A 207517-nucleotide genomic window follows, 5' to 3' on the forward strand; every position below is an offset into this window, starting at 1 on the left:
AACTAATGGGATAACAGGGCTCTTCTGCTCCTTCTGTTGGACTGTGAGGGTGTTACAGCCCTGCCTACAATAAACAGCTTGTTACAGAGGTCCTGCTCCTAAACAAATGTCAGCCACAAACAACCATCTTCAACAAAATCCACTGCCTTCTCACCCAGTGTTAGAGAAATAGCTTCAATTTCTTCTCACTGTGGTATGCACGTGCTGTGTCACACAGCTCAGTTTGCAGCTAAAAATCAGCAGTGTGCACCTTGCAACCACCCCTGTCATATCCTTCAAGCTGATTTCCCCAGAAGTCACTGAATCTTCCAAACAGTCCTCCTTAAAAATAAACTGAAGACCTCAGACCTCCCACTGCATGGGCTTGGAGGTTTGTGTTGGTTGCACAGCTTAAAGAAAACACCTGGAAAAATCAAGCTACCAGAGAAACTGCACAACTTATGGAACATCACAGTTTGGAAGAAAACATTGACAATTTTGTCAGTAGGCACTGGTCAGGTTTGATCACCCACTATGGTAAACCTGGAACTGTAAGTAAAGGTATGAGAAGTCATTTCCCAGTGCAGTTTGTGCCCTCAGGTGGGGTGGAGCTAGCATAAACCAGGGAACGGAACAAATGTGGTCCCAGGCAATGACAGCAGCTCCCTAAGGCTCAGCCCTCAGTCATTAGGAGACGTTTCGGTACATATAAACAGTGCCTGGATAAAGTCCTGCTGGAATGCAACTGCTAAGAAAATAGAAAGCAACTGGAAGCCTGTGTATTGCCAGAGAGCATGCTGGGCACTGGAAGTGGCTGAATTTGTAAAACAATTACTTTTTGTTCAACGGTTATGTTTCTTATTTGAAACATATTTCTTATGCATCTTACAAGCAACACCTGGTCAGAGAGAGGGAAAAAATCACACTCGCTCTCTGGGCACAACTTGTGTAACAGTGAAATGGAATGTACTGTTCCTAACACATTTCTTGACTGTTTTCATTCCCAACAGACAAAAGAAAGAATAAGGGGAAAAAAAAAAAAGAATAAAAATAACATCCTTCTGGATTGCATTGTAATTCTCATTATTTTTAGCCTAAAACTACGTGTCATAAAGGAGAAGGAAGACTGAGGGTTTTGGGGTGAAGCAGCTAGACAAACATGAGGTATCAAGCCTCAAATGTTTCAAATTCTTCTTGGGAACTGCTCACAGGAGGCTCTGCAGAACACCCTTACCTGGCTGCCCAGGGATGCCCTCACCGTGCTGACCTTCAGCCTGCCAACCTCTGCCCTGGAAGCTGTCCAAGTGCAAACACGAACAGCCCCTGCCACAAAGGACTTGCTGCAGCCATGTCTCGTGCTGCAGAGGAAATACTTCAGACTAAGGCCCGAGGGCAGCTCAGATTCTCAACTTCTTGACTTCTATTGCATCTCCTGCCTCAATTTTTTCTCTCCTTACTTACCCAAAGGAAGCCCACATCATTGCTGGATGGTGCCTTGAACTATCATTCTGAACAGATAGCACAGGCTTGTTAAAAAGAAATTTGACCTTTTTTTTTTTGTGATGTGCAGAAAGCAAGAGGATGAAAGAGATCTGTTAAAGGACAGAAAAGCCAGATGGCCTTCTGGCCAGTACATGTAATAATTCCTATGTCTCAGATTAATCAGCATAACTGTCTTAACAAGGAAGTGCTCAAAGCCCCTTTCAAAAAGGGCAAAACAAAGTCATGGGTTCAGCAACCCAAAGCACAAATTATTGCTGAATTACTGGAGCAAGAAAAAAAAAAATTCTGTTTTGTGGGATGCTCTCAGTCCCCTCCTCCCACCCAGCAGAGCACTCACAGACACTGCAGTGCTCTCTGAAAGCTGCTTCAGCTCAGCAGCTGATGGGTGCTCTGTGATTGTGCAGGGAGGAGGGCCGAAGCAGCGAGCACCTCTGGTGAGCAGCTGCCAAGAGCAGAATCCTGGCTGCAGAACTCAGGAGGAGAACGGTGCTCAGCACATGAGCATCCTGCCACATACAGTGCCTCTGGAATGTACGGAGCTGTAGTAATTACTGTGCTGCTTCACAGGAAAGAGTAGATATTGCTGCAGTTCACAGCAACAGCTGTCAAACTGAGACTAAAACCTCCAAAAAAAAAAAAACCAAAAAAAAACAAACCCAAACTGCATGCACTTGAGGCAGTAGGACTTTAGTACTAGACAGGAGCCTGAAGCAAATCACAGATGCAGCTGAGAACCAAAAAAGGGTCATCAGTAAAACAAAGTGGCACCTGGAGTTCCTGGAATCATTAGAGCTAGAAAATACCACCAAGATCATCTAGTTCAACCATCAACCCAGCATCACCGTGTCACTCAGTATCACACCCACCCTTTTTAAACTCCTGGGCAAGCTTCACGTTTCTGGATGAGCTGTAGGGTATTCTGAGTTTGAAACTTCAGCTGACAGTGGTAGATACGTACTCCTCCCAGGCTTTGCCTCACTGGAGGTAAGAGGTTATCCTTTCCTCTCCAACACGGTCTTCGTAACACCACATGAAATGGCATTTTTTCAAGGGCATGCTGCAGAAGGAGCACCTGGCATGGCTGCTGGCTGTTAACCTCTGCAGTCAGGTACTGATGCTGTCCCCACACCATTGAAAAGGATTTACACTCTGGGCCAGGTACTTCCTCACTGCAGGATAACCTTTACCACCAGATCTTGCTGGAACAAGATGGCTTTAAAACTAGGAAAAAAGGAACGAGGAAATCAGTGATACCAATTATACACCAAATGAAGATAAGTCCCTCTGTCTCATTAGCACTGCTTAATTATGCTTGGATTTGAATTCTAAACATAGATCATAAGCATTCACAGGAGCAAACGCTTGCTTCCACTGTTGTAATCCTCTCATGTCTAACATTTTTCTCTCCTGTAAGATCAACAGCTTTAAGGATTTACTGCTGGAGTCACAAATAAATAAGACACTAACGTTCCACCACTTTCTTAGAAATAGTAAACGTTGTTTAGCAGTGCCTTATCTCTGGCATTTGCACTGCAGTGAACAACCAGATTGCTTGGGTGACTTCTCAGCTCACTGTGGTGCTCTGTTGCAGGGCTTGGCCTCAGGACCCAGTGCTCTGAACAAGGCAGAGGCAGGAGGACATTCTCACCATGCATGTGTGCATGTCTTTACGTATATCCATCTATCTAGATCTCTAAATGCAAAGTACTGAGGAACAACAATATCTGGCCTGAGCTTAGAAGACTTTAGAAGACTTAGAAGTAATTTCTCTCTGCTCCAATCCCTCCCTTTTTGGGATTAACTTCAACTTCTCCACCAGTTCATCACTACAAACGTGGCAGGGAACACATCTATTTGCCTCAGTTCAGTTGCTGGTACATTTCTGCTGGATACACCCCCTGCTTTGGGTCTTCCACACAAGGGTACAGCTGAGAAAGAGAGCAGAGCCATTCCCCTGGCCCTGCAGAAAATGGCCCCGGCATCAGCTCTCCTCTCACCCTGTGGCTGTGGCAGACCTTAAACAATGCACACCCCACCTATCCAGAACAGAAATGGGGAACTCCTCCAGTTCAAGTTGAAGCAAGCATTTCTGCACAGCCAATGTTAAAAGAAGGGAATGGGGCAGGATGGCAGAGAAAGGGAAGCAAACTCCTTTTTCCCTTACACATCTGGTCAGAAACTCACAGTTTCAAGAAGCTCCATCTAAAAACAGACATTTCCTAAACATCACCAGCATTTTTAGAAGCACAGAGGGTGCAAACACACTGCCTCATATGGCATCAGTATGCTAATTCTTTATCGGGGGGTTCATTCAATTTAGAAATACCATTAATTAGTCTAACCCCACATAAATACCACTGATTGAGTGAGAAGCCTCAAAACACACAGTCTGGCACATGCAAGGAGAGTGAACTTAAGTACGTGAGCAGATACTTGAGTTCATGCAGGCTTTAAATAGAGCATGTGTTTTTGCAGCTCTTACTCTCTAAAGATAATGCTGCAGAAATGGTGTGTAAATGCTGGAAGTGTCCACATCACCATGGTGGCTGCCACGACTTCTGTTGCTTCCCAGAAGTTCTGGTCCTTTGTGAGGCACCTGCATCCCCTACAGCTTTTGCACACCACTCCTGCTGCTGCCTCACGAAAGCACTCTGTCCCTGCTCCCTGTGTTCCTCACAGCACCGCTGGTTTGGGTCACTGTGTGAAGCTGCCATGCTGCCCATGCAGGCAGGATTCATAGTTGCCACGGGGAGGAAGCTACTTCATTCCCAGCCCTGGCTGGGAAATACCCTCCCTGTCAAACCAAGGGACCTACAGACAGTGCGAACAGCAGGCTCTGATCTCTGCAGTTTAAAGTCAAGCAAACATGAAAGAGCCTAATGCAGGGTACAACTTGTGATTCTAATGAGAACATGCCCTCAAGGTTTATGACAAACAAATTCCAGTGGCTTTATTGCATTGTGTCTGAATTTCCCCCCACCATTTCAGACGGATACAGTGCTGGGGGATCACGACTGGAGGAGGAAATTACTTGTGGCTGCAGAGGGAAGCAAGGCAACCACAGGAGGAACTCACCACCAAGATGTCCATGCAGCACAGACATTGGAGACTGCCGCCTACAGCTGCTGTGTGGGTGATGCCTTCCCTGGCCCTGAAAAAACATTCTTCCCTAAATCATAATTTGCAAAAGTGCAGAGGCCTTCACAGCACTGCTTGATGTTAGCAGAGGACATCAGAGAACACCCCAAAAGAGAAAGGCTATCGGTGTAATTCAGCTGAATTCCTCACAGTGGCCTCTGCGCTAAGGAGAAAACAACTTTCATTACAGTCTACCATTAAGAACAGGTTTTGTTTAACTCGTTAATCATATATACATGTGTTTATTTCCCCTGCAAGTGAAGACATTAACATAAAATGAAAAGGACAACTTTCACTGAAAATACAGGAATTGGGATAGAAAATAAAGGATGAAAGAGGAATAACTCCTCTATTTTGCGTGGCTGAGTTCTGCTAATTGCAGTGTGACAATAACCTTCACGATATGCTGATTTGTTAGGTCACTGTGTCTTTAGGCACAGTCATAAGGACCGAGTAAGAACACTGTCCTGACTTGTGACAGCTCAAAGAAAGCAAATGATGAAACCAGCCTCAGCTTCTGCTATAGCCTCATGTAACCCTACAAGCAACATGAGAATTTAACGACATCACATGAACGAATGTGAATTGTCACTGAACAAATAGAATAAGATGCTCTAAATTCATTACAGACAAGTGCTTACGTGTTGTTTGACAGTTAATGTGTGACTTACCTGGCTTTCCAACAGAAAGGCATGCAGCAAAGGTACTCCAGCGCTTGAACTAGCAAGGAGAGCTCTGCCAGCTGCTGCTGAGCCACAGCTGCAAGCCTGAAAAGAACCATTTTTGCATGGGTTAGGTTATTTTTGCCAGTAAGGAAGTTCTACATTATACAAATATAATAAATATGCAAATATAATAAATATAAAAAAATAATACAAAGCTGCCCAGTAACTCCTCACATAGCTGTTGAGAGAGACAACCTAACCTAGGAGAACAGAGGATGCTGCACCTTCCCACTAAGCCAGCCTCATGTGTGCAGCCCCCTGACATGTCCCATGCCTCCATCAAGCTCAGCCCCAAGGGCAGATGAGGCAGAGGTGTGGCAGCACTGGGGGGACATTTTACTTCTTCCAACCCTGTAAGCCGGGCATACCCAACCCACTTGGTGGGTTTCAGGCACTGGAATATGGAGCCTCTCTTGCCATTGCCCTCAATTTTTGTCTGCCTTCATTCCTGACGCTCCCTGCCCAGGCCTCCCCATGCCCTTCCCACTGAAATCTCCTGCTTTTTGAGTAGCATGACAGGTTCCAGCAGTGCCTTTGAAATGTTCCAGAGACACCAGCCCAGAGCTGCTCACCTTCCTGGAGGCTGCATAGCCTGAGGGCACACATAGGTCTGCCCTCACCACCTTTCCCAGGGCAGCTCATAGCACAACAGTGATTCATGCCACACTTCCCAGTTTGTGTTTTTTGGGCAGGGGAGAACAGAGATGTAAGCCCAGGTGGCATCAGTGTGCATTAGTTACAAACCTGCCTTGGATGTGTGCTTCCTCATGGATAAGGGGAAGCAGAAGCAGTAACCTTGGGATGTATTTTTCCTTCCATGGTTTTACACACCCTATCCAGTCACCTCCCTAGGTCCCCCACCCTAGGTGCAGAGCCCCAGTGACGCCCAGCACCCCAGAGAGCCAAGGGGTGCAGACAGCAGTGCTGCTCCTCACACACCCGTGACTTGCATACCAAGAGGGCTGGCAGCTTTGTGGGCATTTGAAAGCTTCTCTAATTATGCAGTTTGCTCATAGCTATGGTGTGTGTGGTCAATAGCACTTGGGCAGCTGGCCAGCAACACAATTGTCTTCCCATATTCTTGCTAGCGTTCAAAGCACTCTTCAGAAAATCAGCATTAACTAGTCTCTCAGAAAACCCTATCTATCAACCAGCACAAACCAAGTTAAGGGCGAAAAATACTCCACAGATTTAACAACTTCAGTACAAACAAATAAAATAGTGCTGTAACGTGGTTGTTTTAAAGAAACAAGCCAGCCATTGTCAACTGCGGCTGCAATGGCACTACAGTCACAATTAAAAATGAAGAATTTATCTTGCAGTTGCTTCTAATTCACACATAGGTGTTTATATCATACAGTGATGTAGAATTCTAGCACCTTTTGGTACATGTAGAAATTTAAAAGTGTTTATGAATGTAAAATAAAGACTTTCACTTGTGAGGTTCATTAAGAACTGATGAAGTTTAACTTCATTCCTTTTGTCCACCTGCTGTTAAATCAGCAGAAAACTTGGTAAATACAGCAATGGATGATATGTGATGAATCTAGTAAAACGTGCATGAAATACGGCCTAAGAAATGATGTGTGAATTACCTAGAAGTGATCAGCATTTCTTGACAAGTGGCAGTAATTCAGGTTTCCAGATTCAGACTCAAGGGTACTTCTATCCAAACTGCTGAGCAACAGCCACCAGACACCAACTTGGACATGCTGTGACCACAGAATGAATCCACATGGGAATACTTCTACTGACAGTACCATAAGATGCTTACCTCCAGTACACACCATTGTGTTTGTGTTGAGATCTTGCAACTTCAATTTGAAAGATGAGACAGCGACTCTTCATGTGCCTCTATATGGAAACGCATTAAAAACAAGTGGTTAGATTTCAGAAATAAGCATCTGCCAAGGTGAAGCAACTGTCATGTATTCACCCACAACAACATATATTCCCAGACTCTAACAACACGGAAAACAAGTCTGCATGTAATCAGTACAACGCACAACCCCATATGTAATTGTAGTTGCACAATTTTCAGTAACTTTAACAGTTCTCCAACATATCGCTCAGCTTCAAGGTACTAGAGGTTACCACAACACATTTCAGATACACAAGAACAGTTAACATGATCTTACATCTTTTCCCTGGGCAAAACAGTAAATAACTTCCAAGACAGAGAATAGGACATAACGAAATCTAACATGAGCATGCAGCCAAGGCACAGTCTTCAAACCCCACACCTTGCTTTCAACACTGGCAGATGGTAAAAAAGGATGTAGCCCCAGTACTCCAGCGTAACATAAAGGCAGAAAATATCACTGAGTCTAATTTTATGGCTAAAAAATTCTTGAGAAACCTACTGAAATGATGGGAACTGTTTCTGTGATACCTACTCAATGAAATAATGCATAGGTTTCATTATGACAGATGCTTCAAGTTTTACGGAAGTCTCTCCTTTGAGCCCTAGAGCTGTTTGACTAAATTACTCTATTACTTTTGTTCGTCACTGAAGTGAACTCGCTTTAATAGGTCAGTGCAGCTCAGTGACAAGGAAAGCCTTTTTGTCCTGTGTTAAAATGCAAAAACACACACTGAAAACCTTGAAATTTCAACTGTCATTGTTTATTACTGTTTTGGCTACATTCTCTACAATTTCAGCAGCATCTTAGAGAGACAGTTAATGTTCCTTTATATACAATGAAAACAAAATGGCTTGCAACATCAGAAACAAGAGCAACAGTTTAACTGTACAATACTAAATGAAAACCTGTGGTAATAACAGCCTCCTTTTTCTGAAACATGGACAAAATTACAGATAGTATTCAGCATCCAGAATGGGACAGTAAAAAGAATAGCGAACTGGAGAGAGATACTGTGTATTGAAAAGTAAGTTTCTACCATACAAGGCAGTTAGAAAATGTTTCACATTTTAAAATATCTGTACAAGCCGCAAGAAACATTTCCTTGTTGATAGGAACTTCCTGAAATAGAGAATAGCCATGAGCAACTTCTACATCTAGTATTGATGCACCCTACAGGTTGAGAGCGCAATAAACTGACTTACGGACTGTACTGCATACGGCCAACGCAGCTCGGTTTTACACGCCTTGATTGTTAATGAGCTACCTACTCAGTCTCTCTATAACGTACAGTTGTCTTGCACCTTAAGGAGGTCATCTGATTCTCTTGCTGAAGTAAAAGCAACATTGTTTAGCAGCAATTAAAAGCGCCTTGAGGGAGACTTAAAAAAAATACAATATCCAATTAGAAAAAGCCATACTTTAAACATTTGTACAGGAATAAGTTGCCGAAATTTAACTGAAAATGTGACATCTGTACAACAATTTACAATAGAGCTAGAAGGGAATTTATCATTATTCCTGCATAGAATATTATACATGACCTGTTTGCATTTGGTTTCATACCGTTTGCTTTTATCAGAGGCCTGGAAATTTTCACAAGTTTCAATACCACAGCAAGTACAGTATATTTAGAAAATTAAGCTTATTTCAAAATTAGCAACCTATTTGAGAAATAAGTACCAGGAATTCCCTATCAACCTAAATTCTGTGAAAGAACACCGCATGTTTGGAGGTATAAGCCTGAGGTGCCAAATAAAAGACTACAGTTTTATCAAGGGATCTGATGTAGAACACGGCTTTGACTGTCTTGCACTTCTTACTTTGGTTTCAGAAGATCAACGTCTTGGAAACACGGCAGTTGATTTAGTTTATTAACCAGACATGGAATTCTTCCTGTTTTCAAATTTGCTCACTACCTTTTTTAAAAATTTTAAATAATGAAAAACTACCCTTCATGTTAGAACTTTCCAGTATCAACCAAAGGTATCTTAAGTATTAAAAAGATTATTTACAATGTTCCCCAGAAAAAAAAAAAAACAAAACTAAAAACCTTTTCTTAAGTCTTAAACACAGTATACCTGTCAGTGTGCAACAGGCAGCGTCATCCTTCAACATTTAAAGGTTGTTCTCTGAAGGGCACATTTATTCACAGTCCATGACCCATTCTAATCATACAAACGACACTATGTAGGAGGACTTCAGCCTGAAAACAGTTATCAAATTTGTCCTGCATAAAAACACTCAAATGTTCAAGCTCAAGTCTGCATCTGAAAACTACACAAAGATATCATGCCATTCCTCAGTTGGAGAAATTTCAGTATGAAATAATGCTTGAAGTAGGTGGTGTAGGGGATGCTGCTAGCCCAGTCATATGTAAGTTTCCTGAAGAATTTGATCTCCTCATATGAGGGAGAAGGTAAGGATCATTAGCCAGTTGATGGACATCAAATCTGTCCTCTTTTCGGTATGCTAAACAGCGCCTGATAAAGGCCTAGAAGAGAAATGCAAAAAGTAACAATACCATTCCAAATAATTCCATCTGCTTACAAGCAAATAAGCATGTCCTCCCCGATAAACCAGCCTTATATAATTCCATTCAACGAGAGCCTAACATTCTACTACAGAGTCCAAAGAAAAGGAGAATATGTTGTAGCAGGTAGAAATAATTCAGCAAGCCTAAATGGCTTAAAGTAATCACACTTCAAACAACGTATTTCAGACAGTAAGATGTATGAACTATACTCACAAGTAAAAGATTAGCATTTCACACTGAGAATTCTGCTTGTTCGATCCCCTTACATAGCAAAAGCTAAAAGCAAATGTCAGAGGACTGAGAAAGTAGAAGGGAGCTCCACGGAGCTTCTAAAACCATCCAGCGGTGCAGTAAGTGATGAGTAGAAGATGCAGGGACAGAGCTTCAACATTTTGGTTTGCCCTCGGAAATAGGCACTACCACTTGCCGTGATGGGATGTGAATTCCTACAGTGGTGGTTGGCACTTTCAACAAGCATTAACCAACAGATCATTTAAGAAATCACCACCTAGCTGGGAACTGCTCTTTCAGAAAGGAGTCAACTCCAACTGATTTAAGATATCTTAAAAACTGGGGGAAAAAAAATCTTCATTCATCTCCTGGGCTACTTTTGAGATACTGCACTGTCCTTTCTTAAGGTCCACATGATATCTGTCAATTATTTTATGATGAAAGTTTCTCTTAAGTCTCATGCCTAGTATATACAGAACAGTCAGTCTCCTGGGAACTTGGGCTTCAAAATTTAATGACAGAAAATCCTTATTATTGCTACAGAATTCATTAGCACATCACTACTTAATCTAGAATTTAAAAGTATTACCTATCTTTCCTTGATAAATCTCTCCAATTGTTCGTTCTTTACTCCAATTAAAAACTGAAGATTGAAGAAACTTTAATCTGTGATGTAAGTTCTAAAGAATCCTGCTAGAATTTACTCATAACATACACATATCCAGCAAGAACTAGTCACAAAATAAAAAACATGCACAACGTAGCATAAATTCACACATTCTCAGACATTATGGGTTTCAATTTAATTCTTCATAATGAATCCCTACGAAATGAGCTGCTAGGTGTAGTTTGCAAGGTTCTCAGAGTAACAGTTTGTTTCTAAAACTTTTGTAGAATACTTTGTGCTTCTGTGGCACTGTAAATACTACTGTAATGCACAGAACAGAAAAAAAGTCGCCAGGACCAAAGGGCAATTACAGTCTGTAAACTAACAGTGTCATTTCAGGTTCCATATTTATTTCATACTCACGTTTTCCAAATTAAAACTTCAGTTTATTGCTGCTCTTTTCCAACTACCAGGACTACAAATCTACATAGTCATCATAAACTGTCCAAATTTACAAGTTAGTCTGGAATTGTTTTTTGGTGCTTCCAAAGAATCAATTTCTCCCTCTCCTTTATAGCTATCATGACACTGTTAATAATCTTTCATTATTCTCCACTCCTGTTCTTTCAAACAGAACAAGAAACACAGAGAATATAAGTAACCATCTCTACATCAGAACCATGTTGAATTATTTACTCTCCTAAATAAGTACATAAGTTTAAGCCTCCTAAATAAGTTTTTCTCTTCAGAAAAACACTACTATCACAAAGAAATGCAGAGTTAAACAACAGAAATATAAACTGCTAACATGTAACATTACCAGCTATGAGTTAAAACCATAACAATGTATGATTTTCCAAACTGAGATGAACCTCCCCCCATATGACGCCATTAAAAAAGCAAAAAAAAACAAAAATAAACAAAACCAACCACCACCCACGACAAACTACAAACTTCGACCAAATATTCATCATTCTATCTGCAGCTCATTCACTAGAACTAGTTCTAGAAAATATAATCAACACAAACACACAATAAATCTTAACAGTAAATTTATGCTCCTTGACATAATTGTTATCTTGAGAAGCTACATCCTCTAGAACTGCCTTGTATTTTTATCATAAGAAGCTGAAGTGTCTCGACTTAACATCCTTAAACTTTGACAGCTTTTTACTTTTGCAAACAAGTAACTTAGAATGTTTTCTTCTAAATTCATAGAATTGGATTTGTCATAGATTAGTCATCAGCAATACCTTAGAAAACCAGCCTAATCTGTTTTCTTAATCGCTGTTGCGTGCATGCGTGCTTGATACTACAAGTTCCAAAAAAATTATCACAATCCAAAATACATTGCACTTCACACCTTTATATTTGATCAACTATTTTAGCTGTCTTCTTTCCTGAATCAGCATCAACAAATTTTAATCTTAAGAATTTGTGCTTCTAAGCTCATAGTTAAATTAATGCATGCATAATATGACCTCTGAAGGGGAAGAACGTTAGCAGGAGCACTCTCCAGGTATTCAGTAGACAAACAGTCCTTAAAGCCAGTAAGACTGGAGAGAATAAACATACACTATTTTCAGAAAAAAGCTTCTACTGTTTGCAGAAGGTATTTCATCAGAACTTTTACTGAGACAGTTAAGGTTTTCTGCAAAAAAGAAAAGCAGATGATTTTTGAGAGAGTCTAGTTTAAAGTTGCTTGCAGATTTCTAGATTATATGGTCTAGCTTTCAGACACACAACTTCAAGAAGTCCCAAAAGAAGTCATGTTTTTGAAAGAAAAGCATGAAAATATTAGTTTCTTCAGTATGTTTTCCTACATGTTAAGTTACTACATCCCAAAGCATTCTTAACAGTAATTTAATAGCTGAATCCTTAAAAATAAATGGAACAGGTTTTAACCACTACTCTGAGCTCATGTAAAACATTACCTTGGCTTCATTGCTAACAACAGGCTTAACAGGGAACTGGACTTCTGTGGCTTTTAATATTGTATTTTCTTGCAAGATATCTTGCTGTGATTGATTGTGGCCAAATGGCTGAAAAATAAGCACAGGATTTTCTTCATGACAGTTATCCAACTACTTTGATTTCATAAATACTTACACAATAGTTAGTTGAATTCAGTGTTAATATATTTTTCTACCCATTCATTCAATTAAGAAAACGTTTTAGTCAAAGCCTTTTGCATTTCTCACAGTATCAATGCACACTAGCAAAAAAAAACACAAGTCCTTTCCACATAGATTCACACCTTCACAACTATTGTTCACATTCTACTGAAAGCAGGCAAGCATTTTTACCAATGATTTAAAATAGGTAAACAATATTTCCCTTACCTTCCTACCGTAAAGACACTGGAAAAAGATTACTCCAACCGACCATACATCAACCTTATTAGAAATCTTTGGTGGCTCTTTGCCAACTACAAAACACTCTGGAGGCAAGTACCTGAAAAACAACATATGTGCCTCAGTAACAGCAAGCACATGTATGGAATTACCAGAACTTGTTCAAAGATCGGAGATGGTATACAAAACAGTTGTCTAACTTTATATTTGAACAACTGTACAGTTATCTTATGATCTTTAATCTTAAAGTTACAACACTTACCAAACTGACGTTACAGTTTTTTTGTACAGTTAGGCAGTCAAATAGGGAACCTATTCTTTACTCAAACCACTAATAATCTCTAATTATTCAAGCACTGGGATCCTACTAGGGTAAATATACACCTTCACACTGTTCGAATGTGAAAAGATGAAAACCATACAGGACACTTAAAACAAGGACTCATTAGGAATCAAATGTAACATACATATGATTTTAAAGTTTTCAGTAAGAATGATGACATTACTAAGAGAGTTATATGGTACATATCTGTGATCATATTTCTATGCCTATAATTTCCACAGAAGCCATACTTGAAAAGCTAAAAGCTGAGTAAGTCTGAGTAAGTCATCCCCAAAATACAGAGGAACTTGTGAAATTGTGAAATGCAATCTTCAAAAAAAAACCAAACACTCTCCAAAATGTCACTACAGAGGCTGTTACATTCTTTTATCAACAGCATGTAAGTCTTTAAAAAATAATTTACAACACAAGTATAATTTACAGCACAACTTGCAACATGAGTCTGAATTTCATGACACAAAAATATTTCTTCTAGAATACTTGTGCACAATTCCAATCACAACACACAAGAAAGATGGGCTTGAATTAATACAAGCACACAGAAATACTACTGAGATGACCTGAAGAACAGAAAGTCACAATTCAGAGAAAAACTGAGCACAATAAAAACACAAGGGAGCAAGGAAAGGAAACAACTTATTTCAGAGAAAGCCAGCATTGGTGCAAGAACAAGTACAAACTGGCTACAAGTAAACAGTTCTATAAATTAGAAGATTAAGTTTCTAATGATGCTAGAATTGTGGCTATGGAACAAACTTCAAATCAGAGATTATTGGGGACAAAACGCTGAATTTAATACAAAAGGCTCTAATTTTACAGAGCAGATTACATGACCTGAATGCTTGGAAGGACAGGTAGGTAACTCAACCCAGCGACTGAAGACATCTCTCCTGTTACTACGTTGCAGACTTTATGCAATTTGGCTTACACAGACTCATCTTCAAGTCAAACTAGCTCAAAACTTTCCCTCAGAGAAAATTCGAATTAGAAACACAGCTTTATCACTAATGCGTAATGGTCACAGACTATTTTATATCTCTCAGTTCACAATGCTGCTAGTGCATGTGGCGCTTCTGATCACAGAATCATAGAATTGCTCAGGTTGAGAAATACCTTACAGATCACAGAGTTCAACCATAACCTAACCATACTACCCTAACTCTACCAACCCATCGCTAAATCATGTCCCTAAGCACCACATCCAAATAGATCTTAAACACATTCAGGGATGGCGACTCAACCACCTCCCTGAGAAGCCTATTCCAGTGCTTAACAAAAAAAGCCAAAGGCCTGAATTTTTTTGAATAGCATTCCTAGAAGTATTTAAAACCACGCTTAAATTTGAGCTTTAAGGAAAGTAGCAGAAGTCTAAAACTTCTAAAACGCTTCAACTTGGATGACTGTTTTTTCACAGGATGGGCACTGTTCCATTCACATGAGAATGTGTGTGATGTTTTTTCCTAAAAATGCTCAAGGAAAAGACAAAATCTATGTTATATGCAACTTCCAAATATGGGAAAAGTTGAAGAGGAAACAGGAAGGACAATGGCTTCTCTGTTTAGAGTTAGGTTTTGGCTTTTGATTCTTATGTTGCTACAGGCAGAACAAGGAGAAAAAGAGCAAACAAATTCACAACTAATTATCTGGTTAACATAGGCTTTCTATTCCACTCCGTCTAACACAGGTACTCTGCACACAGGCTCACAGACCTATTGTGCCAAGTTGCAACTTTAGAAACAGTAGAAACAAAAAGTTTAGAAACTTTAGAAATTCTAGAAACAGTTTTTTCTGTTAGCAATGAATTTTTTTATTTTATTTTTTTCATTCTTGTTCTGCAGGCAGCTCTAAAATTTCAGGTTTTTGGACAAGTATGTGGGTACACACAGAAAACAAGTTACAGCTGCTCAGCTGTCACTAACTATTAGGATGGAAGAGTAAATACTCTTTTGTCCTAAGGACATTACCTTCCAATAAACCCTGTTCTAATATTTCCAAGGACTAAGCACCCACACTTAATCATCACAGCTATGTCAAACACATTTAACCACCTGCAGCCAAAGATTAAACACCTGCTTCTTCTGTGAAGCAACGTTTATAAATCACAGACATTTGCTCCTTCAGTTTCTATTCTGGCATATTTATGAATATCAAGATCCATAGTACTGCACACAGTACTGCACGTTGTTGTTCACGTTAGTATTTTTAATCCTAGATATCTCTGTTAGCTTTATGAAAGCATTTCTGAAGCCTTAACAATGACCTGAATAATAAAATCAGATCAGGCCTTACCAGTAAGTTCCTGCTCCCTGTGAAGTTAAATCCATTCCATCCACACCGTAGCTATCATCATCCATAATTTTGGACAAGCCAAAATCAGTAATTTTTATTTCTCCACATGCTGTTCCATCTACAAGAAGGATATTACCTAAATAGGGGGGAAAAATATCTTTTTAACTTCAAAATATGCCACCAGAATGCTTTTGAAATCAGACACAATTTTCAGGAACATTCAACTTAATGAGGGATCAATAACACCTTTACATCATCTTTATGACCTCAAGTCTCGAGCAACTTGACTATGACGTTTTAGCACTGTCTCAGGAAATCTCTAGGTTATCAATGAGATGACTTCCTCAACTTGGAGCTGTCTAGACAGCAATATAAAACAGTATACAAGTCACAATGAAACTTTATATTTTTCTGTTCAGAAAAAATTCTAAACTACGCATTTCAGGGTTTGCACATGCCAGAAAACAGTGGCAAAATGCTGCTACAGTTTAAAAAAAAAAAAACCTAGCTCCATATGTTAAAGATGTGCAATAATTTGATGTAAACAAAAAAAAAACCAAAAATTGTTTGAAGAGTTTCTTCTAAAACTAAGCAAGAACGAACAAGACTAAGAATGCATTCTGTGCAACTTCATAGTATGAAATCTGTTATTCTTTAATAGAAATCCATATGAAAAATTTAGCAAGCAAACAGCCTGGCACTAATGGCTACACAACAAACCCTGAAGTTGGGAGTCTAGCACATTAAAGTAGATAAAAAACAAAAGAGAGAATACATCATCATATTTGAGACAGAATGCAGCATTTACGACAATGCTCATCATTATTGTAACTAGAAAACTTGATCAGGATTTAGGGAAGAGCTCCAATTCACAACACTGTTTACATGGGCTTCCTGAGAAAAGCTAAACCGTTTCAGTTAAAAACACAAAAAACAAAACTGTAAAGATTATAAACATACAAGGAGGCAGAAGGAAAAAAAAAAAGTAATTCAGAATTAGAAAATAGCTCTGTAAAGCCCTGCTTGGAAATGCTTATCCTTAGATGCAAAAAATGGTTATTACCTATTTCAATACTTTATAGGCTAAGAAATACATAAGGGAAAAATTATTTAAAAATCAGCATTCTACAATTGTCAGATAGGATCTAGCCAAATAATGATCTTATGTGCTTATACTGTTAAACACTGAAGTATCTATAGGCTTTATGACATTTTCCTACAAATCCAAATTAAAATAACACAAAGGAGTAAAGTTACAACAGGTATTTTTCTACAGAAAAGACAGATTATTTTAAAAGTAAAACTAGAAAGAAAAGTATTCACCTTTCAGATTAAAAAAAACCTGACAAGCTAAAGATAATTCTAGTATTTTGAAGTATGAATTACAAACAAAATGAGGGTAAAAATCTGATGACATTTTCAAATTTATCATTCCTCATTTACCTGGTTTAAGATCATAGTGTATAATAGGGGGCTTGATCTCATTGAGATACCGTAGTGCATTTACTATTTGCATTACAATGGACCTAGCTTCCTTCTCTGACATCAATTTATGTTGTTTGAGATAGAAATCCAAGTCATTGCCTTCACAGTATTCTAACACCGTGCAAAACCTAGGGCAGAATTTACAGAGACAAAATTAAATGACATATCCAACTGCAAGATCAAAGTTATGACAATCTAGTTAATATCAATAACTTTAACAACTGCTGCCTGAGTATTAAATTACATGAATGAAACTGTTAATAAAACTGTGGCATAATGATTTGGTTATGAAACCTGACATCAATCAGAACACAAGCAACTCACCAAAAAAAAAAACCACTTACGCACACTGCAAAGGGTAGTTACATGTTACAAAACTGTGTTTTATCACTTTACAGAAGATCTGCTACATATATATATACATATATATCTGTGACAAACTTCTGCAACTAGTGGTTGGAGTTTCTTTCTGTTGCTGTTCTCTTTTTTTTCCTGTTTTTCTTTTTTTTTTCCTCCAAAACTGCCCGTAAAGAAACCCTAACTATTTTGGCCTCTTATCCAACATACAACACTAAAGCCCTTGTCACGTTCTAGAAAACATAATTTCATGTACTTACGTATCTGTATCCAAGGAGAAGTAGTCATATAATTTAACTATCCGGGGATGATCCAGTTCTTTGTGTATTCTATACTCTCTGCAGGCATGTCTAGAGGAAGATTGATACATTAATCTTCCACAATCAATAAAATGCTATTCAATTTAACACAGGAAGCATAAGTCATTAATATTTACTTGTGGTAGTTTTCTTTCTTCTCATCCCTCCAGCTTTTGTTAAGCTGGTGAATCTTCACAGCAGCATATCTTTGTTCATAAAGATCAAAAGCCTAAAAAAAAACCAAAACACAAATATAGCAGTTATAATCAAAGATGATGACAAAAATAACACCCAACTGAAAGAAACAAAACTAGTGTGTAATATTGTAATGCTACCTCCCCTCCATAGATTAATCAAGGAGAGGTTTACCTCAATCACTGTTTAGCGAGTACACACATTAAAATTCTTCTGCTTATTTTAGATCCCTCACTAGTTTCACTTCAGTACCAGAAATTAAATGTACAGAATACATGCCTCAAACACGAGATTTAGTAGACTCAGCACACTCTACCTTGTATACCTCACTGAAGCCACCTCGGCCAAGTAAATGGAGTAACAAATACCGTTCATTCAACGTGGGGTGATCTTTAAACCTTGAAAGAAAAAATGATTAAATTCATTTCTGTTTAAGGCATACAAACACAGCCTGAAGTGTAAATCTCCGAGTATTACTTCTCAAACAGAACTTTTTTTTCTACTAGTGACATATAACATGCTGAAGAATATTTAACTATGTGCAACTTTACACTGTGCACAGTTACACAACACAGTAAATTTCAGTATCTTTTGATTATTTAGCATAAAACTGCTATCACAACTTTATTGTCAAATCACTCTGGCAAACTTTTTGTTATTTTTCTCTTTTTTAAGGATAAAAAAACCCCTTAAACCACTCTTTATAAACTCTATGCTCATGATGACTCAACAGGGAAAATACTATTCTGCGTTCCGCTCACTTCATTTTGAAACAAAACCATCATCAATATCATCAACAGTAGAATCAGTAGGATCTGCTTCCAGTCCATAGCATGAGCTCTGCTTCTACACTGACTGAACAATCAGAAGTGAGCACAGAATTTCAGTACATTTCTCATCTTTCCAATCTGTTCATTTAATCTTTATTAATAAACATGCCCAGAAACCATGCAACGCTAATATTCTACATGCTGGTGAATATTGCTTTGCAATCTGTATCACTAGAGGGCTGCAGTTCTCTTCCCTACATCCTACAGCAGTTCCTGCTAAAATCCCTAACCTTTCCTTTGCATAAATGGTTTATGAAATGGAATACAGTGGTGCTCTGCCCACTGATCCCAATTTGCAAGAAGTCGATTTCTGCTTTCTGGAACTGATGAGGAAGATAAACTTCCAATTTCACACAAAGCTTGACCAGATCTGTTGCACATACTCATCTTAAAAAAAAAAAAAAAAAAAAAAAGACTAACAAGTAAAAAAAAAACCAACCAAGAGTAACACAGGGAAAGCACGCCAAATGACTAAGTATCTGCTCACACTCTTACAAAAAGCAATGAGAAAAAACTCACTCCAAATGCAAAATGATGTTGCAGGATAAACACCATACTCCCTCCTGAAATACGCAGAAGACAAAATACATCCTTCAATCAAACCAAGTCAGCCAGAGTGTGACTGCTCACATTAGTGACAGTGAAGGAAAAGAGTATGAAGGATTCAGGGAGACATGATAACTACTGTAGCTCTTTCAGGGTTTGGAAATGAATGGAAGAGATGGAAATATGCTTCTTATCAGCTTCCAAACTCCTGTTAAGCCAAGATGGTGAATGGGTTGCCCTTCCAAGAAGAAATTGGATTTCTCAGTTTACACTTTTTGAAATACAGATTTCTAGTAAAGTTCTTCAGAGAAAGAAAATTTGGGTAAATGTTCAGGTAAATAGATGGTAAATGACACAAGCTATACAAAAATTTACAAGTCTCTTCACTCACAGCGATAGGTGACCTCATACGGTGCTACCGCATGCTTTTAGAACCGAAGATAAAATACAACTAAAATTGGTGCTAATGAGAAAATTAACAAGTTTGTTCATGATTTTGAATTCCAAATGGTCTTAAAAAAATAAAGAACAGCATTCTGGAGTTACACTAAGAAGTCTCAGCTCAGAGATGCACCTAACTAATGTTTGCTGTGCAAGGTGTTACTTATTACATTTTTCTGCCTATCAAGGAGAGGAGAGTCGGGGGAGGATTGTGAATACTCAACACAAATTCAGTACAGTGATGAGATGCCTATACTCGTTAATCTAGGGCCTACTGCTAACTATGCTCCATGGAAAACTTTAAAGAAGGGTTTAGGGCTGGTCTGATGAAGAACTAGACAAGACTGAGTTGGAGTTAAAATTAATCCAGAAAAAGAAACCACAGGAGCTGGAAACTTAACTTGGATCAACTGCAGCTGTTTGCTGGCACATGAAAATAAAGAGGGCAAGGGCATAAGGAAATAGCTGTAGATAGGCAGAATCAATTACTTGGAAGCAACAGAGTCACCTTCAAGCACTGATGAAACACTAAGTATTAGTGCTTCTATTCCCCACCATGGAAAACACTAATTTTATTGCTTACATCATTGCTACTTTGGAATCTACGAAGTTAAAGTGAATTTTAAATGCCAATTTAACATCAGGATATACTGCCATATAAGCTGAAGTACAGAGTAAATTTAACATAACACAGAAGATTCTGTATTTGCCTTTTTCCTATCAGGTACCTGTAATGTAAAGTATGGTGTAAAAAAACTAACTGATTTTAACTGGATTATGAAACAGTTGCTCCTGCATCAAAGAGCCCCACCATTTTCTTGTACTACTGTCAGCTAAAGGTGCTGCATTCGGTTCCAGGGTTTTTTCCAACCTAGTGACATGGTACTGCAAATTTTAGCATTCCTGCATTATAATCTGTGTACACATTATTTCCTGCATGTTCAGTGAACTACTGAGCTTTTAAAAAATTACTTGTTATTTGTTCAAGCTTAAATATGCTGGTTTTTGTTAAATACAAACAAACAAACAAGAACCAAAGAAAAAATTATGAACCTACTTATATCCTATAAATAAAATTTGATTTTATTTTAAAAGTAGACATGCAGAATCGACAGTAAGTCTCTTACTGTGAATTATCTTCATTATTTATTCTTTTCAGCTCTCTGATGTGAAGATTCCTAACCCTTTCCAAACGTTCAAGTTCTGCTTGTATTTCAGCTTCCTCCTGCAAATGAAAAGAATCAAGTATAAAAGCTCATTTACTCCTCATTTGAAAAGGATATTTTTACCCCTGCACCAATACTAGTGGTGATGGAGGAACATGACATTACAAAACCCTGCTGAACTAGAAGAAAGCGCTCCTTTTCTTCTAAAGCCTGAAAAACTCAAGAGATAAGGCAAAAAGTACGTTTCAAGGAAGTTCCTGTCCATGAATCCCCAGGTAATGGGATGTTCAGAGTGTTGTTCTGCACTGTAGGGATGCTATTCAAAATGAGGCAGCTGCATTTTGTACCTCAGCCAAGGAAAGAAATTATCCAGGAAGCAGTCTAGAATTGATAAGCGAAGAAGAAAAAACTGAGATATGCACAGCTATAGATTTTCTACAAACTGACAGATTAGGAAAAGATATCTGAAGTATTTTGAGGTTGAAGGGCAAACAAAAAATATAACAGAATAAATCATTACAACAGAAGTACTCTTAAAGTGCTGATACCAAACACCAAAACCAAGCTAATTTCAAAAGATTTTTCCATTTGTATCTTATTAAGCTTACAAATGTAGAATATGCATTACCTAAAATCTCAAAAGCAATTTCAAAAGTAGTATGTTAGCTACGAGGATATTTTATAACTACTCCTGGCACTTAGAACTACATCATTTTTATGCTGCATATAACAGAAGATTTAAATATTTATCTATTCAGAATTTCAATAAAAAAGGAAAAGAATGCATGGCACCTAACTGATGGAAACCAGTGCATCTATCCATGTGGCACACTCATTGCAAAACTGTAAAACAGTTGCATCTCTTTCAGAGAAGGCACCTCTAAAACTTGAAAGTTTGAAAGAATGAGAGATAAAATTAGTCCATACAAGAAATCTAATAAATCTGATTTAATTTAATTTAAATAAGTTTAGGAACCGAGATCAAATGATGCATCATTTGTTTTTCCTAACATGTAACGTTAAGTGTTTTGTTTTTTGTGGCTTTTTTCTTCCTGTTTACATAATTTGAAACTTCTTCATATTCAGACTAATACCAGAAGTTGTCCATTAAATACTCTGAAATAATATGGAGCTCCTCATAACCTATTGGTCCACTATAAAAATAATCTACTCTTTCTTTCTCCCTCAAAAAGGCCACACTCTTATACATAAATCACTGTCTATATTTTTCCTAAAGGCTGACAAAACAAAAAACAACAACAACAACAAAAACCCCACAAGAGTTATGCCTCTTTTGGACTTTTTTATTCATATATTATGCAATTCAGTGGTTCTCAAAACGAGGTTCACAGGTCAATGTTGGTCCAAAGAGAACTGGCTGGTTGCATTGTTTCCAGCTGTTATTTAGGACACTCAGATTGTGAATACCTTTAAGCAAGAACGAATCAGCTTAGCTGCCTCAGGTCACTGCTATATAAAAGGAAGTGAGAAAACAAGAGCCTCTCTCCAGGACTAAAGCATCTAGTTGGAAAAGAATTTCCTGGGGAGCAGAACCAAAAAAGAGAACTGGTGGTGGCAGAACGTACAGGGCATCAAAAATAAGAGCACCAAAAAAGCATCTGGATACTGAAAAGGAACAGACAGCAAAATAGCAAACGCATAAGGAAAGAAGAATAAATATAATCAGCAATGAAACACCAGGGAAGAAATATAGTAACATAAAAGGTAACAAAATTATTTTTCTTAGCTACCAACAAAACCTGCATCCTATATGGGAATTAAAATGCAAGAATGTGTGCTTGTTATTACTTTCAAAGTTATTCAAACATGATTTGATAAGAAATAATATTTTTCCCCTCTGACACTGAGTCAAGTTTGCTCTTGTACATAGAACCTTAGCAATGATGCTCAAGGTATAAGCCAAATCTGGGTATTAAACATGTTTCTGACAGCTTCCTTCATACGTCACTCACAATTTCGCATATATATATACATATGTACATAAAAGCAACCTACAGAATTTCATAACACAACTTCATATGAAGTTGTTAACAACAAAGTCCAAACTAAGCTGGCAGAGTCTACCTCACAGAGCCAGCAGGTTTCTATTTGTATTTCCTACTATATGTATAAGTGTTTTCTAGGCATACTCTTTAAAAACAGCACCAGTGTTCTTACAGGGCCTAGCTGGCTTCACGAAGAAAAGCACTGCTGCATTTTTTCAAGACAAAAACTGGAATAAGGCACACAAAACTTCAGAGACCAGAGAGCTAGGATGTTTTTTTCTCTCTTGCTATAGAAAGTATACAACTGAAATGGATACAGAAGATTACCGTAACATAGTATTCATTCAGAACAGCAACATCTGCTGGACCTTTATAAAGGTCCAAAACCAACATAAGAAGTTGTACCAATTTGACTTCACTTTCCCAGCTCTAAAGCAAGACTGGTAGTGGTGGTGGTTACATCACATTTACAAGGATTCACTATTGCTCCCTTTTACTCCCAATGTCCTTGGTAAGTAAACTCTCTCCTTAGTTTGGCAGTACTAGTTTTAACTGCTTGGGGTATGATGTTAGAACAACAGAACATACACATACCTTCTTGAGATGTCCTAATCGAAGTTTGAAAATTTCTTCCTGTTCATGATATTCTGCTAGAGTCAAACTGTTAAAAAAATATATGTATTTTTAGTACTCTTACTTAAATGCTACAATACACATATTATGTTATTATTTAAAATCAAAATATTAACGGTGTCCATTTGAAACATTTAAACATTCACTTTAAAATCAGAGTTACAGGATGCCTCAGTCTAGTATTCTGGAACATTAACTGCACCTCCGACTGGACCATACCTCCCCCCACATGGCCTGTTAGATTAGTTGGCTGCACCCTGAGTCATGTTACCATCTCAGTATTTCAGCAGATGCTTTCTAGAAGGTCTGTTTCCACCTATAGAATTCACACTTGTCATATAGCATAGTAAATAGGAAATACACAAACTGTGTGCTGAATTCATTTGACAAATAAAACACATACAGAAGAGATCTTTATAAATCACCAAAGAAACACCAATAAGATCCTTCAAGTTCCAGAGATGAAACCACATGTATGTGATGAACAGGGTCATAAAGGGCATGGCCTCCACAAAAGCTGCTAAAAACACACTGAAGTGGTAGAAAATAATAATAATGCTGGATGGCATACACATTATACTGTTTTGCTTAAATCTCCTACTGGCATTATGAGAAGCTAATAGCACAATATATTTTCAGTAAGTCCATAATTTATATGCTTCAATTATCAACTGTCCCGGGAAGGTAAGCTATACAATGTATAGAAAACACTCCAATTCAACTGGAAAAAAACCCAGAAACACTCATGACCACGTCCCTGTCAATTTTAGAAGGAAGCAATCTTCTTTTTTTTTCTCTCTCTTTTTAAGAAGCATTACACAAACTTACCCTACTTTTTTTTCTAACTGTAATGAATAGCAGTCATGTACCTCAAACAGAAATCCACAAACAGTCTGAAGGCAAAAGAGTGAGGAAATTCACCTCTCCTCAAGAAAGTCAGGGTCCCCTTAGAAACACATTTTGGCACGGAACTTTTATACTTTTTTCCTGACAGAATCTCCCCTGGGAAGGAAGGAGAGGAATTAAAACAAATGTGAAATAGGATATCTCAATAGGCTAGGAACGCTGGCATGGCATTTCCCAAACAACAGCAAGAAACCTAAAAAAAAAGTGCTCTAATTCCTGCTCTAATCATAGATCCATGAAAGAGACAGCACTAAGGCCAAGTTCAACAACTCACAGCAGCATCCCTGACATTTTTTTCAATATTTCTTTTTGAACAGCTAACTGCTCTAACATGGATAAAGCTCTCAAAAAAAATGCAAACACCAACATGAATAAGGTTAGGTACTATTTCCTTCCAGATTCTGGTCTCCAGTATAAATTACGTGTATCTACTTCCAAAAATGCAGATTATGTAAAGCTTTCAAGCAGAGGTATCTTTAGGTGGATTAGCAAAGCTGAATCACAAGTAAAACATGCTGAAAATAGGAAGTCTATAGCATGAGATATTCCAGAATTCTCTTTTTAGAAGCCCTAAAACCACAGATGCTCTGAAAATCTAACATAATAAAGTATATTAAGACCATAATGTGGTATCAATAAGACCATATATGGTCTTTTTTAATTAAATCTCAGCTATCTACACAGTAACAACGAAGTGCTTAGATGGCCCTAATAAGTACTGCCTTCCAAGAAGTAACTTAAATAGCTCTCTACAGTGCAGAGCACAAGTTAAAGGTCATATTGAAAACATTAAGATTTGAAGTCATTCCTTCCATATGTCTACATTATATCCCAATAAATCACTATCTTCATTTTTCTATTTCCTTCCTCTAATTCTATTAGAGACACAGAATGACTAACAACAATTTAAAACTGTTGTTACTGACCACTGCGTTTCAGAAAAAAGCACATAAAATTCTGAACTGTAAGCAAACATAGTTGCTTTGGATTTTGTTAGCCTATTTATGAAAAACAACATATTTTTTCCTACTAATATTCAGAAACATATAATTGCTTAAAAAGAGCAGAGGTGAAATGCTGTTGGTTTTTTTTATTATTTTTTTTAATGCTTTAATGCACTTTATATTTATGCTCTTCAAACAGTATATAAAAAATAGCAAAAGATGGATAATGTGTATGCTGCCTGTTTTCTGGCTAGAGGCTACCAACTCATTGCACAGGCCAAAAACATCCAGCCTAGAGAGTGCTTCGACCACCTTCCAACTATGGTCATCACTGAACGTCCACTTCTGACAGCAGAAGTCACCAACAAGACACACTTCCTACAGAAGAGGCTGCTTCTTTGTCACCCAAGACCAAGGCAGGTCTCATCAGATGTGGAGGAAGAAAGATTGAGGAGCACATGGGAGGGATGGTGGTTGGTAACAGGCTGCCAGCATCCACTAAGTGCATTGCAGTTGGAAAGTCAAGCTTCTGCTTGACAGGAGGAGTGCTGGGGAAAGAGAGTAGCTGGGAGTAGGCTGTATGAATGAATCTGGTAACATTCTGGTCCTGACAATGACCTCTTCCACTCAAAACTACCATGCAATAAATGTTTTATCACCCTGCAGCCAAAACATCATACACATGCAATAAAAACCTGAAATTACAAAAAAGTACGGCATATATTCTATGCATGTATATTTGACACCTGTGATATTCAGAGCCTTGGTATGCCATATTTATTTGTCACTATAAGAAAGTAGACAGCCTTCCTGGCCTGAAAAGTTTGGAAGCTGAATTTCTAAGGCTTTGACACAGTATGCACAGGCAGACCTAAACAACCTCCGGACTATACAAGTTACAACAAAATCTTCATGTGTGATCCAAACATACCTACTAGTGGTCACTGACAAGACCAAGAAAAAGAAATCCAAATGGCCACATGCTCCTTGGTTGTCATGACAATGAAACCTGGCACATGAACAACAATCTCTCTTCCCACTGTTTTCCAGATGAAAAATCATCATGGATACATACACACAGCAGAATGCTGCCATGCCCCAAAACAGCAATTTGCACATTCAGTAGAAGCACTTCGTTACAATTTGTGAAGTGCTTTTTTTCTTTTCCTTTCTTTTTTTTTGTTCAGATTTATTCAAATTCCTAGAACTTCTACAAAGATGGGCAGAAAACGCTGACCAATTCAAGCTTTCCATGAGGTCTTTTTGCCATGTCCCATTTCTTCCATTGTTTCCATGTCCGCCTTAGAAAGAGACAGCCTCAGGAAAAGAGCTGTTGTCACTCATCCTGTAAATCCCAGACACAGTTGGCACTTCAATCTGAAAAAGTTTCTGAAAATATTTTTGTTTATTCCATGCAGAACAGAATGCTCTCTCTAAACGATGCATTTGTTCAGCTACATTAACAAACTCTGCCAATTCTCTCGTCTCCTACTTAAAATTATGTACAGGGTTGAGGATGCATGCAGACTCCCACAGAGTAACTGGGAAAGCAGAGAAATTGTCAATTGGGTTATAAATGCAACCAATACACCTGAAGGTGGATGGGAAGAACTGTTTAAATAAAAAAAATTATACAAAATATAAAATTTATACAAACCACAAATAAATTCCTTTGGAAATCACCCAAATTACATCAAGTTTTGCTTCCAGAAATAATTGTCTGGTTTAAAAAATAAAAATAAAAAAATAAAAATATAAAAATTAGAATTAAAATTAAAATAAACTTTCAAGTCTAGCTAAAGTCACCAAGAATCTGGAATGAATTTTTGGAACATATTTTCCCAGGACTATGAATGTTAACTCTATTTCAAACTAACGTTTCTTCTTCAAATACATTTCAATATACTACTTTCACCTAAGATTAATAAAATTATTTCATTCAGTAAAAGGTGATTTCTCAAAATAAACTACTTTTTAGTTTTGGTTGGGGACACAAAAAGCTGAACATGTTGGAAATTCTGGACAGTATTTAAGTCACATGCAGAATGAGCCTGAACACCCAAATCCCCTTTAACTCACTGAGCAATGACAGATAACCACTTCTGCATTGCTAACTTCAGCGGTGAGACTTTGCTTTTAAATTAATATTAGAGAACATATCCAGCTAAACCAAAGCAATGCTCTTACTAAAGATTGCCTCAGGCAACACCTTAAATTGATTTCAAAACAACTAACTGCTGTTTTCAGAAACAGCTTCAATAATACTGCCTGTTACAAAGACATAGATCACGTTCTCTTGTCAATAGCTGAACTAAAGATATCTTCTAAAGCAAACAGCTAGCAACATGAAGACACTTGTTGCTAATAACCAGTAGCAGGTTGTTGGCTTGCTTAAAAAAGATTTGCCTAATCACTAACATGTATGCTGTTGATTTACTACTGCTATAGTTCATCAATCCCAGCAGCTCTGCATCTTCCCTGACCTAATATAAACAGAACATGTTCCATTTGACTGTACTAATTAAGATCATTACTTTTGACGTAACACAGGAACGGTGATAAGCACAGTGAGGGGATCACATACAGTGGATGACAAATTTACACAAAAATGGAGAAGCACAATTAGTAACTGTTTTAACAAGGTAAGCAAAACAGCATTGAGAACAAAAGAGGAGTCAACAGACAGCACAGCTACATAACACTGCAACAAATCCTGAATATAAAGATTTTTAATGCCCTTCAAGTAAAGGCTTAAGAACATGACACAGACTAATGATTCTGTAATTTCAGGACACACTACAAACCTTCTCAGAGGTTTGAAGCAGCATTAATAAGCTTGTCATAAAGACAAGAAATCTTGCATCTCAATGACATTATGACCAAATTAACCAAAAGTCATTTCTATTTGGTAACAGCTTATTAAACACAAAAGGGCAATTCTGATTGTTCTCTTGGCAATTCCGTTGCCAGCAGGCATTTTCTTGTGCCATTTAATATATTGGTTAAGCTGAATGAAATGAAAAACTGTTGTTTTTTTTTTTGTTGTTTTTTGGGGTTTTTTTTAGAAATTTGGAAATTATATGAAACTGAATATAACATCAGAAAATACTCGCCAGTCTCTTTCCAGGAATCTGCCTTCATCTACTTAATAAATAGACCCCATATCCTGTATTTTTTTCCCAGAGTGTATATTCTAATCATCTCCTAAAATAATAACACAATTATGGAAATTTAACATGAGGGAAGACAGGGCCAAAAGCACCGTTCAGGTGTACTAATAAACAGCATTAAATATCAGTACTTGCCAGGTTTTCAAAATCTATTAAAAATATATGTATCTATGCCAATGACAATCAGAAAAAGCAGCACAGAATCCCCTGAGTAAAGAAAACAAATCAGAAATACAAAATTCCTACTGCCACAATTTCATTAATTATGCTTATTTCTATTTCATAGTTAATGAAATGCTATGGACTGTTACATAACAGAGAAAAAAAAAAAGCCATTACGTATGGAAGGCATCTAAAATAAAACTGGTTTGCATACCTGAAATTTTAAACACGTTCAGCTCCCAGAAAGCAAAAATCACTACCGTTAAGTTTCCACATTAACAGCAGGAAATATGTCCCAGGTACAGTCTGGAGCATTAACACTAGCCCATCAGCTACAGAAATACTAATTGCTCTCACTGATGTGGTAAACATTCAAAATGAAGGTATCTCTCTTCCTGGTTACTGATTATAGGCTACAAACTGACTAGAGTTATATGGACTCAAATGTTCTGAAAATATTGTTTGGATGCCTATTCTATTAATTCTTAGTATCAACTGAAAAAACCTTTGTCCTCTTTTACTATGGAATATAGACATTCCCATTAAAAGTGAATATTGTATAAGATAAGAATGGTTATATGTTTGCAAAGATAACATGCCAGTGAATTAGAAGTTCTATGACTTTTCAGATTTTTTCATCCCTTACATGTTACTAACAAGACATATTACATTGAAACAAGGTATGTTTAACGTGACAATAATCATCTATTGCTATTCAGAAGTATTAATTATGCTCTCAGAGAAACCGCATAAGCACTAAGTGTTGCTAAAGAACTAATCTGAGTGATCATTCTTGAGCTCTGCCAAAGGACACAAATACTAATCAAGATTTGCTTATACTGACAGCCTTACCACTATTTTCATGATACCTGTGTCACAGCCAATTTCACAATTCAGTCTTTAAGAATGACACAGTATGTAAAACACGCACACCACTCATGCAACTGATGCCCCAAACAAACAATTTTGTAGATGTACCTAAAGGAATTTAGAAGTTCCCCTTAGCCCAGGTCTAAACTACGTACACGAGTGAGAGGTGACCTGTGACAACGTTCAACAAACTCAGCCTACTTCTGCAAAGACAAAGGATCAACTTGCTAGGCTTTTTAAACCTACTTACTTACTTTTCATTTAAACAAACTAGGAACAGACAGACCATCAGCTACAGTTTCTCAGCAACAAGGACAGTAACTATCACATGCAAGCAGTAACTTCTTAAAATGCCCAATTAAACGTCAAGAACACATCTGTCTGTCTGTCTGGGTTATACTATTTCTATACATAAGAAAATACTGCCACTTGAAAAACTGGGTATTATTTGTCAGCCCTGAATTTTATGCATAAATGATGAAAAATTTCAAGTATCAATATGTGAAATGGGATCAGTAACTCCTAACAGCTGTTCTTGGGATCTGCATTCAGAATAGGAAAAAAAAGTTTTTTCCTTTTTTTTTTTAAATACATGTCTCCAAATACTAACACACTTCTTGCCAGATAATAACTGTTAAACAAAAAAATGAAATCATCTATAATTAAAGAAGAGGTTCTCAAACCAAAGAGGATGAAATCAACAGAAATCAGTAACATTGCAAAAATAAGAAACCAGAATTCTGAACTCCTCTAGATTATGGATTATGAAAACAGAAGGAACATTGCATATACACAGTACAGACCTTTCTCTGGTGACTCTACCAAAGATAATTTAGGCAATTGTATGTCATCTTCATAGGCAGTGGTGCAAATTTCCTTAAAATCAGCAAGTCCTGAATATACTCTGTCTTTTTATGCCATTATTTGAATGGAACTCACATAGACAATATCAGAGAATTTATGTAAAAGACTGATTGAAATGTTAAACTTACAGCTGTGGTAAATTGGGTCTAACAAAGGGATCGTTTTCTGCCCCATTCACAGCTTTATTTTTCCTCTGCTTGGGTTCAGAATTGGCAGATGGTGCCTGAGAATTATTTGTAGTTGGTGGCTTTCGCTTGGCCAGGAGCTTTCTTTGCCTTTCAATGTCTTCCCTTTGTTGATTCACCCATTCTTGCTGCCTGTAAACCCCCAAAAAAGTGTTATTAATGTTTCATTATTTTGCTTTTTAAAAGAATTATCTTTAAAAATTTTTAGAACAATTTTCTTTTGAATTTTCTTTTTCTCCTCCCTTTTCCAAAGTGTTACACAATATTTCTGTACTGGAAAAAATAGTACATATCTGAGCTGATGGATATGTTGTTTTATACCATCAAAAGAAATGCAACAAAAGTATCTAATCTTTATAGGCCAAATGCTGAATTTGATCTGTCCATTCTCAAGTAAATCATCAGTTTGGTTGTATGGCAAACAAGACCATATCAACAGACTTTTTTAGACAACCTTAACTTCCTAGGCAGTTTCATAAAATGTTAAGACAACACAATCCCCTTCAAAACCAAGGTCTTGGTAAGTTACTTATACATACAAAGCCATAGACTGATTCAGACTTATTAACAAAGTACATCTTCAAGATGCACTGCATAGTTACTTTACCATCATCCCCAATTGTCTCCCAGACTACACTTCATGGGCACTATTTTCTGCAGAGTGCTGAAATACCTGTTGTAGCAACTCTTTTCCAGCTGTCCAATTTCTCTCATCCCTTTGGGCTATACTACCTAAGGATGTCAGATTTGTCCCTCATCTTTCATGGCAATGAGGAGCTGGATGCCTGCAAAAGGTGCTACAAACATGGATGTGCAGGGAACAGCTATGTGACATGAGGAATGAGAGAGTCACAGACTTCATCTGTCTTGATACTTGGCTAGCTGCTTGGTAAAAAATCACTGATATAGTTTCACAGCTCTTTCTACAAGCTGAGCTGAATAATCAAAAGCTATTCATTTAATACATTCACATATTTCCATAAGGATGGTTAAAATCAAGTGAAACCAAATCATTTTTCAAGGACATCCAGCCTCAGTGCTCCTTCAGTCGATTAAGGGAGTCTTGTACTGCGCTCTCAGTCCTCAAAAAGCAAAACATACTATGTATGAAAAACTGCTCCAAACCTAGAATCCCAGAAATAAAAAAAAATCCACTAGAGGGAACTAAGCAAGAATTTAAGAACATTGCATTGACTAACTTCACAAGATTCTGAAATGCAAAGCCATCTGTCCACTGTTCAGTAAATGAAGCACCATGACGAACTGTGGTAAAATGCCCCAGGCGTAATCTGTCTTGCATGCTCTTCTCTCTGCTTGCCAGCTTTTCCTGTGTGCTCTAAGGAAACAAAATATATTCATATTTAGTAATACTGAAGTGTTAATACTAAAACATAAAAAAAAACCCCTTTTATTATCTTACTACTTTTATTCTAATTTCTATACAACTCAAATATCTGTGCTTGTCAGAATTAGTACTGATGATGATTTATGTAAAAAAAAAAAGTTTAACTCAGTTTCCCTATAAAGTTCATTTATCTTCATAATTAAAAGAACATTCGTAAATGCAGCAGAATCAGTCAGCATCATACCGTATATAATACCGTATATAATAAAGATTATGTCTATACACATCTATTATACTAAACAAATCATCTTAGATACTAGGAGTGCATCAGCTCCAGTTAGCCTGGGAACTGTTACTACTTGAACCGAAGTATTCAGTTGCAGTAATATAAGCAGATGCTCTTTCTGAACCCTGTCGACACCAGAAGAATCTGTGGGACACAACTGATGACTGAGTCTGCTGCAGCACAGAAAGAAAGAGAACTATGAACACCACTGATTCTGAAGACAGAAACTTCTCTAATTGCTACAAATGCTGGCTGCTTCTTGGGCCAATGGCCCGAAACCACAGAGTGAGAAGCTGATGGAAATAAGGATCATTGTGCTAACACTTCTAGTCTGAAGAGGAGGCCTCCATGGCCTTTGAAGAAAAATTTCCTATGTGATATTCTCAGTATGAAGTCTGAACCTAGCATTATATGGAACAAACCAGAGGCATATTTTCTTTATTCCCCTCATGCAGGAAGTTTAAAAGGACCAAAATAACTTATTTATGGCATGCTAGCAAGGGAATTCCCCCTAATGTCAGATCGTCTGCACCGTTGTATCATACAGCAGCATATAGTGTGGCTGTTTACCTTGAACTGTTCTATACCTTCACTTGTAATGAGCTGATTTTCTGTTCACTTTTTGTTTGCTGTTCTTCAAACAAGATTATTTTAACAAAGAGGAAGGGAAACAAGATACCACTGTCTTTTACAAAGAGTGCTGCAAGCTTAAATATAATTGACATTAAATCTGAAATAGACATTTCTTATGAAGAAGTATGAAGTAAAATGGTCACCTTCATGTTCTCGTTCCCATCAATTCTAACCTAGCATAGCATTTTATCATTTTACATCAAAAATTATCTCAGCCAATTAATCGCATCATAGAGATTATTATCTGGCTTCTCTACACAATGCATTAAACTCAGATTTTTTTTTTCATCCACTTAGAAACTTAAATTTTATCCAGATAACAGATAACATACTAAATTCTCATGTTTTATGTTGCATTATATCTGAATTACTCATGACAGGGAAAATAAATCAAAAAGACAGATTTTTCATTATCTGAAAAAGGCTCAATATTGTATTTTACTATTCAGGATTATAACAGAATATTCATTTCCACATAGAATTCATTAATACAAAACTTCAGCAGAGACTAATCACAAAGTAAAACTGAAAATGAAGGAACTACAGTGGAGTTCTAGAGCACTCAAGAGTTTTTATCACAACAATTTTGAAAGCAAACTTACCTTTTCAATTAGAAGCTTCTTGCTCATTGAAATACATTTGTTTAACCTTTCCTTGTATTTTTCAAGTAGCTTTTGTTGTTCATCTATTTGTCTTCTAAGATCACAGTTAGCCTAACAAATACAAGAAGCATTTAAAGAAATATTGAAACACTTTTTTTTTTTAATCGGAGGCCACTGAAAACAAAGGTATCTACCTTCAATACATGCAACATCTTTCACACAGCTGAACATACATAAGCATACATATATAGTAAGGAAATATTTATATTCTCCCTATAGATTAGGATGGATCTGTGAAAGATGTTTTTCTGTTTTAAAAACAGGAATGAACATGAAATAAAATGCATTCAAGAACATTACTTCCTTCACACCAAGTTGCATTCTGTATTAGAGAGTATTCAGCTTGTATATATTTTCTGTATATAAAAGCATTGTACTGATCATTTTTCCATTCCTCCAGAGCTAAATTGATGTTAATTAAGCTCTGGATCCTTTGTGTTTTATTGCCAAAATAATACAAAATTATAATGTTTTTAATATAAAATGAAACTTGTTATCATTATGGATTTTTACTGCAAAAAGTTAAATTACATGAGTAGAAAATATACCAAGTTTCCTATGTTCCAGTTATCTTTATCACCTTAGAAGAACATATTAATCTGTTTTATTGCTTTTTTTTTTTAAGGTTAGCTTTCTACCCCACACTGTTGGACACATGCTGAAACAGGTACCCACAAAGCCTGCAAGTACAATTTTATAATATGTGGTATCATGGATATATGCCTGCACACATACCAACACAGTAAACAGACTATGACTTGCAAATTGAGGGCTTTTTGTTTCTTTAGTGTGCAGTTTATTTCACATTTTAAAATATCATCTCTCCAACCTTACTTTCAGGGACAGAAGCACTAAGACTCCTTTAGCTGAAAGCAAGTATTAAAAAAACCAATATATCACAGGGTAAGTTTCTTATTAAAAATAACTACTGCCCGTGATAGTTTGTGACAATCACTTTCATTCTGAAACTGCAGCTGTCCCACCGATGATTGTTATTCACAATTAAAACAAAAATATCTGTTACATGAAATTATATGAAAAACATAAGGGATTAACCAACTGTTTGAAAAACAACACCAACTTTCTTTGTAACCCCAGGAAGTGCAGAGATGTATTTAGTTATTAACAAGTTGTAATACAGAGCAAAAAAAAAAAAAAGCCTTATGCATTTATTTTACAGGCCTCTCAAATTAAAAAAAATAATAATTAACAACACTTTCCAACTTTTCATTTAGTAACTTTAAGAAACATTGATTATTCAGGCATTTAAAATATTTGCTGAGAATCCATTGCCTGTTTTTCCAAATATTTTTACCCCAGATCTAACACTTACCCTGAGTAAGTCATCTATACGACCTTCTTTCTTTTCCAAGTCTTGATTTTTATTACTTTCTAGTGCAGCTAATTTCAGCATTGTGAGATCAGTCTGAAAAGAATATTTTAAAGTATTTAATACTTTCCTTTAACAATTACAGCATTATTTCTGTCATCTTTTTCACAAAGGGATATCAACTTGTATCATCAGCACATATTACTTCCACGTATTTTGGAAGTGACAGGGAAGATTCATATTCAAAACTGCTTTCTCCCTTCATTAGAAAGGGCTGGGAGCAGTTGAAACAAACCACTAACTCATGGACAAGTTATTGTTCACAAATAATGTAAGGCAAGAACATAAGATGTCAACTATGAGGGCTGCTCCAAAAGTAATGCCTTCTATTCTATTATGTTGGTCCACAACGTCAGAGGCAGATGTTGATGGTATGGCAGCAGAAGGTGAACCTTACCAACAACATTCTGTTAGATTTTTTTACCATGTGACAGACTGCACCAGAAAGGCAACCTGGCAAAACAGCATCTGACATGGAACTACGTGTGAAGTAAAAATGTGTCATTGAATTTCACCACGCAGAAAAAAAATCACACCTGCTGACATTCACTGACACTTCCTGAATGCTTATGGAGACCAAACAATGGATGCAAGCACACTGAAGCAGTGGCTGGTACATTTCAGCAGTTGTGACAGTGATGTGAAAGACTAGCCACATTCTAGACTGCCATGCAGATTTTGATGAGAATGAAACACAGGCTCTTATTCATGGCTGGCAGAAATGCAGAGCTAATGGTGCTGACTATGTTGGCAAATAACATTTGGTAAGTGAGGATTTGCTCTACCAAGTACATGTCCTATTTTTACATTGTTATTTTCATGGAGATAAACAGGAGGCATTACTTTCTCAGTGACCTACACAATTACTTTACATCCTGTGTATTTGGTCAACAGGCAAGATAGTTTTGTTCTAACTAACTTGTGAAAGGAAGAATGAATTGCATTAGACAGGGCAGAGATAATAAAATGTGCTATTTGCTTTTAATGTCATGACAGGAACGATAGTGCATTTTGACCATCATCTCACTTTCCTTCCACTGTTTTATTTCAGCAGTTATATGACAACAGCAGCTACCATCTCAAGTATTATCCAAAAGAGGAGTCTCTTCTTCTATGTTCACACGACAGTTAAAATCTTTTGCAGAAGCATACCAAGCACATTGTCTAACTGCTCACAAAGCACTAAATTAGAAGCAGAGTGCAAAATACAAAACTAATTCAAGAGACTGCAATTATGAGCTGCTGAACTTAAAAACAAAAATCCTTTTGAAGACTGAAAAGCAAAGCTTCTGAAATCCTTTAGGAGTTTAAGAGTAGTTGAAAACCAAAGAAATAAACATACCTATCAGCTTTTTCCTATAGTTTGAATTTGTACACTCAGAAGCACTTACCTGAGTAATTTTAAAAGATAACTGCTTTGGTTGTGTGATAGGGTGGTCCCCAAAAGCTAATGAAGTAGGAGAAGGACTATTCTGTCGGACCTGAAATGCATGAAAAGAAAGGGTTTTAGATATAACTGTAATATTCAATTATGAGCACAACTTTGTTTACAACTCTTGGCAGGGTGATACTGAACACAGAAATATGGCGTCCTTATTACACAAGTTACTACATAGTACACTGCACTGTGAATTATTGCTATGCTGTTATACATCCCTTGTATTCTAGAAAGGATGCAATATATTCTCTGAGAAAACTAGGACTGTCACTCCTGGGAAACAAATGGAAAGATTTAAGACAATACGAGACTGGCACAAGGCAATGCCTTGTCTTATAAAGACTTATTTTTCTGATTCTAAGATTTTGCAACTCAAAAATAATGTGAGTTATTTTGGAGAGTTTATTTCCCATGGGACAACTTGAAAGGGGAAGCTAGTGCTGATCAGAACACAAATTCTGTTACTGAAACTTCCCAGAAACACTAATTTGTGTATTAGGCATTGCAGTCCATAAATTTCATTCAAGCCCTTATGTGAGGGCCAGAAAGGGATTAGCTTTAGTGCTGACTTGTGAAAGGGGTAATTTTCTCCTAATAAAAACCCAAATAGCAAATGAAGGGGGCTCAGCTGGGTGAACCTGGGACAGAGGAGTGTTGATATCCCATAATGGGGCCAAGGTTCTCCACACTGGGCTTCATCCAAAGGATGATAGTTTAGTGGACACGGTGGTGCCTCAGTGGGCATGGAGGTGATGGCCGGGCTCAGTGATCTTAGAGGCCTTTTCCAACCTTAGCAATTCTATTCAAGCCAAATTCTTCAAACTTTATTACCCTCCAATTTGTTAGCAATATGTTTGAAAGTACATGGAATTAATTATATGTCTACCATAAGAAAAAATAATTTCTGTAATTGGCAGAATCCGTGTGGCCATTAAGAATCACATGCGTATACCTAACACCAAAATTGAGCATGTGAGGGGAAAAAAAAGAATTACTACTGTGACTAACAAAAACAATTTTAGCAAGTTAGACGAGTTATTATTTGAAAACTTATCATTTATCAAAAGTTCAGCTTTCAAGTCCTTTGTCATGGGATCACCTCCCTTGAAAGCAATAAAATACTCACTTATTCTGTGTAAAGCTTATGAATAAACACCAAAAGAACATTTTAACATTTATAGATCATTTCACATTACTTTGTATTCAAAAATAGTTTTATAAAAAAAAACAGCACAACAGTGTTAAGAACTTACTTCTAGAAAATTTTAGTTTTAACATTTATTTTGATCCTTCTTTTCCCCCATGCTATTTAAAAATGAATTACTTCCTATCATTCCTTCAAAAAAACATTCCTTGCTTGCATACAGACAGTAGCCACAGTTTCCTTCTCAAAAAGTAGTATCTCCAACAGTCAGGAAGTTCCCAAACTTACAGAAGAAGGGGCGGAATGTGAGTTCTGAGGAGATCGGATTGCAGGAGGTACACCTCGAACTGGACTAGAGCCGTTTCCACCTTGGTACTGAAGAGAAGATACAACCCTCAAATTATTCAGCCTTTTAAATTAAAATATATTATACAAACACTGAATGACACAGCTCATCTGTACAATTAATATGTAATCTAGACTGCATTATTTGGATTACTGAAGCCTTGGGTCATCTAAAGGAAAGAGCAGAGGAAACTGCTTTCTGTCTTTTATCTCAGGCTGCATCAAGAAACTGCATCTCTTCTTCAAAGTTTAACACAAACTTACATTACAATTTTTTTTAAAGTGTATCATGAAGAAAAGCTATACTTTATCATAATCAGTATTTTTATATATAAGTGGAAGAAGGGTAGCCTAAGAACAAAGCAAGGCTAGACTGTCACCGCAGGATTTGACAACTAAGAAGTTCACAAGTACCACCTAAAATTGCTTGGGGAAAAAAAAAATTAAAGACAAAAACCTTACCTCAAAATAGTCACTAATCTTGTGGCCACGTCCCCCAATACTCTTTCCTGAAACGAATACATTATAACAGGTTAAACAGATTACTTACAGATGAGTTACGTTTTTACCTACACAATAAATATTTCAAAACTTAACTCATGTTAATTAGTTTTCTTTGATGTGATAATATGTGATCTCCCAACATTAGATAATAAAGGGATTGGTTATAACAAAGAGATCTGCATGTTCCTTAAATTCAGAAATCAACACATACTTAACTCCTAAATCAGATTTAGTACACACTTACAGTAAGACCAACCTTTTCTAGATAAGGAAGCTCATCTTTCATCCTATAGATGAAATCTTAATCAGCATCTCCCTTATTCAGACATTATCTTCAAGTTCACCCAGACCCAAAATATCAAAATAATCTATTAATATTACATGCTCCAGGTGAATTACTCTGCCCAAATGTTCAGCCCAAGGACTACTCTAAATGCCTGTTAAAATAGAGGGCGTGGAAGATGAAGAGTACTTCCATTCTTCCCAGAGTAATAATCAGACTCCAAGTTACAGCATCCACTGAGGAGACAAGTAGAGCAGAACAAGATAATAGAATTTCTTTTATTTTAACCAGTAACAAGACAGGACAACCAACCTGAATTCACCATTCTGACATGAGTGACCCAATCCACATGTGGCATTACAAAAATCTCACCAACGCCTTATCCAATGGAACAAATAATTTATTCTATTCAGCTTTAAGGTAAATTGCCTTCTTTACGCTCTGAACGTGGACCAATGGTCAAAACTTCAAAATCTCTACACAGGAATACATTTTTGTAATAAATTAGGAGGTTATTACCACAAATCTCTCTGCTTTTTTCAAAGACTTTCAAGCTTTCCTGTTGCTTCAGCTCTCAAGTGAAGTGGCATTTCAACTTAGAAACAAAAAGAATCTAAAGGAGACGTCACCAAAACTAGTTCCTCTCCCCTTTTGATGAAATTTTGCCCTGAAATTAAATTTCTATTTCCTCCCTCAAAATGTCACATTAAAGAAAGAAACAAGAAAAAACTTTGTAAACATTCAATTGAAAGCCTGTCTCATCCCAAGCCTCCCCCATCTCGAGAGCACTAAGCTGTATCCATAGTAAGGAAGTATAAAATTCAATTATTTTTAAATATCCATGAAAAAAAAGCAATCAGATTTTATAACCAGAAATCCACTTTTTCCCTTACCTACTGAAAATAAATATAAGCCACAAAAGTGCTGCTAGCTTTTAAACAGTACACAGAATGACATCAGAGCTGCAAGTTACAGAGAGCAATGCACAATTCTTATGGTCAAGTACGAACAAACCACAGGTTTTACTTGCCCATCCCTTCAACCAGTGGATAAATTTGTGACCTGTGGTTAAAAGATTTTATGTTTATCACCCCAAATCCAAGATCTGTCTTACACAAGCAATACCACAGAATTGTTAAGGCTAACAGTCAAAAATCTGTGCATCATCAATTAATCAAATATATATAATAACCATATAATTCTTTGGCAGTTTACCTTGGCTGCTTTCACTCTGAGTGTCTGCTTTTCTTTTTCTTCCTCTGGAAGGTTCTGACTGCTTCTTCTCTGGAGTCTATGAAGAACAGAAAAAAATGTGTTTCAACAGCAGCTCTACTTACTTCTATTACAGCTATAGTACTGCAAAATAAGCTGGAATTTTCATTCATAAAATATGACTTCACAAATCAACAGGAATGCTGCTATTTCAGACCTTATTTGAAGTAGATAATATGACTCTTAGTCAATCAAACAAATATGAACTAGAATAGATACTGAAGGAGGTAAGAAAAAATTCTTAAATACTCATCCAAAAGCCAATTATGTATATTAATTATGAAGCCACCATACCTTTTTATCTGTTCTGGAGTTTATGAACAGACAATTTTATTTGATTTAGGCTGCATTTCACTAAGAAATCTTCAGGTTATAGCTGTGGGTATTTTATAGCTTTCTTTTATCCTCAGTGAAATAATCTGACTTTTTATCAAGCTTACTACAACACTGCCATAGAATACAGAATTCTAGTGCTTCAGTAAGATGACAATAATGTTCTTTACTTTTTAAGTACAGAAGTCATCTCCAAGCCAATATAAGTTGTAGATTTCTAGATTCAAAATTTTTTTAAGTGAAAAAGTATGGACTCATTATTTCTTTTTTCAAGAATATTCAGGAATCACTGCCAAAAATGACAATCAGAGCACACAACACTGATAACAAGAAAGGGTTTTGTCAGAAGCACCTTTAAGTTTTATCTGTTCTCCCTTGAAGTGAGCATTCAAAACAGACAGTCCTCCTAGAATAAGTTACATTGTACAAGCTGCTTTGGTTCAAGGCAAACATGCTGCTACTTTGCACTTAAGTCTTCAAGGAACTCAAGCCAGTTAACAAGAGAAATCACAGAAGCAATTAAATGAACCCTACTTCACAGTCAAGTAATGAGTGGTCCCTAATATCTCAGACTAACTTTGACATCAGTGAGAAGACATTTCATTCTTCTGTGTCAATATTTAATCATTTAACCAAGTTTGTCAGTTTGTGTTCAAAGGATTCTTCTTTCAATTCAGTGTCATCACAATTCAAATTTCAACCGATTACTAAAATAATTTTTAATACATTTCAGTTTCAATAAGGTCATGTGGATACCTTCAAATATAAATTTTCTACAAAAGTCTGAGAATATTTATTTTGGCAAAGAGGTTACTTGTGATCTACAGAAAATCATCAGCCTACACAGAAAAAGTCAGGACAAGAAAAAGCTCAAACTTCCTTATTTATACTACATTTTTTTATTACATATATTTATTCTACATATTGTTTACAACAGTTACAACTGTAACTGTTTTACTAACAGGATACATAATGAGTTATAATTACTTACATTTATTAAATATTATTTTTAGTTAACTCTTCTGACCAGAGTCTGTATGCTTTACAATCCTATCATACATTAGCTGACTGAACAAGGTAGACTCCTGAAAATTAGGTTAGCTTAAAACTACATGATTCCAAAAGCAGAACATGTAGCTCAGAAATATGACTTGTATCACTTGCAATCACTGTCAGGTAAATAGTTAACATTAAGCTCTCTCTCCACATGACTGAACTGAAACTATTTAGCCAATCACTTTCATCCTATTCCTTATTTTCCAGCTTTTAATTTTGCAGATACCCTTCTAATGCAGTTTTACCTGCCATATCAAGCCAAAAACTCCCCCAAACCTGTCCACAAGCTAATTAATACTTAACCATTTAAAATTCTCACCCAAGAAAATTAGTTTCCAAATGCAGTGACTTGTGCATTCCACTCAAGGACATTTAAAGAGGTTTACTGTTTTAAAACTAAACTCAATCCAAAAACAAATGTCTATTTCATCAAGCTTTTCTGATTTCACTCTCCAAACTGAAAAGCATGAGCACAATAATGATATTACCCAACAGAGTCACACTCGCCTTTTCTTAGAACAATATTCACATGGCAATGTACAGTATTCAGTCACTAGCAAATGTTCTCCAAAATCCTTTCTAAAGAATGGAACCACATTTAGCTGAAAACTAATGGGGCTGAGGAATACCTTCCTAGTAAAGTACCTTCCTGAGACGCTTCAGATCCATTTACCTACAGGCAAGACTTAGATTAAAATCCTCTTATTTCATAAGCAAGATGAAACAGTTTTGAAGTTATCTAAAGTTAGCTTTTAAAACTACGTTAAAGTCACCTACAGCTTGGTGTATCAGCAGAGGACTGTACATCACAGCCTTGACCCTAGTTTACTCTTCTATTTTTATCAGGTTCCCCCAAGTCTTCTCCTCATATTCACAGTTTTAAATCTTGGATTTCAACATACTCTTTAATGAAATAAACATTTATAAGAACCAACCCTCAACTAATTAATCTCCTTTTAGCGATACTCACATAAATATTTATATATACTTCACATGTAGTTAAATATTTTCTACCATTATTGTAGATCTGTTAACAATGGAACTCAGAAAGTTATTTTTGTAGAGAAAAAAAATGTAATAAAATGAGTTTTGTTTTGTCTCACCACTTAAACCTCCAGTATGCTTTTTTAGCAGTTAATGTTTTTCATTTGCACAATGAATGAGTTGATAGTTTTGCATAAGTGCTTTCTTCTAAATCCTATCCCTTCCAAAGCTTTACAGCTAGGGCAAACAAATACAGCAATGCTGTTTTCCTCAGCATCGCATTATAAATTCCAATTAGATCAAACCTTCAGTTACTTCTGAAATTACATTTATAATGAGGGTTTTGTATTAATGGGAACTGAAGCAACTGAACAGTTACAAGCAAGCAGAGCAAAACATTTAAATAGCTAATCAAACCGGACAAATCAAGCCACAGACAAAGCTTTCCTCCTTTAAATAATTCATTATCCACAGAGAATAGAAAATACTAGTTGTAATTAAAAGAATATATTTGTAACCAGAACAAGGAGGAGTAATCCGCTTTAACAAGGGATGGTGGAGGAAGGCCAAAATACCAGAAGTCTATGAGAAGCACCTATTCACAGTCTGAGGTAGCCAATTTGGTTTAACTACAAGCAGCTAATACATACTCAAATTAAGAACTACGTAATGCAGCAACAAATCATTTCCTAAAATAATAAGAATATATAAGCTTAAAATAAAGTTGAAATACAGGTCTAGATATTAAGATCAAATTGCCAGTTAACATTTATTGCTCACAAAGCTTGGTTTCAAGTTATTTTGCAGATCCAAATTTACTTTGAAAATCATCTCTTCAAACTACTATTCACTTTTGTTGCCCTTTTCTTGATGCATCCATCAGAGGAAAGAAAAAACAACTGTAATTCTTATAGTTGTATTAGCTGATGTCCATGGAGAAAACAAAAATAAAGTATAAAATAAAAAACTACACACCAGAAAAACAAAAACAGTGTTGGAGAAAGCTTGCTTTGCTTTGCCACAAATTCATTTCAATGATTTTGAGATTTGCATTCCTACTTCTTTTTCTTTCAAGATCTGTTTATAATACAATAGTTTTTTTCACAACATCAAACGATGATGCTGCTTTCCATATGAATAAATCTACATTACCTTCTGCTAGAGGAATTCTCTATTATGAAAGCCATTTAAATAAAAAAATAAAAATAAAAAAGAGAAAGACCTTGTTTCTAGTACTATGGTTTCACGTGTACTTTTGTTAAGATTACAGCATGTAAGAAACCATATGTTATTTTTAGAACTAAACTCTAAAAATTTATTAACATATTTGGTATTACAATTATAATTTAATTCCAGCAAATAAAACTGCCAACTTATAAAAATGGGTCAAGAAATCATATTTCATTATTCAGTGTGATTAATACCAAACTTTCAGCAAACAGAAGAAACTTGGAAAACTGAATTGCTCTGCGTAGTGACCATGTAAAAATGAAAGTATTTCTAGAATCCAAGAAGTAGAATATGTATTACATATATTATCCCCATCCAGAAACGTGACTTGAAGTTAAAACATGTGCAGAGACAAAGAAGTGCACCGAACTATCAGATTTACATGCCTTGGAAAAACTATTCCTCTTCTGCATCTCATGTGTCCAAATGTAAAATGACATTGTTCTACACCAAATGTTACAGGGATATTTTTAAAGACACAGCTAAACACCAGTCAACATTTATCTGTGTTGGTGAAAGTCTTACTGTTTATTAGAAAAAAAAAGTTAGCAAGTAGTTTAAACATTTTAATCTCTTCATCCTCACAGCATGACTATCTGGGTAATACCTATAGTCCAGAAGAATCGGAAGAAAAATAGTAAACAAAAGCTAGGCTCATGACCACAGAATGAGACAGTATATTAATGTATGCTTTCTCTTAGCTTTTTAGCATTTTACTTTTAAAATTCCTACATAAAGTAGAAAATAAATTACAATTTGCTAGTAATAAAATTTTGAGGTAATAATGAATCTGCCTAGCATTACTTACCTCTGATTCTTTATCACTTAAAGATCCCAAGCTTCCAAAACTGTGGTTCGAACTTTCATTATTTGTTGAGGCCTACCAAGACAAATGCAATAGTTAAATGTAACAACCCTGTTTGTAATACAAATACTTAACTGCTGGTAATTACTACATATAGACAGTAGGCCATTACTACCATGGCTGTAACTAGTAACAGTGATCAAATTTTATTCCTGTAAGGAAAAACTGATGAACTGTACAGTTCCCATGACTTGCAATAGAGATAAAAAATACATAATAACCATCATATTTCGATTTTTTTCTAAGCCAAGTAAAACCTTGAACATTCAACATCTCATTTGGGAATAGCAAAACATCCAATGAAGAACACTATAAAGTGATTAAACAGAATGGGCTTATACATCCAATATTGCTCAAAGTGTTGCAGACTTTCCAAAAGAAAAGAAGCTTCAGTTTTCTTTAAGTCAGACACTAGGCCATTGCTGTTATTTTTAAAATCCATTCAACAAAAGAAAAGAACAACTTATTTACAATATTATTGTATATTCTTACAACAAATCACATCTCCCAGTACAACAGACTACTGGAGAGGAAAAAACAAAAAGGAAACTGTAATAGTTTCAAATTACAGTATTTCTATAGAAATGTTCTAGAGCTGATTTTTTCAGAGATCCTTTGAACAGAGAATGGCAACAAGGACATTTTATTGAAAGAGTCTGCTCCATTCACAGAAGAAGTGCTAAGAAGGTTTTTTTGTTTGTTTGTTTTTGTTTTTTTTTAATTAAAAGAAAAATGTTACACTGCTGGATTATTCTTTTCTCCAATAGGAAGGAAGAAAAAATACTTTGAAGTAAAGCAACTACTTCAGGCAAATACTCGCTTCAAAGCATTCAATTCCAGCACTGCATCAGCTTACAATACAGATCTGTGACATCTTCTGGAATTAGATCACATCTGAATTAAGATTTCTAGAGAAATGCAATTAAACCCACAACATTTCCATGTGTGTTTGCCCCCGAAGTAGTCTCTAGCTTAAAAATGCCTGGATTTGCCTTGGGATCCTTCAATACCTGATCACTGGAGTCAGGACTATAATCTCAGTAACCTACACTCACATTTTCCCTAATGCTTACTGAAAAAGCTCAAAGATGCTGGGCTTCACCTCCTCTCCACAGCTCAACAGTTCAGCAGATAGTCTTCCAAATAATAATCCCACTAAACAAGACTCCATCTCAATTTAATTACTAGAAGAATAAAGTCTCAGCATGTTTTCCAAAAATAACCTACATGCATCTGTGTGCTGCAGCCTTTTCACTGTCTTGCTAGGTTACAAAAATGAGAATTTGATGTGTGCAATCAGGTATGTATGTGAACAGGTTTTCTCATTTTTGCCTTCAAAGTACATCTCCTTCTCCCAGTTACCTCTGCACATCAGATAAAAAAAAGCTTGTATCATGTTTCAAATAAAAGTCAGATAAGCTTCTCATAATGTCCACCAAGACTACAGACTGTATTGAAAATAAAATTAAAAAAAAAATCCAAACAGCCCAGACATACTGAGAGGAGAGAACTGAGATAAAGATATAAAAGACATAGAAAACTGACAGGGATAAAACTGCAGAAGTAGATACTGCTATTCCCCTCCGTATTTTTCCTCCTCTGTGAGCAGGAAAAAGAACATACATTGCAACATACATTGCCGATCACTTGTACAGTATTTCTAGTCAAAGTTAAGAAGAACAAAAAAGGTAAGGATTTGTATTCATCTAAAGACTACAGTGGTAGCAGTATCTTCTGCAAGCAACTATCGAAGCATTTAGTAGTACTAAAGAACTTTAGCTATCCACTTTCAAAACAATTGGATGAGATTCAACTATCTTTTCAAATAGTTGTAGGACTGTGCCAAGGACAAGAAATTTGTGTTTCATACAGTAGAAAGAACGGGGAAATTAGCTGGCTTTTTTTTGTTCTTGTTGCTTTGCTGTTGTTTTTTTTTTTCCTGGCTAATTTGGATGAACGATCTTGGAAAGTGGAATGTAATTTGGGTAAAAATGAAATCAGTTGAACAACAAGCAACGAAAAAGTATTGGAGAGATTTATTGGACTGATAAGAAGAAACTCACAGGGAGTTTAAGTTTAAAGAAAGAGAACCCCAAGAAACTTGATAATTGTTTTGAAAGAAAATGTATTAAGCACAGTGGTAGACAGATTCTGAGGAACAAAGACTGAGGGGGAAAGAAACAAAAATGGAATAGAATTACTGATTTTTCCCTCAATCTACTTTTAATCACAAGGGTAAAGTATACATTTTTGTAGTCACACTTAGAAGAAAATTAAATAAGGGAAAACAGCAGTGCATCAGTCACAATGCATCAATTCGGTTTGCTTTCACTCATCAATCCCTGCTATCAGGTAGTATTTTGCTGTGTAATTAGACTGGTAATAAAAACATAAAATACTAAGTGGAAAGTAATAATAAAGCTTGCACAAAAATTTTAAAATATAAGAGCATGACATACACTTTGGAAACAGGATTCCTAAATATTTTAGCAATGGGTGAAATAAGCCTAAAAATTAATAAAGATGTTAAAAATAACTAAACTTTAACTGTAATACTTGGTGAAGTATGTCCAAATATTCAAAACCAAAATGGCATATCACCTAGGGAACAGTATGCAGAAATCTTGGAAAACGAAGCAAACTTGAGTGGGATTTGTAATAAAAGCAGATTTATTTTGCAGAAGTATTAACTGAAGGATAATATACAAAATAAGGAAGGTAATTAAGGTAATTAAGCTGTGGTATTCGATGTTCATAAGGTCCTCCCTGAAGTGTTGCATCTTGATTTGACTCTAAAGGACAGACGGCAGAAATCATACAATCAGAAATTGATGTGTCTTAAAAAATTGAAAGAACTGGGTTTTGCTAATACAGATATAATGTTCTTCAAACAAGTTTAATCCTGAAAACAGAGGTTCTCATGTCTTTCAAACAGAACAGTTAAGTTATTGGCTATCTGCAGAAGGGACAGCTCCTTTTAAATACTGAGAAAAATGGATAAACAAATGTATCTTGAACTCAAATCAGCGACTAACATTAATTTTCCTGAGACTCTCTTCCAACCCAGCTCTTTTTCAGGCAACGTACAAGAGAGATGATATAGAATAATCTTTTAAAGACAGTAGATTTGGATTACTGTTCTTTGTACTTACTTTAGCTCCAACACTGCAACTTCCAGTACTCCCAGTGCTGCCACTTACTACTCCAGTAAATCTTGCCTCCAACAACTCTTGTCTTCTTGGGTCCAGGCTATGAAGCTCATCCATCGCTCCTGAACAAACAAACAAACAAATTCATTATATTCTTTAAAAAGGTTAATTACAGTATACTATTTTACAAGTGAACCAAACATGCCACTGACCAACACAAAAAAGAATAAAAAAGATGTTTACTCCCAAACTGCCAACAATTTACCACCTGTTATTTAATAATAAATTAACACGATGTATTCTAGAAATTTTGAGGAAACCTCCCTGAATCAGAATACCCTTGTCAATTCTGGTGACAACTAAATTCTATTAGAGGCATGTAAGAGTCACTGAGCCTGCAAGAGTGTGATATGCCAACCAGACAATTATTAATAGATGAAAAAAACAGCAATGGGAGCAAAACACTCCTCAGCATAAAACCATCAATTCAACAATACTCCTGTTCTCAGTATTATTGCATTTATTTAGGATATCAACATATTGATATCTAAGACAAGTAAAAATCATAGGAAAAGGGAAAATGAGGTCATGGACCACAACCAGCATGTAAAAGGGAATGCAGTGGAAGACAAGGAATCAAGAAGCAGGATTGGCTATATGAAAGGAGCCAGAAGTAGCAGTCCTTTGCACAGGTGCTGCTTGCTACAGATGCTGTTACAAAGAGGTACAGCAGAGCTCCTAGCATCAGCAGAGGAAAGGAGGTGGAGGGGAATGGATGAACAAAAGGAGTTTCTAATGTACTCAAATAAGCTCAGCCTATAAGAGTAGGTTGCAGTCTGATGTGTAGCCTTCTAATTTGTATTTAAATCACTTATGACTCTTTAATCAGTCTGAAAGATCATCTAGACAAATACCCTTCTGTATTTATACAAACTACATTCTTTGTTTTTATCTTTTCAACTACTTGAACATTCAGTTTATCTTCAAATTGGAAACAGTTCAGTTGCTTTGTCTTAAATAAGTTATTTAATGCCAAAGTCCTTATGCACTATTCAGAAGACACACCCCACAAGCACCTTGAAAATGATACAGCCTCATTTTTTCAACTAAGATACAGCTTATCAACCTTGCGCTTTTCAGTCTCATGGGACAACATCCGTTGTCAGAAAAGTAGTTCAGAAAGGACAGAAAGTAATAGTGATGTATATTCAAGTGATACTGTTAAAAAAAAAGAGGTCCGAATTTTCTTTCCATGAAAACCACATTTTGCTACTTTTGAGAGCTTGTACTGACTTTCACCCATCAGCCACGAATCCTGACAAGACATCAGCACAGCCCTCCTCGCTGTTGACAGAACGCAGGAGGCATGTTGTTCAAACTCCTGGCTATCTCAGCAACCTTTATCATTCAAAAACCAGACAGACCCTTCCCCTGCACACGCTGGCCAAAACACCAAACCATGCAACTCAACCTCCTGGCAGAGAAAACCCTGGTTCAGTCACTTTGCTAATTCAAGCTGCCCAAGTCTCAGCAGTGCTGTGTGCCTTGCTCCAGTGGGACGGCCAGCAGCAGGGATCAGGGAGCCAGCATTCCTTCATACCAGGCAAAGAACAGTCAGAAAGCAGACATTTGAGAAACGCACTGGTAGAGCCTTCCTTTGACAGCCAAGGCACAAGTGGCTGGCACAGCACACTAGATTCTGGTTCATGAAGTGGGGAGCCCTATAGGGAGCTGGAGGCCTCTTATCCAATGCTGCAAGAATGCAGGACTGGTTTGAAATTGCAGCTGGCTTATCGTCAGCAGTCATAACACTGCTGCTGAACTGCACCGGCAGAAGCTCCTCTCATTTCCATGTGTTTTAGACTAAACTCTCAGGGGAAAAGGCTGCCTTACTACATGCATGCGCAGTGCCAAACACTCAGCAATACTCTTGCTTCCCAAAATCTTGTGTACTGCTTCCAGTGACTTAAGAAACAAAGTGCACGCTTCCTCATCTACACAAAAATGCTCCTCAAATTTGCACACTGTGCAATAAGGCCTTATTTATATATATTTTTTAGGCAGATCTATACAGCATATCCTTGCTACCCTGTACATAATCTATATTTCAATGAGAAAGTATTTATTAGAAAGAGTGTAAGAAACTGATCAAGTCTAAATAGCCACTGTCTCGCTTCATAACAAAAAGAAGTGTTTAACCTATTTTAGTTTACCAAAGTAACCCACTTAATGAAGCAGGACTAGCAATATTCTGAATTACTAGCCTACTTGCTAGTCACTGCTCATAACAGCTCAGAGACTACCTAAAATTACTGCTATAACTAGCAAACCACATGCACATGGCAGGAACAGACACTACAATATCCAGTATTGCTTATAGGAAACACGGGGAAGCAATACTGCAGGCTTTGGTGCTGGTTTATTTAGTATGTGTCTAAATACTAATGCACTCAGCACTCCTGAGCTACTCTACCAGCCAGGAGGGTAACTGAGCAGGTAGATGGGTATTTCACAGCACAGATGAAGTACAACTTTTCAATTTTTTCTGTTCAGCTTTTAGAGTCTACACATGCTAATGAATGCACAATATTCTCTTCATTATCTCTGCTGGAATTTCACTTTACTTTTGTATTTAAATGTCCAGAACCACAGAGCACCACACAATAAACATGCACACTCCATCATTCATATGCTCAGGACAAGTCAGGGAAGCTGGAGTAAGCTTTATCTCAAAACAGAGCAAATCCTAGAGCTCTACCAAATTGCCACCTTCAGTAATGCTGTATTTTAAGACTGACTTCCACATGCAGCTGTTTTTTCAAGAAACTACTGCTCTCTATATTCCTTCAGCTTATAACCCAAGCTACCTGCTTTTAAAGGTAACTTCACAGTGCTAAAGCTAAGGGACAAGGGCTACTTTTTTTTTTTAATAAACATCATATAAATATATAAATTCAACTGCTGTTCACAAGATAAACTAAATGTATGGTTTTAGAAATGCACTCACAGACTAGTTGAGCTAGCTCCATTCCTACCTCAGAAATTCAATTCACCAATTCAAAGGACACGCGATCACATCATAGAAGTACTAAATGAAGAAGTGGCATTGCTACCAACCACCACCATTCAAACTGCCTTCCACAGAAAATATATTTGAGAATACTTGATCCTCACTATGCGTCCTAAAACTTGCTTTTCTTCTTTTCTGGCAATCACTACAGATTCTACAAAGCCTCTTTTTGTCATTTTGAAAAATTAAAATGACCAACACTACCTAGCTGCTGTGTTTTATTTTATTCCTTTGGTGATGGCAGAATCTTGTGCTTATCTTTCAGAACTGCACAGTCTCTAACACAGAAGTCCTAGCATACTGTCCTGCAAAGGACACTTGTTCATCAGGAGCCCAAACTTCTGAGAATTTGTTTCACAATGGGTTACATCAAAAGTCAGAGTTATTAATTCAGAGCAATAACTTACAAGGATTTTCTCATGGCATCCTCAAGTCACACTGTATTTCATAACCTTTTCGTAACAGGTATGTAAGGCACCAGAGGATTCTTCATAGTTGTTTGAATTGTTTTGGTAACCAGAAAACAATGAAATGCAACAACACATGTAAGCCAGGCCTCATGTAGCAGAAGGCTGCCTGCTGTCTTAGCCTCCTGTAAACAGGAGCTTTTGGGACACATGCATGCGGTGATCTCCACCTTGAACACTACTAGATTACAGAGCAGAGTTGCAGACTCAAAGGTCTCACAGATAAGACACGTTTTTCTTCTAAGTGTGGAATCAAGTCCAAAGCCTCAATCTTTATTTTCAACTCCCTTATTTTACCCTGAATGGACTCTTGTTAGCCAGCAATCAATTACAACTTCCAGATGAAGAAAGATCAACAGCTTCACACATTGTCAGCTTTCAACAATGAAGTTCATTCTGCAGAAGCATTCTTCTTCTGAGAACAACCCTCAGAATTAGACTGAGACCTCCTCCCCTGAATTCAGGGACAGCACAAACCACCTTTCACTTCAGTGAGAGGTGTACTTGTTCAGTTTGGTTTCTTTAGCAGATTTCTATGCATATAGCTTTTAACAGCACGACAAAATACTTCAACACAAAGCCACATCTACTGAAGACCAGAGCTCAACAATTAACCCAAATGTAAACACAATGTCCTAGTGTGCTCTTAGTAGTCAATCCGGTGACTTTAACATGCATGGTGTTAAGAACTATGTCTTTTCTTTTTTTAAACCACTTCACATTAACACTGACTACATTACACCACAAGCTCTTCAGTGAAAGAAGCATGCTTTTGGTCAATAAATCTACATAATATCGATTTAAAAGGGAGTGAAAAACAAGAAAGTAAAAGGTACGCATTTCAAATGGTAAGAAAAGCAGTCTGGAAAGTAGAGATTTTTGTTTTAGTTTTTGTTTTTTTAATCAAAATTCCTACAGACATCTCAAACAATCTTTGAAACTATGAACACTAAGCCTCAACCATTTTTCCATGTATAGAAAGCAGTAGTTAACACAATTGGAAGGCAATCCTAGGAGTCTTTAAATTAACTATTTCAGTTTGGAATAACCCAAAAACTTATTTCACCGTGATGATGCTCTAATAGTTCAACTTCTTAACAACTGAGTATGAGAACTCATCGTACACATGCACTGGGAGATAAAATTGAAACTTTAATGTTTCAATGCAAAACATACCACAGACTTTTAAATCCTTAAGCAGACCTGCAAAAAATGTTATACAACTCATTGTCCTGGAAATCTCACCAACAAGAATACATCCTCTTTCTCTGGGTATCCATACGTACTTCTTTTGCATATCATTTGGGAAATAAAAGCATAAAACCACGCACATACATTCAGCTTCTTTATACTCTCTTCTCCTGAAAGACTTGGCCTTCCTTACTGCAGAAGCAGTCAGAAAGGACTTTTCCACCTCTAGGAAAATAAAGTAAGCAGGCCACCTCTTCTGTCTCCAACATAATGAAGTATTTGGTACAGAGGCAAGTTAATAATCACATTGATCCAATTCTCTTTTTCTTAATAGTAAAACTTCCTATTTATTACAGCTTATGCTTTATGCATTAGTACCGCATTAAACCAATGGGGAACAAAGCTACTCATAACAAGCAGTCAGCGAAGGAGCACGGCTTTAAAACACAAGTCTAAGCACGTGAAAAAGCAAGGCAAATCAGAATACAGTAAAAGCATTAAATTGTATGGAATGAATGCAAATTTCTTAATTTCAAAATCAGAAAAATACCGGTACTAATTAAAAGCTATTTGGGTTGTGTAATTAAGAAATCAATCCAAAAAAACCCACAAAGCTGACCTGTACTGCTAAACCTTTCTTCGGCAGTATTTTTTGGGGAGATGGCAGAAGCACAAGAAACAGCCCTGAAAACTCCTAATGTGCTCAGAAAACAAGTTGCAGAGTTAGCATGATGGCATCAAGCCAATCAGCAGTAATTTAGAAGAATTCAATTCCAAGATACCAGCAAAAGCAAAGCTCACCCTTTTGATGAGCTCTGAAGTTCATCGCCACAAAGGCTGCAGTGCTGGGACCACAGGAGTCAAAACACCCCCACCGAAGCTAAACAAGCAGTTAACAGGGCAAACAGCAAAATACAATCTGATATTTAAAACAGAACAATCCCAAACTATATATACCTGATATATATATGTATATATAAAACATACATACAGCTACATATCCAAAAATCTATAGACACTGTTACCAAGACTCCAGGCTTGCAGCTCTTTCAAAACACTTCACAAGAACAGCTACAGATTACCCATGGCCACATATAACCTGGAAATTTACAAGTCCTTAAAACCACTCGCTTTCCAATAGAGAGGACTAGCTTATTTCATGGTAGCTACTACTATAACCTCCACAGAGGTGCCATGAAAAACTAGAGTAATCCATTTGACTTGAAAACCTTTACCACAGGTTAAGACAAATCGTAGTAGCACATGAAGCAGGAAAGGGAAAAAAATACATGTTGAAGTGAAACTGGCTGTTTGAAAAGATCACAAGTGATAGGAAATTCCTAATGAGAGATGTATATTAAGCCGAGGGTCAGGAGAAAACAGAATCCATTTCATTAATCAAGAGTAATTTTGAACGAGTAGTGAAAACAGTATCTCTCAGTCCCTGAGATGGTAACATCAAAGGACAAAACAGAGAAAAAGCATGGTAACAGTATTTTTTAAACAAGTTAACTCCTAAATTCAGGCAGTTCTGCTTCCTAACAAACGCACCCTACCACTAGGTGTCTAGATGAACTTAAAATGCTTGTCCTAACATTCTAACGAGATCTTTAATTCCACAAAGTGATATTCTTGAAACAAGGAAGACTTTCAAAAGAGCAACCTAAATACAAGCAAAAAGTGACTTCTGGAAGACAGCTTCAACTGACCTCATAGCTTAATTTGTTTCATCTCATGCCTGTCTCCTAATTTTACCATACAAGCTCCAAAGAATAACAACCTGAACCAGAAGATATTGATGAATTCCTGTTTTGACCCAAAAATAAAAAGCCACAACTTTGCCTGTAAATTATTTTTCTATTTTTTTATAGTATCCTTAGAAGCACTGCTTGGAAACGCAACTAAAATGCAAATTCACACATTTGTTCTCTCTCCCCCTCCCATTCTTGTATGTATTTACAGTAAGCATGAAATAAATTCCAGACCTCTTCCTTTATAGCTTAGCTCTTCACCTAGCCAAAAGGTCTCTAAATTACAGGTATTTTATAACTGGGATAATGTCCAAAAGAATGGACAACAGAATGCATGTAAGTGAAAGATGACTACTACTGCTGATGGTGGGGTGGAGGCGGTAAGAAAGGAGGGAGGACATTTTGCTTCAGAAAAATGCTGCAGAATTAGCAGGCAGATAGATCAGACCTTGGTCTATGTATAATCTGTAGGTAAGAAAAAAATACAATGGGCAAATTTTGGCCTAAAGTAACATGACAAATATGGTTTGAAAATTGATTTCCAAAACTTTTACAAAAGCTTACAGTTGTATGATTGCTGATACAGCCTTATTAAAACACAACGTAAAGAAAACAATGCTTTTCTGATGAACTGCCAAAACTTCTGATCAATTTCCCATGAACTAAGGAGATGAACAGGAAGAGCAGTTGGTGAGGCTGTCAGGTTACCTGCATTCTAAAGGTCAGTGCTAATTCTCCTCTTGCTGAAACAACGGGAAATCATTCTCTGCCTTTTCCCTTCTCCCCATAAGATGCAGTCTATTTATTTTGGGAGTCTTTCACAGAGATTTTTTTCAAATGACTGTAGATTATTTTTTTTAATGCAGTCTCAAGATTGTTCATTTCATTTTTTTCAACAGCTCAACAGTCCAGAAATTTGATCCAAAAAAGAGAAAAGCTTGCCTGCTGGGTTGATAAGTCATTTTCTGCAAATTATTCTACAACAGAAATCAATTTTTTAATGCTAAAAAAAATTCTAATGATCTTCAGACTCCATCTATAGACTGCCAGTTTTTAGATTTCAACAACCTGGAAAGGAGAAGTGAATCAGAGGGAAATATGTTCCTGAGAGAACATCCGCTAATGTCTTAAAGAATTATGAACAAGTCACTTGACCCAATTCCAACTCAGCTAGGAAGCATTTGCAGGTAGCAATCTAAGACCTTGTCATTATTCCCACCTCTCAGCTAGGTAATTTATCCTAAAGATTCCTTGGCTATTACGTGCCTCATCAGATGGCTGTAGGCAGCTGAAACAGAGATACATTTAAAAGTTGCCTACCAAAGCCTTCATTTTGGACGCAAACCAACAAAACATACTCATGTGCGTGGGTATATGCCACAGGGACGGAAACTCAGAATGCCTCATGCAAAGCTCAGGGAATGATTCATACACTGGAGAGGACAATAGCTCCCCAGGGGTCTATTCTCTTCTAGTGGGGCTAAACTGGGTATGCAACCATGTCCAAGGAAAGTCAGTGACGCCTCATTTCTGACAAGTCCCTCTGGTCCTATCTCCTAGAAGTACTAAGTGACAACATTTTCCCTACATACTGTATAAAAGTAACTGTGCTTCTCTTTAGTGACATGGGCAAAAATCTACTGCACTTTTGTAATTGTAATCTATTTGAGGTGCCATCTATTTGATGACTCCTTACAACAGACAATTTTTTAACCCCACTTTTCCTTTTTAGCTTTTCTTACAAGGATTCTTCACCGAATAGGTTTATCCCATTTTGCTCCTTAAACTACTGTGTCATTACATTCACAATATTTCTCCCCTTCTTAACGATAGGAGTTGTCAAGTATAAAGTAATTAGTAAAGATAAGATACAGCATCTGTATGGGAACTGTTGAATCATGGCCTGAACCACTGATTGATCACCTGAGGCAAGCACTGAGTCAGATACAGGAGCACAGGAGAAGGCAATTCATGAGTGGAAGGGGTGGAGTTTGGCTCCACCTCTCCCAGACCCCATTTAAGGGCTGACCACCACTGGGGAAGGATCTCTTGTTGGAGATCCCTCTTGTGCAGAGTTCCAGGCAAGCCTTGACCATCAGTGACAGGTGAGCCCTTCCTAATTTACTGGTAGTCTTAATGCTATCTGGATAAGCCATACAAAAATATACTGACCACCTTCATTATTTTGTGTGAGTACTATTCTTTCAGGGTATTCACCCTACAGCATTGAACAATCAACACTGCACCTATCTATCCGTTTACCAAGCATCTAACAGAATTGCATGAGTAGCACATACAGGAAGCACGAGCATAGCAAATAATGATATGAACAACAACCACTACAGGATCCTCAGTCTGCTGAATAACGTTTAGCTCAATGAATGAAGTGAAAAAAGACAGCTGAAAAAATGTACAGTGTATTACTAGCACCTTGAAAACTTTTACCTTGGAATGGTCACCCCCCAGCAGCGGTAAGGAAACTACATTTTGAAAATTGGTACCACTGTATTTTCTCCTCTCCTCCACACTCCTTAATGAGAGAAAGACTGGGTTGAATAGATCAGGTCAAGGATATACCAAAAGAAATACCTGCCATACCCAAACTGCAGAACAGTTCACTTGGACAAAGAATCCCTCACATCCAAGATCCTTCCCCATGCCTAGTAAACTCAAAAACAGTACTGAGCTAGGGAAGAGCAAGTGTACTTCCCATGCTGAAATCCAGAATTCCAGGGTCTTTTCCCACCATGAAGGCCCTCTCTATCAATCAGAACAGCCACTATTGAATATACTCCCCATGAAAGTATTAATAGTGAATAATAGCTGTTCTGAGTACATCCTACTCATAAAAACTTATTCTGAACTCACACAATTAAGAACTTAAATAATAAAAGATTTGCTAAATACAGATTTCCTGAGTTATTGGCTACAAAGCTATATGCAGAAAGGGTTTAACAAAGAACTCTGTACATCTGCAGACTAGACCAAAGGGAAATGTTCACTCATTTACAACCTGTTACTATTTAATTGTGAGTAATATATTTTGCCACATTTTTTTAAAATCTACATTACTCATCTGCAATTGTCCTTTGGATTATTCTCTATTTCCAAGAGCAATCAAAGAGCAGGTTCTGATTTGGCAGAATGATTTCAATGGTTTTCAACACCATCAACTTACACCATTTACTAGCAAACTGGCAGAGACAGTGTATATCAAATAAGCAAGGAGCTTTTTAACACTGTCTTCACTGATAATTTTCCATTGATTTTCAATGGAATAATTTTCACATCTGAAAAAGAAAAAAAAAGCATACTTAAGAGCAGGATAATTGACTAGCCGATTCTTGCTACCTAGCTATTACTCTAAGCATTTAGTCAGTCCATTTAGAACAATGGTCAAATACCAATAAAGACATGTATCTTCAACAAAATCTTTTTAATGGCATCATTTGATCTGTACATCTGCTTTAGCAACAGAGTAATGAAAAGAACAAAGTACTCACTTAAAGTGTTTTTAATGAAGTTTTGTTCAAGACCACTGGCAGCAGCTGGGTAGCCAATCAGTACATCCTTCTCACGTTTCTTTTCATCTCTGATCACTATGACCAGTGGCTATGTGAATGTTATACTATCTGAAATCTCCCTTAAACCATTATCTCTTCTATTTTGAAGAGAAAGCTGCCTGGAACCCAGACTCACAGCATAACTGTAAGGTCCAAAGTAGTAAACTTTTGACAATAACATTCTGTTTAAGGAAAAGATGCATTAAATGCACTGTTTCTGTGACTGTATTCTATCAAGTTAATAGAAAGACTATGACAGCACTCCTTGGGGTTTGTGGTGGTGAAGTTTTTTCATTTGTTTGTTCTTAAGTCTTCTGGAGACGTGTAGTGAATCAAGAAGAAAATAAAAAAGGTCCATTCAGTGCCCTGAAGGAGAATAAAGCAGTGCTATTACATTGCATTGTACAGTATACCAGTAAACAAATGCACAATACATAAACTAAGCTTATGTATACATTTCTTCCAAAAGGCAAAGCCTATTTGCATTTTAGAGAAAGCAACTAAGGTCTTGGCAAAAGTTACAATAAGACATCTGCAACAGAAACACTAAAAGACTGTATTCCTAGGTAGCACATATCTTCCTTCAACACAACATGACGTCAAGAGAGAGAAAAAATAACACTGCCTAGGCCACACACATGCAGGTGACATGCTGCCTGCCTATCTCTATCCTTTTCATCTCTGCAGAGGAATCTGCAGCAGTTACTGCTGGTTGTAGACAGCTCTATAAAAGGCATACAGACATAAAGAGAGAAACAGAATTTGCCCTTTTCAGCTTTATTCACTGAAAAACAGATGCTCCCTATCCCCTCTGGGAAACAAGCAGCAAGTAGGGAGAAGCATGCTGCAAGTTCATGGGTCACTTCTTGGCAACACTTACTAACAAGTCACAGGATGACATGAGTTTTGTGATACTTTAAAAAAGTGCATCACACTCTTAACAAAAGCTCCCCTTTCCATCCCTCTGTTTCTGAGCTGAAAAGCACTAAAAGCCTGGAGCAATCATGAAGAAACATCCACCTAGAGAACACTAGAAAGTACAGCAATTTTCATTTGCTACACTTGGTTATAAGGAAACGAACCAAGAGCCCTAAACGCTGCAGCCCACGAAATGGCTGTTCTGCAAGAAGTTAAAATGGCACAGGCCTTTTGTACATATCAAAAACAAACAGCAGCTTCTGCTATCTAAGGAAAGAGTGAATAGGAAGTTAAAAGCAGAGGTCACCTAACAAGCAGGAAGGGAGAGCAGTGCTCCCCCTCACCCACAGGGTTTTTCTGCTTCTCTCACTCAAAAAAAGTAAACTATGAAGGAACAAACAAGCTGTATACATACAGATTTGTCCAGAAGTTATCTATACAGTAGAAAGTTCATTAAAACAGAACAACTTCATGAAATAAACACAAAATACACTATTTTCCTCAGTTAGAGCACCGGTCATTTGGTATTTGAAAGCCATACCTGCAGCAACAGGAGCACACTGCAGTTGTTAATTCCCCCAACTTCCTAATCGCCTTACATCCGCGGCTCCCACCACCACCCCTGCCCTTCTGAGCTCCCAGTCCTCTCGGGTGCAGAAACCCAGCTCGCCATGGGGTGAGGGCAACCACTGTATGCAGTGCCCCAGTGCCCCCCACAGTGCTCAGGCCTGGCCTGCACTGCCAGAGTGCACCGCACGGCGAGAAACACGCTGATAAGGAGAAATGAAAAGGAAGCCCTGAGTCTTTTCCTCCGTAGCAACCTATTTCTTTCATTTCTTTCCTAACGTGGTGATCAGCTGTAACTTCACTCTGTACATAGAAGAGACAACAGTTTCACACCAAATATGCAAAAAAAACCAAACACCACAACCACCAAAACCAAACATTACAGCTCAAAGACTGAAGGGAGACAAGTCAGCTCGGCTCTGACTGTAACCACAAGGCTCATCAACCATTTTGGCTTTTCAGCTACACCATTTTAAGTAAAAAAGGTATTGACCTCAAAACATCATCATCACTGTCCGTTATTTTTTTCCTTTCCAAAACAGCCACACAGTTCACACAGCATGTAAAACACCAGAAATTGAAACAAAATTTACAGCGCGAGTGTTCAGAAGCTCGTTGAGAAAACGGCACGACACCGGGCAGCCCACGCAGCCATGATCCCGTCCCTGTGCTGAGTAAGGCCTCGCTAACTGCGTGACTGATTGCTGTTTGTCTCTTGTAGGCACCCCGTCTGGATGCTAGGTGGTGCTCGAAGGATCAGCCAACTACATCTGTTCCTCCCGAGCAGCCACTCAACCAGCAGCCTCCAGCTGACAGAAGAATACAAGCTTTGCCGAATAAGACACTCACTTCCCCAAAGATCCCTGTAGGATGGAATGTCTCCAACTAAATCAGTTACACAGTTACACACATACCCCTGATACAGCACTGACTGACATTTTCCTATGCAGCATTCTCCCCCTCCACAGACAGGAAGAAAAGGGAGACTTGTACGATACCACACACAAATTGGTGAAAAAAAACCAAAAGGAAAAAATACACTAATTTTTTATTCAGCACCCATCCAGCTCACAAGTAAATAGCATAAATAATCATCCATCATAAATCTGGCTTTAGACTTGCTCAGCATCATCATTAAAGAAATCTGCATTACAGCTGTTTCTCCTATCCAGCACTCATTGCCCAATTTTAAACCAGCTTTCTTTTCTGCTATACTATCACTTTCATGTATTGAAGTTTTAGAATAAAACAGACGCTCATTCTCTTCAGCGCAGTCATGCAGACCACTGGTGATGTGGACCACTTCAGTAAGAATAATGGTGATTCAAGCTCACGTTCCCAAACAAGAGAAAAAGTAGGAGTTTTCCATCACATATCTCAGGCAACAAGCAAGGGAGGACCACAGAACTCCTGGATGGCAGAAGTGAGATTCACAGAGCCTTATGCTTACAGACGACTTGACAGAGATCAACCACTAAGTGGCACCAGGAGTAAATGGTTGACAAATTGGGACGCATTCTGCCCAGCATACGGTTAACCTTACTGGTTCCATAATTCCAACTTTGGGGATAGCTAAACACCAGGTTGATCACTGAGGATGTTTTAAAAAGCATCTGCAATGGGCTTGGAGAGAGAGGCCTCGGAGCTGTGCCAGGTTCACTCTCCATCCCAAGCAAGACCAGAGCCCACACAAGTGGGCAGAGGTGCAGGCAGGCACTGGGTATCCTTTGCCTTGGTGTGCTACCTTGGCAGGCTACCTCAGAGCAAAAAGACAACTGAAATGCAAGATCTAGTGAAAGTAACTCAATCAAAACACCAGGAACAAGAATGTTTTGCTACCTGCAGTTCACAAGGAGGAGGGCACAAGAGTGAGTGGCAGCCCCAGCAGTGGCTGCCTGCCCAGACACAGAGCACACAACAAACACAGAGATAAATATCTACATATGTGGTGGCACACGCTGGCATAAACAACTGCCTGTGTTGCTGTAGGTTTCAGCATAACTTCCAGAAAGTCCGCTCAGTCTCCAATTAAATGAATTTAAATCCTTATTAGTTAGTCACACTACGTATTCATCAAGTTATTTGAGTCACTAATTCACTGCTTTCATTTCCTACTTTCACGTAACAAATTGAGTACTAAAAGCTAACGTGATTATTCATCGTGCTGATGATTATTTATCAAATGGGAGAACTCATACTATATACACTTTGTTTTTGACAGATAACTATTTTGTTGCATCTTTGGCTGCAACAAAACAGATTCAGTGGATGTAACAAACAACAACTGTGATGACCCATCTTGAAGTCTAAAAAACGTGAGGAATTTCCATTATTGAAGACTGGAATACTAACAAAATCTGTTACTGATTAAAAAAAAACAACCTTCACTTGGACTTCTATACAATCTTATAACTGGATTCCATCTTTTGCTCACTGACAGACCACAGAGGAACTGGAAGCACAGCTCAAAGCAGTGTGCCCTCAGCATCCTGTTAGGTCTAGGCCCAATGCTGGGCATGGCACTGCCACTGCCATTCCTTCCCCACTCTAAAGGTGGCATTCCCTCAGCAAACCAATTATGGGGCAGGTGAAGGCTGAGCAAAGGGCTCTGAGCTGGAAGAAGAAAAATGAAGTTACAGAAGCAGAGAAGCAGGATGGCAAGGGAGGTCATGCCTGTGGACAGGCACTGGTCAGAAGGGGAACACGCAGTGGGAAGGTAGCCCTGGGGACATGGCTCAAGAAAGCACACAGCCTGCCCCAAGAAGAGTGAGAAGGGATCCTCACACAGCAACTGGCAGTGTTGTGCCACAGCCATGTCCCTCACAAAGCAGGGAATGTGAAAGCACAAGAACAGCAACAACAAAGCAACTTACATCTTTGTTTGTTTGTTTGTATAAACAAATAAAGAAAAAGGAAGACTTAAGGAGAATGCCACAAAGGCGGTGTCAGACACGGGCAGGGAGCAGTGGCTGCTGTTTGCACTTCTCTAGAAAAGCCAAACAAGCGAAGGAAGGGCTCAGAGAACAACATGCTGTGAGATTTAGCCAGGAGAACAAATCAGGTCAGCTTTCAATCACACAACGTGAAGAGTGAAAAAATAAAATAAAAATCACTATTAAGGTCATTTACTGGAAACTGTTTTTAACTGTTTTGCCATCACGGGTCCAGTAAATCATTTCCAAATTAAGTTATGTGTTGCAAGGAGAGTGAATGAGAGAAAAATTAAAAAAAAATTCTAATGTAATATACAGCCATTATGCCTTTCTGTGAACTTGACGTGTTTCCTTTCCTCTATTTGAAAGCAAATAATATAAAAAGCTGAAACTCAAGGTATGACAAAGCTAGGAGCACAAACCTAGTGACTGTATTTTGGATTATCTGCAATATTCATCAACAGGTTAGCAAAATGATGTACCTGAAACTATGAAACAGGTTTTGAAGAAGTACACAATAAGATACATGATTTTGAACATTTCTACTGTAATATAAGCTTTTTTTTTTTTTTTGTATAAGCTTAGTGTTTGACAGAGTGATGATACAGGGTATGGCAGATCCTACTAAAAGCAGTATTCCTAAGGACCAAACAGCTCATCAAGACTTCACACACACTTTGCATACGCAAAAAAGCGAGCGTGTCCCTACGCAATACATAAAACTGACTGCACGTTAATATTAACTGCTTGGATGCCCAGGATGTGACAGCATGTAGATCAGAACACCTTGTGATACTACTGGGAAGACTAACCTTTTCTAACCTTTTGCTGAGTTTTTGTGCCACCCAAAACAGCCCATTTCAGTTTAAGGAGCATTGTTTTGATGCTCTTAACACGTTTTGCAATGTAGGCTTTTTTTTATTTTTAAACTACACACATGAGGAAAGCTGAGCTGGTATTTCATCACACTGAACCTCTCCCACTCTTTCCTGTATTTATCTTTTACAAAAGGCTAAGGTTTGGAGTTTGTTTTCAAAAAACAAACAAACAAACAAAAAACATATATAATATATATTGCATAGAAAAAAAGAAAGAAATGAGTAAAACTGAAGACAGAAAAATTTACATTCTTTGTCTAAGAACAAGCTGGTAAAAAACAAGACTAGAATATCAATGTGCACCGGCAATAAGGTTAACTTAAAGAATGAGCTAGTAATGACATAGTGTTGTGTGACAAATGCATTAGTGTACTTCCAATTGATTTAAACACTTTTTATATTACTATGTATCTAATAAATATTATCTTTATAAGTCAGAACTCTTTCACACACTGAAGATAAACTTGGAATTTTTAAGTTTTCTTAATTAATTCTCAGTGAACAAAGCATAGAAGGGACTGCATGATCAGAAGATCCAAGCTGAGAGTTTATGGTAATTGAAGATGACCTTAAATAGATCCATCATTACAGAAAACAAGTTATTATACATAAGCTATAAATCTCATGAATATAAGATAGTATTTTGACATTACTTTTTCAATAAAAAGTTATCCTGAAGAATGGAGATCATAATGTAACAAGCACAACGATGAATATAAAGAAAGAGGTTACCTGAAATGTATTTCTTTATTGCACAGAACAGAAAGTTGAACACAGAATCTTCTAAATACTGGATCTGAACTAAGACGAAGCATGATAATCTTCTATATATTCTAGTTCAAAGCACAACAAACACAGAATTAGTTGCCATTCCTCTTCAGAAAAGCAGAAAAGGAAGGCAAAAGGAAGGTTGAAGGAACATTATGAAAACTAAGACAAGGCTTTTACTTTGAGAAATTTCAGAACTTGTGGAACATCTTTTAATATAACTTTTAATATAACTGTTACCATGTAGACTGGAAGAATTTGCTAATAAAGACCTCCAGCAACCAAAAATCACAATCCTTTCTAAACAAATGAACATTTAAAAAATTCTTTCTACATACCAATGGTAATAGGTATGAGGTTTCTTTTGTTGTTGTTTTTGTTTAACTAACTATGAACATATTATTAATAAATGGTGATTTTGTTTTCAACTGCTTTATAATGAATACATTGACTTACTAAAGGACATGCCCTCTCCCACCACCCTTACAAGAATAAGTTAAGAAATAAACACAGCAACCTCACTGAGGAACCAAGGAGCTAAAAAGAGGGTATTAGGGAATAACAACAACAACAAAAAAAAAACACTGTCTGAAAGACAGCTGCAAAATGTATGACAAAAGTGTTGAACCAATTGGAATGTGGTATTAACCAGAAAAACCCCACAACATTTAACAAACACTGCTATGCAGTGCACAGGCCTGACAAGTCTCAGAAAGAGAAGAGACAGAAAGACATAATAGAAATTCTACTTGCAGCATCACCTGAGTTGGTGCCCCTAAAACCAAGATCTCCCAATGTTGTGGAAGAATTAGGAAATGCCTTTGTTGTTAAGACCCAGCTGATGTCCTGGGCATCAGAAACTCAATGAATGAGGTTCAGTACCATGATCTAAACTATATTCTTTCAGAAAAGATGTTTACTAGCATGATCATCATTATTTTCCAATTTGTTATTCTTACACACATTGTTCAGAATTTTTCTTATAAATAAAAAATTAAAACAGCAAGAAAAAAACAATCTTACACCACCAGAAGCCACAGCTGCAGGACACTGTGCCTGAAGTATCTACATGCTATGAGCTCAGGATACTGACATAAAGCTAAGTGTTGCAGAATGGCTTTGGTTGGAAGGTTGCCCAGGGCCCCATGCAGCCTGGCCTTGAACACCACCAGGGTCAAGGCATCCACAACCTCTCTGGGCAGCCTGTGCCAGTGCCTTAGCATTCTCTCAATGAAAAATTTCCTCATAACATCTGATCTACATCTTTTCTTTTTTAGTTTAAAAACATTCCCCTTCATCCTCTTTGCCCAAGTAAAAAGTCAGTCTCCCTCCTGATTACAAGCTCCCGTTATCTACTGAAGGCTGCAATGAGGTCTCCCCAGAGCCTTCTCTTCTCCAGACTGAATTAGCCCAACTGACTGAGCCTGGCTTTGTAGAGAAGTGCTCCAGCCCTCCAAGCACCCTTGTGCCCTCCCCTGGGCCTGCTCTAACAGCCCCACATCTCCCTTGTGCTGCAGGCCAGTTCCCTAAAAGGTTAGGCATATGTGATGTCACGCATCAAGACTTCCTGTTATTCCCAAAAAAAAAAACATTTTCCTTCCTTTTCTATTACATGCATAACTGTATTTGAAGACCAAAGAAAAGGAATCCAGTACTTCAAACTTCACAAGCAATTACGGTCAGGCTTTGCTTCCTGTAAAAGGTTCTCCGGAATTTCTTAACCCCATCCCAAACCCTGAAGTACAGGGTGATTTGTTCAGAAGGACATTGCAAAGCACAACAGCCTTTAAGTTTCCACCCACTTAGGGTTGTGCAGATATGGTGAGGTAAGGGCCGTTTCTTAACGCTCCTGCTCTTACCTCTTGGCACACAGAAGTGGTACACTTGGAGATATTTGTTTCTTCTTACCTAGCCCAATTAGGATCCATTTTATTTGGCTTTCAGTTAACTTTATTAGTTATCTAAAGCACCAGGAATTATGTTTCTTAAACACAAAGAATCTAAGCTGTGTAATTACTTAAATAAATGCATATAGATGCATCCCCACCGTCTAGTAAGAAGCATGATAAAATTACACCAATTAGAATCAACTTTTCTTTAGGAAAAATAATTAAGCACAATTGCAAATAAAATTAAAAACAATTATTTAATCAGGATTTCCTGCTCACTGCTTTAAGCCATGATTAAAATCAGTGATATAATCACTACCTGCAGCCCCCCTCCCAGCACGGACCCTCCCCAAGGCTCTTTGTACCAGCTCCCAGTGTGTCCAACAGCCCAGCCCTGTGCCCCTCTGCTGGAGCCCAGCCTGACTGAGCTCTGTCAAAGCCTGCGAGCTCCCATACTCCCACCACCTTAATATGTCCACCCCTGGAGAAAGCTGGTTACCAGGATCTTCCTGCTGGCACCTTCTGGTGCTCTGCTCAGGAAGGAACAGAAGGAACAAGACCTGTAGAGAGAGGCTGCTTAGGCAGGATGCAGAACCTGAGTTTCTGTGCCTGGCAGAGCATCTCAATAAGGACTGAATTAAGATGTATGGAACTGCAGGATCCAAACTACCTTCTGATGCTCACTAGCTGTTCGCTGCTGCAGCAGAACTCAACCCTTAAACACTGAACACAGTACCCATCCGTTGCCATCTTCATTAGAAATTTTCTAGTTGTAAGTCCATGTGGGAAAACAGACCGTATTTCAGAACCTAGCTTCTGTTTAATGGCTACCCCAAACCACAGGTGGGTGCTCTGTGGGACCATCCTCCCACACTCACACTCAGAACGCAGAAAGGTGCTCTTTCTTCCCCTATACTACTTTAACTTCCACTCAGAGCAACTCAGCAAACCAAATTTCCCTTTTCCTCTTTCAGAGCTAAAACACACCAAGCCAAACAAAAAGAAGTTCGCAAAGTTCTCAAAGACATAAGTTTTCTTTTTCCCTCATAGGCTTTTGGATTTTAGAGGAGCTGCAGTTTAGGAAATAGTCTACTTTGCAAAAATATACTATTTATTAAGTTCAACTCCAACACTTACGTGCGTGAAGATTTCAGTATGGGGGTTAGTTTTTTAGTATTAAATTAATTTAGCAAAATTCCGCAGACCTCACTTTGACCATGATACAAATACATACACTAGCCTTTCCTGGAACTTTGTCATCATTTAGAGGAAAATTCAAGGCACTATCAGTACCAACCACAAATCAACATTATTACAAAGAAGCAAGCTTATTTCAGCTTGACGAAGAAAAACTTTACTTGTTGAAAGAAAAAAAAAATTAAAAAGAACATATTCGTTATTTGAATAGAGGCAATAATAAATAAATACAGCCTGTCCTTAAGGATATTGATTCTCTCTCTTTTAAAATTGAGCAGGTTAATGGGAAATTCCATTCTAGAAGAAGAAAGCTAGAAATAAAACCAAAAAAATACTCAAGTATTAATCTGCTCTGTTCTCTGCAGCACTTGCTTTTTAGACAATAGGTTCAAATAAGGGTTCACATTCAGAAAGGTATTCTTTTCCCACTTCTCACTTGGGCACAATAAAAAAACCTCATGTAAGAATTTGGCATGGTATTAGCTCACTATGAGAAACATCCCTATTAGAGATAGCAATAATATCACAGGCTAGAATCTGTGCAGCACAACATCAAGTTTTACACAACATCTGCTGCAGTTGGCCTAAATAATCTTTCATGATTTCTGTGTTCTCTCTAAGTAAAAATATACCATCACCTTCAAATACAAAGTGTTTCTATTCTTCTTTGTTCTCACATGAACTGGTTACATCCATAACATTCTTAAAGCTCTGCATTTAAATGTTAAGAAACAGCAATAAAACCAACTTACTGAAAACTTACTGGTCAAGAAAATACAACGGTTGAGTTGTTATACAAGAAGCAAACAACAACAAAACAATCTGGAAGTTTGAATACAACCAGGTAGATTCCATGTGCACACACTAAAGCAGCACAGGAAGAAGATCGGACACAAACTAGCATCTACAAACATTTGCTAAGCTGGAAACCTAGGAAAGAAAAAACAGTACCCTTATTCTCAGACAGACAACTATCATCACATTTTAGGTAACAACTATGAATAATACACGTTCATCAAGTTAAAAAAAGCCAAACAACATCTACAACAATAGATGTAGATGTTGCTACATCTACAACAATAGTTCTTCAAACGGTATTAGAAAAGTATCATGGGTATATTTAGCACATTTTCATCACCTGTTAACTCGGGATCAAATTCTGGATGTGAACCTTCCCATTCTTGTTCAGGTGATTCAGAGTTGTATTGAGCACTGTTTTGCACCTAGTAAGGTCCGGAAAGCCAACAGCACACAAAGTAACAACCTGCAAAGCACCATGCCAAGCTGCTAGACACTGGTGACCTGCCTCCAACCTCAAAGGAGGAAATATTCCAAGACACATGCGTCTCCCAAAACCTCTCTGCCCATCTTTGATAGCCTGGACGTCTCCCATTTCCAAACCAGCACCCTGCAATGTGATCTCTTCAGTGCCACACGTGAACAGTAAAAAAAAATCATAAAGCCATAAAGCCATATGACTGCAGTTACATGAGATGAGGCACACGATTTAACAAATACAGTATTTATAATAACACTACTTAACAGTTTTCCTAAATTCCTCATAGTCAAGAATTGTATGCCTCATAAATAAACAAGTGACCAAATATACCACACCGAAGTTACTGGCATATAAAACAAAGGTTAGAAGGAAAGTTTGATACTACACGGAACTGGAAACAGAAGACAGTTATGATACAACAGAAGTGTACAGATACAATTTTACTTAATCCACGCCAATATTTTCCATTTTAAAATCTAAAACACAAATTCAAACCTACTCAGCTGGGCAATGACAGCCCTACAAGTCAAGCTATAAGAGAAAACAATACCTTATGAAACGTTGCTACAAGGTTGTAACACATTTCAAAAAGCCATTTTCTTAAACTTTACTGTGTATTTCCAGAGCAGTGCCATTTCAATGCTGACAGAGTATTATATTTAAAATTTGAAAAGTGAAACAAAAGAACTTAGAGTGATGCTCCATATGTTGGGGGGGGTGGTTTGTTTGTTTGTTTTCTTAACTTGGTTGATTTTGGTTTTCCTGTTTCTCCACATTAGGGCTTTTGGGACTTGCAAAAAGGGTGCTGGAGGTTCCTGTTCCCAACAACATGAACCTTCACGTGGTGAGCACCACGCAGGTGCTCACAGATCACAGGTAAGGCTGCGTCAGCTGCAGCACTGCGAGGCACCACATGAGGCCTGCACACCTGACAGAGAAGCCGGCCTGGTGATGGCAGGAGTTGAAGAGAGGGGTCAGGTGCTACACACCAAAATGTGTCAGGTCTTTTCCAAAGGCTCAGCACAAGCACAGTAGCCCACACCTGGACACACAGCACTGGTGGTAGCATACAAGTATGGCGCCGATCTCACCCAGGCCCACACCCTCACGTACTGCTTCCAACAACACAAAAATGATGTCTGGCAGCGCTGCCTGGGCTTGCCAGTCAAGAACCAGCATGTGCACAAGCTCCTTTAAATACACCACGTTTCAAGTTATTTTTAACTTGTTAGTTCGATCTGCCATAGTTCTTGCACACAAACAAGCCAATGCCTACGAGCACAACAACAGATCTGCATTTGACGGCCTACTGCTTTCACACAAGATGCTCCATTTCAAAATGCACATATACGGAGCAAGGTGTGCTGCTACCATCCCGCCAGCTTAGACCAACAATACAGATCTAGGCACCACCAACATTTCACTCCAACTCCCAAAGAGAACTGCCCAGTGAGGCTGTGCAGGCATCACAACATGGGAACCCCACACAAACAAGGCCAATTATAGCACCACGCACAGAGCTGGGCTTTCACTGCTCTGAAACCCCATATCTGTGTGATGTAAATTACAGCACTCAGAACAATCCAACTGCAGGAGTTGTGAGAAGGGATGTAAAAAGCACTGTCATCATCATCGCTATTTTAAAAATTAACATCACAAAACTGCATTTCCATGCCTAGGCTTAAGGAATGCCAGTTTTCTTTTAATTATAAATAAATATATATATAGAGAGAATATATATATATATTATCTGTATGTTGTGTTGTAACAATCATTTCAGGCTTGTGCACCCAGTATCTGAAATACACCCCAAAATATCCCACACGGGCTCTCCATGTGACTATTACATGCACACATCCATAACAAGTGTTGCGACGCTGTTGAAACATACTCCTTAATGAAGTTAAAAACCAGCTGCACGTTCAGCTGGGGGCGGCCGTTCTGCTGCCAGCCGGCTTCCAGGAGCGCAGGAGCACAAAATGCCTGCCACTTTACTCAGCATCTTTAACATATACCGTAATCCCTCTCCAGGTATTTTCTAGAGCATTTCGTGTCAGCCTGCCTGGAGGAGCGCGTGTGGAGTGACGGGAGCAGTACAAGTCTGACAACTGCTGGCACGGAAAATGGAGAAGCACCTCCCGCATTTTGGGAGAGCGAATCCCCATTACCGAGTCCTCAAATTGCTTATCAACAGCAGCAACAACAACAACAAAAAGCCGCAGGAAGACTCGGAAAACAAATCTGTTGTTCTTGCTGTTATTTCTGTTTCGAGTTCTCAAGTTTCCTGCCTGGCCAGCGACATTTTGCAGACATAGGAAGACAAGCCAGGTGGAACTGATCAAAGCGGGGCAAATGGAGTGAAATTACACAACTGTTTCAGCACGCGGGTGTGCGTGCACAAAAGTTCTCCCCCGCCACAAGTAGTTCTAGCGGCAGAAAGCCGCGAGCCGCTCTCCAGCTGTATAACTGCTACATCTTGTGGCGGTGCATCTCAATGCAAGGAGGAAAAGCAGACAATAACCCGAACGGAACAGAGAAGGGACTTGTTTGCTCGTAACCTTCATACAGCTATTCCCCGCAAACACCCACAACACCCCGCTCTGCCTGTCGGTGTAACACAAGAGGGGAGGAGCGGAGGAGGGAGGAGGAAAATATTATCATCCGAGGCGTGATGGAGGAAAGCAGAAAGTTGCAGTCATAGCGCGGCGGTGGCCGCCAGGCGCCCTGTCACCGCCACCGCGGGGCCGACCGCTCCCGGGGCGCCCTCCCGATAGGGACGAGCCCCGCGGTTCCGCTCCGTCCCTCCCCGCCCCACCTCCACGATGCCAAAAGTGCCCGACTCCTTCCATCCAGAAACAACGGCCGCGTCCACCGGCACTCCGCGCACCGCCGTTACTCCGCCGCCGGAGGAGGGCACCGCTCCCGGGGAGGACGCGGGCAGCGGCCCCGCCGAGAGCAAACGCGAGCGGAAGGACGGCCGGAGCGGAGCGGACCGCACCGCCGCGGCCTGGCGGGAGGGGGGCACGACGAGGCGCCGAGGAGCGGCGGGGCCGAGCCGCTCGCCCGGTGCAGGAGGTTTCGCTCGGCGCCGCCGGGCCCAGCGCTGACCCCGCGCCGCCGCCGCCGCCGCGAGGGGCACCCGCCTCTCCGCCGCCGCTCCCCCCCAGCCCGGGACCGGCCTCCGGCGGCGGCCGCCGAGCCCCTCCCCGCGGGCCGTGCCCCCCGCTCAGCCCCGCGGCGCACCGGTTACCTTCCTTGGGCGGCTTGCCGGGCTGCGCGCCGTGCAGCTGGGAGGCCGCCGCGGAGCAGCCCTGCAGGCTCGGTGGGGACGTGGAGAGCCGGGACCAAGATGGCGGCCCCTCCAAACTTCCACTGCTACTTTGGACACTCATCAAGCTACTTTCCTGGAGCCTGGCAGCCGCCGGGGGCGGCGGGGGAGGCGGCGCGGCGGGGGGACACCCAGCGCCGCGCTCATGGCCGGGGGGCCGGCCCGACACCGGCGCGGGGAGGCCGCCGGCGGGCGGAGGGCTCCGGAGGCAGGCGGGGCGCGGGAGGGACGGGGCGCGGGGCCGGCGCGACCCGCCCGCACCTCTGCACTGCGTCGCCGCGGCCGCCGCCGCCGCCGAGCAGCCGCCCGCGTCTGAGGCTGAAGCTGAGGCTAACCTTCCCCGCCGCCGCCGCCGCCGCCGCCGCCGGGGAGGGGAGGGGAGGGCGCAGGCGGGGAGGGGTCATGCGCAAACACGATCGCGAGCCGAGCGAGCGCCGCGCTCCGCCGGCGCCCAGCCGAGCCGAGCCGAGCAGCGCCTAACCGGAGCCGCCCAGGGGTGGCGGGCGGGAGCGGCGCCCCCCCGCTCGCACCTGCCTCTGCCCGGCCACCCCCTCCCCACGCGGCCGCCCCGCTTTCGCTGGCGAAGCCGCGGCCGAACCCTTCGTGCACCGCGGGCCCCGCGGCACTCACGATGCCGGGGGCGGGAGCGGGGGCCGCGGGGAGCGCCGAGGCGCGGCAGGGCCGAGCCGCGTGCCATGTGCCAGGCGCCTCCTCCGCCTGCGCGCCCCGCACCGCGCGGCCCGGGGCCCGGAGCGCGGCGTGGCCGCGTCCAGAGCTCGGCTGCGCTTCTTCCTTCCCTGCGGCCGACGCGGTCTCAGCTAAGAACGGGAAAGACGGGCAAAAGTCAGGTCTGGAACAAAGCCTTTCCAGTTGCGAGTGCAACTTAATGGCCTCATTTACTTTGTAGAGCCGTGGCTTACACTTGCGGTTGCGGGAGGGAATAAGGATCCCCACGTGCTGGGCACGGCGCTCCCGTAGCGGCTGCTGAGCGGACCCCCGGCCCTGCGCTCACCGCCCTCCCCTCCGGCTGAGGCCGGTGTCAGACCGTGCACGAGGCAGCCATCGCCGATTCCTCCTCTTTCTCTCCGAGTGACATCTGTCAGATTATCTGAGATCCTCACCGCCCACAAGAATACAGCATCACCGCAAGTGTCTTAGCAGTTCAGCATTAACCTGAAGTAAAAAATGGGTTGGTTTACTTGCTAAGTAAATCTGGCCCAGAGCAGCTCTACATGTGTTAGGCATGGAGAAATGCTCTCTAACCAGGACCTCCTTGCCTTTAGGGACTTACCACAGAAAGGACTACTCAGGCTTTACTAGCCAAATTATCACAGGAATTGGGTAGTACTTCGACATGAAGTGCGGCAGCGCAGTACTGACATTTAGGAGCTTCTACAGCACCTAAATTCCTGTAAGGTTAAAACCAAACCATGCCAAGTCCACACCAGAGTGGAAATATGCCTTGTTGTCCAAGGGGCAATGGCTCGTGGACTGATGGTAGATTGCTGCCACCCCAGGGAGAAGCAGTACATCTAGAAATTAGGTGGCATTCTTCGTGCCCACACATATCCACTTCAGACAAACCAGAGCCCTTCTACCTTCAGAAAAACCTCCAGAATCTTCCTTCCTGCCTGCCAGACATTGCAGTGCTGTTGTGAGACTCCCTGTTCAACAGGGCACCGCTTCTCATGATGCAGGGAATAGCGGATGGTAAAAGAGATGCCATTAATTACTTAGGTTTTCATCAGAAACCTTTCTTAGTCTGTCAGAGCGACTTTAAGGTGTCCTTCTATTTGTAAAACCACATTGCTTTGGTGCTGCCATTTAAATCACAGAAGCATGGAACAGCTTCGGAGGGAACCTTTTAGAATTCTCCAAACACATTCCAGAAGTTTCATTGTGTAGCATAAACGTGCACAACACTCTTCAGTCACCAGCAATCACTGCAATCAGATGTCACCCAGTGAGCAAATGGATGACCCCTCACAGCAGTGAGCAGCAGACTCTGTGCCACACGCTCCAGATGTTATAAACTAAATCTAGCCCAAAGAGTACCAAATAATTATTACTCATTATTTTATATTTTGTTAATAAAAATGTGTTAAATTCGATTTTTTCCTTGCCTTCAAGTTTTCGGGAGTGGAATGGTCTACTATCACTATTTGCTGGGTAAACAGCACCTGCTGACACCAGGCATGACTTGAGGCAGGAGAAATGGGGAAACCCCCACTCACGGGGATTGCACTGAACAGAAACAGAGATGGTGCTGCATAGCTCCATGCAAGGGAAGGCTTGATCCTCACCTAGGCCTGAGAAAGCTCATTGGATTCACTACATGCTAAGAAAGGACCTTGAAATTCAGATCAGAACAGAAGGGAGTGAAATGCTTATGTTCTATTTCTCCCATGAAAGTAAGTCAAATGTTAGCTAGCAAAGGTTTATCACAGCAGCAACCCTCAAATCAAGGACACTTGAAGAGCAGAAAAACATTTTGAAATGTCATTATTCCAAAGATAAAAAAAGCTGAGCAACACAAATCTGAAACAACAGAATTGTGAGAGCTTTCACAGCTTTGCCAATGCAATTACTGTAATGAAAGTTTCTTGCACAAATAAACTCACAATCTACCCCAGAATCTTTAGAACAGTAAGAAAAGTTAACTGGGAGATAAGGAAATGACTAAAGAAAAGGTCTGATGAGCTGCATAGAAAAACTGAGAAAAAACTGCAAGCAGGAGTGACCTTCTATTTGCACTGCATTGTGTCTATGAAGATAGCTGTGCACTCAGGTCTAATGCTACTTTCTAAACTTTAGCAAACATCCATTACTGAACAAAGAGACGATTTCAGATATTACATACACAATCCAAAGCTCACACCAGATGTTCTTGGAGAAGAACATGCTACAGTTGTGCTACAATTCCAGAGGTTTTAGTTTTTCCTTATTCCATGACCTTCACCTTCGCCATTCACAGGCACCAAATGTATTTTGGTGTTCTCGTGAGAAATATACACTCATAATGAAATAATACATATTCTTAGTAACAGGGTCTCCTAACTCACTTTCTGCCAGCAATGTGCTATCAATTTTCAATCAACTGGCTGAAGTTTCATGCAAGTAACAGATACTAGGATATCTGGGAGTGGTGACTGACCAAGTCACATGACCAATTATGTGAATAATGTATATTTACTTATAAGTCGTAAATAAGACCATACTTAAACTAGTAATTAGAAGGGAGGCCTTAAATTCATGGGACAATCAGGAAGTTGGGGTAGAAGGGGAACCTGATTTAGCAGGCTTGTGCTTCTTCCATGTCTGAAAGACAAGAGTTTCCATAACTATGAGGATGGATAACATCCCTGGAGAAGTACTGAACTAGATATTTCTGAACTTATATTGATCTCTATGTGCCTGAGATCAGGGAAGTGTCAGGGATCAGAGATCATTAGAGACCTTATTTTGGGTGCTTCTAGTATTTACTTCCTTCACTTGCTTCTTTTAGGAGTTCTGAAATATGCTCAACAATGGCATTAGATCTTTTTACCCTCTCATATTCATCTCTAACCAGAAATATTCAGTATATGGCCTTCTTCTATCTTCTTGGACTTTGAGCAAGTTCTTGGACAGAAAGCAGAGCAGCCCAGCCTTCTTTCTGACTTTCTCAAACAAGCAAATCTCCTTGCTAATCACCATTCAAGCCTTTTCATTTAGGCCACCAATTACTTGCAATGCCAGTGAAGGCAAGGTTCTGTTTGTTAAGAAAAGCACAAACTCTTTGTTAGTTCCCTGTCATCCTGGCACCTCTGGATCACAGATGTATCAGATATGTTAGCAGGTGGCCTCATTTGTTTCTCTCTACTTCTCTGTCACCTTTGTACAGCTTTTCAGACTATAGCACTTCATGCAATTGGGAAGGTGTTTTATAGCTGTAGACATTTCCCTTGAAGGAGAAACGTAAGTTGTTGCAGCGCACTATGCTGATACAGCAGTATGTTTGCCAGTGTATACCAATTTGATTCATCTATCTATGTATACACAAATGTACATGCACTCACTTATCCGATACACAGAAGGATTCACACACCCTAAGACCAACATCAGCCACCAGTCTGATTTGATTATTGTGGTAGAATATTCTCCTAACTAAAATGGACACACTGGTACACTGGCTCAAATAAAGAATGCCTAAATTTCTTCATCATTAAAATGATGTATTTATGACACTTCTAGGTTAGATGGAATGCAGTATTCTAGAAAAATATAACCAAAACTACTATTCCCTGTCATAGTGAATGGCAGAGGTTCACAGCTCACACACTGTCCTTCCCACACCTACCAGAGCTGCGTGCAGTACAGACCCTCCCTGTGCCACACCGATGCTCTCCCACCACCAGAGCTGCAGTGCTGACTAGAATCTTCCAGGCTGCGTCCTGTAGCTCAGGAGACTCAAAATGCAGCTTTGGCATGAGTACAAGGTAAAATGCCAAGTGACTGTGACAGCAAGTGCATTACTATGGTACAACACGCCTGCAGATTTAACAGCTTTTGTACCTGATTCTCATGTACCATTTCTACTTACAAGCAAAAAAGGAATGTTGTAATTATACTAACATTAATTTTCAAGTGTAGTTAAACTTTTCTAAAATTGATTTAAAACAATGATGTTTTTATAGGAAAACATTACTCAGATCTTGATTAAATCAATTTTGAGGCTCACTGAATTAGAGCTGTCTCCCTGAGCCACATACCACACTACATGCTTTATAATTTTTTTAATATAGCACTTGATAGCAACTGTGAGTTGCAAGGTAACAAAAACATACATAAATAATACAGAAGCAAAAATATCCTCCCTAAATATACCAGCATATCAAGATGAAGAGAAGCCAAAATGAAAAAATGGTTATCGCATAAAGCCTACACTGAAGAACACAAACACCATGTAAGCACAGATCTATTTTTATCATCCATGAAATTGTCATAACTTGCGTTTATCGTATACCTTTGCTATCGTCACCAGCAGTCAGACCTGGTGATCCACCTCTGCTGTGATTACTTGTACTCAAATCTCTAAGAAGCCTGCAAACAGATTCTCTTCAAACCACAACCAAAAATTAAACTGCGTTCTTATGATAGAAATGCTACTCTCAACGCCAGACTCCCTCTTCTAAGTACTAGGATTATTAGCCAGTCAGAATGAAGGACACTTTTACAATCCTTTACTGTTCATTTTTATCAAAAATAATAGGGATTTAAATGTTCCCCAGTTAAGAAATAAATAAAAAAAAAAAAATAATAACCCTGATGGATGCTGCATTCACTTCCTTCTCTCCCACCTGTCTATTTTCATTCTCCTCTACTGCTCTTCTTCCTGTATCCCTTGCAATCTACTTGTCTGCTGCTCCCTGCAATTTTTTCCTACACTCAGACTACTCCTTTTATAATACTGTTCTCTGGTAAACAGTCTCCTCTTATGTGTCAGGCTTCCTCTCCATTTTTTCTTTAAGCTTGTACATTTCCACACATCTTTCAAACTTGCGTCTCACTGTTTACACCTTATATCTTCTTTCATGAAGGACTTGCCTTGCCTGAAGCTTATTTTGTTGCCTTTGATTTTAAGCCATTAGAGATGGGCAATGTTTGCAGAAAGCCATGTCTGTATATGGTTTCTAATAGCAAAGGGGCATGTCTTGATGCTTTTTTCAGACAAAAGTCATACCAATTTGAGGCCAGTGAGGTTTTTTTTTTCTGTAATTGTGAATAAGGCCTTTAAATTTTGGCCATATAGCATCGACAATAAACCTGAAAATGAAATATTAGGTATTCAAATGACATACTGTAATTTACAGATTTCTTGCCTTTTCTCCCTTTCAGCTTTAGCTTTGCTGAACTGCTGCTTTACACTGTGATGCTGCTATGCTGGGAATACAGGTGCTGCTTTGCTTGATCAGATCTGTCACCCACCTAGTCCACTGTCCTCTCCCTGGTTCTATCCAGAAAAGTCATATTTCATGCACATTCTCCCTAAAATAAAATTCTGTCCCCATCGGAGATCTGGGCCTTTTCTTCTTCCTCACCACCACTCAGCACACACAAATGTTCAGGAAAATAATGGTACAGGAAATAAGCCAGATAGCAGATTCCTGAAAGGTACTGAGAACAACTTGCAGTCTCCAAGAATTCAGGAGATGAGAGGGAAAAGGCTGCCTTATGTGTTACTTAATTAGGAACTATTAACTGGTAAGACCAAGGTGGAAAATTGTATAATATCAACCTCAGAACAATAAAATTAATGATGGCAAAGAAAGCATGGAATGACAGAAAGAGAATGAGATTCCAAAAGCAGTCTCATTGGCTTAAGGAATGAATGGTTGGGTAAATCTTTTGAAAGAAATTCAGGAAGGAAATAAGAGCATAGGAGAGCTGATTGTTTCTGAGAAAGGCAAATTAGAAAGACACAACAGCAAACTATCCTGATGCAAAGAAAGTACTGAAAGAGAGAAGCAAAGCTTCATCAAGAACTCTATGATGACCAAAAAAAAAAAACCAACAAAAACAACTCAGGAAGTTGTCACTGATATGCAGAGACAAGAACAAATGACTAAAAGTCACGTGGGAATCAAACCAGGAAGGCTGAGGCAAAAAGTGTTAAATGAAGAAACAAACCAAAAGCCAATCACAGGGTAGACACAGAAGAAATAAAGGAAACAAAAGAAGGTTCAGTTGTAATATCTAACAAGAAAAACAGTGTCACAGAAAAATACTAAAATATTCACTGCTCTTTTTTTGCCTAATGTGTTTCATATGTCTACAAAAATAATCTTAGCTTCAGATACACAAAGCAATTAGTTTTCATAAAGGTCAAGAAGCACAGGCCAGAAAAAAGCAGGAATGAGTAAAGTGATATTAAGACATGCCCATTTCCCATTCTTCCAATTTAAAGTGTAAAGAAAGCTGTGGATAATCCCTGTAGTTTGTGTCTCACATTTGGATCAGCCCAGAGTAAAAGTTCAGACTCACATGTTCAGAATTCGTAACAACGTTCTTATGTGAGTTTTCCAATGCCTGATATCATGGTTTCAATTACACTGAATTCTTTGTTGATGTGGAGGTCTCTATTTACCTGGTTATTTTCATAAAGCCTGCAGAAGTATAGTACCACTGAGAACACCACTATTCAGTCTAATTTGGTTGGAAAGAGAGTAACAAGTTCAGAAGTTATGGTACAGCCTGACAGGTGACCATATGAATGTTTCCACAGAAAAACGTTCTAAAATATGCTAGAACACTTAAAAAGCTAAAATAGCCTCTGCTTGTTGATTCTTTTCTTTTTCTTTAGAGAACTGATGGAATGCAAGGGAGGTTCTAGAAGACTGGAAATGATGAAAATAGTGCCTCTCTTAGGAATTTGAGTTCAGTTGACTTGACTTTCATTAATACTTTATCCATCACTAGAGGATACTATCACAAGTTATTAGGCAGTTAGTGTACAAGCATGAGGTTAACACATAAGAGAAAATAATTAGGCAATAAGAGATTAAAATGTAATCTTAAGATCATTATTGTATCAACTACTTCAATTTGCTTCTTAGGCAGGGTGACAACCTTGTTGAAGAAGAAATCAACAACTGTATTATCTGCACTTTAGCAAGAAGCTTTTAGTTTGGTCCTCTTTAATTTTTACCTACCACAATGGTATAGATAAAATTAACAGTCGACACACACTGAGTTAAATATTTTTTCCTAACAGTATTTATCAACAGTTTCGTGCAGTAACATCCTTCAGGGTTTCCTCATCGGACCTATTCTGTTCATTTTTTCATTTCACAGCTTAGATAATGGAACAGAGAGTAAACTTGTAAGACTGGCAGAAAATATAGAACAGGGTTGCAAACACAGTGAAAAACAGAACAGAATTCAAAATACCTAGGTACCTTGGGCAACAATCTGACTGAAACAAGCTCAAATTAGAGAGAGAGAGACTAAGTACTACTGATGACAAAAATAAAACAGAGTATATCAATATAATATGATGACTCTCTAACAGGGCAACAGGATTGCAGAAAATGATAGGAAGGTTACAGTGGATTTCCAGATAAATATGAGTCAATAACACGATGATGCTACAGAAAAGCATTTCTAATTCCAGGATGTATTAGGAAGTGCACAGGCTGTGAGATGCAGGACCTAATTATTCTGCAATCTTCAGTGCTGCTGAGGCCTCAGCTGGAGCATTCTGTGCAATTTTAGGCAGTGCACTTTGAGAACAATTTAAACAATTTGGATGGAGTTGAAATCAACAAGAATGATAAGTTATTTTGAAAGTAGGACTTCCAAGGAAAGGTTGAAGGGATGAGGCTTGGTTAGTTCTGGAAAAGAGGACTGGAGGGAAAATGCATATTTTAAAAGGCATCATACAGAAAGTCACAATCAACAGTTCTTTGTTCCTACCTAAAATATAGCAAATAATTGCTTAATTTGCAGCAAAGAAGAGTAGACTAAATGAAAACAAAACAACAACAACAAAAAAAGCCAACAACCCCCCCTTTCAAACAGAAGTCTAGATTAGATGGAATAGGTTTATGGAGGCTGTGGAATCCCCTTCATTTGTGGTTTTTAACAGTAGCCTATACAAACATCTGTCAGGAATGACCTAGTTACCCATTTCCTGCCTCAGAACAGGGATGCACTGGATGACCTTTTAAGGTCTTTTTCTACCCCCCTCCTTTTTCTTCTTCCTTTTTTATTTTTTTTCCTTTCCTGCAATGATTTCTGTAGTAGAGAAACCGTTTCCCTTATCTTGGCTGCTATAGGCTGGGCAGTACAACTACCACCAAGGCCTTAGTGAAATAAAGCCTTTCTGTAAAACCTCTCAGTAAAACAAGAAATTATTAGGATAATGAGAAAAATAAAGATGACTCATTTTAGCAACTTGAAAACATAAACACGACAAAAAAAAAAATAACCCCCCTCTTCCCCCCTCCCAGAAAAGCCCCAAACAAATATAAAGCGAAAAATCCAACCCACATTCTTGTAATGGCAAATATTTTAGCAAGCCTGCATCTTCACAAAGCCTTCTTTCAGTACTTCTTATTCTTTTATGACACTTTTTTAATAATGATGATGGAGTTGATTGTCGTGTTGAGCAGTATGATCTACTACGTGGCAGAATATCAGTGTTGTGTTGAAGTTAACTAAGTAAATATTATTCTTGATTAATTACAATACTTTTTTAAAATACAGGTCTATTGTCTGAAATACTCATTTTATGAACTTTGAGACATCCAATTGAGATTTTGAATTCTTGTAAAATAATCAGGGTAGTAAAAGGTAGTTTGATTTTAATACTTAATTCTAGTCTGGGCTTTTTAAAAGAGAAAATAAATATCTACGAAATCAACAAGAAACAAAAATGGTACACGAAATAGAGAAAAGCAACTCACAGGGAAACTTTGAATGAAGCTCTGTCAGCACCTCAGGTTATGATGGTATCACAGACCACACTAGAGCTTTTCTCCTGTGCTTAAGATGCTGTCATCAGAAACCTTCAGTGTTTATCCACGGTAGCCTTAGGTATCACTGTTACCAGTACATAGATAATATCAAGCTACGCAGATGCACAGAAGCACAAAGTTTCAAGCTATAGTTACAGTTGAGCTGGTGATGCTTTCATCCTGAAAGCTAACACAATCCCTTTTAAAGAAACAAAACCAAAATTCTTGTTGCAGCTTTCATGACTAATATTAAGCTATGAGTTGTTTCCTAAGAGTTAATTTAAAAATATAGACTTCATTTCTCCACTTTCACATAACTACCAAGAAGTCCTCTCCCAATTATCCAAGCATGTAAACAATTTTGTTCCAGAATAAACTTTAACTTATTCATATAAAATTATTTATTTTCCTAGAATTCTGAAGTTATTGTGTTTGCAGACCAAGCTTATGGTTTAATAGGTTTGCCATGCATTCCAACCAATCAATAATAAAAAAAAAGAATCCAGTTCCTTCTCCTTGGGTTTATACTACACTACACTATACTGCATACACTACACTACACTACTACAGTGGGGTAAAAGGAAACAAGTTAGTAAAAACAAGGTCATCTAGTTCACGATATGGAACATGTGGTCACACACCATAACATGTTCCACATGGCCAACATCACACTATCACAGAATCACAGAATTGCAGGGGTTGGAAGGGACCTCAAGAGATTGAGTCTAACCCCCTGCTAAAGCAGGTACACACAGGTCACACAGGTAGGTGTCCAGATGGGTCTTGAATACCTCCACAGAAGGAGACTCCGCAACCTCTCTGGGCAGCCTATTCCAGTGCTCCGTCACCTTTACTGCAAAGAAGATCCTCCACACATTGCTATGGAACTTACTATGTTCAAGCTTTCGGCTGCTGTTCCTTGTCCTATTACTATACATCACCGAAAAGATCCTGGCCTCAACCATTTTCCTTTTATCTCCCTTCAGATATTTATAAACATTTATCAGATCCCCTCTTGATCTTCTTTTCCCCAGGCTGAACAGACCCCGGTTACTCAGCCTTTCCTCATATGGGAGATGTTCCAGGCCCCTTCTTTGTGGCTCTCTGCTAGACTCCTTCTAAGAGATCCCTCTCTTTTTTGAACTGTGGAGCAAAGAATTGGACGCAGTAGTCTAAACGTGGCCTCACCAGGACAGAGTAGAAGAGGAGGATAACCTCCCTTGACCTGCTGGCTGTGCTCTCTTTAATGCACCCCAGGATACCATTGGCCTTCTTGGCCACCAGGGCACACTGCAGCCAACCTGTTGTTCACCAGGACCCCAGATCCATCCCTCCTGAGCTCCTCTCCAGCAGGGCAGCCCCCTAACCTGTACTGATGCAAAATCTCCATTGAAAAAATCTCATCAAACTTTCTAAAGTAGTGTGAATGACCAGAACTAAATGATAATTTATCCAAGATCAATTCTTGGGCTCTCTCATTTTTGTAGACAGGCATCTTTAATTGTGTGTGTGTTTCCTAAGATGTTAGCTGAAGAGAACCTGGGAAGAAATTTACTGAAGCAGCAAGACAAAAAAGCAAAATGCCCATTGCTTAGTTGGTGTACAACATTCAAAAGATGACTGAGAAGCAGATCAGCTTTAATTTCCAGTCTTAACACAAAATTGCAATGCATAATGTGATCAGGTGGATATTACAGGAACACTGACACATATCAATGAGTTCCTTTTCATTTACTGGAATGGATTTTGATCATCTTGCATGCCAAAAATGTGAGCCTTTTTTTTTTCCCTTCACACCTTGCTTAAAGCACACAGAAGTGATGAGAATCATGTAGTGGAAGAATTAGTATAACTTTGGGAAGTATTGAAAAGAAATTGTAATGGCTGTCCCTATAAAAGTAAGTTCTTCTGCACACCAAGAAAAACGCATTCAACCAACTATACTGTTCCTACCTAAGAAGTGAAAGTTTGTGCCTACATGCACGTGGTTTTGTGGAAGCAGCATATGTAGAACTGCTTCTTTAAAAACCAGCTCAAATTCAAATTGAATTTTAGGCCTTGCCATGTTTCCAACCCTCTGGGATAATATTGCATATGGAATGAATGGCATCATAAGGGAATTTGTTTCTATCTCATTTCTTTTTTTTTCCACCAAATTGTATTCCCAGGCTGCTCCAAGCAGCTGTTCATCTAATTCATCAGCAAGAACCATAGAATATATTCAAAAAGATTATACAGCTTTCCATTTGGCCTCTTCAGAGAAGGAGAGGAAAAGCAGAAAAAATAGGAGAGGTAAGACAGCAATACACGAGTGTAGGAAAATGCAGAATCTGCACTCTGCTAAACTATAGTTCAGCTGCAACTCAGCTAAACCTTAGTTATAGGCAAAACTTCACAAACTGCCCTTAGATGTGTTAATTGAAATCTAGCTTTCTACATGCTCTCATTTCCTGGTCAATACGAGGTAGTTGCTCTTGAGAAAGAACAAAATTGAGTACTTGCAATATCATTTTCCATGCTTACTTCAAGAACAAAGGGTTAAGACAGGCACTGAAATATCCAAGAGATTAGAAAAATAAAAATGCTTATGTATATGATATCATGATAAAACAATTCCTGGATATCTTTTCCTCTACCCTTGCTACAACACAGACAAAAGGTGGTGTGAGGCCTGTTAGACTTCCTCTCTTTCAATGCAGTTTTTAGTAGGCAGAATGTTTATCAGTACCAAAACAAATGGATTTTGTAGTTCAAATGAATCCACTTTTCTGGAATGTAACCAAAGTCTAAATCAAAAAGAGGTCTTACGTTAAGGACTCAAACTAGAAACCACCCCAAAGAATAAGGGAAGATATTAAAACATGCTGAGGTATGCAGAGATGACACTGATGCTTACCTGCCCCTAATGAAAGAGGCTTTAAGATCAAACCAGAAGCATTCACCTCTTGCTTGTAATCTGCCATACAGCAGTGTTTCATAGAAGCACTAAAAATCATAAAAACTCTGATGAGAAAGAATTCTACACATCCTTCAGCTGATGTGGCATTTTTCATTTTATATTTGCCTCTGCTTTGTTCAGTAGCAAGTGCTGTTGATTTTTAGTAGGTGGGTCTGCAGCCCCATAGCTTTCAGTATACTGGAGTATTCTTCAGTATGGCCTGGCAATGCTAGTCTTGCTTATTTCTCTAGAATGCAGAAGAGGTGATTTTTGCTGCACTCTCCCATTAGCTTCCTAATTCTTCAGTAAATATTAAAAGAGGGTTGGAATCATCATTCTTGCCAGTTTTAGTAGAAAGCAGTTACCATCCACAATAATAACTATTTATGTTTGCAGAGTTCATTTCTCTGTTATGTTACATCTTGACCTATTGCTGTTTTTTCACAAGCAATCCACATTTGTTGTACATCTGTAAAAGTCAGTATGCAGATACTGCAGCATATTTTAAGGATGTCTTGCTGCTGTCTGTTTAAATGTACAGTTAAAATCTTTTGTTAAGACCCTACTTTGAGATATTCTGTTTCCCAACTGTTACATTTCTGTCTCCTTTAGATTGACACCAATTTGTTGGCCCAGTTCTGATAATATACATCTACAACTGAATGCTTTCAGTCCGGTCTGACAGATGTATGCCAGGATGTATCACAGTTCATACATTAGAGAAAAAGATCAAAACTGCATCCTCCACAATACTGATTAAGGGACAGCTTGAATCCATAAGGCTTTTCAGGGAATACTGCTGAAGATAACGCCTATAAGAAAGGAAAATTTAATCTACTGCATGTAGTATAAGAAGCCAAATATTGGAGATACTCAGTCTGAAACACACATGGATGAAAAGAATCAATGAAGTGACCTCTAATTACCAAGCTGAGTATTTCAGGATGGTATCTTCTATTATCTCAGTATAGAACTTTGACCAATCTTAAGTAAAATCTTCAGTTTCCTTTCAGAATCTTAAAGCATCATGTCACCTCATGCTACTGTTTCACTTCTTTCTGTTCTATGTTTTTCTTTCTCACTTCATTTTTCGGAAGTAATTTGATAATCTCCTTTTCTTCCCTTCTTATGTTTTCTTGGTCATGTGCACATTTTTCCTTCAAGAGTTTTCCATTTGCAATCAAGAAAGCTCAAGTTCCTTGGGGAGGATTAATAGAAAGAAATTTCCAAGGCCAGCATTAGCATGAGTGTTGTTTTCTCATTTACAAGAACAGAAGAATTCCCTTAGACAACAGCCATTGCTGAATTTAAAACTATAAGGTACCACTTGATCTGAGCCAGCTGATTTTAAGTGCGCAATCAAATGCAGGCAAACAAAAACTGACTGATCTGTCAGAGCCCCCTTAACTTGAAAGATACTGCAAAGTGCACAGAAGCACCCATTATGGCTGTTATTGCTGCATATACATGTAAGTTCAGCAGGTGATCTCCACTGCTCTAGAAGGAGGCACCCAGGCACAATTCAGAACAAGAACAAGTGCTTCCATGTCATCAACTGACCTCAAAGAAACAATCAGAAATAGAGTAGAGGTCCAATTTCATAGGGAGATGCTGAATTAAATTTTGGACTACTCTAACAAGTTTCTGTAGAACTGCAGGAAATTATTATGCAATGTAATTTTATCTACAGGGTTCATTCTCACACAAACATATCAAGGAGTTTTTCTTATAGCTGACATCTAAACAGTCCTGTCAGAAAAAGTATGTTAAACAGATCTGGAAGATATTGAGCAATGGTGTTCAATCCAAGATTTATGGGCAACACACCAGCCAAAGACCCTCTACACTGTTACTAATGCCCACAGCACACTACCTACTGAGCAGAGGGCCAGGGAAGTCTGTGATCCCAATCAACAGTCTTTTTTCCTCCTCCATGAGGTTCAAGACACCTCTCAGAAATGCATGCATGGTGATACCTGCTTTACAAAAGGCAAGACCTGAAGACAAGAAGCTAGGAGCTAGACAGAACCAGACTAAAAGAGCTGAAAAATTTAACAGTGCCTCTAAGGGCTTTGAAAGCTTACTTAGTTATTAATGGTGTGATTTATTAACAAAAATCAAAGAAGCTACACCACATCAGACATCCTTTGATGAGTTTCAAAAAAATAAAAAAGTAAACAAAACAGAAGAAAAACTAACCACAGTTCCACAAAGAACCTCAACTCATCCTTAGTCTACCTCATCCATGTACAAAGAAAATAGTATTATACAAACCCAGGAAGCTGGTGATTAACATTAGTACACTTCTCAACAGGATGCTCACAGCGGCTATTATTGGCTATGCATGTCATTCAACGTTACCCTCTTTCTATGCTATTACATTGGTAATGTGCTGGCAGAAGCTGTATTTTATACATTAGTTCTCCTAGGAAAGCACAACTGCACCATATGGGTAAAACTGTGGTCCTACTGAACTCAGAAAAAAACCTGTCATTGTTATAAGTAGGGCTAGAATCTCACATTTGGAGTTATTGCATGGGGAGACCTACTAATCCTTTATTTCTCATCTGTCTCCCTAAGTAAAACTTATTCTTACTTTCATAAACCGAATACAAGAGTCTATGTACATACATAAAAGAGAGTATCCACCAGAACTGACCACCAAATGACAATGCATCTCATTTATGCCTTTCAAAGACAGATTCACCATTCACATTCAGATGCCACAGAAACAACAGAGAAAGAAATGCCTGTCACAGGTGACGGGTTTCAGACAAGGTCTAAGGATCCTAGGGAGGCAAAGAGAACATAGCTTGCTACCAGACAAATCAAGTGTACGGTGTTATTTGATATTCGTACACTTAATAAAATTCACAGACTACAGGAACAGCCAAAAGAACTGCTTCATTGAGACCAGAATTTAACCTTTAAGCACTAAAACCAATCGTAAGACTCACAGAGACAACTTTGTATACATTTTGCATTTTCTAATAGGAAATTCATACCTGATTTTCCTATTAGACAATTTCACATCAGGTAGTAAGATTAAGTGCCTAATAACAGAAGGGGCTCCTTTGGCTGCTTGTATGCTTAAATTTAACATAATTGTGCCCAGATTTTTATTTGAAATGGAGACTACCTGCTTCCCATAACAATGGCCCTTCATTAGATGACATCTTCCATCGTGATTCGTATGATAGCTACCCAAGCTCCCAATGGGAGATGTACTTTGGATAATAAATGTAACTTCTTTGTTCCATACAGATTTGTGCCAGTTCTATCTCCTTTTCACTTATTCTAGTCACTTTTTTGATCTTCTTTTTGATGATAGTGCCATATTACACTCAGAAATTCATATGCCAAGTTACTAAAAAGTAAAAAGAAATCCCAAAGAAGTTATAAAATATCCTGTAGGCCTTGTTCCAAATAAAGTTTCTAGGTCATCAGGGGGAAATATCAGTTGCATATATTCATTTATTTATAGCATTATTTAGGGAGAAGCAAAATAGCAGCAAGACATTTCTCCACACTAGTTTCTAATTTTATTCTATTCTTTATGTGTTTCTATATTGTTTCCTGACCACGTTCCAGGCATGCATAAAGCACCACAATTGCTATTTTTGCACTTCTAAGATTTTGTCTGCATGGAGCTGGAAAGGAAAAAGTCAGCTTGCTTTCTTTTGGAATTTTTATTTTGCTTTACACTAGTGTGTACACAAATATGGGTCCTTACAGTGGAGCACACAACAGTAATATTCCTTTTCTGTAGCTGGAAACAGAAGAAGAATGGGAACAATAGGAAGACCCATTGTTCTAAATGATCCATGTTTACTTTCTGAGCTTTACGAGATCCCTTAAATACCACAACTCTCATTTTTGAGTGCCTACAGAAAACAGAGCAGGATACTGAGATGATTCGTTATTCTTTGAAAAGGCACGACAAGGAACGGAAGGCAAAGAGGCAAAATCCTTTGTCTCTGAGAGTACACAGCACTGTTTGATGCTGCCTGCGAGTCTTAAATGCTAAAGTTACTGCTGTGCATGTTGTGGGATTACTCTTGCCCCACCCCAACCATGAGCTGACAGTGACTGAGATAAGATTATTCACTGGGATGGGACAATTTCTCAATCTTACATCCAAAACAGATAAGCAGCTGCACAGAACACAGGATTGCAGCCATATCTTTTCTGCTGATACAGCATTCACAAACCGTCCAGATTGCTTGGCAAGGAGATCTGCAGGGCAGGACAGGAAACAATTCAGCTGGGGACCGGGACACCAATAACCAAAGCCAGTGTATATTCAGAGTAACTCAGGAGATCCCAGGCCCTGCCTCAAGAGAGCAATTGCACAGATACTGCAAAGTTCCCATAGAGAGAGTGTGGGTGCAGAGTTCACAGGCATCAGCTTTTTTTTTACCGCTTTGCAGAGCCACAGTTAAACTGCCACCCTGCCTTAGTACGAACGAGTTGTTACCGGTAAACGTAGAAATGCTACTTAGAATCTCATGCATCTAATGCTGGGAATATTACGGGGAATATTAAAGCTATAATCCTTATTAGTGATGACGGGTGTTTTTCCACAAAACACTTTCCACCTGTAATTCACAAAACAGATTTATGTCTGATTTCAATGAGGTTTTGCTTTTGTACAAAAATCTCAAAACAAAACTCAAACATTACATATCTCAAACACCCTGTTAAATACTATCTTGTCCATAAAACTTTTGTGTAAGATACTGAGAGATCTACATCACATCACTGAACTGGAAAGGGGCTGATACAGGTGTATTACAGGAGTCCCTCCCACCCAGCTAGCTATCTCCAATACTTCTGGCGCAGCTTTCTGTCTGACCTGCAGGGTAAAACTTCTCTACTATCTGATACAGGAATTTACTGTGAACGTAACCCATATGATAGAAAAAAACCAAGCTCAGACCACAGTCACACCAACCCCATAACTCCTTAACACACTCATTTTCAAAATATTTTTGTTTGCTAACATGAGTTTTGTTTCAAGATTCTGTATGGCAGGTCACTATAAATCAGCACGAAGAGACTTGTTAACCACTCAAAACCTCCTTTTTAATTTCTCTTGGGAATGAGAAACATATTCAGTTTTTCCTCCTTCGGCACAACAGTCTGCCCTCACTAAAGATTACTGAAACATGAATTTGTGGAGGGTTGTTTCAAGCAGAAGTATGTTCCTGTGCATAGGAATGATGTTAATTCCTGTCACTCTGAACATCCAAGTAAGACTGTTGTTAAAGCTGCTTCCAAAGGACCAAGGGAATTTGTGCCATTCAGTTCAATGACTTTCATTACCTCTTTTAGACTAAACATAAATGTAATGTACCAAGCCAGACTCCAAAGGTTAGTCTTTCATTTAGGAAAAGTACTGGAGATGCAAAAGCTGTGCAGCATTTACAGGAGTCTAACACAGATTCAATAAAGCAATCGAACACGAAAGGAACATCCTTTCTAAATGCAAATTATTCAGGTGCCATGTGAGTTCCATAAAGGTTACTCTTCAGTTCTCTCTCTGTCTAATAAATGAGAACACAGAACAGCTTACTTTCCTTCTGCAAAATTCTTTGTACGAAGCCATTGCAGTGCTCCCATGACAGGCCTTGTCAGCAAGGAGCAGGCACTGGCTCTGGGCCACTTCTGTCTGTCCTGTGACTGCTGCACACCGACATTAATCTTCTACTACAGCACTTTTGGGAAGAACTGAAAAACTAATTCTAAAAAGCAAGTCCAACAATGCAGCAACGCAAACATACTCAGGCTGCATGACTTTCTCTTTCCTTGTCATTTTGTCAAAATTGATTCCACATTCTCCTATCTCAAAGAGTAAAACCACAAATATCACTAAGGTTCAGAAAATGCAGACCAACAATACTCCATATTAAACTTATCAAAGTGTGAAGAGATCTACCTGAATGAGGATGCACAACAGCTGCAGATCTGACTGTGAAATTTCTTTAAGATGAATTCTTGTCTTGAGTAAAGCCAGTGGCAAAATTTTTCCGTGTTTCCCAGGGGGCAGATCAGGATTCGGTGCATCAATTTTGAGCTAGGAATCATGGGAAAGAAAGCTCCAATGTTACATTAAAAGTGTTATATTACAGATGCTTTCTTCAAGAGGGGCTGTATTTGTGCATAATTTAAACAAGGCGTAATAGTGGCCACTGACTAGGGAGCTGTTGTTGGCCATTTTTAGCATCGGGAACAGTCAATAAAGAATTCTACAAATATATCTCATGCAATGAATTTGCATGCACTATGTAACTTCAGTTTCACCTCATGTAGCAGCATCTTGAGAGCTAGCAGAGATGACTGAAACCTCAGGGCCTGCAGAGTGAGAAGACTGAAACGAGAGTTCAGCAGGTGTTACAGAGCATCAGCCAAGCAGCCTATGGCTGGAGGCACAGCTATAACTGTACATTCTAAGACAAGTGCTAGTGCAGTCGCCCACATTGGTTTAATCAGAAACAGATTCTTGTTTACACCCTGCTGTGATATTATGAAGAAATCCCCTCCTACTGTAAAATCGTCTTTCTTAGTCTTACACCAGATAGAATGAAACTGATCAAATTGGTGTTGAGCTGGAAGCAAATAAATGATATTCATTTCAAATTTTAACACAAGTTTCTAACTCATTGTGGTTTTGTAACCTACACATGGCTGACTAACTCTTAGAACCTCAAGCTTTGCATGTTTTAAGTTCTCATGGAAAATAAGGGCACAGCCTCATTTTGAAGCTCACATCTTATAGTAGGGGTAATGATTTTTCTTTTTGACTAACCAATCAGCTGCATGTGAACTGCCATGCATAAAAGCACTGCATGCTGGATGAAATGGCTAATCCTTCAAAGCTTGTTGGCACTACAGATGTTTTGCACTCCATTAGTTCTACTTGCACTGTGGGGTAGTAAGGATTAAAGTTTGATACAAAATTTATAGAAAGTAATATTTTCCTTCAAAATAGTCTTTCTAGATACCCAGAATATCTTGCTAGATATTCTTCCCTTAATTTGAAATAAACTGAGGGTTTTGCTTACCTGGATTGTAATCAATGTAAATAATGAAGCATCTGCTGAATGTGAATCAATCAGGCGTTGGTGTATCCCAGGGCCACTCTACATCCCTCAGACCTCACAGTTAGACCAGGGCTCCATTTTCTGGAAGACTGTGGCATGTGGGTGGGGAGATGGCACCTCTGCAGAACATGCTGTGGTCCAGACCTGTGCACCGGGAGGGAGGAAGGAGCCAGGAGGCCTGCCCAGCCAGAGCAACTGCCCGCTGTGCTGCGTGCATTTAGCCCTCCAGACATTGCTGTTGTCAGGCAGGACTTCTCTCTTCCCGACCCTCCCCACCCTGCACGTACAAGCGGGAATGTGCACAGAAAGCATTTCTTCAGCTAGGATTGGCACAGAAGTCATGGAACATTGTCATAAGAAAGCACTGACTCACCTATGTAAAACCTTGCTTCTTCAGGAAGGAGCTCATCCTACTGTCCTACCCATTGCTGGATTATTCAAATTCATCTACAGTGAAAGTGAAAATGCTGTTCTGTAATTCTGATCTTCTGTGACAGCACTTTGTCAGTTAAGGTCCTATGGTCCTATTTTAGCAAAATTTCCAACTATGTACAGCAGTATACCAGAGGTTAAAAAACCACCAGCCCAATTGCACAGTTGAAATTCACCCTTCCTAAGGCTTCACTGGAGCTACATTTGTTAGATTCAGTTATCATTCTGTCGCGTCCCACAAAGTCTACTTGTTCCACCTTGTCCTTATAGAGTGCATGAGCTATTCTCAGAGAGTTTTCATGCTTGTTGGAAGACTAAAACTTTCCATCCTACTGCATTTCAGCCTTTTTTCATCTTTTATTTTAATTAATGTTTGTCACAGCAGTGACAATTTTCAAGAATATGTATAATAAAGGCACAGCTGAGGCTCTGATACGAACACTGATATGAACAAAATCATTCAGGTTGCCAAAGCTGCATACAGGATTCCATCATTCCCAAAATTTAAATCTTCATCCCTACACTGAGAAACCTAAAATCAAACAGTGAACTTTCCTGATGAACCAGCACCCATGCATAATTCAAAAGAACCCAAACCCCTAGCAGGCCTAAGCAAGTGCTTAGAAAGTCCAGACATGAGTTACAGCTTATACTTTTCCAAATGAAAAACTGGAAGTCCATTATTAATAATCCTTTTATTTCAGGCTACCATTGGTTTTAGGGAGAATTTGTGAACATGCAAGCCTTCTCTTTCCCTTTTTAAACTACTACTTTTTTTTATTCTCATGCCTGGACTTCTCTTTAATTGGATACCAGCCATTTTCCAGGTTTCTATCTCCTGGACTGCTGATGTTCTCTACGCTCTCATTTTATAATATGTATACATGCAAATATATGCATACATATGTGTAAGCAGCTATACAGTCTAAGCCCTTTAGGCTTCTCTTTGGTAATAACTGTTGGTTTTGGTTTTTAGTTTGGGGGCGCTTAGAATACTTAGCAGCACTATCCTAAAGACAAAAAAGGTCACACTAGGCTCCCCTAAGGAAAATTCATTGCTGATTTTGCATAGTAAGCTGGGGATGAAAACCAAGAAGCCTGAAGCTGTCACTGTTTTCACAGCTATTTGTGAAGATTTATGGTAAACTTTCTTTTTACTCATTCTATGAATAGAAATAGTAGTGCTCTCCAGAAATTTTATTAACATTGAGTAGCTGGAAACAAGAATATGAGAGCAATATGAAGTATCACAAGCATACAAAGGGTGTATCTCTACTGAAAAAAAAATATGGTGGCAATTTATAAAATAAAATTATTCCTACTTTGATACAATGGATTACAGGAAAATGCACTGGAAACAACATTGTTAATATTTACCTCTATTATCATCAAAAATTTGTGGCTTTCAAATACTGTTATTGTTTTTGTTTTCTTTTCTAATCCAGTGGACTGATTTCAGAAAAGGAGAATAAAGAACTGTGAAAAAATAGGATTCCAAGTACAGTGTACATTTACACTAAAATGCTTTACAGGTATTTGTTTAGAAAAACATACTGATACGCAAAGTTTTCTCTTCATGGAATAACAGATTTCTATGAAATCTAAAAAGATGTGGAAACATCATGTCACATTTTCACTTTCTGAAAACACATTTAAAAAGCAATTTTTTTCTCTCATCTTTTAAAATCATATTTTCACAATTTTGTTGTTTTAGTCTTGAAAGGACTGCTATGTTTAAGAATAGGCATATTTCCTCACATGTACTTTCTCAAATATCTGAGAGACAGCAGAATTGAACATCCCCTAAACAATTTTATTGTAAGTAACTTAATCAATGCACTTATTATATATTTATAGTTGGTTGCCAGGTTTTGTAGTACTACCCATTAGAAAATGTAGAATAAAAAAAAAAATCTGAATATCCTACACTAAAATATAAACACAAACATGAGCATCTCAAACCCAAGACAAATTTCAGCCCTTAGAGCAAATAACAAGAGCACTGAACAAAAGCTTTTGTCTCTGTACAACTGATCTTGAATTTTTAATGATTAATATAGATGTTCTTACTGATAGAACATTATTGTACTACAATATTTGCATTTTTATTTTTATGAGAAATACTGGACAATAGTTAATCTAACTGCAAACAGCTAATCTCCATATTGGAGCAACTCTACAGATTCAGAGGCTTCTGGTGTTACACTGACATAAATGATGCTAGGAATCTGGGTCAAAGTTTCAGATTTAACCTTGAGGCCTTTTACTAAATATTAATTGCTTCCAAATAAAATAAATATTTACTGCCTTTGATATTCTGCCTCAAGCTAGTTGATGCAAGAAAAGAGTGTGATTTTGCACTTGATTAAACATCTTAAATTATATAATAATACTTAAATGCTTTTCAGACTGTGTGCCATGATGTTGCTTTTTTCATCTGCTTTCATTTGTTATTAAAATAAGTGCATGAAAAATAAAAAGAAACTAAAAACAAGTTGCTTGTTGAATGTATTGATTCCTTGTGATCTTCAGCAAAATTAAATGTAAACTTATTGCAGGTGTGATTTGTTTGTTCTCTCCTTGTATAAGCAAGGTCACATTTCTTCTAATTTAAAAAACACACCTTACTTCACAGTTTGGTAACTACCACCAACTATTTATAAAACTTGCTAATAGTTGGTCTTGAATAACAAGATGAAACATTCATCTAGAATAAGATTATCAGTGTATTCATCATGTTTTGCTTTTTCTTTTTTTCTTAATCACAAAGCAAATCATGCTCAGTGACAATCACAGCTTTGTCACACCATCTTTTATTAACACAAACATATTTGATTGTTAGATCACAAAAATTTTAAAAGGATTAAATGATGGATCTTAAACAGCATTGTTTATCATCCTTGGGTTTAGCTCAGCCTCTGTGTAAACAAGCTTAGCATTGTCATTGCAAATTACACCCATTTATGCCAGGGATTAACATGCCATGGTCTCTCTCTGTGAAACCCATTCTAAAGATGCAGCTTCTTGCTACTGTTATTTTCTCTTCATTTTGAGTAAATGCAAATGTAACTAAAGGCTGCACTGCCAGTTTGTGAGGATGGAGATTAAACCTGAAGTGAGTGTATGGAATTTAACCGTGCTCCTCTTCAGAGTAAAAACTATATCTCAGAGGGACTGTCACCCCCATGTGAGCAATGGAGTGCAAACCTCCTCCTCGAAATGCCTCACACTGTCTTTTCACTTCTCCACCCACCATTCCCTCATCCTCTCACTGTTGAATGTGATCAATGTCATTGGAAACTAAGCTGCCCGATTCTTCAGAAAGACATCTGACTACTGTGCTTAATAGGATATGCAGCAAACAGAGCCATTTCATTTTCAAATGGCAAAGCTTTTCTTAATGCAGAATGAAAGACTGGTGGTAGGTTCCTCCATTTGAGGATCACTTGCTATTTGAGAGGAAATGGAGGACAAAGTGTGCCTGATGCTAATGAAAAAAAAAAAAAAGAATGTTGGCTCTGTATTGAGGCCCTCCAATACAGCCAGACTGATCCAAGCATAATTATTCAATCATATGTTCTTTTAACAAATCAGTTACTTCCACTTGGCTTTTCCCTAGCCTAAATATCAATTTAAAGAGAAACTGTCATAAGTGAGAGTAAAGTATGTTAAGAGTGATGTCTCAGGCACTGCACTGAATGTGTCATCCTACATAAAATAGTAGCTGCTGTGTGATTGTTACAGAACTACATGTTGTCATGCCAATTAGTATGTTCCTTTTTTTTTTTCCCCTACTTATTTCTCTCCCTCTGTCTTCTCTTGATTCAATAAAGTGTGCCTACTAGACCAATTTAGTATTCAGGCTTATTCTTCAGCTCTGTTGCTGAGCAATATAAGGATCTCACAAAAGCTAAAAAGACTTTAGTCTGTTTGGTAGTTCATCTTGTTTTCTTGTTCAGTGTTTTTTAAGTCTTAAATGGTAAATGCAGATTTTCCCTTTCACTCACACAATCTAAAACTAAAAATGGAAGACCTCATGTGAGTGGCTTTTAATAACCCATTGATCACTTAGCCTTGTGAACATTATGATTCCTTACAGAGTAGTAGTATATGCAGCAGGGTATACTGCATATATTTATCCGATCGATGCAGATTTGATGCCTGCTAATTGACCAATTTACTATGATTTCTGTGTGGTGTAAACGGATGAACTGTACCTTCTACATACTAAAATATCACATTCTATGCCATCCTCATATCGCCTATCATTCATTTCCCCAACCTGCATTCAAATGGAATTTATTTCTAGAAATTTTCATCATCTATTTATTTACACAACATTTTTCTATCTGAATGGGATGTGCAACAGAGAAGATTTTATGTAGCAGTTGTATAGCATCCTGTTTTTACATCCCATTCAAGTATCTTTACATTTTGCTTGTTTTTATAACTAGCAGCAAACACCAAGTCTGTTTTTAATGTACTTACAGTTTGTTTAGCATCAATACATCTGAATGTTCAGATTATCCTTTGAGCATGTATTAAATTGTATGTTATCAATGTGATTTAGCAGTCATTGAACTAATTCACTCTCTTTCTTACTCTTTCACATTCTCTTCACAATTGTAGTAACCTGACCAATTAAGCATCCTCTGAAAATGGGACTGTCTTGTTGCTTACTACCATTTCATGGCAACAGCTGATAAGATACTTCTGGTGAACAGTAAGCATTCCAAGCTTTGTCACACTAATATTCTTGATGGCATAAATTATACTTCAAAGAATTACCTATGTTTCCAGTCCTCTGGATAACTGCTACTCTATGGTTGTGAGATTTTGGGGTTTGTCTGTTGTTTAAAAATAATATACAGATTTGTTCTCTAAACTGTTGTTATCTCAGATAAAGCCTGAAGTCTATTCTGCTGTTTTTCTTTTAAGTATTTCTAGTTCATACAAATTCAATTAAGTTCTGTTGAACAGATGCAAGTATAACAGAAACTGAGATTGGGAGGCACTTAAAGGTGATAATCTGCAGATATGCTCTTGATTTAAATGGGACAACTTCAGAACATATGGAGTAAATTTAATTGTCCTACCTTGATTGAGCACAGTCAGGGTGTGCAGACTTCTGTTATTCTTTCGTATTCACTTCCCAGGAGGTTAGGGTTGTATCTTCTGTCACTTTAGAGTTCTATTTGAAAGAAGGTAAAAACATTGTTCCCTAAGGAAAAAGCAAAAACAGGTGTATCATAAACCCGCCTGTGCTGTTGCAAACACGTGTGCATAGCACATATAAACTACAACAGATGAAGCACTCCATCTTTGGAATATACTGAAATACATTCTGCACATTTGGATGAAAGACAAAGCCTATAATATTCCATGAAGATGTGGAAATACCAAAGCATTTGAGAGAAAAAGATCTTGAAGATAGATCTTTCCACCTAACATCCTTATCCAAATTTCTTTGTTTACACAGGTTTCACTATTTATGTTCTATTAAACCTGTTATATTTATGTTCATAAACCTGTTATATTTATGTTTTATATTTATCTGTTATATTTATGATCAGTTCTTTTTTTACCCTGACATCCTTCATTTTTTCACTACTTCCCAGGCCCAGCGAGCTCACTGCATTGTTACACATTTCCATGTGCTGCCCATGATGTTCTCTTGCTTATTTCACATTCAGTTCTACATCTCATTCTTTTGTTAGTTCACTCAAGCTTATTTCTTCTGCCACTTCTGAGAGGAAAGATTCCTTCTCTTGTCTGCCTTTGAGCCCCATCTTCACCTTCCTACCCTCCTGCCTCTCTCCTGTTTTCCAGGCAGTCAAGCTGTTCTTTTAATTGCTTAGTACCTGCAAAAGGTGGACAATGCAAAAGGTGGACAATGGTCCCTTCTCAGTTCAGGTATCAAGTCCAGGCATGACTGACATGCCCAAATGAGCAGGTACAGCAAAGAATCTGCTAGAGATGCCCATGGCAACCCAGGCAATTCTTACTGAGCATATAATGATAATAATTGTTTACAGAAGGCAGACTTATCCAGTTTCTGACAGAGAAGGTCAACTGTCATATCCTTAATGTAAAAAAAAAAAAAACCCAACAACCAACAACAACAAAAAACCCCACATAGAATAGCTTTGTTCCAAACACGTAAAAAAGTTGAGGTATTGAAAATCCAAGTGACCTACATTATTGACAATTAAAATTGTAAACATTTTAATAACATACATGATCTATTCTTAAAGCTGTGCCACTACCCCCTAGGCAGAAATACAGTTGATGCAGGAACTGTCTTAATTATTATCGCTACCATTAGAGACAGCAAAGACTAAGGTATACTTTAGATTAAACTAATAATAAACAACCGATACTTCTGCACCAGCTGACCATCAGTACCACTCATTGAATTCATACAGAAAGAAAGAACACACTGTTCTGCATAGGAGATAAAACTCTCCTGTGGAAACAACTGCCTATCACAAATAGTAAGAAGAGGAAATGGAGAATATGTCAGTATAACAAAAAGCACACCAGAAAAGTGAATGAAGACCACATCACAAATCAAAATGAAGTAGCAAAGTTTATGTTAATTGATTACATTGGTTTTTAATACAAATTTCAGGATAGTTTATTACAAGTTTTTCTGTTATAATAGAACAGTAGAATCTGCAGAGTAGCAGAGGTGAAATCTAAAGGCAGAATAGAAACAAAATGGTTTCCAATACAAGAGGAAACTTGTGTCTAGAGCTCCTGCTGTCTCTTTGCCTGCCCTGCATTTTCTTTGTCCTCTTCAGACTTGGTGGCCTTGTAGATATTGCACAACCACATGCCTTGGTATTGCTGGGGAGAAAAAAAAACAAACAAATTTGCTGTTGACTAGATACCTCAGAAAAAAGCGTAGGAAAGAGAGTTGTCTATTCAATTTTTTTTTTTTTAGTATTTAACTGTCCTGAACTTGCTTACAAACTATGTGACATAAAAGAACACCTAGTCTAAAACAGTAAGTGCAATTCTCATATATATCTGTATTTAAATGTAATGCATATCAGTGGAGGTGGGCAAAAGGTGCATAATGTGAATAAAGGAAGCCAAAGTTATGAAGCCAAAGCTCAAGATCATCTTTCTGTAACTGATATTTACATATAATCAAAAGTCTGCCTTACCACCACAGGAAGCCTTACTAAACAAAACAACAAAAAAAACAAAGAAGTAACCCTTAAGCCTATCTACAATCATTTGCAATAAAAATGTTTACTATTCCTATAACATATACTTACATAACTTTAGAAAGTCTAGGCATATATCTGATTAAAGAAGTAACTTCATATTTCAAAAGTAGAATTTGCAACCTTATTTGACAATGGGCACTTTTTCTTTGCAATACCCTCATTTTTCTGTTCCTCATAAATTAAGACATTTTAAACTTTTTTTCCCATATAATTGCCTGCAGTTCTTTCCTTCATTTCAGTAATTCTACTGGCCTTTCTCTTTGAGATATTATGGTGCCAGTTATCCCAGCTAAAAAATAATAGAGATTTCTTAAGAATATTTTAAAAATACATCCCTGGTTAAGCTTTTTGAAAACTGTAATTTCACAAACCAAAATACAGAAAAGCACCTGCACTGGGGGGTAGGACTTATCAGAAAAGATATTGCCCATTTCCCCTTGCATCAGTCTCACAATAGTTCAGCCTAGTTACAATTCTCTTTGCAGCTGATATTCTACACTGTTAAAAATAGTAGCTGAACTTATTACTTCTAGAACACACACCATTACACCATTCTTCTAAAACTGACTGATACTTGAGCTGCAAGATGTGGAAGAGAAACAGTCAATTTTGCTCAAGGCCATACAAGAATTTAGGGTTTGGTTTCTACTGATGTAATATTTTTGTTAAAATAACAACATAACACATTAAAATCTTGCCAGAATCAACATACCTATGTGAGAGACAAAGAAAATATTTCATTAGCCTCTACATTGGAAAATCTACATCATATACATGAATGAGACTGTAAAATCATATACTATATCATATACATGAGACTGTAAAATGCTCAGGCTTTTATCATCACCATCACCTCCTGGCAAATTCTGCAACTGAAAATACTTCATACAGGACTCAGAGCTATGTGTACTCGAAAGTCACAATTAAAAATAAAAGTTGAACAGGGTAGCAATTTCTTTAAAATACAAGCAGGTTTTTATTTCTATGTTGCAGACTCCTAAGACTGGTGGTTTGAAGAAACACAGCTGTATTTTAACCTTTCATCTGATCCGTACCAAAAAGCATTTATTCCAGGTTACAGTAAGCCAAAGCTAACTAAAAGCTTTTCTAACCAAAGCTTCCTAAATTACTTAAATTCATAAACAAGTATCTTATTCTAAAGGGAGTTTAGAATACACAAGAAATGCAGGATCAGATTCTACCCCTGTTATTGCACCTCATTCTTGAAATATAACTGGGTTTTTGGAAATTATGCAGGTCCTTCATCTTTTCAAAGGACATGAAGATATCTAGCATATAAATGTAGGAAATTTCTTTATTTCTAGAAGACAACCAGCTTTAACTAGCACAGCAGCTAGCAATTTCCAAAACAACAGGTTGTTAGGTGGGACATGCTTACCCTTCAGACTAAAACAAAAGCTAAATAGAAGTTAAGAGACTTTGAGAATGTAACTGTATTAGCAGGACCCAAAACTGCATGTATATTATAGATTATATAAATCCTATATCCTCGAAGTAACACAATTATTTTATTCATTCATTTGTTTCTTATCCTCTCTTCCTTCTGAGTAAGTTACTATAAAATTTCATTTAAACAGCAGAAATAGTATATTTTAATAGTAGCTCAGTTGCCAGCACTATGCCTCTGAAAGCAACGACTGCATTTTGGTTTTTTCCTTAAAAGCACTTGACATACCAGTGTAGTCCTATTTCTCCACAGGATCTATAAAAAACACAGAGTCGTGTTTCTAAGACTCAAGCACTAAGAAACCTACCTCTCACTGTAAACAAAAACAACAAAAATATTTCAGCTGTCACGTAAGCCACCATTTTATTATTACCCCATAATATTAACAAAATGTACTCTGGACTATTCTTTTTGCCCTCCCTCTACCACATCTCTCTCATGTCTCTTGTACCCCCTGAACCTTTAGTCTGAGGTAGGATAAGCAAAATCCCTCTCACTGTAAGCAAAAAGAAAGTTCTGAGACTGAACATGTACAAGTTTACAGGGCTGGATGACATCTCAGGGTTCCAGGGTCCTGAAGGAATTGGCTTATATGATTGCTAAGGCACTCTTCATCATATTTGAAAAGTCATGGCTGTCAGAAGAAGTCCTCTGTGCCTGTAAAAAAGGAAACATCCCTCCCATTTTTAAGAATGGGAGAAATGAAGATCTGGGAAAGTACAGGCTGTTAAGCCTCATGTCTGTGCCTGCTAAGATCATGGAGTAAATCCTCCTGGAAGCTATGTTAAGGCACATCTAAGATGCCCAATCAAGTCTAGTAGCCTTCTACAACGGAGTGATGGCATCAGTGGATGCTGGAAGAGCAAGTGATATTATTTACATGGATTTCTACAAGGCCTTTGACATGCTCACACCACATCCTCATCTCTAAACTGAAGAGATATGGATCTGAAGGTTGGACTACTCAGTGGATAAAGAACTGGATGAATGGTCACAGCCAGACAGCTGAGATCAATGGTTCTATATCCAGGTGTAAGCCACTGATGAGTACTGTTCCACAGGGGCCCACCTTGAGACCAGTGCTCTTTAACATCTTGATCAATGACAGTGAGATTCAGCACACCCTCACTAAGTTTGCTGATAACACTAAGCTGAGTGGTGCAGTTGATACAATAGGAGGAAGGGATGTCGCCCAAAGGGACCTGAATAAGCTAAAAAGGTGAGCCCATGTGGATGTAACGAGGTTCAGCAAGGCCAAGTGCAAGGTACTGCACTTAGGCTGGGCAATTCCACATACATGTACAGATCAGGAGAACTCAGAGAGCAGCCCTGTAGAGAAAGACGTGGATGTACTGGTAGAAATGAGCCAAAAGAATCATAGAATTGTTGAGGCTGGAAAAGACTTCCAAATTCATCAAGTCCAACCCAGCCCATCACCACCATGCCCACAATAGTGCATGCTTGCAACCACAAAGGCCAGCTATATCCTGAACTCCATGAAAAAAGGTGTGGCCAGCACTGTTTTGGCATTGTGGTCATTCTTTTCTACATGATTCTCAGCTTACCTACGATATTTGAAATACAGCATGTCACTTAGCTATTGCACAGTTTGGCATGCTTCTGATAAGCATGTAGATGGAAAGCAGAAACTTCAGAGGAATAAGCCAGACACAGTAGAGAATGACAACCACTGACTAATCTCATACCTATGCGTATCACATACAGTTAGTATGAAATAACTTTCATGCAAATTAGAAACAGATCTTCTCTTCAATGTTTATGCACCAAGGAATTTCCCCCAAAAGAGGAAATACAGTTGCAAGACATACAGTGGTTAGAAGAAATTAACACAGCATAACTTGTAAGCGAGAGTGAGAGCAGATATTCTGAAAATCCCAGAAATAATTCTGCTTCATTAAAACTTAAATACATCTTGCATACTGTGAAATCTCATATGCTCATACTTAGTGACTATTCATACAAAATGAAGTAAAATGTCTGGTCACAGTTATGACTAGCTGAATGCATCTCCTTTTATTGCATATATAAAGAAGTTAGAAATGCATGTATTTTTCTGAACATTTTCAAATACATACACTTGAAAAAGATCAGGGAAAAGTTTTCAGTTCGGTGTATTTCTCTTTTTCAGAAGCAAACACAAGATTTATATAAAACATACTTACTCAGATTTGTTTCAGTTTCTTAAGTTAACAGTACAGTTATCCATAAGGATGCATCTTGGTGGTTTCTTGAGGATTATCCAGAGTTAGCAGCAATGGTTTTTGGAACTTGCTTTGTACCCAAACTCGCTGCATTGTCACTTTTTTCTTCCTATTTACTTGTAATCGACGATCAACTAAATTCTGTACTTCAGTTAATCCAGCCAAAGTGAACATGTTCTGCACCTCTTCTGTTTTCTCAGATGAAGAATTGTTGTAATAAATTGAAACAAAATGAAATTAGTTTTCAGCAGGTAGGGTACAGTGCACAAGTCTAAGCTGATTGCCAGCAAAACTGAACAAATGGAAGGGCAATGAGCAGTAGTATTCATAATGAGGGATGTAAGTTTAGTTCCCACAGAAAGAGGACTAAAAGCTCAGACAGATCAACACAGCAGAACAAGATATCAGAGCACTGCTACCAGCTATCCTTCCAAGCATGTTTCTCAACTTTAAAAATTATATTAAAAATATATTGACATATTACTAAATATATTTCTTATTCTTTCAATAACACCATTTGAGAATAGATTTAGACATAAGATGCTTATTCCAAGAGAAATTTCAGTGACATCTGCAAGAAATCTTGTAGAACCTCAGAGGCAACAAGCATACACATGAAAAAAGAATTACTTCCTCACAACTCTTAGCTTTGGGTTTTGTAAAACTGAGGATTAGAAAAGAGGCTAATGAAAATATTCTTTAAATTCAAAGTTTAAAGATGAGCTTTTATAACCCAAATAATCTTGAGAGACACTCAACACTTTCTATAAAAATAAGCTATTTCATACCTTTGGTAAAGAAATATACTCTGGTTCCATCTCCTCGTACATAAAAATTTTCTGACAAGCAATGACCTAAGAAATTAGAACAGAAAATAAAAATGATGTTTGGCATTTTTTTTTCCCCAAAAAAAGAATAAACAGTAAGGAACATTCAGGAACTACCTTTTTTAAAACGAAGCTGAGCTGTATCGTATCTTCCATAGTCTCGAAATAACAGCATTCCTCCAGGTTTCAGTAGTTTAACCAATCTATTTACAACCCGTTGCATCCTTAGAAAATAGATGAGATATTGGAGGGATTTGCCAATGTTAAATGCTTTGGTTTTTTTCCCTAGATACTTGGAAAATACACAGATTTCTGAAGCTACACTGAGGAGTACCTATATATTTACTACAAAGAGGACAAACATTAGCAAACAGGAAGAACTCTTTACAAAAACGATCAGAGAAAAAAAACACCAACTACCAAAAAAAACATTTATATGAAAATATTATTAGAGAATACAAACTCAAAAGAAAAAATGGATTCCCTTACCTTTGCTTCAATAGAATCTTAGGTGTAGATTAAGACACAGGTCCTGAATAAATGTCAGGCATATACATATGGCAATGAACAAACAGTTAGCTATGGGCATTGGTGAACTAGACTAAGCCTCTCTACAGTACACAGTAAAAACGAAGCTGTGGAAGGCTGATGATTCTCTATCGAGGTATTGATCATGCACACAGTCAGTATCTAAATACCCAATGACAGAGAATGTAAAGACAAACATGAGTAGTAGCTCAGGAGAAGAATTCAGTAGGATTCCATCCAGAGATCTTGCTTATTAGAGGATAAAGTCTATGTCCTCCAAAATGTTGACACATTTGTAAGCCTTGATCATATCTAAGATCTGCTTTTCCTTACCAAGATCACATCAGCTGTATGTACGACAGGACTAAGTACCTCAACACAGTGCTCCTTCACTACACAAGGGCATTTTCAGTGGCACTTCTTTGTATTTGCATTACTCTGCAAAATATATTACTAATGAATAATGCCTTGAGTTTGCCTCACTCTTTCAGAACATTTCATGAATGTGGAAATCATATTGCCCACATTTATGATAGTCCAAAAAAAGGCAGTTTTCACTTTGCAGGCTGAAAGGTAGAGCAGTCCATGTGCCTCGCTCAGCCCTTCTTTCCACATGGGCATAGACAGATCACAGAGAAGACATGCAGCCAGAGAGAATGGTAAATGAATGCATAAGAAAGGCACGGTGCTTTCCTATTCACATCTTAAAAATGCTAAAGAAGAGCTACTCATCCTTAATTATGCAAAATCAACATACTATCACTGCCTACTAATAGAAAATCCTTATACCATGCCTGTCTCTCAGGCAGCCTATCCCTTGAAAACACAACCATTGTGGTGTATGTATATATATATATATACACACACACACACATATATATATATATACACATATATACATATATATACATATATATATACATATATACATATATATATACACATACACACACATACACGCACACACAATAGTACAATTTGGTCCTTATGCAACAGCAGTGCAGAAATCCTGCCTTGATTTTTAAGGGACACAGTTAGGAGGTAATTCAGCAGAAAATAGCAGCATATCTCAATAAATAAAATAAGCTTTTTGAGCACAGAATTTCCTCAAAGGAAGTCAAATGCCTTAATAGTTCTCCTCTTTGCTCATGCTCAATGTAGGCAGTCAGGTATAACACAACAGAAGAGGCAGCACAACCTAAGAAAAAATGACCGTTTAAGACAGGTATCTGTCCACAGAACAGACTATCTATGTGTAAATAGAAGTTTTGTCTAGAAGGACTGGATCATATTAATTCACATTCTTTCATATTCACATTTTTTCAAATTCTGTGACCAACTTCTAGTGGTGACTTGTAGCAGAAGTGAAGTGTGTCACCTACCAGCTATGAAAGCAGCAATTAGCAAAAACTAAATACATGAGCTGTAGAGAAATCACAAAGTAACAACTGTGCTGAACACAAATGTGTCTCTCATGTATGTTTTTCAGGCTTCCAAAGAACCTAAGTTCTGTAACATCGTTCTCTTTTCATCTCCTACATTTCCAGGAAAAACAGAAACTAAACAAAAGAGGTCTGGATTATATTTGTCTTCATGCAGTCACTTTATTTATTTGACACTGCACTGCCTAACAAATTTTGGGAAAGTGGATCTTATCAGACTGATAATCACATGAAGATTTTTATGGGTACATATATTTGAGTATGTGTATGTACGTATTCAAAAAAATCCATGTCAGCCTTTGGATACAGACATGGCGATTAAAAATGAACACATCTATACTCAAATGATGAGCAGGAAAATACTCACAGAAATTCTGAGAGAACATCTTATTACTGCTTTTACAGACTAAGCAATTGAATGAATGTGCCTCTATTGTCCAATTTTTTTCCTGGCAGCATCGCTGCAGTTACAGAGATCTGAAATCCACTGCCTGAATTGTTTCTGAAATCTGGACCCAGGCTTTGCATGACTCATGTGCTCATCTCTGAACAAACAGGAAGGAGCAATATCCTATACAGGAAAGATTTCTCTGTGAAGCTAATCATTAGTAACTTAGACAGGGAAACAGTTTTGACACTTAGGCAAATACTATCCTTTCTGCCAACTCCATTTTAATAGCATTCTGAAAGAAAAAGGGCATGTTATTTCCTTTCAAATAATCTGGTTAAAGGAAGAGTCAAGTATTTAACTTACATGCATTCTTTTGAACTTTTCTCATTAAAAAAGAAAAAAAGACATTTTAAAAATCAACCATCTTTAACAGTTATAATATTTGGTTCATTAGACACTGAGTTATTAGTAACAAGGTTAACAGCTCTCAACACTATGCATGAAAATTAGATTAACTTCTTCAAATCCTAACATGTTACAAAATTCTGAATGTATTTTCATTTAAAAGGCATGTATGTATGCATTTGTTTGTGGAAAATCAGCAAACTAAACCTTCATCAACATACTGTAAGGTTTTAAATCACGAATGCTTTGATCATTGAGAATAATTTCCTTCTGGAAGACTAGTGGTCTGTTTCTGAATATGCAATTTTCTTGAAGCAGTGCCACTTTTAATAAGGTTGTATTTAGTTACAGTAGGCTTCTTTTATTTGATGGAGACAGGAGGTTTGCTAGTGAATTAGCCTGACCAGCTTTTCTCTCTGGAAAACAGCATTTAAAATACCTTGTGTTTTTTGTAAATATTGTATTTGCTAAATAATAAATTAAAGATTCATCACCTTCCTTTGATATTCTTGAAAACCTCTAGGGATAAAAGAGATTTAACCTATTTGCTTTGCCCTTTAGTCCTCATTTACCTGTCAGGATGAATAGTTGAGAGCACAAAGACAAGGAGAATGACATCCAGGATCTCATCTGGAAAAGGATAGGGTAAAGCATCATCACACACATCATGAACAAAGGCAGAACACCAGGCTGAATTGTAGGACGAATGTGACTGTCAGGAAAAAGATGAAAAGAGGCACAGAGAGAACAGTAGTAGTTAATACGTTTACTATGACTCAAGAAACTTTTTTCTTCAATTATTCAGCATTGTAAAACATCTCATAAAAAAGCCTATTCTGTCTAGTATCTTACTCAAGCTGAGAAGCAAGCTCACTGATGGTATTCATTCCTCTTGTACAGAGTAAGACTTTGTTCTTTGGAATATTGAAAACTTCAGTTAAAAGTTGTCAAAGCTATCACATTCTTTTTCATGAAGACGGCTTCCTGGCAACCTCCTGAATTACAGGTTTATAAAGTACTCTAAAGCAAGCACATGAATTACCTTTACCAGCTCCACTGCTCCTGAAGCAAAATCACAACAGTACAGAAAGGTTCCAGGTGTATTCCTAGAAAAACAAACCACCATCAGTTATAAAATTACTATTGTAAAAGATGAAAGTCTACATCAGTGTTCTTAGAACTACAGAGGCCCCTTTGGGACTTTCCATAGGTTTGATTAAGCACGCTCTGATGGATACAGAAAGCTGTATAGGTTGTAATGAACCAACAGGGCAGATAAATTCATAAGAATACCAACAGACAGTTAGTATAAAAATGAGAATTACAGCCTTGTCAGGGCTAGGAAGTAAAAAGGAAAAGAAAGGTCACCGAGGGCTGCCAGGAGTGAAGACGACGTCCTGGTGTTATATTACATAAAAGGCACATAATAGGTCATATTTTCTTACAAAAAACCTTGGACTAAATCTTTATCATTAGCTCATGTATCCAGTCTAATTGGTAACGCGATGTCGAGTGGGATAGTTTTGCAAAAGTAATCCACAGTTCTGTAGATGCTTGGGTTCCCATATGGCACCTTAGGTTCAATTGAATTGTATTGATTGTTTCCTTCCATTATTCAATTTGTTTTGTAAGCAAAGATAGATAAGAATTTCCTGTGGAATCTTTCCAATCCACAACTAAGCCAGCTGCAAATTTCCTTGCACCATTCAACAGATACTAGTAACTTGAAGGAGATTTTTTTTTTCTAATCTCCAAAAAAACTCCTTTAGAAGTAACTGTGCAAAGCCCCCCACACCAAACCTACTGAAGGATGATCACATCATCAACTCATGACCTAAAATTATTTGAGATTTTGGACAGACCATTTCCTTATAAAGGGAATTAAAAACCTGTGGCAATGTCTATAAAATATCAGAGTACATACACCTGAATTAGTGATCTCTATCTGAAATCCCTTCCGGAGAAACTTTACGGACCAAATAAAACCTCTGTTGCTGAACAAAACTTTTATGAGCTCTGCAATCACAATGACAGTTGGTAAGTTAAGGTATTTATTATGGATGAGGACAAGCACTCAGGCTTTGGACACAGACAGCTCCTTGACAAAGGTCAAGTTAATTACCTAATCAACTTATTAACTTGCTAAGATATTATTACTTTTACATTATTTTTTAGAAAATACAATAGCAGCTGTGTAAAAAGATAACTTAAAACAAAGACACAGGTTAATATGGATAGCTATTTCATGATTATTTGTATTAAAAAGCAGTTTTAATTTTATGGGAGCTTGGACAAGCTGCATAAAAGTTATGTTACAAACTTAAATGGAATATTTTTGTAGCTAAGGTACACACTTGACTTCAGCTTTTTTTTTTATTTACACCAAAGATGATTTTTATATTATTAAATTCAAAACAAAATCAACTGTGCTTTAAAGCCAAGCCCACTAAGAAGGAAAAGATGTTTCCATCAGGTAATACACAAGATAAACAAAGATAAACGTGTTAAGTTGCTCCATGTACCAACCAATCTGACTGAAGGATTTGCATAAGAATGGAGATCTCCAGGATTAATTAATAACCAGAAATGTCAACCTATGACTAATGCCTCCTGTGAGAAAAACACAAAAGTTTGTCTCATCTTTTTTTTAATACAGATACTTAGATGATACCGGGCTTCCCTTTCAGACTATGCTCTCCAAAGTAAAGCATTTTGGGATGAAAATGCACTGCTGACACTAATAGGTTTCATTTATGACCCCCATGTATCACTTGATTCCTCCTGTTCTCTGTTTCCATATCTGCAAAATGGAGGATTTTTACACTGTTGTGATGATAGCAATCAAAATTCATTTACAGAATAATGAACTATGCTGCACATGACCTCTTAGAGGTGTGAATAAAAAGAAATCAATTTCAATCCATGATATATATCCAGTCTTTCCAATAAAACCTTCCTGCATACATGGAAGGGAGGTCATGCTGTCATAACAGAGCTTTCTAAAACCAGAAACTAAATGCTTTAAACATTTCAAGGAATTAAGTACTGCAGTACAGGACTTGTGCCTTCCTTGTCACTAAAACCTGAAGTAATTTTATAAGGTATGTCAACCAAATTAAAAAACAATAACACAACTTATCACCAGAAGACCAAATCATTATTTACTGTCTGATTTTGGCCCTTTAAAACTATATCGGGTAGTTTTGAAGTAATGCATAAGATAAAGGATATTTAACTTGTCTGTGATTAACTACAATAAGTCAGTCTGAATGCTCCTGAATATAAAAAACTTGTGAACAGATATGGCACCTTGAAGACTGAGCAATACATTTATCTTGTACTGATGCTACCAACATTGTCTGTGGTCTCCATGCGCTTAGAAATTCAGGGCTGTAAAGCAGTGCAGTCAACACTTCCTGCTGTACTAGTCTAGCACCAACATTCGAAAAAAATGGAGAAAAACTGAACTTTCATATTTGAAAATGCAGCACTACATACCATATAACTTTCAAAATAGGAAATACGCTATTTCCAGCGCCACAACCAACCTGAAATCAGAAGACAAAAAAAAAAGTTAAATGAGTAAACAAAACATATTCTTTTCTGTCATAAATTAGTCAGTAGGTAGGACCCATTAGGCTTGAAGGTTTGTTGGACAGAAAAGGTACAAACAGCTCATACCACAGTTCTCAAATCACTTCACCTATGATCACATTTCTCCTCAATGTTTCCAAAGTTAAGTAAGACTCCAATGCTCAAACGCATGGGAAAATGTGCTAGCTTTATCCATCGCCATTTGGCAACAATGTGCCAAGTACGCAGAATAAAGCACTTTGAGACAGAAGTTTCTGTAGGAAATTAGAAACACAACTTCCAGTGAAAATAGAATCTGACCACCCAGTTCTGATTTGGAAGAAATTTTAAAGAGAAGCAATGCTCAACCCCTGGGTTGCCCTGAAAGTTTATGCCTTAAGTGAACGTGGTAGTTCAAATCCTAACTGTTTACTTTCTTGATAAGTATCTTTATCAGGCTTTTGAAAAGGAGGAGGAGCTGTATACAATGGACAGTGCATTTGCATTACGTTACCTCAAATATTCTGTAAGTGGCATCACTACCAGGGAAGGATTCTAGCACACTAACTTCTTCCTTGCTGTTTTTACCCTGAGGGCTGTTAGCAGCAGATTTTGATTGTTTTTTATTATACGCATATCCTTGTACAGAAGTAGAATCATCTCCGCTATTTTTCTTCCAATATTTTTCTCCTTCCTCAAACGTCTTCTCACATGAAAAACTGTTGGTAATACTTATTTTTGTGTGTTCCAAAGGTCTTTCCTCTATTTTCAACTGTCCCCTTATTTTTTCTGGAAGAATTTCTGGAAATTCCAAAAACAACCAATTCCGATCCTTGAAGAAGTTATTTTTATGAGTCTTGTAAAATTCATTCCAATATTTACTGGCTTCTCTCTCATACTTATCTGAAATTAAAACAAAGCAAGAACTTGGTGACCATGAGTTTAACTATCAGATACTATAAAGAAAAATTACATTTGGATCTCAAATTTACTATTAAAAAGGTAGTTTCCCCATATTGTATATACCCAAGTAAAAATATATGAATTTGGGCTCTTAACTTGATTTCCACTGAAAAATACTCCATGAGGTTTTAATTAGATTTCATCTTACTTAGTATACGACAAAGAGGCTTTCTGAATCTCTTCAAGCAGACAGAGAAGGGATTACTCACTACTCTTGACAATATTTCTTTACCATGTGAAATCTTTTTTTTTTTTTAAATGTACAACATAGCAATCTCTTCTCTAGATTATTTAAACCTCTCCTTTTTTTCCTATAGAAGTAAAGATCTTTAGACTTCTGATCACTTTGATTTTTCTTCTCCAACTGATCTATTTTTTGGTGCTGTATTCTGCTGAAGACATTAACACCACAAAACAAAAGGAATATTTTATGAGTCTTACAAGCTGTAACCCTGTTTATAAATCCCAGTTTGCCATTTTGCAACAGCACGACACTGCTGATTCAGCAGGTGATTCACCACAACCCTCAGATCTTCTGCAAAATTACTATCTTGACAATTGTTCCATAACTTATTCTGCCCCATCTCCCTGATTGCTCCTAAGCAAAGTATTCTGCACTTATTTTTATCAAATGTAACTCCGTATCTTCAAGATCCATTTTTTATTACAATTTGTCAAGTTATTTCTAAATCCTAATCCCATTTTTTATCATACTTGAAAGACCTCTTCAGTAAATACCACCTTCACGTCTCCCATTCTTGAAGTCACTAACAAAATCACCAAGCAGTACTAGACAAAGAACAAAATGATATTGTGCCCAGCACTGCCTTCCATACTGAAAGGAACTCTAAGCATTCATTCACCCACAAGCAGTTTCATTAGCTTTTGCTTCCCTAACTTGCTAGTGAAAATGTCAAGTAAAGTGTAGTCAAAAGCCTGACTAAGGATAGATTATATGACATCTGCTGTTTTTTCCTTATCTCCAGGATTCATAACCTTCTCCAAGAATGAAATTAGCTTGTTTTTAAATGTTTTACTCTTAAAAAATATTGTTGGCCAGTATTTCCTTCGTTCTTTCAAATCTAGTGTGCGTTTCCAATCATAAAACCATAACAGTTACTTCTAGATTTTCTCCTCCAGTTTTTTGTTTGTTTGTTTTTTCAGGAACTGAGACTGTAATTCCTTACGTATCTTTCTTCCTACCTCCACTTACCAGAAGAAACAAACAAAACCCCAACCAACTCTGTTTTCTGCCTTCCTAGTCATCCACGTACTTTATGAATGTATTTTGTAACCCGCTCTTTCTCAGAGGTAGAACAAGATCTTCTAGCTAGCACTAATTGTACTAGCAACTGGACTGCAGTTAACCCTGCAGGAAGGCTGATAAAAAGATAACAATTGGAGCTTTTTCAATGCCTTTTTGGTTGATGATTTTTCCTTCCTCACTGCTCCTGCTAAGTACCAAACCAAATCTTTATCCTGCTTCTCCTCTTATTCCCAAAGCATTTACTGAATTGCTTCTTGTTATCCTTGACACCACTTGTGAAGCATACATCAAATTATGTTGCCTTTTTGACTTCTTCCTCTTTCACTGACATTAACCAGTTAATTATTTTAATATAAATGCATACAGTAAATATATGGTGCACTTCTACTATTCTCATTTAAATCTTAACATACCATTTCCTGGATCACTACAGCTTTTCAGAAATAAACAAGGCTGAGAATTATCACTAGAGGCACAGACAGGCAGTGGGAAGTGGTAAGGAGGTGGCAGAATGCCTTGTCCTAGAAATATGAATAATTTTTAGAATTTAACATTTAATATATCTAACTGTACTATTACAGGGCAAGACCCAGCTACACACAGCAACTGTACAGATGTGTTTTATAATCTGAAGTGCAGAGTTGATTGAGGTCATAAATACCAGATTTCAATAATGTACATTGCACATTCACGAGGATCGCTCAGCTCCAGGATAAAAAAATAAATCTACTACAAAGATTCTTAAATTATTACCACCCTTTTTTATATTTGTTATTTTTCGACAAGTTTCCTCAGAACCCTTGTACTTAAATGCCCATTAAGTGTTCTAGATTTCAAAACTGAAGGAAAGCAATTGCTAAAGTTCACCTTTCTAATTGTATGAGTTTAATATCACATAGATTCAAGTACAAGGACTCTTCCCATTCTTTCACTGACACTCCTGCACCATTGTGTAATAGCCACACAGAGTATTATTATTATTTTTTCCTACACAGAATCATAGAATCACCAAAGTTGGAAAAGACATCTATGATCATCCAGTCTAACCATCCACCTATCACCAGCATTTTCCACTAAACCAAGTCCCTCAGTACAATATCTAAATATTTCTTGAGCACCTCCAGGGACTAGCAGGGGATTAGGCCAAGTGAGCATGGGCTCAAGAAAGGCAGGTCCTGCTTAACCAGCCTGATTTCCTTCTACAGTAGAGTGTCCTGGCTGGTGGATGAGGGAAAGGCTGTTGATGTAGTCTATCTCGACCTCAGCAAAGTCTTCAACACTGTCTCCCACAGTATTCTCCTGCAGAAGCTAGTGGTCTGTGGCTTGGAAAGATAAACTCTTTTCTGGGTAAAGAACTGGCCATATAGGTGGGCCCAGAGAGTGGTGGTGAAAAAGTTAAAGCTATTGGTCATGAGTGGTGCTGCTCCTCAGGGGCTGGTACTGTGGCCTGTACTGTTCAATATCTTTATTGATTACCTGGATGAGGGCACTAAGTTTGCAGATGATACAAAGCCAGCAGGAAGCGTTGATCTGCCTTGGGGTAGGAAGGCCCTACAGAAAGATCTGGACAGGCTGGATTGCTGGGCTGAGGCCAATGGGATGAAGCTCAACAAGACCAAGTGACATGAGTCCTGCACTTTGGCCACAACTCCAGGCAATGCTACAGACTTGAGGCAAAATGGTTAAAAGACTGTATAAAGGAAACAGACCTGGGGGTGTTGGTCGATGCTTGGCTGAACATGAGCCAGCAGTATGCTCAGGTGGCCAAGAAATCCAATGGCATCCTGGCCTGTATCAGAAATAGCACTGCCAGCAGAAGCAGGGAAGTGATTGTCCCTCTAGACTCAGCCCTGGTGTGGCTGAATCTATTGTGTTCAGTTTTGAGCACCTCACTACAAGAAAGATGTAGAGACCCTGGAGCACGTTCAGAGAAGGACAAATAGAGCTGGTGAGGGGTCTGGAGCACAGGCCTTATGAGGAGCAGCTGAGGGAGCTGGGATTGTTTAGTCTAGAGAAGAGGAGGCCCAGAAGTGACCTTCTTGCTCTCTACAAGTACCTGAAGGAAGGCTGCAGTGAAGCGGGGGTTCGCCTCTTCTTCCATGTAACTAGTAATAGGACTGGAGGGAATGGCCTCAAGTTGCACCAGGGGAGATTCAGGTTGGATATCAGGAAATACTCCTCTGAGAGAGTGGTCAAATACTGGAATGGGCTGTCTAGGGATGTGGTGGAGTCACCATTCCTGGAAACGTTCAAAATACATTCAAAGATGTTATAAAATCTGCAATGATTTCAACTCCAGTAATTTCTTTTTCCCTGAATTCATCAGAAGATAATGTTTAAAATCACAGACTTGCTGAATTTGATGAGAAACATTTTCTTCAAGATACAACCTTTTGAGACAGCAACAACCAAAAAAGTCTATTTCTTAGCCCATTCAATTTTTCTCCAAAACAGAATCTATTCTGACATGTATTTCATACACTGATAGTCAGGTGTAAGAAGTTGAACATGCTAATACATATATTAAATTTCTAAAAGTAGTATCATGGGTTTATTCACTTTAACATCACTTGTTTTACAAAGGCTCTCCAGAACTATTCTATTTTAGTGATATGATAGTATTGCTAAAATCCATCTTTTCTTTTTCCCTTACTGAAATTTCCAAGGCTCCAAAATAACCTGTTCATTAGCTTCTGTCTAGTTCATTGTTAATACAAATAGGCCAAAATTTACTTCCATTTGCAGAACAAAGCTGAAGCTTTCTGATGGAACAATATCAGCAATGCTCACCTATTCAAGTTCTAAACAGAGGCATTCATGGGGAACGTTCTTGGATTCTTATTTCTTGGCAAATATCTGATTATTTCATTTCTCACCAGCCCAAACTAAGTTTTAATTGAATATAGGTTAAGAATGAAAGATTCCATGAGCTACATGGTTATTACATAGTTTAATTTTTAATCATGATCTCTTTTTCAACTTCTTATATAAAAACAATGAAAATACCAGATGTCAGATTTAAAAAGCAAACATTGTACTTCTGGATTAAAATAAAGAATGAGAGATGCAAGAAAAAAAAAAAAAGCAGAATGGCAGTCACACAATATTCAAAGGGGTGGAGGGCATACACACCAAAATGCACTCACAGGTAATTCACATGCACTCAAACATTTGCCCTGATTATATCAACAGAACTGAGAACAGGGTCATAATGACACCATCTAATTCAACACATTCAAGACATGCTAGGTAAACTGTTGGCCATCCAAGTAATTGTTTTCAGAATAGCTCTATGATAAAGAAGCAAATTAAGAATTCAATATTCTGTTACTACCAAATTAATACTCCACCTTTAGCATACATAGCTATTAGATAATTCAGTCTAATGTTTAGTTCATCAGTTTAAGCCTAGTCAGAAATGCAGAATATGTAAAGCTTTGCCTATGAAGACAGGCATGAGATTCCTTAATCATTTACAAGACAGTTTCCATGTGATGTTTTGGATCACCTTCCACACAAAGTACTTCATCCTGAAGCATTCCCAGCTCAGTTTGTAGCTTGCTGGGGCCAGCTGGGATCAGTGTAACTTTCATGGCACTGAACAGAAATACACTGCCTTGTACAAACATTAACAATCCAAATACTTCACAAATCATTTAAAAGGATTTGAATATTGTACATGGGAATTTTCATCCCCAGCACTTTAGCTGGCTGCAAAGCCACTCCTCCTTTGGCCAAGTTAACAGTCTATTTAGTAGGGATTTTATTCTGAAGAACTACAAAAGGAGTCTTTCCTTGCAACTGCACCAAACTGATTTAACTGTTTTACATATATCCTGTTGCTCCTCAAAAAAGCAAAATGACTTGACTAAGTAAATGAATTCCTAGAAAAATATCCGTTAGGTCAGCCCTCTTTGACTAGAAAACACATAAACAAAAATTGGAATACTACTGGACTTCAAAACATCCTTAAACATCTTAATAACTGGCATTAAAATGATAATTTTTAAGTAATTATGGATTTGTTACCTTGGTCTTCCAATTGGACTTTCACAAGTGAGTTCTCTGCTGCTTTTTCCTTGGCATGCTCCTCCTCTTCTTGTGACCACTGCATGTGGTCCCTGCAACAAAGATAAATGAAGAATCAGTCTTCAAATATGATTTTCCATAATCATCCTCTGGGGAAAAACAACCACAAATTAGCTGCAATGTTTCAAATACATTTGCTTTTAAAATACAGTCAAATGACCAAAAGAAGACTGACAGAGTTTAAAAAAAAATGTGTCAGTGTGTGACAGACAGAATTTATTAGTCAGGTAAAAGTCAAATGAAACCATTAAGAAAAAACATCCCATTGCATTTGGGCTGAGGAATATGCATTTTTTTTAATAAGATTAACATCTATCCCAAGAAGAGTTTCTTAAACAAATTAAGCATCTTACTGTTCTATAATTAGTGATATACAAGTAACTTAATTTCTAGTTCTTTCATGGCTTAAATCTAAGTCTTGAAATCTGTAGTCGGTTATCCCTGTGTTATGTTACCCATTAGAATTTCATTATAATTAGCCACATTCTGTCCATTATCAGATATTGCTAAATATTTGCTCTCGAAAATCATGTGTCAGAGTTAAAAGTATATTTAAAAACTATGCAGAAAGTGATTTCTTGGGTAGCTTTTAAATGTCCCGTTTCTCCTTACATCAAATATTCCTTGTTCTTAAATCATGAACTCCAGGATTAGAAATTCCTGGCTTTCCTGATAACTTAGGAAGACATTTTCCTACTTTCTAGATAGATTCTTTTAACAGTTCTTTACCACTTATTGCTTTGCACGTTTTCAACTTGTTAATCTCCTCTCCACAGAGAAAACTTCAAGTCTTACCAGTCTTAATTTCCTAAGACAGTTTTCCAACAATGCTCACCAGGATTTTCACTGTTTTCTGCCCCCCCATTAATCATAAAAATACCTTTTAGAGATAAGAGACGCTTATCAGGAGAATTATTATTCTTATTAACACAGGTTAATGTTTTCTCTGCTATTACACTGACTATTTATACTAAGATTTTTGGTTTTGTCTTTGATTTTACAATTATGCACTGCATGTAGTCTCTGGTGAAGTTACTTGTAACATCTTCTCTATACTTTTATAAGAACACAGATTCCTTTTGGTATGGTGTCAGTTGTAGAGTATGGTGCGAATCCATTATGCAACATTTTGTACCTAGGTAGTATATTTCTGCCATTACAACATATACTACTTATCCTCTGCTCTTTATGTTTCCCAATTCATTGCAGAATTATTTTGCCTTTCACCACATGACTACATACTCAGCTTTTTTTCACCAGTTACTGAAAACTTAGTGTCAAGCCTACTTATAGCAGCATGAAGTCCTTTTTAGCAATACCTTTCAAAATCAATTCTTAGTCTATTGTTTTATTTATACGCATGTATAAGCATACACATGCATGCATCAACATCTAATACATCTATAAATATATGTTATTCATTATAGTAAATAATATACAGACAAATATGAAAATCATCCATAAATAGACATCTCACCACATGTTGTGCTCAAAAACTTTAGAAGGGTCAGTTAAAATCCGTGATCCCAGTGGAATAGCTGGCCGCCGACTACTCTGGTGCCTTTGCTGCATATTGCTTTTTTTTCTTAGACATAAAGCAGAAAGCCTTGTAATGAAATTCATTTTGTTCAGAGATCTGAAAATACAATTAACTCAAATTACCATTTTGCCATAATTTAGTTGTTTATGTCACTTAGAAGAGAAACTGGTCAAATAATCAAGAACCAATATCAGCTTTAGTAATAATCTTTTACCGCAGTATCAATTTAAATGCTTTTCAGAAAGCAGCAATACCCCCTGAGTGTGCTGAAAGCCAAGTAGTCCCAAAGTAGGCTACTGCAACAAAACTAGAAAGGTAAATTTTTTGGTGTAATTTTAAAGTTCTAACTTCCAGTGGAAAAAAAAAAAAACAAAACACAGTAAAACAATAAACCAAGTTTGATGTTGCGTCTTTAAAAAAGACAAGCAAAGAGAAACAACTTGTTCAAAAGGGTACATCTGTTACTGAACTTGACATTTTTCACCCCATTCACCAGGAAAAAGACTTCAAATATTCAATTCTAGAACTGTAATTGTGAGGTTTTGTGCTTTTACACAGGAAATGAAAGATTCGAAGTGTCAACATTATGCATCAGAAAGCCTTCCAAAATTTCTGCTTTGTATTCTCCTGATCCCCATTCAGTGCCCTCATAGAATTCAATGGTTTTAGATGTTAAATTTCATCGAATGACCCATAGAATGGCTTGGGATCAAAGAGACCTTCAACATCATCTAATTTCAACACTCTTGTGGTTTTTCTCTTACATGTACAGCTGTCTTCTATTATTGTATTTTACTTTAGATGGAATCTCTTCACATAGTGTTAATAATAAAATATAAAAAGCACGTGTAGCTGCTACCAGAATTTTGTCATGTTGGGGTTTTTTTGGCATGCCCTTAATGCAGACTTTCTAGGAGATAAGTAAAATGAAATATTATTTCTCCTAGATTTACTCTGATGTGCCTTTGTTCTTTTTCTCTTCAAATGCTCTGCATATGACTTTAAAAATGATTCTCAGTAATTTTTTTAATTTTTTTTTAAGTGATTCAGCTGCATACACCACGCATACAAATTTAGTGTACTGGAAATTCAAAATGTAGTTAGAAAAGAACAGGCACAGTTTAAGTACAGGCATTAATAGAAAACACTCTGTGCAAATTGGTAACAAAAGGAAGATTTTTATCTTGAGGAAAATCCTACTATTTGATCAAAAGTCTTGTACCGTGAATAAAAACAGATTAATTAGTACACATCAATACAAAGCCTAGCAAACAAATTACTTCAATTAAATGAACAATTCCTTATTTAAGGTGTATATTTGAATTAGTCATACTTTTAAAAAGGCATTGTTTATTCCTTTTGAGCCTACAGAAAAACAAGGGGAAAAAATAAGATCAAAATTTCTCTCTACTTGTCTAAGATTAAACAAAATGGGTTGTTTGTTTTTGTTTTGTTTTGACCTTTTGGCTGTCAACATCAAATTGACTGTTACTTTTGGCTACCAGGACTGAAATGTTTTATCAGGATATGAGGCATCACCATCAGGGGAAAATGTAACATTTATTAGCCCTATTAAAAAATAATAAAACCTCTTCAAATTTCAATGATTTCATTACTGCTGTTAGTTTTTAACATGGCTGAACTCCTAAAGCAATTTCAGTTTACTTGAATTAATACAATCAATTGTACTTTTTCTCTGAAAGTAAGTACACACCATTTTTCATAACAAGATGCATGATAATTAACACATATGGAACATTATGAAACTGTAACTATGAGGTATAAGGACTACCACACCACAGCAATTTCTGCAAAACATGATTTACATTAAGGCAATCTTCTTGGTCACAAAACTAAATAGAAAAGAAACACAAAACAAAACCACAAAAATTATCACAAATTTTTTGTTAAAAAATTATCATCATTGAATAATAAAAGTGTCTGGATAAAGATTCCATGATTACATTGCAAACTGTTTACAAATCCTCTTCCTCCATCAATCATTCAAAAAGACCTGAGTTAGTATCTTGCATTTCCTGTGACAGCATTTATATTCAGCATAAAATACAATGATTCAGCTGGGAGGCTAGTCACATAATTTTTCTTGGCTTTCTAAATATCTCAGTAAGAACATGAAAAGATGCACAGATGGAAATTATAGTCAGATGACTAAGATGATCCAGCACCAGTAAAAATCCAGAGATGCAGCTCTTTATGAGAATATGATCCTCTGAGTGATAATTACACAAGTTTAGCTGATAAATTCTGAAACATCAGGAAAATGCAAGGACAGGGAGGAAGGCAGGGAAGTTAAGTTCACTGCTGCATCCAGGGTTAAATATCAGGAAGTTCCTTAGAGGCGTGCACTTATCTAAGAGAGAGAGCGATCCACAGATCATGAGACTAATAGGCAATCTGGCTACAAGAAGGTCCAAGAGCATTTACGTTGCTTGGAAGACTAATTTTCATTTTCAGAAGTGAGTCATTCCCTGACTGTTTTTCTAATTGATTTTGTTAATGAAATAGACAACCAGCCTTTCTCTTTGTCAGATAAGATTATCATATTCTCAAGCTATGTCAGCAAGAAATGTTTGAAAGAATCAGGAATTATTTTCTTGTTCAGAGCCCTGGTCAGGAGAGATTGCTTATTAATTGAAGCAATCCAACCTTTACCTTTAAGGATCTTATCATGACACTGCACTATACTGAAAATATCTTTCTTGTAGAAGCTTTAACTGGTTTTCATGAGAAAAAAAACATGCTTTAATGAAACTACAAACACTCAGTAATGGTGCTCAAAACCAAAACAGAAGATTAATTTTCCACTGTGGAGCTTTGCATTTTAGCTTTTAAAATTTTGTTACTGCTACAAAGAAGGAATAACCTTAAGAAAATCTTCCCCTCCCAAACAATTTAACACAACACCTTTAGTACAGCTTGGTAAATGTGAACATGCAGATGCTTGTCACCCACCAGGTAGACAACAAGTTAAATAGTCATGATGGATGTTGGCATTAAAACTCAAAGCAGCACAGAGATAAAATTAGAGACGTAGGAGAGAAGAACTGTTCTAATCTTGTTTAAAACAGTGAAGTTCACACCAAGACATATGTAAACCACTTCACTGATGAATAAAATCCTTAAGAAGTATACATTCTGAAACAGGTGTCAAAAAATAAATAAGAAAAAAAGGACAAGAACTCCTCCCCATTTTTGTCTGAGAAACTTGTTTCAGTTAACTTAATGAATGAAAGCCTTGTGATACCCAACTGACTTCACACTGCAGAGCTAACAACTTCCATCTGCAACTGCCAAGCCCACCTGTATGCAGTCACCATTACAAAGAAAAACACGAGCCTGTACTAGGAAAACCGCATACAGCTTACGTTACATCTCTATTCAGAAAGGTATTATGGTAACAGTGAATTTCATATCATTACTTCTGCATGAAACCTAGAAGCTTATCTACACAACACTTGATAATCAAATCCAAATGCTCTCCTATAAAACACTTGCTGACATATTTTATCACCATCAAACACCTTAGCTGTACAAAACAGATGGGAGCAGTAAAAGTGACCATGAACACAAAGGGAAGAACTCCTTATGAAGACGGTAGCACTGAAGGTATAACTACAAATTAATAGTAGGCTTAAAAAAAAAAAACCAAAAAAAAAAACCCAACACATTCAGTATTTCTGAGATCCAGGTACAACCCCAGAGTAGGTCAAATGAAGAGGGGAAGAAGGAAGGATGGGCAGCAGGAACACAGGAGACTTTGCTGTCAACCAAATTCACTCATTAAGTGAAGTGAATACATAGTGCTACTCCATTTTGCAAAGTGACTAAACGTGCCCTTTTGGGGCTTTATGATTAGTCCTTCAATGACTCACTTAAAAAAAAAAAAAGTGCCCAGCTGAAACACAAAGATATTTCCAAACTTCTCAAACTCAGCAGATCTAAAACTCTCAACTGTTTTTCCTTCTCATGCATCATTACTGGAAATGCTGCAGCCATCCCTGTGGGTACACAGCAACTTTCAGAAAGTACTGACTACATCAAGGGAAAAGAAAAACAAAAAATATTTTGATTAATACAGAGAAACAAAATACTACTCTGACTCCTGCAGGGCAGTGCAGTTTACACTGGTTAAAAAACAACAGATGATACAAACAAACAAAACGCAACCAAGTAAATGTACTTAACCACATATACATAAATATTAAGTAAGAGAAGATTGTTCCTACACTATCTTTCAGGCAGACTGTGCAAACAGAGAAAAGAATAAATAGACTGTATGAGGGCAATGGGAGACAGAGATGAGTAAGGATGACAATTGTTTTTTTCTGAAAAAACTTACTCAAACCATCACACATCCAGGAAATAAGCAACATAGTTTGAAGGTGTATTATTTGGGATAAAATAATGAATGCAGGTACTATATAATGGACTATTATTAGGGATAAGCAGTGAGTTAAAAATCCTTGAGTATTTAAAAATATTATTACTGTTTAATTTCCTAATTTGGAGAATAGCCTGTTCTCCCTTGATATTCCTGTTGAAATTACTCTGCAACATAAACCATTTTTGCAATATCTTACAAAACTGTGAGTTTTATTATTATCTTTATTCTTTTAATTTTAAGAAGCAATCACTGCACCATTCCCCCCAAAAAGGGAAAATGTATTCTTCAGTTGACACTATGAACTGCAACATTACTTCACACTGCCAAATGCATCTAATCGTCTGGGAAGACAGCGGAAGCAAAGAAAGCTTTATCTCCAGAACTGAGAGAATCAACTGCAATCTTTAAGATGTCCTTAAGTTACGAGAGCAGTTAAAAAATGCAGCTAAATATAAAATAATGGCAATTGCAAGATCAGAGACATGAACAGCCAATAACAAAGGAATGGTTACTTCAGAAATATAGATGTATTTTATTTACTAAATCTTTAACCAGTGTGAGTGCTGTGAACATGACACAACTAAAAAAGTGTTTTATCTGAATTGTACATATGAATCCAAGGAGTTCAATTCCTTAATTGCTATAAGTGACTAATGTAATCAGCCCCATCCAAAAATAACTTGAGCTCCTATTTCTTCTTTTAGTATACATGGCAGGTAATAAAAGTTTCCTATAGAATTACTATGTTTAAAGGACAAGCTTCTATCAACACTTTATATATAATATATATTTGGAACATTTTGTTTTGACCAAGATAAATGTTTTGTTGAAAATACCATTTCAATTTATAGTGTGCATGTTCTGGCTTCACTATCAAAGACAATTTTGACTTTAAAATGAAGCTTCTGTAAGGAATTTTTACTGAAGAGTATACCTCAATTTTTGAAAAATACCTTCATTCTAGCTGAAGCTAAAAGTACATTTTGATATCCAAGAATCACTTTTGGAAAGGAATTATCATTTCGTGTTAAATCTTTTTAAAATATGATTTTCAGATGTTACTGCTCTGCTACTTTGTGTTTGTAACACCTGTTCAGAGACCACATAACTATAAACATGAAGTTAGGAAGATACAGTTCACTCGCTACAAATTTCTTAAGTATTGAAACAAAGACACAAATTCACACCTGATTCTTCAGGTTACAATCCTGCAAAAAACCGTGCATTTGTTTCACGTTGCAGACTTAGTTGTTTTCCCACATATCAGAATGTTTGTAAGGACTTTTTGTATGGAATTTAAGTATATAAGTATTCTGCATAATCCTTTACTGTCCTCTCTCCCAGTTCTCTTTGTTTTTCTCTTTTTTTCCTGAGATGATAAAAAACATATTTTCTTATTTATCCATCAGACTGTATCAGAAAATGAATTTACTGAACTCATCTATTTGCAAGGTTAACATCAAGAGGAAGCCATCAGTGACAAACACAGCACAGAACTAAGGCTTCCCTGTTAACCTGTGCACCCTCTGCTGGCTGGCGCTTAGGTAAGTGAAAAAGAAAACACGTTTATAAACGCATCCTTCCTATGCATGTAAGTCTCCAAGTACATCTTTCAATCACTACAACTGTTTTTCAAGCCTATTTTCTATGAAATACTGAACACGCAACTTTGTCAACAAACCAAAGATCATTTGTCTCAACACAAAACACACGACAGTACTAGTTACAGTGCTAGTGAAGGTGCCAGGTCCCACTAAGGGACCCTGGAGAACAGACACAGAAACACAAAGACCAGCAGCTTGCACGTTACCCCATTTGGGCCTTTGTAGTAAGGAATAGAATACGAGCTTGTCCCCAGACGCCCAGTTTCTCTGCTGGCCAATGTCGTTGCTGGTGACAATACAGGATACAGCTCTAAAAAAAATTAAGTATCACAAAACTCAGGGAGGCGTTGCGGAGCCCGGAAATACAGAGTTTTAAGCAACCACTCCTCCGCTGCCCACCCGCACCTGGGCACTCACCTCCGGCCCGCTCGGGTCCGTGCCACGGCACCCACAGATGGGACCCGAGAAACGAGTTTCTCCTTTTCACTCTTGTGTCTCTTACAAAACTCCCCTGCCGCTTACAGACAATATCTCGAGTGGAATTCTTCACACCTCCGCATGCCCGTGCGCGCCGCCGAATTTCGCCCCGCAGAACTACAGTACCCGGCGTACCCGCCGCGAGTGGCGAGGCGCTCCGGGCCTCCGCTCCCCGCGCCGCCCGGCCGGTTCCGGTGCGCGCTCCGCGGCCTGGAGGGCTCTTCCGGCCTTTCCCTGCTCCGCTCGGCCGAGATGTGCCCCGCCGCCGCCGGGAAGGCCGCGCCGCGGGCGCCCAACGTGTGCCGCCTGCTCGGCCGCAGGGCCCGCGGGTTCTACGCCCGGGACGCCGGCGTGGCCCTCCGGAAGAACATGGGGCTCCTGAGAACCATCCTGTGCCAGGTAAGGGCGGCGCGGGCGGGACGCGGGTGTCTGGGAAGTCGCTGCGAGCAAGGCTGGGGAGGGAAAATTGATGCAAGAGTGTAGCTAAGAGAGTTAGAAGTGATGATGTGTATTTCATGAGGCTCAGACCTAGAAATGTACGGAGTACTGAAGGAACAGCGGAAGCGCTCGTAGATCTCACGTGCACGTTAGAAATTGCCTCTTATGAGATTTTATATTGCTTCTTTCTTTCCTTAAGATGGTTAATATTGAATTGTAACTTTCTGTGGGCCTCTCAAAGCAAAATAAGGAAATCAGCAGAGGTCTGCAGGTAAACAAACATACCCTTAATGTTTCAGTGACGTTTCTGTTTTAGAAATATAGAAATTATGCCACGTTTTAAGAGCGATTAGTGCTGCTGTGCAGTAGCTGACAGACATGCACTGAAAGCCAGCATGCAGCAGCCAAAGGGCAATTATGGTACAGCTGACTTCTAGCAAACATACTGTCCAATAAAGCAGCCCTTAATGCTGTCAGATGTACAGGCACGTGAGGGCACAGTCCCTCTGACCATATGCAGATGCACTGGTTCCTAGGACTGGAACCTGTGTTAGGGGGATAGAGCTGCTGGTGTCTGCAGTACACACGTATAACTTTATCTATGTGAAGAGATTGTGCCACTTCCGGCTCATGTTGCAAATAACTGTACAGTCTTTCCTACTTTTCAGACCAATCACCAAGTGTAAAAAGGAAGGAATGCTCAGTAAATGCAATTACTTCTGTATAAAAGAATGATATGTGCGTATTTACACAATGGGGGATTTTATCCTTGATTTAAAACTTTTACATTAAAATTGACCGTTCTTATGGAGGCAGGTTAACAACAAAATGTTCATTGCACATGCTGTTCGTAAGCTAGAAAAGAGTTAAATTTACTTTTTAAAAGAGGAAAGTCTTCTCTAGGGAAGTATTTTGTTTAAAAACGAACAAAATAACCCACCACAATCATATAAAAAGAAAGGTTCAGTTAAACTTGGTTATCAAGCTGCAGGAGCTAAGGATTTTCCAAATGCAATTTTTTCACAAGTTTATCACTGTTAAAACCTCTGTCTGTTTCAGGAAAGTACTAAATTCAAGAATGTTTGGACGACTCATTCTGCATCCCCTATTGCTTATGAAAGAGGAAGAATTTACTTAGACAACTACCAGTGCTGTATTAGCAGGTAATACATTTACCATTAAAAGTTGACCTAGCTTACAGTTTTAACACTGTGACTGAGACACATAGCAAACTTGTTCATCTCAGTAGCCCCTGTGAGTTGAGTTGAGTGGAATTTACTTTAGAGTGGATCAGTTCTCTCATACTTTCCTATTCCATGAATGCTGCAGAGGTGCAGCTCAGAAGCAGCAGGAGCAGAGCTGCGGACGAGGGGTCCCGCTCACACCAGTCCTTGTCCTCAACCACTTGGGAAAGAAGGAGTAGGGAATAGGAGAACTGTTCTAAGCCATGGTCAGAACAAAACTGAGACAGTGCAATATGGAACATAAAAGACAAATGTCTTTGAAGGTTTATCTTTGTCTCCGCTTCTCCCTGAAGGGAAAACTGCATACACTCAATAAAGACTTTATGAGATCAGATTTTTAAAAATATATGTACAATATGCTCTGATTTTGTATTATGAAAGGGAACACTGAAAGTGCTTTAGAGGAAGGTTTCAATATTATTCTTAGTTTCTAGAATATGCTTTCTTGTTAATGGGTATTATTAAAGTAAAAACATCACTACTAAGTATACTGGTATTGCCTGCTTTAACAAAAACATAGAAACGATTAGGTTTATGTTGTTACATTATACTACATTTGCTTATAGGGATTACTTTGAGAGGGATTGCAGATAGCATTTACAAAGGAAAATAAAGGCATTTAAATTCTGACTTACCTAAAGAGGTAGGATATATAAAAGTGTATGAAAGTACTTGTTGATAGAAAGTAGTTTATAAAGTAGGCTAATGATTAGCAATCATTTTCCTCCAGCATTGCACAAGAGCCAAGAATACTTTATCAAAAGCCGAAGTGTTCTAAGTCAGAAAGAATAGAAGATGCTTTATTATTGGAATGCCCACTGGTAAGATTACTTTTTACTAGAGCCTTGTTTTGCAAAAACAAATTAACACCTCTCAGAGGAATAGATTTAGAATAGAGAATTCTTTCCCTGTTAACTGATTTTGTCCAAAATGTTTGTGAGTTACGTCATTCAAGGTTTGCAACATATGCTTACTTTGACAGAATGAATGCTTAGAGGTATACTCTAAATTTTTCAACAGTGCTTTTAAATGCTTTTTCATGGACATCTGTGGAAGATATTAAAAGTTGTGCCTGTATGCGTATGCAACTCAACTCTTAATTCCTTACGACATAAATTCTGTTTAAATCATTTATTTATTGTTGAGTTATCAAGAGCAGTAGATAAGAGGGTTTATTTTGTTTGTTTGGGTTTTTTTTCCTGTATGTTAACATTTTATATATAAAAAAGACCAACTGAAGTAACTGTCCACAAGCTATTCTGCTCCTTCTAGTTAATTATCTAATTTCCCTCCTTTCTTCCTTTACATTCATAGATACTCATACATAGATAGTCTTGCTGCAGTATTTAGACTGAAGCTTGTTCTGTTTTCTCTCAAAAAAAGGTAATTTTTAAGAAAAGTTAGTTAATTCAATTAGCCATTTTTCACTGAGCAGTCTAAAGAGAAGGAAAAGTATTTCTTCATTCATGGGTTATTTTGCTTGGCTTGAAATGTCTGATTCACCTGGTGGAATTTTAAACTATACTACTTTGTACTTGGGATCCCTGCTGGGATGTAGTCTGGAACATATATGGAAAGAGAAATGAAAAATACAATCAGAAACTGTGTACTGTTCTTCTTAGTGCCTATGGTATAGTAAAACCATGCAATTTGAATGTATTTTAGTTCAAAATCAAAACTCTGTTCATTGCTGTTATAAATGGATTTCCCATTATACTTCAAACTGACAATCTTTCCCATAGCTGTAAAATCTTGACACATTTGATGTCACGCAGTTACACTTCTAATCCTTTGTCTTCGAGGGATATGTTTTTGTGTTTAATTTTTCTGAAGCAACTAATAGTTGTAATATAATTTGACTGTTTCATAAGAAGAGGTCCTTACAGGTGCTCATATGTGTACTGATTTAACCTGGTTCTAAGCTACAAGAGCTTGGTCTCCTTAGAGTATTTGTAGATAATATTTCCCCTTCTGGAGGGTTTTTGCACTTGTTCACTGTCCACAGAACCTAGGAATACTATTTCAGTATTTGAGATGCCAAAAATAAGCAGTTACTGTTGAGTTACTACTCAGCAATTTATTCTGCAATACTCACAAAATGTTTTCATGAAGACTGACATCAGCTGTATTGATAAGCTGTTATACTTTATTTGTGCAAGGCAAGGAAGTCATGAAAGGAAAATTTTCTAGAAAAAAGTGCAAAAAGTGTGACATCAAACTAATTACATAACATCAGCTGACTGTTTAGTACATTCATGAGCTTATAGATTCTGATGTGATTACAGGAACCTTTCTATGTTTAGTTTTTTGAGGAATATGTATTTATTTCTCTCTTGTTGTTACGTAATGTACTGGTACAAACTTTTTTATGATAACCTTTTTCTTACACAGGGGGAAATGCTACCAAATCCTTCAGACTACAAACCTTCCCTTATAGTCTTAACAGTGCAGAACTGGCTTCTACGTCTCTCTGCTGATAGTGGGGAAATACTGGAAAAAGTGTATCTTGCAGGTTCCTGCTGCAAATTCAGGTATTAAATATTGGCTACAGTTTATATGGCTAACAGTCATTAGTATTAAACTGGAGAAGAGGAATCACGTTTATCTTTCTGCATAGTAAGATGTTCAATTTCTGTGCATTCAGGAAATCTTGTTTTTTTTATTCCTTTGTGAGAGCAACCTCTAGAACAACTAGCCAAAGGACTATAAAAAATATTTTTTAATTGGAGGAAATTTGCTGTAAGTACAGAGCGGGGAAAAAAGAGTGAAAACCCAAGTTTCTCATCAAACTTCACCATGTTTTTCCAGATTTTTCATCAGTGCTGGTGATTGAACGTTATGTAAATAGATTGCCTTGTAACGCTCCCTGCAGATCAGTGAATGCATAGGTTCTGGATGTCTTAGAGTGAAAGACAGCTCGTAAAACCTTAGGAGCCCAATCATACACAGGTCTGTTTGTCTAGCAGTTTTCCTGGAGTATTGCTCCTGCTCTCTGTTTTCTTTACAATCATTTCAGCAACTCAAGTATTGTGGTCTCAAATTTGGTATCAAGTTAAACTAAGAGCCACACAAAAAGAAAACCAAAAACCCAAGAAACAGACTATTGCTGGCTTTCCTCTAATGATTTTATAGCCTTTGATAGTGCAATAGCAACATACCAGCTTTGATCTCTAAGAACTGCAAAGCAAACTTGATAAAACAGAAGAAAGATACATTTAAAGGATAAAGTAAGCAGTTTTTAACTTAGAAACATTCTTCTCCATAGAGTATCCATTTTATTCTTAAAAGCACAGCAGTTACTGCTTCTGGCAAGGTGCACAGTTTTTTGAGTTCTTAATGATCTTCTTTAGACTGAAGAATAAGAAAGCAGTGATTCATTAAGGGAAGGAATAAAAGTAAGACAGTGAATGTTCATACTTTCAGAAGTTTTCTCACAGCTCTATAAGGAATAAGCTGCTACTGGCATCTAGTCCAGTGGCTTATGCATTATTGCAAACAGCAAACAACTTGGGCACCTTTCCCAGATCAGATACTGAATAGTTTGCCTGGACACAGAGATCTGCCTAATTAGAATAATTATATTTTACATGAAATCATGTATTTATTATCAACTGATTTTGCAATGATTAAGATACGTCTTCCATATCACAAATAGGTACCTAAGTTGGGATACTCCTCAAGAGGTAATGGTTGTGAAGTCAGCTCAGAACAAACTCCCTGCAGCAGCACGACAGGTAAGTCTGTTGAAAAACTGTTCTTAAATTTTTACAAAATCTGTCACAAATTTACAATAGATACAGAGACATTATGCTTTGCTACTATGGTAGAAGATGAAGATACCCTACCACCAGTGAATGCCTCAAGTATAATGTATATTCAGTGTTATTTCTTTCCCAGGCAGGTATCCAACAGTCTGTACTATTCCATCTTGCTGTGTTCCAAGTTTTGCCTATGTCATTTATTGGAATGCTAGAAATAAACAAAAAGGTAAGTTTAATCTGTACCGTGGTTGTATGAGAGACATGATTTAGGCAATTGTCCCATGATTTCAGAAGTTGTAATTAATGTTTCAGGACACTACCTTTTTAAATGAGCAGTGATGTTCTTTTAGTGTCTGATGATGCACTGGGGGAAGAATCTTAATTCCAGATGAGAAAATACTGATGAATTGTTACTGGGTTACTACTTGATGTGTTGATTTGTAATTCTTACAGTTGCTGTAATTAAAGGCTAGAGAGGTGTAGAGTGCAGTGTTCTTTTTACCTCTTCATAGAATCACAGAATTGTAGGGGTTGGAAGGGATCTCTAGAGATCAAGTCCAACTCCCCCCCGCCAAAGCAGGCTCCCTGCATCAGGCAGCACAGGCAGGCATCGAGATGGGTCTTGGGTATCTCTAGAGAAGATGGGTATCTCTAGAGAACAACCTCCCCAGGCAGCCTGTCTGGTGCTCTGTCATCCTTAGTAAAGAAATTCTTTTGTATATTGGTGCAGAACTTCCTATGCTCATTTATGGCCATTTCCCCTTGTTCTGTTCCCACAGACCACTGAAAAGAGGTTGGGCATGACCCTTTTCTCCCACACTTAAGATATTTATAAACATTAAGATATTTATAAACATTAATAAGATCCCCTCTCAGTCTTTTCTTAAGGCTTCTTCCACCCAGGATCTTAAGCTTCACCATCTCCTGAGCACTCTTCACTCATAGATGTGCATCTGAAACACTTCTAGTAATACCCTAACATTCTATGTACAGTTAGAAATGATTCAAACTTGTATTATCATAGATAAGAAACAGTAAAATATAAATACATGTCTGTCAGACAAGAGGAAACGACCTTTCTGATGTTGTTTTGTGATGGAAAGCTGGATGGAAATTTTAGTGTTCTGGTTAAAAAAATATTTTAAGTCACAAGTGTTCTAGGTAAATCTTACAAGTGAACAGTATGAACATGCAAAGTCTATCTTCAAAGTTCTGTGAGGCACACCCTCATCTGGGGTCCAGATTTACCAGCTGGTTTTAGCTCATGCTGGGTTTGGCTGCGGCTGGAAAGGGGAAGATGGGGTTTGACCATTTTTTGTTTGGGCCTGTGAAAGTTAAGGGGCACTCTTCTGTTTAAATTTAGCATTTATGACTGGAAAGCACAAATTTTACCAGTATCAAGAGTATTCATTATCTGTTTAAGAATGCCACGTTGGATTCATCATGGTCATAGTAGGCTAAATGTACTAAAAACATACTTTTTCAATTAGGCCTGTCCTGTTTATCAGAGTAACTGCTATTACTAGACATAAGGTCAGGGTAGAATTTGGAATTAAAAAAAAAAAAAAGCGAATGCAATGCTAAGCCTGATAGGGAGTGTAACTGCTACATCATTCTTGAATGCTACAGAATGCAACAGCTTCACTGAGAAGGTACACAACAATAAGTCCAAATTCACACTGGAACTTTTTATCCTTTATGTTAAGGGAAAAAAGAGCTTGGACTGGAAGACAGTAGGACCTAATCTAAAAATTTCAACAGAAAAAAATAATAAATAAAAAGAAGGCTCTCAGGGGTGAATTTATCTTTCAGGACCAAACTGAAAGATATGGGCAAGAATAGGAGTGTTTCAGCTTTTGGGTTTATTTTCTTTAATAGGTTTGAATTGCTTCTTCATATAGCTATTCTGAATTAAAAAAATGAAAACTCTGGTCTTCCAAACATCTCAGTATAAAAACTACCAACTTCATATGCTGTTATTAAATATTAAGAACTAGTTTGTTTGTTGTTGGTTTTTTTTCAGTGGAGATGTTCTAAGGAGTAGCACAAATGAATACTGCATAGTTACTGAAGGGGTAATCGGCTTTTCATGTCTAGTTCAGATTCGGAGAGGATCTGTACTCTGACAGCTGGCTAGTGTAGTTCTTATACAGCTGTACACAGTCACAGAGGCATGATTAGGCTAGTATTTTACCCCGGTGATGGAGAGGTTCTGCAGTCAGTACTTTCAGATTGAACTGTTCGCTGTCCTATTGACTTCCTGTGGGATGCTGGGCAATAAAATCTGTTCACATCTTGTAGTAAATGCGTAACATGATACAAAGATACACTGAAGATTAATTAGAGAATAAGTGTTCTTGTAGAATTTGACTTACCTAACACCAGATGTTACTGCAGTGCAAAGTATTACAGAAACTCAGTAGAACAGATGAGCTACAGACACATTCTTTAACTAAAACTTCACTTGTAGGTTTTGGTCAGAGTCAAAAAGGAACCTGATTACTGAGATTAGATTCTTAATTTTGTATTTTACATTCTTTAAGTTATTTCTTCTTTAATAGATTTTTCTTTTTACAGATATTCGGTAACAATGTGACAGATGTTGCTATTTCTAATGGAATCCTGATTGTAATGTATAGCATGGGTTTGGTCAGGCTCTATAACTTCCAGGCCATCTCTGAACAGGTAACGTGAAATTTTTCATGTAATCCATGCTCTTTTGTGGCAACAAATCATTAATATACTTGTAACACCACATAGGTACATGGGGGTTGTGTCAAAGGACAAAGTTCTTGCCTAAGACTATATACAGTCTGAAGATACAAAAGATGTACTGTCAGAAAATTCTAGTTACACTGGTCACTGGTGGCAAAACATATGAGAACCAGGGTTGGGCAGGTATTCCAATATATGCTAGACCAGAGGGTGCTGCTTTTCATGCACAGTCTATAGTTAGAAAACAAAATGTTATCGTTAGGAAAATGATGGGCATGGAAGATTGTTTGATCTGAAACAGCACTACAGTGAAATATTTAAGTTCACCTTCTGCCAATAAAAAGTCAGATGTTAATTCAAAATAAGAATTTGAGCAGCGTCTAACAAGTTAAGAATGCTGTAGTAATGGAGCATTCAGACAAAAAGCAAGTAAATATGCATTGATAAATCTGAATTGTTCTGCCTTATTTTAGTTCATGGATCAGCCATTTGACTTGGGATGTGAATTCAACTGGAATGGTGAAGTGGGAGTTGTGGGAAAGTATCCATTTGGTCTTCCATGTAACATTAAAATCACAGGTATTTATGATCTTTGTATTATCGTGGCATATGTGGTTTGCTTACGACTTTTTAGCACCAAGAACATTAAAATTACTGTCCTTATGTTGTGCTGTTACTTTATTTCTGGGTTCATTATAGTAAAATCATGCTTTTCTTTACTTTTAATTGCAAGAATTAATTAAATAGCACCCAGCCTGAGCCATTCCATGATTCTGTGACTTACCTAGAAAATTAGTACAGCAAGTAATCTATTTTAAAAACTTTGCAAGAAACATGTGAAGTGGAAACACCTCCTTATTTTTGAGAGAGAGCTGCTCAGGGAAAGAGGAAGGGATTGAACAGTTGTTATTGATGCTTGTGTGTCCACAATTGTTGGAATTGTGCCCATTTCAGAAAGGTTTTTTCCAAAGGAAAGAAGAAATCATATCTTAAAAACAATCCTCATGCCTCAAATCATTAACTTATGAATTCTGCTTTATGTAATGACTTTAATTTCTTTGAAACCTACATTCATCTCTACTGGTGCCTCTGACGTTAGAATTTCATAATAAGAATCTTAATAAATGATCAAAGCCTATGAAACTTTTTCTCTTTAAGAAGTTCTAAAAAGTTCAAGTGAGAGACTTGAGGAAGCGTAAGTTTCACCAAAATCAAATAATACAGGCTTTTTTCCTTTAATTTTTGAAAGTTTCTGTAGTAAGTATTTTATAGGAGGCTGTCCCCATAAAGTGTTTTTTATCTTTATGTTTACAAACAATATTAGATAATAGCATACAAACCAAAACTGATTCACATAAACTTGAGAAAATGCACAAAGATAAAATGCAGAATTAATAGTAAAAGCTTTCAAGTATAATGCAGTGTTTTATCAAAACAGTGACAGGCTACTACAGTTGATGTCTCCTTATTTCTCCTTGTTTTCCTTTCTGTCTGCGAAACCAGAATGTAATGCTATAGTCACTGTGAAAACACTGTGGGAGCTTAGAAAAGAATTCTGTAGTAGATACATTCTCATGTCTTATGAATCAGTATAGTTTTTGGTTTTGATATTTAAAACCATCATGTTGGGGGAGAAATGTTTTTGATCTTGTATTAAATTTAAAAGCGTGTGGTTAGGAAGTTTTGAACTTAGATGAACATTTGCTGTGGCTGCTGTTTGCAGATAGTTGCATTCTTGTGGTTTTGGAGCTGTTTCTCTTGTAAGAATGAAATGGCTGACTGAATCTTCAGTGTAATGTAATGCTTCAGCGAGTGAGATTTTAACAGTTTCAGAGTTTAAACTTGTATTTAGTGTAATCTATCTGTTCAGAATTTTCCTGCTTATTTAGTCCTAGTCTGCCTACAGAAATTGCCAGAAGGGATGGCAGTCCCTTCAAATATGATGCTATTTTTATGGCGCATGAGGTACCCAAGGGGAAGTGTAAAGAGATAAAAACACATGGGTTACTATGTAGCTACCACATCTTTCATAGCTACTGACTGGTAAGAAGTTTATTGTTGGTCACAGTGGAAAGAAAAGGTAACTATAAATCTTCATTATGTCACCTTCTGAAGGCCCAGAATGTAAAATTATAATATGATTGATTATCATAGGATTCAGTAATTTCAGTATAAAAAGCAGAGGAGAGATTTAGCTCACTTTTCTTTTCCACAACAAATTAGAACAAATACATGTTAGTGCTGCCAGGAGCAACTTTATAGCTTATGTTTAGAAGAGACTTGAGAGTTTTAAGGAAATGAAGAAAGAGGCTCAAAGTAGAGAGTGAAACCCTGCACTGGTAGGGGAAGGACTTGGGAATAATGAAACAAAATGTTGAGCAACAAGAGCAAGAGACACATATTAGTGATAGGGAGTTGAGGCAGCAGAGTCACACTACTGCAGAGGCAGCTGCGGTCTTAGAAATTTTTGGCAAATGAGCATAAAAAGAGAAGTGTATCATAGCAGCAGCCTGTACTGCTTAGGATGGCTGTACTATTCAAATAAACATTTAAATCTATCATTCAGTCCATGCAGTAGAATTTTTGATGGGCATTATTATATATTCATTAATTAAAATGAAAAGTCCACTAAGTGAAATGTTACAAGTTTTCTTGACCTATTTTTCATTTTCTGACAGACGTTAATAATTGCAGGTCCTCTGCATGTGCCTCCATCCTCAACATTCCCCACACTTTCTACCTCAGTTTTCATAAACTGTATGCTTCAGTATTTCTCACACAGAGTCTCCCATTTCCTATGTACCAGTACAAAAGACAGCTAAGGAGACAGCTTTTCTCCAGCTCAGGAAAGACTTCATTTCCATAGACAGTAAAGTGATTCCTTTCAGTATAAAGGACTATGTTCTGAGAAACGTGAAGGAAGAAGTGGGAGGCACTATATAATCATAATTGCCGACGTCCTGCAAAATCTTGGCACCATCAGCTATGGTCTGGTTAATTATCTGGACTAAGCAGGGAAAAGACAAGTCACAATTTGGATCAGGCTCTTGGGAAAAAGAAAGTCCAGATGAGAGCCTTTCCCTCCTCACAGTAATTCAGCTTGAGTTTTTATATTCTGCCTGTTTAAATGCCCTTGGTGACTGGACTCCACGTTTTGTCTTTGTTTTTTTTAATACGCATTTCTCTGGACTGTTAAAAAGAACTGTTCTTTCATTTTAAAATCGATGGGAGTCATAGCAGCTGTAGAAGTTGCTTTTATTTAGTTATAAAATTCTATAGAGGCCATTTCTTCTCAAGATGCTTTTCTCATTTAGTAAACAGAATGTATGAATAGCGTGTTACATCTGTCTAATTTATCCCAACTGAACTGAAGATAGAACTAAACTTATTTTGCCATTAGTTACAAGAATTCTTTGATATTTTATTTTATTTATTTTATTTTGTTTATGAAGTCAGCTACAGATTGAATTCACCATGGTCCACACTGTTTTGTAGTATTACACAAAGGAAGATGTAGGTATTTAGTACTGTTTTTCTCAAGAGACTGGTGATCATTCTGACATGCAATCTGATCTCAATTTGATCTGTTCATGTGTATGTTCACTCTCATTCAGATGAGCTGGACTAATTTTAACTGTTTGCTAAGTCTTTCCTCATCCAGCTCATTTGGAATGAATTAAGTCAAAGATATCAGGAGAGCAGTTCAGCATGAAGATCTGAGAGCTCAGTAACCTTCCTCAGGGAATTCCAGATGTGTGCCTGGATGCTAGGTGAGGAAGTGTTGCTGGTGCTAGAAGAATTTTAACAGCCAATATATTTCCACTTGTCTTCAAAAGTTCTGAAGAATTAACAGCTTTATGGTAATTTAGACTTGTAAGGATCAATAGAATTATTACTGTTCTTCTACTAATGGTCTTAACATTACCCCATGTTTGCAGATACCCCACCTTTGCTATTTGAAGCATCTTCTCTGGAGAATGCATTTCAAATTGGAGGCTTTCCTTGGCATTATATCATCACACCTAACAAGAAAAAACATAGAGGAGTCTTCTATATTTGTTCTCTGAAAGACAATGCTTTGGTAATATATTCAGATGGTAGCTTCTCTGAAATAAATACGTATCATGTTTGTCCTCATCTCTCCTGAGCAATGCTGGAGGTAACAAAGTCTTCATTTCCCAGTGTGGTGCTTTCACAGGGATCACCCTACAGTGTTCTGTCATCCAGTGAAGTCATGTTTTCTTCTGAATTAGTATTGCTTTTGATATTTCCTTCACTGCAGTATAGTCGTAGCACTGCCGCTGCTACATAGCATTGGATTCCCAGCTTAGAAGTACAGAGATGAGCAGATTCTCATACGTGATTCCTTGTGTGGTAACATCTTAATGCACTTTCAACAGCTCAGCCTACCAATTGGCATTTTAAGAAATTGCTGAATAAACTTGCTTAATGTTTGTGGTTTACCCTTGATTTGTATGTTCTCTCTGGAAAGAATTTTTTACTCAGCTTAATCCAGCATCCCTATTTTTTTACTCAGCTTAATCTGTCATCTCTATTTTTTTTTCTTTTATGTGCTATTCATCATATATTCTTTTATGCGAGATCACCATCTCAAGTTTTATTTTGGGTCTCCATTTGACTTGATGATATTTATATAACCGTTTCTGGCCACTTGAGGATTCTTTACTAAAAAACTTCTCATCTGTGAATGTTCTTATCTCTTCTGTTAGCTTGATCAAATTGGTGATCCTCATCTCTTAGCTTCAGAACATCATTCACAGCCACAGCTGAAGATCAGCTTAGATTCAAAGGGACTTGAGCAAACCTTTCCCATCTAGTTTTTTTCTGTATGGGTTTGTGCATTTGAAAATTGGAATGATTAGTCAGCTAAATTTAACAACAAAATCACCTGCCAGAATTTCAGGATTCTGATCCATGTGTATCATTTGCATCTGAAATCACAAGCTACCCAAGGCTTACACACTCCACAAATATTTGTGCACAGGAGAGGCTGAACCTGAGGTTTGAGGCACAAGTTGGAGTTTGTGTTACTATGTTTCTGATGTCTTCTCAGATTATTGGAATTGTTCAAGGGTTTACAGGTTAAACTTTCATTTTGCATTGTTTTAGGAGAGGCTGGACATATAATCACAGTACAAAGTCAGGGCCTATTGTAAATTTAAAGAAAAGTTGAAACAGTTCCATGGAGTATCCTTGAGAATTAGAACTATTGGAGTCTTTATTCATTTATTTATTTGTTACTTTGTTCCTCTGCCATCTTTTCTGGTCATGTTTGTCAGAGTAATATTTATAAACGTTCAGAGGTATGTGGAGAAGAGCAGAGTATTTCCTCTCTACTTAGATCTGTGAGGCTTAAAGTATACTAATATTCTAAGCCTTTCCTTCCTTCTTCAGGCAAAAAATGGCATACAAGATATGAAATGCTGTTCACTGGAACCTGATTGGATATATTTCCATCCAGATATGTCGGGCAGAATAATCCATGTGGGACCAAATTTGATAAAGTATGAGTCTTTTTTTTTCCCCTCAGATCTTGTTTTCATTAGGCAGAAAGCTGCATAACTGCATAAATTCAGTAGTTTGATATTTGTGGGTCAAAACACTGTCATCGGTTCCTAGAAACTGGAAAAGTTATGAATTTGTCAGAATCTGGAGCCCTGGTAGGAAACATCTGGAGATTTCTACATGATGCATGTGTTCATTGGCAGGCAATAGTAGAATGAAAAAAAAATTCAGGACAACGGCGTTAAAGTTTCTGTGATAGACAAATTACAAAAATAAATTATTTAAATTTCAGTAGTTTCTGATTTAAATATAGCTGATCTTTTAGGTTAAAAATATAGAAGTATTGAAGTAAATGGATATGAATGTATACTCATGTTGTGATTTTTGTCTCTTTGGTAGAGTCTTGAAACTTAAGGAAGTTGAAAACACAGATCAAATAGAAATTGCAGAAGACTTTCTAATCACGGCCAACAGAGAAAACTGTGTGAGTTTGAAAGGAATTTCTAATATCTGAGATGACAGTGCATAATTTTGAGCAATCAAGAGGTGTTCTGGGAATGTATATGAGCAATCACTGTGTTTTATGGGTATAACTCAAAGCTCTTTGAAAGACACTCCTTGTTTTCATTGGTCTTTTTACAGCTATATGAAATCTTGAAAACAAGTGACATTTTCAGGATGATTTTCTGAATCCTCAAGCTGTTTCTTAAGTTCTCTGCAATCTTTATGGTGTGCAATATAACTATCAGTGATGTAAAACATACAAGACAGTGGCAGATTTCCTTCAAATGAAGGTGCTACACAGGATAATTTTGTTTATGCTTGACTAAGTTGACTATACAAATACTAGAAATGGTTCAAATCTCACAACTTATGGGGTAAGTCTTTGTAAGACAACATAGACAGTACATTCCTTCAGAAAGTTTGACTTTTCCTTGCTGCATATACGTGAATACCTCATGACAATTTTAGTGTTCATGTAACCCTTGGAGAGCCAACTCATATGGAGTAAAATAGCAGCTAACAGCTCAGCAAAAAATAAATAAATAAATAAAAGAAAAAGATGGATGAGTACTCGTTTTGCTCACTTGGTGAGTTGAACTGGAACTGAAACAGAGGGTCAGAAGGGTGGAAAAATGTAGAACCAATGGCTAGGGGATGATATGGACCTCTGGTTAAAATGAGCTGTTAAATCACCTTCAGCGTTTCATGAAATCTTTTAGAGTGCTTTTATGGTTTTTCTGTCACAAATGTCAAAAACAGTTTTACATAATGCTATGTCAATTTCCTTCAGCATATACAATTTATATAAATGAAGGCTTTTTTATCGTTTATGAGTACTGTAAAGTCTATAATAGTCAGTGATACCGATTTTGAAGCTTTCTTAGAAGTCTGTATATTAAAAAGCTATACTCAGGAGTAAAATTTCTATTAAATTCAGAAAGAATAAGCTTTGTCATCTAATGGATTGCCTTCAATTATTTAGGAGTAGAGTAGACAAATTTCTGTTGGAATAAAAGACAAGAAATTGGAGTTGTTTAATCCTGTCTGCTCTGCTTTTTACTTTTGACTTCCACTAAGCTATTGATAACCCCAGTTTTGAATGTTTCTGGCATTACTGATACCCAGTGAAAGCAGCTGTGGTGGTTCAAGATGCTACTTTGTCCATCTCCTGGAATTAAGAAGCAAGCCATTGACTTAGCTGTCTTCATTCTCATTCCAACATTTTGGCTCAAGTAATTTCTGTTCTAAAAAAAAAAAAAAGAAAAAATGGTAGTGGAGAAACTTAGCCACCTGCACAGGAATGAGAACCTGTAAATGAGTAACATCAGTTGTACCTCACCTAAACCACCAATTTCATAAGCCCTGAAAAAGAACAGATGGCAGCGATATGGATATGTATTGCTAATGAATAAAACAAGATTCCAGAGTATGAAGCAAGGTCAGAAAACAGAAGGGATTAATTAGATATGTTGTCAAATACATATGATGAAACTATAGTGCTCTGAAGTTCAGGGCCATTTTTTCCTTTTTCTCCAAAGGTGAACAGCTCTGTTACCGTAACATCTTCTGGTCGAGTGGTGAAAAAGCGTCTTAACTTGCTGGATGATGACCCAGAACAAGAGGTAACTGATGTAGTGAGTTTGGATTAAAGAAGTTTAGCAAGGCAGAAGTCATTCCAGTTACAGGTGCAGTACCTGTAACCATTAGCTGTGTTAAGCTTTTAATTCTTAATGCATCTTCTGTGGCTGTCTTTGTCTTAACTTCTAGATAGCTCCTCTCCCTATCCTCGTACTCTTCCTCACGGTTGGTGTTTGTTCTCTGGATGGACTTTTTTTTTTTTTTAAGAACTAAGCTTACACCCAGTGACACCGTCATAACTCAGTGTTACTACAGTGGCACAGAAATGCAGTGTTAATGTGAAAAATCGTTACTCTTCTCTCCATTCAAATATTTCCTTTAAATATTTCTTCCATAGCATAAACAATGACTAGAGGAACCTAATAGGAATATCTAAACTATATTTTCTGTCTGCCATTTTGATTAGATTGCAGGATAAAGTAATGTTTTAAAGGTACTGCTTCTTGAGACTGAAAATAGCACATGGTATGTGCTTTAAGAGTACAACAATAATAATACAGCAATAATAAGTACAACAGTTAAAGTTCATCAGTTTCTGGAAGTCATTTCTTTTAGGTTTTTTGTTGTTGTTGTTTTCCTGAGGAAATAGATTTTAACATGAGAAAAACACAGGACAGTCCTTATACATATAATCCTTCTGGTGTGTAGTTCATTTCTAATCACCTTTTTTAACAGTATAAAAATTAGAGTCTGCATACTCTGTTTTCTCCCACTTTATTTGTGATAGCATTAAATATTTCTCCACTGTGGAAGAAAAAAACTTGCTTGAATTTAAAGAAGAGAAAAATCATATAGTTTAAGCAGTAAAAGAAATATGTTTCTAGGTCCGTGGCAGTGAGAAAGAGGTAACTATGGCAGCTCACATTCTTCACCTTTTGGTCTCAGTTATTCATTGACACATTATCTGTGGAGTGAGAGAGCTGTGAACAGATTATAAAGGTGTTCACGTGAATGGAATTACCCTAATACAGCCATTCTTTCAAAACCAGTAATGATTTTAAGCAATACTGTCTCTAATATTTGCTTCAACATAGGGCATGGAGTTCAAATTGTACATTTCTTCAGTAATTTTCAAAGTAATTTTTCTATTTATCCTATCAACATAAAATGCATCTACTTGCACTGTTCAGAACATCACTTTCTTCTCTTCCTGTCTTAAGGAATATCCCCAACATAAGTTAGACACCTTGTGCTGGGAAAGATGCTATTTGGCTGTCAGGCTGACAAAGTTTTCTTTATGATGCCAGAAGACTTCCCAGTTCTTCAGGGAATGTGACATTGTTTCATACGTAAACTTAACTTTGTTTTTCCTAAGACATTCAAAATTGTAGACTATGAAGATGAATTGGATTTGTTATCCACTGTGGCAGTTACTGAAATAGGAGCTGATGGAAGAGCTCGCCTTGATTTACGCTGTAATGAACATGGGATTCTACTTAAGAGCATTCCACTACTGGAATCCTGGGATGTGGTGAGAAGCATTCCTTTTTTGTGTGTGGTTGTTTACACTAACATTTTCCATTACCTAATACCAATCATTTGGCATTATTTTTTTGTTCAGATTCAAAGTAGATAGATAAACTGCATTGCCAAGTGTCACGGATGAAATTTGTACTAAATAACAATCACGACTCAAGAAATTTAAGTCTTCCATCAGACAGTAGTTCATTCATCAGAAAATCTTAATTATTTGAGATCTTTTTTTTTTTTTTTTGTTATTAGCATCTTTGTTTCTTCAGTTCTTTCTGAAGTAGTTAACAACTTCAGTACTCTCACTGTCTGGACAGTTACATCAGCTTAACTTCACACCTTGTAAATAGTCTCCTTAACTGAACTGTAACTACTCATGCAAAGAATTAAGCATGGACCCCACTGTGTGTGTATTTGGAAAGATGCAATGGGCAGTTCATGTAGCCCAAGTTTAGTTACCTTAGATGGTCTGAGTTACTCAGCACCTTTGGTGCCTCTTATAATTGCCTGTATAGGCAACTTACATGCTTTAAATTGTGCTTAGATTCCCAAAAATAGGTACACAGAATACTTTTAAAACTTTAAAACTCCATCTTTTCTCTGGAAGGGGAGACAGTGTGTCCACACAAATTTCCTGTCTGATCAGGGAAGTAAACAATGCTATGTACATATACATATATATACTCCTCTCTCCCCTCCTTCCCCCAAAGAAGATAGTATAGCTATGATACTATTATCAAGCTATGGAAATTGAGACTGTAACCAGAATTATTTTTCTCATTTCAGACTTACAGTCATGAAGTTTACTTTGACAGAGATATTGTATTACACATAGAACAGAAGCCTAACTGGAGGTTCAGTTGTTACGTTTACCAAATGGTCTGTGATACTGCAAAAGAAGATGAATGTTCAAGCCACAAAAGAAAAGAAAAAGTGTCTTGTAAAAAAAGTGGGAGAATTTTTGAATATATTTAAGACATAACAACTACAGAGACTTCAATTTTTAAGGACTTCATATGTATTAATTAGTCAGCTACTGCTTTCCAGTTGGTGTTTATTATTTTGTACTGTTATACAAAGTTTTACTTTTTATCCTTTTCTCACTAATATTGTACTCCTGTCTGTAGTCCATAACGGTTTATTCATGTTCATTAATGCTGGATACAGCATTTCTTGGTTTGCTTCAGCAACTGCATTGTAATACTGAACATCAAGGAGAAAGTTGCAGACTTACTGATCATCTACCATCTGCTGCATTCTATCTTACATAGTTTTACCTATGCAACTTTAATACAAGCTATTAGCCAAACAAAATGTGAAAAGCTGTATAAAAAATTTTATGTGTAGGACAAATGGCAGTCATCATTACACAAAACCAACAGGAGGATTTTTTCTGATATACAAAACCATTTGGGTTTTCTAGTTATTTGTTTTGGTTTGAAGAGAAATACTAATAAATTATGTATGTTCACTGCCTTTGTTGTTTATTTATTTTACATGTATATATGAAAAAGGCACTTCTCTGAGTTTCCCCATGCCAAATTTCACAAATTGTTCAGTCTGTGTCAAAGCTACACTCAGCCTGATCACTGCATGCAGCCTATCTGATACATGGGAATTCCATGCGGTGTATCATTAAAAATACAAGTGAACAAGCAAGAAACAATCCACAAGCTCCCAACCCACTTCATGATCATAAAGAGAACAATGCAAATGACCAAATGTGAGCCAAAGACACTTCCAGTAGTAGTGTTGCTTTAGGAGAGATGACCAACATCTGATTTCTCTCCACTACCACTGCTGTCATGTTCATTTCATGAGCATGATCACTCCAATCCCAACTATTTATTTTGCTGGCAACCTTTACTATTGAAGTGTTCATTATTCCAGCTGATGCAATAGGGAAGAGCTTTATATATAGAAACAGCATTTGCAAGATTATATATATAGTGTAGTACAAAATAAAAAGTCAAATAAAACTGTGGAAAGAAAATACAAAATAATAGACAAAAAGGTGATGCAAGAAGGTAATGAAACAACAGTACAAATTAAGAACAGCAGCAGTGCACTACTTATACCCTACCTCCAATTCATTTTCATCTAATATCTAGGAAAAAGGCATCTGTCCATTATGCTACTATGCAAATAACAGGGAGATGGAAGAGCAGAAACTACTACAAATCTATAGGATCTGGTGCTTAGGCAGAAATTTCTATTCTGAGTGTGTATACTTTAATTATTTATAACTAAATTCCTTTCATCAGAAATCTGTCACCTCAGTCAACAATGACAAAACTACTTTACCATGAACAAGAAAATTCTATAGCCCAGCTGAAAAGTAAGGTTGCAAAGAGGACAAGTGTTTGTCAGATAGTCCAAAGACCAATAGTAAAGGAAAACAGAGGTGCATTAGTATTTAAACCAGAGGACACTCTGCTGTGTGCTCTCTGTTGTACTCTTACAGACAAGAAGTTGAATGCTTGGGGAAGAATGGCACAGAGCTGTTTTTCACAATACTTTAAGTCTCTTCTCCATCACTATTCTGATATATGCAAATTATTTCATATTCTTATTACTGGGAAGTCATAAGTCAGGATATTTATTAATAAAAGCTGCTACATGAAAGCAAGCTGATGAGGCTAAAAAGATACTTAGTAAGGAGAAGTACAGTTTCCAGATGGTCATGAATCATCTGTGGTCAGAGAAGATAGAGGGAAGCAGGAGCACTGAGGCTATTCAAAAGCTGATTTCAAAAAGGCACAGTAGCCATTTTGCTAGTCTTCAGAAGTTACTTTGCAATCTTGAAAAAAATATTTCAGATAGAAGTGGTGACAGCAAAAGCAGGAGCTTTCCCTGATTTGGATATAGCAGAACATTTTTATGGAAGATGTGCAGTTAATGATTATACAAACCCCATCACCATTTCTGACATTTTAATGACATACTTAGTTTTCCGTATCGGTATTTCATGCTCATTTCTGTTTGGATTATTAAAACAGTTCTTTCCAGAGCAATGCATTTAAACTTCACTAGAACATTGCTTATTAAATAGCACAGGTGCCATTCACAAAGATCACCTCTATAAACTTTCAAGAATTTGCCGTGCTTCCCAGTGACTGTTATTTTGAAGCTATTGTGACTTGCAATAGTCTTCTAAATCTACAATCATACATAGCTGTCCATCTGATGAAAAATGCAGCAATATATTGTGACCAAAAGGCAGCCCAGACTTTGATGAAGAAGATTATGGGCTTTGTGTAAGAAACTCTATCACTGTAAATACACAGTATACATGTTCCATCCTGGAAGGTCACACACAGACATTTTCGTTCAGAAACAGGAACAAAGTTTACGTTAAATTTAAAACACTTCGTTTCCTTCAGCGCACATTTTATATGGAGTTATTTTTTCCCGCTGGCAGCCATCTTCCAGCTTCTGGACTCCGATGCGACTAAATGGCCTAAATTTGGCAGGTCCAAATACAACAGTGCCCAAACGCTCCCAAAAGCTCCATGTAAGAGAACGGGTTAATAGCTGTTTTACATTTACAGCAGTCGAGGAACACAACGGGAGTTAAGGGGACGACCATGACAAAAACCATGCTCCGAGAGCAGTGCCTTTAACACATCGATGCCTTTAAGCACGCTCAGCGGCTGCACTCTGTGTGTCGCGTCTCCCCATCGCGGCAGCGCTCCCGGTTTATCCCTCCGTGCTTTCGGCCGCGCTGCGCTATCTCTGCAGCAGCGGCGGAGGTTCCCGGCATTGCCCCGGCTCACCGCCACAGCCATGTGCCCAACGCCGCGGGCACGAGGAACGCGCGGACGGAGCTCCGAACGCGAAGGACTGGAAAGCCTGCACAAAGTACTTACAAAAAGCAGCGCGGCAAGCGGGGCGGTGCCGCCCGGGCACGGGGCCGCAGGAGGGCGTCAGCGAGGGCGGCCGCCCTGCCCCTCCCGAGCGGCGCTGGCGGCGATGCGCGGGGCTCGGAACATGGAGGGCTACGGGCTCTTCCTGGCGCTGCTGGGCTCGGCGCTGCTGGTCGGCTTCGTTTCGGTCGTTTTCTCCCTCGTCTGGGTCTTCCGCTACCGCGAAGGGCTCGGTTGGGACGGAGGCGCGGCGGAGTTCAACTGGCATCCCGTCCTCATCGTCACGGGCTTCGTCTTCATCCAGGGCATCGGTGCGTTAGGGCCCGGCGGGGCGGCGGAGGAGCTGGGGCCGCCAGGGGCCGCCAGGGGCCGGGGCGCAGCACGGGACGGGAGCGGCGGGCCGGGGCCGGGGCGCTGCGCGGCGCTGCCGTTCAGAAGAGCCAGCGCTCGCAGCGAGACGGGACAAAGAGTCCCTTGTCGTGAGCTCCGTACGTGGTGCTTTGGGTTGATTGAGCTTTTTTTCTTTCTTTTTTTTCTTTCTTCCCTTCAAGCACTTGTTTACCCTGGCCTGGGATTTTCTTGCGCTTTGAGAAAGGCTTGCGAGGCGTGTTTTCTTAGTCAGCCTGAATTTATGCGAGCTGGGAATCGAAACGCCAGCAGTGCTGCCCTAGGAAACTTTCACTCGTTTGGCTCCGTCCCTTCTGGCTCGTTCCCCCGTCTCAGTTCAGCACCACCGCAGCCAGACCCAGGAACAAGGCTTGAGCCAGAGGAAATGCAGCTCCAAGAACATCGCTGCAATGCATTTCATCAGCCCAGATGCTGTGTAAACTCTTTTGCGAAATCTATCTTTAAAACTCATTCTTCATTCTGTTGCCTGAGTAATATAAAATGGTTATGACGAGGCGGGGGGACGTTTTTATAGAGTGTATGAACTTTCGATTGCATAGCGTTCAGCCTTGGACTGACAGTGTTTCCAACTACACGTGCAGTGTGCTCGCTGTCTTTCTTTCCATCACACACCCTTCGCAGGTTAGGTCTTAAGGGCAAGGGTTGTTCTTTGAGGCCGACAGGAATGTTGGAGATTGAACGACATGCTTTTGCTTTTAGTGTAACTGCTTAAGTCCAAGAAAGTGACTAACTGCCACACGATACAGTTGATTACTGGTATTGAGGTTAGGAAAGAAAAGTGACAGTATTCCCAGTAAACTTTAAAAAGCAGATAATGCTAGAGTGCCCCTGAAGTACTAATTCTGGAATCTGAGAGTTAGCATTTAAGCTAATAACATGAAAACTGGTGGGGAAATTTGGCAGAGATAACAGCAACAGTGTTGTTTTCTGATAAAAGTCAGTAACGGCATTCTTGCTGGTTTTACTGATGAGGGAACACATGACGAAACAGTGCTAATTTCTCAAAGAAAGGCAAATGAACGTTGCAGAGAATGCTGGAAATTCTTTCACAGTTTCACCACTGACTTCTCTGGGGAGAAGGAGCAAGGAGATGATTTTACTTTTCTTAAGTAATGAAGAACCACTGGAGATTTGAAGTATTTTTTCTTTCTAATAGGAATAATTGACTTAGAATTTCTTTTTTAGCAACCTTGTTTACATTTGCTTCACTGCTGAACAACATTTTGCACTCGCCCAGCCAGGAAACGTGTCCAGCACATCTGGACACTCATTCCAGCAAACCCGTTGTTTGGATCACTCTGCAGCAGGAGCCCAGCCAGGGGCTGGGAGGAGCAGGGGAGGCTGGCTGCCGAGCTCTGGCTATGCAGGGAATTCGGTGATTTGAGCACACACCACAAATTTAATATTTTCAGTGGCAGTGAGGTATGTTCTGAGCTTCGTGGCTTCAAGTTACGAAGAAGTTTTGAGCAATAAACAACATCTTGAAGCTGGTTTATATGATATTGCTCAATAGGTCACATAAAGTATAACTGCTGGTTATAAATAAGCAGCGAGAAACACTGATTGACTTCACTAACATAAATACAACTTATTGTGACCAAACTACTGAGCTCTTCATAAACATCGAATTCTTATTTTATTGGCAGAAAATGCTGGAAGGTTTTCTGCAGAACTTTCCCCCTGCTCATTTGCTTTTATTTCCTCTGAAACTCAGTTTACCTCCATTTCAGAGTTAAGGACATTGCCTTGAGTAGGTATTTCTAACATAAATAATAAATGGAAAGTTTATCGCAGCTCAAATGAACAAACAAATCAAAGCAGAAATTCACTGATCGAAGAGCATTAGTTGGAGTAGGAAATCTGAATGCATAACATGAAAAGCAAAGCTGGCAACTGATGAAGTGTTACACAAAATTAGCAGAAGTCTGCCACTGAATTCAAAGCACTTTGGATGAGGCTGGGGGATAGCACACCTCTTTGCACAAACACAAGAAAAAGAAGTCCTTAAGTAGTTAAAATAGGAAGGAATAGCTGAATAAATACTTCACTTAAATCTGTGTGCAAGATTTGAAATAGTAACCAAATCTCCTCTTTCTTCAGTTCATTAAAGTCTTCACAAAGGATACAGCTGTACTGCTGGACTATGGAAGGTAGAAGAGGTGATGGTAGTAACATGCCCTGATAGTGGGCATATATATATGCCCTGACAAAGGCAGGGATAGATACGCCATGACAAAATTATTGTATGTATCTTATCAATCAAATGAAAAAGCCGTAGGCATGACAATGTTAGTATTAACTATTTATAGGTGAATACCTGTAAGTAAATTATATCTAATAAAACCCTGTCAGTACACAGCAATTGGCCAGATGGTTTTATAAAGTGGTAAAATGCAGGCAGTAAAAGCCTGTGTTCATATCTGACTTTTTTAAAGAGTAAGATAGGAAAAAATGTGAAAAAAAAAGATTTCAAGGAAGACTTGATGGAGTAGTGGAGTGTAAGTCAGTAAATTAAGAATTTTACTATATTTTTTGCATGTAAATGTTTTACAATGACAGCAGCATCTGCCTGCTGCTTCATGTTTGACCTGCAAATGATAAAAGTCTGGTTCCCTCTCAAAGGACAAATGATGAGAGCCATCATGATGTAATATGGAATAAATGATTTTCCAGAGTTTCTCAATGGACCACTCACGTATTAATATAATACTAGAGAAGCTAGTATTTGGTCACCAGCTGAGATGAAGTGGGGTGTGGGAAGCACGCAGTCAGAAAGGAAGTGGTGACAGGGAAATGGGACCTTGTCTTTTGGCAATGGTGAACAGCCACGTCTGCTCAAGTTAGAATCTATAACCTTACGCATAGCCCTTACTGAGAGGGAATTACAGCCAAATGTACTATAATGTCTTCGTCCTGGGCTACGGCATTCAACATGTTAACTTATGGTATTGCTAATAAGTCTCCGAGCCATTAGTCTGTGTTCCTTGTCTTTCTGTCACACTGTTTCAAAGAGAGAAACAGACAAAAAAATGTCATGGTCCATAAGAGATCTAAGGTTATGTGGGTGACTGGCTGTGAAGTTTGATAGTGATTTTGGAAGTTAAACCAAATTATGATGGTGTCTTATAAAACAAAGAAAAAATGTTAGACAAAAATTTTAGCATGGACATGATCCTTTGGGAACCAAAGCTTTAAACTGAGGCCAGGATCTGTTCAGGTCAATTTGACTTCAAGATATACAGAGTCAGTACTCCATTCCACCTGAAATAAAGCATTGACAATACTCTGGGCCATAACGTATGACATATGAGGATGGAAGATTTACTGGGATATGATATCCTCACAGAATGTTGAAGCTCAGCTGGGACCTTTTGGCATACCAGTTGTACAAGATCAGAAATCGTTATCATTAACACTAGGTTAATTGCCTGATGCAGGTAATTATTTCAATATTAACAATATATAAGATTATCATATAGATTTTGTGGAACTGTTGGAGATGGTCTTAAGCTCATGCTGCATTGTAGAACTCAAATTATGTCTCATAGAATAAGTACTGCCAAGTTGTCATAAAAGAAGGCTATCTTCCTAATTTTTAAAAAAGTAGAAACTGTAAAACAAAAAAAAAGTAGAAAGCTGAGAACTACCCAAATGCTGTATGTATTTAAACATTCTAAGGGTTGCATTCATTCCAGTATTTTATTTTCACACAGTATGTAAAAGCATATATTGATTTAAAATCTGCTTGTGCACTGGAAATTCCATTTGTGAGCAGTGTTTTCTGTGTCAGTTATTCAGTGGAGAGCTGTATTTCTTGGCATACATCCAAGTCAAAATATGTATATCTAAATATGACTTCAAAATTAATTTGTCATTTTTATTATTATTATTCACTGCAACAGACATAATATCCTTTTTTTTTTTTTTTTTTTTTGCATAAAAAGTAAAGTTACAGGGAAGGAATGAGGAAAGTACATGAGAATTACTTAAGTGAATACCTAACCTTTGCACTTAGCAGAAAATACATATTTTTATTTTCTAGCGAATGTTTGGAGAAAGAACTTTTAAACCTGAAATATATTCTTAATTTTTAGTATTGCTAATCAGATAGTATTTGGATGTCACTTTATAAGCAGAAACCTTAAATAAGGATTTGATTAATCAGATGAATGGAGACCCTTCTTTTTGCCCACTCATGGCATTATGGATGGGGACAGCAGCCTTTACTGGTCAAGGACCAGGCATGGTCATAAATATTCGTCCCATTAACTTAATGTACTTGTGTGCTCTCACACATTCAGAAATTGCATAGGTTTGTATTCAGAAATACGTGGGGCTTCAGATCTGATCTAGTCCGTGCTTAGACAACAAGCAGGAGGTCAGTAGTGACAGGGAATGAGCAGCAAGGACCCTGAGGAAAAAGCCTGGCAAGAAGCACTCTGCTGTTGTTATTCTTGTGGGCCATCTGGAATTAGATCACTCAAAATTGCTGTTTTGTTCACACTGGTCACAACACAGTTCGTTAGTGTCACATATACACATAGGCAAAAAGCTTGCATTTATCTAACAGTGCTCAAGAGTCATAGCTGCCAAATCCTTTTTGTTTCTTGAGTTGGATTATGATTCCCTGATGACAAGTAGCCTTTTCTCATTTAAAGTAGTCCTACTAATACCAATGTAATAGACACAGCTATCTAAATATCATAGAATGGCTTAGGTTGATTGGAAGGGTCTTTAAAGATCACCTAATTCTAGCTGACATGGGCAGGGTTGCCAGCCACTGCTTCAGGCTGCCCCAGCCTTGAACACCTCCAGGGATAGGACATCCACAACTACTCTGGACAGCCTGTGCCAGTGCCTCTCAACCCATAGAACCATACATTGGCTTAGGTTGGATGTAAATAGCATTATCCAAATTTGCAGAGAGAATAAATATTTACAAAATTATTGCATGCTGTCTCAGAATGTGATCTTCGGAACATAAGAACTGGGCCTTCTTCCACCAGTGTGACTAGCAGAAAAGCCAAACCCCTATGCAGACCTTTTGTTACATCGATTGAAGAAATAAGGAACAAATGGCACCAAGCTGTTCACTGTTTTGTTGGGGTTTTTTTTTGTTTTTTTTTTTTTTGTTCTTTTAATCACACTTGAATTTTTCAAAAACAGAGGAATAAATTTCCCTAAAGCCAATATATTAGGCCTCAGTTGTGAATTTGGAACGTTAGGCTGTGTGGGAGAAAAAGTTATAATACACATTCATAATCTAATACAATAAAAGGTTGGATTTTCTCTAATTTACAATGGAACTATATGAACAAGGCATAATTATTAAAATCTTAGAGAAATTATACTGTAAGAAATAAAATTTTCTTTCTGTTCTTTCTTCAGCCATTATTGTGTACAGGTTGCCATGGACCTGGAAGTGCAGCAAACTCCTAATGAAGTTCATACATGCTGGATTAAATACCATAGCTATGATTCTTGCAATTGTTTCTATGGTAGCTGTGTTTGACTTCCACAATGCCAGGAGCATCCCCAACATGTACAGTCTGCACAGCTGGGTTGGGCTGACAGCTGTTATACTTTATTCTCTTCAGGTCAGAATTTAATTGTGCTTATAAAGTGGTTGTAAAGTTAACAAATGTGTTGAGTAATTCAAGTACAATAGGCCCTACAATAATAATATGTTGTACTCTACACTACACTCTATTTTATATTCTGTGATTTAGGAAATCATCATGTAAATGAGAAATCACCAGATCCTTAACTTTAAAGAAAAATGTATTTTGAAGCACGTTTAGTTAACTCACTCGGTTTATTTACTGTGATCCAGTTTGTTGGCAGCATATTAAAATATGGTGATAACTCCTTTTGAGGAATTCTCAAATGAAGTAATAATTTTTCCTTTTTATTTATTTTTATTTTTTTATTTTTTCAGTTAGCAAAATTTTAAGTTCTAATTTCTTGGCCTCAGGAGTTATCTGTAACCAGAATAAGTGCAGTAGGTGGCACTGCAGATCTCATTACTTACTACAGGAAAAACAGTATTCCTGATTCAGCAAGGTTTTGATAAATGTTCATGTGCATGTTTTTAACTGCTCCTATTGCCAGAAAGTTAGATTTATCTTTATCTAAATTGAGCTAGCTTGGTATGTTTTGCATTTGACATGAAAGGTGAGCAGGGATGCCCTGGTATTTAGTGTTCATATACAGTTGTGATGTTCTAGCACCTCAGATTCTGAAATCTCTATAATGTATTATTACACTATAGAAATAAATAATCAGCTAGGAGGAAAATCCTACATGTAGAGCATTTATCAAGTCAGGTTTACAGTCCAAAGTAATTCTACGAACCTGATGGATCAAGACCAGAGTTATCTCAATGCTGATCGTTTGTTTTAAAACTTTGCATACCAGGAATCTGCCAACTCTGCTTCTAACTTTGTGTCTTTAATTTTATGCTATGAAATCTTATTTCAGGAGTAAAGGCATTTTGTGTCAGAGTGAATACAGAATTTATTTTGTTCCTTTAATTTATGATGCCTGACTTCTTAGCTAAATTAAAAGAAAAAAAAATCGATTATCTGGTTATCAAGCACAGAACGTATTCAGCTAAGGGATTTGGGTTCTGGATTTCTAGCTCTCACTGCTCAGGCTAGGAGGTACAAGGAATAGTGTTGAAATAATAGTGTTTTAACACCTAGAGAAAAAGAAGGCATATTACAGCACTGATAATTGTACACTTCATAGTTGAACAACAACTAATTAATGAGACTTAACGATATTAAGATTATCCTCATGTCAACCATTTCAAGGAAATGTGTGCTGCCACTATACCAGGTACCAATATTTTTTCTAATGGTTAAGATGAAGAACTGTGAATAACATCCATTATTTTGCTACTGTAAACATGATCACGACTATAAATATGACTAGATACCTTATCTACCTATCAACAGAATAGTGATGTTACTTTCTCCAAACAGGCAAGTAAATCTTCAAACAGACTGATTTTTTTTAAAGTGATTGAGAACTACTGTTAGAAAAGAGTCATAAAACAGTATTTCAGTTAGTAGAAAAGACGCTTGAAATGGTCATATCAATCTCAAAATTAAAAACAAAAATTGAGAGGGGATGCTTACATAATATACCTTCAGGAACAGAAGTAAAATATATTTAAGTGAAATTTATCTTAATATGGTACAGCACAAGGACATAAATTTAGGAATAGGGTGGAAATGTCAAATGGACTCTCTTGGAAAGCAGCATTTCTAGAAATATTGCTTAAAAAAGACATGAGGCTCAAAATTTAGTTATAGATTTTACCTCAATATATGGCATCAGTGAAATCAGTATGAACTACTAAAGGAATAACTTTCTTTAAAATGCAAAACAAGTAAACAAACAACAAAAGAAAATCTAAAATTAATTTGAGAACCTGTGGCTGAAACCATCTGACATGATGGGATTCTCTTCCATCACAGAATTGGGACTGATAGGAGGACTTGCGGCCCTTGAACATCTTGACATTATCCACATATATCTTCACTCTAAACACCAACAGACCATCACCCTTCTAGAGACATGTAGTTTAACTTAAAGCTCTAAGAGGGTGAAATTCCTTATCCTTAGACCACTAAAGACAAAAAATGTTAAACTACATTCTGATCTTCATTTATGTGTAAATCTGAACAGAAGGGGAGAAAAGGGCTTCAAACTGAAGAACTCTGAAAATGCAGCTAGTCACTCATTTACTACTTATTTATACTACTGATAGTGAAAACTTGTGTTTACAGTACTCAGATTGGTAGCAAAGTGCATTAGCAATAAGATTAGACGCTAGTATGAAGTGGGATTACTTATGAAATATTTAACGTGCTTCCCAGGTGATGATTCAGAATGATTGCTCTGGTTTTGTAAGAATACTTTCAAAAATAATATAAACTCTTCTGAATTTTTATCTGAAAGCATATCAAAATTTAATTTTTATGATTTTGCAACAGAAATACAGCTTGTTTCCTATATAGCTTTAACTATGAATCTGTTTTGTGTTTAGCTTTTCCTAGGGTTTGCTATCTTCCTACTCCCATTCGCTCCAGTTCCTCTCCGAGCAGCTCTCATGCCAATACACATTTATTCGGGTCTCCTCATCTTTGCAACAGTGATTGCATCAGCTCTCATGGGAATCACAGAGAAACTTATATTTGCACTGTAAGCATTTATTTTTCACTTGTTTATTAATTCTGTTCATCACATACTGTAATCTTTGTTGAACAGAATAATAACAACCTGGTACTGAGATAATGTTTTGTTTTAAAAAGACCTCTTATCTATTAAAAGACTACTGGTTTAGATTTGAATTGTCTTTATAACAATCATCTCTTTTTTTCCTCCCTCCAAAGGAGTAGTACTGGATATAGTTCATCCCCACCAGAGGCAATTTTTGTCAACTGCCTTGGTCTCTTGATTGTCATATTTGGTGCACTTATTTTGTGGATGGCAAGCAGGCCCCAGTGGAAGCGCCCACCAGATGAGAATGCTAAAGTTCAGCGGCCCAATGGAGGAGCCCCTGAAGGCATGGAAGCAGAATCCACTATGACAGACTGCAGTAATGCAGACAAATCTGATGTGGGGTTCAACAGTGAAGCAGCCAGAAAACGAAACTTCAAACTTGATGAAGCAGGGCAACGATCAACTATGTAAAGAAAACGTATGCAATAACACTACTATTATACTACCACAAATCTCTGTTCCTCCCAATTAAATGGATACATATAGGTTGCAGTTTTATTTTCAGTAAGGATTGTTCAAAGTTTTCCAAATATGAATTTAAATTCCAGCATGTCCCAAGCATTACATTGGTTCATTCTCAGTCCTTATTCAAAAAACAGAGAGCGTGAATGGCATCATAAAATGGGAAAACAAATATTAATTTAAAAAGTGATAAAGAAAATCTCTAAGAGTCATTAAGAGTTATTGAGATTGAATTCTGTTCTTACAGATTTTACAGGTATGACAAAGTTATGAAGTATATCAGAAAACAGAAGTTACCTGTTATCAACTTTTTGCTAACGTTCACTTTTTCTTAAGTCTTGATTTTTCAAGTTGATTAAACCCTTCACCAACTGCTAAGTATTTACAGTATTTGAATAGCGCTTTGCAGAGTTGCACTGTAAAATATTTGGAATTCTGAATTTGGTTAAAGAAATTAAACAGTTTGTCTGATATCTTTATGAAATGATTTGTGTTTTAAAACCTCAGATTTTTTTTATTTTTTTAATTCTGAATGTATCAGTCGACTTTTCTTTTTAATCAACTCTACCAAATATATTGTATAGCTAGCATATCATTACTGAAGTCTTGGGAAATTGTAAAACATCTAGGAATATGTCTTATTTTGAAAGTCTTAGATACGTACTTAGAAAAAAAAAGTATCATTACATCAGGTCTTCCTTCTATCCCAGAAGGCCATGTGTTATGCTCTTGATTTGACTGCACAGTTCCTAGGCACTAGACTGGAAATTAGTAAGTTAGAAAGCAGAGGGGACTGGTAGCAGACTCTGAGAAAAAAAGGAGCTCGAACTGAGAAATGTTTTCTGCCTAGAAATAACTGAGCATTGCTGATTTGATTGAAATACTACCAGCTGACTGAAAGCTGGTTGTGGTATCTACATACTGGTACCACAACCGTTATCACCAAAATGAAGACGTACTTTAGTCTACAAGCAAACTATATGACTTCTCTTATTTGAGATTGAAGTGTTAAATAATGCAAATTCAAGTCTCTAATGGCACTTTATAGCTCTTTTTAGTAATCAGAGTATTAACGTATTATGCTCATTCAGTTCTTTCACAGATATAAAATATACATAAGATTTTTACTAGCATAGAAGAATAATTATAGTATATTATTTTGATTGTATATTATTTTGATTGCACATTTCCAAAATGATGAGCCTTTCTATTATAATCTCTTGTAAAAGCTGCAGAGACCTGAAAAAGTCCTCATGGAAACTGCAATACCTGTTCCAAAGAACTAGATACAGACAGTTTCAGGCAGCAGATCCTTTTCTTTTATCTTCTTTAAACAATAATAATAATAAAACCTACATAAATTCGCATCTACATCAGTATCTCATTTTGTTATTTGATTTGTAATAACATTTAATTATTTGATGAGTGCAGTACAGAAAACTAGCATAGCAAATTAGTAGAACAGAACATTTTTTCTAATATCTGGTACTCAAGAACTACATCCCATAGTTCTGTTTTCTCTTATTATATGTGTGGGTGCCTGAGCCCCTTCAAACATTGGTTTCATTTGAGAAAACACATGCTTTTAAGTGCCTTATTATAGCATTCAGAAATGCAAAAAAGAAATACTACCCTATAGTGTGAGCCATTTGTCCAGCCCCATGGTGTACAATGGATTGGACAGCTTTTTCCTTGTTTTTCAAGCATATGCTTTTCAAGTTCTACACAGTTGTCTGCTTTCCCTAAAATAGGCAGCTTCAGCATAAAATCCAAATATTACAGATAGCAGCGTTATGAAAGAAAAACGAGAGCACTAGTTTTACCTGAAGTTAGTGCTCAACTACTGGGATGATTACTTTATGCTTTTCATTATGTAACTTTTGGAGTATCCTAAACTATGTTACCTTCTTTCTTGTGATACCTTTATATTTTGCTAAAACTAGTTGGCTTTTCTGATGAAATCAGCAAGCATTTTACAGTTGAAGGATTCATAGTTAATCTTTGGGAGAGATGTTCTGTTAATACTTAAAGTCTGAGTTAATGTACGTGGTTCAGGTTATTCTAAGTTGGTGTGTATTTTGCTGTTGCTGTTTCTCACCTACCTTTGAAAATGAGCTCATTCAATGGCTGCATAGCACTAAGTCATCTAATAAAAGATGTGCAAAGTAGAGCCTTGTCCAAGGACTGATGTAGAAGAAACCCTTAACTGTATGCTATATACTGGGAAGAAAAGAAACAACCCTTAATATCTTTCATTTCTTTTGTTTCAGCATTGACTTGGATGTATCAGAGTTCCATATGCTGTTTAAAGTTAAGCTACAGTTACTACTGTGCCCTTAGAGTTACATTTTGTTCCACATTCTGTTCAAGAGTAATTTCTAGAATGCAAGTATCATTACTATCACAGATCACCAGTGATAGCTCATTTACATGAAGCATGGTTTTCTGGCTGCTTTGAACTGCGGAAGGTCCCTGTGAGATGCAGTAGTTCTGAGCTCTTAAATCTTGCTTCACTTCTGTGTATGCAATTTAAAATAGACTGTGCATACTGCAGACTACTGGCTTTTGTTCTAAACTGATTAAAAGACCTTCAGGTATTCTTGCAACATGCAAGGTTAGTTCAAGTGCTAGGTAAAATTACATACAACTTCAGAGAGTAATTTTCTTTGGAAAACACACACTCCTACAACTGCTTCTCAAAGTGGCCTTCCATCACATTTCCTTTCATACAGATTTTTTAACCTATAATTATGTGTAGAAGTACCAGCACAAGAGATAACAAAGTTATATTTTAAAGTTATAAATGAAACTTGAAATTCTGATTTTTTTATTGGGATTTTCCTGCATGTCTGAAATTTTTTTACATGGACATGATTGTACAGCTTACATTCCAAACTTGGATTCCTATAAAAACTTAGGAAGTTCCAAAACCTAACACTAAGGGTAATAAAGATGTCTGAAAAAGTAATTAATGTGTCTTGCAGTACTGTGTAATACTGAGAAAAAGAAAAGTGTTCTTTTCCAACATTAATGAAACTGAAAAATGATGGTGCAAATAAGATTAAAATAGAATGCACAGTAATTATGTGTACACATCTTACTACATATACAAGAATGCATATGATGCTGTAAATATGTACTACGTGCATATGTGGAAATTTTAATAAAAGACTAACAGATATTGCCAAATATTTCCTAATACAGATGGCTTTCATGTGTTTCTATTTCAGAAAATTCTTCTAACTGTTCATAAGAAATTAAAGAATTATTTTATTGTTTTGTTATCTGCCATACTTATTTGCCAATTAAAAGAAATGTTTTATTACAATTTATATTTTTCTTATTCTTTATGTTAATAAAAACAGATATTTCAAGCTAATGATACCAATGAATACAGAGCTATATTATGGTACTAATACAGTAGTATTTCATTCAAAACAAAATCCCATCCAGTTCCACTAAACATCTGCAAGACTATTAAATAAGCATATTTTTGAATATGCTTGTAGCAGATTTTTTTTTATTTTCATACCCTGTATGCACAGCCACTAATCCAGAAGATAGCAAGCACTACCAAACTGGCCTCTGTCAGATGCTAGTCTAATGCTGCCTTAGAAGATATGCCATCTGTCTTAACATTATGCATTTGGCCAAGATAAAACAGTCACATCACAGCATTTAGTTCAAAGAATGTGAAAATTCTTTTAAAGTACCCAATTAAAATATAATATTTCTTCATCTCTCTGATACTGGAAGCTATTGCAGTCTACGCCATCTCCTTAAACAGCTGCTTGTAACTTCTGTATCAGTACAAGGGTAGTTAAAAGAAACAACAAGAAACCTAAGAGCAAGAAAATGTAGGGAAAGGTCATGCACAAGATACAAAAGTAGCAGAAACTGGAGAAAAACAGGAACTTCTAGCACTTCTGCCATTTGATCTTGCAGTCTTATGTCAAAGTCAGCTCCCAAAAAAGGAACACTAGAGCCAATTTCAAATAATCAAAAAGTCAACTTCTCCCTTCTGATCTAGGGAGACAGTTTCTGGACCTAGTTTACTCAAATAGAGTTAAGAGACTTTGTAAGCATGTTTCACTGAATATCTTAAACCACTGAAGCCATTCTGGACACATTGCACTGGTGCTATTTCTAAATTTGACTTGCTCACTTTTCTTCTCAGGCCATCTACATGGGAAGGTGTTTTGTCTCCAACAGCTGACCTATGGTAGCTATTTTCTGCTGTTAGAACAGTGGGAGCATGCATTTTGACAGGACACAAACTCCTCCACAAAGATAAGTATTCCAGTTTGGGTCAACAAATTGCCAACATTCAGTGTAGTTCTGATTCTCCAGGACATGACTGTCATTACTGTTACAATTTCGGAAATTTCAGTTGTCACTTGGGTACCAACACAGAAATGAATAGAAGAACCCCTACAAAGGAACCTGACTGCACATACTTTCAGCAATTCGCAGCTATGCCAATGTCTCCTTCTTAAATTAACAGGCAACAACAATCCTATGAAGGGTTCATGTATTTCACACTCAGTATCACTCATCTTTCCATCACATTACATATGCTCTGTTGACTAAATAATGTTTCTCTTATTCCAAACTTTCATCTCCACTTCTTCCAAGGATACTTTATTCCTAACTCAATTTGCTGAACCTCTGATTTAACCAGGCGTCATCTCTGTATCTCTGAGTACACTTCATGTTTTACAATCCTTATAAGTCATTCTCTCAGCTCAGTGTGAATAAGATACTAATGCCTTAAAGGACAAATTCACAATGAAGGAACCTCTTTTAGAATGTAATAAGTGATTACAAGGACATTTTGTACATCAGTCCAACACGTGCAAATTCAATTCCAAACCACGCTTCCAGATTCAACATATTGTCAGTACATTTACACAACAGGTCAGTTATTTGTGCTATATTCAGCATTCTTCCCTTCCCTCTACATACCAAAAACCATAGTTAACAATAATTTGATTATGGGCACATTTTTAAATGCATAGAACTATCTTATAGAATACACTGGATTTTTTTTTTTTTTTTTTACCTAATATACTAGGTATCTGAATTTAAAATATTTTTATGGTTTTAGAGTTTGTCTTTAGGTAAGATATGTAAAAGCATTTTCAATAACTACCTCTGACAATTTTCTATTACTTTAAATCCATAAAATGGGTCAAACCTGAAATTGAGAGAAGACAGCTTGCACAGCCTGTATGTAGAACACAAGGAAAAAAAAGTAACTTCAATTTGTTCTCTGCACAGACTTGTTTATTCAGAAGAAGGCTCTGAAATAAAATGCTTAGGAAAGCTGGCAAGCCTGCTGAATAATGAGTTGTTACTCTTTGAAGGCACATAACCTTAAAAATAAGACAATCTGAGTGTTTTAATGAGTGGAACTCTTATTTTTGAGAGAGTATTTTTGTTATTTTTTCTCCTGGGGTTGCCTGTTGCTCTTACATGGAATTTTCCTGCTGATTGGACTTTTTATTCTGCTGTGACACTGACACTCACATTTACATGATTGCTTTGGAGAGGAGCTGGATTTAGCATAAGAAAGAAACCATTTTTTCCTCTAGGGAGAGAGAAAAGGGAAGGACAGAGACAATATCATCAGAGCTACATTCTTGGTCAATTATTTTATATTCAGTCTCTATTCTATATTATGCTATATCTAATAAAAGATTGGATTGCTTCTGGTCTCAAGCCACTACAGATAAGTAAATAGATGAACAGGAACTCAGATATGCAAATAAACTATTTGTGTTTTAATCCTAACGTTCAACTGCAACAGTAACAACATACTGTTTTAATGTTGTCCATGATGCATCTTGTAACATATGTGTAGCCAAGGAAAACCATCATCAGGATTTGCTGTGTGGAGATCAGTCTTAAATGCAGGGCTCCTTAGTAAAGAGGAGAGACTGTAGAACTGCACACAGTTGGTTACTTTAGCAATTCACCACCTACCACGTGTTGTTTGACTTTGGATTACATGCTTGTAGAGTAAATAACTCCTAATGACGATACTCCACCAGGGAATAGTATAGAAGATGGTATATTTCAAGTAGTTCTATACAAACAGTTATACAGGTAATACAAAAGAGAAGATGGCTCACCTTTAAGATGACAAGGCTCGCAGAGGACTCCACATGGGAGGGATCTCCAAGAAGAGATCCTTCCCTGGTGGTGGTCAGCCCTTAAATGGGGTTTGAGAGAGGAGGAACTAGGCTCCACCCCTTCCACCCACACAGGTATATCACCTTCACCTGTGCCCCCATGGCTGACTTGGTGCTCACCTCGGGTGACCAATCAGTGGTTCAGGCCGTGATTCAGCAGTTCCCATACACTCCACCCCTTCACGACATGAACCACTGATCAAGTAACCATAAGGTGAGTTCCCCTTGATACAGAGACCCAATACATCGCGACGCTTACATAATTGCCCGTCGCAACGCATGCTGATGTAATCTGATATGAGTGATGATCGGCGCATCCGTCGAACTCTTCTTTGGGCCAGTGCTCGGTGGTATCTACTGGAAGCATGTAATCATACAGTGCAGGTCCATCTTACGTGTCATCAGTCCCGGTTAGACCATCACCAGATGCTTCACATGGTCTTATAACAACTCTGGAACACTGCAGTATTGTTTTGATTCCTTCTGGTGATTCATAGACTTATGGGGAGTAATACAAGTGTTTTAGAGGTACCAAGAGGGGAAGATCCGCTTTCCAGGGCAAGATACAGGCCGTATTCCTGTCTTGGGTTAACACTTCAGCTTGTACAGGGGCACGCCCTGGTCGCCTGTACCAGACCCTTTGACCCGATGTCTGTGGCTGTACGACTATATCAGGCACCAAAGGGGGTGTCCTGATCTGCCACAGAGACATGATAGGGGTCCCCTTAGCAATGAAGACTGGAGTGTTAACCATTATTTCAGTAGGCCATGTACCTATAACCGGAGGAGCTACCGAACCCCCCACCTCCAATAATCTCCCCCAAGGTGCAAGTAGGCCGCACCATCGTGGTCCTACCTGCACCTTCCAGGGCCATTTTATTCTATTGGTACCTGGTTCTAGGTCCTCAGGGGCAGGGAGCAGAAGGTTGTTCTCATTGCCAATCTGAGGTTTCACTTCATTATCGGTGCCCGTAATTTGGATCCTAAGTGGGGAGGCCCATATTGTTTGTAACATTTTCAAGGCACTGGGTCTGCCATCTCTAGGTCTTTCATTCAGGTCCCGCAGGGTCTCATGGAGTCTCTTTGTCCACCCCTGCAGGGACTGAGAGTCTGTCTTCAGGGCAGCCTTGAGAATACCATTGTAACGTTCGATAAGGCCTGCCCCCGTTGGATTATATGGCAGGTGGAATCGCCACTCAATATTATTTTCTTCTGCCCAGCGTTGTATCACTGCACCCGTGAAATGACTTCCTTGGTCACTCTCGATGACTTGCGGTGTCCCGTAGGCAGCCATCAACCTTGTGAGTGCCTTTATAGTGTATGCCTGGTTGGCTTTTGGTACTGGATAGGCCTGCATTAGCCCACTCGCGGTGTCGACACAGGTTAGGGCATATCTCGCCCCCTCAGACCGAGGGAGGGGCCCAATATAATCAACCTGCCACCTCTGTAGAGGATTGTGTCCTCTAGCAAGATGGGCTGTAGTTTCAGGCAACGACCTCGGTCTTATCTTAGAGCAGGCGTCACAGTCTCGGCATGCTTGAGCGATGTCCGATAGTTGTACGGGCAGTCCCCACGCTTTAGCGGCTGCCCACATGGTCTTCTGCCCAGCATGCCGCAGCTTTTGATGTAGCCAGTAAGCGATATTCTCAGATGGAGAGTTCTCAACCCATCTAACTCGGGCCAGTGTGTCGGCTTCATCATTTCCTGGTGACTGTAGGGGTTGATGACCAGAAACATGGTAGACACACACAGTTCTGTGTTTGACTGTATTCCATATGTCTAACCACATATCTTTGCCCCAGATCGGTCGGGAGTGGATAGTCCAATCCTGGGTGGCCCACTGTGCGATCCAAAGAGTGAGCCCCCGATACACAGCCCAACTATCTGTGCAAATATTCAGGATACCATCACCAGGTTCTTTGGTTATAACCATCCACACCGCCCGCAGCTCTGCCCACTGGCTGCTTTGACCATCCCCCTCTTCGAACCAGATTGTGTCTGTGGCAGGATGGTACGCTACTGCTCTCCACTTACTTGGGTTGCCCTTGCTGGACCCATCCGTGTACCAGGCATCTTCAGGAATAGGATATTTTCCTTCCTGGACGGGACTCTTCTGTGGTGGAGCAACCGAAGTTTGTTTTGGTGCATCACTATGATACGTTACTGGGCCAAGAATCTTCTGAAGCTCTTCTTTCAACGGTGAGGAAGATAGACTACTCCTCTGACTGAGATAGGCAACCCATCGTGCCACCGTCTGCGCCTGGGCCACCCCCGTCTTAGGAAGGTGGGTCAGATCTCTTACCCACCCCTGGATTGGCAATGTAGTCTTGACTATAACTTCGGCCGTTTGGGTTATTGGCTCTACCGCTTGTAATGCAGAATAGGCAGCCAATAACTGTTTTTCAATCATACTATATCTTTCCTCTGCTCCATGCCACACCTGAGACCAAAATCCAATGGGGGTCCGAACAGAACTCTGACGTTGCCACAGGCCCCAGCCAAAGCCATCTTGAGTTACGTGAACATCTAGCTCAGCTGGAAGGGTAGGATCAAATATACCCAGTGCCTGGGCTTGTTTAACTGCCTGTTTCGCCTGTTGAAAAGCATCCTGTTCTGTTCTCCCCCAGTCCCATAATTGGCCCTTTTTGGTAAGTCTATATAAAGGTCTCAGCAGCTGCGCCAAATGAGGTATAAAGGAACGCCAATATCCCAATATACCCAGGAATTCCTGCAGCTGCTTTGGTGTTGTAGGGACTGGAAATGCCTGAACCTTATCTATGACGGCATCAGGTAATACTTTGGTCTTTCCTGACCAGACTACCCCTAGAAATTTTACGGACAGTCCTGGACCTTGCACTTTTTGAGGATTGATAGCCCATCCTCTTTCACTTAGGTAGGCAGTTAATGAATCTGCTGCCTCCCCTACTGCTTCCAGTGAGTCGGATGTTAACAGGAGGTCATCAATATAGTGGTATAGGTTCACACTGTTTGGTTTCCTCCAATCAGCCAGGTCACGTGCCACCAAATTATGACAGTATGTTGGTGAGTGCACGTACCCCTGTGGCAAGACCTGAAAGGTCCACTGCCTGCCTCCCCACGTAAATGCAAATTGATCTTGTGATTCTTTAGCAATAGGTATGCTAAAAAACGCATTCGCTAAATCCAGGACACAATGGTAGGTTTTAATTTCCCTACTAAGAGTGTCCATTAAGGAGGCAATATTGGGTACGGCCGCATGGATGGGCGGCGTGACCTTATTCAGTTCCCTATAATCCACCGTCATTCTCCATGTTCCATCCGACTTCCGTACTGGCCATATGGGGGAATTATATGGGCTGTGTGCAGGCCTTATAATACCTACTTTCTCTAATTCCTGCACTGTTTTTGATATTTCTTCTTGTCCACCCGGGAGTCTGTACTGTCTTACATTAGTAATCCGGCGTGGTTTTGGCAAACAAATGGGCTCATGTTTCGCATGGCCCCTCAATATTGTCCGTATTGCCCGGATACTAATGTACCTCTGCCGTAGTCTGAACTCTCCCACAGTTGTCTGGAGAGCCAGACCCCATAGAATGTCTATGCCCAAGATATATTCTGGAATTGGGGCAATCGACACCTTATACTCCCGGGGCGGGAGACGCCCAACCCCCAATTTCAACCACGTCTGGGTGACTGGAATAGTCTGTCCCCCAAACCCACCAATCATCACTCTATTACCCTTAAATTTCGTTGGGTCTCCATATATAATCGATGTTTCTGCGCCAGTATCCACTAGAGCCATCACCTTCTGCACATTTGTCCTGGACCAGAATATTGTTAGTTCTACATAGGGCCTCCGGTCACAGCTAGAGGCCCTATGGGGACCAGAATTTTCCGTTAATCCATGAATTTTGCCAGATCTAAATCTTTTGCCACAGGTGGCTCAGGCACTGTAGCCTGTGACACCTGCGGATATTTTTTCCTTCTGTTCGGTATTATAAAGTCAGCCAAATTCCAGGTTGTTGTTGGTGTTTTTTCTATAATTCGTACTCCCGATTTTCTGGGAGCACTCTGAAATTTCTGATCATTTCTAAGCTGTTTCCACAGCTGTAACAAAACATGGTTGGGTTGCCCATCAATTTTGGTAAATGCAACCCCAGCCCGTATGAGATCATTAAACATAGTCCTCCGGGATACCCGTACGGGGCCTGATCGGGGCATCCGTGGAGCAGGCTTTTTAGTTCTAATAGGGAAGGCCTCAGCATCTTCCACTATACGAACATTACGCCTGGTTCTTACGCGCTCCGTCTCCCCTAAGTCTGCTACTAACTGGGCTGCCTGCTGTACGATGGCTTCTGATGCCACCAACGGATTTAATATGGAAACCAACATCCCATATAGGTGGGAGGGGGCCTGCTGTAGTATTAGATCTCTCATGCCCGCTGTAAATTTTTCCGTATCGGGGCTTTCAAAAGTGTCCGCATACAGAGCCTCCCTCATACCCAGTTCTCTGATATAGGTCTGGAGGTCCTCCATAGAGGACCACAAACCAGTATTAAGAGGGATATCGGTTTTATTGGGCCATGTTAAGCGGCATGCAGCCATCAACCAATCTATAATAGAATGGTTTTCCTCATTATAATGGACAGCTGCATATAATCTTTGTCTTAATGCCGGGTTTATCGTTATAGATGCTAATTTTGACATTTCTGTTCCATTTACTAAAACACTTTCAGCTCCTGCATCCCATAACCTTAGGAGCCATGATGGTATGCTTTCTCTTGGTTTCTGATGGAACCGTTGTACTAGGTCCATCAACTCATTAGCTGTGTATGGACGAGCGGTCACATGGAGGCAGGTTTCTGCAGGGGGCCATTGGTCAGGAGGCACCCCTGCTGGTCTATCCTGTACCTTCTTTGTTTTTTGAGTTATAATAGGCCGAATCTCGAATGGGTCCATCATAGATGGAGTTTCGAGATCTGCCTTAGAGATCTTTTCCCCTGTCATATCAGAGTCTTCTTCCTCTGATTTTGGGGTGTCTTCTACCAATATATTCCTTATTTGTCTTGTGGGGACATTTAGGCCAGGCTTTTTGGTTGTTAACGTACCCAGCTGTTGTTCCAGTTTCTCAATACGGTCTCGTAATAGCTGATTTTCAGTTTCCATATTAACATTTGCGACATCTAACTTGAGTATGGCCATTACTAATGGCCAGGCTACTGCAGAGGCAGCTAACCGCCGCTCCTTGGTAATAAGTATGTCTTTATCTAATCCTACAAAGTAGTCAGTCAAATAAGATGGAGAAGGAGCGGCAGTCCCTGGAACCCGCATGGGTCCCCATTTCTCAATAACGGATGCCAATCCATAGTAGGGTGACCCCATGAATCCTGGAATTAGACCAGGGATTATCTGTTCTAGGGGGGTAACGTTCTCCCCCTTGGCCCATTTAAATATACTCCAAATAAACGACATTATGGATTTAGTTAGAGCTGCCTGGCTCGCCAAATGTAGAGTAAATAACTCCTAATGACGATACTCCACCAGGGAATAGTATAGAAGATGGTATATTTCAAGTAGTTCTATACAAACAGTTATACAGGTAATACAAAAGAGAAGATGGCTCACCTTTAAGATGACAAGGCTCGCAGAGGACTCCACATGGGAGGGATCTCCAAGAAGAGATCCTTCCCTGGTGGTGGTCAGCCCTTAAATGGGGTTTGAGAGAGGAGGAACTAGGCTCCACCCCTTCCACCCACACAGGTATATCACCTTCACCTGTGCCCCCATGGCTGACTTGGTGCTCACCTCGGGTGACCAATCAGTGGTTCAGGCCGTGATTCAGCAGTTCCCATACAATGCTCTAAGGGTTAAAATAATGGACAAGATCCTTGCTAATGAGGCAGATTGTGCAACATCAAATCATTTGCAGTTTTCAAACTGCTTCCTTTGTTAATCTTACAGTACTCTGTACAATGTTTTGAGAAACTGAAATATACCTGTATTATAGCACAAGGAGCTTCATGGGCAAAGCAGGACTCCACAGAAAAAGGACAGTAAATAGTGAGAGCAGATGGCAGTTGGAGAGAGAGCAGCATCAGGAGGGTAAGGGGACTTCAAATATAATTTTTTACAGACTACTTAACCAAATTATTAATAATTCTAACGTATTCATTCAGTGTATTTAATTAGAAAACCACATTTAGCTAAGAAAGAAAAATATCTACTTAGTCTCTCTATGAGAAGTAGCGACAGTGTCATCTAACTTAAGCAAATATTCTAGAGTTCCTATAGAAAAATGGGTGGGAATTCCCACCGTTCCTTTTTTTTCTTTTCTTTTTTTTTTAATTGAATGGACGACATTTTAGGCTGACATTAAAATCTAATCACCTAACTACAAGGAATGAGTGATTTTATGGGTTTTGCATCTTGTTGATTACAAAGTTTTCTGATTATTTCACAAAATTATGAAATAATGGACCCTTTCTGTTGTACCTGCTGCAGTATTGGTTTTGCTGCTACATAGAAACAACATTTCCCATATTCAACTATCATCTGCAAAAGCTTTAAAGGGCATTTAATGACATAAAACATCATTATCATAATAAGATAATATGCAAAAATATTGAGCAATTTAGTATCAGAGTTTCTTGAAATTAATTTTAATAAACTTACATTTGTGCTATGTAAACATCTAAGGGCCCAGAAGCTTGTCTGTCTGAGCAACCAACTCTACCTAAAAGCAGTGTGAACACTCCATTCTACTGAGGCTCCCCTGAAGACTGAATTATTTTGAAGAGAATCCTAGTAGCCTCATAAAAGACTACAGAATTACTACAAGGATTGGGGCAGATTAGTTAGAATTAATTCACCTCACAGAACTATTGCTTTCCTTTTCTAAACAGTAAATTTAGACCTGGCTTAAGGTGTTATAGCCATCTCCCCATTCAGAATGGAGTTTCTGTTACAAAATCTAACTCCTGTTACATCACATTTAATTTCTCTTTAGTGGAGAGGAGAACACTATAGGAAACAAGCCTTTATTTCTCCCTTCTCTGATCTCTATGGTTGGCTTATGAGATTTTTAAAGGCTTATGAGATTTTTCAAAGCAAGTTCAGGCTGTTAACCCCCTGCATCAATTCAGAAATTGTGTCATGGATATACAGGAAAAAAAATAGAATATCTCCCTATTTTCTATCTAGGAGATACATTGATCCAAATAGTAATGAAACAGTTTGGTTTTAAGCCCCTTATTTATACTCTGAGTTTATCTACTTTCCACTTTCAATCATTGGATTTTAGGTACTTTTTTCTGTAACTAAGGATCCTCTACTACTCAGCTGTTTTCCTCCTATATCGTTATTTATAATTATGACCAAGTCAACTCATTATCTTTTCTATGAAGCTAAATGGAAAATTTGTGCATCAAAAAGGCAGATTGTGACAGAAAAATGAACATTTTTTCCTTCAGAATAGAAGAACCTATCTTGCCAAATTAAATCCAGAGAAGGATCACTTTATACCCCTCATCTTGCAGAGTGCTATAACCAAACTAAACTCCTTAATAGCTCAAGTTTGGGCTTATCACTGCTACCTAAAGCTATTTCTATATTCACTATGTCCCAGCAGTGTCCAGCACACTCAGTACAGAGGCAGAGCAAGTTCACGTTCTGCCCTGCAAACTACAACATAAAGTACCCAATCTACAACAGTAGCAGAAATTTCTACAATTTCATCTGAAAAGAAAAGGAAGCCATTCTTAGTCTTGTAAAGATTCTGAATAAAATAAACTTCTGTAACAACATAACAAGCTACTTCACTTCCAGTAGTTCTTCTAGCCCTTTTCACTAATTCATATGTTTCAGAGCAGAACCAGTATGTAATTGCCAGCAGATGACAACACCTCTTTGCCACATTTCTTTTATACACTTACAGCAAAATTCAGAGAGGTGATATTAGAAAGATGAAAGCCAGTTCACCCAAATGAGACTTTTGAAAAGTAACTAAGCAGCCATGAGTTCAGTTAGAAATACTACCAGGGAACCCATACAAAAAGAAAGGAAAGAATGCAAATGAAAAGAAACACTACACATAACTATATATACACACCACACCAGTGGAAGCTAGCTGGAAAGTGTTTTCTTAAGAAATGAAAAAACTTGTCAAAACTCTAAAATATATGTCCTGACTGAATTTCAAGTGGAAAAAAAAAAACAGAAGGCTCACTGGCACCTTAGCAGCATTCTGCACTGCTACCACATTAAAAGTTGAGTCCCACTGAGCAATTTTTGCAAAATGAAGGGTATGCTTCTTCTATATTTAATGAGAATAAATAAATACGGCAAGGATATCTTTATTATATTGTGCGTGCTGTTTCATACAGAGTAAAAAAAAAAGCATGGAGGTAAGCATGAGTTCATAGCAGCAGCATGTAACACCTCCTATCACTACCACCTAGATCAGTCACCTACACAACTGGTAATTTAGAGGCATCAAACAGTGCTATTAATTATGTAAATATCAGTGGTTAACCAGATCATTCTACAGTAGTTTTAGGGCACTTCCACTTCACATGACTGCAGTGTCCTATCTCTGGAAAGATGGTTCCTTTAGACATGGTTCCTTCCAACACCTCACTGTTGACTCCTGACAGTCAGTCTCTGTCCCATTTTCCTTTTCCCCTGCTCCTACTAGCAGATAGACCACTGCCAAGTTTGATTTGAGTATTCACACCTAGACTGAGGAGCTAGTCCAGTTTCTGGTAAACACACAAAATGGGCAGCAGAGATGAGCCATTGTAGCCCATGGTTCCATTCATATTTTCTGACATTTTATTCAGAACAAAGATTCCTGCATTGCCAAGCAGACACTGAAGTGTTACAGACATTTGGTGTATGTTAATTTTTCATGCTGTACAACCTTTATTTTAATTTGCATGGCCACCCCAGTTTTTTGATGCCTCTTGTACTAGGGGCCTAAAACTGGACACAGTATCTGGATACAGCTTAGAGTCCATCTCCATGCTGTCCCGATGCTGCTTCCCTCAGAGCTGCCAAGGGCTCCATGGGCCCAGTCCTACAACGAGCAGGGTATCTAGTATAGAGCAGAACCATTTATCTGCACTACACTTCTCCCTGGAACAGGAAGTCCCTACACTGATGTTTTGGCAGACTCAGCCCTGCACTTTTTTGCAGCCTTTTTTTCCCCCTTATTTTTTGATAATCAAAATTATTGATAACACTGCACGGCAGAGAAGACTCACAATGCTGTTACTAAATGGAGTAGGACTTGATGATGCTTATGTGTCTCTTCCAACTTTGGATATTTCATGCTTCTATGCTGCTTGACTCAAAGGACTGATATTCCCACAGGAAAAGCTCATCTTGATTAAACAGATTTTCACTGAAAAACCTAGCAATGAAAAAGACTCTCAGCAGAGGTACCAATGTAACATCCAACCCTATCTAGATGGAGGTAGGTAGTCTCAGATAGTTCAATTGTCCTCCCGTGTAATTTTAAGTGAAGAAAATAAGAAGGCAGACAACTTCCATAGTTGCTTTCTGTTTCAGAAAATGTACTGTATGGGCTTAATACTTTACTACTTTGGAGTGCCATCGTTTTATAAATGCCCAAGCAACCGATGATCGATAGTTGCAGAAAAGTCTTACAAAGTTAAATGCACTACTGAACATCATGTCTCATACAAAACAGGTACTACTTTTCAAACTGAGACTTCCAAGTAATATGATTCCTGGAGTTACACACTCCAAGTATTAACTAAAAGAAATGGAGTTATTCCAAGTTTCTAGCTATAAGTTCCTTAAACCTGACAGCACTTAACCATGAAAACAACTTATTAATTTAGAAAACACAAATTTCAACAGCTCTTTGATCACAGAGAAATACTACACTTCCGTTTTCCTTTTATATATCCCATTATGTATCTACTTGTTTGGTTTTTGTGAGGATTTTGGTTGTTGTTTTTTATTGTTTTTGCTGTTATTAAATGCAGAACAAGCTTTTACAGCCCTGTATAGCAAAATATTTCCTTTGGCTCACATAGCTTTTTTGGCAGTAAAAGTTTCCCACCTTTTTGTTGATATAAGGATTCTGCAATAATACAGTTATTTGAAAAGGAAAATTGGACTGCTTTGTGTCATATATAGTATTTGTATATCTGAACTTCAAAGTCTGTAAAATCATTCCCTAAAAATAACGATTTTCTGCTTTCCTTCTTTATTGAAGTTGGAAAAGAAAAACATAACTCTCGTGTCAGTACAAAATATAAGGAGAGAAAGAAAAAACAGTTATATTACTTCCTTCAAAAAGCTATGTTTAAACATATAACAATATTTTTATACATCTAGGTAGAGCAAGAGTAGCTAAATTTTTAGGGTATATACATTCCGAAGACTAAATATTTCAAAACAAATTCTCATTCTGTTTAAGTAAAAATCTTTTAGAAATCCATCCACCATACCATTCTACATAAAACTAGAGATTTTGTCCCAGCAATCATCTGAGTCTATAGTTCGTCACAATACAAAAAGTTCAGATGAACTTTAAAACCTTTAAAATGTTATCTACAAGCATAAAACATGCTAAATTATTATCTCTGTCAAGAGTCAAATAACCCTTTATTTTGAACAATTAAATAATGTGCAAAACAGCAGCCTAATAAATCACCTTCAACTGTGTAAGAATTGACTTCCAGGTGAAAGTACTACCGAAGGGTAGTAGTTCAGAATACCATGCTCCATTAACATGCTTCAAATGATAAAACCTTCTGACAATAGCTTGGAGAATTACACTTGGAGATTACTCCTCCCCAGGCCATTGAGATACGTATCCACAGCAACATCCCATGTATAGCCACATTTCCTGTGGACATTTAAGCTGCTTTACAAAACTGCAGCACTATGTAAGCAATGGACTATCGGAAGCTTCAAAGTTTACTTTCAAAGTCATCCTGCAGCCACAGAGCATAACTGTCAGATCTTTTATGAAGTGCTGGCTTACAAACAAATTAAAGACATTCTAGCTGTTAGTACATTTGGTCACGGATTTTTTGTCAAATATTTTTAGAGAATGGACATTTTAAGATTGTCGGTCCAAAGATGACAGTGATTTTTTTGGCTTGGTGCTAAAGTCACAAGATAAATGATATAGTTTGGTTTTCAGCAGGCATTTTACTCTGAAATATTTTTAATTCGTTAAAGTACATCTGCATTCTTCCTCTGAAATAAGGGCATAAAGGGGTTCTATAAATACTGTCCACATTTCAAAGACACAAATCCAGCAAGTCTATTGTCTACATAACATGATTTTTTTTCCTTAAATCTTTGACTTGGGCTTGTCTCAGGAAACAAAACTTAAACTTTGTTTTCACATGTGCCACCCACAGTAAAGATCAATAGGGTTAAGGTAGCTTCATTTTCATTTGTATGTTCTAATGAAACCAACTGTTCCTCTATACGCAAGGCAGTAATTAATTTTTGTAGCTTTAGAAGTATTATAAAATTCAGCTAATGTTCTTACAAAGATTTAGCTACATAATGAGATACAGTAGGAGTAAATACAAAAGTACTGCTCTGCACGACTGCCCTTTTCAGGGTTTTAGTGTGCATTTAAGCTTGGGTTGTCTTCCATCAATTAGAGAGCAGTTATATTCCATTCAAAATAAAAATACCTATACATAACTATTTGCTATCATTCCAGTATTGCTTAGTGACAGACTGATCACAGCACAGTAACAGTTACCTAAGTTGAAAGCTGGCAAAACTGTATCCTATCTGGAGCTCCTCCATTACAACTACCTAGTTCTGTGATGCTTACCTAAAGCTGACCGTAATTTCAGCATACCAGTGACTGAACCACTGTCTGAACCACTGCCAGCTTTTGGTAAACATCACAGAATTGGACAGTTTTATTCTACCATTCTACACTGTTCTTTTCTTATCACTAACCTGTTTACCTCAGTCCAATTAACATTATAGTTGAATTGTACAGTTCTTGAGCAAATCATCATCTTTTCGCTTTTTATTTGTATACCCCTTGCAAGACCAAGGGCTTTCCTATGAATAAAGGCCCTATATGCGTAAGGAATACAAGCAAATAAAGCTATTCACAGAATTCAACAAGCAAGGCACCAAGAACTGATTTGAATACTTGGTTCAACTATGACTGACTGAAGTTCTAAGGTGATCAGACCTACATCTTACAATAAAAGTGTCTTTACTTCACTCCAAAGATGAAATCATGAATACTTCTGCCTTGTTCAAAATAGGCACATAGTCTGGATAAGATATTTTACTAACATTCCACAAGTCATTGTTGTTTATTATAGTGTTATCACACACAGAGCCATTTGTTAAAAAAGAATTAATTCTGATTATTCTGTAATGTATAACTGGGTCAAAAAGCACTGGCAAAGATGCACTGCAGTTCATTACTGTGTTACAGGAAATTAAGCCTCTTTCCTGGTTATATCAAAGAACATTGGATGTGATGTCCGAGAGCTTACTTGTGTAGCTTTCATCAACTTGAACATATGTTTGTTTCCTAGCTGCTGTTGTTAAATTTTATAACAATGTTTTTCATTAAAAATTGGCAAAAATAAAAAAACATTTTACCTGGATTCTTCTGCACAGTTCTGACTGCTGGAATATTCTGCTAAGATGACTAACTTTACAAGAACATGAGGATTGTTCTGCATAATATTAGTGGATTGTGGTTTATTATATACATCTAGACATAAAACTGAAAATGATCAAGTTATGAGGGCTTGCAAAATTACCAGATAGTCACAACTCTGTGCATCCATCTATGGGTCCAATTAATGAAACATCGACATAGATGAATGAAAATAATATATTCTGTTTTACAATAGGAATAAACTAAGAATAAGATCCTGTACAGAAGAACTTTCACAACCTTCCTGCCTTTGTTTCTGAGTCATAACTTCCTCCACCATCAAGCTAACATGTCAGTAGGGTCATGTGGTAAAATGAATGCGTGGCAGAAGAACTACAAAACAATTAAAAAAAACCAGAAACAATACAACTGAAGAGTCCTTTGTACAGTTGATACTGGTATTACCTCAAGTTCATAGACTTAGAATCTCATAATGCAATTCTCTTCCAAACAAACTAGTTCCAGTAAAACACAGTCATGTTTTCTGACAGCAGCTTTCAAAGGGGCTGTTAACTTCATTTATATGCATTTGAAGACTTATTTTCTGTTGAATCTCCATAAATTGACTGTTGAAGTCATTATAGTTCCTGAGTTCATTTTAACTACAATATCAGACCCAAAAGTAATGTTACTTGCCCCAGAAATCACCATCACTTTGTTAGAAATAATGATTTCATGACTTCATCCTCACATCTTATTTCTATGACTACAGCTAAAAATTTTTTTAAATTACAGTAGCTTTTATTTTTGTGGCAGGTATCACAGGTACATTATTAACATTGTCTCTGATTCACAGTCTTGCTAAAAGTATCTAATTTATCATCTTGTCCAGCAATTCCTTCCATACTTGAAATCATATTAAGCAAGGTATGCAGAAATCTTTTCTCTCTTGAACTCATTATCCACAGACAAGTTCTTTGCTCTGGAGTGTTCTACCAGAACACATTTGCAACATACACAACATAGGATATTACTGCATCAGCATATCCTGGCAACATCATTTGGACAGGCCCTTCAGTGCAAAAATCAGTCCTGATTTGCATCTGATACCTCTATCCTGAGGCTTCAGAAAATTCCTCTTTCCTCAGTCCCCTGACACCCAGTCTAGTCATCCTTCTGTTATTTGGTTTGGATAGCCTCTTTCCACTTAAAGCAAAACACGAAATATTTTTCCTTGAATACTAATCCTTTCTTTTTTTCAGTTGATGCTGCTATTATTGCAAGCTCACATATTTATTGCATTTTAGAACCTTCTGCTTACCTACATACTAATTCCTACTTCAGGATATAACAGTACTCTTGGTTTTATTTGAAAACATTCAGCAAATCAGAAATTCTTTCCCATGTGCAAACATTCCCAATGCTTTAGACAACTCAGAACACCAAAGACTGATTCGTACTCCAAAGCAAGTCCTTTGAGTATACAGGAAATCCAAGGAGCACACACCTTTGTGCATTACAGTACAGTGCAGAGATTTTTGGCCTACAGAAGTCAGAACCTGCAGATTCCCTTTTAGCTCTCTAGGGAGTCCTAATAATTTCAGATGCAATTGTCCATATTTCAATTTCTTGGAGGAATGGATTCTTCACAGGTAGAAATAAACCTTGATTTAACATTTACACCTGTGAAGATATTTCTACATTTCATACTGGCACATCAAGCTCCAAAATTATTTATTCTTGCCACAATGCACTTCTACATTACCAGATATTATTAGTGCTACATGGATGATATGGCACCTCCCTTGTATGAGCTTTTCATTAGCTTGAAATAACTTTCCAAAACAATCATTTCTAGGCTAGTATTTTTCACACTTGTTCTCAGACCTAACTTTACCAACTCCACCACTTCCCGTTTGAAGAGACTGTACTCAGTTTTTGAGGAGCAGGCAGTCAAACATACCCTGATATGGCTGTTTTTCTAAACAGTCACCAATTACCACCTAATTGCCATTCTCATTTCTTATTCTTCCCTTATGATAACTACTGAAATAGCACTTTTCTTTAGAAATCCCTCATGAAGCTTGCATCCTCTCTAGTTAAAATTAAGATAGTTAGAGGATATTTTGACCACACTCACTGTCTGAATTTCTAAAATAATCTCAATATCTGTACTGAATTATTTGTAAGTTTATGTACTATACATATGGACTGATATACTCCCTCTATTGTATAATTTTATTTAATGGAACAGTAAGTGTATTATCTCAATTGTTACTATATCTTAAGTTCTTGAAATAGATGTTAACACTGTATTTTAAATCTATAAAAGCTAGAAAACCAGTCAAAATTTCCAAACAACATGCTATTTTCTAAGTAAATATAGCACAAGATATCATCATATTAACATAGCACCATACAGTCTCATAGTCAATAAAACATCTAACAATAATGCAGTTTAAGGACACAGCTTACTCACTCTGAAATACAGTAAATCAAGATAGAAGAAGTGAAAAATCTGTTTTATGCAAACCTTATTTGTGCCACTCGCCAGCCTGTGTTATGCACTCTTCAGAAATCACCGAGCCTCCTGTGAACAACAGAAGATTGAGAATAAATCCTAAACAGAATAAGCCACAGATTTTATAATAAAAATTGTTTAGTCTTCCTTTATGATAAAATTTTAGGTAATTCACTGTAACTAGACTGACAAATTTAGTACTGGTTATAAAGCTTCTAAAGCATATCCAACACTTTCTTATCCAAACAGAATTTTCAATTGATACAGAAATATAAAAATCCTCTTTTTAATGTATTTCAGTCAAATGCTCAATACAGTGATTTCTAATCTCTCAGCTTCCTAGTATTATTCTTCATAGAACAGAAATAATTCATTACACAAAGAGCCACATTGACATATAAGCCCTGTATGTTTCAGTAAATAAAACAAGGGGATTTGACAACTGTCTATAACTAAGATAAATAAAAAAGACAATAAGTTAGATACTTCCATTCATTTCACACAATATTGTGCTGTTTATTTAAATAAGATGAACTCCACTGCTTAGCAGACTGCCTTTCAATAGTAATTTAGAGAGAAGTTTCCAAAAGCATGAAATGCTATTTGGAATTCGCTTAATTCATTTTCAGAAAGTTGTGGACTTGATCCTGCTTCGCTTCAGTCAGCAGTGAAGTTCCCATCAGTGAAACAGAACAGGTTCATATGTGCAGAGACTAGCTGCTATTTCAGCCTTTCACAGCCAGATCTCTTCTCTTTTTTTTTTTAATTATTGTTTTTGTTACTGTTTTTTTGGACATGACTTACATGCTTGCAGTGAAATGAAAATGTTACAAAAATATACCCTTTAAATATGCACATATGACAATTTACAATATAAAAAAAACAAAACAAGATACTTGCAAAGAAAGGCAAAGGAAGTTTTAACACTGAAGATCTGAACACAAAATACACGGCAGTTACCATTCAGCTCTAAGGTACTTCTCAGATTGTTTATAAGTAAAACACCAAAATGTTGAATGAATAGTTCACAGTAGTTTCTAGATACAAAGAAATACGTTTGATCAATCAAGGTTGAATGATTGAACTCAGAATATTGTTTAACTGCTGCAAAAGTGAGGAAAATGTTATCAAGAGTTAAATCCTACCAAACAACCAAATATATTATCAAGATATATAGTTATATATATAAGATATATATTAGTTATATATATAACCAAAGATAAATAGTAAATAAATCACTGTGATCTCGCTCTTGAAGACACGCAACTGAATATTTAAAAGGTATTGCTTGCTAGGGAATAACTGGCTTTTAAGTGAACTGTTATAGCAACATATCCACAGATCAAAGAGTGACTCTAGCATTATAGCTACAAATTCATTTACAATAATTAGGCAGTAAAAAAATAATAATCAGTCTTACACTCAGTAACTCTGAACAGCACACAGTAAAGGATCAATTCCATCTAAAGGCAACAGCAGCATACACCATATCACCTGATCCAAAGTAGTGACCTTCTTGATTCAAATGCAAAATATCTTTTCCTACTGCAGATGGGATTTACAAGGAAAATGTTCAATAGAAAGATGACATTTTCAGAGGGGCAGAAATGATTTGTCAGTGCCTTATTACACCTTGGATTTCAATTAGCTTTGAGATAGAACAGCAAAATTCCAGCATTAAGACTGCAGCCAGTTCTTTGATTCTTACACCATTACATCTGGCTTTTTTTTTTCCCCATTTCCAATGAGATTTTGTAAGGTTCCCCAAAGAAGAAAAATAGAGGGAAATAACATTTCAGTCATTTTAATGCCAGTTATACGATGCACTTAGTGATGTCTGTCTGATAACTCTGCACTAGGAGATAAGGGTGACATCATTTACATTTTTTCCTAGCGTAAAAGTGCTGAATCCCTTGAACCGTAAGTGTCCCATCAGTTCTTCTACCCTCCTGTCCCACCTCCTATTATTAACGCTGCAGATCTGCTCTGACGCTTTTGATCCTCTTCTATGAGAAGTAATTTCCCTTCTCAATGGATGTAAGTATGAAATTTGCTGTAGTACATTTCATGAGTTCAAACATTGGCCCATATAAATTTCCATCACAGAAGGCAGAAGGTTACCATTTAGCCACAGAAACGTGAGGATTTCCAGACATTAAAACAATATAAGTGAACATCTTAATTTACATAAGAAACACCACATAACATTTACATGCTGGTTTTTTTTTAAATCACAGAACTAGGACGGACAATTCTTAACAATTGCTTGAATATCTGTGCAACCCTATTCGGTGTTAACTTCCATAAAACCCTAGATAACATTTGTCATCCTTTCTTTATATGTGTGGCATGCGGATACACCAGCCAGCTTGGGAAATGTAAGAGGATGGAAGACTCGGATCATACAGGTTAAGAATTAGCTGTTGATTTCTTCATTAGTAAAGAAGTTATAATCTACATCATATAAACATGATTTCAGTAACATTCAAAATTACATGCTGTACCTTTCATTCTAAAAGCATCCTTTCAAATATCAGTTCACATCACCGCAAGAAATACTATTACTGAAATGATTACTTTTCTACCTTAAGAAACTGAGAATAAGAGGAACTAAAGACTTGCCAGTAACAGAGGGATCAGTAGCAAAAGCTACTGCTGACAAAAAACTTCTCTCCATCTTGATGTAAAAACACCATAATTTAAGACGCCCCCGAGATGAAGAACTAAATTTGGAAAAATGGTTAATTTTAGAATGAGTTTTTATCAGACAAAATTCCTTTTGTGAGGAAGGAATTACACAAGATGATTGACTTATCAGTAAATATAAAACCATAATATCTAGTGGCTCTCCATTTACACTACTTCATCTTATCACATATCTGTAGACACAGGCAATGGAGTGAGAAAGCATTCATAGTGGACGTCCTTCCTAATTTCTGAGCAGCAGCCACATATTGAAAAATGAACAACAAGATACAATGCCACATGACTACACTGAAACAAAACACGTGTTCCCTGAGTATTGCTTAAATATTGCATACTTCCACTGATCTTCCAAACAGCTGTAAGATAGGATAAAAACCTATATGTATACCTGTAAATGTATACTAGAGCTTGCCAGTATTACTACACAATACTAAAAAATGCAAAATACAAACAAAATATACTTACAAAAATAATTTTAATGTCATTAAAATTAAATGAAATTTAAATTCCTTAAAAATATTTTTCTGCAAGTTTGAAGTAGCTGAAGAATTGACTTTAGTTCTTCCCAGAGAAGAAGAGTTTGACTGTAAACCACTAACGCTACAAAAGATCCCAAACCACAGTTTCACGTGACAGCATTTCCTGCCAAGGCCAACTTGCACGTTTTTTCCTTTGGTACTCATAGCATTACACAAACCTTGACATAGAAAGGACATCCACAGATCACCTATAGGCCAACCTGCTCTAGCAGAATTGCAACTCATCCATCACATAGATCTAATTTCCTTAACACCTAAGACAGACTCCAGTAGCACACTAACAAAACAAACCTGCAGACTACTTCACCCACACAAACAGGCTCACCTTTCATAACGCTTTTGCTGGCAGGAAGGACAGATATGACACTGCAGGAAAGTGAAAACTAAGAGCCACTAAGACCCGCAGAGATGATGCCTATGGTTAAAAACAGCTCTTAGACAAACACTTGCCAGCAGCATGCCCACTCGCACATATATGGACAAAAATCAAAGCAGCATTTTTTCATATTTCTAACATCATGCAATGTGTCTTGGTGAACAATTTTTTGCAGTGTTAAAATCAGGTGTCATGGGGAGATGTAAGCTTACTAACTATACACAAGTTCACACATACATATTCCATTTAGAAAAGTTACAGAATTCTTTTGCTGTTTAACTCTCCCTTTACCCTATCCTAATACAGAGGCACTAATGCAATTAAGGACATGCTATTCACACTCAATCAGATTGCTTTTGTTCCAAAAGTTTTCTTTTAAAAAAAAAAGTTTTCTTTTTAAAAAAAACTTATTTGCATCAATCAGTTTATTTCTCAAGAAGAGACAATCCAAATCACTTGTCAAAGAGGTTCAGTGAAAGGTCATGAGTGTGGATTTATTCAAACAAAGTAGAAAATCCAAATTTATTTATTTTGAAATCAGGATAAATAAAAGGGGAGGGGGGGAAATGGGTGATGTTAAGATAACATGATACATTTTTTCTAGGAAACCAGTCTATAAAGGAAACATTGTTCCCTTTAAAACCAAACGTTAACCCTAGAACAGCAAGTAGTCAAGTGACCACTAGGAATACTTATATACTGATATAAGCAGTTTGAACTTTTAATACCTTTTTTTTTTAATACTTTCTCAGAGGAACATAGACTGATATCTCCAGTAACTGGCATTAACATTTCTTAAATACACCAAAAATCAGAATCTATTGCCAATACAGCTCAGCTACAACATCGTGAATTGACAGCCAGCTAATTTTCCAAATTAAAAACTGATAACAGATGTAATGCTACAACAGAATGGAAAACACATCAAGAACAGCAGAGTAGCAAAGTACCATAGTGCAGAAAGTGAGAGTAAGCCCAAATACAGCAGCCAAAAACACAGGAACAGAACAGAGGAAAGAAGCTGCTTACCTTTGAAATACATCATGCAAGCAGACACCTCCAGCAAGATACCCTCACCTCCACTGCCAACCCTTAAATGAGGTCTGGGAAGGGGTGGATCCTGACTGCACCCCTTCCAGTCACTCAGGTTCATTGCATGCACCTGAGCTCCCTGGGTTGGCCCTGCCTTCCCACCAGGTGCTCAATCACTGGTTTGGTACATAGCATTTCTGCTACATCAAGAGTTGTATGGAATCCCATTACAGACATGCCAAATGTATGCAGCCTTAAACACCCCTGCTAGCACATTTTCCTCTATGCACAAGGAGGATTAAATTCTATAATACTCAAATATTCAGCCAGAGAAGAGACAAATCTTAGCAGAACAGTTTGGGAGGTGGAACATACCCCTGTTACCTGGTCCCTTCTCACTGTACTCCATCTGCCACCTGTGAGGCATCCCAGCTGGTGCTTACAAAAGGGAAGATGGCTGCAGCCATAGTTAGAAGAGATTTACTGCACCCTCTCCTTTCTGCTTCCATACAGTATAAATAAGGCATGGCACACAGGGTTCTGTTAATACTGCATCCATCTCCAACTATCTACCACCTTGTCACTTTTACTAAAAGCAAAGGTTCATTTCTGTTAAAAAGCAGATGTTATTAGGAATATGTAACAAATGCTGCTTACATATTAGCTTTATAGTTTACCTCCATGTAACTTTTTCAGACATTCTTCCAAAACATCAGCAAGTTGCTTTTAAAGACCCCTAAAAAACAACAAACCCTATTTGCATTGCTATTAGCAGTAAACACTCTGCGGCACCAACACTGCTGCCAGTGAGTTACTCAGCTCATCCCCAAATGAATGTGATGCTGTGAAAAGTTAACTATAAGTTACTTTTTTTTCAACACCAGTTACTGAAGAAGACATCTCAGAAGCTTGTAACTCAGAATTCTACGCCCTGTGGTCTCGTTACCTAGTCTTTTTACCTTTCTGACTTTATCTGTAGATAATGAATTATTACACGTTTCTAGAATTAGGTATTTTGACATTAAAGGATGAGAACTGCATCATTTTTTTGTAAATTTAAGTATTTCAGTGTGCCTTTTCAGATTATATAACGTATGTTCTGTACATTAAGAGAAACAATTGTATTCTTAAAGGTTTTAAAAAGTCCCTGAGAAGAAGTGAATGCTTACTCTCTTTTCATTTATGCTATTATTGTTTTGGTTAATGACACTAATGCAATACTTACAAAAAGAACTCTGTTATCACCTTAACAAATACACGAGCGTACTCTCACTCTGATGAACACACCAAACTCTTGTAAATGTTAACGGGAATACAGCGTACAAACTGCGGGTAGAATAGAGCCTGGTGTACAACACATCCAAAAATAGTTCATTGTGGCTGATCTCTTGGCAGTTTTCATACTCTCTCTTAAAACCATTAGAACTAGTGCAGGTGTTGGTGCATTATAGGATCCCTTAAGAAGCTCTCATTATCTCCTCTCTTCTTAACCACATAATAGAAAAAAAATGAGAGCACCGTACACATACCACACTAAAGGAAGAAAACTTGCCTTGAAATTTTTTGGCTGGTAAACCTATTTTCTATAATGCTTAGTAGTGAATCACTCTTAAGTGCTGGACCATTCACTCATGTATGTGTTTTGTGCCAAAGGTTATCAGATTGCAAAAGCGTTCACATCTTAGAAAGAACCCATCATTCACCATCACCTTATTCAGACACAACAGGAGCAAAATATGTCCCTCTAGAAGGAATAGGAGATGGGGGAGAAGGGCAGAGAGAAACCTATATTAATGGTGCTGCACTTTTCTGAGGGAAAAGCACAGAGTACCGTAATGATAATAGAAAAGTTATATTTTTACATTATGGGATGAGATCTTCCTGATTATTCTAAGCCCATGGAGTCTGTAAGATGGAGAAAATTAAAATGGAGCCTGATTTTCTCAATGGAAGGTAGACCAGCTGCCTTCTCCCAGTCTCTTATACTGCTAGAGGCCATCACAGCGACGGCAGTTACTTAGGAAGGAACCACTCTCCAGCACAGCTTTCGAGCTCATGCTCTGCAGCAGATCAGCGCTGCTCCCTGGCAGCCCAGCAGGGTGACAAGGCATATCGATGGCCCACTCGCCTTTGCTGTCCACCCTTCTCCTAATTCAGGCAGCATGGAAGCTATGTTCTCCAAAAGACACAGGCAGAGGCTCTTCTGAATTGACTGGTGACTTCCTGTATTTAGTACACATTCCTGCCTGCCTGCAGCACGGACCAAATTAACGCTTCTCATTTCTTTGCAGGTATCAAAATATCTGCTCAGTAATACGCTAATTCTGTTTGCCAGGGGACACTGTTAGGCTAGGGCATGTGCTGAGGTCTTTGCTAGGCCGTGTTCACCCCAGACCCAGCACATTAAGCCCTTAAAAGCTCCTGCTTCCTCAGTCCTACAGATAGCTCACCTCACAGCCGCCTGCCAGGATCCGCGAGCCGCTCCGCCCGCTCACCCCCTCAGCACTGCATCTCCCATCGTGCTCTCCGCCCGCCCGGCCCCGCTGACGCGCCGCGTGCGGAGCGATGTCACTATCGGAGCCGCGTCGCCGCGCTGCGCTGAAGGGGCGCGGCGTTGAGGCTGCCGGAAGCGGCCCCGCCCTCTCGCGTTCCGTTCCCGAGTGAGCTCTTCCGATCGCTCCCGGTCGCGTCGCAGCGTCTGCGTCGTCCCGCAGCTGCCGTAAGTCCCCGCGCCCGCCGTAGGCCGCCGCCTGTCAGCTTCTTTGTGGAGCGGGCGCTGGGCCGAGCTGAGGGCCGCGAATGAGGCCTGGGAGCGGAACGCGGCCCCGGGACAGCGTTGGGTGGGGGCCGCCGTGCGGAGGTTGCGCGGCGCCGGAGGTGTATTGTTATGACGCTGTTAGTGCTTAAATGCTGGAGCAGGACGCGGCTGAAAAGCTGCTGACGTGCACTGGGGTTCGGCCCTTAGCTGTGTATGCGAACGCTTGGGATTCTCGTTGTGCGCGTGCGGATGGTTGTGTCGCTGATGCTTGTCGCCCCGCCGTGCCGGAGCCACTCCTGCACTTTGGTTACTGGCGTGGGATCGCTGAGCAGGAAAATGAAGGTGCTGTCGGCCCTGCCTACTCACACGGCTTCTTCAGCCCGTCCTCTGAATTGTCGCCTCCTGAAGGGTTCCCAGTTTTGTGTGCTTTTGTTTGCTTAATCAGATTACTTAACGTAACAATTCTAAGGTAGAATTTCTGTCATTGAAAGCCCCGCCCATTTCTTAGCGGCATACACAAGATCTGTAAATGAAAGACAAAAAGATCAGCATTGCACATACTTCACGGGGTGGTTTGGCCGTCCCTCCAGTACATACTTTGCCTTGCATTTGCAGTTATCCTACTAAATCTTTTATTAGGTTGGTATTTTGGCTCCTGCGAGCACATCTAGCAGGATACACTTCTTTCATCCTGCTAGGTTATAAAATGTCAGTGCTCAAGTGCAGTGAAAAGTAAAAACGTGTGCAATCACCCTTCTTACTGTTTGCTGTGTGTAAATACCACAGCTGGCTCTGGGGCTGTATGGAATTCTGTGTAACTTCATATAACCCCATCTTCATATTTCCCTGTATCATTCAAACTAATGCCTCTTGAAAGCTACAGAAATTCATTAGGAAAAGGTGCTGTCACCGTGTCATCCTTCTATCTGTTTAAACCTATCATTTTAGCAGTGAAAATCTGCAAAGTGTGAAAATAGGAATGTAACTTCAGTTATGATTTCAGGACTTTTCACTGTTTTGTCTGTAGCATAGTTACATTAACGACAGCAGTCTTCCTGTGAATATGCAATCTTAACCAAACAAAACCTCTTGAAATTGATTCTGTGTTGATCAGTGTTCCAGTCATGTCTGACAAGAGTGAACTGAAAGCGGAGTTGGAACGCAAGAAGCAGCGATTGGCTCAGATCAGAGAGGAGAAGAAAAGAAAGGAGGAAGAAAGAAAGAAAAAAGAAGTAAGAAACTGTTTTCTCTTTGGATCTTGACTGTTTGCTTATGTCACTTGCCCCAAGTATACGTAACCTACCTAAAAAGCACAGGTCCACTTAGTCATTTGCTACATGTTGTTTAGGAAATGTCTATTTAATGATTCATGCAAGCGTAGTGCTTTCTTTTATTGAGAAGAACAAAAATGTACTGATTTTTAGAATTACCCATACGGTAAGGTAGATTTTGAAAACACCTGAGTGTTCAGAAACAAGGACTGTAGTCTTCTGTGCGTGGGACATCATTAATGAAATTGCTGTGAGGAGTAGCTGAAGTGTTTGCTCAGAAGCTCTATTTAATGATTTGTGATGGTGCGATTTAGAGAACTGCCTTCCAAAATGCAGTTTCAGAGACGTCTGTATGAACTGACTGTCAGTTTCATTGCCATACAAACACAGTGCTCACCGACTCGTATTTAACCTAATGTTCAAGTCAGAGTAACGTTTGGGACACAAATGCTACTTGTTTGTTGTGCTCGATTTGTTAACTGTGTTCTGCTTTTCATTCTGCTAAAGTATGTGACAATCTGTGATGCATTACTAAATTTCTCCTGAAAGGGAATTATACATCACAAACAGAATGTCTGCTGGAGTGCTTTGGTGTGCTGTGTCACCTCTTCATGATGTCCTCTCTTTTACTTATGATCTTGGAGGTGTTCTCAATTAGTGTATGATTGAAACCTGAGCATCTGCCAGCAAAATGATTCAGGGAAATCCTACACTTGTGCTCCGATGATGATGTAATTCTGTACTGCCTGTGCTTGCAATTTCACATGTGATACAAGTGCTTATCAGTTGGGGCCTTGCTCTTAAGTTTGGAAAAGGCTTTTTTCAAAGATGTAAAGTAGATCAAAGGAATAATATAAAGTCATAGGAGAAATCTTTCATCACACTGTACGATTATCATAAGTGGGTCTGGGTTTTGTTTCTTCCATTGAAGTCTGGCATTTCTATAATTAATTGATATTTACAAAAATATTTGCCAGTGACTGACTTGTGGATACCTTAAGCTAGGAATTAAGTTTCTGTAGTTGTATGAGCAGTTAAATGAAATTAGGAAAAGATGGAGAGTTCAACATCTTTCACTGAAGAGCTTGTGTTATTTCTAAACTACATGTGAGTAAGGGTACCATTTTTATGGCTTTTTTATATGTGTGAAATCTAGCAGATAATAAAAGTACTTCAACAAGACTAATAAAGAAACTTAAAAAAGGTGACTTGAAGACAGTACTAAAGCTACAGAAGATCCATCAGAATTATTAGTGAGGTGTCTAGTGTGTCTGATGATAGGTTTAAGTAGCACAGAAAGCACGGTGGTTAGATCTCAGAAACAAAATGAAACTGTTCTTAATGCCTTTTAAATGCTATAACACAATGACTGAATGATTTCTAGACTGATCAGAAGAAGGATGTTCTTCCTGTACAAGAAGAATCTGACCTTGAAAAGAAGAGAAGAGAAGCTGAAGCATTACTTCAGAGTATGGGCTTGACACCAGAGTCTCCTGTCGGTAAGAATATTAATAGTATTTTACAAGATAAATGTTTTAATTGTTGTTAGTATTTGTGGCAGTTATGTATTGCTTCAGTACATATCAGTAGTAATATCCGTAAAATAAACATTTTCAGCTCAGTAGATTATTTGGAGTGTTTTGGACAATATAATATATATTATAATATATGTAATAACATAATATCACATAATTATTCTGCTTTCCTATTCTTCTTGCACATTATTTTTCTGTTCTTTTTTGTGTGTTTGTTTTTCCCTTTCCATAATGCTTAATCTTTAATTCTGATATTTTCTTGTGGCACTGGCTCATTTTCTTGCTGCACCCTTTACTTCCTTATTTTTCCTTACATTAAATACCTGACTGACTTTGGTTATGGCTATGGTCTGTGTGATTATATCTTCATAATTGTTTTTGGACAGTCCTCACACGTTATAAAAGCAAGGCAAGCAATGTGATAGTTGCTCCCGCAGCCACATCCACAACATTAATTTTAACGTGTGATTCTGTTGTACTCCTTCTTAACTGCACCCTTGCATGCACATGAATACTTGGAGAATTTAGTCTCATGCTTTCAAGATCTCTGAATCAAGATACAATGTCTGCTGGGTACCTCTCAGTCCTGGCTGAGGCATGATCTGGGTGCAGGCCGGGCACTGGCGTGGCATGACAGCACACTGGTGATGCACCTGAACTGAAGCTATCACCCATCTGACCAGCTTGTTGTACAGTTAGTGTGAGATCCTGCTGACAGTGTAGGTGGGAATTGGAAATTAGGTTCTTACATAGAAAATTATTTTAAAAACTCCTAAGGCAGTTACTCTCCTGGTAACTGCCAACACGAGGTGGCTTCCTTAAAGAAAAAGGGGCCTTAGTGTATGATAGAGATCAAAAGCATACTTACCCTTTATATAAGGTACCACATATTTGTGAATGAAAAGTAACTTTCAGGTTGGTGCTCTTATTTTGCAATGGGTGGACTTTTACTTGGTCCACCAGAGGGCACTGCAGCATCAAACGAAACTGCTGAATTTTTTTGGCCGTGCTTACCCCGGGATAGAGCCGTGCAGAGCTTTAAATGACGAGATAAGTTGCTGATTTCGCCTGTTCAGTTATGAGATGGACATTAAAACAACGCTGTTTCCAGTAATGCACAGAAATATAGGAATGTACAGGCCTACAGATATCTTTTAGTGTAAACTCTTCAGTAGATGGTGATGGTGAGTTGCAGAGCACAAAAACTTCATACACATGCATATACACTTATGTATTCGTGAATAATGTTTTAGATGTATATGGAAGTCCCCTTGTATGAGTGCGATTTTAATAAATCAAGTCCGTTAATTAAAAACAGTCAAAATATTGGCATTCTTCAAGTTCAGGATGGAATTTTTGTCAACCAGAACCACATCTTTGTTTTGGGATAGGATGGAAGCACTCTTCAGAATTCAGGATATTCTCCTGAAATGTTGCGTGCCTAAATTCCAAATTCCAACTTGGTACTCACCCTGACACAATGGATACCAATTAATGGCTCTAATTTGTCTTCAGTCACTTGGAGTTTCTTCTTTGGTGTTGCTAAGGAGTGACTCTGTGCAGTGAATGTTTCACGTTACTGAAAAGTAAAGTATGAAAGAAACTTCAATGCACTTCAGTGCACATCCTGATTCTTAAGCATAAATTTAAGGTTCATTAATAAGTTTGTTTGCTAAAAAAAAATCATTTTCTAAAAGAGAAGTTGAACAGTGTTTTGAAGTAGCTTTGTCTTGCTTAAATTGCATGATTGCATGGTAATCATTTGTTATGTATCATTTCCAAAAATAAAAACCATGTTGCTTCTTAAAATGCAATTGCAGCCTTCATCTGAGTGATGGAAATGAGCTGGCCTTTATCAGCAAGTTGTGTTGTATCACTACAAGGCTGCTTGTCATGTGAAAAGAAGGAAAGCATGAAGATTCCCTCCTAAAGTGCACAATTAACAAACATCACCATAATGCACTGAAGTTACATTAATTTGGTTGCAGCCAAAGCAAAAATATGCTCCATGGCAAAGCCACTTTTTTTGGACCACAATTCTGTAGTGATATGATTTGAAACGAAGTTACTAGCTAAATATCTTCAGTTGTCTGAAAAATTAGACATTGATATCAAAGCCACGTTAACAGGCATCTTTCTTTTTTGTGTAAGCATCGTGATTTGTTGGAAATTACCCTCTGAAAGCTGATGCTGCTGTTTGTTAAAAGTCCAGATTTTAAGAATTTATTTTCCTTCCTTTTTTTTAACGTCTTTCCCTCCATGTCTTCTTGTATGCACTAGATGCATAAATACCAAACAACTGCATGAAATCCAGCATGAAATGTTAACATTGTCTTTTCCCCTCTCTTTCTACTATTCATTTTCATCCATGTATGTTTTTGTTTGCCATCACTTTTTTTTTTGTTTTAATACTTCATGTTGAATTAATTTGAAAACATCCTAAGCTGTGCAACCTCTGCGAGTAGTAACAGCGGATACCTGTCTGTTTCACTATTTAGTCCCACCTCCTACTTCACCATCTTCCAAATCCGTGAGTACGCCAAGCGAGGCTGGGAGCCAGGACTCCGGTGATGGCGCAGTTGGATCTAGGTACGTCACCTTGCTTGTTCTTTTGTTGTTCTTTTGCTTAATGCTTACATTCAGAATAATTTAACTTGAGAAATCGAGGTTCATTATTTGAATATGACTGCGATTATATTGAATCTGTGAGCAGTGGGTACCTTACAGCAGGGCTTTACTTAAAAATTTGAAATGCTACATGTACAGGTTGCTGACATAAGTTTAGAGCTTTTTAAACTTGTGACTTTAAAGCTTAAACTTTAAAGAGACCAAATGTCTCGTGGTAATGTTCTTGTAAGCACGAGTATCTCAGGAAAACAGCTAAGGGGTCAAACTTGTGAGCTCTACCCAGCTTTCTAGTCTCCTTCCCTCCATTCTATTTGGTCTAATAAAAGTGCTATCGACAAACTTTGCCTTGCTTCTAGTTTTGGTTGTTGTGTTGTTTTGGTTTTTTTTTTTTGTTTTAAATACTCAGAAATGTATTTCTCAAGTTCTTCACCTTGTAGCCATCCTTAGAACTTGATAGCACTGCTCGTAATCTCTGTCTTTTGACCAAAGCATAGCATTAGTACAGCCATGGTTTTTTTCTTCAGTTCCAGTACATCTTCTATCCCTTTGAGGAATGTTTTATGCATAACCAATTGAGAACTGCTATGTTGTCAAATATTTTGGTTAAACTATGAATTCAGAGTGGCAATTTATGGCTGAAAAGATGGGAAACTGTATTTCCAGAGGATATTTCTGACTGTTTCTCAGGCCCAGACTGTGAATGAGAGCAATGTTTGCCCATTTATACTGACATCTTACGTTTTCTTTTTCACAAAATCATGACTCAAATAGTTTTATTTCCTGAATATATATTGTGGATGAAGTTTAGTTAAAGCACAGCTATCACAAATTATTTTTGTGCTTATGTGAGTGTCTGCTTTGGGGAAGGACTGGATAGTTAAACCACTTCGAAACATCTTTTGAAAAGACTGTAGTAAATCCTTGTATACGTGTGGATTACATGTACATCACTGTATGCCATCTTAGCCTGAAAATAGTCAAGATTTTAATGAGCTACACAAAGGTTTACAAGTTGCTTAGTTCTGAGCAGGAGCCAGTAAGTCAGTGTGGGCATAGAGGAGTCCAACAGGCAGTGGATATGAACCTCAACTTTTTGTAAATGCTGAGGTGCAGATTTGAGCATAGCTTATTCACAGCGCAATCGGAAATCACTTGTCACAAAACTGAAGAATCTGTAGCGTTGTTCTTCAACTGAGCTACAAGCAAGTCTTCAGTTATTTCAAATCTGTTATTACTGGTTACCAAATTGTCACTTTATGTTTAAATTCACTGTCTGGAAGAGAAAATAAATGATGATTTGATATATGAATTCATTTCAGGTGAAACAAACTTCTGGAATACAAAAGAAACAATATTTTATACCGTTGTGATGAATGGATAATATGTTTGTTGTCTCTCTGAATGATTTTTTTTTTTTTAATATTTCTGAGAGGAAAAAAACAAGTGCCATAGTAGTTGTATTTCTAACTATTTAGAAGGCAAGTAAGGCAGGCTATCCCTGATAGTACTGAAGAGCTATTGCAAGTGTTTTTTGTTTTATATATTTTTAAATTACAATTTTATCTTTTTTTTCTTTTTAAATAAGCTTTGAAAAGCAGGAGGGTAACCTCAGTAAGAGCAACTCTTAACTACAGGCAGTTTTCTTTTCTGTGTCTGTGGCATGATTGAATGTGTGCAAACCATCTTCAGCCTGATGTCTCGGGCACCAAAATGAAGTCCAAGCTCAAGTCTATTTCATCAAGAAAAATAGTAGGTGCATAAAGAATGAGCAGGCTCAAAATAATTAACTTTGTGCACAAAACATACATCAGGCTTTTAGAGATTCACATTTTAAGCTGTGGCAATGAATGTACTGTAAGTTATGTAGAATGATTTTGTAAATATGAGTACAGTGGATTTGTAGTTATTATTTTCAGATGAATAACTAGTTAAACTAATAGATTCTTTCAACAAGAACAAAGTAATAGATGGAGCACTCACAATTTTGAGTGTTCATTACCTTGCTTATAAATTTTGTCAATCACCTTTGTCTTTTGGATTTCTGCACTTGTTTTATAAGACACTACCGTGCATGGGATGGAAATGGAAATTTACCTTTTATTGGCTTGCCATAGTAAAATAACATGTTCTCTGTTTTTTTATTTGCTATAGAACATGATTTTAAAAATACATATATAGCATCTAAAATCTTCAGAAATCCATGTGTATCTGTTAATCTCTTATGTGCTTGTTATTAAACTCTGCCTAAACCTGAGAGCAGGAGGTAGACAAAATGAAAATATGAAGGGGAAGGGAAGATCTAGTTCTCACTTCATATTTCTTTTGATATGAAAGTGACTCAAAGTGGATCAGTTCTGTTCGTTATAGAACAGGACTTTGTTATGCATTGCTAATATTAATTCAGCTATTTCCACAAGATTTAAATGTCTTCAGTGGAGTTGGCTGTAACACAGATGACACTTATAGGCCTAAGGCAGTGCTTAACCCATAATTACTGCAGTGTCACATCTTGGAAACTCTAGCAGTTCTCTTTCCCAGTGGAAATGTGTTTTTGCCTTTCTACCAAAAGGTTTGTGTGCTGACTCATTTCCTTTACCAGTATGACCATTTCCTCAACATATTTACTGCTCTGGGCAAGATTGCATTATATTAACAAATCTGTCATCTTATGACATGGACAGATCTGAACAGACTTAGGAAGTTCCTAGTGGTTCTTGTCACTTTTAGATATCTCATAAAATGTGTTATAACAGCTACATTTGCAGATCTTTAACTATCAGTCTAAAGAAGAATTTAATTCTTTTCTAATAGCTCTGGGTTCTGTGTTTGCTTTTTAACTTTTGTATTGACTGCATGTATCGTTGCGCTGAAAATTTGCTGCATTTCTCTTAACTGATGTTACATTGCTTTGTTTCTTGTGTACAATGAAATAACTAGAAGCTTACTGTAACTCTAGGATTTCGTAGTGTGTATTTGCTTCACTAATCTATGGCGTTTTTTGCTAATGCTGCATGATTTGTTCAACCTGTGGTATCAGGACGCTGCACTGGGATACTGATCCATCAGTTCTTCAGCTCCACTCTGATTCCGATCTGGGGTATTGCATAGATTTCTTATATTCCCTCTTTCATATACTTGCAATGAGAATAAGAGCTTGCTTTTTTTTTTTTTGTTGTTGGTTTATTTTCTTTTTTTCCTGACTTTGAGTTACTGTTAGGAAACTGTTCTGGGAGTTAGAGAAGTTTCGTGTCCTTAGATGTAGTGCAGCTGGCTCAAAATGGGAAATTTTGGTCTTATTTAGTGTAACATACTTGTTCCTAATAATAGAGATTTCTTACTAATGTTTTCCTTTGGCAAGATTGAACTTCACAGTAATGTCTTTAAAATGCTTAGAGTAGCTATGTATTTAAAAATAGAATGGCTCCCATCTTTTCTTGTGACATGCATCAATGGCAAGTATGTTTATAAAAGCTGTAACTCATTATAATCACTTTAAACTGTTATCATGCTCTGAGTTACGATTCTGCACACCGAAAGCTTTTCCTTTTTTTTCTTTCCACTTCTATCTTAGAAAATAAGAGGAAATTTTGCTTCATATTTTAGGTACTTAAAAAAGAAATTGAGTATTACTGCTGTACATGTGATAATTAGCTAGTATAGCATGTCACAAAGACTAATATTTTGTTAGTTTGGGAAATACATTTTGCACTGTAATTTGATCCTGGCAGTTCTCACATTTACAACACGTTTCATAAGCTAAAGGCAGAATACTTGGAGCTTTCCAGTGTCGTACACTGGAGTACTGCATTATGGATAAATCACTTGTCAGTGTGTGAGCTTCAGGTCTACATTTCTGAGTTCTAAATAGCATCTCAGAGCTAAATAAAAAGGATAGCAAAGGAATAAGCTAGGAAATGCTTTTTAATTCAGAGTAATTAAACTGGTTTGATTAAGTTTTGAAGTCCCAAAACTATTTCCTTACAAATACAGCTTATGTGGGCAGATCTGTCCCACTGAAAATGTGGATATTTCACATATGTAACAGTACTGAACGTAGCTGCAAAGAGCAAAACTTTAAAGTGATATACACGTATCTGGATTAAATGATATATTGGCACAGCTTTCTTTTTGTCTTAGATGTGGATATAGGTGATTTAAGTAATAGTGATTGAAGTATTGATTGTAATTTTGTGACTTTTTCAGGGCTAAGTTTCTGCTGGTCTTAAGTTTCACAAAGCTATGCTGTGATTTGATGATTTGAGTATTACTGTAGACAGAATACAAAGTGATTCATGAAATTAACTCTCTTTTTTTCCTGATGTTTCTATTAATTTTATGTAGACGTGGACCTGTTAAACTTGGAATGGCCAAAATCACACAAGTTGACTTTCCTCCTCGGGAAATTGTTACATATACAAAGGAGACACAAACACCCGTTATGACTCAGCCAAAGGAAGGTGAATGTTAACTGAGTGCAAACAAATGTTTTTTTTCTTTTATTTTATTTTAGTGATGGTGATTGGCTGAATTAGAGCCAACAGTTTTGGGGTAGAATGACTGTTGATATGTGATATAATTCGTATAAATTCTACTGTTAAATATTTATAGGTGCACCCTAGGAGTGTTACTGACATTCTACATTTTGTTTAATTGTAACATTACTCTTAGTGATAATATGTGCCAATTTATCGCTCAGTGTAAGTTTAAGCATTCAGTTTCTTAAGTAGCTGTCAACCAGTAAATGAAAGTGGGATATATTTTGGATTGGGAACTCCCCCACAAGTTTCTTGGAGGCTTTGTATCCTTACAACAAACTGAGCGAGTCAGAATGACAGCAGGTATGTTTTTTCTCTAACAGCATATCGATAAAATGGAAAGAACCTCTCTTAGTTATTATATCTTGAAACTTTAAAATGCTGTCAGAGCCATGCTTTTGTCCAAAGGATGATGGAAGCATTTTCATTAGATATGCTTTGCAATCCTGTTACGTTTCGGTCCTTTTGTGCTGTAGGGTGTGCTGTGCTGACACTGATGCTGCATAATAACAATCCTGTTTGTTCCATTTCTTAATTTTTCAAGATGTTTGCTCCACAGAAGGAAAAGTTTAGCTGAATTTCTGTCTAGTTATATATTAGTTTTTGCTACAGTGCCTGTAGTAGCTGCAGATGTAGAAAGCTTTTTCTCTTCAAGACCTTCCAAACTGGAGCATGCAACAGCCTGTTTCTCACATGCAAGAAAGTTACTGGAGTTTACATTAATAGCAAAGTACTGCTCCTACCCTCAGCTTCAGCATTGCTTCTGTGTGCCTCTGGTGTTTACATACTTCAGTTTGTGACCTGAATGAAGAAACATTCAAGCTAAAATTAGACAAACAGGAAGTAGGTGAAAACTAATTAAGTATGAAAACTAATCACTCATCTCAGAAGTTGAGAATGGACAACATTCTGTTGTTCCAGAATCTAAACCAGAAAAGTTCCCATGTGCTTCTAGTTAGAGAAGGGAGGTATAGACTAAGTTTGTGATTGGGCATCTGTGTAATACAGACATGCTGTACCATCCTAGGCAATATTAAATATGGAGTAACTCTCCCCATTATCAGCTGCAGCCAGTTGCAGTTGATCAACCAGTGATCCTCCCCACTTGATGTGAAAGTGTGACAAGATTGCGGGCAGCACATGGTGGTGGAGCTAGAATGTGATCTCAGTGCTAGTGGCTCTACTGCCTCTTTATGCAAAGAGTTTAAGTACAAGTACATTGCCTTATTATGACTGTAAAGCGTTTGAGAAAATGCTTGTCTTTGGAAGATGTCTTTTTTTCTATATCCTTGTGAGATAATAAAATCAAGACCTTTCCTAGAAATCAATTTCAGTTTAAGATTAGAGATTTAGTTTTCTTTAGAGTAGGAAGTTTTCTGCTACAGGATTTGTCACTGTACTGTACTGTACAGAATATTCAGTTTCCTCAAGTTGAAGTTAATAAGCATTTTTTGTAGTTCTTGTAGGAGGATGTCCAAGTCCAAAGTAGACCTAGAAGGTAAATGTACAGTATTTGTTTTATGGATTTCTTATACAAAGACTAGAACTCATAGCTCCTTTTTCCTCTGGCTTCATTTTATACAAGTCTTTCACTAATGACATAGAAGAGAAACACAGAACTAGTGTTGAGGTAGAGATCTTAGTGCTCAAAACCTTGTTTTGATGAAAATCTAAACATGACTTACTTCAGCATTTCAATTTTTTCAAAGCTTTGCTCTTTTTTCCTGATTTTTTAATAGTGGCATGAGAATACTGAGGCTATATAGCAGCTGCATTTATCATTTAAAAGAAAGAAAATATAATCGTGAAGTGGTTTGCTGTTCCAAGGAATGCAGCAGAGACAGTGCAGTTATCCTTTTCTCCCTCCTCACTTGCTGTGTTTCTGTTTTTTGTTTTTTGTCATTCTGTAGCACAGTAATGATGACTTGTTTTTGGATTAGGGACCAAATACATTCACTGTGGCTTGTTAAGTGCTGTGCCCTCTCCCTTATCTCCTAACTAATAAGCCTTAACATCTAGGTCTCTGTGGCATTACTGCCACTTCAGTCATTTTTGTCACCATCATAACATGAACATACTGTTACGCTGCTCCATTCCCCAGCATCCTCCTTCTGTCATCCCTATTTCTGCTGCCTAGTTCCATTTCCACTTCCCGTGATGCTGCGTGTAACGCTCCTGCCTGCTTCTCTCACAGTCCAATTTTGGTGGATGTGCTTTTCAGTTAGTGTGGTCAACTGGCTGTTAGAGCTATTATTTGGCCTCTGCTTGGCACGCTCTATCAGGCAGCAGGCTTTTGGATCTACTCTCTGAAAATTAGAAATTGTATTCCTTTTGTACATCATTTCTTTCTGGAAGACAGCAGGAGAAACAGTTTCAGCAGCAGAGATGCAGTTTGTGTACTCTGGAATATATCCTCATGTTTTGCAGGTTTGTGTTGGCTACCGAGTGCAGTAATCATTGGTGCAGACATTATTATCTGTTGTTCTTGCTGCAGGGCTCTATACCTTCCTATCTGATCTCCTGCTTTTTGATTTGCTAAGATACTGTTGAAATTTCTGTGTGAAGAAATTAATCACCAGTGCAGCCAATAAAGAGATGCGTGATTCCGAGTCCCTGAAGTGGTTAACCCAAGGAAAGATAGCTGTATGGTTGAATACACTTCTGCTTGCCTCTCTGTCAAGGCTTTTCCCAGCAAACAGGATCTTTGTTTAGTGTCACTGTATGATGCAGTGCATATGCAGTCACCACTGCCTGCAGACAGCATTGCTCCATTAACTTAACTTCTTGAGGAATTTGAGAATTTTGTTTAAGAATGAAGATATTGAGTACTTCTGTCATTTTAATTCCTGCTTGAGCACACTAATAACAATTTGGGGCATAACACTGGCCTCTTGGATGCTTGTTACAGTGAATATAGTGTTTTTATGTTCTGATATTCTAAGAAGAAGTAGTAGAGCCTTATGTATTCATGTATTGCCCTATGTGGGTCTTAAATGTACAGTGCAATATAGGTGGGAAAACCTGATTTGAAGATATACTCTGCTTAACAAAAGCCACCCATTTCACAGATGATTTAACTTTGATTAACCTACTCTGCAGCAACAGATTACTCAGGCAACTGCAACTTCACTCTGTAGTGTTACCGCTGGGTGCAGCCTAATATACGGAGCTGCTTTTCTTTCCATCTTGCCAAAATACATCACAGTTTTGATGTAAACTCAAAGGCAAAATCCCGTGGTTGATTAAACCTGCTTTTAGTGTTCATTGACGAGAAATTTGTGCTCGTGGAAGCGGCAGTCTTTGACGCACTCTTTCCTGCTCACTTGATAACGTAAGATTTCCAGCCTCTCATCAGGAAAAAACCTGGACTTAATCACTTGGCATGTCATAATGAATGTTAATCAATATGTTGATGTGGCAGCGTCCTGTTTCTAGTGTTTGGAGCCCTGTGGCTTCCCTAGCTCTCAGCAGCCGTTCTTGTTGAACGGGGAGCTGATGTGGTAGCTGATGGTGGAAGTGCCAGTAGATACAGTCAGTAGAAAATAACGAGGGTGAAGGTAGCCAGTGCCTTTAAGATCTCCATGTTTTTATAGCTAGCATTAGGTAAATGCAGTATACCAATGTTTCGTATGAGTCTTTGACTTACTAGATATGCAGTTTTTGCAGGAATCGTATACTCAGCGTTTGCTGGGTAATATGTTGCTGTTTTGCCAATTCCCTGGAAACATCGGTACCTGAACTGTGTAATAAATTCAGGGTATGTGAGAGAACAGAGAAGTAATTGCAGCAAAAACTTCTTAGCTCTTCTAATGTACAACAACATTGTAGTTCCTTTTTGACTGTAAGTGCTTGTGAGCAAGCATCCTACCGTTGGGTAATGAGATCAAGAACTTTTTTTTCCCCCGAGATCCGAGGAAGTTTGCTTTCTTTCTTTAAAGAGAAGGTTTTAAGATGTATGTAGTTACAGATAAATCGCAGTGAGATGACATGTTCAATTTCATGTCTGATACTTTGGGAATATTAAAATAAGCACTGTATCCTGCATTTCAGTGCAGTAATATCAGCTGGCTGTATGCTGTGCAAGTACTATGAAGGAATTTAGATCTCTGTATAATATATGCCATTTATGTTTCAAACATTAAAAGGCATGAGCAATCAACTATATGATCTTTTGAATAAAATATGTAGATTAGAAGGTCACTTAGCACTAAGGGGTTGACCGTCTGCATTTGAGAAGAATTTGACTCCTGTCACTGAAAATGGTACTTAGAATCAGTGTAGTATGGCTAACGGGGGTTGGGTTGAAATCCCTAATTTGGGACTTTCAAAGCTGGAATAACGTATCCAGGGTGACCCCAAACAAGACTTGTGAATTTGAGGCGTCGCTTCAGTCTGCTGTACTGATTGGCTGGGAGAGATTCTTACAGAAGTAACTATAACATGAACGTATTGTCCTGCGTTTGTTCTTCTCAAACTAATGTCTGTTAACTTATATTACGATGTTTTTTTTTAATTAGTGTCCACACCCATAGTGATTTACGATGAGAATTACACGCGGTGGAATCGCTGCAAGTTGTACAGTTTTCAGATTACTCATCTGCTGTACGTGCGAATCCATCTAAAAAGGAGCAGTGTCTTTCTGTTTCTCTGCGTGATTATTTTGCCCAAAAAAGCTTTCATTTTTTTTAAGTAGCACAAAAGCTGTAATTGGCATGCTTTGTAAGGAAGTGTCAATGTGCAAGAGAGTGGAGATCACTAAGAATTCTTTTACGCGTTCTTTCCCCTTTGCACCACCGCCTCCTCAGCAGGGTCACTGAGATCACTAGCTTTTCTTGAAATGGCCATTTTCACTGGCAGGTGCATTATACCCTGTATTTTCAGATTGTTTTTCCATTCTGAATGTTTGGCAGGTTGATTGCTCTGGCTGCATTGACGGAGAAAGGGCTGACAAATGCGGTTGGGCTGGCTGAAAAGACAGTGATTACTGTTTTCCTTTGTGGCTGATTGAGGCCCTTGAAAGGAAAGATTTTAACCTTCACCATTTGGTTCAAAAGTATGAGCATATATTGAAATCATTCATGCCATTTATCCTAGTTCTGTAAACTTGTCAGAACGTAAAAATCGCTCAATTTCAAGTAATGTAGGATTGGCATACGTCATTATCATTTTGATTAAGTTGGAGTTTGTATTATTGTGTGCATTATACAGTGTCATTTAAAGCTTTCTTTCCTGCAGGTACAGTTATATTTTTATTGCCTATACTATGGAGTTAGAAAGATTTTCAGACCTCTTTAAACCTATCACTATGTGTGTGGTTTGGCAGCTGGTATGGCCTACAAGCTGTATTTTGTTTGCAGGGTAAAGGCTTGTCTGTAGACCTCCTGGAGTGCTGGTAATTGCACAGGCTTGCCATTGGGGAGAGACATGATTGGAAGCAGTCAGGCAGAAAAATGCTGTGCCATCCCATTGCCACCTCATAGCTGAGAGACAATCCTAGCAGTACCATCTGGTTGTTGCTATCTAGTCAGCTGGCTGGCTGCTGGGACCGTGGCTTGGCAGCTGGTTCCCATCCCTTGACCACGCTTTTTTCTTTCTTTTTTTTTTTCCTCCTCTGTTTTGTGTGCGTGCATGTGGATTTTTTGTTGTTGTTAGGTAACTGAACGTGGGTTGGAGAGATGGCTGCAACAAACCAACCTAGTCCTTGTTGAATACTGCCTCGTTGCTTGCGGTGAGGCATGCAGTAGGCTCCTGCTGCCATCCCCTTACAGACAGGTGATGTAGCTGTTTAACAGATAGAAATGGTCTTTTCAGAAGCTTATATGGGGAAAGCGGATGAAGAGAAGCCAGGAAGCCTGTATTCCACAACAATAAGTGATTTAAACTTCTTTTCTGGTTTACGGTATTCAAAGAGTGAAACGCAGCGATGCAAAAATGCTGTAAACCCTGACAGTGCTCCCAACGTTAACATTTTATGTTATTCATTGCAATTAGGGAAAACACATTTTGCTATAAAGTCCTCATTGCCAAACGTGGTACAGATAATGAGACTCGCCTTTAGAATGACAGAAAAAAATGTAATCTCGTTGTTATTGTCTTTAGCAAAATTTGCCTCTTGGAATAGCAACCTGAAAGCTAATGTAAGCCATCTTAGTGCCACGTGCAGACCCATTAGACTGATGGCTTCAGATCCCTCGTAAGCAGCTGTGCTGTCGACTGTTTTAGGTGTTAGATTTTTCTTTATTCTGCAGCATTAACGTGTCAGCATGTTACACAGAGCATGCATCAACCACATGGTTTTGTGTGGAATCATAAATGCTTGTAAGAGAGATTTCCACTTTGTGTTCTTTCCAATTTTCAATGTCTTTTTTTCAGTTTATACAGGTAGGAAATTCAGTGCTCCTAAAATCCAGCTGCAGACAGTGTTTGAGATGATGTTATATAGGGACGTGCATCTTCCACGTAGAACCATTTTAAGCTAAATTATACCACTTTTATATGTTGAGATTCCTACAGAATGATACTGTTCCTCTCTGAAAACATTGACAGTCTCCCTGTACTTTTTTTCTTAGACGAGGAAGATGATGATGATGCGGTTGCACCAAAACCGTTAGCTGAACCTGAGGAAGTGAAAACGTTCAAAAAGGAAGAGGAGGAGGAAGGTACAGTTCACCTCAGCATTTTGTGCTGTAGAGAAGTAACACGTCTTAACCTTTCCACTGAGTTGAAATTGAGTTACGTTTTAATGCTTATAAAGTATGTGGATGTTAAGAAACAAATTTTCCAACATTGTGCATTGTCATAAATACTTCTGTTTGTTTGTTCTTTCACTTCCTCGGAAAGAAGTTGTGAAAGTATGCATTATAGAAGTCTTGTAATTCTTTTCTAGCTGCCCCTCACGAACTTACAGAAGAAGAAAAGCAACAAATTCTGCATTCTGAAGAGTTTTTAAGTTTCTTTGACCACTCTACAAGGATTGTTGAAAGAGCTCTTTCTGAGCAAATCAATATTTTCTTTGACTACAGTGGAAGAGACTTAGAAGACAAAGAAGGGTAATGTGACCACTGAATGCTTTAGCGTGAATGTGCAATGTTTTTACTTGAAAAAGTGGTCAGGGATTAACATTCCCTAATTGCCTTTACAGGGAGATTCAAGCAGGAGCAAAACTGTCCTTAAATAGGCAGTTTTTTGATGAACGTTGGTCAAAGCATCGTGTTGTCTGCTGTTTGGACTGGTCGTCTCAGGTAAAAAACACTAACATTATACGGTCATCTTTGTAAATTCCTTTAGTTCTGTCTGGAATGTATAATTGAAATTGGCTGTATTTCTAAATGTGTTCTTTACAACAGATCTTAAATCCTCCATGGTTTGCAAACAGAAAACAGAAGCTTTGTCTTGCATGAAAAGCAGTAAAATCTTTGTATTAGACATCTTCGGCACATTTAGTTCTTCTTTATGCACTACTTTGCAAAATTAGCTTTAGAAGACAGAGCTCACTTAAAAGCAGTGGGTTTTACATATAAAAGTAGGTTACGATAGAAGTGAGAATTTTACGTGCACGTCACCAATGTTGTACGAGCTACATTTGTAACAACTGCAGTTTTAACTGGTGCTGTTTCTCACAGCAATTATACGAGGTGATTTTTTCCTGTTTTCCTTTAATCCCTGTTTTGACAGCAGAACAGAGATTCTAGTATTGTCTGGGCCATTAGCTAATCACCTTGCTTATTTTGAATCTTTCTCACTCATTTCTCAGTACCCAGAATTACTTGTTGCCTCTTACAACAACAATGAGGATGCACCTCATGAGCCTGATGGAGTGGCCCTTGTGTGGAACATGAAGTACAAGAAAACTACTCCGGAGTATGTCTTTCACTGCCAGGTATGGTTCTGTCTCGTGAGACTGAAGATTTTATGCTGATGAGCTTGGACAGCTACCTTCCTTATGATTGTCAGTGTAATTATTGCAGTGGGCTGGCATTCACTTTAACTGTGTGTATCTGCAAACAGATGGTGATAGCTGAAGAACGCAGCGTAGAAACACTCTTCTGTTATAGAATTTCTGATATCGTTCAAATTTCAGTCATGTTTTAGAATTCACTTTAATTTACTTGAAAGCCTGAAAACCTTCTTTTGTAATGGTTGAACCACAAAGAAAGTTTCTATGTAAGGAGACTGAGCAGAGTTGTATACTACTAGAGCTTAATTTACTGAAGAAAATGAAGATGGCCTGAGGAGATGGAGCAAGGATGAAAACTAGAAACACATGTTGTGAGTGAAAAATGGAGGTTTCTCAGTAAAGGCAGAAAGATAAAATCTTGCAAATTTATTCTATTATCCCAAGCCTGAAATAGCCACTTTAATTTCAAAATGCTGTATTTATGAAAAATTACGTAGCTGAATCAAAATGTAGTCCAGTGTTGTCAGATTACTGTCAAAGCCCAGATTGCAAAAGTAGCTCTATTATGTTTGAGACGTGTACGTTCATGAAAAAATGACCAGTGACTGTGGCAATACATCAGTAACTTGTGCTTTACTGGGCCTTCTCTTGCTAACAAACCGTGCTAGGAGCAATACAAATGTATACGGATGGGTGGGAAAAAGGAGAACAGGAGGTTCTGAGTGCAGGGTGAAACTAAGAGCTTATTGGTGTTCCGAAAATGTTCTCGAATCCACATGTGGTAGAACAGTGCAATAGCACAGCAAATCAAAGCAGAGAACTTACTGGCCAGGTTTTCATTTAGTTTTAGATGTAGCATCAGTGAATGATAGGTTTTGTGTGTTTGATTTTTTTTTTTCCTTTCAGTCAGCAGTAATGTCAGCTACATTTGCAAAATTTCATCCCAATTTGGTGGTGGGTGGCACATACTCGGGACAAATCGTGCTATGGGATAATCGCAGCAATAAGAGAACTCCAGTGCAGAGAACTCCACTCTCAGCTGCTGCTCACACGGTAGGGGGTGAAATATCTACAAAGACTGTTTCTTGTTAAGATGCATTTAACCTCCAGGAAACTCTGTCCGGCGCACTTGATTGATAATGTTTAAATGTTTATGTCTGTGTTTTCCAATGGTATCACAGAAGAACGAGAGCATTCTCTGTACCATACCGTGACCAACCTTTTCTCTTCCATTCCATGACATTGTATATTTTGTAGTGTATTAACTGCACTAGAATTGGTTGTTATTGGTAATTCCTTTTTCTGACACTACTTGAAAATCTTTAGCACCCGGTGTACTGTGTAAACGTTGTCGGGACCCAGAACGCTCATAACTTGATCAGTATCTCAACTGATGGGAAGATATGCTCTTGGAGCCTAGACATGCTTTCCCAGCCACAGGTAAGATAAGTTTGGGTATATATAATATCTAAATGGATAAATACTTTCTAAAAGCTTAATGAATCTAAGAATTAATAAACACTTTCACAGATCACAATTATACTTCAGCTTGGCGTAGGCATTTGCTAAAATGCCTTTTCTGCCCTGTGGAATGTTGTGAAAATTATATTCACCGTTAGCACAAGAGAGAATTTTCTTACTCCTGCACAATTCTACATCAGTAGAACAACAACAAAAGAAACCCTACAGTTGAGAAGTCTAAATGACTTTGTAAATGTTATTGTCTCTTTTTTATATATGTTTTAAGGCAAGTTACTGATGTTTTCACTACAGGATAGCATGGAGCTGGTTCATAAACAGTCCAAGGCTGTGGCTGTTACTTGCATGTCCTTCCCTGTTGGAGATGTCAACAACTTTGTTGTTGGAAGTGAGGAAGGCTCAGTCTATACGGCATGCCGTCATGGGAGGTGAATAAAAGCTTTTAATTATTCCAGAAAAATAGAAGTTGTGAAGTAAGAGCACGTATGCTTCACGTCACTAAAATTATTTCTAGTACGTGTTTAGTCTTTGTTCTTCACAGTCTTCAGAATAGCAGTGTTTGAATTCCAGTGCATGCTATTTTCCAAGAGCTTCATTAAAACCAGGAGGAGTTTGATTACAGAACTGGTCCTACGCTCTCTGTGACGGCGAGGAGTTGTTTGCAGTGATGGGGGCAGTGCAGGTCACTGAGGTTTTATTCATTTGAATTGTAGCAGAACATTCCAAACTTTGTATCGGTTCTGTAGATAATTGTACAGTAACATCACGCACAAATCTTCAATTGGCTAGCTTTTCTCCTGCTGTTCAATCTATTTTGAAATTGTCTGACTGTATCTTATCAATTGCTTTCTTAAATATAATTGAGTGTCCAGGTTTCATCTCAAATACACATCACCCTTGCTGCACAGCTTTTTGGTTCCAGAATAGCTGAAATTGTATCACTTCTGTGTAACATTCTTCCCATCTCTCCCCCCCTCCCTCTTTTTTCATCACTTCTGATAGAAGACTATTAGGGATATATTGTTACTGGTTTATGTCTGAGCCCATATGCCTGTCCACAAGGTACTTGCAGCTCCTCTTTTAAGACAGTGGGAGTTTTATGGTCGTTCTTGAGACAGGATTTCGTTCTTTGTATGGTTCAAAGTTTTAGCTCTTGCTTGAAAACAATACAGTTAAACGTGAGTAGATTGGCACCTGCTGAATCAGTATCTGCTCCCTGTGGTCTATTTTTGGCACTTAAGGGGAGCAGAAAAGAGTTGAAGTTAAAGTCAGCATTCAAGCCTGGTCTTCAGTGAGCCTGTTGAGATTAAGCCTTTGCAGTGGGCTAACATCTATTCAAAGCAGCAAAATCTTCTCGAGGTTATGTTTAAAATGCATTTCAGTGCTATCTCTGTCTGCAAATGTATGGTTTTCAGAGACATTAACTTTGGTTATATATTCTAAAACAGCAAAGCTGGAATCAGTGAGATGTTTGAAGGACACCAGGGACCAATCACAGGTATCAACTGCCATGCAGCAGTTGGGCCTGTAGACTTCTCACACCTTTTTGTCACCTCTTCTTTTGACTGGACAGTAAAGCTATGGACAACAAAGGTAACTATAATAGACAGTTCAGTGGTTTTCTTCATAGTCCATGACACAAGGTGGTGCTATAATGTAAGCTACTCAACTCAGGAAACTTAGGTAAACTGAAGACAAATTGTGTGAAGCTCTTTAGGTTCCTAGCAGTAGTCCAGTTGATTCCTAGTGCTTGTATTTTAGTTTACTCCAAAGAGAAGACAACTGATGAACAAAACTAGTTAACAACATGAAGATGTCTTTGCATTCAGATTGTGTATCATTTGCGTACTTCTGATCCATTCTGTTCATCCTTTTGTTATCAGCAGTGATTGCAATGTAATCAGATACAAATCATTGTTAAATTCAGTTACTTTGTTTAATGCATAAGACAAATGTTTTGCTACAATTTTGTGGAGGGCGAGGAAACAGCACCAAAACTCATCTCAAACTGCATTTAGAGACTCGCAGTTGACACACGCAGTGCTTGCATTGCTGGAATTACCTCTTCTGCGGTTGTGCTGATTCCCTGAGTACGGAACATAATGCCAATTCAGTGACAGCATTTTGTTGATTTACAAAATTTTTAATGCCTTAAGTTTATAATCTCTTACAGTATTGGCTCGATTCTGATTTCTTTGTAGTAGCTTCCAAGATAAGGCTTCATGCATTGGGAAGAGTCTTTGATAATGCTGTTTGTTTGTGGCTGCTCTCTGCAGAAGCTTTTGTTTAAATTCTTTTTTATTTTTATTTATTTTTTTTAAGTGAGTTAAAACGTGAATCACTTTAGTTATTGCTGGTAACATTACTGATTAAGTTCTGTGTTTTGCCATACTTGTTAGGCCTAGAATTTGAATTGTAGACTTGGGATGTTGCATGATGTCTGTTTCTGTTTTCCTTTCTTTCAGAATAACAAACCTCTCTACTCATTTGAAGACAACTCGGACTATGTTTATGATGTTATGTGGTCTCCAACGCATCCTGCCCTATTTGCCTGTGTGGATGGGATGGGCAGGCTTGACCTATGGAATCTCAACAATGACACTGAGGTGAGGCAGTCAAGTTGGCAGTCAGATATAGCTGGAAAATTGTGCGTTTGGAAAAAAGTGACAGGGGTCCACCAAAGTATTTTTGTTGTCACTTAATATTCTGAAGTTCCAGTAGTTTCTGCCTAATGAATGTTATACTTTGATTGTAGAGTGGTAATTCAAATGGCTGATCATAATGAGTGGCAGCAGTAATTAAATCATTGTAGCCATAACAAGACTGTAAAACATCTGTTGGTTTAATACCAACCCATGTTGTGAAAGTGACTTCCAGACCTTTCCCAGTGTGGCCTTGGCAGCCCATAGCTTAGCAGCCTGGAGAAAGCTGCCACCAAAACACCACTGTTGTTCTTAGTGGTGTATTGCTACTGCTGTAATAACTGCAGCTAAATTGTAAGTGGCCTCTAAACTTAGAGGATGGAGTTTCCAGGTTTTCTGGTGTGAGCTATGAACTTACCCATAGTATAAACCTTTCCAAGACTAAATTTGTTAATAGATAGATGAGGGAAAATTCTGACATACTCTGCAATTAGAAATCTTTTGCAAAACTGCATACAGAAGAAAGAGGGCTTCTCTAGAAGCATATGCCAGTCTGTGGTTTTTAAATTGGAGCTACCCACTTCTAGCCTCTGGACTGGGTTTGGTCTGCCAAAACAGTGATTTCATCCCTGCCTTACGTCCATGGTTCTGCCTGAAGTCCCAGGGCTCTTCCTTACTGTGACACAGAGCTACAAGGCACGTGCCTCCTGTGTCACGGCAGAAGTGCAGGTGTGTTTTGGTACAGTCAGGGAGCAGGAAGTGTGTTGTTTTAATCACATCACTGCTGATAGCGTACAGCCATTGAGAGTCATCTGAGACCCACAAACTGCCTAAATTGAAAAGTTCAGCATTTTGTTTGATACAGCACTGAGGAATGAAGTGTCTTCTGTCATCTGCAACTTAAAGAAATGCTCGTACATGTTTAATGAATACAGGTGCCAACTGCAAGCGTTACTGTAGAGGGCAATCCTGCTCTGAACCATGTGAGATGGGCACACTCCGGGAGAGAGATTGCTGTTGGTGACTCAGAGGGACAAATAGTTATATATGATGTGGGAGAGGTACGTATTACATGTGTTGTGCACAGTGCAGTACAGAACAATTGAGTTTACTTGACTTGTATTTTGCAACTTGCTTTTAACTTTCCCTATCAGTGATTAGAGGAATTAGATTAGAAAGTCAATGTTTCCTTTATTTCACATACTCCATCATAACCTTTTAGCATGGCAGCTCCACCAGTCAAAAACTAAATGCTGGCAATTTCACTGGCTGGTGAAGTAAGATGAAACCATGAACAGCTTTATGTTCCTTGTACCTGGCGTGTACCTGTACACCACTCTCAAATTCTGCTGCTTGCATTAATTAGCACTGTTGATGTTTAGACTGCTTTAAAAGTTGCACTAAAAAAGGTAAACTCTTCTGTCGGAACCTGTTCTGAATGTTATTTATAAATTCTGCTGTGCAAAACGAGCTGTGTTCGTGCATATTGGTGGGCTTAAGTAATGTCATCTTTGTCCACAGCAAATTGCAGTCCCTCGCAGCGATGAGTGGACCCGGTTTGGCCGAACGCTGGCAGAAATAAATGCCAACAGAGCTGATGCAGAAGAAGAAGCTGCAACACGCATCCCAGCGTAGGTCTGTGAAGATGGGCAGCAGTGGTAGACTTGTGGATGATCTAAGGCAAATCTATGAAGCATAAGCAAGTGTCAGTAACAGCTTAAGGGAGGAATATGTGGATTTGACCATGGGCTGGAAAAACTTATGATGATCACTGAAAATCAGATCTTGCATTGTTGCCTTTTTATATATAACTTACAAGCACATTATTTGATTTGTAACTTTTAATACAGCTAACTTTGACTTTGCAAGGGACTTCTGCTGAAACACTAACCTGGTGTAAATTTGCTGTTCAGCTTCTGAAATCTCCACTTTGTAAACGGTATATTTCTGAAAAGTAGAAATTCTGTTTCTAAACAAGTTGTTTCTGAACTAAACTTTCTATATCATACAGATCAGCCTTCATGAGGTTCTGAGTTTTTGAAGGGCTCATTAATTCAAACTGCCAATGGATATGCATGCATAGTGAGTAATATAAGTGAAAAAAAATTATCTGTAGTTAAAATTCATTTGATAATTGGACCAGAATGGATGAAATACATATTTAATAATGAGTTCTGTTGTTTTGAATTGGTGCATTAAAGGGTGAGACCAATTCATAAATAAATATTATATGAGCTGCCCTGACCCCCAGCCTGTCTCCCTTCAGTAGTTGCAGAGCAGAATGTTCCCAGGAGCTGCTGCTTTCAGCTTAGTGCACATGTCAGTTTTGCACTCCCAGCCTTTGCTTCCTATTGTGGCAGCTGGCTAAAACAAGGAAGGCCATTCTTGTCAAAGTTTTCCTTTCCAAAGCACGATGAGCTAGATTTTGAAATAATGTCCATAGCATCAAACTTGCTACTGATTTTTCCATATGAAGATAAAGGAAAATGTTCTTGCTGCTTTTTAGCATTTCTTCTGAAGCAGAAATGAGTCTCAGCAGCTTGGAAATTGAATGTTTCTGTGAAAGGTTGTATTTTTTGGAGCACATCTCTCCTAAGATCTGATAAGGTTTCCCATCAAACCCTTTTCCCCACTTTTTTTTTGTTGTTGTTAGCTTCAGGTAAACAGTTGTTTGGGGAGTTTTATTTTTTAATTATTTTAAGTATTCTGACATTCTA

At 37.9% G+C, this 207517-nt stretch overlaps 5 protein-coding genes across 13 annotated transcripts; 3 read left to right on the forward strand and 2 right to left on the reverse strand.

Moving 5' to 3' along the window:
• Positions 1-203: 203 nt before the first annotated feature.
• Positions 204-90916, reverse strand: TLK1 (tousled like kinase 1). Of its 5 annotated transcripts, none has more exons than XM_065750657.1 (24): positions 90844-90916; positions 47549-47667; positions 44340-44411; positions 39872-39947; positions 38332-38378; positions 37813-37899; positions 36334-36423; positions 34886-34978; positions 33493-33603; positions 31826-31962; positions 30570-30758; positions 23487-23553; positions 20848-20945; positions 18220-18301; positions 17846-17937; positions 17670-17759; positions 17011-17180; positions 15568-15703; positions 12924-13035; positions 12516-12623; positions 7120-7199; positions 5292-5387; positions 4558-4633; positions 2665-2703 (listed from the first exon to the last, which is right to left on the reverse strand). In XM_065750657.1, the coding sequence occupies exons 2-24, from the start codon at positions 47660-47662 to the stop codon at positions 2698-2700; spliced, it is 2229 nt and encodes a 742-aa protein (XP_065606729.1). In that variant the 5' UTR covers positions 47663-47667; positions 90844-90916; the 3' UTR covers positions 2665-2697. The 5 variants fall into 5 exon arrangements, with proteins under 5 accessions (XP_065606727.1, XP_065606725.1, XP_065606729.1 ...); XM_065750652.1 differs by lacking the exon at positions 90844-90916 and adding an exon at positions 71267-71659; XM_065750655.1 differs by lacking the exons at positions 2665-2703; positions 4558-4633; positions 90844-90916 and adding exons at positions 204-528; positions 71267-71658.
• Positions 90917-96343: 5427 nt separating this feature from the next.
• Positions 96344-129370, reverse strand: METTL8 (methyltransferase 8, tRNA N3-cytidine). 4 transcript variants are annotated; one of them, XM_065750659.1, is made up of 11 exons: positions 129281-129370; positions 117205-117363; positions 115668-115759; positions 109923-110311; positions 109334-109383; positions 106878-106941; positions 106408-106547; positions 103187-103293; positions 103031-103096; positions 102204-102430; positions 98154-98163 (listed from the first exon to the last, which is right to left on the reverse strand). In XM_065750659.1, exons 2-10 carry the CDS (start codon positions 117348-117350, stop codon positions 102240-102242), a joined length of 1245 nt encoding a protein of 414 aa, XP_065606731.1. In that variant the 5' UTR covers positions 117351-117363; positions 129281-129370; the 3' UTR covers positions 98154-98163; positions 102204-102239. The 4 variants fall into 4 exon arrangements, with proteins under 4 accessions (XP_065606730.1, XP_065606731.1, XP_065606733.1 ...); XM_065750661.1 differs by lacking the exon at positions 129281-129370 and adding an exon at positions 123880-123992; XM_065750658.1 differs by lacking the exons at positions 98154-98163; positions 129281-129370 and adding an exon at positions 96344-96535.
• On the forward strand, positions 123982-142045 carry DCAF17 (DDB1 and CUL4 associated factor 17). Its single transcript, XM_065750662.1, has 14 exons — positions 123982-124152; positions 125251-125354; positions 126166-126256; positions 127827-127966; positions 129091-129169; positions 129333-129422; positions 131774-131881; positions 132385-132490; positions 135850-135992; positions 137327-137436; positions 137837-137921; positions 139480-139563; positions 140895-141050; positions 141836-142045. Exons 1-14 carry the CDS (start codon positions 124006-124008, stop codon positions 142022-142024), a joined length of 1632 nt encoding a protein of 543 aa, XP_065606734.1. The 5' UTR covers positions 123982-124005; the 3' UTR covers positions 142025-142045.
• A 2895-nt stretch (positions 142046-144940) lies between these two features.
• Positions 144941-154079, forward strand: LOC136058014 (plasma membrane ascorbate-dependent reductase CYBRD1). Its single transcript, XM_065751174.1, has 4 exons — positions 144941-145226; positions 150712-150920; positions 153380-153534; positions 153726-154079. The coding sequence occupies exons 1-4, from the start codon at positions 145022-145024 to the stop codon at positions 154024-154026; spliced, it is 870 nt and encodes a 289-aa protein (XP_065607246.1). The 5' UTR covers positions 144941-145021; the 3' UTR covers positions 154027-154079.
• Positions 154080-182630: 28551 nt separating this feature from the next.
• DYNC1I2 (dynein cytoplasmic 1 intermediate chain 2) lies at positions 182631-206875 on the forward strand. 2 transcript variants are annotated; one of them, XM_065751114.1, is made up of 17 exons: positions 182631-182774; positions 183928-184045; positions 185469-185583; positions 188118-188208; positions 191285-191344; positions 192589-192704; positions 199352-199441; positions 199669-199831; positions 199924-200023; positions 200536-200661; positions 201586-201732; positions 202006-202119; positions 202453-202586; positions 203607-203751; positions 204624-204764; positions 205736-205861; positions 206322-206875. In XM_065751114.1, exons 2-17 carry the CDS (start codon positions 183938-183940, stop codon positions 206433-206435), a joined length of 1890 nt encoding a protein of 629 aa, XP_065607186.1. In that variant the 5' UTR covers positions 182631-182774; positions 183928-183937; the 3' UTR covers positions 206436-206875. The 2 variants fall into 2 exon arrangements, with proteins under 2 accessions (XP_065607186.1, XP_065607185.1); XM_065751113.1 differs by lacking the exon at positions 191285-191344 and having other exon boundaries at positions 182633-182774.
• The last annotated feature ends 642 nt before the right edge of the window (positions 206876-207517 follow it).

This window comes from Cyrtonyx montezumae, unplaced genomic scaffold, assembly GCF_038088225.1.
Source record: "Cyrtonyx montezumae isolate F1298 unplaced genomic scaffold, pur_monq_1.0 scaffold_7, whole genome shotgun sequence".
Lineage (NCBI taxonomy): Eukaryota > Metazoa > Chordata > Aves > Galliformes > Odontophoridae > Cyrtonyx > Cyrtonyx montezumae.

Coding starts and splice junctions, on each gene's coding strand:
- LOC136058014 (XM_065751174.1), top strand. CDS start 145,022: ATGCGCGGGGCTCGGAACATGGAGGGCTACGGGCTCTTCCTGGCGCTG. Junction 150,921..153,379: donor TTATACTTTATTCTCTTCAG/GTCAGAATTTAA, acceptor TTTTGTGTTTAG/CTTTTCCTAGGGTTTGCTAT. Junction 153,535..153,725: donor GAGAAACTTATATTTGCACT/GTAAGCATTTAT, acceptor CTCCCTCCAAAG/GAGTAGTACTGGATATAGTT.
- METTL8 (XM_065750658.1), bottom strand. CDS start 117,350: ATGAATTTCATTACAAGGCTTTCTGCTTTATGTCTAAGAAAAAAAAGC. Junction 106,548..106,877: donor GAGCAGTGGAGCTGGTAAAG/GTAATTCATGTG, acceptor TTTTCCTGACAG/TCACATTCGTCCTACAATTC. Junction 102,431..103,030: donor AGTATATTTCTTTACCAAAG/GTATGAAATAGC, acceptor CTGAGAAAACAG/AAGAGGTGCAGAACATGTTC.
- DYNC1I2 (XM_065751114.1), top strand. CDS start 183,938: ATGTCTGACAAGAGTGAACTGAAAGCGGAGTTGGAACGCAAGAAGCAG. Junction 202,120..202,452: donor ACATGCTTTCCCAGCCACAG/GTAAGATAAGTT, acceptor TTTTCACTACAG/GATAGCATGGAGCTGGTTCA. Junction 202,587..203,606: donor ACGGCATGCCGTCATGGGAG/GTGAATAAAAGC, acceptor ATTCTAAAACAG/CAAAGCTGGAATCAGTGAGA.
- DCAF17 (XM_065750662.1), top strand. CDS start 124,006: ATGTGCCCCGCCGCCGCCGGGAAGGCCGCGCCGCGGGCGCCCAACGTG. Junction 126,257..127,826: donor TATTATTGGAATGCCCACTG/GTAAGATTACTT, acceptor TTTCTTACACAG/GGGGAAATGCTACCAAATCC. Junction 129,423..131,773: donor TGCTAGAAATAAACAAAAAG/GTAAGTTTAATC, acceptor TTCTTTTTACAG/ATATTCGGTAACAATGTGAC.
- TLK1 (XM_065750652.1), bottom strand. CDS start 71,408: ATGAGTGTCCAAAGTAGCAGTGGAAGTTTGGAGGGGCCGCCATCTTGG. Junction 36,424..37,812: donor CACATTCCGCCCCTTCTTCT/GTAAGTTTGGGA, acceptor CATGCATTTCAG/GTCCGACAGAATAGTCCTTC. Junction 12,624..12,923: donor AGTGTCTTTACGGTAGGAAG/GTAAGGGAAATA, acceptor CTTATTTTTCAG/CCATTTGGCCACAATCAATC.